Source organism: Macaca nemestrina, chromosome 7, assembly GCF_043159975.1.
Source record: "Macaca nemestrina isolate mMacNem1 chromosome 7, mMacNem.hap1, whole genome shotgun sequence".
NCBI classification, from domain to species: domain Eukaryota; kingdom Metazoa; phylum Chordata; class Mammalia; order Primates; family Cercopithecidae; genus Macaca; species Macaca nemestrina.
This window is the reverse complement of record NC_092131.1, coordinates 79,135,058-79,423,415: the sequence shown is the minus strand read 5'-3', so window position 1 is coordinate 79,423,415 and position 288,358 is coordinate 79,135,058. Positions and strand designations below refer to the sequence as shown.

General features: G+C 36.4%; 2 protein-coding genes, 1 long non-coding RNA gene and 1 pseudogene across 5 annotated transcripts; 3 read left to right on the top strand and 1 right to left on the bottom strand.

Annotated features, from left to right (window-relative positions):
• Window positions 1-11,776: 11,776 nt before the first annotated feature.
• LOC105477907 (uncharacterized) lies at window positions 11,777-41,288 on the top strand. 3 transcript variants are annotated; one of them, XM_071100378.1, is made up of 6 exons: window positions 11,777-11,964; window positions 18,042-18,103; window positions 18,616-18,690; window positions 20,761-20,870; window positions 23,186-23,321; window positions 23,598-23,901. In XM_071100378.1, exons 2-6 carry the CDS (start codon window positions 18,056-18,058, stop codon window positions 23,763-23,765), a joined length of 537 nt encoding a protein of 178 aa, XP_070956479.1. In that variant the 5' UTR covers window positions 11,777-11,964; window positions 18,042-18,055; the 3' UTR covers window positions 23,766-23,901. The 3 variants fall into 3 exon arrangements, with proteins under 3 accessions (XP_070956479.1, XP_070956478.1, XP_024647340.1); XM_071100377.1 differs by having other exon boundaries at window positions 18,574-18,690; XM_024791572.2 differs by lacking the exons at window positions 11,777-11,964; window positions 23,598-23,901 and adding an exon at window positions 36,834-41,288 and having other exon boundaries at window positions 15,050-18,103; window positions 18,574-18,690.
• On the top strand, window positions 12,459-14,918 carry LOC112422924 (forkhead box G1). The gene has a single exon (XM_024791571.2). The coding sequence runs from the start codon at window positions 12,529-12,531 to the stop codon at window positions 13,999-14,001; it is 1,473 nt and encodes a 490-aa protein (XP_024647339.1). The 5' UTR covers window positions 12,459-12,528; the 3' UTR covers window positions 14,002-14,918.
• A 33,001-nt stretch (window positions 41,289-74,289) lies between the features above and the next one.
• Window positions 74,290-216,573, top strand: LOC139364102 (uncharacterized). Its single transcript, XR_011625377.1, has 5 exons — window positions 74,290-74,615; window positions 76,112-76,166; window positions 174,899-174,953; window positions 214,318-214,561; window positions 216,490-216,573. It is a non-coding gene; the product is annotated as an uncharacterized lncRNA (long non-coding RNA).
• Window positions 216,574-231,636: 15,063 nt separating this feature from the next.
• Window positions 231,637-231,761, bottom strand: LOC112425978 (U6 spliceosomal RNA; annotated as a pseudogene).
• Between the last annotated feature and the right edge of the window lie 56,597 nt (window positions 231,762-288,358).

The following is a 288,358-nucleotide window of genomic DNA, read 5'->3' as shown; positions in this document are numbered from 1 at the left end:
AATGATGATACTCATCTTTTTAAATCAAAACCCACTGGGTAATATTACCCTTTAAGTCAGTTTCACTTTGCATTGCCCGTGATGGTCTTCTCCTTGGACACTAGGTACATATGAATCATGAGGGCAGATGACTTTCCCAGGCTAAATTTAGTTGAAAAAGTAAGAAGCCTAATAGATGATCATTATCTAAGTTAAGGTGATTCCGTGCTCCAGAGAATCTCCCCACAGGAGAAAACTGTCAACAAGCTCACGAGAGTCTCCCCCAAAAAGTTATTAAAACTAAGCAAACATACACAGCACCCACACACAATCCAATACAGAGGGGATCTCCAATCCAGCTTCCCTGTCAATACAAAAGAAAGCCAGTGGAGTTTTCTTCAGAAGCCTGGGGCCAGGAAGGGTGCAGAAGGACTGTGAGGGCAATCCCCAACTGCTTTCACCGACTAAGGTGAGGAGAAAGGAAAGTCATGACTGGGGGAAAAAAAGAAGACAAGTTAACTGAGAGAGGCAACCAGTCTACGCCGAAGCTTCCATCGTCCTGCTCTCTAGAGAAAACCAAAAATTCACCACCCTGCTTGATAGATTGGCAGGCAAGAGAAAGGAGGGAAACTTCACACACTCGCTTAGAGTTCTTGGACCCCTTTTCCAGTCCCCATCTCAAGAAAAGAAGAAGGGGGCAGGGAGGAATGGACGTGCCCTGAAAAGAAAAGGAAAAAGAGCCAACATTGCAGCTAGCCTTGGGAAAATCTCCACAGATGAGCATTTTTGTTGCGTTAAGTGACCGGCATTAGCAGCCTAAACACGTAGGGGAAGGCTAACATCGCCGTTAATATAATGCGGGAGAGGAATGATAGACCTGGGAGTCGAGAGTGGAAGCGCTAGTTTTGCATAAAACAAAACAAAACATTTCTGAGGACTTCAGCTCCTAGGGGTTGGGTGGAGTGAATTTAGGGAGCGCCTCAATCCATAGAGGAAGCATGCACCGGGGCATCAGTTTCAGAGGCTTACTTTAAAAACATATATTTCAGCTGCCTTAAAAAATAATTTCACAGTCTGAAAAACAGCTTCTTAGACCATGGTTCTGAGGTCGTCTCTGGGAGGGAGAAGAATCATCTCCGAGATGTCTTTCAAACTCCAGTATTGGGACTGAGAATTGACAATTAAGGAGGTTCTGGAAGTTAGAATGAAAACGGTCACCTCCACCACCTTCATGAGGTTTCATTTCTCTCACATATAAGGAGGTAGATGAGATACAGTTAGACGCACATAGAGATAATGAGAGAGATAGGGAAAGGGAGAAGGAGAGAGAGGAAAGAGAAAAGGGAGGAAAAAGCAGGGAAGGAGGGAAAGAAGGAAGGAAGGAAGGAAGGAAGGAAGGAAGGAAGGAAGGAAGGAAGGAAGGAAGGAAGGAAGGAGGGAGGGAGGGAGGGAGGGAGGGAGGGGACAGGAAGGAAAATTACAAGAAATGAAACCCAATTGAAGTCTTATTATTAATAACTATTTTTTTTTTCAAAACTAAATCAACTCTACCTTCCTCGCCTTTCTAGGAAATCCTCAACTTGAACAATATTCTAAGTGCCCTAAAGCAATAAAAACAAAACTTTGGACGAGTGGGGCGGGGAGACTTTCCTGGAGGGCGGGCGGCGCAGGGGATAGAAGCAGAGTCTGCAGCGCTGGTGTTAAGGAGAATTCGAGCGCTCGAATGCTGTTGTTACATTTCTTCCCAGAGCCCCATGTTCCCTCATTTAACATCTCCCTTCCCCAATAATCACTTCAGAGAATGAGCTCGAGATTGAAGAGTGAGGTTGACTTTTCTATGTGAGGAGCCGATAGGATCCACCAAGACTAAAATCCAAAAAGGCTCCTGGTGCTTCCGAGTACAACCCCAAATTCTCCCGCACACTGCCCAAGTTTCTTGAAACTCGGAGGCTCAGCTCAGTGTAAAAACATGGGGGTTCTCCTGGGTCAGTCTCCCTGACCACAGGGGGACCCCTGCAAACACGGCCTCCTCTTTAATACCTTTGTAACTCAGTTCTTCAAGCAACCCACCTACGAGAAGAAAAGGATCCACTGGGCTCAATAACTGAGTAGATGATTAAATAAAGCCAGGATCTTAGATCTTCGCATTTGGGGTGGGGAGTGGGGGCGCTGGGGAAAGGTTGGGAATAGCCCCGCGGGTACCCGGGGATCCCAGTTGTTTTTTCTAAGAAAGCCCGGGGGAGGGGGGGGAATGCATTGGAATGTGGCGATGCCTCCATCAGCCGTCACTTTATGAGCCCCCAAGTCAGGCTGCCCTAGACCATTGTGGATGAAAGTGGATTGTCTCTCCAGAACCAAATATTCCCTGACCTGCTTCCCCAACGCGCTCTCACGCTTTCCTGGGAGAGCACAGCGGTGCCGGAGACGCGGCGCTTCTGTCAATTGTGCAGAGCAATTACTAAGAAAATATTGTGACGATGTTGTGGGGCGGAAGGGGACGTGAGGAGGTAAGGGAGGGGGAGTTAGTTTGGAAAGCAATTTGCAAAGGAATATTAACTTTGATTCCCGAGGTCACCGCGGGAAAAGGGGTTCTGGGCTGCAGAGCTCTTCCTCTAGGTGGCGGACTTCGGTACCAAACAACTGCTAGATAAGCGCTGACTTCAAACACAAGATTAAGCTTCTTGCTGGTTAAAAATAATAACAGTAATAATACAGAGGTATGGGGCTGTTTTTTCCCCCTTTTGGATATTTATTTATCGCAGGGAAAAGTCATTGATTTTCCTAAGCAAACTGTGTTTCTCCTTCACTTGGTGGAAAATAAAAACTGTTTGAATAAATAAGTTATTTCTGAACATTTTGTTGTCAAAGTGTTAAATGTTCCCGTCATTTTTATTCAAACACTAACATGATTACAGCCAATTATATATTCACCAGTGTTCTTTATTTTAGAGTAATTGTACTTGTCACTAATAAAACAGAGGCATAATGGATCGCTACTGTTCTAGATTTTCAAGCAATTTTGTGTAATTTGATTGAATTATACATCTTATCTGCTACTTTTTTATTTTTATATTTGGGGATCCTATTTTCTTGAAAATTGCAGCTCTATGCTTGTTTTGTTGTTTCTCCAGTAACGTACACTTCGGTAACACTGATAAATAGAAAGAGTCCCTTTGAAATGTCAAAAATCAGCTGTTTTTTTTCCACACCTCCTCCCCGCACTTCAGCACGGGGAAGACCTGAACTCTGCGCAGCAAGGGAGTCTGAGCGAGTGGGTGCACTTCCTAGAATAGTTCAACGTCAAGATAAATTCCCCACTGGCCCCAAAGGCAGTCACCTCCCTGCCTGGAGTCTTTGGGGGCTTTGTCTCTTTCCTGTAATGATACTGTTGGGTGTCTGGGGCTTCAAACATGCTAAGACAAGTAGACCATGGGTTCAGCTCATGTGCAATATGTATCAAGGGAAAGAATATATACAGCGGAGCTAAAAGATAAACCGCATTTATTACTCCAATTACACAAAACCCAAAGGTCCTACCTACCAACCCACCCCCTACCCCGACAATTAAAACAATTATCTATTTGCCTATGCTCTTTTGGTTCCAAATATACGGAAAGGACTGGGATCAATACTTTCTCCCCTCCCCCCTTTTTAAACCATTTCAATAATTGTTTTTAAAAGATGGGGGAAAAGATGCACACATCTTCCCATTGTTCACATATCGGAATAATCAAGAAATAAATGTGACAGCAAGCAGACAGACGATATGATATGATTTAAGGGACCATCTCCAAAACTGAAGGAGCAGAGAATGTGTAATTCTTTTCCCAGTAAATCCTTCCAGTTCCTAGGACAAGACTCAGACGTCCCGCTAGGAGCTGCAGCTTCGAGATGGAGCCAAAGGCTCTGACAAGTGGCTTGTGTATGACCCAATATTTATCAATAACAACAACGAAATCAAGTGAAACCAAGGCTGGGGATTTTGAAACGCTTCTGAAGCCCTGGCGTGGATATGCACGTGAGCGAAGAAAAAGTCGCTGGAGATGAGTTGGCTCCACTTGTCCGCCCTGGGGAGCAATCCTGGGGCAAAATCCAGTGCTAATTGATTCCAACCAGCCACATTATCAGCTGTAAATGTTCAAGGGGACAAAGAATGAGCATTGTGTACTAAAGATACTCCAAGTATTTTTTTTCAGGTAAATAGGGACGTGTAATCAGTAGCGTGTGTATGCTTATAAATAGGAAAAGAGAATTATTTTTAATTAATTAGGAAAATAATCTTTCACCTGTAATTCCAGACTTCTCTAGCGTCTCCCACTCTCCGACTGTTTTGTGATTGGGACTCCCTCTAGGAAAAGCTGCGGGCCCTGTTTTGTGTTTCGAGCGGGAGAGCAGACACTCAGCTCAAATAGAGGCCGTTCTCTCGTCTTTCGGGGTGTGTATTCTATGGCCAAAAGGTAAGATGGCCAAGGCAGCGATCTGAGCGTGATGTCTGGCCTCGCGGTGGGGCCGAGGAGGCCCAAGTTGGGACCGCTCCGGAGCTGCCCCGGTGCTCCTCGGCTGGGGGAGGGCGCGCGGCAGCCGCCTGCCAGCCGCACAGTCTGCTCTCCAAAGGAGTCGGGCTTTTTCAGCGTTTCCATTTCCTTGTAGCCTCATCTCTCTTATCTAACAAGTTCACGCTCCAGGAGAAAAGAAGAGGGTGAGAAAAAAAAAAAGAAAAAGAAAAAGAAAACCTCTTCACCGCGGTGATTCATAGTTCATAGGCTCCGGAGCCAAACTTGCCGACCCAGCTTTTTTCTCGAACGTTACTTTTCTCTCCTGCATGCCTTAGAACAAACCCAGAAGGAAGATACTAAAATTGCTGAACAAGAATCTAGGACTGTTTTAAAAATAAAAATGACCCCCCACAGACACCTTTGATGTTGTTGATTCTGACACAGAGGAGTCGAGTTGTTTTGTTTACACATGATAACGGTAACTTGCTCCTGATGCCGCTCTACGCGTAGCTTAGTCTGTCCTCTCCTCTCCTCCCCGCAGGCGACTCCTTCCAAAGAGCAGGAGAGAAATATGGGTATTACTGTTCTCCCCCACTGGGTTCAATACCCCTTACATGTAACTGAATATTCGAATTAACGTCACCTGCATGCACCCCAGTCTTTTAACGCTGAGATGTGCTTTATAGCAATACAGGGTCGATACCTTTAAGTGTTTTCTGTATCCCCGCGTTTACAGTGGCAGATGACCTCTTAGCTCAAAACTGATTTGGTATATATCCGGCCTAATGTGCCAAAAAACGAGATACCTAGGTTGAAAAGGCAACTTTAAGGGGGGACATCTAGAGAGACGACGCCTAGAATCAAGGCCTCTGGCTCGATTGCGTTCGGCAAGCGTCTGCAACAAAGGAGCGCAGGGCAAGCTCGCGGGTATGCGCAGGGAGCAGCGGCGGGCAGACCTCGGAGCCCCAGCTCCGCGAAGCTCCTCCAAGGGAACCCTCGCAGTTACAGCCTCAAGAGGAAAGGCAGGGGAGGGAGAAGATCTGGACCTTTTGAGAAACGCTGCTCCAACAGATTTTCCATGGCCTGGTGTTGGAGAAAGGGCGCGGGGGAGGAGCGAGGGTTGGGGTAGGAAGACCTACTGGAACCGACACGGGAGATTGAGGGCCAGGTGGGTGTAAGATGCGCACAAAGTAAAAACTTGCCCATTGGTTTGTCCACGCAGGGTTTTTGAAAGAAAGCAGATAGATCTTTTTAGTACATATTACTTTCCCCATGCGAAGGGAGACTTTGGGGTGAAGGGTTCTCTGCGTGCTTTCTGGCTTGCTTACTCCACTCATGAAGTTTTCTCTCCTCTCATTCTTTCAGACCTTCAGTGGGTGCAAGCATTTCCTGTAAGATACTTATTAATCTCATAAACGGACCTGGCAATGTTCAGTGTTTTCAGTGTACATGTAACTATTGAGCGGTGACTAGTTCAAAGGTGATCGGCTAAAAATTGCGAGGGAGTCACACCTTTCCATCTTTTCTCACACAACTGGAATTTTGGGGGACCATTTGGAGGTGTGCTTCAAAAGAGAAGTCTTGGTTCACCACCCCACCCCACCCCCCCCACCACACACACACACACCTTCTCAAAAAGGTCCTGTAACACTTCCGGAAGAAGATTGAGGCTTCTACTAGAAATCACATTGAAGCTCCAACTAATTAACAACAGTGATGGGATAGTTAGGAGCTCCAACTCTTAGCCCAGCATTTTTAGCCCTGTAAGTTTTTCTTTCCGCTTGATATATATTTATAAAGTTATTTTCTTTTTTCCTCTTTTGGTACCCCACTGATGGAAAATCCAAGTTAGTATTGTTTTGTGGAATAGCTTTTGCCAAGTCTCACTTTCTCCCTTATGGGATAGAGCTGGGGGTTAAAACTAAGAACCTGAGCTCTAGCCTCCTTCATTCTAGTTCACCAACACCCCTTCAACTCTTTGTTTTGTTTTGTTGTGCTCTGTTGTGGTTGTTTGTGGAGCTTCCCTTATCTCCTTTGAAAGACTGACTACACCATTTCCTTGGGCAAGTAGAGGAAAAATAGGAATTGGCCTCTCAGGGGCACTTCCCCAGGCTGTGAGGGACCATTTCTCACAACTGAATCAGGTCTAAAAACAGAGCAGGTCTGCCCTCACACCATCAGGGACTCAAGTCCTTCAGCAAATCACTCACCCTCTGGAGGGCAATGGCAAATAACGCGAAACAAGTAAAAGGGTGGTGGGCATTATGTTTAAAATGTTTACAAGACATGTAGAGAGTATTCGACTGAGAAGTTTTTCCAGAGACTAAAGTCCCTTGGCTCTCTGTTGATATTTTATCATGGATCTTTCCACACTTGGCTTTCCCCCTTGGGTAATGTCGGGACAAAGCTTCTCCCATGCACATTTTGCTGAAGATCACGGGACTTTTCTTTTGGCTGCGTATGTACTTGGCTTCAGAAAGCCTGGAACACCTGGCAGCATCACAGAGACTTGCCTGGAGAGTCCCAGAGGTCTCTGTCAAGGCCTTATCCTCATCCTTGTCCTCTTCCTCTTCCTGCTCCTCTTCTTTGCCTTGGACTTTCTCGCTTTTGAAGTGGCTCCCTAGCTTATACAAGCTAAACATTTCCACTCTCATAGACGAGGCTCTCCCATAGATTTTTTTACTCGAGGTTCTCAAGCAAAATTGCCGGTGCCACAATGTTATGATGGAAGGATGCTGAAATGACAGGCCTAGTAGACGCTTGTCTTAATCATCGGCTTCTTAATTTAGTTTTAGTGGTGTGTGTGTGTGTCTGTGTGTGTGTGTGTACACACACGCACGAATGTGCGCGCCCCCGGGGACGTTGAGGGTGCGCGTGCGCGCGCTGAGAGCAGCCGCTGACAACCTGCAGCTCCCTAATGAGTGACGAGGCAGGGCTGCTGCAGAAAAGTAACACTTCCCTGGTGTGAAGACCTCTTACTGAGAAGTTTAGTTCACTACTGTTCTTGCAAACCTAATCGTATAACCTGTAACCAAAACCCACAGAACAAGGATACAACACGCTAAAGAGTAACTTCTAATCACTAAATGTTAGCACCATTACCTGCTGTTAGGAAGATATTATAGACGAGTTGGCTCCAGCCGGGGCAGACCTCACCTGCCACAGGATCTCTGGAAATACCTGGATGCCTCCATATGAGATCTCCTCACTCCCAAACGTCACAAGGTCAGAAATTCTCTGTGCATCTGCAGGAAGAGAACTTTAGCTAGAGCTTGGCGCTGGGTGCCACTCCAAGGACACCCTGTCCAGGGAATGGAGAGCAGAGTGGATTTTAGGTAAATGGGGCCCACCTTCATTTAACCAGCAGCTAGCAAGAAGAAGAGGAGAATCACTGAACAAAAATGGGAGAGAGGCCCTAAAGAAGACTTAAATAACATTGCCAAATGGAAAAATGAAATGTTCTGCTCCCTACTTAGATGAAGTATGCTGTGGAGCCTTGGTTATTAATTAAAACTCCAGAAGGAATAATCTAATTCATTTCCTAAGCAATTCTTCCATTGGAACTGCTCACTCTTTAAAGGGCCTGACCTCTTTGGGGGAGCTGGGGACTGCAGACAGAGCAAGAGAGAAGTTTACTGTGATATATACCAGAAAATTACATTTACTTTGACTTCTGCTTTTACTCATTAATAGTACACATTTGTAGATGTCTGTGTAAGAGATCAAGGTTACATCCGTCATGAGAAAAAAATTAGAATGATAGAGAATTTGTTTCAGGTCTGAGACAACTGGATTCCCTCTGTCTTCTGAAGGTAATCACGGTGACTGAGTGGGGCTGAAGACTGGGCTTCAAGTGCTTAGGGAAGAGGCCCGAGGTGGACAGAGGCAGGCCTTCAAATCCAATTTGCACCCAAATTGGCCGGTAAGATATACAAAGCCCCATCCAGAGACTTTCAACTTGCACAATACTCTGTCCAGGGCCCCCCTCCCCCTCCATTTCAGCTAGTAGCAGTTCTTTTAAAAAGCTATTGCTGAGACAAACACAGGGCGCTGAGTAAACAGTGCATGTTTTGTTGAACAAGCTATATATATATATATATATATACATATCACCGTCTCGACATAAAGTGCAATTGAAATTATTAAAAGGAATTAAAACTCACTTCTTGCCAGATTACAAATAACTTTTGTCATTAGGAAGAATAGATTTTTAAATATTACATTAAACTATATACTATTTATGTCTATAATATCCTATTTTGAGAGACTTGCATTCATGCAATCCTTAAACCATATAACATAGTCTTAATTTGAATGAAAAACATTTTCCCAGTCAATATGAGCTCCTAGCATATAAAATCAGATTATTAAAGTGCTCATTAGCGAACCCCAGTTTTTGCTATTTGAAAGTAAACAGAAGAAAAACTTATTTCCACCTGCTAAAATTTTATACAAGATTACAAAACAATGCACGCTCAGCTTTGACCTAAGAAACACCTTAAAACATTAAAAATTCATCAGTCAGAGCTGGTGTATTGAAGGAAAGCTCCTCCAGTTTGCTGCTGAGCTTGGATTTGAATAAAATGTCCAATGTTAACAAACAATACCCACGTTTGGCACTTTGTGTATTAAATTGATCAAACAGATTTTAGGAGGCACAATGCACAATTTGTACAGACCTGATTGAGTTAATATAATATCAGCAAATTTTACATCGAAATGATTCTGTTTCTTTTCTTTGTGTTTAAAACCAGCACAGATTACAAATTTTAATGATCTGAAAATGTTTGGTATACAAAATCATGCTTATTTCAGTATTAGCAAAAACACAAGAAATTTTTCAACACAAACACCCAGCTGTGTCTATTTTAAAAGCAGTTCAATGACAGCTTGCACTTATGAGCATGCAATCAGCTAATTTCGTTTTTTTTTTCTTCTGTGTTAATCAACACTTTCCTTCCTGCATATCAGAGTACAAATAGTATAGTTACTCCACATCAGTAAATGTTTACGTAACCTGTCCTTTCCCAAGAATCCGGTTACACCGAATCATTTCACGCTAGACCGACTACGAAAACGTACCGGGCCGTCCACCTCAGAGGGAGCCCTGTGTGCCATTATAAGTGGTGGTGAGAAGGGGGGCTGTAGGGGGAGAAATTGGGAGGAGTAGGTGGAGGAATGGAGAGACAGAGGAATGGAGGGTGGGGGGAAGAGGTGGGGGGAGCTAAGGGAGAAGGAGGGAGGAGGGAGGAAGGAGAGTTGAGGAAAAGTAGGAAGAACGGGCCTGAGGAGGGGAGAAGAGTGGGTGGAGGAAAAGTGAGTAGGAAGGGGAAGGCCCACAGATCTCTCCAGCCGGTAGGCAAAGCCCATTAGCTCACCCGGCCCTGCGAGAAATCCAGAGCTTGGAAATCAATGTTTGGGGCCATGTCACTATCAACACCGATTGCTGGAACCCTTGAATTTTTCCACATGTAAATAGTTTGTTTTCAAATGAGAAGATATGTAGACATAGGAAAAGATACATACATACAGTGGAAGGACATTTGAGGTTAGTCCAATATTCAAAGCTCCTTTGTGGCATTCCTGAAAGATGCATATTTAAAATTCACTAGCTATTTGTAATTATCTATTATTCTCTCTAGTTTCCTCCCCCCATCCCCCGCCCCAACCTTTTCTCTCTCTCTCTCTCTCTCTCTCTTTCTTAAGACTGGGGGTGGGGAAAATGGAATAACCCTCTATTATCCTGAGTATTCATCAGTCGCATTCTTTATGTTACAATTTAACTTTAGCATCAAGCATAAGCGCCAATTTTCCTTCCTTCGTTTTCTTAAATACAAATCTGCCAGATATCTTAATGAGAGTTTATCAAAATGAAGAAATGCTTACATTTTATAATTATTTACCTTCTAGAGGAAGGAAAAGGTGCTTTTCATTTATGCTTCTCCTCCACCTCCCTCTGGGGCTACATCCTCCGTAAAATGTGGTATGTTTCGTGCCCATGTGGGATGAAACAGCCTTTGATCAATGTGCTCCCCACTAAATTCCAATCCCTGGGAAATGCTGGGCCTTAGCCCTGCCCCTGGCCACGGGATCCTTTTAAAGCCCCCGATTCGCAATTTCCCCATTCACTTCAACGTTCAACCGAACCTTCCCAGTTCCAAAGCCCAAGAAGCTGGGACTGTGGGATCCACGTTCCCAAGGCTCCCCGGTGCTTTCCAACAGCACTCAGGGTGGGCAAGAGATGGCTTCAGTATACTGTTATTTCAGGAATGAGGCCCGCACAAAATAAAAGCATTTGAGAAACGAAAAGAAAAAAAGAGGGAGTGAAAATAGGAAGGCTTAAAAAAAAAAAAAAAAAAAAAAAAAAAAACCGGAAAGAAATAGACGCCCACCCTTATTTTCCCTCCAATGTCAACAAGCAAAACGAAAATATTTCCAGGGTGATCGCTCGCAGCTACCCGCTTCCAATTCGGATTAGAAGCTGAGGCTGGAGCGGCGAGGAGAAAACGACATCGAGTCACCCCAAGCGTGAGCGACGGTCTGGAGCAGGAGAGAAGGAAAAGGAAGAGACACACGTATATAGCATGTGTTACCTGATTTATTTCGAGATTGTTTGGTACTGTTTTCTCTCTGGGCACCTCTCATTTCGGAAGGCCATCAGAGGCGCCCACTACTGAGCGGCCCCGGCCCGCCGCAGCTGCACCCGGAGCCCCAGGCCCGGCTTCCCCGCGGCGCCGGAGCCCGGAGCTCGCCGCCGCCCAGGCCTCGGGAATCGAGTAAGTAACCCCTGTTTGGCCCCGCGCTCCTCTGCCCACTTCCTCCTCCTCATCTCATCGCTCCCAAAGCTCTCCCACACCCTTCTCCCCGAAGTAAAGGACACCCCCCGCACACACGCCAGCGGTGGGCCTTCTCTCCCCCCTTATCCAAAGCTGCGCTAGACTATTACCTACAAAGGGCACAATTTTCCTACTGGCTCAGAAATGCCAGACAGGGGCCTGCAAGGCCGACTAGGAAAAGTAGTGCCTCGCCTCTACCTCCTCCATTTCCTGCCCTCTCGCATCCGCTCCCTGCACTCCCACTCTTCCCCCTACCACCACCACCACCCCCGCTTTCAAAAATAAAATTGGATACAAACTTTAATCACTAAGGACAAATATTGACGCTCAAACGAAAATGACCCAGTACAATGAGGAGGAAGCCGGAAATGTGAGCTATTGGCCCTAGGAGAGGAATTTCGGTGGAGCGGAGCCGGCTGGGTGGAGGGGGTGGCGGGGGCGCAGGGAAGGGCTGCGGCACCGCGTGCTCCCGCCGGCGTATCCCTACGCGGCTCCGCGCGGCCGCGGGGTCCGAGGCCCGCGGAGAGGGGGAGGCGAGCGCCCGAGGGGGCGGCAGCCGGAGGGCGGGGCGGGGGTGGGTGGGCCCGGCCCCTCCGATTGGTCGACGGCGAGAGAGACGCTCCCGCACGCCGCCGGCTCTGATTGGCCCAGCGGTAGGAAAGGTTAAACCAAAAATTTTTTTACAGCCCTAGTGTGCGCCTGTAGCTCGGAAAATTAATTGTGGCTATAGCCGCCTCGATCGCTGTCTCCCCAGCCTCGCCGCGGCCGCTCCGGGACGCGCCCGCCCGCCGCCCGGCTCTCCCCCCCTTTGGGCTGCTGCTGCTGCTGCTGTGACTGCTGCTGCGAGAGGAGGAGGAGGAGGAGGAAGCAGCGGGGGGGGGAGCGGGGGGTGGGGGGGGAGACCAAGAAGTACAGTTGGGAGCGAGGGAGCTTCACCCCCGGGGCGGTGGTTGTTTCTTTTTTCTTTCTTTCTTTTTTTCTTTTCCTTTTTTTTTTTTTTTTTTTTTTCTAATTCCTGAGGGGTGGTTGCTGCTTTTGCTACATGACTTGCCAGCGCCCGAGCCTGCGGTCCAACTGCGCTGCTGCCGGAGCGCTCAGTGCCGCCGCTGCCGCCCGCGCCCCCCGCGCCCCGTTCGGCACCCACCGGTCGCCGCCGCCCGCCGCGCCGCTGTCCCGCTCCCGCGCCGCCGCCGCCGTTTCCCCCCGACGACTGGGTGATGCTGGACATGGGAGATAGGAAAGAGGTGAAAATGATCCCCAAGTCCTCGTTCAGCATCAACAGCCTGGTGCCCGAGGCGGTCCAGAACGACAACCACCACGCAAGCCACGGCCACCACAACAGCCACCACCCCCAGCACCACCACCACCACCACCACCATCACCACCACCCGCCGCCGCCCGCCCCGCAACCGCCGCCGCCGCCGCAGCAGCAGCAGCCGCCGCCGCCGCCGCCGCCCCCGGCACCGCAGCCCCCCCAGACGCGGGGCGCCCCGGCCGCCGACGACGACAAGGGCCCCCAGCAGCTGCTGCTCCCGCCGCCGCCACCGCCACCACCGGCCGCCGCCCTGGACGGGGCCAAAGCGGACGGGCTGGGCGGCAAGGGCGAGCCAGGCGGCGGGCCCGGGGAGCTGGCGCCCGTCGGGCCGGACGAGAAGGAGAAGGGCGCCGGCGCTGGGGGGGAGGAGAAGAAGGGGGCGGGCGAGGGCGGCAAGGACGGGGAGGGGGGCAAGGAGGGCGAGAAGAAGAACGGCAAGTACGAGAAGCCGCCGTTCAGCTACAACGCTCTCATCATGATGGCCATCCGGCAGAGCCCCGAGAAGCGGCTCACGCTCAATGGCATCTACGAGTTCATCATGAAGAACTTCCCCTACTACCGCGAGAACAAACAGGGCTGGCAGAACTCCATCCGCCACAATCTGTCCCTCAACAAGTGCTTCGTGAAGGTGCCGCGCCACTACGACGACCCGGGCAAGGGCAACTACTGGATGCTGGACCCGTCGAGCGACGACGTGTTCATCGGTGGCACCACGGGCAAGCTGCGGCGCCGCTCCACCACCTCGCGGGCCAAGCTGGCCTTCAAGCGCGGGGCGCGCCTCACCTCCACCGGCCTCACCTTCATGGACCGCGCCGGCTCCCTCTACTGGCCCATGTCGCCCTTCCTGTCCCTGCACCACCCCCGCGCCAGCAGCACTTTGAGTTACAACGGCACCACGTCGGCCTACCCCAGCCACCCCATGCCCTACAGCTCCGTGTTGACTCAGAACTCGCTGGGCAACAACCACTCCTTCTCCACGGCCAACGGCCTGAGCGTGGACCGGCTGGTCAACGGGGAGATCCCGTACGCCACGCACCACCTCACGGCCGCCGCACTCGCCGCCTCGGTGCCCTGCGGCCTGTCGGTGCCCTGCTCCGGGACCTACTCCCTCAACCCCTGCTCCGTCAACCTGCTCGCGGGCCAGACCAGTTACTTTTTCCCCCACGTCCCGCACCCGTCAATGACTTCGCAGAGCAGCACGTCCATGAGCGCCAGGGCCGCGTCCTCCTCCACGTCTCCGCAGGCCCCCTCGACCCTGCCCTGTGAGTCTTTAAGACCCTCTTTGCCAAGTTTTACGACGGGACTGTCCGGGGGACTGTCTGATTATTTCACACATCAAAATCAGGGGTCTTCTTCCAACCCTTTAATACATTAACATCCCTGGGACCAGACTGTAAGTGAACGTTTTACACACATTTGCATTGTAAATGATAATTAAAAAAATAAGTCCAGGTATTTTTTATTAAGCCCCCCCTCCCATTTCTGTACGTTTGTTCAGTCTCTAGGGTTGTTTATTATTCTAACAAGGTGTGGAGTGTCAGCGAGGTGCAATGTGGGGAGAATACATTGTAGAATATAAGGTTTGGAAGTCAAAATTATAGTAGAATGTGTATCTAAATAGTGACTGCTTTGCCATTTCATTCAAACCTGACAAGTCTATCTCTAAGAGCCGCCAGATTTCCATGTGTGCAGTATTATAAGTTATCATGGAACTATATGGTGGACGCAGACCTTGAGAACAACCTAAATTATGGGGAGAGTTTTAAAATGTTAAACTGTAATTTGTATTTAAAAAGCATTCGTAGTAAAGGTGCCCAAGAAATTATTTTGGCCATTTATTGTTTTGTCCTTTTCTTTAAAGAACTGTTTTTTTTTTCTTTTGTTTACTTTTAGACCAAAGATTGGGTTCTAGAAAATGCACTTGGTATACTAAGTATTAAAACAAACAAAAAAGAAAGTTGTTTCAGTTGGCAACACTGCCCATTCAATTGAATCAGAAGGGGACAAAATTAACGATTGCCTTCAGTTTGTGTTGTGTATATTTTGATGTATGTGGTCACTAACAGGTCACTTTTATTTTTTCTAAATGTAGTGAAATGTTAATACCTATTGTACTTATAGGTAAACCTTGCAAATATGTAACCTGTGTTGCGCAAATGCCGCATAAATTTGAGTGATTGTTAATGTTGTCTTAAAATTTCTTGATTGTGATACTGTGGTCATATGCCCGTGTTTGTCACTTACAAAAATGTTTACTATGAACACACAGAAATAAAAAATAGGCTAAATTCATATATATCTTGATACTTTTGTCTCTTTTATTAAGTAGAGCTAATTTTTTAAAGACCAATCAAGTCATAGGGAAGTCAAAGGCTTTTTCAGCCAAACTAAAATTTAAACTGCTCCTTTAATTTGAACTGACTCTAAAAATGAAAATAGTATTTTTCCCTTTGTGAACAAATTTTACAAGGAGCAGCCTATTTAATAAACCCTAGCTTTAAACAAAGTATAGGCTTTTCAGCTGATACCTGTAAGTTTCTGTGGATATACAACAAAAAGAGATATAATTTAATTTTCTGTGCATAGCTTTTTACCCTCTGTTTATTTCCAAATCCGTTAATAGAATGCCTTTTATATATTTTGTTTCAGGTATATTGTTAATAGAGCTTGGCAAATTATAAATAAATATATGTATATGGTTAGATAGAAGTGAATATAATGCACACATATGTAATATATATAGACACACAGAGCCCTTCAGTTCAGGTACAATTTGCGCTATGAATGCTGCAAAATTTTTGTTTAAATATTTGTATTTATACTTTCTAAGTCAGCATTTATTTTTGTGGCTGTTTACCCACAATGAAAGAGTTCTAATAAAGATGTGCTGAAGTTGCAATATAGATTTTGCTGAAGTGATCACCTGTTGTAATGATTTGCAGATCAATGTTTATATTTTATTTTAAAATTATAACAATTTAGAATTCTAGATATTCAGAAGTAAAATGCCTCTTTCCTTTTTTTAATTTTTACAGTGTAGAGGTATTTATTTGATTCCCTTTTAAATGTCTGTGTAATTCAATCTAGAGATTTGTTCCTTTTGCTTACAATCATAATTTTGTTTTAACTTTCCATATGCATATGTATGCATATACTGTATATGTGTATATATGTGAGACAAAATGAAAACATTTTTTGAGTTGTTTCAGGCAGCCCAATCGCTATAATTGCAGAATATAATTAGAAAACCCTAGTAAAAGGTTTAGTAACTAATTGGATCCTGTGGTGAATCTGTGGAAGACAAGTTGTTCATTTGTTACAATTGTATAGTCTGAAATGTGTTCTGCAGTATTGGAATAAGCTGGTTACTTCTTACAATGGGCCCAGTGAAAAATAATCTGGCCCTAAGATGTTATCAGCAAACACTTAGAGAGTTGCTCAGGGGGAGGAAAAAAATCCTAAGGGAGAAGCAAGCTTACTGGAATAGATTTGAAATTGAAATGCTGAATACTTAATATTCGAAAAATAGAAGAGGGTGGATTGTGGAGTGGAGAGAGGGAAAGAGGATCTTTATGGTAAAAAATAATTACCACCAAAAAGAATGCGTGAGAGAGAGAGAGATAAGGCGAGTGATAGAGAGAGGCCTAAGAAAGATGTATAAGGGCCAGGAAAATTAAAAGAGCTGGAACCAAATATACACAAATGGGGAATGGACAAAAATAGACCAAGACAGCTAGTTTAATTATCTCCTTTAAGCAATTAGACATGATTTTATTTTCTTAGTATAAAAACAGTTTCACCAGAGGTCCAAGTTTTCTTGAAATTTAAGTTATTCAGAATGAAGCATAAAAACATTTCACAAAAAATTATTGTGTTAAAAGCCAAATTTATGGCTGATATTAAAAATAGTAATAAAGTCCAAGTGAATGGTTTTAGGCAAAGGAAATCCCCATTACACATTTTGAATCAAAATATCTCAAAGAGAGCATGTGTCCAAGCTGAAAAAAAAGGTGATGATTTATTGTTTGCTTTTGCCATGGATTTTATTTGTGGATTAAGAATGTATTGACACAGGGGAAATATAGAATTTTGCTTACCAAACGTTAAAAAGAAATTTGAACTCTTGTGCTAAGGTAAAGGGATATAGATATAGAAGAAAGTTTTCCTGCATGAGTATTTTTTTGGCCACATTAAATAAGTATACTTATTTGTGTTTATAAGTGTTTATTTGGGTGACAGATAAATAGAATTTTAATGACGAACATCATACTTTGAAGTCAAGAGTAAAACTGATTTCTTTTAATTCATAGAAACAAAGTACTGGAGTGGAAGTTCTGCTTGGACCCATGTCCAAATTATATATAATGGATATGATTAGAAGTTTGTTAGGTATACTAGACATGAAGGTGGATATATGGAGAGAGAACTTTGTAAAGGCTTCCTGAAGCCTAGTATGAACATCTCATTTCCCTTGACCTATCCTATCATCCCTCAACTTATCTTCTCAAAAAACACATGACAGTCTGGTGTGGCATATAATACAGTTTTGCATCGAACGGGTTGTAATCTTGTGTTATTTGTTGTCTCCAACTTTGACCGTTAAAATTAGTTTATGTCAGAAATACACTTCAAAACTTTTGAGGATTATTTTCTTTCATATTTATCATTGTTTTTAATAAGACGAAGGTTGTCCTTTGTGAGATTTTGGAACTGAAACTCATCACAACTTAAAGCTTGAAATCCCAAATTAAAGTTTATTTCCAGGTTTAAAGTATTTTACTTGAATTTGTCTGTTGTAAAGTTAACAAAAAATATTAATATGTAAAACACTGAGAAAGTGATGTAATTGAACTAGAGGAGTTAAAGTATTATTTCAAGTATGTTTCTTCAGCCTGTTACAAAACTGGGAACCAAATGAACATAAAGTCTAGAACTAACAAGGTTTAATACAAATATCCTTATGGTATTTGTGGGAAGCCTTCAGGTAGTTTATGTGACTTGCATAAAATCAAAGGCAGAGAGGCAAAAATTTAGTCTCATAGTGTATTGATTTTAATATATATTTAAGTTGGTGCATATTTCACCCAAATACGTGGATAAATTCAATATATTTAGAAGTCTATAGAAGTGTGGTTTCTAAAAAAAGTGTATTTTCTACAACATTGTTGAGGAAATTGCATGCATTGGGAAAATTTTGCTTTTGAGAAATTAATTTTATGAATAGCTAAAGTGGCTGGTTGTGTTTGAGACTAAAAGCCTGTTGGAGAATTAGACTAACAAAGGGGGAAGGTGAAGATCATTAGAGGTTTTAGAACTGGCTGAGATGGGTTGCTGGGGTTGTGTAACTGTGCCTAGAGGGCGGGGTTCCTGTACATTCCTACTTCACCAGATAACCTGCCCCCAACACCACTTCAGCTTCTGCCAGACAGATGGAACTCTCCAGCATGAAAATCTGCACAGCCATTCCAACAAGCAGGGTAGGTGAAACTTGAATTAAAATTTTCCCCTCTTTATTTTTCTACTTAAGGCCAGATCCTGGAGATACGGATAGAATAGAGGTCATCTAGATTCTGTCTTTTGGGCACACACATCTGCATTCTTCCTAAGAACTACCTACCTGTAAGAGTTAAAAGGTGCTAGAGATCTTTCCCAGTTAGTACTTCATGCTAGATTTTCTTTTGTGTGCTTTTTTTTTTCTTTTCTTTTTGTAAAGGATTTCTTTTCTCTATACCATTCATTCCCCCTTTCTATCCTCCCTTCAGGGCCCTTTCCCCTCAATCACCAGCAGTTAAAATAATCAGCCTCAGATTTTGGCTCCCAAAGGCACCCATTCCCCACCCTAGCGGTCAGTTCTAGGGACCTTATCCTTAGTATGTAGGCCAAGAGGGCTCCAGGCTGGCAAATAGACGATGTATTGTTATGTTTTGTGCCTCTTGTCTCCCTCCAGATTTCTACTGTGTTTTGTTTTTGTTTTTCCCCACCACCTAAGGCTCTGCCTGAGGTTGTCCGAAGGATGCCGAGAAAAAGGATATCAGGACTGGAAGCGCTCTTACAGCAAAGATCCGTAAGTGAAAGTGCTTTTCAGAGGGGAAGGGGTGGGGTAGGGAATATGTGTAACTGACTGCTTTTGACTGAGTTTTAACGCCTGACTTTGGGGTCCTGGCCTTAAGTGTTCATCTTTTCTTAGAAAATGTTAGCAGGCTCACTACCAACAGACGTAGCTGAAAGGATGCACATTTTTTTCCACGTTGACAGAAATCACGGTGAATCCCCAGTTCAAAAGGATGTAGACACGGCAAAAGGAACACGGAGAGAAAACGAGAAAAAATTATACGGAGAAGTGGTAGTGGGAGACTGAAATAGGTCCTAAAGTGTAAATTAATTCATTTCGTGGAAATATGATTTCTGAGTCTTATGGTTGCTACAGGAACTTCCGGGACGCTCTTAACGCTCAAACACAGGGTTATTAGCTATCCCTGTTTCAGTTAAAGCTCTTTTCTCCAGAGCCAAGAACCTGCTTCTCTCTAAAGTTCTTCTTCTTCTTTGGATCGCCCTTCTCTCTCTATTTGTACACTAACATCGCCAACCTTCCCCAGAGCTGGCCCTCCGCCCCCAGCTCCTTGGCCTGGGTCACACCAGGGTCTCAGTCGGATTTAGCCCGGCTGCTCCGGGTCGGGCGAGGCACTGGGTGCGTATGGGAGTCTCCTCTTCTGTCTCTTCGAAAGACTAGGGAAATGAACACCGTTCTGGGCTTGACTTTGTCCCTGCTGGGAATATCTCAGTTCCTGGCTTTGGAAATCTCAGGCAAATAATTGATTCATAATGCACACTTAGGAGACTTCGGTAGTACGCTCGAGAGCCTCTCTGTTCCAGAGTGGCTGAGAGCACGCGCCAGACACAGGTTGGCTCGGCCCGAAGCGAATTTGGGACTCTCGTCGCGGTGCCCTATTAATTAGCCTTCCCGGCGCCTCAGGGACTCCCGGGTGAAGATGGAGAGGTGGCATAATGGCGGGACTTGAAGTCGTTGTGGCAGGGACGCGGCAGCGTTGTTTTCTTGGGTTTTGAACCGGTGTGGAGAAGTAACTTAAGCTGCTGAGTTGCGGCCGCCCTGGCTGCGCGGTGGCCGAGGAGGAGAGGAGCTCTCGGGACGTTGCGGCGGAGATCCCCGCAGAGGGTGAAGCCGGGCGCTGCGCAGGGAGCAGCAACGTGAGGGCGCTCTTGCCCAGGACAAGCAGAGCTGTACGTTTGGTAGCTCATATTGGCTGATGCCAAGAATAGTGACTTCAGAACCTTGGCTGGCGCGCTTCCCTACCTTTTCCCTTTCTTCTTAATCTTCTCTGTGCCACCACCTCTCCCCAACCTTTTTTCGCCTCCCAAAGTTGTTGCCTTTTGTTTACCCGATGCGGTTTCAGATCTCAGCACTTCTCAGCTAGTAGAAAAAATTATTTGCTCTGTAATGGACATCTCTTCTCCTCTCCACTTGTTACCCCACTCCCCCTTCGCTTTCTATCCCATTTTGCTTCCCTCTGCCCAAGCCTGTGGTCCGAGGTGGAGGGGTCTCACAGGGAAAGAGGTAGCCTAGGGGTGGGAATTCCAAGAGCACTGAAGGCGGCCAGTTGTTGGCGAAAGGGAGGCCGGGACTCCGGTGGGCAGAGTATCCCGCGAGTGCGGAGATTCTTAGGCGGTAATCTTCAGTCTGGGAAAGGCGATGGGAAGGAAGGGCTACGCAGAACAGAGGTGGTCCACTTCCGACTCCCCCCTCACCCGCCCTCCCCTGCAAGTAAGACTCAATTTCTATGATTCAACACCTTCTTCACCAGCTCCTCTATCATACCCTGAGGTAGGCAGACATTCTGAAAGTGTTGTGATCAGAAAAGGCATTTAAAATGATAACAAATAACTCACAAATTATGTTTGTGAGGGTGAGAGGGAAAATAAAATGCCACACGTTTTGTTTCGTGGTCTGTTGCTTAGCACAGGTAATCTTTTTCCGTATCTTCGGTCCTATCTTCCCTATCTTGCAGAAAAGCCGCATAGGAGGAAAGCATGTTGGACATTTACAGATTTGAGATTCGTGTTGGAATGAAAGGGAATATTTAATTAACAAACATATTTGGGTTCATTTTCGGCTTAGGTTGAATTTGCCTACTCCGCTGGCACTCTCAGAAACTGGAGTCGTCGTCTTCAACTTTATTCCTCCTCATCTCTTCCTATTGTCTCATTCTTTGAATCAATGCGTTTAAGGTGAAAACATATCTTCCTGCGTAGACGTTTTTGATTCCGTTGATTGAGCACGAAGACTAAAATCTGTAATGGGGTTATGGAGAGTTGTCTCTCAGTTCTTTCATTTTCTCATTGCTCTGAAATTTAATGACCTGATCATTGTTGTTTGAAGTTAAATTATCTGTTAAATTAGCCCTAAATAATAACTGATGATATTTTCCTTTTGGATTCGGTTGCCCTTGAATTCTTGGCCCTGGATGGGAGAGAAGTCTGAGAGAGTGTTTTGTGATACAATATTATAAAGACAATGAAAATCAATATTTGTGTGCCAGTGATATCACATAGGAAAAAAAATCCCTTTCAAAGTAGCTGAATTTCATAAAGAAGACATTCTTTTGAAGGCTTGTGCTGGAGAAGCCTGGATTCAAGAATGAATGTAAATAAGCATCTTTGTTGATGAAGAAAAAATATGAACACTGTATTTTCATTACTCTCCAGAATCTAAATATTCAAACTCATCACATACTGGTGCTTGCTAATCTAAGTCAATTCGGCCTTCCAGGGATACATATTCTCAAAAAGAAAATTTAACTTTTAGCAAAATCTAAAACATTGTTTTAGATGTGAATTTCTAGAAATCCAAATTATATTTATTTCTTTAAGTCAGATACTAGTTTGTTTTGCAATCATTATATGAAACAATATTGAAACAACGCAGTTTTTTTTTCTCCTTGCTTGTTTCATGGTGCTTCCATATGCAAGTATAGGTGTGAGAGCTTCCATAGTGTACTGAGGAAATGACATCTTATTTGTTTCAACAAAAGGCCCGAAGAATATTTAAACCAAAATGTACTACAGTAGTTGAAAAAGATCTTTAAAAATAATAAGCACTATTGTGTGTTTTTCCTATTAAAATGTGCTGAATGAATAATTAGAGGCTGGGATAAAGGTTGAAAAATTCAGAGCAAGAATTAGGTGGTAATTTTATTATTTGATACTTTTATAATTTATATAATTAATGATGTCATTTTAAAGTTTGGCAAAGCTTTTGTAGAAAAAACAGAGTACTCCTCCCATTCCATCAGAAATACACTAGAAGGAATAAAGTAGATTCAGGTAGAACTGGCAGAAAGAATTTTTTTTCCAGTAGTAGTATTAATGGAGTTGAAAAATATACTTTTAATTATACATTGCAATCTCTGCTTGCAGGTTAGAAAACTAAAATCGATCATTCCTACATCAATAGTGTTGTCTATTACTACATTGATTTGTGTTTATTTATGCAGAGACTTTCAGTTATTTACTTACATATTTCAGCATCTGCCTCTTGATTATTATCGTGGGTTGCTTTTAATGAAAGAGCTTATATAGGAAGCGAAACACACTTGACAGATCCATTTTAAGTAAACCTGATAGTGAATTATGGCAACCCAAGGAGATTATGAAATTACTTATTCATACTTGCTTTTTAGCAATTAGGAATCTGTTTCTGATTAAAACCTCATGCTGCTTGAAAACTTCCATTCTTTTCTTCATACATTGTATTGATGTGCTTCAATAAAATAGAAAAATAGATGATTTTGTGATGCCAGATATAATAGAATGAAACTGCTAAATGAGCTTTGTTGTCTTTTTCCATTGGCATGATAAAGTTACCCTCATAACAATAAGCTGGCCATTGAGTTTATTAATGCTGTTTACGAAAAATCAAGTAGCAATCATTTGAATATAGACATAATACATGTGTTTTAAAACATCTATTAACTCTGAATTATGCCAGGGGTACTTAGGCTGAATGAGACAATCTGGAGTTCTTGAGTATATAGTATATATATATATACACACACACACACATATTTTGTATTATTTAACATTATGTGTGATTATAACTTACAAAGATAGACATCTCTTGAACTAATATCTCACAGGAATGTTACATATCAGAATTCATTTGAACAAATAGGAAAACTAAAGACCCCGTAGTGTGCCTTTTATAAGCACAGAGCAACAGTGGGATATTGAGATGCGTTAATGTCTGTGCCTCTCTTATCACCATTACAAAATATTTAAAGATGACTTTAAAATTGAGAGAAAAAAAGTGACCTAATTTATTGAGGGCTATTTAATGATCATTTTGTAGGACTTTTATTGAAGTTTGGAGGATTAATTCTTCCTTGTTAACAGTTTGTAATACATTTACCAAATACTGTTAACAGCCCTATTCTTCATCTTTTGGGCCAACCAACCACCCCCAGTCTGTGCAAGGAATATAGCAATGTTTTATTTATTTATTTATTTATTTATTTATTTATTTATTTATTATTTTTTATTTTTAGAACGATAGGGCCTTGGGAGATGGAAAAGGAATTAATCTTCTCACCCTGGCGAGCTTTCCTGAAACTACTTATCCTTAGCGTCCGCGCTGTGAGAGGTGGAGCTGCTCTCAGTCCGGCGGGTGGCTGCAGACCGAAGGTGGGCGAGTCCTGGGACTTAAAAAGTTTTGCAGAAGGTTGAAAAGAGGAGCAGAGGGAGAGTTTTGAGTTTATTTATTTTATTTTCCTTTTTTTTTTTTTTTTTTTTTTCTGTCTTGTGCCAAGCCCTCGAAGTTAACGTAGCAACGACGTGGTCCTTGTAGGACCAAGCGTTCTTGGCATTCTGTCCAGACTGAGATTCCAGAGCATGGGATGAACAGGACTTATAGCTAAGGCGTACTCACCCACCCCTCCCTCCGTCTTTTTACGCACGCAGCTACTCGTCCTCACGTGCATAGGGGTAGTGGACAGTGTTGACTTGAATTGCTCTCCCTCGCTCCAAGCCTTTCCTGTGAATGAACCCGAAAACACTCGACAGGTCGTGAATAATCGTTTTAATGAGTGTGCAAAGCGTGCGACAGGGTGCACCGAGCTGTCGGGTTAAACAAACAACTTGTACCCTGACCAAATCCGATTGTTAAAGTGCAAAGTGATGTCAGTACCATTTCCATTGCCTTTCGGAAATCCACAGATCTGACACGCGGGAGTCCAATTTTCCCCATTAAAGAAAAATAACAATATTTTTCGACCGTGTATGTGATCTTCTTTAATATTAATCTGAGCCAAACAAAACCTCATTTGGAAAATCAGAGAATTAGTCGTGTCTCTCTCAAAGAACAAATTGGAAGAAAGGAATAAGGAGGAAGAATCAGAACAAATATAAAATGTCTAAGGGATAATTTCTTCTTGATAGCTCACACATCACTGCTGATCAATGCTGTAAAAATCTTCCTTTTATATATTGCTTTATAGCTCACTAAAGGATAATGTCAGGTCACTTGTATCTAAACAACTGGACTGGTAATGTAGTCTTGCACTATGACTGAATTTGTAGACCTGTAAGGGCTTTTTCTATCAAGTATTTAATGAAAATATTTGTTGTTTGTGTATTAGCCTGTGAGAGAATAAAGGTGTAAGTCGTTTACACATTTATGCTTTCAAGGAAAAGAGTTTGGAGCAAAGTAATGGAAAAGGAACCCTAGTTGGCTATTATCTAAAATCATAACAAAAAAATACAAATGAGATTTTCACTGATTATACCCTCCCTCTTTTTTTGCAAAACTGCACTGGAAAATATTTTCGTTCTCATTCAGTAAGACCTATTTGAAATCAGTCGCGTGTTCTCCCTTCCTTATTGATTCTTTTATCTTCTTTAATAATTCCAAACATTAAATATCACATGAAGATTAAGAAAAAACTTTAAAAGATTTTTATAAAATCTTTCACACATTCCCTCTAAAAAATCTGTGGAAAGAAATGTGTCACATATTTCCCCTACCAGCATTTTTTATATATTCATAATTCAAACAAAATGGCCATGATGCTTGGAAATCAGTATTCTAGTGCCACAGATCTAGCTTCTTCAACTCAGTAACAACATAGGGAGACCAAAGCTTATATTTTTATTGGATTAAGCATTACATAATACATATTTTCTATATGAAAGACAGAAAATATGTGATTCCCTGCAATCTGCAAGGTTATTTGTTCTCTTTTAATTGTAATCCATTTGAAGAAATGAAATTTTAGGGATATAGTACACTTGAATGTGGAAGCTCAGGATTTACTCACTTAACTCCTATTGGCCATAATGTGATCTACATATCTGTGTCTGTCTGTTGGGACCATCTATTTCACATACAAATATGTCTATATACAACTGATAGCAATTAAGAGAGTTAATTCAACTAAAATATACAGCTGAGGTATTTGATAGAGTAAGCAATTTTTTAATGTAAGTCATTGTAGTTATGTTATTGTGGTTGCTAGTTTTTATACATCTGTCCATTTGGAAGAGTTTGAAATTCAATTTCCATCATCAAAACTTGGAAAAGACAACCAGGGTTTTAGGACAGTGTTTTTGTTTATTTTAACTGTTCTCTAGTAAATGTCTGTATCAAATTATCAATTCAGAATATCCTTTATTTTCTAGGAAATTTAACAGAAAAATTAGTATTAAATCCTAGGAGCTTACAATTTTTAATTGTTTTACATATTTTTGGATAGGCAACAGACTGTGCAGTTTTTACCTAAACAGATTTCTTCTCTGTGGGCTGGAGTTGAGGAATTTTAGGAGTCACTCAAAGGCCTGCATCCACTTCTGCTTTAGATACACAAACAGCAAAGCTAGAGGGTATGTCTGTTTTTGTGTGTATGTATGTAGTTAAAGAACTATACTATCAAAACATTAATTATATTTGAAAGAGAACAGAGCATGTTGTGAAGAAAATTGCATTATTGAATTTGTATTCCACAGAATGTCTGAGAGGGCTGAAATTGTATACCTGTCTTATATGATGCACCCTCTTCAGAGAGGTGCCTAACAAGAGCAAAGAGATAAAAGAGTCAAACTTGGAGGGGAGTGATCTTAAATGTTTGGTTGGTCCTGAGCAGAGGGAATCCACATGAAAATGCAAATCACATGAAGAACATACATGGGATCTTTGTTCCCTGTCAACAAAAACAAATAGAATTTTTTTTCCTCTACCAAGCAAATACAGAATAATCTTAGCTGCATTTGGGGGAGGGGGAGTGATTGAATGACTAAGAAAATTTCAGTTATTTTTTTTATCCCCAAGTCCTATTTATTTCACAGCTGCCAAATTTTATGTCCAAAACTTAGGTTCTCTTCTTCCCAAATCCTACATTAGTATGAATCATCCCTGATCATTTTTAGTTTTTGGCTTAATTACTGGTTTTCAGCTTTAAATTACCAATAAACTAATTAATCTGACTAATCTTTCTAAACTTCTGTTGAATAGTATAATAGCTGCAACAACAACAAAAATAAATAACAAAAATTACAATAATGACAAAAATAAACTTAATAATAATAATGCAAATAATAGCAGAAACAATTTTAAAATAATTTATCTGGCTGACAGGATGAAGATGTAATCCATTTCTATCTGAAATTTGTGGTTCACAGCTGCAGTCAGGCATTTCTCTGATTTCTTGTTTCACTGGTTAAATGGATGATCTATTCCAACCCAAGTTTCCTAATAGAGACTCCCTTGGTCTAATATGGTAGGTCTTTTTAATGGCACTGAGAATTTTTGTATCCACTCCCCTTTATTGCTATAGACATGCTGCCCTGCAGATGACATTCCCAAATAAACCAACCTTGGCCGGCGGGTGGGGGCGGGAAACTGGGTGCGGAGGCAGACGTGTGAAGGGATTCTTGGGTAAAAGGACCAGGTGCCTTCTGGCTGGAGCCCTGCTGGTGAGTGGGCAAGCTGTCCTATTTGGGAAGCAAGTTTACAAAGCTGAGGAGTTTGAGAAGGGCTGAGTCACTGAGGTTCCTATGAGTCCAAAGGGATCACTGGCCCTAAGGAAGCCAGCCCATAGGGCAAGACATAAGAAGTAGGAATTAGACCCCCCAGGATGAACTCTTGATTCCTTTAGGGATAGAGAGACATAAAGAGGATAATGAAGTGAAGGGAGTATACCTGGAGGGAAGAGAGCAGGTTAAAGATGTTCGTAACTGGTGGTGGTCTGGCAAGTAAAGCTCAGCCCATTTCTTCAGAAGAAGGGAAAAATGCTTTTGTGAGCTGTAAACTTGCCAAGGTTTATTGCTTAGGTGAAAGCACAGCCACCAGTTCCTAGGACTAGGCTTGAAAGTGTCTGCCAGTGAGTCTGTGTCTGCAGTAATCCAACTCTCCTCTCAGCCCCATGTTCTTCCCATCTCATGAACCTCCAGGCACCATTATCCCCCCAAAAAGAAAATGAATGAAATTAAAAAACGGATTGGGAGGGAATTAGACTCAATATTTATCAGGAAGATATTGAGGTGAAAGCAGGTTGTTTTATAACTTCCTTCTTTTGTGAGGGGGGAAGGAAAGCTGGTTAGGAGAAGAAGGGTGATTATGGAAGAGAACAGAGACTGAGACAGAAATTCTTTGGCAGTCCAGCAGCTATGGCCAAATGGAGAAGGATCTTAGCTGTAGAAGGACAATTTTAGATCAAGGAAGAGTAACCGTTGAACATATTTTCTTTGTTCTGTTTTCTTGAAAAGTAATAGAGCCTAGTAATGTATGTAAAAGCAAGATCTGTACACCTTAAAAATTACAAAGAGAAAGGCATAAATATTAATAGCAAGTTTTATCCTTTAGAAAATTTTAATGAAGATATTGTCTTCAAAATCATATACACACTATCCCAAAACCAAGCAGTAGTTGAAGGAAGAAAGGGAGGGATAGAAAAAAAAAAAAGGAAAAAAAAAAGAATGCAACTTCCCTGCTGTAGTACCATGCATCTGTCCCTTCACCTTTCACGGCAGGGAGGCTGAACAATCCTAGTTCATTTCATTTCTTCCTAGTCTTTTCATTGTAAAAAGTATGAAAAAAATTCCAGTTCATGAGAATATTATTTCACTAAAGATCAGCAAAGAATGAGGAGCTTTCATTTCTGATGATAAATTCTCTGAGGTGATGTTCAGGCTTATCTCGCCTAAGCCTGCAATGGGAGAAATACAGCTCTGGCTGTAACTATATATCAATCTATTCTTCAGTGAGACCCCCAGTCTTCTCACTGCACTAATCATAACTACTAAATTCACTCCAACTCTTCTGGAAGTACAGTTCTGCAACCTGAAATCAAATAGGAGCTTTCCATATAAAATAAAATTCTAATTAAAATAATATTTTAAGAAAAATACTCTGTTATTATGATAGTTTCTTATTTGTCTGAATTGTTCCTGTGGTTAAGAAACAATCATATGTTTCAATAAGAAAATTAAAAGAAATCAGCACTGCCAGTAAATGTGGCCTTCAATCCTGTTACATGTACTCCCAACTGGCTTTTGAGAATTTATTTTCCAACATTTTGGTTTTAATGGTATATAACTGAGAACCTCCAACTCAACAGAAAAATGCACAACTAAAATAAATTGTGTAATACTTTTGTCATGACAGAAAGAAACAATAAAAGCAGTTATTTCAAAGTAGTAAGTCATGCAGACACTATTACACATGCAGTTTATGCACCCATTTAACAAAATTAATGTGCTTCTACATCCCAATATCTTAATGGCTGTTTAGGTAACCAGATACTTAAACCATATATTTAAATGCTTATGCACCTATATTACATATACCATGCTGCATATGGTTCAAATATGTATGTTTTTTACAGAAACTGAAAAGCTGGAACAAATATTAGTATTTCTAAGTTTTTGACTATCATAATTGGGGTTTATATGTGATCTACAAACACTGAAGGAAAGCCAGAACCACTACATTTTGCTTAGATTACATTACGAATCAAATAAAGGGTTCTTTCTGTCTTGGGGTGTGCAAGAGTGAGGAATGTAGGGGTTGATGGAATTAAGATATCTATTTTTTTCAGTAAGTCAATATGTAGTAATTTTATTCTTTTAACATTCTACTACTAAGTAAAATAAACATATACAGTTTCAAAAGCAGGAGCCGTAAGCCCAAGTCAAGAGATGATATTTCAGAAAAGATATTCAAATGAAGCTCAATAACATTTTTCCAACAAAGAAAATTTCAAGGCAGATACAGCCAGATCTGTTACACAAGTGGCAAAGCAAAATATTTTAGTAATGGGCTGTAGGGAGATTTAATGGACTGACACTCTGAATATTTAAGAAGAGGAATATTCCTTTGAAGAGGATTCTATGATTGTCTATCAAGCTCCTCAAAAGGAGTGAGGGAAGGAAAGGTTTGGAGGGTGGATTATTTCCAAGCATCTCAGCTATTTCTAGTGGTGAAAAGATGACCTGGGTAGAATAGGAAAGGTTTTGATGATATGAGTGGATCTGCAAGAGTCTATTGGCCCTATCATGTTTATTCTCTTTTAGGTACACATTTCAAAAACATATCCTTTCCAACAGGCTCTCGTTTGCAGTCGCGACTTCACAGACAACAACCAGCTTGCATTCAAGTGTGGTCCAATGCATCAGCCTAGTTTTAAAAGGAAAACAATGGACAGGAAAAATAAAGTTACAGTCTTATCAATGAAATTCTTATTCTCAGTCAGAGAATAGGGAAAAGGGAGGCTCCCAAACAGGGTGATGGGAAGGGAGTAATAACTCTTTAGGTGAGTTTTGGGAAAATGCTAAGTAAAATGCTGTTCAGAAATTGGGATTAATCGAGCAGTTTAAATACAAATCTGCCGGAAATTGGAAATCGTGCTCTGTGCGAATGAAAATGAAAGACTTTATGCATATTCTAATTTTCTCTCTTTGGCTGCTATTTTGGAGGAAGAGACTTCTTTTGCTGATGGTGGGACTTTTTTGTTCTGCACAGGAAATGTGTAAATGAACACAAATGTTTTTTCTTTTGCCTTTCCATTCCTCTCTTCCATTCTCCCCTCCCCCTTTCAACAATCAGAAGTTGTTAGGGTGCGCAGTTCTGCCGCCACCGATCCCAGTGTTATTTCCCATTCCCAGGATGTTAGAGGGCAGGCAGTGTAGGCAGGACAGGACAGTTAGGGCTCCTTTGGAAATCAGAACTTTGGAAATCAATGCAGAGTTTCTATTATATTTTTCGACATTCAGAGAGCTAGAGGATGAGAAAGACTCTTAGTTGAATATGATGAAAAATCATCTAGATGAAAAATCGTCTAGAAAGCCATTTCCTCTCAAACCGAATTCTCAGTGACAACTAGGTGGAAGAGAGCTTAAAAGTGATGGTATAAACCAAGCTGTGAAGACCTATTGAAGAACAGTCCCCTGTCCAAACACTTTTCCTCCTACTCCTTTGGGAACATACAGGGATGGTGCATTTTAATTACATTAAGACCTGCAAGAAACTCTAGTTTTATTCTGATGTAAATCAGTCACCTAATGCTGAGAAGGACTAAAGTGGCTCAAATGGTCGTTTTGTGTTTTGTAGAATACATAGGGGACTCTTGAAATGTGTGGGATGAAGGTAGGGGCGGGAGCGACTCTGTGGTAGAGAATGGAGAAAAAGATTGAGAGAGGTAAAGAGAAGTGCATTCGCAGGGCAAGCTGACAATTTCTCAATTAATTTGGGGCAGAGACAGAGAGACTCCGAGTTTCTAGCTTCTTTTCTATACCCCAGATAAAAAACTGAAGACAGCCTTATTCTGAACAACTCAATTTGAAAAGAGCCCCCCTGCGTACGTCCCCGCACCCCTTTCGCCCCAGCGGCCTCTCACAAAGCGCCACCCGCGCCTCGGGCGTCCGCAGAGGCCGGAGCCAGTTCTCGGCCCTGATCGCCGCCAGTCGCCCCGGCTTCGGGGAAGGAGGGAGGAGAGAATAAAGCGCCCCTCTTTCAATAAACGCCACTGCCAACCACTCCAACAGCCACATTTTCGGTGCCTCCGCCGAGCTCCGGTGCCCCCGAATGACCGCTTTCTGCGATCGCGTCCGCCCGGACCCCGTCCCTCTTTCCCCTAGTCTTCAGGGAGGGGGCGCCGCTCCGCATTTAGCCGGGCAGTTCAGCACTCCCGGCCCCACCCGCGTGGCTCCAGGCCCAGGGGTCCCTTCCCTTCCCCGTCCGGTTTGGGGGATGCCAATTCGTCTAAGAAAACCCTGCGAGAAGAGCGCGGACCCTTCACTACAAACCTCACGTCAGGGTTACAGCCACATTTAGGAACCTCTTCGGAAAAGCTGAGAAATTCCTATTTTGCAAAAAGCCTTCTGTACTGTGATGGGGCTTTGTGGTGGGAGGAATCTCTGAGAGGCCTCGTGCGACCTAGGTTTAGCGTCACGCCCTGTCCAGGGACATTCTCCCGCGCACGGGAGAACCTGCACTTCCGGTCTCCAACCCTCGCGGGCCGTGACTCTTCCCCTCCCCCGCGCCGGGCCCTGCATTTCCGGCCCCCTTGCTCTCCTGCACTTCCGCCCAGTCACATGGATGATGGATAGCGTTGGGAGCTGTTTTCACTATCTTCCGGGTGGCTGCTGGGATCCTAAACTTGTTTCTTTAATTTCTCTTTAAAATTTGAACGTCCTTTAGTTTTTTTCACTTCCATAGATTTGAGGGTCGAGAAAGCTAGAGGTGGAGAGAAAAGGCTCATTGAAGACAAATCTTTTTTGGCTTTTCAGATCACTTTCCCCTTTCTGAATTCCCTGTACAAATTCATACCAGCAGCTGAGATTTAGGCCTCCAGGTCCTAGGCCAGTGTCTGCACTTAGTAGGCACGCAATACATGTTGAAAGAATTACTGGATAAATGATATTCTGTCTTTAGGCATATTGTGCCTAGGGTTAACGAGTATCCTCAAATCAGTTGACTTCTGTGTTTGGCTGAATTCAGTTGAAAAGTTAATAAATACATGGTTTTTACAGGCACTTAAGTGTTATTTATTTAGGGACTCCCCCAAACAGGTGTGGGGCAAATCACCAAAAATTGTTGAAAAAACTATGTAGAGTTTTGTTTGCTTGTTGTTTGTTTGTTTTTTCTGAAACAGGGTCTTGCCCTGTTACCCAGACTGGAATGCAATGGCACGATCTCACTTAACTGCAACCTCTGCCTACCTAGCTCAAGCAATTCTCCTGCCTCAACCTCCCAAGTAGCTGGGATTACAGCCGCCTGCCACCACGCCCAGCTAATTATTTGTCAGAGGGGTTCTCACTATGTTGCCTAGGCTGGTTTGGAATTCCTGACCTCAGGTGATATGCCTGCCTGGACCTCCCAAAGTGTTGGGATTACGGGCCTGAGCCAACACACCTGTGCTGAAAATATTTTCTTGAACTTCTTTATACATACGAGGTAAAATGCTGTGATTCTTAGGTTTTTGGGTTTTACCAACTCTCACCCACGCTGGAGTGCAGTGGTGCCATCTTGGCGTACTGCAACCTCTGCCTCACAGGTTCAAGCCATTCTCCTGCCTCAGCCTCCTGAGTAGCTGGGCTTATATGTGTGCACCACCATGCCCAGATGATTTTTGTATTTTTAGTAAAAACTGGCTTTTGCCATTTTGGCCAGGCTGGTTTTGAACTCCTGACCTCAAGTGACTCTCCCACCTCAGCCTCCCAAAGTGCTGGGATTAAAGGCATAAGCCACTGTGCCCAGCATTTTGCTTTCTTTTAAAACAGCTTTATTTGATAAGAGGTCAAGACCTTATGAAATGAATTTAAATTCTCATAGTGAATTTGAGGCAGAAACTAAGACTCCTCTTTTGTTTTTCCTGCTGCTATATTATAGTTTAATTCATTTCCATGTTGTGTCTTCTGCCTCATTCGGCAGTTCTTGTTCTCTATAATAACTTTTGTTTTTAAATTCCAAAAGAATTTTTTGTAACCAGTTAAGAGTTGTGAAGTTGTGAGACTGAATTCAATCGCTCATCATGTATTAAATGCATATCTACTGAGCACCCGTTGTGTAATCCACAGTCTGTTCCCTAGAGCATTTAATGACCCATGTTCATTGACTGTGAAATACTGAAAATATATAACCAGTGAGCTAGTAATCGTGACAGTAATTTGAAATGTTATAGTTGCAAGTCAATATAAAGCATATTTATTAGCATCATTATTAAGAGGTGTCAGAGGGATACAAATAAGACCTGCTCCTACCCTCTGGGAACTTACAATCTGGTTGGGCAAAATAATGAAATGTAAATTGATAGAAACAGCTACTAAACCATATTCGGTGTCTGGCATATTGAAGGCATTCAGTAAATAATTACCTCACAATAATTGCAGTCCTGTCATTCTTAGAATAGAGTATGATATTGATAAGAAGTAAAGGAAGGAATAATTATTAAAACTTTAGGAAATGAATTTGTCCTGTACATGTCACACATGGAGATTGGAATATGCCGGGCATGGTGGCTTGTGTCTGTAATCCCAGTTACCCAGAAGGCTGAGGCAGGAGAATTGCTGGAACCTGGGAGGCAGAGGCTACAGCGAGCCGAGATCGCGCCACTGCCCTCTAGCCTGGGCGACAGAGCAAAACTTTGTCTCAATAACATACATACATACATACATATGTATACACATACATATTCTAGCCAGCTACTGAATATAGGGAAAACTGCAGGAGAAAAGATTTTGGTGCAGTTCTGGAATGCAGTACTGTTAGAGAATGGCTATAGTCAGAGCTATCATTACGTCCCTTCTCAATTTTTATACAATTGATTGCATTGAAATGATGAAATCAGGAATGAATCTTGCATAGAACAAAAGCCAGAGTACCACTGGAATCAGTACTACCCCTTATTTTTCATTATTGATAGTGATAGGGGATGTTAGACATTGAGAGAAGGCAACTAACCCCAAAATATCTTCATCACCAGTTAAGCTCTAGATTTTTTTTTTTTTCCATTTAGCATATCTACCCTTTATGCAATTGCAGTCGTTCTCAACTGGGGTGATTTTTGTCCCTTCCCTCCCCTGGGAGACTTTTCACAATGTCTGGAGACATTTTTTAGTTACAGCACCTCTGGGGCCACTACTGACATCTGGTAGATAGAGGACCAGTGTATTGCTGAACATGTTAAATTCACAGGATGGACCCCCACAACCACAAACTACTATGCCCAAAATGTCAGCTTTTCTGAGCTTGGAAAACCCTCAGTCATGGGAATGAAGCATGAGCTCCAACTCTGGAGAGCTGCACTGTGAGTCCCAGGTCTTAACTTCTATCATGGCAACAATTTCAATGTAAGAAATGTTTTGCTTAGTGAGACAAACATAACTCTGAATATGCCAGTAACTTTGCCTACCCCTGAGGCCTTAGAAACAAGAAAATCAGAAGGGTACCTGCTTGGATTTTCTACTTTTTACAAAATAAAGTTAGAAATCTTCTTAAGGATTTGTCTTCATCTAAATGTTATTTATTAAACTAATAAAATGTGCCTTTGGAGTTGCTTAGCAACTTATGGAAAGCTTGCTTTTTAGAAGTTCATTTGTTTGTTTAAAACCTGGATAGGTTGTATATTATTAGCTACATTACAGAAATCAACAAAGAAATGTACACTGAAAATGGAATAAGATGTTTCAACACATTTTCTTCTCTCCTGTCTGGCAATTAAAACACTCTAATTGTCTGGTAGAATTGCATCAAGTATTCGACAAACATTATTTATGTATGAAACTTCAACATAATATTGAGTATGTAAGAGAACCAAAGGGGAAAAATTAAGCAGATTTGTCATAAAGTATGTGTTTATCTTAACCTTTCTTCTTCAAAAATCTTATCTACTAAGTACTTTTATCAGACACTAATTATATGCTTTCTGAATAGAATTTCTCCAACACCCTTCAGTGCCTGCACCCTTTAATCATATCTCATTACATCTACCTAATCCATATCTTTTTCGCATTGCCAGGGCTCATTAACAGTTTTAAAAGCCAATCTTGGACATTATCACTCCTTGTAATCGAAATGAAAATAATGCCAATAATGTTGTATTTCTAAAATAAAATTGATTATTTAAATTTTGTTCGAAAGCCATTTCTTCTTTAAATATTAATGAGAAATTAGCTTTCAAACATGCATTAAGCTAGCAGGACTGGTAAGATGTATCTGAAAACCCTAAAGCACCTTTTCAAAGAAGTTATTTTTATAAGCTGTTTTAACAGTGGATCATCAGTCACTTTGAAGGGAAGTGATCCTTGATTAACAGTTGGCTGATATTGTGTTTCCACAGATGTGTGGCAGCAATACAGCTGCTATGCATGAAACAGTACAGGTAATTCACAAGATAAATGCATTTTCTTTTTCTGATTGAAAAAGATGAAATGCTTCTTCATCTTTATATATTACCCCCATTTAATAGTTATTGACAAGACAAACCAAATGTTTCACTGAAATAATGAACTATAGGCACTGTGTTTCCCATAAATTTAAAGAAATCATTGTCAATTTGGCTAGTACTTTATTCCTTTTGATTTCCTGTTTTTAGAAAATAAAACCCTTACAAATTTGCAGTTACATGACTAAAGTAGAGCATCATGGTAATGACTTTTTAGGACTTGAAAGTCAAATCTTGTCTCTCAGAATGTAATTACATAGGACTAACAAGTTATTCTCTAAAATGGAAGCTTCCTCCAACATTATAATCAAGCTTGAGATTCTTTCTTGAAAGTAATCAGGAAAAGTTTAATGGACTATTATTTATTTATTTATTTATTTATTATGCACATACTATTAAGTTACAGAGTTCAAAACAAACACTAACCAAAAGTCATTGTCCAAAAGTACAGTTTTTTGAGGTGGTGTGCACTTGCGATCCCAGCTACTCCAGAGGCTGAGGTAAGAGGATCACTTGAGCCCTGGAAGTCAAGGCTGCAATGAGCTATGATTGTGCCACTCCACTCCAGCCTAGGCAACAGAGAGAGAGATCCTGTCTCTAAAAAAAAAAAGTACAGTTTTTAGACAAGTATCCCAAGCTATTGTCCATTAGTAGTGGAGACATGATAAAGTTTTCATTCTTCTTTGAGTTATTTTCCCACTCATTAGTTTTGCCAGATAGCAATGACCTCTTGAATATTTTATCAGCTGTTTCTTCTAGTTTTTCTTTGGAGTATATATATTTTTTCTTTTAGAATTTTGTGTTTCTTCTGATTTCTCTCCATTAATATGGTTCGTCTTGTTGCTGACTACAGAAACTTTTAAAGCAGAATCAAATGAAACCATATAGTTGCTGAGTTTGGTTTGTAGTGTCATATCTTTTATAGTTGTACAGTTGCTAATAATCGAATACAGTAATACAATTAGATATGTAGGATCTGTAAGATTGTTTTTTTCCGAAAACTCACTTAGAATTTTCTCTTTTAAATTCATTTTATTTTTATTTATGTATTTATTTATTTATTTGAGATGGAATCTCGCTCTGTCACCCAGGCTGGTGTGCAGTGGCACACTCTTGACTCACTGCAACCTCCATCTCCTGGGCTCAAGCGATGCTCTTGCCTCAGCCTCCCAAGTAGCTGCGATTACAGGCACCTGCCATCAGGCCTGGTGCGTGTGTGTGTGTGTGTGTGTGTGTGTGTGTGTGTGTGTGTGTGTATTTTTGTAGAGATGGATTTTCACCATGTTGGCCAGGCTGGTCTCAAACTCCTGACCTCAGGTGATCCGCCCACCTCAGCCTCCCAAAGTACTGTGAGCCACTGCACCTGGCCCCGTTTATTTATTTAATCATTTTTTGTAGGATAACATTGCACATACTCAGTTATGCACAAGTTGTTCACCTTTCTTTGCTTTACTGAAATAGCTTGAGTATTCAAACCTTACTAAATTTTTATGGTGACATGATAGACAAGACTTATTTAAATGGAATTTTCTTCATTTTATTATCAATTAAATTAACTCCATAATAAAAAAATAAAACGGTGAACTTAACAACATAGCAAATCACCATAACAATTTTAAAATTACAAATATGGTATTAATATACTTTAAAATTGTTTTTGCTTTGGTAACCTGGTTTTTGTCTTTATTTCTCTTATTAAGAAATTTTGACTTTTCTATACTGATAATCTTTTTCCTTGTCCTTTTCATGTTGTTATTTTCAGAGGTTTTTCATTAGTCAATACAGTGAAGGCTGGCATGATCATCAGCTTCCCATCAAATAATATCTACCCATCAGTGTGCTGTTATCAATCAGAGATTTTCAAGCATGAGTTCTCCAACTGAAAGAAAAGTAGCTGGATCCAGGAAGAAAGGCATTTGGGGAGGAACAACGTTCTTTACAGTGCTCAGGATGTGTCTCCAGAGAAAGTTACTTCAGCACTAAACAAACAAACAACAATTAACAACTTTCCTCTACAGTATCTTCCAGGCTCTAAACTATTAGACAGGCTCCTAACTTTATCCAGATTTCTCCCATGTCTGAATTCTTGGTCATCTTCCTTGCCTCTGGCTCCACAGGTAAAGAAGAAATAATAATAAAGGAACACAAATCATATGTTTCTGTTGGGCTGACTTACTCCACTTTTGAAGCACCCAGTGGATTAATTAGTCTTATTATTGCATTTACTGTCATCTACACACTTGTTTGTGAGAAGGCACTTCTCTTGGCATTTGCCTAGTTGGAAAAAGGAACACTGAGACTGTAGCCACTGGATAATGCTCTTGAAGTTCATGGCACCGTGGCAGCATAAAGCTTGAAGAGACCTAGCTTTTTTATTGATGGAGTGCAACTGATATAGCATTACCTTTCTCTGACACTGTATAATAGCTTTTAGTTATTATGAACTACTTGCTTCCAGTGCAGCAGTTCTTGCCTACCATACCAGTTCGGCACCATTATAAAGACACATTGTACCTCTTATAGGAAGAATTTGGAGAGTTTTAGTATGGTAATCAAGATGTGTATTGTAATAATTAACTGAATTCTGTGAACACACTGTTTCTACCTTAAGTGAAAGAAAAAGAGAACAGCTGCAATTATTTATCTTCACTCATTTCTCATAGACAGCCAGGATCTTTCAGTTTACATTCTCTTGTCCTGAAATTATTTTCAGTTCTTGTTGGTTCTTATAGATTATAGTGAGAAAGCCACCAGCAAGAAATTTGAAATAAAGAACACAAAATGAGATTGCCCTTTGATTGTTAAAATTGCAGATTAGCACAAAATAAATTAGCAAAATATGCGCAAAGTTATCTTAACAGATTAATTCCTATCCAGCAGACTTTGACTAAAACTAATAGAAGGTATTACATATTTACAGAAAAAAATTTTAGCCATGAAAGCTATGAAGGGAAAGCCAGGAACAGCATAAGAATACCCTCTTCAAATATGGTTCAGAGACAAGGGTGGGGACTTTATTCCACTGGACTTCAGTCCCAGTGATAAGGCCACTATTATTGTGAATTAATATCAGGCTAATTAAACTTGATGTTATTAAATGTTCTGTCCATAAAAATATTTTCATTCTGAATTCACGTTTTTCAAACAACATTCTGCATTATTATTTAGCTGTCAAAGTATCTGTGTTCTTAGAAAATACATCAATCAGGGCTGGTTACAGTGGCTCATACCTGTAATCCTAGTGCTTTGGGAGACCAAGACAGGAGGATCACATGAGGCCAGGAGTTTGAGACCAACTAAGTCAATATGGCAGGACCCTGTCTCTACCCCACCCTGCCCCCCAAAATGTAGCCAGGCATGGTAACACGTGCCTGTAGTCCTAGCTACTTGGGAGGCTGAAGTGGGAGGATTGCTTGAGCCCAAGAGTTCAAGGTAGCGGTGACTGATCGCACTACTGCACTCTGGCTCATGCAAGATAGGAAGACCCTGTCTCAGAAAAGAAAAGATGAAAAGAAAATAAACTAATAACACAAATTTCAAATATACTATTTATAATGGTAGAAACATTTTAGTGAGCAATGATCCTGGCCTTTAGTGAGGTTTTTCTCATAACAGTTAATTTGTCATGAGTGAATAATTTCTGAGTAAAACATTATAATTTCATTTTTTCTTTCTTTCTTTCTTTTATTATTATTATTATTTTTTGAAACAGAATCTTGTTTTGCTGTCCAGGCTGGAGTGCAGTGGCACCATCATGGCTCACTGCAACCTCCACCTCCCGGGTTCAAGTGATCCTCCAGCCTCAGCCTCTTGAGTGGCTGGGACTACAGGCATACTCCACCACAGTTGGCTAATTTTTGTATTTTTTGTTGAGAAGGGGTTGTGCCATGTTGTCCAGGCTTGTCTTGAACTCCTGGGCTCAAACAATCAGCCTGCTTCGGCTTCCCAAAGTGCTAGAACTATAGGCATGAACCATGGAGCCCAACCTGTGATTTCTTTGCTGTGTATCCACCTTTAATACAAGGATAATTTTTTGGCATGTTGATAAAAATCAGGGTGTAAAGTATCCAGTAGGAGGGGAAAAGCCAGGATTATAATACATTTGTCAACTTCAGGTTTTCTTGTTAGCCTTCTCTGTGATATACAAAGAGCATATACAACTACATGGGCAGGAGAATCGTTGAAGTAAATTACCATTGTTCAAACAGTAATTTGTTGGAACCAAATATCACCCACAATAAAATGTGGCCATAATAAAAGAATGGCCATAGAGGCAAAAAACTTCTTTTGAATCCTGGATTCACCATTTATTTGATGTGAGATCACCTTTACTTTTATACCATCAATTTCATCAGTGTAAAGAGTATATTATTAAAATTCCCTCGTAGGGTCACTTCAAAATTAAAATAAATAATTCACATAAATGCTTAGCACTGTGCGCAGAGTATGGACATGAATGTTAAATAATGCCTTAACGTTTATCCCTAAGAGTAACCATACTATTATCATAATAAGATGATGTTGATTCAGGATATGATTTGGGAAACAAAATGTTGACAGGGACAAATTGCAGAATACTCAAGATCATATAGTTTCTAGAAATTACTTCTACTGTAATATTTAGATAAAGTATGGTCCCACCTTTGCCATCCTCTGAAGTATCTGATCTTATATTTATTCTATATAATTCTTTATCATTTATAATATTTGAGGAATAAATTAGTGAATGAATAATCTTCTAAACTCTCCCAAATCTCTCTCAATGGCTTAATACTATCAAGATTTATTACTCCCTCATGTCACATTCCAGTGCAAGCTGGGGTGAAGAGTGGGGTGAATCTGTTTCATTCAGTTCCATTTAGTCATTCAGGAACCCGGAAGTAACTCTGCCATTCTTTAGGGCTTCGGAGTCTTCCAATGGATACTCAACATTGGGTAAGGAGGGAAGAAAGTTATTGGAGAGCCAGCAGAATAATTCCTTAATCCCATTGGCTTGAAATCAACCACATGGCCCAACCTAATTGCAGGGGAGGTATGGGAATATAATTTAGCTGTGTATTTTGGAGGAAAAGAAATGGGCTGGCAAAGTAGCTCACGCCTGTAATCCCAGCACTTTGAGAGGAAAAGATGGGAGGATACCTTGCATCCAAGAGTTTGAAACCAGCCTGAGCAACATAGGGGGATCGTGTGTCTACAAAAAATAAAAATTAAAGACTAGTCAGACATGGTGGCATGCGTCTGTAGTCCCAGCTACTCAGGAGGTTGAGGCGAGAAAATTGCTTGAGCACGGAAGGTTAAGGCTGCAGTGAGCCATGATGGTGCCACTGCACTTCAGCCTGGGTGACAGAGTGAGACCCTATCTGAAGGAAAAAAAAATTGGGATTGCTGAACGCAGAGCATTACTTTTGCCCTACTGATCAACTAAACACTGCCACTAACAAAATTAATCTTACGTTTCTTCTATAAATTTTCAGTTACCTAAAGATGGTGAGGAACTCTTGCCTAGGAAATTAATTTGCACATAGTTTAATAGAACAATATATCTTAAATTAGAAAGTCTTTGTCAGCAAGGATTGGAAAGTATCACCTTTTGATAAGTCTTTGTTCTATAGGAATTCTCTGGATAACTTTTTGTAAGGCATTTATCCTACTTCATTTCTACTTAAAGCTCGTATATATGACAGAGATTATATCCTTAAATGAGCATTTCCTTGCTTGTATCATCTTGTGTCATTATCCCAACATTCTTTTATTATAGTTGTTATTGAGAACACACTTTCAGATTTAGCATGGAGATTAACTGTGAAATAGGTAAATAGTGAATTGTTTACTTGGAATGAAGTCTAAAAGTCAATGCTTTTAAGAGTTTTTTTTTTTTTTTTCAATTTTAACTGCTATTTCTAAGTGACTACAATAGTTGAAAAGAAGTGGATTGACAATCTTAGATTTAAGATTTTTTTCTAGGAAGAATTGCTGTGACGTTAAACTTTACACACAATGTAAACTTTGCTATGATACTCCAAAATATGCTTTTTCTAAAGTTCCACTTTACTGATGAGAGTTCCCTATATTAAAACCCTTTCAGCACATGAATTCTTGGGGTCTTTCCAAATGACAGACTTTTAATGTTTCCATGATGGTGTTTACTCATTATGGTTAAGGAAAGAGATTCATATTGCCTGCTTATTTGACAGTTTACCAAAGAAATTCCAAATAATAACAAATAGCACTCTAAACAATTTATTTATTATTACCAATAATCTGTTGGAGACTGGTTGTGTATAATGGTTTCCTTTCCACTGAGAGTATTTTCAACTCTATTGATACTATTTTATAAGAAATCACTATTTTAATTATTTTCTCATAATTAATATGCATATATGAAACTGGCATTATATTTTGATATTTTTATTACAGATCAAAATATCCTTTATTATCCATATTTAATAAAAAGATATGTTTATTATACATACTTTGATACAGTTTTAAATGGCCATTTTAGTTATTAAGTGAAGTTAAGACTGGCTTTTTTTTCAACTTTTATTTTCGGTACAGGGTACATGTGCAGGCTTATTACATGAGTACATTGCCTCCAGTAAGTGAGCATTGTATCCAATAGGTAGTTTTCCCATCCGCAGTCCTGTCTCGACCTCCCCACTCTAGTAGTCTGCAGTATCTATTGTTGCCATGTGTGTTCAATGTTTAGCTCCCACATAGAAGCGAGTACGTGAGGTATTTGGTTTTCTATCACTGCATTAATCTGTTTAGGATTATGGCCTCCTGAAATAAAAGAAACAAAAGACTGACATTCTTTAGATGATTATACATTCATGTACATACTTCTACTTCTAGTGGTTATAACACTAACTATTAATTCTTATATAAAATATTTGTTGTTTTCCAACTGCTTTTTAGTGCGTGCATTTTATAATTTTTCATATAATTACCTGTTTGCAAATTAAAGGAGGTTAGAGAGTTGAAAGTAACATCATAATTTTGGTTTGTATGCCTAACCAACTTTAGCCTTTATTAAATAAATAAAAGTTGAAAATTAATGTTCATAAATACATTATTTACTTAGAAATGCATATTTTTAATTGAACAATTATGTGAGAGAAAATGTTTGCAAATATACATTAAATAGTAAAAAATGGCATTTTACTATTTTGTTAAGTAGAAATATATTAAGTATGTAGCCACATAAGAACTGGGGTAAGGTTGGGTGTGGTGGCGCATGCCTGTAATCCCAGCACTTTGGGAGGCCGAAGCGGGCAGATCACACGGTCAGGAGATTGAGACCATCCTGGCTAATGTGGTGAAACCCCGTCTCTACTAAAAATAAACGCACAAAAAATTAGCCAGGCAAGGTGGCTCACAGCTGTAGTCCCAGCTACTCGGGAGGCTAAGACAGGAGAATTACTTGAACCCAGAAGGTGGAGCTTGCAGTGAGCCAAGATTGTGCCACTGCGCTCCAGCCTGGGTGACACAGTGGGACTCCATCTCAAATAAATAAATAGATAAAAAAAAATAAAATATAAAAAGAACTGGGATGAAATATTTTTGACCTTATGAATTATAAGCTCAGTGATCTTGCATTAGCTATCTTTGTATATACTTTTTGTTGACTATATTTTTTGTATTATACAAGTAATTTTTTTGATATTTAAGAATAGTAGTTGATTGATGAAGATGTGGTAGCATTTACTGAGAAAACAATTTGAGTTATTTTACCCTTTACACAACCATCCTAAAATTTTCATTTTCATCTACTCTAGTGAATGTGAGCCTGTAAAAGAATTTTAAAGTTTTCAGTCTACTTGGACATACAAGTTATTGAATATTCATATACAAAATTATTACCTTGAGTGCTGCATGTTCTGTATGAGATTTTATATCATGTGTTAAGTATTAAAAGGGTTTAAGTGCTCTAGACTTCAAACTATTTTATTCCTTTTGTTTCATATCTTAAATCGGCATTACATATTCTACATTTTTATCATTAAACTTTTATATTATAGAACATAGACATTTTAGCTTAAGGTTTTATGCATATTTGACAAAAATAATTTCAATTCTATAGTAGTTATGCAGAAATTATTTTAGCATTTGAAGTTGTGTGTAATGTAAATGTTAATTAAAATTCATTGGCACATCATTTAGGATTTTATGTAAGTTGACTTCAAGACATTTTCTTCTAAAACAGTTGTTATATTTCTCCATGTTTCCTGCATGTTGGATTTTGAATTTAGCATCTGACATGTTTTCTCAACTCTAGTTTATAATGAAAACATGTAGGTACTCAAGGCAATGTGTTAAAAGCAAAAATTCTATGATCCTTGAAAGGTAAATGACAGCACTGAGATAGTCACATCTGGATCAGAAATGTTTCATTTGTTTATCTAACTAAACAAATACAAATAGAGATAATTAGGATGCTAGCAATGCATATTTTAACAAACAACTTATGGCTTTGATTAGGTCAGAACCCAGTTTTTGGTTTTCCTTTTTTCCCACAAATTTGTAAAAATGAATTGACCTTCAGTATTAAGTAGCTTTGAGTGATTACAGTAAATCTATTATTTTCTATGTTGAAGTCTAAAGATAAAATTAATTCCTGGAATTCAAAGAATCATGTACATTATATATTTAAATATATATTTTTATGCATACACACATAAACACACACACATAATCATATACAGTATAGTATGCCTAATTATTAACTTCAATTTACCTCACCTTATTTTTATTCTTATTAGAATTGCACTAACATGCTTCAGAATTGCTAAGCTTTAGCTGTGAAAAATCAGTCACACACACAAAAGAAAAATGAATCTCTTGGTAAAATCACAATTGTTTATATTTAAAATAGGTTTTTAGCATTATAGTAAACTGTTAATTGACTTTTAAATTTAGTTTTCCATGTAGATTAGTAGGTTGAAGAAGAAATTTTAATGTAAATGAATACTTTCTAAATCATATTAGTTTTCTCTCTTAAAAGTACTTTTTATATCCTAAAGACAGGAACTTAAAATATTCTGTTTACATTCTGATCATGTGGCTCAATTTTAAAGTAGTATAATCATATTTCTTGCTGAGTTGAAATTTTTTTAAAATTCTAGTCAAAGGTTTTTTATTGAATTAATATAATCATACCCTCTTGTTCAGTTAGGGGTAAAGTAGTTGTTTAATTAAACATGATATTTGTTTATAATGTAGTGTCCCAGAAATACTAGTTCAAAAGATAGGATAAGGATTTATATCAAATGTTTCAATCTGACAAGTAAATTACATTTCTTCCACCATAAAAAGGTAAGCAGAAAACTGTAACAGAGATGAAAAGACATATTCTTACTATCCAGTGATATGATATGCACCAGTCTGCAAAACATGACCTTTTCCACTTTCAAGATTCAGCCAAAGTTTCTACAAACACTAAAATAAGGATCTTAGTTTTGGCTTTTAGTACTTTTAACATGATGTTAAAACTGCCATTCCTTTTATTAGTCAACTCTGAGGACAAAAAAAGAACAGGATGGGTTTCTACACGAAAATCTGAATATACTGAAATCTAAGTTATTACACAAATATGAAAAATTGTAAGTCTCAGTAAATTCTATGCTCAAGAATGAAACATACAAAATGCCTCCCATTTGCCAAAGCAGAATCAAGAGGATAATGTACATTTTTAATAGGTTTTATTTCAATACGTGACCTTTGTTGTGATTTCTCCTTTCCACATGCTTTTGCTTTTATACCAATTACCATTGCTGTTACATCAGTAGAAGGTATTCTCTTTAGTTAAACCTATAAAGTGAAAAGAAAACTCAATAAGAATTATACATGTAAAGTAAAATATTTATATAATGACTAATTTGCATTGAAGTCTGGATAATCTAAATTTGACGGAATTAGATAACAGATTTTATATTTTGACTATTTTTGATATAACAAAACTGTTATACATTTTTAGAGAACAATTTCCTGTATTTGGTTTTCCCATTGGAATTAGAACATTATATAGAAAAACTAAAAGGTTACAAAAAGTTGTACATAAATTTGTACTTTATCAGAACAAGACAAATTGATGTTACGTCACAAAATGTAAACAATTAGACATTCTTTCCTCCCCCGATGCCCCCACCGAGACAGAGTCTTGCTCTGTCACCCAGGCTGGAGTGCAGTGGCACGATCTCAACTAACTGCAACCTCTACCTCCCGGGTTCAAGCAATTCTTCTGCTACAACCTCCCAAGTAGCTGGGATTACAGGCGCTCCCCACCACACCTGGCTAATTTTGGTATTTTTAGTAGAGACGGGGTTTCACCACCTTGGCCAGATTGGTCTCGAACTCCTGACCCCATGATCCGCCCACCTCGGCCTCCCAAACTGCTGGGATGATTACAGGCATGAGTCACTGCACCCGGCCAACAATCTGACTTTCTCATGTTTTTTGGCTATCATGAGCTTGTTAAACATGTGTTCAAAATTGCTGAAATATTGCCTCCCTGTTCTATGAAATACAAGGTGTGTATAAACACTTATTCCCTCAGTTTCTAATTGATTGTCTGTGCATTCCTCTGTTAGGTTTTCAAAATTATTATGATAGAAATATTGATATAACTAATGTTTATTTATTTTTAAACTATTATTTATTTAGCAATTATTATGTGCCAGACACTTACATATGTTTACTATTTGGATAAATTTGGTCACTTTTCCCTTTACCCAAACACACACACACACACACACACACACACACACACACACACACACAGTTATATTCGCAATATACTTGCATTTCATTAAGTAGGTTAAAATTATATATAAAAGAGAAATTGGGGACTAATCCTTTTGAAATTAAGTTAATAAACAGGGATGTTCAAGTGTAGTAAAACCAATCTGGTATTATTTTATGTTGGCAGTTATATTTTTTCTCTCCTCAGTGAACCACAAAGAAAGAAGATGGGTATGATTTGTACAGGGGTGAAATAGGTTGTCTGTCAGTTGGGGTTAGGCGACAGTCTGTCTGCAAGCCGTAAGATGATCTGCAGAGCGCCAGAGGAAAGCAGGCAGGATTCCTGGCTTGTAAGAATAGATATTGATCTACCTTAGCCACCTAAACAATGCCTCACCTGTTTGCCTTGTCCATACCTTATTTTACGCAGTCTAATGCTTGTTTTGTTTGACTTTTCTTTTATTTCTCTGGATCTGAGCTTTGATACACTTTGGGGAGTACATAAACAGTGTTGTACTTGAACGTCACCATACTTCTGAGTTCTCTGGTAGTTTAAGACCACCCCTCCCTCTGGAATAGCTCTGTTATTGAAAATTATGAACCAGAGCTAAATTACTAGTCCGCATACAGAAGTGGCTGATCCAGCAGTCTAGTGTCCTATAACACTAAATGTGAGATGCTGCTAATTACTGCCCTATAGACCTCGTTTAAAATTTCTTAAATTTCAACTAGTAAAGGACTTATTATTATTAGTTCTTTCTTTCCCCCACTGATAGTTGAAAGATAAGTTACTACAGCATTTAGAATTCTATCCACTTATTTTGGAGCAAAAAAAATGTTACTATGTACTGCCTCAAGCACTAATGAAATACAAAACTACACTCAGCTTCCCAGTAAACTATAATATAAATATTTTACCAGCACTTATTATTAGTTTGCCATTTCCTGCTGACAGCTATTCCAACTTTGCCAGCAGGCACTGGGTCTCACAATTGTATTATGTTTTGAACAAATAGCGACAAACAAAAATTCTCACAAAATAAATGAACAAGATTTCCTGGGGAAAAAAACTATTCCAATGTTAAATGAATATTTCTTTTAAACTCTGACATGTAATATTATTTAATTTTCATATTGTGCATTTCACTTTTACTGGAAAACAATTAAGCTAATGAGGAACTAAATAATGTGCACTCAGAGCTAATTTAATATTACTGGTTGTCTGATTTTAAGTTGGTTTTTTAACTTTCTGCTATTCTACAGCAGCCCACATCGCAATACTTTTATTGATAATGGAGGACTCTGATTTTCAAATGAATCAATTTAAAGACCTGCAGAGAATAAAAGCAACTATTTTAGAACCACAAAATGAAAAGGTTCACAGAAACCTGTGTTTTTTTCCCTATGCTGTTTCCCCTGTGCTGTCAAGGAATACCATAAAATATAGCAACTGATGAAATCCAAAGATGCTTAAAATGTGTCTTGGTTTTAAACTGGTGTGACCTTCTAAAGACCTTCTGTCAATGATAATCACTTCCCTGAAAACACCACCTACCTCTTTGCTCTACTCTTGCTTCATTATAATTAATTGGATAAAATACAACTTTTGTTAAATAAAACCCTCAACCTACTCTGCATTTGCCTACTTGCAACTGAATGCAGTTGGAGAAAAAGTACAAAACAATGCTGACCTCGCCTTAAATTTAGAATCACTCATCTCAAGTGGCTCCTTTATGCTGTCTAGCAATCACACTATATTTTTCTAGCTCCTTCCTAAAACTTAGATGATTATTTTATACCTTCTGCCATCAAATATCCCACATGTCTTTCCCCATCCTTATCCTAAGTGGGTTCACCATGATTTCCACTTTACTAAGAAATTTGAAGTAAACAAAAGAGACTTCACATAAGCTTCTATATCGACATCTATTGACCCAAGTGTATTTGTGTTAATTTACTTGAACTTTTATTTCCATACTCCTAAAAAAGCATAGCCCTCAATTTTTGTGCTAGATTCAGTTCCCTTCCCACCTGCTCTAAGATGTAAATCCAGCACCTCTCTTTCTTGCACCACACATATTTTTCTTTCTCGCACTACATGTAGTGCCCTTACTACTGGATGATTCACATAGCACATAAACATGTTGCTGTCACTCCCTTTTCCAAAGGCCTCCCTTTTGATTCCACTTCCCTTTCTAGCTTATTCCCTTTACAATCTTTCCTATTCACTAACTTCTTTTACAACAAAGGTTATTGAAAAAAGATGTGTATTAGTCTGTTCTCACATTGCTAATAAAGACATATCCGAGACTGGGTAATTTAGAAAGGAAAGAGGTTTAATTGACTCAGTTCCACACAGCTGGGGTGGCCTCACAATCATGGTAGAAGGTGAATGAGGAGCAAAGTCACATGTTACATGGTGGCAGGCAAGAAGGCTTGTGGAGGGGAACTCCCCTTTATAAAACCATACAATCTCGCGATGGTATGGGTCTCACAATTGTATTATGTTTTGAACAAATAGCGACAAACAAAAATTCTCACAATAAAAATGAACAAGATTTCCTGGGGGGAAAAAAACGATTCCAATGTAAAATGAATATTTCTTTTAAACTCTGACATGTAATATTATTTAATTTTCATATTGTGCATTTCACTTTTACTGGAAAACAATTAAGCTGACGAGGAACTAAACAATGTGCACTCAGAGATAATTTAATATTATTGGCTGTCTGAATTGAAGTTTGTTTAGACATATACATTAACAAGGGTCTACTCTACTAGGCATGGCCCCAGGGATGGGACTTGAACAAGGGCTGTGTCTCTTTCTTCACTACTCTGTCTGGCCACTTTTGCCTCCTTTTCTCAAGTGTACCCAAACTGTTCACGCATCAGGAAATTTGCATTTCCTTTTCTCTCTGCTGGGAACACTTCCCCTTCTGCAGACATACTAACAATACACACACTCCTCCTTTCCTTTATGCAGAAATGCATCTTTCCTAACCACTATCAAATACTCAAGCACTCCTTCGTACTTCTTATGACCTTTCCTGTTTCATTTTTCTTCTTGCCATTTAACTAACATATATTTTATTTATTTATCTTGTTTATTTTTGTCTCTCTCACTAGAATGCATGCTCCATGATGTCAATAATTTTGTTTTTTTAATCTTATTTTGTCAGTGATAAACTTCCTTGTTTGAAGTAGTTAAAATTATAATTGGGGCCAGGCACGGTGGCTCACGCCTGTAATCCCAGCACTTTGGGAGGCTGAGGTGGACAGATCACGAGGCCAAGAGATCTATACCATCCTGGCCAACATGGTGAAACCCTGTCTCTACTAAAAGTACAAAAATTAGCCAGACATGGTGGTGCTCGCCTGTATTCCCAGCTACTCAGGAGGCTGAGGCAGGAGAATTGCTTGAATCCAGGAGGTGGAGGTTGCAGTGAGCCGAGATCGCACCAAGGTACTCCAGCCTGGTGACAGAGCGAGACTCCATCTCAGAAAAAAGAAAAGAAAAAACCATATATATATATATATAGTTGGAAGGAATGTGTGAATATTCTTTCCCCTCTAACCTTTGCACCTACTTTTCCACTGGTGCTGTGTACTTTTACTCCTTTTTCAACTTTTCAACCTGTTCTTGAAGTCTCAGCACAGATACTTTCTTAATAGTTTTCTGACCACTTCTGTCAGCTGTGGGCTTTGTTAAGTGATACACTTACCCGTACTCTGACACTTACCAGGCTTTGTAAAAGTATCTTTTTGTTTTTCAGCCTCTTATTACAAACACACTTTAAACTTATTGCAGACAGGGCGTTTGTCCTATTCTGTTTTGCATACACATCATATAATTTAGTCCCCAAGGTATGAACATTAACAAGGGTCTACTCTACTAGGCATGACCCCAGGGATGGGACTTGAACAAGGACTGTATCTACTTTGTTCATACTTAGATTTTGTGCTTGTGCATAATAAATACTTTATACATGGATGTTTAACAAATGCAATTTTACATTGTAAAATTAAAAACGAATATAGGCACATAAAAACATAACATTTCTTCCTATGATCTTTAATGGTAAGATTCAAGAGGATTTCAATAACCATCATCTGATGAACATATTCTGTTAACATAAAATAAGAATATCCTAGATTATGGATACTGTCCTAGATTACTGATATTAGACTATGGACATTGTCCTAGATTTTTGGTAGTTTCCATCATAAAAATCTTTATTTATTTATTTTTTTGGATTCTTGTTTCCTCCTAAGAGCCTGAGAATGTTTTTCATGAAAAAGTTGTATTCCTCTAGGACATTTTGAGGAAAATCCTTTTTCCAAAAGCTAATCTGAAAAAGCCTGATTTGTCAAATTTACTTGTTTAATTCTTCAGTTTTAGTAGACAATTTTTTACTTTGTCATTACTGTAGCATTTTAAGAAATATCCAACTTTTTATCTCTCTCAGCTCCCTTCTATACATCTGTAGAGTAAGGGGTAAGGAGTAGAGGAGACGGAGTAGAGAATGTGGAGACACTAAGGGGCATTGAAAATTTCTTTTCACCAACTTCCTATTATTTGTGCTATAATATGAAAACCATCATAGCACTCAATTGCAGGAATTGGATTTGGTGTTGTTCTGTTCTCAAGTGCAAGTAGTTGCTGGATGAACAAACATCCTCCCCAAATTCATACAAACATTACACACACACAAACATACAACAATCACTTCCTAGAACTCTAACCTAAAAATATAAATAAAATTAAATATAATTTAAAAATTTAAATATAAATTAAAAATTTAATATAATTGTATTTTTAGGTTAAAAATATATTCTGACTCATAGGTTAGGAGAAAATATTTATCAATTACATATATGTTAAGGAATATGCATCCATAACATGTAAAAAATTTTTACAACTCAACAATAACAAGTAAGTCAAGTTTAAAATGGGCAAAAGATTTGAACAGACCTCTTTCCAAAGAAGATATTCAAATGGCCAATAGGCATATGAAAAAATACTCAATCTTCAAAATCAATAGTCATTAGGGAAATGCAAATCAAACCATAATGAATTATCACCTCACACATACAAGGATGGCTAAAATAACACAACAATAACAACAAACAATAACAATATTGAGAAGGATGTAGAGAAACTGAAACTCACACATCAATGGTGAGATTGTAAATTCATACAACTACTTTGTAGAACAGCTTGATAATGTCTCAAAATACTAAAAATAGAATTATCATGTGACTCAGCATTTCAACTCACAGATTTTACCCAAAAGAAATAAAAATATATGCTCATGCAAAAACATTATTTGTAATAGCCAAAAGGTGGAAACAGCACAAATGTTAATTAACAGATGAACGGATAAACAAAACATGGTATAGCCACACAAAGAAACAACATTTGGCAATGAAAATAAATGAAATACTGATATATGCTATGTACCAGTGTCTCAATGTTCAACATGTATTAACATGAAGGCATTGTGCTTAAACAAGCCAGCCACAAATGACCACATACTATAAAATTCCATTCATGAGAAATGTCAAGAATAGGTAAATCTGTAGAGATACTGAATATATTATTGGCTACTAGGAGTTGGAAGAGGAGGGAGTAAGGATTGACTGCTAGTGGGTGTGGGTTTCTTTGTGGAGTGATGAAAATATTCTAAATTTAGATAGTGATGATGGTTGCACACATCTTTATTTGTATGCTAGAAACACAAAACTGTACAGTTCAAAAGGATGAATTTTATGATACATGAATTATATCTCAATAAAGCTATTAAAAAACAACATTATGTGGTTATATATTTTTGACTAGAAATACTGTGTATAGCTTTGAAGTGTATGCCCCCTTAATTGCATTTACTTTCTAATACAACTGTTTGTTTTTCCTAGAGCTTGGTTCATAATTAGATTACTTTACATTTGTTTAGGTTTTTTTTTTATGTGACCATTGTTATTTCAGAGCCAACTTTCTACCAAAATTGTATATCTTTTTATACCAAATACATATATAATATATGTATTTCCTTTTATTATTATTGTTGTCTGAATATATCTATTCTTCTGGCCCAGACTGCTCTAAGGCAGTTTTGTTTAGTTTAGTCAAGACCTACTGTGTAGCTGTTTTGCTCAAACATTTTTTCATCATCCTGGAAATTACTTTTTTCACTTTCCTACGTATGATTCCCTTTTTCCCGGATTTGATATTCGTTGACTTATTTCTTTGATTTGGTGGAGTATATCCTTTAATACCTTCCTGAGAATGAATGGCTACCTAGAAGAAAAACTATTTTAGGAATTACTTAAAAATGATTGTATTCTACTCTTACCCTTGATTGATAGTCTAGTTGGAAATAATTTTCTGACAGAATTTGAAAATTATTGTTCCATTGTTTTCCACCTTCTGTTAAGAATGATGCTACTGAGATGTTACATACTATTATCTTTCTTGATTCTTTGTATATGGTCTATTTTCTCTCTTTTTCTTTCTCAGGGTTGATTCCTTTCTTTTTTTTTTTTTAGAATATTTTTTATTCTAAAAATTTTTTATTTAAAAAAAATTTTAGCTACGACCTTGTGACACAGTTGTGGCCAAATAAATTACAGCAAAATTCACTAGGCGAGGCTTCTAGTAAAGTTTATTAAAGCAGGAGGGTTCTGCTGGCAAGTGCTTTCTTCTGTTTCCCTTCCCTTCTGCTTGACTGAAATGTTAGATTTTGTATCCAGGCTCCTTTGGATTTGAAATTTTTATATTCAGCCTTTTTTTTCTTTTTAACTTTTATTTTGGACACAGGGGGTACACGTGCACATTTGTTACATGGGAATATTGCATGATATTGAGGTCTGGAGTACCGATCCCGTCACCCAGAGAATCAGCATAGTACCCTATAGGGAGTTTTTAACACAGCTCCCCCACCCACCTTCTAGTAGTCCATAGCGTCTATTGTTCCCATTTTAAAATTCTATAATGCTATGCGTCTTTGGTGTGGGACTTTTTCATTAATTTTGCTGAATTCTTTGTTGTGGCTTTCATTCTGGAACCTCATGTGTTTCGGGTCTGGGAAATATTTTTGTATTATTGCCCTGATAGTTCCCTCTCTCATGTCTTTTTTTCCTGTTTTAGAAATCTTGTTTATTTGTTTCTTTACTTTCCTGAGCTGACTCTTTGATTTTACGATTTTTTAAAAACAATTTTCTATCTCTTTGCCTTTTTGTTATGCTTTCTGAAAGACTTTTTCTTCTTTCACATACAGCCCAACTTTAATTTATGATAGTCTATTTTGACTCTCTTACTTAATATTTCAAAGAACTCTTTCTTGGTCTCTGAATGTTTCATTTTTGGTTCATTGGTGCAAATACTCCCTCATCTTAGGATATTAATTATAGTAAAAATTTTTTCTCCTTGATTTTGTTTCCTCTCAGTAAAACTTTTTTCTTTTTGTTGCAATTGTTATATTTAATATCAGAGGCTTTTCATTAATATTTGAGAACTAAAGAGCATCGAAATGCTGTTTGCAAACTGTATGCTTGGGGAGTACTGTGTAGTGAGTTTCACATCAGTTGATAATGTAGACATTGGGCACTTCTGTGGGAGGTCCCAAATTTTAGTATTCTTTATGCAGGAAGCTTGCAGTCTCCTACAAGAGGGGGCCAACCTGGGTTGTCAGCAAGGAAGAGGAAGCAGGTATGCAAAGTTTTAATTAACCACTCTCTTTTTAGTTCAGCAACACATTTTGCCTTTGGCTCTGTTGGATGTCCTTGCATGTAGTCTACTAAGCCAGTTTCAACCATCCTATTCTATCTGCAGTTTCTGAATTTCATTGTTATGTTTTATCTTATTTCTTCTCCCATCCCATTTTTCTTGTCATTAATAAGGTTTTGGAAGGGAGCAGAAATACACACATGAATTCAATCAAAGAAACGTGCATGTGTTAACATGAAAGCTGACAGTTATTTTAAGAAATGAAACCATTTTTAAGCATCATCATCATCCAGAAATATATATTGAAAATTTTCTGTGTGTAAAATCCTATTCTGGGCAATGTAGTCATGCTAAGGAACAAACATATCCCTATTTTAAGAGTTAGGATGCCCAAAGTATTAGAACCTAAATACTTACAATAAGTAAATGTATGAGTGTTAAGAGCAATGATACTAGAGTTAGACTGTTTAGGTTTAATCTTTAATTATTAATTGTGATCTTGGACAGATTACATAAGCTCTTTACATCTTAATTTCCTCATTCATAATGAGAATGTATTAATGCCATCTATTGCTAAGGACACCAATAGTTAACAATAAAAAAATCCATTATTCTCATATTCCTTGTTAACAGAGTCCTAATTTTGTTATGGATAGGTACACAGCTAAAAAAAAATCTGTATAACCTCCTTGTCCCTTACAGCTAGCTACGACCTTATGACACAGTTGTGGCCAAATAAATTTCAGTAAAAGTCACTAGGCAAGGCTTCTAGTAAAGTTTATCAAAGCAGGAGGGTTCTGCTGGCAAGTGCTTTCTTCTGTTTCTCTTCCCTTCTGCTTGACTGAAATGTTGGATTTTGTATCCAGGCTCCTTTGGATTTGAAATTTTTCTATTCAGCCTTTCTTAACATGCCATTTTTGTTCTTGTGTTTGTCAAACTGAATTCTACTTGGTAGAACCAGAGAGTGCTTCCCAAAGAGGATGAAGTGAACTAGGTCTTAATGTCTGAGGAGACGTTAGTGAGATAGACAAGAGGAGTAAGAAAGCTCCAGATGTAGGGACTGAACATGCAAAGTGGCAGAAGTGGCAGAAGTGTAAGAGTGTTTGGCAGAAGATGAAGCTGGAGAAGTAGCCAAATGCAGTATCATGAAAACCCTCAGAGGCCATTTTAAAAGGTTTGGACTTTTCTTGGATGGGATGATGAGCCATTGAAGTATTTTCAGCCAAAGTCAGAAGATCAAATTTACATGCTTGATAGAAATAATTCTGGCAACTGTGAGAATGTTTTCTAGGAGGTGATTCAAAGCAGAAAAACATCTAGATAGCTTTTGTAGTAGGCCAGGCTAAACATTTTTGACGAGGGCCTAAAGTATGGTGCTGGCAATGGGGGTATTTAAAGTCACTTTAAAATAAATTTAGAGGTTGATTTGATAACATTTTTGACTTTTTGCGTTGTGGGTAGAGAAAGGAAGAGGTGTAGGATGACTTCTAGAGATAAGAAAAAAACTAAATAAAAGATGATGAACTTAGTTTTGTGAAGATGATTTTGAGATGCTCTTATGATATTCAGGTGTCAAAGCCCAATAAGCCTTTGAACTCAAAAGAGAGATCTAGACTGAAGATAAATTGTTTGGTAGCGATTAGTAAATAGGTAGTATATGAAGCTATGAGTACAGATAAGATGATTCAATATAGCTTTGTAACACTCAACTTCATATTCTCTGAATTCATTTGTAGTCTCAATGGATAGTTTTTATTATCACTGGCAGGTTTCTACTTCAAACTCCGTAATCTCTGCTTCTCTGACCAAGAGCTTTTTCCAGTGCCATAAGAGCTTGCTCCGATATCATACAGGGTAGCCGGAATTTAATGTCCTTAGGGGAAACCTTAGGCAAGAAGGATGTGAGGCAGGGGATAAACGCTCAGGTTCTCTCTCAGTTGAACAATTCTGAGACATACTGTACATGATACATTAAAGAGTTTTTAATGGATTCAGCTTCAGTTTCCCACAGTGGGAACCCATTCATGAACATATTCTTTTATGTTTTGCTTTATCCATTTTTTTAAATTTGTGCTTTCTGGCATTACTAACCAAACAATTTGTTTGCCTTTAAGTAGCTGACTTAGAGTCTGCAATGGTGAAAATTAAGACATAAAAGAAGAATGAATGAAGTAATAAGCAAGAAAACCTAAGATGGAACTATAGCAAGTACCAATTGCAGGATGAGCAAAGAAAGAAGGGACTATGAAGAAGGCTAGGAAAAAGCAGTTAGAGTAGTAGGAGGAAAGGCAGGAGAAACATGCAATCCAAGGCCAATGGAGAATTTCAAAAATAAGAGCTTAGTTAGCCTAACCATGATGAGATCAAGAAAAGTGAGGTCTAGAATGATTTAGCTGACCAAAATGAGAGAAATTTCATTGGAGTGGTAGTGAGAAGCGAGGGACACGTCTGGTTGTTGAAAATAAATTGAGTTGAGCAAAGTATTTTTGACTATATTAGCCCTATAAGGCACAGGTCGTAGGTCCTATAAGCTTTTTAGAAACCTTCCAAAATGTTTGAAACAGAGAATCTAGTAAAAATGTCTACCCATACTCCCCACCAAGTGACCTGTTCTCCTCCAGAGGCAATACAAGTCTCCAGCTTCATCTGTGAATTTTCACTCAAATTAAGGAATTTGTACCTAATTCATTCGGAAAATTGGGAGCCATTGAAGGTTTCTGAGAAGGGAGGCAAGATGACACAGGCTTCAGGATAAATTAGAGTGATAAAAGAACTGGAGTCAGAGATATTGGCTTTAAGGATGAAGAATGCTAGTTGACTACATGAAGGATGAAGCATGAACCCAGAGAAGCATAGAGACTTGAACAAAGCAACATGAAAAGTAAATAGCTTAATTGGCTAGAACCACTAAGGCCAAAAAATTAAAACTGGTTGGTGGTAAATTGTCATTCTGTACTATAAGGACGAATTTTCTAAAACCAAGAGATGCAGAGAAAAATGGAAAATTTACATGGTGGTAATATCTTCCCCATGATTAGAAGGAATCAGACAGACAATGGGGTACAACTTCTCAGTGATGTTAGGTACTAGGAAGTGGGACTAAATAGCTTAAATGAACTTACAATTCCCAGATTTTCTTATTTTCTTTCTTTCTTTTTTTTTGAGATGGAGTCTTGTTCTGTCACCAGGCTGGAGTGCAGTGGTGCCATCTCGGCTCACTGCAAGCTCCGCCTCCCTGGTTCACATCATTCTCCTGCCTCAGCCTCCTGAGTAGCTGAGACTACAGGTGTGTGCCACCACGCGTGGCTAATTTTTTTGTATTTTTAGTAGAGACAGGGTTTCACTGTGTTAGCCAGGATGGTCTGGATCTCTTGATCTTGTGATCTGCCCGCATCAGCCTCCCAAAGTGCTGGGATTACAGGTGTGAACCACCGCACCATGCCCATTTTTTTGTTTGTTTGTTTACTTGTTAATATTGCAAATGTAATTAATGTTCCTAATTCTTCTAGGGCAAGTCTACTCATTTAAAGTGAGATGGAGTATTTCTGAAATAATTGGGGACATAGGATGATTTAGAATCCAGTTTAATACTTGAGACAGTGTACATTTCTGAATAAATTTATCCAATAAAAATAATCTGACTTTACTAAATTTTGCTTAGTTCATTACTAATATAATTTCTTATGCTATACATTAGATACAATTCTTATTCTTAGAATTGTGGTCTTATCCTCAAACTACAAAAATCTTAGAAGAAAACCTAGGAAATAGTCTTTTTGACATCAGCCTTGGCAAAGGATTTATCGCTAAATCCTCAAAAGCAATGAAAACAAAAATTGACAAGTGGAGCCTAATTAAACTAAATAACTTCTGCACAGCCAGAGATACTTTCAGAGCAGTAAACAGACAACCTACAGAATGAGAAAAAATATTCACAAACTATCCATCTGACAAAGGCCTACTATCCAGAATCCATAAAGAACTTAAATCAACAAGCCAAAACCAAATAATCTCATTAAAAAGTGGACAAAAGACATGAACAGGCACTTTTCACAAGAAGACACACAAATGGCCAACAAACATATGAAAAAAATGCTCAACATTACTAATCCTCAGAGAAATGTAAATCAAAACCACAATAAGATACCATCTCACACTAGTCATAATGGATGCTGTTAAAAAGTTAAAAAAGTAATAAGTATTGGCAGAGCTGCAGAGGGCGCTTATACACTGTTGGTGGGAATGTAAATTAGTTCAGCCATTGTGGAGAGCAGTATGGAGTTTTTTCAAAGAACTAATAGTTGAACTACCATTCAACCCAGCAATCCTATTACTAGGTTTGTACCCAAAGGAAAATAAATTATTCTACTAAAAAGACACCTGCACCTATATGTTTATTGCAGCTCTAGTCACAATAGCAAAGACATAAAATCAATTCAAGTGCCTGTCAATGGTAGATTGGATAAAGAAAAGCAGATATACATACACCATGGAATACTACACAGTCATGAAAAGAAGAAAATCATGTCCTTTAAAAACGTGATGCAGCTTGAGACCATTACCCTAAACAAACTAACATAGAAACAGAAAACCAAATACCACATGTTCTCACTTATAAGTAGGAGCTAAATGTTGAGTACATGTGGACATAGAAATGGAAACAACAAACACTGGGGAATACTAGAAGGGAGATGGAAGGAGGGGGGCAAGGGTTGCAAAACTGCCTATTGGGTACTATACGCACTTCCTGTGTGACAGGTTCAATTGTACTCCAAACCATTATCTCATGCAATATACCTTTGGAATAAACCTGCGTATGTACCCCCAGAATCTAAAATAAAGGTTAAAAAGAGTGGGGGAAAGAATAGTCAGATGATATTTAACACATAGTGGTGGATCATCAACTAAAATGAAGTCCTCTTCTGTAAAACTATTTTCTTTGCAATTACGACAGTGTCATTCTGTGAAAAAACAAGCTTTCAATCACCAAAGTAAAATGATCATGAAACAGAAGAGTAGATCTCAGCTAACTTCAACCTCAGCCTCTTGGGTTCAAGCGATTCTCCTACCGCAGCCTCCCGGGTAGCTGGGATTACAGGCATGCACAAGGACACCTGGCTAGTTTTTGTGTTTTTAGTAGAGACAGGGTTTCACCATGTTGGCCAGGCTGGTCTCAAACTCCTGACCTCAGGTGATCTGCCGCCTCAGCCTCCCAAAGTGCTGGGATTACAGGCATGAGCCACGCGCCAGGCCAAGTAGAGCAAATATGATAAAGAGAAGATGATTTTTTAACTGACAATCCATTTGTTTATATTTATCATGTAATTACCTCACCTCCTGCAACACGTTGTGAAATAAAGGATTGAAGAAATTAATTGGATTAATTCGGTGAAGGTAGTTGCCAATTTTTATTTAAATTGTTTCCAAAGGTTTTCTACCGGGTGAAAGAGGGGGTGGGTGAAAAGACATTATTTGTCCTCCAGCCCTGGGAGTATATGAGCACCTCAGCTATAATGTTGAGACCATAGCTTTGTGTGGGTATGGGGAGATGGGGCATGCATATATTTTGTAAAAGATCCCCAGGGGATTCAGATTCTTCTGTCCTTATCATAATCCTGGTTACAGCCAATGCCAGCTTCACTTTTACTTTTACAGTAGCCGTTTTTCTCAGTTTTTCAATTGCCTTATATCAACCTAGCACTGCTACTCCCCCCACTTCTTCATTTTTGGAAGGGCAAGTGATTGTAATGAAATGAGACATTTTGTAGTAAAAAGGATACAGTTTTAAATACCTTTAAAACATTTCAAAAAGCAATACAATTAGCTAAGCACTTATGTTTTATTAGTAATAGCAAGCAAAATTAATAAGTAAATTCAACTAAAAATGATTATGTGTCAAAGTGTATAGTTTTTACATTGACATTTCACATAATCTGACTTTGCTTAGAAGAGAAATCACTCGGCTGTTAAAATTACTTTTAAAGAGCTGTCAAAATTGGAAAACCTGCTGTCAAAAATATGATGAGAAAAGTTTAAAAATGGTAAAGTATGTTGACTTAGACAAAAAACATTACCTTCATGAAGGAAAACTTGAATATTTATAATTGTCTTCAAAAGGGATGATTTATCTTCCTGAAATTGGACATCGTGGTTTAAAAATTTACAATTTGGGGCTGGGCACAGTGGCTTATGCCTGTAATCCCAGCACTTTGGGAGGCCGAGGCAGGCAGATCACCTGAGGTCAGGAGTTTGAGACCAGCCTGGCCAAAATGGTGAAACCAAATTAGGCGGGTGTCCTGGTGCATGCCTGTAACCCCAGTTACCTGGGAAGCTGAGGCAGGAGAACTCCTGGAACCCAGGAGACAGAGGGTGCTGTGAGCCAAGATCACACCATTGCACTTGCGCCTGGGCAACAGAGAAAGACTCTGTCTCAAAAAAACAAAAAACAAAAAACAAAAAATTACATTCTGACACTGTGTTTTCATTTTCACAGGAACATGAATGAAACCATTTATATTGGTACCAAATGAGAACATCTTTAAGTGCTAAAAAATATTAAAATATTAATGCCATCTATAAAATAAAACAAAATAAATATTGGTAAAAACAAATATAGATGGCATACGCTTATTTTCAGCTTCTCTTATTTCACACGTATATATTAATACTTATTAAGATATGTTAACTAATGGAATAATGTAAATCTATGTTTTCTGGAAAGTTTGCTAAGGATTTTATATTTTTATTCTGCCTATTTAAATTATAAGCCATATCAGATGCTCAACTATATGCCACTGAGAATTTGAATTCCAAAATAATTTAGTTTTGAGACTTTACCCTAAACTTCAGCTTCTGAAGTTTATTTTCAGTTTCTCATATATATATATATATATATATATATATATATATATATATATATACACACACACACACACACTTATTAAGTAAGATATTTTAACTAATAGAAGAATGTAAATCTATGTTTTCTGGAAAGTTTGCTATGAATTTTGTATTTTTATTCTGCCTATTTAAATTATAACCCATATCAGATGCTCAATTATATGCCATTGAGAATTTAAATTCCAAAATAGTTTACTTTGGAGACTTCACACTGAATTTCACTTAAAGATTGATTCTTCTGTCCCTGTCATAATATAATTCCAAAAGAGACAAATCTTAGACAGCATTGCATTTGAGGACAGACAGGTTAGTAAAAAAAAAAAAAAAGCCTCTTTTAAACTCTTTCCATTTTACGATGAGCAAAATATATCAATAATTTAAATCTCAAAAAGTTCCATTTCTCTTTGAAATAACCAATAAAATTCTTCAGCATATCCTAAGCATTCAGTTGTCAGTTCTCAATAAAAATGCATAGGTGTTTACATCTAGATGAATAAAATGTGTGAATATGAAATAAAACATAAGATTTCTCCCCTTGTCATCTTCATCTACTGCAAATAATGTAGGACTTTAATGTTAATATCCTGGGTGACTACTATATTGCCAGTTTATCATTGTTGTGTGACCTTATGTGTTTGCATCCTTTTCCATATGTAAAATACAATTGTAGTTATCACCCATCTAGCACATTCACAAAAATCTTATGAATATTAGTATACAAATGATTGTAAAATTCTTTGCAAATTTAAATGTTTAAGAAGCCCTCTTTTGCTTATAGAGAAGAGATTTAAAATAAAAATATAGATATAATGGGATTGATTATTTGAGCTAGAATTAGAGGAGAGAAAAATTTTCCTTGCAAAAAATAATTGTCCATCTTGAACAGAGAATATGATTGTGTGGCATCTATTATTTTACTGTTTATGTGAAAAAATTTGGGACTGGCTACTAAATTTCCTAATTTTCAAATAAGTTTATATTTTAACATCACCATATTTAGTCATCAAAGTTTTAAAAATTAAATTTCACATCCACATGACATGCGTATCCTAAAACATGCAAGCTAAAGAATAAAAATGCTTACAAACATTGCCACAAATAAGATCAGTGTGACTTTTAATGAAATTGATCTAAAATGCCAGCTTTTTTTTAGGGAATGTCAACTAACTAGAAAATTAAGTTTGAAGGTAGCAAATCTAAACACAGCTGCATGTGACTATATAAATCTTATTGTTCTCAGAAACATGTTAATATGCCCTTATTACACAAATGAACAAGAAACAGTAAATTAAAGCTCTAACCAGTAATCCAATGTACAGTATGTGTACGTTGGAGAAAAGTTTGTGTTGCTATGGGAACTTTGGTTTTTGTTTATATTATATGGGAAACTATATTATGTGCCTTGGTTCACCTTAATGACTACCTTCATATATTGCTAATTATACTATTTTCCCTCATTCACTCTGATGATTAACTCCTTAAGGTTAATATTGCTCATCTTTATTGAGTTAGTTCATATTTTTCTTGAATACAGAAATATGAACTCACATTTAACTTCATTTGTGAAAATTGCATTATGCATGCCACCATCACCTATTCATTACATTATGTAAAAGGAGTTTTAGTTTTTATGAGATTTGCAAAATTACACTTATGAAAATTATAAGCTTGACCTCGTTTGCCTATAGACGCATTTCCAAATTGTGGAAAATGAAATTTGTGAACGTATATTTGTTTTGGGCAAAAAATGTATAATTTTCTTTTCCTTTTTTTTTTTTTTTCTTTTTTTTTTTGAGATGAAGTTTCACTCTTGTTGCCCAGGCTGGAGTGCTATGGCGCGATCTCGGCTCACTGCAACCTCCACCTCCCAGGTTCAAGTGATTCTCTTGCCTTTACCTCCCAAGTAACTGGGATTACAGGCATGCGCCACCATGTCCAGCTAATTTTGTATTTTTAGTAGAGACAGGGTTGCTCCATGTTGGTCAGACTGGTCTCGAACTCCCAAGCTCAGGTGATCCACCCACCTTGGCCTCCCAAGGTGATAGGATTACAGGTGTAAGCCACTGAGCCTGGCAAAAAATGTATAATTTTCTTATTCAAAATCTCCTACAGCATTTTAAATAAGAAAACTAAACTATTAAGAGAAAAATTGTTCATATTTTCAATGTATAGGCAAAGACATGTTGAAATATTTGTTATATGTGTACAGAATTCCCTGAGTTAGTAGGACTCTACAGAGCCAGTTAGTTAGTGAATGCATTATACTATCAATTTTAGGAATTTTTTTCTAAAGGATGATGAAGCTATTTGTATGATACTCAAGTGATGGATACACAACAGCATGCATTTGTCAAGACCCATACAACTTCATAGCACAAAGACTGAATTTAATATATGCAAATTAAAAAAATTATTTGAAAGGTTGGGAGTTCTCAGAATGAAATGCATACTGTGACAAAAGAATCTAACTGCATAACATGTACAAAACAATCTCACTGAAAAAATAAGGAGAAAAGTTCTCGCTTAAGAAAGTTTGAAAATGAGTGGAGTCTGTAAGACTAACAGCAAAGAATCTTCACATAAGTATTGAACTTTAGTTGATATTTGTTTTCCGTGGTAGAATGGGTTAACAATTCTAAAACCACTACATGTGTATATTGGAATTGAACATTTAAGTCAATGGACGTTTGAATGATGGAAGTCATTTTCTTGTTGTTGAAGCTAGAGGATACAGACAAATGAGAGAAGGCTAAAATGATCCATTGGGTGATATAAACATCAGCATAAACTCATTTTTAGCTTAATATAGATTCATATGGATACACATATAAATATTTACAGATATATATGTATACAAATGTCAATATACTCACATATATTTCCTTAATCTGTTAGCCGAGAGGGTCTAGAAACAAGGATACTCAATAGCAACAAACATACCTCATATTCAAATACTGGTTTCTAGAATTATCCAATTAGAGGATACAGGGCTTCTTAAAGAAAGGCCTGATTCTAGGACTGAAGCAGAAAACATACAAGATGAACCGAGAGAACCTTGTAGTATCAGAAACTAAGAAAGTGCTCAAGACACACACACACAGACACACAGACACACAGACACACAGACACACACACACACACACACACGCTCACAGAGTCAGTCAGTCAATGATGGGGGTAAGTTAAAAGGAAACATAAGAGTTCCCCATGGCCAAAGCTGGAATGATTTCAGCGACAAAAACAAATAAAATAGCATTGGATTATAGCCAAAAGTATAAGATAAATATCCAGGAGTCCATATTGATATAAATAAATGAGTAAACAAACAAATGAAGAATAAACAAATCTCCTGTGCTAATAATTTATGCAGATACTCTACCTTCAAGGAGATGGAACACAACTCTTTCTCAGTCCTTAAGTGTGAACTGTGCATAGTGACTTCCTTCCAAGGGGTACAGTATGTAAACGGGAGCAAAAGAGTAACTTTATAGCCAAGAAAACTGACAAACAGCCAAGTGATCAAGATTGACAGCCACGTGATCAAGATTAACATTAACAGGGACAACTCATGTTGATAATACCTACTCTTGATATGATGTAATGAAAAAGGCAGTTCTATGCTCTTCCTCTCCAAAACACATAACTCCAGTACAACTGTAAGAAAAATATAAAGCAAATCCCCAAAGGCAGACATTGAAAAAATACCTAACCAGTACTGCTCCAAACTGTCAGGGTCATTGAAAACAAGGAGTCTGAGTAATTGCCGCAGCCAAGAGGCGCCTGAGAACATGTGACAAATTTCTTCGATGGACTCTCAGTCCCAAAAAGATCATTTGATGAAAACTAAAGAAACGTGAATAAAATATGGATTTTAGTTAATAATAATATATCACCATTTATTTATTAATTGTGATAAATGTATCCTACTAATAAGATGCTTATAGTAGGAGAAACAGTATGAAGTATATGGGGAGTCTCTGTATTACAACTCTTTAGTAAATTTTTAAACTATTCTAAAATAAATAGTTTATTTAAACAATTCCTTATTAAGCACTCTACTTGCTACAATTCCTGCATTCTACAATGCCAGACTGAGTTTTCCAATTTTTATTTTCAGCAAACCTCTATTACTACAGGTCTGGCTCAGTCAGAATCAACTCTCACTGGCTTAAGAATAATGTGAGAGCAACTTAAGCTGACAGAAGCAATTGCTTCAGGTTGTCTTTGCAAAAATCCCTGGTGTTATGTATCTGCCCTGTCTGTCCTATTTGTCTACCTCAGCTGCTATATAACTTCTTATTGCTTATTTACTTGTCATAGAATATTTGCCAAGATCTACATCTACAGCTCAAATAGTGACTATTTGCAGACTTCAAATGCATCATAAGTTTTATTTAAGTAGGAGTGTATGTGTGTGTGTTTGTGTGTGTATGCACAGATGCACACACATGAGCATTTTGCCAATACTTTATTTTAATTTTTGTTTTTATAGATTCAGGAAGTGCTTATGCAGATTTTTTATAAGGATATATTATAGAACGGTGAGGTTTGGGTTTCTGGTATACTCATCACCCAAATAGTGAATATTGTATCCAACAGTAATTTTTCAACCCTCACCTTCTTTCCGCCCTTCCTCCTTTTGGAGTCACCAGTGTCTATTATTTTCCTCTGTATGTCCATGTGTACCCTTTGTTTAGTTTCCACTTATAAGTAAGAACGTGAGGTATTTGATTATCTGGTTCCAAGATATTTCCAGTGCTTTATTTATTTAAAGTAGGTCTCTCTCCAACCTCGCTCCATGACAAACCCCCACCAACAATTTGAAATATTTTGTTCTATTTTTTATCATCTCAACTTTGCCAAATAGATTTGTATCACTCTATGTTTTCATATAAAACTTTATGCTATAGTTTATTAAATTTTTGATATGAAAGAGAAGAAATTTAATGCAAGTACTGTCTGCCCCAAATATTGTTTCACTTCACATTATATTTTTTAGTTTTATTATGTTTTTATTATTATCACAGTATTATTTACTACATTGACTGTTGCTATTTGTCACATATTTGTAAATGATACCAATATATTTTTAATTTTTTCATTTGGAAATAACTTCAAATTTACAGCAGTGTTGCAAGAATATTACAGAAAATTCCTAGATATTCTTTACCAAGCCTTACTGATTTAAGAAATTTTAATAATTGCATCAAAAAGAATACATTGGTTAGGAATTAATTTAATCAAGGAGGTGAAAGATCTGAACACTGAAAACTATAAGATATTGAAGAAGACGTAAATAAAATGGAAAGCTATCCTATGTTAATGGCGTGGAAGAACTACTATTGTTAAATGTCCTTACTACCCAAAGTGATCTACAGATTCAATGTAATCCTTATCAAAATTTCAATGCCACTTTTCATAGATATAGAGAAAACAATTCTAAAATTCTAATGAAACCACAAAAGGCCCCAAATAGCCAAAGCAATCTTGAGAAAGAATAAAAAAGCTGGAGACGTTATACTTCCTGAATTCAAACTACATTACAAAACTATACTAATCAAAACAGTATGGTACTTCCCTCAAACAGATACACAGACCAATGAAATTGAATTGACAGCTCAGAAATAAACTGACACGTATATGATCAACTAATTCTTGCCACAGTTCAAAGAATACACAATGGAGAAAGAATAGTCTCTTCAAGTAATAGTGTTGGGAAAACTGGATATCCACAAGAGTGAAACTGGACTCTCTCATCTTACACTATCCACAAAAAGGAGCTCAAAATGGATTACAGATTTGCATATAAGACCTGAAACTACAAACTTCTAGAAGAAAACATAAGGACAAAGTTTCTTGACATTGGTCTTGGTAATAATTTTTTTGGACAGGACAACAAAAGCACATGCAAGAAAGGCAAAAATAGGTGAGATTACATCAAATTAAAAAGCTTTTGCACAGCAAGTGAAACAAACAATGGGATGAAAAGGACACCTACAGAATGGAAAATAATATTTGCAAACCATGTATATAACAAAGAGTTAATATTAAAAAATACAAGGAGCTTATACAATTCAATAGCACAAAAACAACTCATTTAGAAAATGAGTGAAGAGCATGAATATACATCTTCTCAAAGAAAAAATACAAGTGACAAACAGGTATATGAAAAGGTTCTCAACATCAATGAGCATTAGGGAAATGCATATCACCTCACACTTGTTAGGATGGCTATTATAAACAAGACAAGAGATCAAAAGTGTTGGTGATGGTGTAGAGATGGTATGTTTCCCTTGTACACTTTGATGAAAACATATATTGGCATAGTCATTGTGGAAAACACTATGACAATACCTCTAAAATTTAAAATAAAACTATCATATGGTCCAGCAATTTCACTACTGAGTATATATCCAGATAAACTGAAATCAGTATCTCAAAAAGATATCTGACTCCTGTGTTCATTGCAGCAATATTTACAATTGCCAACATATGCAAGCTACCTAAATGTCTATTGATGGATAAATGGAAAAATATATTATGGTACATATTGTATATACAATTGAACATTATTGAGCCATAAAAAAGGAAATCTTGCCATTTGTGACACCATAGATGAAACTGGAGGACATTATGCTGTGTGAAATAAACCAGTCAGAGAAAGACAAATTGTATTTTCTCATTTATATATTGAATTTAAAAAACTCAAACTCACAGAAGCAGAGAATAGAATGGTGGTTGCCAGAATTTGTTTGGGTCAGAGGTGGAAAAAGTGAAGATATTGGTCCAAGTGTACAAACTTTCAGTAATAAAAGGGATCTAATGTATTGTGTGATAATTATAATTAATAATACTGTATTGTTTACATAAAATATGCTAAGACAGTATATCTTGAGTGTTCATACACAAGGTAACTGTGAGATGATGAATGTATTTATTAGTTTGACTGTGGTAATCATTTCATAATATATAGATATATCAAATTATCACATTATACATCTTAAATATATGCAGTCTTGTCAATTATACCTCAATAAAACTGGAAAAAAAAGAAAAATACATTTTAACATTTTAGTACATTTATTAAACTATTAAATATAATCTTAGAACATGTATTAGTATTTGTACAATGAGTAACACTGCTTTCTCTATCTGTAGAGATATATGTGTATGTATAATTTGTATTTATATGTGATTTAGTTTTCTTTTTTGTTTTTATAACTTTTATTTGAAACATTGTTGATCTTTACTTAAAACTTTTGTTTTCCAATTTAAGAAAATATTCTCTTTTAAGCTATGTATAGTTACAGCAATTTGGTAAAGTATAGCTTTGTGAAAAAAGGTGGAAGCGTTTTTTGTCCTGATTGCTTCAAAATTTGAAAACCATTTATGAATATTCTTGTGGCAAGATTGTTTATCTGTGTAAGTCCAACAAATAGTTGTGATTTAATTTTCTAACTAATTTGAGAGTCAGTTGCATATATTAACCCTTTTTCTCCACTTAAAACTTCAGTAGTTACAGTTGATATCCTGAGAAAAAGATATTCTCTTATGTAATCAAGGTGTAGCTATCAAATTCAGAAAATTTAACTTTGATAGAAAATTCCTATGACTTTTAACAAAATGTTCCCAATAATGTATTTTGTAGTTTTTTTTAAATACAAGTACAGTATCTAATCCAGAATTATGTATTACATTTAATTATCATTTCTTTATTTTAAGCTGGAAACTTTCTCAAACTTACACAAATCTTTCATAACATGGATTTATCTATTTATTTATTTATTTATTTATTTAGAGATGGAGTCTTACTTTGTCACCAGGCTAGAGTGCAGTGGTGCGATCTCAGCTCACTGCAACCTCCGACTCCCTGGTTCAAGCGATCCTCCTGCCACAGCCTCCTGAGTAGCTGTGAGTACAGGTACGCGCCACCACGTCCAGCTAATTTTTGTATTTTTAGTAGAGACAGGGTTTCACCATTTTGGCCAGAATGGTCTCAATCTCCTGACCTTGTGATCTGCCCTCCTTGGCCTCCCAAAGTGCTGGGATTACAGAGCCACCGCGACTGGCAACATTGACTTATTTGAAGAGTGCAGGTCAGTTATTTTATAGCGTGTTCCTCAGTTTAGATACTTTTTATGATTAGACTCAGGTTAAATACACTTGGCTTGACTAACGCAAAAGTGATATTATTTTTATGGCATCATGTCCATAAATATGTCCATCATGTCCATAAAATATTATTGATATTAATTTTGATCCCTTGGTCCAGATGTTGTCCAGTCCTCTACTTTCTGGTTACTCTTTCCCCTCATGCAGCTAATATGCATTCTGTAGAGAAACATTTAAAAACCATGTAAATAACCTGCTTTTCATTAAACTTTTACCCCTAGGTTCAGCATCCATGAAGATTCTTGTCTGACCCAATTTTAACTGTGATACTTGAAAAATAATGATTTTCTAACTCTATCAATCACTCTCTTCATATTTCTTAGTCAAAGCTTACTATAATGAAGATCCATTTCTTCCTCTTTCCTTCCTTCTATCTTTCTTCAGTATAGACTTATGGATTCCTATTTTAATCTTTGGGTTACACTCTATTACCACCTTATTTGTTTTGATGCTCAAATTTTCCTGGATTTATTCAAAGGAAAACCCTATAGGCTGGCTTCTATGGGTTGTTGACATCACTTTTTAAGCACTATCCCCCTGACACAACAAGATTATCCAGACTCATTTTGTACTTCCCCTGACCCTCCCCTGGTATCTTTAGTGGAAAATAGCATTTAGAAAACAAGATCTGGGCAGAAATCATGTTCATTATTGGTGTGTTATTACTTCTCGATCTCTCCAACAAACAGAGCTGTGATATTTATATACATGTGTGTATGTATATATCTAAGTAAAGTAAAAGTTCATACTAATGCTTTCAATTGCAAACCAAACCTACAAGATTTTTCTGTATTTCTATCTCCCTGCCTCCACAGTGGAAACCCTCACTCGCAATGACATCAACTCATTGTTCAATCATCTGTACAACATGAATAACAAACCTACTAACAAGAGTTCAAGATTTCTTAACAGTTCTTTTTTTTTTTTTTTTTAACATGGATTGAGAGTATATAATCAAAATACTTGTGATCAAAAGTTACTTGTATTAGTTCTTTTATTTTTTTTTTCAGTGTATTTAATATTTTTTATTTGGAATTACAGTTGGGTTCATTTGTTTTTGTTTGCATTAGTTTTAGATCTTTTACCCATTCTTGTTAAATATTGATTTAGTTTAAGTTTTTGAATATGAAGAATACTTCCAAAATGAAAATGATTCAAAAAGACATAGTCAGAACAGTGTTACTTCCTTTCATATCCCTTCCATCTGCTTCTTTACACAACTAAACACAACAGATTTTAATGTTTTCTTTATATTATACTTACGCTGTTCAAACTTTATCTTATACTTACTCTATATGGTTTCTTTGACATGACTGAACCCTGACTGATACGCTTTCATCGCAGAGTATCTTCAAATAATATTATACTATTTCCCACCTACCCTTTCTTGTGCCATTTTTGTCTCAGATTTTATTTCTACATAAAATTTCAATCAATTTTGTTTCAATATTTGCCTTACATACTCAAGTTTAAAGAAATTAAATAAATCTTTAAAAAGAAAAGACATTCATCAAAATATTTACCCTTTCAAGTACTCACCATTCTTTTACATAGGTACAAGTTTCCATTTGGCGTGTGTGTGTGTGTGTGTGTGTATATATAGATATGTATATATTTGCTCTCTGAAATTATTTTTTTTAATTTTTATTTTTTGATACGGAATCTCGCTGTGTCACCCAGGCTGGGGTGCAGTGGCCGGATCTCGGCTCACTGCAAGCTCCGCCTCCTGGGTTCACGCCATTCTCCTGCCTCAGCCTCCCGAGTAGCTGGGACTACAGGCGCCCGCCACCTCGCCCGACTAGTTTTTTTGTATTTTTTAGTAGAGACGGGGTTTCACCGTGTTAGCCAGGATGGTCTCGATCTTCTGACCTCGTGATGCGCCCGTCTCGGCCTCCCAAAGTGCTGGGATTACAGGCTTGAGTCACCGCGCCCGGCTGAAATCTTTTATTAACTGAAAAAAATATACATTAACTCTTTGCCTGAAGAAATATCCATTTTCCTGTTAATTTTGAAGGATTTTTTTTTTCCTAGGGATATAGAATTCTAAATTGAAATGATTGTTTTTTCTTTCAGCAATTTAAAATGTTTCACTGCCTTCTGTTTTGAATAGTTTCTGACTGGAAGTCTGCATTCGTGTTTATCTTTGTTCTTTTGTATGCAATGTGTCTATTTTCCTCTGGGTGCTTTTAAGATTTTCTTTTTATTACCGGTTTTAACAACTTCCTCCTGTTGTACTTTGTATGTTTTTCTTTGTGTTTATCCTACTGGAGTTTATTAATTTTGTTCCTGAAGATTTCCTATTTTTATTAAATTTGTAAATATTTTGGCTATTATTTCTTCCAATATGTTTTTCTGACCCTCAGTGTCTCACCTCTTCCATGAATTCCAATTATACTCATGTTACAGCAGTTAATATCATTTCCCAAGTCATTGGGACTTCAGTACCTATTCTTTTTTAGACTTTTTTCTTTCTGGTCTGTATTTAGGATAGTTTCTACCACTGTCTTCAAGTTCATTGATATTTTTCCTATCATGTCTAATCCACTGTTAATTTCATCCAGTGAATTTATTCTTTAATACATTTATTTCTCTAGAAGTTTGACACTTTTTGTCCCACATTCTATGTTTTTCTTCATTGTGTTCATGTTACTCTTTAAATGCTTGAGCGGTTTTTTGGTAGTTTTTTTTAAAAGTTGGTGTCTGCTAATTTCCTCATTTCTGTCACTTGTAATCTATTTGTAGTGACTGATTTTTCTCCTAGGTGTGGATTTAATTTTCTTGCTTTTCCACGTCTATAACAGTAGTTGATTGAATGCTGGACATTACGAATTTCATGCTGTTGAGTGTCATATTTTTTGTCTTCCTTCAAAATATGTTGCACTTTGTTCTGGCAGGCAGTTAAGTTACTTCCAGTCCAGTTTTGTCCATTCTAGCCTTTCTCTGAGGTTAAAGAACAATCTTTACCGTATGTTACTATAGTCCTCTTGGTATTTCTATAGAAAGTTCCGAGTATTCAGTGAATAATCTATACTCTGGCTTCTGGGAACTTGAACTTTTCCCAGACCTGCGTAAAGCTGAAATTTGTTGACACACAGCTTCCTTTTTGCCTTGGCCTATATATGCATGACTTAGTGTTTAACAGGTGACTCAGAGATGATTGTAAAGATTTCCTGATTTACTTATTTATGTGTTCTCTCCTTTCCTGTACTCTTCCATACAAAATCTCAGCCTCGAAAACTCTAAGCACTCTGATCTCTGTCTACACAACTCAGCGTGACCACCTAGTTCTGCTTGGAATCTACCTCCTGACAATGTGGTTCTTCTGTGGAGAAATCCAGTTTGATTATAAGACTCACGTAATTTTTTCTTCTTCTCTTACTGACTATAATCATATAGTACTTGTAGGATGTCTGCAAACCCTTTATTTGCATTTTTTTCTGGTTTTCTAGTTGGTTATAGTGCACAATTAAGTCTTGCTCCATTCACCCTATCATGACAGAAGCATAAACCCCTTGTACTGTACTGAATTCTGTCATAATCAGTGACAGCATTTTTTCTTCTAATTCCTTTCCAAATCCTGCCAGTTTGCAATTTATTTTCTTTTATTGTTTTGCTGTCTATTCTTTGAGTTCTGTCTTTCTGCTTTGTGTCTTCCTTCACAGTGGAGTTTGCTTTATAAAATATTTTAAAATGCTTGCTAAAATATTTGCTATGATTTTACTTTCTCTGTATCACTTTTTCCTGTTGAGTATTCTTCTCTTTTGTTGCCTATACTTTACTTTCTTCCTCCTTTAATGTCTTGCTATTTTTCAGTATCTATTGTTGAATGATTTTGTATTTCTTAAACTATGTGCAAGAGATTTTTGTGCTGGAGAACAGTGGGAATCGATATATAAGTTTTCTGGCTTTCACAACATAAAGTCTCCTTTCTACTCAAATACCACAGAAAAATGCCTTTAGAACATGTGCAGTGTCTGTGTCATTATTTGTATATTATTGCTTCCTCTATTCGTGGAACCATACTGGGGCCAGTAACGCTGTTGTTGCCAGCCTATCTTACCCCAATTCATGCACCTATAGCAAAATTAATATGATAGATTTTTTGCTTTTTTGCATTTCTGGGCCTATCCCTCCTCTTCAGGAAGTGTATCTTTTGCCAGAAATTTTTGAGATTTGTTATTATAAACCACCCTCTTTGCTTATATTCCTCTCTACAGTTTTTAATTTTTGCTTTATCCCATATAGCTTTTGTGATCTCTTTCATCAATTTGGAAGCTATAGATTGTAAATGTCTTCCAATTTGCCAAAAATTGGAGTTCTGCATGATTATTAAAAACTTTTTCCTATTGAGTTTCAATTATTTTTGAGAAAAGAAATGCAGAATCCTGATTTCTGCAGCTATATTATTACCAGAAGTAACATTATTTTATTGATTCTTTAATGCCTTTAGAGTGTCATGCTTTAATGCCTTTATACAGTTGCAACTTGGAGGATTTTTACCTCCGTGGAACTTATAACTTGAATATACTATAGGTACTGGATGATCAGTGCGGTGAGATTAAAACTATAGAGTCAAATATCCCAGATAGAGATTTGTAATCATTTGTATAATCAGGATGAGTACATTGTCAAAAATGAGGGAGAATGTCAAGGATACTGATTAAAGAGGAAGCAGACGTGTCAGAGTTGAGTGACTGCTTAGAGACTGAGAAACATGCAGAGAAACCAGTTATTCGGATCGAGCAATTAATCCAGGGCAGGTAAGAGACCGAGACACTATGCTAAAGACGAGAGAATCTTGGCCAGACGCGGTGGCTCACGCCTGTAATCCCAGCACTTTGGGAGGCTGAGGTGGGCGTATCATCTGAGGTCGGGAGTTGGAGACCAGACATGACCAACATGGAGAAACCCTGTCTCTACTAAAAATACAAAATTAGCCGGGCGTCGTGGTGCATGCCTGTAATCCCAGTTACTCAGGAGGCTATTGCAGGAGAATCGCTTGAACCCGGGAGGTGGAAGTTGCAGTGAGCCGAAGTCGCACCACTGCATTCCAGCCTGGGGGACAAGAGTGAAACTCGGGAAAAAAAAAAAAAAAAAAAAAAAAAGACAAGAGAATCTTAAAACCAAGAGAACGCCTGGTCTCTCTCTCTCTCTCTCCATATATATATATGTGTGTGTATACATATATGTGTGTATATATATATTCTTTTTCTTTGAACAGCTATCTCGCTCTGTCACTAGGCTAAAGTGCAGTGGCACGATCTCATCTCACTGCAACTTCCGCCTGCCCGGTTTAAGCGATTCTCCTGCCTCAGCCTCCCGAGTAGTTGGGACTATAGCCCTGGACCACCACACCCGGCTAATTTTTCTTTTTATATTTTTAGTAGAAACGGGGTTTCACCATGTTAGCCAGGATGGTCTCGATCTCCTGACCTTGTGATCCGCCCGCTTCAGCCTCCCAAAGTGCTGGGATTACAGGTGTGAGCCACCGTGCCTGGCTGAAAGCCTGATACATCTTTCTACCATGGCAAGAACTAGCAGCACTTTACCCAGTATGAGACCAACACAGGTCAGCCTTTATATATATACACACACATATGTGTATACACACACACACACACATTAATGTATATCTGACACTCCTTTTTTTTTTTTTTTTTTTTCCCAGAGGGAGTCGCTCTCTAGCCCAGGCTGGCGTGCAATATCGCGATCTCGGCTCCCTGCAAGCTCCGCCTCCCGGGTTCACGCCATTTTCCTGCCTTAGCCTCCGGAGTAACTGGGATTACAAGAGCCTGCCACCACGACTGGCTAATGTTTTTGCATTGTTAGTAGAGACAGGATTTCACCGTGTTGGCCTGGCTGTTCTCGAACTCCTGACGGCGTGATTCCCCCGCCTCGGCCTCCCAAAGTGGTGGGATTACAAGCGGGAGCCACCGCGCCCGGTCAACACTCTTGGCAACAGTCTTGTGCTAAGAACTTGGGGGACTTCAGAAAGTTCCTGTGTCCATGGTAGGAAAACATTTTTAAAAGAATCTTTTTATTTATCTTTTCATATATTTATTTCACTCTATCGTAACAATAAGCTGTATACTTAATAGGTACATGTCAGTTGCTTTTTGGTCTAATTGTCAGACTAATACAGTCATATCAGATTCTTACCTTTATGATATTGCTCAGGAAGATTAGCTGAAGTTCAAGGCAGGAACAACTTAAGTAGGACAGATCTTTGAAAGATTTTTTCAAAACCCGTAGGAACAATAACTCAAGTAAGGTAAATCTTTATAAAATTCTAGAAGATGTGTGTCCATAATTTAGGAGGCCAAAGACACTTTTAAAAGAAGGAAATGAAACTCTATAAAGTTTGGAAGCCTCAGGAAGAAAGTCTATAATTTCAATGTGATTTCTTAATAATAGTATTTTAGAGAACCAGTTTACAGCTACCTTTAGACAACACAAAAGAAGCTCACAAGTAATCTCCCAGGAGGTGACATTGAATAGATTGGGACACCAAGGAAGATACTTAACTTTAACGAGTTTAAGTATTATACATATTTACTTTCAAGGTGTTCATTTCTTTAAAACAATGTGATGAAAATGTAGCATAATAGGAATATATGCCCTATTTTAGAAGTATGGCAAAGCAGGCTGTTCAATGCAAAATTGTGAGTGAGATAATTTGAAGCTAAGAAAACATAAATACAGTATGAGCCCACATACCATGAAAAGTTAACAAATAGGGAAGGGAAACAGCGGGGAAAACCCCAGAGCATTTAATCTTATTTTATGGTGGCATTCATGTACTGAAAAGAGTGAAAGAACAGCCCCCACACTTCCAGAAATGAGTCAGTTTCATGTCTCAAGCTGATTATAAACCATTCAAGGGCGGCAGCCTCCCACAGCTGACTTTAACTGTGATTAGAATAGAGGATGGTCGTTAGTTTGGGCATGCCATATGTGCCCTGAAGTCTCAAAGCCTGATCATCAGGTAAACTTGAAGTTTCTCTAGGACCAGCTTACAAATAACTTTTCATATATGTATCCTGAAAAAGACAGCTCATCAACAGGCCGGTCACATATGCTTAAACCATACTCCAAACCATTTGGCATGCACTAGAGCAATTTTACAAGTTTAGAAACTCCATCTTAATTTTAAACCACTTCAGTTCTCCAATCCTTTTCCCATCACAAAGAAAAGTATTCCATCTGATGAACGTAGGTCATACTGTTTCGTACAAATCCCCAGACTCTTGTGAGAATCAGAATTTTTATCAAACAGTATGGATTCAGGACTACTTATGGTCTGAAAGAGGACAAAAAAAGTCCTAGTTAATGTTATTGTCTTTGATTACAAAGCCCCGAGCGGAGGTGCTTGTAAAAATGATTTTTTCTTATTTTTTTCTTCTTTAATAACACAAGGGATTTAATACTTAGAGATATCCTTTTAATTCTTCCATTTGAACAGAAGTTTATTTATAATACCTGTAATTTAAAATTTCTGTTTGCAGGGTGAAAAGATTTTCTACATCTTTCCTTGACTAGAAGCAGAAGTCCTGAAACAAGGTATTCCCAGTTATGTTGCACGTTTTCAGGTATTTAGATGCAGCTATGAAATAACTTTTTTTATTCTGTGATCAACTTTGATTAAAATAATTGTGATAGTATCAGAACCACAAGACAGTGTGTTCTCTCTCAGCTGGCAGACAATTAAAAACAATAGATATGGGATATTTTTATATTAGGTATATCCCAGTATATACAACAGTTTACTAAAATTATAAATTGTAGATTTAAAACATTGCAGGCTGTGATTAAAGAAAAAAATTTCTTCTTCACGAAGTTATCATCTTATTTAAAACAAAATGTGGAAACATTTCCCAGTATGACTTCCTATTAACAAACAAATACACTTATTTGTGGAAAATTAGTTGAAAAAATGCAATGTTGAATTTAAGATAAATAGAAGTTAATATTTTAAATAATTATCTTTTTCCTGAGCTCAATTTAACCTGTTAAACCTCATTTAAAACTGATACATTTAAAATAATTGTAATGGAGGATTTGGAAAGAAAAATCCTTTTCCTCCCACACTTACAAAGAAATGCAAACCAAATTAAAAGAGCATGTAACCCAAAGTTGCATAGTGATATATTCAAAAGGAAATTTCAAAATTTGAAGATGTGGATCATAATACCGGAGTATATGTGTTCATTTTTCACAGTATCTCCTTAGCTTTGCTCTCAGAGAGACAGATTTTAAAAGTAAGCTGAATTATTAAGGCTCCAGGATGTTTCCCACTCCTACCTCCACTATCATGACAATAATGAAATCTACTCCAATACAAATTCACATTCCGTTTTTTCCTGGAATGTTTATGACAAAATTAAATTTTAACTTATTTTTCATGTGAAGTAAAAAGTAAGAATGGTCACTATGCCACTTCCTCTTTCTTCCAAAGAAAAACAAATACAGAACATAATTAATCCAGGACAAGTAATCCAGGATTAACATAAGTGGCACTCCACATTTCTGAAATGTCCTCCAAACTAAAGGTTTATAATGAGTGAGACAAGAAATTATAATTCACTCTATCAAAAATCTGAAGAGGGAGGGAATATTTTTGCTATGCACAAGCTGAATCAAGTTAATGAGGCATCTAACATTGCAAAAAGAACGTTGTCTATAAATAAATTCAGTCTGATTGGGATGTATTAGTTGTCTGATAATATTCTGTAGCCTACAGATGCTTTGGGTGGAATGTAGATTTCTTAAAAGAGAAAGGCCAACGGAATTACTTCAGCAAAACTCCAGGTCATTTTCTTTAAATGGCATTAAAAGAACATGTCCCTTTAAAACATAACTTTGCAATCACTATAATATTTTCAAAGTAATACATTTAGCATAAAACAAAATAGGCTCATCAGCTGAAATCCACCGGCACTTTAGAATCTGGAAAACGTATCTTCTCGCTCACTCATAATTTTTTTCCACTGAACTCTCTCTCTTAAGGTACTACTCATGGGCAACATACCTAAACTCTAGAGAAGCGGAAGAACATGCACTTAAGAGTCTCTGCTGTTGCTCAGCCTAGACCTAAACCTAGTACATGTACTCACGCTTATTGTTTATGGGAGGGCTAGACTTTCATTAATGAGTACAAGTTATTTCTGACTAGTTACCAGATGTTCCTACAGAGTGGTGAGAATCTAATGATTCCTTTGAAATTTAAAGTTCAGGTTAATGGAACTTGTTTTTTTAATAGGATTGTAGAGTCTAGAAGTGGAATACATTTTATATTGTCTATTCTGTTACCTCCTCCTTAGAGAACTGTTAATTTGCTCATTTACTCAAATTTATAATAACTCTGAAGATACGTCTCCTTTAAATCCTTTTCCATATATTGAGCATAAAATTACTTTCATTTTTATCCTTCTGAAATTATTTTTAAAATGTAAACTCTATGAATCTTTACTGAAAAAAGCTCAAAGAGTAGAGAAAGGTATGAAGTGAAATTAGAAGTACTCCCTTTTCTACACACCTAACCCATCTCCTAAAATTTTCAACTATTAACACTTTCTTGTGTATTATTTCAGAAATATTTTCAGAATTCTGTGGATTGTCAAGGAGCTTATTCTCATGATCATTTCCTCACATCCTGTTTTCCCTGAATTAGTTTCCATGCCTCATTTTCCCAGGCTTCCTTGTGTTTTAGAATGAGTCCTTGTAGTAAAGGTTGGCTGGTTATCTCTCCATCTACATGGAATCAGGGGATGTATGTATCAACTCTTGAAATTCTCCCTTAATTTTACTGACAGATTTTACAGGTTTTTGACTTGCAGTTCTGGGAGTTTTATGGACTTTATGGATGGTATTGTTTTTCTATCATTTTATTATTTTTGTTTGTTTTATATTAGTGTCAGATGGGAGTAGAATAATATCTTCATACTGACATCTTACACTTAATAATTACCTTTATTTTCTTGGATAAAAGTTTGCCAAATTACACATTTTTGTTGTTCAGAAGTTCTCTCTAGCTATACTCAACTCACTTACTCTTTTCTCTCTTAAATGCTTTCCAAATGAAACCCCAGATCTTAGGGTTGAAAGACATTTTTAAAGTATACAATCTAGCTTTCAACCGATGAAGAAATCCTTCCTATGATATTCTCCATAACTGTTTTCTATTCTCTGTTGGACAACATCAAGTGATGAGAAATGCACTGCTTCATGACATGTGCATTTTATTGTCGGCTTCTCAATAACTACCTCTTAGTGCTCCTAGGACCACCTTCTTGAGGCTTACTTGGTGAGTCTAATTTGTCTTCTGGCGCCACTGTGAATTTGAAGGCTTACGTCTTCTCTGATCGTATGTTTTCTACATGTCAGGGTAAAACATTTCTATTTATTTTAAACATTTGTCAAATGTAATGGCTGTCTATCCCTTCATGATTTCAATTCATTCAACAAGTCCTTCATTGAGTAGCTACTATTTGAAGGGTCTATGCTAGGTGTTAGGTCTATAATGACCATAAAATGATTCGAACCCTGGAGAAGTCCGTCTTGGTCACTAACAGTTCCCACCTTCCGGTCTAATGCAAGGGGCTCAGTAGAGTGTAAAGCAGCATAACATGTTTATTTAAATATTATGAGAATAAATAGGATTGTGGCCAAATACATTTATTGTCAGGCCGACTATTTCAATGGCTTCTGTTTCTATTTAGAACAAAAATCCAAATTTCTTTTGGTGATCTATTAATTCCTGTTTGATAAGGCCTTTGTCACCTTCTACAACCTCATCTCTTACTGTTCTTATGCCACTACTACACTTCAGGACTATTAGCCTTTTGTAAATTCTTCTAACAAGCCAGCTTTTTCTTGACTTGAGGCTTTTGCATGTGCTTTTTCTTTGGCCTAGAAGACCCTGAATTTGCTGAGAGTTTAATGCATATTTGTTGAATGAATGAAGGAATCAATCAATTTAAACATAATTTTCTCCCTTTAAATCCAGGACTTCACAGAACTTTTAGTATGTAACGAGACAAGCTAAATTTCTAAGAGAATGATATAGTATGTAATGACTCCCAAATTTATTTGACCATAGTTTTTTTCATGCAAATCTCTAAGGGCAATTTATCATGTAGAGACTTTAGGAATTATGGCAGAGTGAAAAATCACATTTGAATCCTGGCTGCCACCAACTAATTGATGTAATCTCCGGCAAGACACTTAATCTCTCACAATCTCCTGTTTGTGCCTCTGACAGAGATCAGCAGAATCCTCTTTTATTTTTCCAGCTTTCTGGAAAAAATAATAAATAAAATAAGTGCCAGATAGAAATTAAAACATTTTATTTCTAATGAATGTCAGTGAGAGGACAGAGCTTAGCGTGAAAGATAAATGAACCTGCAAACTGGACCCCAGAGACAGGTATTGATGGACTATTTCAGGCTGTGCACAATTTTTTCATTTATGAAGTATTCTATCTGTGGCTGGAGAATATTGCCCACGGGAAACTCCAGCCCAAGTGAAACGTTTTACACCATTGCAAGGAAAGAAACTTACTAATGGGGAAGAGACATCCTATTCTGTTTTCTCATGTGTACAATGTTGAAACTACCCTATCATACCTGTTCTGAAGAGTAGGTAATTTATGTACAGGACGTGGAATACTTAACAGAGGCTACTTTGTAAGCATCAGTTCCCTTTCCTTCTGATTTTACACATTCAAATACCTCTCTAGGTACAAATTGAAGAACTTGAAGCCTTCAAACTAAGTCCCACTCATCAAATACTGAAATGTTACAGAAAGTAGGTTAGAAGCCATTAGTAAATTTAAGTGTAGTGTCCAGAATTTTGTAGTTTTCCATATATCTGGCATCTGATCTCTCTAATGTACACCCTAGGCACCAAAGTTCCAACTAATAAACAGCTTTTTCTCACCTTCCTTGGGTTTACCCAATTTAGACAATTAAGCTTCTGTTTTATATCTTGTTTAGCACATGATTTCCATTCTAAAATTATTTGTCCTGGTAGATTTGTTATTTAATGTGATCTTGATCTTCTTAATCTCCATATCTGTGGATAGTTAGAAAATAGTTTTGAGGAGGAGATGACATAATTCAACTGTGATGTTGAATTATGATGAACTGGAAAAGTGGTAGCTGGTAGATGCTGATGGTGAGTAGTAGGTCTCTATTCAGAAGTTATCTCTTCAGAAAGGCATTTATGAACATCCTATCTATAAAAGCTCTACATCTTAAATCACAGTCTACCTGCATGCTCTGTTTTCTTTTCTTTTTAAGAAGATATTCTCTGCCGGGTGTGGTGGCTCATACCTGTAATCTCAGCACTTTGGGAGGCCAAGGCGGGTGGATCACCTGAGGTCAGGAGTTCGAGACCAGCCTGGCCAACATAGTGAAACCCCATATCTACCAAAAATACAAAAATTAGCTGGGCCTGGTGGTGGGAGCCTGTAATCCCAGCTACTAGAGAAGCTGAGGCAGGAGAATCGCTTGAACTTGGGAGGCGGAGGTTGCAGTGAGCCGAGATGGCACCAATGTACTTCAGCCTGGGCGACAAGAGTGAAACTCCGTCTAAAAAAACACAAATAAAAAGAAGATAATCTCAAGAAACATATTTTATTTACTTTAATTTTTATATCATAATCTGAGAATATATTATGGATTTCTTTGCTTATTTATTATCTCCTATTATACAATATAATGTCGTGAGGCCAGAGGCTTTGTCCTGCCTAATGTGTTATTTACAGACTGAATAAAAACACCTGAGTCCTGATAAGTGCTCATACGATTGGCTCGATAAAAGAATAATAAATGAATTGGAAAGGGGAGACAGTGAAGGATATAGGAGATGTACCTGATAGCAACTTAATGCCTCTCAGCTCAAAATTCACCCTTCAATACCTTTTCTACACCAATCGATAGAATTCCTGTCAGCATTTCTCTTTTACATTCAGCACAATGTTAAGCTTCCTCAGTGGAGGACCCTAGATGGACATTGCAGGAAGAAGGGACTTCCCCTGTTGGACCGAGAGGTTGTACCATCATTTTAGGTGGGAGAACATCCAATGGCTCTTTGCAATAGCCATGTGTCTATGAAGTATAGTTCCTCAGCAATCTCATTGCCCAATCTAGGCTTGGCAATCACTCTCCTGTAGCCTTATCAACACATTGCTCCAGGCCTCACGCCCACATGGCACCCTCTCACTCTGTATGTCCTCATACCTGACTGATTCGTCTGTGCCTCATGAATGATTCCTGGTTGTCTAGTAATTATAGATCAGTTCTGTCTTTGGGAAATCAGAAAACTTCCGTGCCTTCCATTGGGATGCTTCTATGCCTTTTCCAGTAAAGTGTGAAGTGTATTTTTGTGGATAGAGCTCCTTTCCATGCTTTTCCTTATTTTGGTCCTCTCCGTCAGGCCTAGGGAGACTTACGATATTTTAAAAAATCTTATAGTTACTCGTTTGTCATACCTCAGTAATTATTTATATTAAACTTATGTTTAAATCACTGCAGGCATTTTTTTTTCCTGAGACAGGGTCTGGCTCTGTCATCCAGGCTGGTATGCAGTGGCCTCAGTCATAGCTCACTGCAGCCTCCAACTCCTAGACTCAAGGGATCCTCCTGCCTCAGTTTCCCAAGTAGCTGGGACCACAGGCATGCACCACAGCATCCAGCTAAATTATTATTATTATTATTATTTTTGTAGTAATAGAGTCGCACTATGTTGTCCAGCCTGGCTTGAATCCCTGGACTCAAGCAATCCTCCCACATTAGGCTCCCAAAGTGCTTGGATTACAGATGTGAGCCAATATGCCTGGCTGTTGTTATAATCTCCTGAATAGATCCAAACTGATTCACATTTGGTATCAGAAGTGGTTGGGTTGCAAGAGGTAGACCTTTGAGAATGGCATTTTGAGATTGTTTGGCCATGCCCTTGAGCTTTAGTATGGTGCTGAGCTTCCTTTGCCAATGGGAAGTGGGTGCAATGGCATCACAGTTACTTAAGCTACTAGCTGTGGATTGAGATAAAACACCAACTGAAGCTCATGCTTTGTGAATTCAAGTGGTTATTAAACATGACCGAATGGCAGGACTGAATCCGATAATGACAGGAATGTGGGATGAAATTTTGTTTTGTGTGCACTTGAGTGCTTATAGAGTGAAAACGCCAATCCCAAATCCATTATTTTTCAGCTTAAATCACAGCCTGAGAACTAGAATGCTTTAATGATATTTCTAAAAGCATCTTATTTCTTATAGCCACAGGACTGATATTGGTGACACCAAACACAAAATTTAATTGTGTGCAAAATTACATTGTTAAATTATAACGATAGGTAAATCTACACTACTGCTAACTTTCTCATGTAAAAGTTAGAACATCTACAGGAAAAGAATGGGATTCCAACATTTGCAATGGGGACATTTGGTTGGAACCAAATGAAACTGACAATCTTGAATCCACATACCATCCCGAGCCTCTCTTTTCAGTGAAAGTGGCTTGTCCTCCGGTGTCCAAGGAGACTAACTTTTTCCTGCTTGAAACATCATGTGATAACCACACTTAGATGCCTTGGGAGGGGATGCTTATTCTCACTCAGGCATTAACAGTAGTGAGAGGAGTACCTACAGCCTTGAAAAGCTTTGTGCTCGGTGTTGTTTTTAGACCCGATATGACTGGAAGGAATTTTAACATTGGGATGGGCTCCCTAATTTTAATGGGGATGATGTGGGCCCAGAATAGCAAAGCCTAAGGGGCCACACAATTGTCAAAGACAAGGTGTGGATGTCAACTCATAAAGGGAAGCAGAGACTTAAAAAAAAATTAAAATGTCTTTGCCCATAGAGATCTTTGGTAGTGACTAATTGATCACAGAGTTCCTAGGAAACAAATAGATAGGCATCCTATCAGACTATTTCTTGAGCTATGTAATGGGAAAGGTTCTAAGTCTGGTATCCAAACATCTGATTTGAGTCATAGTTTCTCACCCAGTTTCAAGAAAGAAGTCAGTTAACGGATTCAGAAGCCCTTAATTGAAAGATAAGCCTGCTCCCTTTGAGGAAGGACCCTGCACCACTGCTACAAGTACATACTGTAAATATCCCTCCGAGTTTTCTCCAAAGGGACCAGCAGCAAAAATCCCTTTAGAAAACTCAAAGGTTACATATTTGAAGAACCAGAGGACAGAGTTTAGGGCAACCATGGCCACTGGAAAGTAAGGAGAGAATGTACTAGAAAGAAGGCAGCTGGAGAGGGTAACCCCAAATCAAATTTTGCATAAAATTTGCATAAATCTTTGGCTGATCCAAGCACAGGGCAAATTCCAAGCAAAAGGAGACATGACTAAAGGAAGAAATAGACAATTTCATAATCATAGGTAGAGATTTTAACTCTCTCTCAGCAATTGATAAAAAGATAAAAATTAGTGAAGACCTAGAAAATTGGAACAACTCTATCAATTGCCTTTATCTAATTGCTACAAAACAGGGGTGTAATACACATTCTTACTACTGTACAGAATATGTTCACCAAGGCAGACCCAATGCTGGGATATAAAAAAAAGTGTTAATAAACTGAAAAGGATAAAAATCTTACCAAGTATGTAAATAAGGAACTATGTAAGCATAGTGCCTAGAACATTTTGGTACTTAATTTTAAAAAATCTGTTGATTGAGTGAATTTATGCATGAATAGATCAAGGATCTTGGTTATGTTAATTAACCTTTTGGCACAATATAAAGACACAATATAAACTGTGGGAGATTTGGTAATAGCAGCCATGTAGTGGATGGTATGAAGTGATGCCAAGATCCCCCTTCTGGAATGAAGGCCTTACTCCCTCTGCTGCTATAAACGCTGCCAGGAAAAAAAAAAAAAAAAAAAATCCCTCAAGAGATCACCTCCACTGTAGAGAGTAGTCTTGTTCAAATTCTGATAAACTCAATGACTATTTGAAGTGACTATTTGGGTTTAAAGATCCTAACCCTTCACCCTGTCTCAGAATAATTCAGATGGGTCATTCAGCTTCAGAACTCCCTGTAGTTTTCACTGAGGCTTCCATTTAGACTCCATTAGAGTTCAGTTTCTCCTACTGATCAATTCTACTTGCTTCAATTGCCTTCTGCAGTGTGGTTAACAAGAGTACTCCTAATAAACCTCTTGTACAATAATCTCCATCTCTTTCTTTCTTTCTTTTTTTTTTTGAGACAGAGTCTTGCTGTCACCCACACTGGAGTGCAGTGGTGCGATCTTGGCTCACTGCATGCTCTGCCTCCTGGGTTCATGCCATTCTCTTGGCTCAGCCTCCTGAGTAGCTGGGACTACAGGTGCCCGCCACCACGCCCAGTTAATTTTTTTTGTATTTTTAGTAGAGATGGGGTTTCACCGTGTTACCCAGGGTGGTCTTGATCTCCTGACCTTGTGATCCGCCTGCCTCAGCCTCCCAAAGTGCTGGGATTATAGGCGTGAGCCACTGCGCCTGGCCACTATTCTCCATCTCTTTCTAGAGACAACTTGCAACAAACCCTTACAGAGAAAACTGCTAATTGACAGAATTAGTGTATCTTCTTGTGAATTATTTTCCATTTTCCTGGCCATTGTGTTTTTGTTGTTATCATTGTAGATTCTTTGCTTCTGCTCTAGATCCTTGAAGTTTCCAAAGAATCTTCTTAACAAGCCTTGGTGTATTGGTTTTCGATCATTGCCATAACACATTACCACACATTTAATGGATTAAAACAGTATGCATTTATCACCTCACAGTTCCATAGGTCAGAGGTCTAGTGGGCTCAACCAATTTCTTGGAATTCACAAAGCTGAAATCAAGGTGGAAGTCACTCCTTAGCTGGAGACTCTTCCCACTAAGAATCCACTTCCAAGCTCATTTGGGATGTTGGCATAATTCAGTTCTTTGCGTTTCTAGTAACGAAGTCCTATTTCCTTTGTGACTATCAGCAGGAAGTCTCTTCTTAAGGCTACCAGCATTCCTTTTCATGTTGCCTTCTCCATCTTCATATTCTGATTTGTCCTGTTGCATTTCCTCTGACTTTAGCCAGAGCAAGTTCTTTACTTTTAAGGACTCATGTGATTAGATTCGACCTATTGGAGTAATTTAGGATAATCTCTCTATGTCGAAGTCTGTAACCTTAATTACATCTGAAAACAATCTCTTTTGCATGTAAATTAACATTTTCACAGGTTCTGGAGATTGGGGCATTGATATCTTCCTGGGACCGTTATTTGTCCTGCCACTTGGACTAGGTGCTTATAAGCCACCTCTAAAATAATGTATAACTTGCAATTTGATCAGTGATTTACATAATGTGTACGTTTTTTCTGTTTGCAAAGGCATATGGCAAGGGAGTAAAGCCAAACTTTTAACCACATGGCAAAAATTATTGTATTTTGCAACAGACTAAAAGCTTAATAGTATACAGACTTTGGGTTGGTGGAGTTACTTGAGGATTTACTCCAGCAAAACAACAAAAAAAGAATGAAAGAGAAACATAAAAATGTGAAAGAAACAACAGACCTATTCCAGAAATGTAATGAAGAAAAGCCACAAAGTTTGACAACTATATATTAAATTTACAATCAGTCCAAATTAGAATGGTAGTCAGATTGATATGAGAAGCACATTTTCAAAAAGATGTACTACACCAAATAATATGAGTACAAAACTCTGGATGATTTTAGTAATAATGTGAAGACACATATTTCTTTTGACAATTTCAAAAAAGAAGAAAATGAATTGGAAACTCCAGTAAACTGTAGAAAAGACAAAATGCTCTGTAAGAAGTAATTATCTAAACGAGAGGTGAAGCCAGCTGGACTTCCTGGGTTGGGTGGGGACTTGGAGAACTTTTCTGTCTAGCTAAAGGATTGTAAACACACCAATCAGCACTCTGTGTCTAGCTAAAGGATTGTAAACTCACCAATCAGCAGTCTGTAAAAACACATCCATCAGCACTCTGTAAAACTCTGTGTCTAGCTAAAGGTTTGTGAACACACCAATCAGCACTCTGTAAAAACGCACCAATCAGCGCTCTGTGTCTAGCTAAAGGTTTGTAGATGTGCCAATCAGCACTCTGTAAAAATGCACCAATCAACACTCTGTGTCTAGCTAAAGGTTTGTAGAGGCAGGAATCAGCACTCTGCAAAATGCAACAATCAGCCCTCTGTAAAATGGACCAATCAGTGCTCTGTAAAATGGACCAATCAGCAGGACGTAGGTGGGGCCAAATAAGGGAATAAAGGCTGGCCACCCGAGCCAACAGCACAACCTGCTCAGGTCCCCTTCCACGCTGTGGAAGCTTTGTTCTTTTGCTCTTCACAATAAATCTTGCCACTGCTCGCTCTTTGGGTCCGCACTGCCTTTATGAGCTGTAGCACTCCTAACACTCACAGCGAGGGTCTGCAGCTTCACTCCTGAGGTCAGTGAGACCATGAACCCACTGAGAGGAACAAACAACTCTGGACTAAGAGCCGTAACACTCACTGCAAAGGTCTGTGGCTTCACTCTGGAAGTCAGTGAGACCATGAACCCACTGGAAGGAAGAAACTCCGGACACATCTGAACGTCTGAAGGAACAAACTCCGGACACACCATCTTTAAGAACTGTAACACTCACTGCAAGGGTCCGCAGCTTCATTCTTGAAGTCAGCAAGACCAAGAACCCACCGGAAGGAACCAATTCTGGGGACATCAATATGCAGCAAAATACAATATATTATGATTTTGAGCAATTGATGAATATGTAGAAAAATTATTCAATCCTGATGTTTGAAATATGCTACTTTGAGTAGTAGCCTCTTAGTGACCTAAATGTATTTCTATAGATAAAATTGAACTATGTGGTACTATAGTGAATAATGTGTTACGATATATTAGCATGCACAATTATATATATGAAGTTTAGAACACTTCTACATTTTAATATATGTAATATGATTATACTTATATATGTGTAATCTGATTTTAAAACATAATAAATGATAAATGTTATTGTTTGTTGTCTTTCTAGGAAGATTGTGAGTTTTTTTTTTCTTTTGGAGTCCAACTCCATCACCCAGACTGGAGTGCAGTGGCATGGTCTTGGCTTAATGCAACCTCTGCCTCCTAGGTTCAAGTGAGTCTCATGACTCACCCTCCCTACTCTATTAGCTAGGATTACAGGTGTGTGCTACCACACCCATCTAATTTTTTGGTATTTTTAGTAGAGATGGGGTTTCACCATGTTGGTCAGTCTGGTCTCAAACTCCTGGCTTCATGTGATCCATCTGCCTCGGCCTACCAAAGTGCTGGGATTAGAGGCATGGGCCACCACATCTGGCCGATTGTGAGAATTTAATTAGGCCACTGATATTGATAAAATTTAATAAAATTGATAAACTAAAAGTAAATTAGAGTTTGTTCAATGTCAGAATCAATAATACAGAGGATGAAAACACATGGCGTAAGTTAAGGAATTTACTAATTCTGGTAGGGACTTTGCTTTGAAAGCTTCACATTTCTAGATTGAAACTCCAATTAGAGGAAAGAAATATTTTGGTTAGTATGAAAAAGTGTTGATAAAATTAAAATAACATTATTGTGTGATTTAAAATGCTCACAGAATTATCAGTATCTGATTTAGGAATGAAAGGAAACTGCTTGTGCATGAACTCTCCTTGAGTGATCATAAAGCCACTTGGCACGTGAGTGTATGGGATTAGGAAGGTTAAGAAAAGGGCAATCTCATTTGCTTCAGTTGAGGTTGAAGCTGGAAACTGATTATGTTGGTGAATGAGATAAACACTGGTATTTGAAAAAGAGAAAAATAAATTCATTTAAAAACTAAACCCTTGAATTATTTTTAAAGTATTCATGGCACTAACCATTTTTCCTTTTTTTTTCTTCTTTTCTTTTGGCTTATAACTTCTCTAAAATAAGAAGCAATAATTTCAAATGAAAAAGTTGCTGTTTGCAATAGAGGAAATATAGCACAGTCTGTTGGTACAATGGTATGTACTGTTGACATAAATCAGTGCAACTTCATTCTTTGAAACAAAAAGCCCTGATGGTATTTCTCAATACAGGTTAAGAATTCTTAATTTAAAATCTGAAATCTGGCCCACATAGCATATTATGGATTTACCAGCCTCCATAATAGTGTGAACCAATTCCTTATAATACTCTTACACACATACACACAAACACGCACATATACCCTGTTGTTCCTATTTCTCTGGAGAACTCTGTTTAATAAGGAAGGTCATATAGGTTCTTGACTAGAAGACAATTCAGAGCAATTTTTGCCCATTATGATCATCACCTTCTTGAGGTTGGCAATTGATGTTTTTCTTCCTCAAGTTTTCCTTTTATTATTTTTAATGCTCCAGGCATCAGCCTTCCAAAACCTCTATGATAAATACAAGAGTAATGTTCTGAGGTCAAAAAAAAAAAAAAAAAAAAAACCCTTCCTTCCCCTCCCTCCCTCCCTCCTTCCCTCCCTCCCTCCCTCCCTCCCTCCCTCCCTCCCTCCCTCCCTCCCTTCCTTCCTTCCTTCCTTCCTTCCTTCCTTCCTTCCTTCCTTCCTTCCTTCCTTCCTTCCTTCCTTCCTTCCTCCCTCCCTTCCTCCCTTCCTCCCTCCATCCCTTCTTTCCTTCTTCCCTTTCTAACTTCCTTCTGATTTAGTTGTTTTAGTTTGTTTTTATTTAGCACTCTGAGATGACAAGGTCTTATTAATTTTCTATTACCCTTTTTTTTCTACAGAAAGAAATCATTTTAGTGGGTATTGATAGCTTATATATAATAATGTATATAGACAAAATATATTCTAAGTATGTGCCTCCTTTTACTTCCTGCCTCATACATCTTTGTTTTCTTCTTCAAAACTTTAGGACAAATGCCTTGGACTCATTCATGATTTTGAATTACCTGAATTCAAAATAGACTGAAACAAATTTTTGTGTTTTTATTTGTGTGATGAGATACTGCTTTGCCTGGGGTGCATATAGACAGGAGGATGAGGGAATATGAAGAATGTGGGCAAAGAAGAAAGGAAGAGAGAAGAGTTAGGAAGAGATAGACAAGCAGGCAATTATAAACAAAAACAAGTTTGAAATCTATGAAGCAAAAAAAGGGTATGTGAGTTAGAGATGAAGAGAGACAGTTTATTTTTCTAAGAGAGGGTATCCCTTTTGTAGACATGTGCAGGCTATCCAGAATTGCCATGAGTATCCACTTGAATAAAGCCCCATCCCAGACCTCCTTCCCAATACCATAGACTTTTTCATAGATGCCTTTGAAGTTTTTTCTATACTATATAACCACCTCAAAATGACTTTATCCATTAAAGTGTTTATCCTTCAGTGTTGAAAGAAAAAATATGAATAATGATTAAAATTTTAATTTAGTCAAATTTTATGATGTGTAAATTCTTTGAGGTTTTTTGCATACCATTAGATTGCCCCCAAATAACTTGATATTTAAAGTGTATTTCGAGGTCCGTTCCAAGATGGCCAAATAGGAACAGCTCCGGTCTGCAGCTCCCAGCGTGATTGACACAGGAGACGGGTGATTTCTGCATTTCCAACTGAGCCTCTCCTGGTGATACCCATGCAAAGCGGGTCTGCAGTGGACCTCCAGCAAACTCCAACAGAACTGCAGCTGAGGGACCTGACTGTTAGAAGGAAAACTAACAAATAGAAAGGAATAGCATCAACATAACAAAAAGGACATCCACACCAAAACCCCATCTCTAGGTCACCAACATCAAAGACCAAAAGTAGATAAAACCACAAAGATGGGGAGAAACAAGAGAAGAAAAGCTGACAATTCTAAAAACCAGAGCACCTCTTCTCCAAAGGATCCCAGCTCCTCACCAGCAACAGAACAAAGCTGGATGTAGAATGACTTTGACAAGTTGACAGAAGTAGTCTTCAGAAGGTCGGTAATAACAAACTTCTCTGAGCTAAAGGAGCATGTTCTAACCCATCACAAGGAAGCTAAAAACCTTGAAAAAAGGTTAGATGAATGGCTAACTAGAATAAACAGTGTAGAGAAGACCTTAAATGACCTGATGGGGCTGAAAACTATGGCACGAGAACTTCATGACGCATACACAAGCTGATTCATATAGCTGATTCAATCAAGTGGAAGAAAGGGTATCAGTGATTGAAGATCAAATTAATGAAATAAAGCAAGAAGAGAAGTTTAGAGAAAAATGAGTAAAAAGAAACAAAGTCTCCAAGAAATATGGGACTATGTGAAAAGACCAACTCTACGTTTGATTGGTGTACCTGAAAGTGTTGGGGAGAATGGAACCAAGATGGAAAACATTCTTCAGGATATTATCCAGGAGAACTTCCCCAACCTAGCAAGGCAGGCCAACATTCAAATTCAGGAAATACAGAGAACACCACAAATATACTCAAGAAGAGCAATCCCAAGACACATAATTGTCATATTCACCAAGGTTGAAATGAAGGTGAAAATGTTAAGGGCAGCCAGAGAGAAAGGCCGGGTTACTCACAAAGGGAAGCCCATCAGACTAACAGAGGATCTCATGGCAGAAACCCTACAAGCCAGAAGAGAGTGGGGGTCAACATTCAACATTCTTAAAGAAAAGAATGTTCAAACCAGAATATCATATCCATCCAAACTAAGCTTCGTAAGTGAAGGAGAAATAAAATCCTTTACAGACAAGCAAATGCTGAGAGATTTTGTCACCACTAGACCTGCCTTACAAGAGCTCCTGAAGGCAGTGCTAAACGTGGAAAGGAACAACTGGTACCAGCCACTGCAAAAATATGCCAAATTGTAAAGACCTTTGCTGCTAGGAAGAAACTGTGTCAATTAATGGGTAAAATAACCAGCTAACATCATAATGACAGGATCAAATTCACACATAACAATATAAACTTTAAATGTAAATGGGCTAAATGCCCCAATTAAAAGGCACAGACGGGCAAATTGGATACAGTTAAGACCCATCAGTATGCTGTATTCAGGAGACCCATCTCATGTACAGAGACACACATAGTCTCAAAATAAAGGGATGGAGGAAGATCTACCAAGAAAATGGAAAGCAAAAAAAAAAAAAAAAAAAAGCAAGGGTTGCAATCCTAGTCTCTGATAAAACTGACTTTAAACCAACAAAGATCAAAAGAGACAAAGAAGGCCATTATATAATGGCAAAGGCATCAATTCAACAAAAAGAGATAACTATCCTAAATATATATGCAACCAATACAGGAGCCCCCTGATTCATAAAGCAAGTCCTTAGAGACTTACAAATAGACTTAGACTCCCACACAATAATAATGGGAGACTTTAACACCCCACTATCAATATTAGACAGATCAACAAGACAGAATGTTAACAAGGATATCCAGGACTTGAGCTCAGCGTGGCACCAAGCAGACCTAATAGACATCTACAGAACTCTCCACCCCAAACCAACAGAATATACATTCTTCTCAGCACCACATCGTGCTTATTCCAAAATTGACCATATAATTGGAAGTAAAGCACTCCTCAGCAAATGTAAAAGAACAGAAATCACAACAAACTGTTTCTCAGACCACAGTGCAATCAAATTAGAACTCAGGATTAAGAAACTCACTCAAAACCGCACAACTACATGGAAACTGAACAACCTGCTCCTGACTGACTACCGGGTACATAATGAAATGAAGGCAGAAATAAAGATGTTCTTTGAAACCAATGAGAACAAAGAAAGACACACCATGCCAGAATCTCTGGGACACATTTAAAGCAGTGTGTAGAGGGAAATTTATAGCACTAAATGCCCACAAGAGAAAGCAGGAAAGATCTAAAATTGACATCCTAACATCACAATTAAAAGAACTAAAGAAGCAAGAGCACACAAATTCAAAAGCTAGCAGAAGGCTAAAAATAACTAAGATCAGAGCAGAGCTGAAGGAGATAGAGACACAGAAATCCCTTCAAAAACTCAATGAATCCAGGAGCTGGTTTTTTGAAAAGCTTAACAAAATTGATAGACCACTAGCGAGACTAATAAAGAAGAAAAGAGAAGAGAATCAAATAGACTCAATAAAAAATGATAAAGGGGATATTACCACTGATCCCACATAAATTCAAACTACCGTCAGAGAATACTATAACCACCTCTACACAAATAAACTAGAAAATCGAGAAGAAATGGATACATTCCTGGACACATACACCCTCCCAAGCCTAAATCAGGAAGAAGTTGAATCTCTGAATACACCAATAACAGGCTCTGAAATTGAGGCAGTAATTAATAGCCTACCAATCAAAAAAAGTCCAGGACCAGACAGATTTACAGCCAAATTCTACCAGAGGTACAAAGAGGAGCTGGTACCATTCCTTCTGAAACTATTCTAATCAATAGAAAAAGAAGGAATCCTCCCTAACTCATTTTATCAGGCCAGAATCATTCTGATACCAAAGCCTGGCAGAGACACAACAAAAAAAGAATTTTAGACCAATATCCCTGAAGAATATCGATGCAAAAATCCTCAATAAAACACTAGCAAACTGTATCCAGCAGCACATCAAAAAATTTACCAACCAAGATCAAGTGGACTTCATCCCTGGGAGGGAAGGCTGGTTCAACATATGCAAATCAAAAACGTAATCCATCACATAAACAGAACCAACAACAAAAACCACATGATTATCTCAAGAGATGCAGAAAAGGCCTTCAACAAAATTCAACAGCCATTCATGCTAAAAACTCTCAATAAACTAGATACTGATGGAATATATCTCAAAAGATTAAGAGCTGTTTATGATAAACCCACACCTGATATCATACTGAATGGGCAAAACATTCCCTTTGAAACCAACACAAGACAAGGATGCCCTCTCTCACCACTCCTATTCAACTTAGTGTTGGAGGTTCTGGCCAATCCTAAGCAAAAAGAACAAAGCTGGAGGCATCACACTACCTGACTTCAAACTGTACTACAAGGCTACTGTAATCAAAACAGCATGGTGCTGGTACCGAAACAGAGATATAGACCAATGGAACAGTATTTGGGAACTGATAAATGTCCATGAAATCTTCCGTAAGTGTCAGCTGACTGAGAAATAAAGAGAGACGGTACAAAGAGAGGAATTTTACATCTGGGCTGCTGGGGGTGTCATCACATATCGGTAGTACTGTGATGCCCACCTGAGCCTCAAACCAGCAAGTTTTTATTAAGGGTTTCAAAAAGAGGAGTCGGTGTAAGAACAGGGAATAGGTACAAAGATCACATACTTCAAAGGGCAAAAAGCAGAACTACTTATAAGGGTCTAACAAAGATCACATGCTTCTGAAGGAACAGGACAAAGGGCAAAAGCAGAACTACTGATAAGGGTTTATGTTCAGTGGTGCATGTATTGTCTTGATAAACATCTTAAAAAACAGAAAACAGGGTTGGAGAGCAGAGAACTGGTCTGACCACAAGTTTACCAGGGTGGAGTTTCTCCACCCTAGTAAGCCTGAGGCTTACTGCAGGAGACCAGGGCTTATCTCAGTCGTTATCTCAACCACATAAGACAGACATTCCCAGAGCGGCCATTTATAGATGCCCCCCCCAGGAATGCATTCCTTTCCCAGGGTATTAATATTAATATTCTTTGCTAGGAAAAGAATTTAGTGATATTTCTTCCACTTACATGTTCGTTTATAGGCTCTCTACAAGAAGAAAAATATGGCTCTTTTTGCCTGAGCTCACAGGAAGTCAGACCTTATGGTTGTCTTCCCTTGCTCCCTAAAAATCATGTTATTCTGTTCTTTTTCAAGGTGCACTGATTTCATATTGTTCAAACACACATGTTTTACAATCAATTTGTACAGTTAACAAAATTACCATAATAGTCCTGAGGTGATATGCATCCTCAGCTTACAAAGATAACAGGATTCAGAGATTAAAGTAAAGACAGGCATAAGAAATTATAAAAGTATTATATGGGAACTGATAAATGTCCATGAAATCTTCACAATTTGTGTTCCTCTGCCACGGCTCCAGCTGGTCCCTCCATTTGGGGTCCCTGACTTCCCGTAACAGAATAGAACAGAGGCCTCAGAAATAACACCACACATCTACAACCATCTAATCTTTGACAAACCTGACAAAAACAAGAAATGGGGAAAGGATTCCCTATTTAATAAATGGTGCTGGGAAAACTAGCTAACCATATGTAGAAACCTGAAACTGGATCCCTTCTTTATGCCTTATACAAAAATGAATTCAAGATGGATTAAAGACTTAAATGTTAAACCTAAAATCATAAAACCCCTAGAAGAAAATCAAGGCAGTACCATTCAGGACATAGGCATGGGCAAAGACTTCATGACTAAAACACCAAAAGCAATGGCGACAAAAGCCAAAATAATCAAAAGGGATCTAATTAAACCAAAGAGCTTCTGCACAGCAAAAGAAACTACCATCAGAGTGAACAGGCAACCTACGGAATGGGAGAAATTTTTTGCAATCTACCCATCTGACAAAGCGCTAATATCCAGAATCTACAGAGAACTTAAACAAATTTGCAAGAAGAAAACAGCCCCATCAAAAAGTGAGCAAAGGATATGACAGACACTTCTCAAAAGAAGACATTTATGCAGCCAACAGACACGTGAAAAAATGCTCATCATCACTGGTCGTCAGAGAAATGCAACTCAAAACCACAATGAGATACGATCTCATGCCAGTTAGAATAGTGATCATTAAAAAGTCAGGAGACAACAGATGCTGGAGAAGATGTGTAAAAATAGGAACACTTTTACATTGTTGATGGGAGTGTAAATTAGTTCAACCATTGTGGAAGACAGTGCAGTGATTCCCCAAGGATCTAGAATCAGAAATACCATTTGATTCAGTGATTCCATTACTGGGTATATACCCAAAGGATTATAAATCATGCTACTATAAAGACACATGCACATGTATGTTTATTGCATCACTATTCATGACAGCAAAGACTTGGAACCAACCCAAATGTCCATCAATGAAAGACTGGATTAAGAAAATTAGGCACATATATACCATGAAATACTATGCAGCCATAAAAAGTTTGATTTCATGTCCTCTGCAGGGATATGGTTGAAGCCGGAAACCATCATTCTCAGCAAACTATCACAAGGACAGAAAACCACACACCACATGTTCTCACTCATAGGTGGGAATTGAACAATGAGAACACTTGGACACAGGGTGGGGAACATCACACACTGGGGCCTGTCGGGAGGTGGGGGCTGGGGGAGGGGTAGAATTAGGAGAAATACCTAATGTAAATGATGAGTTGATCGGTGTGGCCAACATAGCACATGTATACCTATGTAACAGACCTACATGTTGTGCACCTGTACCCTTGAACTTAAAGTGTAATTTAAAAAATGTTGAAAAAAAAGAATACCTGTTTTGAAAACAAACATAAAAAATGTTTATCATTTAAAATGTTAAAAGGTAAAAAAAGAGAATGATTAAAAATTGAAGTTACTCAGATTGTAGGAATTACTATTTAAAAATGTATTAGTGCTTTGGATACTTTATGTATTCTTAAGACCACACATTGAAACATATTTCTCCCTTTAATACTTACACACATGCACAGAGACTATTTTGTATAAGAACAAAAAGAGTGTAAATTTTTCTTTGCTTTGAACATGGTCATTTATATCAATCCAACTAAATACGGTGGTGTCATGAGAGTTATGTAGTATACTGCATGGGTGGAAGTGCATTCGGCTGGAAGCCTGCCGATTCTCTGGTGAGAGTCACGTGGCTGGGCAGACCTCTGCCTCATGCTTTGTTGATCTGGTGAAACTAGCTGGATTCTCTTTCCGCTCTTCTTAACTTACTGTGGTGTTCTCAGGGCTTCTTTAAAATTCCCGTATGCCCATGGTCAACTGATCATTGCTTAGGAAGGTCTTTGGTTTATTCTCTATTCTAGTACTTGATCTTATTCTGTCAGCTTAGAAAGACTACATTTCTCTTTGGTTTTGTTGGTACTTGCTGGGAATCTCAGTTGCTGTGATATGAGGAGAGTTCCTGAAAATATTTCTGCTTCAGCAGAAGTATTGGAGGGAGGGTTAAATATGTTCTGTTTTTTTAGTATTTTAAAATATGCCTCTGGCCCTCGAGCAGGTGAAACTGTGATGATGACTATTTTCTCTCTGACATCCAGAACTTCTGCTGTGACAATGTTGATAGAAGCTCAACAAATCTTTTTAAATATTTTAATGTGTTGACCCATTTTTTCCCATGATGTCTCCCACAGCCCAGATGAGATGGAGAGATTCCAATATCCCATTCTGGATAGTAGTGATGATGAGGAAATGAGGGGAAAATGGAATGTAGAAGTTTTAGCATATATATATATGTGTGTGTGTGTGTGTGTGTGTGTATATATATGTATATATACTCTCTTCCTCCTGCTCCAGGCATGTAAGATGTACCTGTATATATATACACACATACATAGTGTTGTGTATGAGGTTACTCCAGTCACAGAGTTTGAATACCAAAGGCATGAGATTCAACCCTGGGATCAGATTGACCTGTTGATAACAAGTAGCACATAGCTTACAAAGGTTTTATGCAGCTTCTTAATACTCTCTGCCTCATCATTGGTGTGGGACTCAAGGATTTTTTTCAGGGTTCAAAATGTTTGAATCCTGAAACAGTGTGGTTTTTATCTTGTCCTGGCATCATGTTCAATTTTCTTCAAGCATCTTTCTCTTTTTTTGATATATCTTTGGACAAGCATCTGTAGGATAATATTTTCAGAGGAATTTTTGCAGTTGGTTTGGTCTCATCACTTCCTTTCTGCATGATTTCAAGAATTGTAAGGCATACATCAGAGGTTCCACCTGAGGTGACAGTTTCACCATAACCATGGATACAGACAGGGTTTCCTAAATCTCAGAATTCTCATTTCTATAGATGCTAATCCAAGACAGGTTTGTTTAATACTAACCTTTTTCATCAAGTCCCGCTTTCTGATGATTGCAACAACCACTCTGTGGGGTCCATGATCTACAGAAGGGGTCTCAAACCCCTGGGCATGGACTGGTAGTGCCGGGCTATGGTCTGTTAGGAATCAGGCCACACAGCAGGAGGTGAGCGGTGGGCAAGTGAATATTACCACCTGAGCTTCACCTCCTGTCAGATCAGTGACAACATTAGATTCTCCTAGGAGTGCAAACCCTATTGTGAACGGCGCATGCGAGGGATCTAGGTTGTGTGCTCCTTATGAGAATCTAACTAATGCCTGATGATCTGAGGTGGGACGGTTTCATCCTGAAACCATCCCCTACACCCTGTGCCCAAAAGGTTGGGGACCAGTGATCTACTGGGCAAAGAAATCTGTTTGGAATAAAGTCCTCCAGGAATATGATCTTGCTTCAGGTGTGGCCTTCATACTAGAAAGGAGCGTTTTACCCAAGATGTAAGAAATCTTGACAGACTAGTTCCAAAACTGATAAAATCTTTGCTTTTCAAGGTATACTTTTTATTTTTTATCTGTTGCATATATTATAATACCAATGACAATTTCTGTATTGGTACAGATTTGATTGACATTGTTTATTGCATTGAAAGCCATTGCAAGAGTCCATGCAACATGTCCTAATTCAAGTAAAGAAAATTTGTTTGTTTGTTTCTTTTTTGTTTTGTTTTTTTGAGACGGAGTCTCACTCTGTCACCCAGGCTGGAGTGCAATGGCGTGATCTCGGGTCACTGCAACCCCCGCCTCCTGGGTTCAAGTGATTCTCCTGCCTCAGCCTCCCGAGTAGCTGGGACTACAGGCACCCGCCACCATGCCCGGCTAATTTTTTGTATTTTTAGTAGAAATGTCTTTTCACTGTGTTAACCAGGATGATCTCGATCTCCTGACCTCATGATCTGCCTGCCTCAGCCTCCCAAAGTGCTGGAACCATAAGCGTGAGCCACCCTGCCTGTCCTTGAGGATTTTAAAAACAACTTTAGTAGCCAGGCTTGCTGGTGACTGACTGTATTTCCAGCTACTCAGGAAGCGGAAGTGGAAGGATCGCTTGAACCCAGGAGTTCTGTGCTGGCCTTTATAACATTAAAAAACAAGACAAAAAACCTCCCAACATGATTGAGTTATAACTGATAAACAATTGACACATATTTACCATGGTTGATGTTGATTTAAGGTTTTTTTTTTTTTTTTAGATGGAGTCTCAGTCTCTCGCTGCCCCAGGCTGGAGTGGAGTGCAGTGGAGCGATCTCGGCTCACTGCAACCTCCGCCTCCTGGGTTCAAGCGATTCTCCTGCCTCAGCCTCCCAAGTAACTGGGACTACAGACGCCCACCACCATGCCCAGCTAATTTTTGTATTTTTAGTAGAGACGGAGTTTCACCATGTTGACCAGGATGGTCTCGATCTCTTGACCTCGGGATCTGCTGGCCTCGGCCTCCCAGAGTGCTGGGATTACAAGCGTGAGCCACCACTTCTGGCCGATTTAATAAGTTTTAACATTGGTCTGCATCCATGAAACTATCACCACAGTCAGAATAATAAACATATCCAACACCATGTGAGGGAGGAAACATCACTCTAAACATTTCCTCATGCCATTTTTGAATCTAATTGTTTGTTCTTTAACTTTTCAGAGATGGAATAATCAACCTCTATAATTTCTCATGTAAGTCTACATTATCCAAGAAAGTCTTAATAGATCAAATGGCACAATTCTGATGGAGGTAGGTAGATTTAGCAGAACTCATTCTGCCAACAGCATCTTCCTTTACTTAACTTGGACTCTTTATCTTCTCTTTTGCCCTTTCTTCTTTCTTGTTCTCATTCTTGTTCTTAATTTTGTTGTTCTTCACTTTCTCACCCTTCTCTTCCACTGTTTCTTCTTCCTCTTCTTCTCCCCTCTTCTTCTTTTTCCACTTTTTCTTTCTCTATCTTCTCTGCCCACCTCCCATCCTGGCCTTTTGCCTGTCCACCGTCCATTCACTACACCTTCAGCCTGGCTATCTCCAGAACAACAAACCAAACCTCTTTCTATATTGACATAGTTTGGATTTGTGTCCCTGCCCAATTTTCATATCAAATTTTAATCTCCAGTGTTGGAGGAGGGGCCCGGTGAGGGGTGACTGGATCATGAGGCCAGATTTCCCCCTTGCTGTTCTTGTGATAGTGAGTTCTCATGAGATCTGGTTGTTTAAAAGTGTGTAGCACCCCCGCACCCCGCCTTCATTCTCTCTTCCTCCTGCTCCAGACATGTAAGATGTACCTGTTTTCCCTTTGCCTTCTGCCATGATTGAAAGCTTCCTGAGGCCTCCCCAGCAATGCTTCCTGTATAGCCTGCAGAACAGTGAGCCAATTAAACCTCTTTGCTTTGTAAATTACCCATTCCCAGGTATTTCTTTATAGCAGTGGCAGAATTGACTAATACATATATTTTATACTGTAAGAACAGTAGGTGCTCAAATCTGTTTTCAAAAGATAAATTAAAAGTACCATGCTTCCCAGAAACAAGCACTCCTAATACTATTTTGAACAAATGGCGTCATTCTCTACACACAGTTCTGCAACAAACCTTGCTTGTTTCACAATATCTTGTACACTTATGTTTGTCACAATAAATACAGCTATGTCATTTCTAATTTTAAAATAGCTGAATAATATTAATCAATTTTGTGTCAAATAGCTTTTTGCATTAAACAAAGCTGCTACTAATATATTAAACATATATCTTTGTATGCATATATCTATTGTATCCAATTCAAACCCCACTTGAATTAAAGTTGAAATATTATATATTTCTTATCGATATGGCAGATTTTCTCTCAAAAATATTGTACAAATGTGTACTCTAACAATATTTGTAAAGAATATGCAGTATTCCCTCATTTCAAAAAATATTGAACTACATATGGTGGGTGCATCATAATAATTTCCATTAAGATAAAATATTTTGAATAGAAGAAAATGTTTCAATTATTTACAAAAGCAAGCCAGACAGCTACTTCACTTTAACAAGCATTACATTTTTGAAAAGGCAGATGAGACCTGGGCAAACATTTCTACTCGGAGGTCTTAAAACATACCTAAATGCAGCCGGACGCGGTGGCTCCCACCTGTAATCCCAGCACTTCAGGAGGCCAAGGCGGGCGGATAGTGAGGTCAGGAGATTGAGACCATCCTGGCTAACACGGTGAAACCCTGTCTCTACTAAACATACATAAAAACAAACAAACAAAAAAATTAGCCGGGCGTGGTGGGGAGGCGCTTATAGTCCCAGCTACTCAGGAGGCTGAGGCAGGAGAATGGCCTGAACCCAGGAGGCGGAGCTTGCAGTGAGCCGAGATCGCGCCACTGCACTCCAGCCTGGGCGACAGAGCGAGACTCTGTCTGAAAAATAATAATAATAACAATAATAAAATACCTAAATGCTTTGGTTTTTCATTGTTTTGGTTTGTTTCATTTTGTTTTTTGTTTAGAAAAAAAGGAAATTGTGTTGTGGGCAAGTTTTATAAATGAATTTTAGTGAACAGAAAATGTTTAGCTTATGGAAAAAAGGTTTTGGTTGGTAGCGACAGTTGAACCAAAAGTCAACAGTAGGAATTTGATTGTGAACCATCACACAAAGGAAACAATAATCTTTGCAGGTGGGTTTGAATTTTCCAAACCTTGTAGCAAATATTCAGAAGTTCGTATTAGAAAGAAAAGGAAGCTGAAAGCCACTGTAGCTTTCAGCTGTGTTTCCTTTCTTAAGTTGCATTTCCATATATTGCCTGATTACAAGCAGCATTTCAAAATATGACAGAAGAAACATTTGAAAAGTCAATCGAAAGTGTTTTATCTGTTAAAATAACATATTAATAAAGTATATTATGTATGTAAGATAAATTAATATAAACATTAGGATAATATGATTTTCCTCTATGTTCCTCAGAATACAGGTGTAAAGTAGGCAGTATTTCTGCAAGATTTCCTTCTAAATTACACATTTAATAGATAAATTTTGCCCTCAAATACACTCTATGCAAATACAGACCATAACAAGTGCCCAGTATAGACTTCATCTCCAGTTTCAAGGTAGAGAAATTTCTTGGAATTACCTTCTACACATTCCTTTAAATGAAAATACTATAGGAGTAACTTTGCTTTATTTGAGGCCTCCCCACATTTCGGAATTGTATTCCTGTCCTGAATCTAGGTAGAACTATTATTTACAATTTATAGGGGCTATTTGATTAAATGTATTCACACCTTCAAACATGTTCACAGTCATTTACTGTGGGCTGAATTGTGTACCCTCAAAAATTTCATATGTTGAAGTCCTAACCCCTACTACCTCAGAATGGGGAAGAGGCTGCTATGTACTGGAGCATCTTCCAGGAAGTCTTGCTGTGGACATGATAGAGCTAGTTCAGAATGCAATCTTGATCATTATCCCAGTGGCCATGTCACAGAGGCGATATGCAGAACTTGCCCAACCCCATGGTGGTGAAGGGATTAAACAAGTCACTGTGTCACTGGGACCCTTTCAGTGCTGGCTGGAGTGAAGACACAGATGCCTTTACTGAAACTAGGGTCATAAGAATTGTGTGGACCACCACTGTCTGTGTCTTCCTGTTTTGCTAGGGAGTTATCGGGGTTGGGTTCTGCCTGCCTCTGCAATGGCTTTGACTTGTCCAGCTCCATCCTGTTTGGCAGTGACCAGCTTCATCAAGTTCTGGCTGCACACATTAGCCACTCCTTGATGCTTTTCTTGAGCTCATCGCAGGACAAACAGGCAAGATTGCAGTCAGGATGCCAGAAGAGTGAGGCAGCATGGTACTGCCGGTGTTGAATGAACTCTCGCATTTAGCACATGGCTGTCAGCTGGATCAGATTGTCTGTGTTCTGGCAGTGCATCACCAGGATGCTGATCGTCTCATCTTAACATGAGGTTCTTTCTGATTTCTTTCAAGAATTATCCAAACACCACCTCAAACAGTTTTGGAATTTCTTTGTCTTTGTTTCCCAGAATTTGGAAGAGTTCATCTAGTATCTCTGTTAGGTAATCCAGCAGGTTGAAATCTGGCACAGGCTCCAGACCCAGGATCCAAGAGATGATGAACTGCCAGGCCTACTGGTTGTTGGACCAAATCCTCTCCGGCAACAAAAGATTGGAGCCTACTATGTCAAACTTGTTTTTCTCAATCACAATGTTCTTTTAAAAAGGAAGTGTAGGAGCTCAGATTTGCTTTTCATATTGTGTGTGATCAGCAGCCAACTTAGCCCATCAAAAAGAATGTTGAGTGTGGCTGCATGGTGCCTGGGGCGACCTTGATGAAGTTGTAGATGTACTAAGCTCCAGTTTAGTAGTGCAGTCCGCTGTCTATGTCATTGAAGCAGGTCAGCATCAGATCAATCAACTTCTTCATGTAGAACCCTGAGTTCCTATTCAGTGGCATAGAGCTGGTGATCAAAACAATGGGCCCCTTCTAGCTGTGGGGATGCTAAGACAGGGCAAACTCCTGGGGCAGAGGTGATCTGCCCTGTGTTCTGGGCCATGAACTCCTAGACGACCTTTTAGATCTCCAGTGCTGCTACCTTCTTCTTTTCGTACCGCTTGTCAATGAGGACTCACATGATGTTGGGTGTGATTGGTGTGAAGTCTTTCTCCGAGTTCATGGTGTCAGCTCACAGCACACCCGCAATCCCTCTCAGCAACAGCTTCCATCTTCCTCTGTGAGTCCCCAGTCTCTCTTCCTTTTTTTTTTTAGACGAAGTTTCACTCTGTCACCAGGCTGGAGTGCAGTGGTACGATCTTGGCTCACTGCAACCTCTGCCTCCCGAGACAAGCGATTCTTCTGCCTCAGCCTCCTGAGTAGATGGGACTACAGGTGTGCACCACCATGCCCAGCTAATTTTTGTATTTTTAGTAGAGACGGGGTTTCACCACGTTGGCCAGGATGGTATCGATCTTTTGACCTTGTGATCTGCTCGCCTCAGCCTCCTAAAGTGCTGGGATTACAGGCGTGAGCCCCCGCGCCTGGCGCCACTCTTCCTTTTTTTATAAAAGTTGTTTCATCAGAATTCATATGTCCCTATTTGGTTTCTCCTGCCTTGAGCTTTATAACAATGAAATAATTATGTATATCATCTGCTATTTGTTTTTAAAAATTCAACATTATGTTACTCCGGGTTGTTTATGTTGATTTGTGTAGTTCATTTATTTTCACTACAAATACATTGTGTGAACCTAACAAAATTTTTTTATCCGTACACCTGTTGATGAACTGGTGAATTCATATTTTTCATAAATTTTTGAGAAATCTCAGCTGTTATCTCTGCAAATTGCCTCTCATCCATTCTGTCTTTTTCTAGGATTTCAATTAGATAAGTGATGTAGTCTCATTCTATCCATATTTGAAATCTTTCATTCATATTTTTCATAGTTTTCTTTGTACTGCATTTTAGATAATTTCTTCTGATCTATCCTTGCACTCACTAATTCTCACTTTAGCTTTATCTAATGTGCTATTAAACATATTTGGGTTTTTAACTATTAAATTGTATTTTCTATTTCTAAAATTTCTATTTGCCCCCCCCTTTCAAATCTATGCTCATGTTTTTATTACTCTCCTGCAATTTTGTAATTGCGTATTCTATTTTCTTAAACATTTCATTTGTAGAAATTTCAGATTTTGATTCTCGTAATGTCAATATCTGAAATATTTTGAAATAAATCAGTTACTTGTTTTTTCTGTAGACTCACTCATGATGGCTTGTGTTTTTTTTTTTTTTTTTTTTTGCATGTCTGGGGATCTTTGATTGAGAGCTCATGTCTGTTTGATCTTAATTTGTGAGAATCTTGGATACCTCTATGCAACCATAACATGTTGTGAGTGTTCAGCTTCTCCTATTAGAGCAGATTGTATTCATGTCTCTCTGCTGTTGAAACCTAAGACTCTTCACAGTACCAACCTCTTCTTTCCTTCATTAAATAAGCATTTCATTATTTAGGAGAAGATTACTGACCTGAGACTACTCTAGGTTATTCCTAGACTTCTTTTATAATATAAGAGTCTAAGTTTCGGGTCCCCTTCCTTGAAGTTAAATCAAGATTGTTTCCTGATGCAAGGAAAAGTATCAGTCTGAAACTACTTAAACTTTTCTCTAGAGCCTCTGGCTAATACAAGAGCCCTGGGTTCAGTACTGCTTCCTTAAGACTTGCTCAAGACTTTCCTGATAAAAATGCTAATATTGGCATTTACCTTCAGAAAGCTCCTCAGTTCTCATTTGAACCCAATCCAAGTTTAGCAAACAGATTTTTTTTCCCACAGAAGAATGGCCTTGGTAATTTCCCTTACGTATACTGTGACCTTGCAATATATAGAAAACTTAAGTTTTTATGATGGATCTGGTTGCTTTGTAGAAGGAAGGTTCTTTGGGCTATTTTGGGGCCATGATACTGTACATGGACTTGGATTTTGCATTTTAAGTAAGTTCTTCTCCATATCTTACATATGCATACCAAAATATGAGAATCAGTGGTATAGACTAGGCATGAAAATGAATGGCCTCTTCCAGCAATGGTGAATGTTCCAGTCTGACAGAGCCCCAGCCTGTGTAGGAGTACATTAAATTGAAAATGTTGATTAGATTCAGAGGCTTGATGGACTTTAAATGTAATCCTAAGGAATTTGAAATTTTTCTGGCTATGGAAAGTAACTGAAGTGTTGTAAACAGAGTAATTATATTTAAAATTTGTGTTCTAGAAAGATAAGTTGGCTTAAAGAAAATAGAGACTAAAGGCATAGAAACCAGTTTGAAGTGTTTCTTAACTTTGGCTTCATGTTAAAATTACCTTGCAAACTTTAAAAAATACTGATTTCAGGGCACGGAACTAAATCAGTGATTGTATTGTGCAACAATAGTTGTGAACCACTGAGCTAAAAGTCTACATGAGATTTGATGAGGAACATGGCAGCGAGAACCGAGAAGTGAGGCACACTGAGGAAGCATGAACAGGACTTTGTGACTGATTATACATGAGAGGGCAGGATAAGTTAAAGATGGCTCCAAGCTCATACACTAAAGCTGTTATCAAGCAAGGTGTGGTGGCTCACACTTGTAATCTCAGCACTTTCGGAGGCCAAAGCAGGTGGATTACTGGATCACGAGGTCAGGAGATGGAGACCATTCTGGCTAACATGGTGAAACCTCATAACTACTAAAAATACAAAAAAATTAGCCAGGTGTGGTGGCACATGCCTGTAATCCCAGCTACTCGGGAGGCTGAGGCAGGAGAGTTGTATGAACTTGGGAGGCGGAGGTTGCAGTGAGCCAAGATCGTCCACTGCATTCCAGCCTGGGCAACAGAGCAAGATTCCATCTCAAAAAAATAAAAAAAAAATTAAGGAAAAGATAAAAAGATTTTCTTATGCCTGGACTATGTTTAACACTTCAATCATGACTTGATTATCTTGGGGAGAACTTTGTAATTCCCCTTCTCTCTCAAGAAATATAGTCCTACTCAGTTTATCTGTTTTTCATTGTGTGAGTTTAGCTAGCATTTCCAGTCTGATGTTTTAAGATTAGTGAGAGAAGACATACTTGTTTTGTTCCTATCTTTGGAAGAAAACAACTCATTTCTTACCACTGTGCTGTTAGCCATAGTTTTTTTGTGTGCATCTGTCTACGTTCCTTATAAAGTGGAGGAAGTTACCCCTCTATTTCTGTTTTGCTAAGACTTAAAAAAATCATGAATGGGTGTTGGCCTTCAAAAAATGCTTTTTCTACATGTATTTAAAATTTTTGAAATAGTGTGGGTTATAAGTGTAGTTTTTTCTAACATGAGTGTATTGTGTAGTGCTGCAGTCTAGGCTATTAGTGTAACTGTCACCTGGATAGTATACATTGTACCTATTAGGCAATTTCTCATCCTTCATCTTCCTCCCACCTTTCTGAGTCTCCAGTGCCTATAATTCCACTTTTCATGTCCGTATGTACACATTATTGAGTTCCCTTATATGTGGGAACATGTTCTGAATGTATTAATAAGATTATAATAGGCTTTTTCTTCTCTAGCTTATTAAGGTAGATTACAGTAATTGATTTTCAAATGTTGAACCAGCCTTGCATACATGAAAGAAATCCCACTTGTTTGTAGTGTATGATTCTCTTTACATATTATTGGATTTGATTTGTTAATATTTGACAATTTTTGTATTTATGTTCATGAGAGTTAATGCTCTATAGTTTTCCTTTCTTGCAATGTCTTTGTCTTGTTTTGGTGTTAGAATAATGCTGGTCTCATAGAATGAGTTAGGAAGTTTCCTCTACTTGTATTTTTTTGGGGAAGAGATTTTAGAGAACTGGCATTATTTCTTCCTTAAATGTTCGGTAGAATTCACTGATGAAACCAGCTGAACCTGATGATTTTTGTTAAGGAAGGTTACTAATTGTTGATTCAATTTCTTTAATAGATATAGAACATTCCATTTATTTATTTTTTTCCTTCTGTAAATTTTGATAGATTCTGTCTGTCCAGGAATTGGTTCATTTTATCTAAGTTATCAAATTTGTGGGCTCAGAGTTGCTCATAATATTTCTTTATATCTGTATCCATGGTATAAGTAATGATGGTCCATTCTTTTTTTCTTGCTTAGCCTGGCTAGAAATTTATCAATTTTGTTTATATTTTTCAAAGAACCAAACAAAAATTTTGTTTTGCTGATTTTCTGTATTAATTTTGTTTTTAAATTTTTGTTGATTTATGCTCTAATTTTTGTTGTTTCCTTCTACCTGCTGTGGATTTAATTTGCTCCTCTTTTTCTAGTTTTATTATGTGGAAGCTTAGGTTATTGATTTTAGATATTTCTTCTCTTCCAATGCATGCATTCAGTGCCACAAATTTCCTTCTAAGCATTGCTTTTGCTGAAATCCAAGAATTTCTGTTAGTTGTATTTTTATTTTCATATTTGATTTAATTTTACTATATTCATGTATGCTAAGAAAGTTCAGTCATTTAAAAATTGTATTTCTAGAGCTGATCTGATTTTATTATGTGGTCCTGCCTTTGCTGGGTGTTGAATTTTTAAAAAACTCCTATATTTTATTCAAATATATAAGTGTAGTCTACTCCAATAATTTAATTCCTTTTTTTAGGTATATGCTTTGTTTCTGGTTGGTGGAATCTGGTAAATACTATTTGTGTGTGTGTGTGTGTGTGTGATCTTGGAGACAAGCCTTCCTCCTTATGATGGAGTCTAGGATTATTAGTACAAGTATAGCCAGGCCTTTCTGACTTGGAATTATTTGGATCTTCATTAGATTTGGCCCGGATTCACTGGTCTAATCTTTGTGGACTAGGTCCTGCTGAGTCTCAAGCGGTGTCATTCTTGGGCATTCCTTCAGCCTATGTTATTGAATCCTGCCACTAGTATAACTTAAAATCTAGTCTCTTAGCTTGATCAGGACTTAGTGTTTCTCCTTGACTGCACCAAGTTTCATTTCAGTTTTTGCTAGTCCTGTGGACCTTTCCAATTCTGTGTCAAAGTCTCCATTCTTCTCCTGGCCTATGATAGCTGCACCATAATCTGTGTTGTGGAGTTACTTTGAGTCTCACCACATAGGCCCACTTGTAGGTGTCTAAGTATCAATTTAGCTGTTTTCTTTGTCCCTAAAGGGTTAAACGAAAGGAAAGGTTAAAGGAAACCCTGAGTACTTTCTATGTTATGCAGCAGCTCAGAACAGCTCTGAGGTATTAGCTCAGGTCTTTACTTCTATGTAATGCTAGCAAGATTTCTTTGTTGGAGCCATCTTAATACTGGCATACTTCCATTTCTTTTTAGACAAGACACTGGATAGAAACTCCAGATAGTTAAGGTGGCTAATGACATCTATATAACCTATACTTCAGTATTTTGTATAATGATGCTACAGAGTATGTAATATTTTTAAATGTCCTACTGTATGTTTCTCAGTTTATGTAGTATTTCTAATCTTGCCCAAAGAGGAAAGAAGAGGACACATGTCTGAGTACCTGCTTTCTCTTGCACTTTCTTCTTCATCTCACAATTCATTTGTGTGGGAAGAGGATGATTTATTCATAATCCTCCTATGAAGATCTCCTTATATTAACTTATATGGCCAAGTAGGCAGGCCTGTCTTTTAAAAAGCCAAGAGAGAAAATTGAAAAATTGATAAAACCTTCTCTTTCTCTTACTGTATTCATTTCAAACCTACTTTAAAACTTGAAAATAGCTTTTAAACACATTTTGAAATTAAAATTTTATTTTAGATATCATCAGCTGAAGCTCTTTCTCTATGCATTTCTGTTATTAAAGCTTTTATTTCTCATTGCTATTTTTCTGTTTATCTCTCTTTTCTCCTTCCTGCAGATGGCTGCCTTGATTCTACTGGAAAGAGATCATCTGCAGAAAAGTACAAAAGAAAAGAGCATATTAAAATATATTTTTAAAAAAACAACCCCATAGTTTAAGCAGGCAAAATACTAAAATTTATGTTCTCTGGATGTCATTGGTCCCCTAAACATTCTATAGAGAGAGTGAGAGGAAAAGAGAAGTTTTGGACATGTCATCATATATTTTTATGTGGTGAACTAATGATTTTATTCTGTAGCATAGACTTAGATTATCTCACTGTGACCCACCATGCTTTATGTTAGAAAACAAAGGAAATAATGACATAGACGAATGGGCTGCAAGATTAAGAGCAGCATTAGGTTTTTCTTTCTTTTTTTATTATATTTTAAGTTCTGGGGTACATGTGCAGAACGTGCAGTTTTGTTACATAGGTATACATGTGCCATGGTGGTTTGCTGCACCCATCAACTCATCACCTACATTAGGTATTTCTCCTAATGCTATCCCTCCCCTAGGCCCCACTCCAACCCACAACAGATCCCAGTGTGTGATGTTACCCTCCCTGTGTCCATGTGTTCTCATTGTTCAGCTCCCACTTAATGAGTGAGGACATGTGGTGTTTGGTTTTCTGTATTTGTGTTAGTTTGCTGAGAATGATGGTTTCCGGCTTCATCCATGTCCCTGCAAAGGACATGAACTCATCCTTTTTTATGGCTGCGTAGTATTCCATGTGTGTATGTGCCACATTTTCCTTATCCAGTCTATCATTGATAGGCATTTAAGTTGGTTCCAAGTCTTTGCTATTGTGAACAGTGCTTCAATAAACATATGTGTGCATGTGTCTTTATAGTAGAATAATTTATAATCCTTTGGGTATATACCCAGTGGACCCATAATGGGATTGCGGGGTCAAATGGTATTTTTAGTTCTAGATCCTTGAGAAATTGCCACACGGTCTTCCACAATGGTTGAACTAATTTACACTCCCACCAACAGTGTAACGCGTTCGTATTTCTCCACATCCTCTCCAGCATCTGTTGTTTCCTGACTTTTTAATGATCGCCATTCTAACTGGCATGAGATGGTATCTCATTGTGGTTTTGATTTGCATTTCTCTAATGACTACTGATGATGAGCTTTTTTCATGTTTGTTGGCTGCATAAATGTCTTCTTTTGAAAAGTGTCTGTTCATATCCTTTGCCTACTTTTTGATGGGGTTGTGTTTTGTTGTTGTTTTTTTTTTCTTGTAAATTTAAGTTCTTTGTGGATTCTGGAAATTAGCCTCCACTTTTTCTCCCATTCCGTAGGTTGCCTGTTCACTCTGATGGTAGTTTCTTTTGCCGTGCAGAAGCTCTTTAGTTTAATTACGTACCATTTGTCAATTTTGGCTTTTGTTGCCATTGCTTTTGGTGTTTTACACATGAAGTCTTTGCCCATGCCTGTGGTCTCAATGGTATTACCTAGGTTTTCTTCTATGACTTTTTTATGGTTTTAGGTCTTATGTTTAAGTCTTTAATCCATCTTGAGTTAATTTTTGTATAAGGGGTAAGGAAGGGGTCCAGTTTCAGTTTTCTGCATATGGCTAGTCAGTTTTGCTAACACCATTTATTAAACACCATCTCTAAACGATTTCTCTTAAAAAACAGAAACAAACAAACAAAAAAACTCAGAAAGGGAAAGAAAGCCACTTGTCAATCAATTTATATGGAACATGGGAGCAGACATAGTGGTTACAAACACATTATGGAGACAGAAGATTTGGGTTTGAATCTTAGCTTTGCCACTCACAAAATGTGTCACCTTAGACAAGTTATTTTCTCTGTTTGTACTTCAGTTTTCTCATCTGAAAAATTGAGACAAGTTGAGAAAATTAAATGAGCTTAATTTATGTGACACACTTAGAACACAGCCTGGCACATAAGTGTGTATGCACACACACAGACACACACACACTCATATACACAGACAGAGCATCTTCAACTTACAATGGTTGACTTAATTTTCCAAAGTTACGACGGTACAAAAGCAATATTCATGCAGTAGAAACTTTACTTTGAGCACCCACATAACCATTTTGTTTTTCACTTTCAGTACAGTAGTCAATAAATTACATGAAATATTCAGCATTTTACGATAAAATAAACATTTTATAATAATAAATATTTCTTATAAAATAAATTAAATGTTGAATATCTCCTGTAATATAAAAGGCTTTGTGTTAGATTATTTTGCCCGACTATTGGCTATTGTAAGTTTTCTGAGCACGTTTAAGGTAGGCTAGGCCAAGCTTTCAGGTTTTGTAGGTCAGGTGTATTAAATGTATTTTTGCCTTAAGTATTTTCAACTTACAATTGGGTTTATTGGGATATAACTCCATCGTAAGTTGAGGAACATCTCTCTCTCTCTCTCTCTCTCTCTCTCTCTCTCTCTCTGTGTGTGTGTGTGTGTGTCCATGTTTGCAATGATTATTACTATTGCTGTCATAACGTAACAAGGGATTTGAGGGATTACTAATTGTGACAGCTAAATGCTAAAACAAGCTAAAGGGATTTTTTAAAATGATGCTATTAAAAATTGTGAGACATCTCTTTAATCTTTTGTTGTATAAATTTGGTTTATTTTAACTAGTAGGAAGAATTCAGACTAAAATCCCTCTGGGTACGGCGCTCATATTTTCTTTATTTCAGTTACTTAAGGCATCCTGTTTACAGCACTGTGGATAGTATAATTTAAAGAATAGAGCACAACAACTCCGCACAGGTTTGTAGTTTGCAATCCTAGATTTTAACTCTACTATTTACCTAATCTTTGAAATCTCACTGAGGCCCACATTTCTCATCTATAAAATTGGAATAGCAAAAGACTCTACTTCCTAGAACCTTTTTAAAAATTAAGTGATTTAACATTCATAAAGCTCCAAGGAAGTACATGTTCATTTTATCTACAACACTAATTCTGCTAATAGCAGAAATTTTAATAGAGTTTATCAGAGACAACCTGTCAAATGTTAGTTTTCAAAATATTGCTCTCCAAAGTCAGAGTTTGAAGAAAGCTGCAGAAATTGAATGGAAAATTATTAGATCCATATTTACAAATTCAGTAAAACAGCTGCCATACAGTTATATAGTTTGTTTCCATAATGTAGTCTTCACATGGCCCATTTTACCTGCGTGTTAAGGAAATGCCCTTAGAGACCAGATCAACTTTTCGTATTTAGCTTCCTAAAGCAGGAGCTTAGCCCAGCTGGCATTCTGGGACTCCTTCCATCTTTGGTTTGACTTGATGATTCAGGGAAGTACATGCTGTTCTTGCATCAGAAGTAGCAGTGTTAATTTTTTTTTATGCCAGATACTTTAGCAGGAGCTCAGGCTGAGTTCCCTAGATGATAGCTTATTGCAAAGTCATCGAAGCAGCTGGTGGAAATGTCCACGCTGAGCCCTTTGAGACCTGTGCCTTTGCAAAACATTCTGAGTTTTTCTGTATTTCAGAGGAGCAAGTAACATGGTAGAAAACTACCAGCGAATCTTCTTTCGTTTTCACTGGCTTGTAGGAACTCCACGGATAGCTCTGTAGCATCCTAGATTAAAATTGACTATATAGTTTTTCATCTCAGGAGCACTGTTGAGAATGCCAGGGGCCATGGTTGATAATTAAGTTGGGACAATAGATTTAAACCGAGACTGTCTTGAGACAATCAGATTATATGGTCACTCTACTAGACTACAGTTCCTGATCTGATTATTCCTTTATATAGACCTTCTATTTCAAACTTCAGTAGCCCTGTTCCTCTACCTTCTGTTTTCTGTGCAAGAATGCATGTCCCAATAGCCTATAATTAGTTATTGCTTTCCTGCTACGGCCTTAGTTTTGCTATTGCAAAAGAGTATTAACAGTTCATGGTTCTCATCAGCTAGTCAAAAGAGTTGCCTCATTTTAAAAACAGTGCTATGAACATCTTCCAGTAGCAATCCTAAGCATTTATTTATTCCACAAGTATTTACTGAGTGCTTATTATGAGGCAAGAGCTGCTTTACGTGCAGGGAAACAATAGTGCAAATGACTGATAGTGTGCTCGCTTTATGGAGCTTACATTCTAGTGGGTAGACATAATCTACAATATAGAATAAAACACATTTTGGCTAGTGAAAATTATGATGTCGACAATAACACAGGGATGATGACTTGGGGGAAGGAAACCACTTGAGATGGGCTGGTCTCTGAAGGCCTGAGAAAGAAGGAACCAGTTATATAGGTATAATTGTCTGGGAGAAGAGTGTTGTAGGAAGGGCAAACAGTAAGTGCAAAGGTACTCGGGTAGGAGTGATCTCAATGTACTAAATAAATAGAAGAGAACGTGTGGAACAGTGCTGAGGGGTCAGATCTTGTATGACTATGTAGGCCATGATATGGAATCTGAAGGTTTTAACTCGAATTGCAGTAGAAATCTGTCTAACAGTTTTAAGCATGTGAGTATCAGAATCTGATTTACAGTCTCTAAGAAAATCACTCTAGTTGTCAGGGGGAGAATACATTGTAAGGGATAAGAGTTTAGGGTGATTAGGTGAGATACTGTTGTAGTAACCCTAGCAAAAGGCTTGAACTAGGTTGGTAGCAGTGCAGAGGATAACAAGTGGTCACATTCAAGACATATTTTGCAAATAATGCTTACAGGAACTGCTACTGATTGGATGTGAGTATTGAGGAAAGGAAGAAATGAGGACTCAAATTTTTAGTTCGAGTGACTGCAGTGGCAGCTAAGATGGGGAAGGATGTATGACTGTGCATGCGCATGCATGTCTGCCGGAGGGAAGTCCAGGCCTCTTAGAATATATTTCCACTTCTACACCCATCTTTATAGTCTCAGAGGAGATGTTTCCATCCTAGTCTCTTACAAAACTTAATATAAAAGAGGAGAATTGGCTGGCCGGGGTGGCTCACGCCTGTAATCCCAGGATTTTGGGAGGCTGAGGCGGGCGCATCATGAAGTCAGGAGTTTGAGATCAGCCTGGCCAACATAGTAAAACCCCGTCTCTACTAAAAATACAAATATTATCTGGGCATAGTGGTATGGGCCTGTAGTCCCAGCTACTTGGGAGGCGGAGGCAGGAGAATCACTTGAACTTGGGAGGTGGAGGTTGCAGTGAGCCAAGATCTCGCCACTGCACTCCAGCCTGGGCAACAGAGTGAGACTCCATCTCAAAAAAAAAAAAAAAAAGGAATCTACTACCCATGTGTTTTTTCCCATTCAAGCATTTTCATCTTTTTTCTGTTTCAAAGATGTCTGATTTCTTTATCTCTACAATTGTACTACAGTCTTTGTGATTCAAACTGGTTGATTGTTAACTAAACAAAAATTTAAGTAATCTGTCTTTGTCTCTGTTTCTTTCTCTCTCTTATAAACACACACACACACACACACACACACACGCACAGACATATCCTTTGATTCTTCCATATGTCTTCATTCACAAGTATTGAGGATTGTTTCCTCAGATCATCTCTCAGGTTTGCCGTTTTCAGAGTCAATACACAACTATTTGAATCAAAAATACCTCTGTTGTTTAATTCAATAGTCTAAAACCAATCTTGTGCCCAATCATTTTTTTTCCAAAGCTTATATACAAGTATTAACATAAACTCTGTCCATTATTCTGTTCATAATGCTTCTTTAGCACTTTCTTGCTTACTTTCAGTGCTTTCTAAATAAGAACTTCTCAACCCTACCCTGGTAAACACAATCTCATATTCATTCTCATCTTCCTTACTAGGTAAGTCTAATTTGTTAGGTGTGGCAATATGACCGTGAAAAACAACAAGGGCAGTATTTCCTGCAGTTAGGTGGCACAGTATGGTTCAAGGAGGTATAAAAGGAAGTCACAGGGTGCCTTTCATAAAAGCTCCTCAAAAGGGAATGAGAAAATAACACAGTCATATCTTGCTCTTTCCTTTTCTTTTTGCCTGGAATTCAGTCCCAGCACTGTATTTTGGGTTGAAGACATATTGTGATTATGAGTTCTAGAGCTTCACATTATGAATCATGGAGCAGAAAGAGGGAAGGAACCTGGGACATTGATGATATTTTGGAATTCTTGATTCATAGCTCTCAGGGCTGAAACTGTTTCTAGCTGATGTGTGTGCTTTAAACATCATCTGTCATCTGGTGATCCGCTCCTGCTCATTTCATAAATGGATTCTTACTCTTCTATATGGAATCATTAGAGTAGGCAAACAAGTTTTTTTCATTCTCTGAGAATACTACCTGTGTTTCTGCTTGTGAGCCTTGACATATGCCATTGTTGTTTGCCTGTACGTTTCCATCGCTAGATGGAGAAATCAGGAGGGCAGGCACAGTGTGTGTATCTTTTGTGTATCAAAGAAGCCCTGAGCCTCTGAGGATAGTGCCTTGCACATTGGAGACATTCAAAATTTGTTGAATGACGTTTAATTCCCTTCTGGTGAGCTTATTTAGTCCCTATCCTTCCCATCAAATAGTAATTACTTCAAAATCTGGCTTAAAACTTTTTTTTTTTTTTCTGGAGAGTTTTCCATGATTAATCCCACCTGATTCTAATTGTGCTTCCACTTGGCATTTTATTGGTACTCATATAACTCCGGTTAGTAAAAGTGTTCAGCTAAGTCTTGATGTATATTCTCATTCTCCAATACGTACTAAAATGCTTTGTGGGCAGGTATCTGGCACTGCACCCACCTTTTATGGACAATTTCTATATAATATCTATATAGTATCCTATTATGAAATAGGAGCATAATAAATATTGTTGATTACATAAAACTGAGAGAAAGTTGCTTGGGCAAATCTCCTACCTGATGTTATAATGTTCTCCCCAAAGGAATAGCTTCCTGTAAGAAGACTCAATTAGATAAACACATTTTTAATTTATAAACAAATAGTTCAACAAAAATAACAATCTGTGATTTGGACATAATGGGATAGTTTCATTCTAAGTAAGTACCATATCCATGGTATTATTATTTGTTATTACGAGATAAATGTATACGTAGGCTGGGTGCGGTGGCTCACACCTGTAATCCCAGCACTTTGGGAGGCCAAGGTGGGCGGATCACGAGGTCAGGAGTTTGAGACCAGCCTGGCCAACACAGTGAAAGCCTGTCTCTCCTAAAAATACAAGAAATTGGCCAGGCATGGTGGTGGGCACCTGTAATCCCAGCTAGTTGGGAGGCTGAGGCAGGAGAATCACTTGAACCCGGGAGGTGGAGGTTGCAGTAAGCTGAGATCACACCATTGCACTCCAGCCCGGGCAATGGTGCAATATTTCATTTAAAAAAAAATGTATAAGTATACCCATGTAAATATTGCCAAGGCGGGTGGATCACCTGAGGTCAGCAGTTCGAGACCAGCCTGACCAACATGGTGAAACCCTGTCTCTACTAAAAATACAAACTTAGCCAGGCATGGTGGCCGACGCCTGTAATCCCAGCTACTTGGGAAGCTGAGGCAGGAGAATCGCTTGAACCCGGGAGGCGAAGGTTGCAATAAGCTGAGATCATGCCATTGCACTCCAGCTGGATGACAAGAACTAAACTCCCGCCTCAAAAAATAAAAAATAAAAATAAATAAATAAATAAATAAATAAATAAATAAATCCCAAGGCTCATCACCTATACTGATGACATTTATATTAATTGGAATGTATATTCTTTGGATGAAGACTAAAATAACTGTATAGCATCATGTATTTGATATTGAATAAAAGAACTTTAAAAACAGTGGAAGAATGAGAACAAGCTGAAAAAGCAAAAATAGTTCATTTTGTTCAGGGTATGTGCAAAATACACTATGATCGGCAATAGTCTTTATTCACAGACAATTAATCATTAACTTATTTTAACTTTCTGAAGTTACTTGAACTAAGGGCAGCTACAGCTTTTAGTACATTACAGTACATATCCAATTCACTGGTTTGAATGTGTTTCAATGAAAAGGTGTAGTACAATGCAGAATAAAGGAAATTGAGGGAACAAAGCATCATTTCCACTTAACAAAAATCTAAAGGTTAAACAGATGAGAACTAAAGACTTGAATTCATTTCCCAGAACAGTGCTTTATTACCAAAATAAACTTGAGACCACCACTTAACTGCAAAGTGAAGTCAACAAAGATGTTTGATAGTCATTAATCATCCTAAATAAACAGTAGTTTTAAGTGTTTGATTGACACTGTTAGCATAAATTGTGTCCTTCTTTTAAAAATATGCCTCTGATTTTTATCATACACCTACATAATATAATTTAATACCTACCACTCTAGAATTTAACATCTGAGAGCAGACATTGATAGGAAACATTTTCTAGCCCTAAGAAGAGTCGAAAGTAACCATGAGGATGTTTTGTGGATGCTCTAGTTTGAATGTGAAAAAAAATGTTATTTTGTCCTTTAAGAGGCTCTTAGCAATTTGAAACATTTGGTTATTTTTAACTGACTAAAGCTACATAGAGGTAGCTTCAAAGTTTGTTTAAACAAACTGTATCTGCCTTGGTCTCTTTCTTAGTATACATTTCTGTGGTAAATATAACGCCATGCTGCATACTTACTCAAATCAAATAGTTACATGATTGAAACTTTTTATTTTCACATGCAATCTTTAAGGAATGATATGAATTGATTAATACTGTCTCATAAATCTATAGCAATCACATATTTTATAGCATTCTTTTTATATCCATATTCATGTTCACGAATGTTTCATAGGATTCTAAACTTTACATATTTACCATACAAAAGGCTTAGACTTTTATCCTTTCCCCCCTAAAATATCTAACCTTATATATATAGGAGTAATGTGACATTGCTTACTATTCTGTTTTTTATTCTTATTCATCTTATATTTCATTAAAGGCACAATATAGTATGTGCAAGAATTTGTGACTGCAATGTGATACTAATCTGAAAAGCTATCAACATCATTGCCATAAGTGCCAAGAATTAGTATAATCTGCTAAGATGCCATATATTGGCTATTTATGTCCTGAAAGTTTCAGTTAATTTATTTTAGTGCATATTTACTGAACACTCAATATGTGTTTAATGTGGGTTAAAAGTTAAACAAGACACCCTGTCCTCAGGATGCTACCATCTAGCCAGTAAAACATAAATCTCCACAAGTCTACCAGCTCTTGAAATCACAAGACTTTGGCAAGAAATATCAAGGTGTAAAGTCTAAAGAGTATCGAATTCTTATTTTGACTTAGCCATCAATTATTTGTCCATGAAGTTTTCCTCAATTTTATTCTATGTGATAAAAATAATATTTGTTCTCAAAAACCTTAAAATATTAATCAAGATGTATAAGGTTCTTGTACTTAGTACACTGAATATTTTAAGAATAGGGGTCAACATCAGGCCAGGCGCGGTTACTCACACCGTAATCCCAGCACTTTGGGAGGCCGAGGCGGGCAGATCACAAGGTCAGAATTTTGAGACCAGTCTGACCACCATGGTGACAGCCCGTCTCTACTAAAAATCCAAAAATTGGCCAGACGTGGTGGCGCGTGCCTGTAATCGCAGCTACTAAAGAGGCTGAGGCAGGACAATCTCTTGAACCCGGGAGGCGGAGGTAGCAGTGAGCCGAGATCGTGCATTTGCATTCCAGCCTGGGCACCAGAGTGACACTCCCTCTCAAAAGAAAATAAAAAAAGAATAGGGGTCAACATCAAATAACATATATTGAGCTCACTGGAAAAAAATGCTATTGATTCACAAATTATGCATATCATTATGTTTACAAGTCATTATTATATGCCTTATGTTACTATTTTAATGATGCAAGTTAACTAATATATGCAATAATAATGCAAATCACTGCTACCCACAGTAGAGGACTAGAAGACTGTCTACCATTTGGCAAAAATTATTTTTATTAAATCAAGGTAGTGGGGAAATCCTCACTAAAAAGTTAACAAAGACTTTAAGCTCTAAAAAAAAATAGAAACATAATTAGGCTGCCATTATTTATGTAAATGTGGTATGATAGGAAAGCTCAAGGAATGAAAAAACAGCAGGGAATGCAACTTAACCAACCTTAAAATATCTATGATATATTGTTTTTAATGAATAACATGGCTTTTATTGTATGATCAGAATTGAGCGCAAATGTTGTGGCTATTCAGTAAAAATAAGTGGCTGCCATTGCAACATACACATTTCATGGAGTATGTGTTACTTCATAATTAAAAGTGCCATAAAGCACTTACAGCACTAACATTATTTTAAGGGGACACATTGGAAGGAGATGGCCATATTAACAATTATTTTGTTATAGTCCTATCATGCAAATATCTTTTTCCTTAAGTTTATTTGAAATTCCATAGTTAACTTTGTTGATGGAAAACATGAGGCAAAAGGTTCTGTTTGTGGAAATAGAACGGAGTGTACATGAGGGGCAGAGTGTGTTTTGCTTGGCAGTTCTTTTGCTACCATTTTGTTTTTGTTTTTACTGCTTGAGGGCAGCAAATTGGCAGGTGCAAATAAGACTCTAGCTTGTTTCATACTGTATTTACAATCAGTTATTATGAGTTAAAATGTCTGTGGTGCATAGGGAATTAGGCACACAACTTCTGTTAAGAGTAAAGGAAGCTTAATGCCTAATTTCCAATGGGGCAAACATGTACTTCTTCAGCCTACTCCTGCAATAATTTCCAGTATTTATAAAGAATATATTATGGATTATTAGGGATTTTTCTGTTTGTGTCTTATTTTGTAATTACATAAAGTTTGAAATTTTGAATGTACACATTTATATACATATTTGTATCTAAAATTCTAATACAGCATATAATTCCCCATAATAACAAAAACTGGAAGATAATGAATAAACATTACTCCACAATTAACTTGAGAGAAGAAGGAAGAGGGAGAGGAGAAGGAAAGAGAAAGAGGTTTCTCAATGTTAAATATTATTTGTTTTATGGTATCCGGATAGCATATTGCACTTTAATTTTTGAAAATAGCAAATAGATATTTGCCTATCTAATTTGATGTGAAACAGAATTGTTTTATAATATACTTTGCACTTCACTGTGATTTACATGTAGCACATGGCAAATCATGTGTCAGACACATAGCAACCACTAGCAAATAAAGCTTAATGTCACATGATGACACAGAAAACAAAGGTTATAATATTTGTGCAAATATTGCTTTTTAGCAAGGAATTTTCATGCCAATCAAAGGAGAGTAAGAATACTTTTATAAAACATTTAGAGTGAGTATTTCCACAAAACACTAATCTGTAGCAACTTTTTTGAGAGCTCCTGGAACAGGGCTCCCCGTTTCTGTATTTTCTCTGTGCATTCAGACAAAGAACCAAGACAATCTTGACTTAGAGGAAGAAGAGTGGAAAAGAATTATAGGAGGGGAGTATGAAATAAATAATAAATAAACAAGCGACTGTTGAATAAAACAATTAGTTTTGCCGCAGGCTTCTGCAGCAGCTTATGAATTCTTACCAGCCTTAGTTTACAGCTGTAACTTTAGGATATAATAGGAGATTGAATCTTATACAGGCAATGAAACAGATGATCAAATTCACAAGGGATTGTGTCAGGCTTTTTCCAGTACTAAAGAAACATATTAATCCTTGTCACTGTTTTCAGAAACGCTGTGACAGAAATAAACCTGTACTGTAACTTGGCCCTTTTAATGAGCTTCTGGAGTGTGGGCTTTCCACTCAGCACCTGAAAAACACAACAAAACACCTTTTATATTAAAGATGTGAGGTTTGCTGCTGGCTAAATTTGTACACAGAAGTCTATAAACCAGTGCTCAGCCAGCTGGGAAGCAAGAAAGCAAATTCAGATTCTGCCATGAACTTCACAGACCAATTATCTACTTGGAATCATGGGAGTTTAACAAACAAATACCAGCCCCTGCTGAGCCTTTTCAGGCCAGCAGCTTATGGGTGATTCAGTTGCATCCGAGGCTTTTAGACTGATCAATTCTTAATCACAAAGCGCAAAAATTATTCTCAGACTCATGTCAGTTTCTTTGGACACCTTTGTTAACAATCTGCTTCAAATCATTTTTTTTAAAAGAAACTGCAGACACTGTTTTTATTGACTCCCCACTTGTAAAATGTTTATAGCTTGTTAATTTATATTTACCCCTTTACTTTTGCCTGCAAATCAACATCACTTAGCACAGTTTGGTTACACTTTGTCCAAAGGAAATTACAGAAGCCTGCTATGGGGCTAAAATGAAGGAAAGCTGCGGAAAATCAATACACTGCTGATTAAACAGATCGTAGCAAATTCACGGCTGTATGCTACAGCATGGAGACATCAGTGTGATGCCTATCTAGCAGTTAATGTGCTTTCAGTCAGGTGAAGAAAATTTCAGAATAAGGCAAGATCACCCAGAAAAACAAGAACTACCTTACACAAGAATGCATGTGTTTATATGAAACCTACATTTTGTATAAGGTAGCATTCCACATGAGGAATTAACGGGATACATTTATTTTAAGAAATAAAATGGTGTTATATCTTTATTATGTCATTTACCCTGAGTATTGTGAAAGAAAACAACATTGCAAAATCATTTCTATTTGGTACCACAAGTCAAGTTGTTTTATCTTTTTATGGAATCTTAGGTTTATCAACATTTTCTTGTATAATTTCTATTTGACAATTTGGGAATAGTCAAAATGACTGAAAGAATGTTTGTAGAGGATATCCAAAAGTAATCATGATAGCCAATGAAAATAATCTAAGAAACTCAGAAAGAATCATTTTATTTCCCATTTTAGAGTAGAAAAATGAACATGAAATAAATCAGGTATAAAAAGAAAACGTAGTTCATGCATAATTAATTTTTTTAAAAATGTGCTGGGAATGCATAATATTAACACAGCACAGTTATAAAGACAAACATTTGTTTTCTGAATCACAGACAAAGACAAGCATTTGGGTTACAAGGAAGATTTGAGATATCCTGGCTAAAGCAAAGGTACTCTGAGTTAAAGCATAAACTCTCATTTCCATGCTACCCAGTTCTTAGGTTCTTCAAACTTAATGCTTTGAGAACGGTAGGAAAATGAACATGTCCTGAAGCTGGTTAAGAGGTGGTACCTCCTTCAGTCCAACTTGAAGGACTGCATTGCATTGTACTGAGTGTGAAATAAGGAAAAACAACAAAAAAGTTTAAACACAATTTAAAAAAAAAATACAATAAGAGTAATTTTTATCTCAACATCTCATTAAGCTTTTTACTTGACAAAAATATTTATCCATTTATGTGTTATCTCTTTATCAAGAGTTTTGTGTTTTGTTTTGTTTTTTAACTTAATACACTGAAGGAAAGTTTGCAGCTATATTTATCATTGTTCATTCAAGATAACTATGACTTTGATATGTTATGGTATTCTGGCAGATAAGTTTTCGTAGTAAATTCTTCTACTAAAAAAAAATACTTGAGAAAATTATGTTCTATACACAAGAGCCAACTTAAGTCTCAATCTCTGTTGTTTTTAATTCTCTCTTTTTCCAAATATCAAAGTCTTTCAAATGGTAACATGGTTAAGTTCTTTGCCAAATTTCATGTGTTAAAACGAAGGTGTTTTTGAGTCATCAAAGCTTATAAAAAGACCTTTAACAAGTAAACAGCTTTTCTCCTTTTTTTTTTTTAAACTGGAAGATGTGGTATAAGAAAACACATTCATGGACACCATATGTGAACCAAGTTTCATACCAAGATTTTGAGATTTTTGAGAATTCCTAGAAAATGAGGGATTTAAATTTATAGTCTTAAGAGGTCCAGTCAGTAACACTATTTTCATATGTATCTATCTGTATGTGTATATATGAATATAGGTACTGTATATGTATATATAAATCTCAAGGTGTTATGCTTTGATTATTCTATATAAAATACTTGTTAATCTTGTTTAGGAAGAAAAACTGGACTAGGTCTTCAATAGTTCAGGAACCTGAAAAATAATCATTATTTCAGTATTTTAAAAATAATATCATCACTTTCTTGTATTATGATAAACTATCAAGTTTTTTCACATGTAAGATTAAAAAAAAGAGATCACTCATACTTAATAAAATAGTGTTTTGTAACACTAGAAGGGTAAAGCAATGGATATCAATGGAAATTAAAAAATGGTTTAGAAAATGTAGAAAAATATCTGTATTTTAAATTCTTATATGTTTGCTAGGTTAATTGTGTTCTTGTGGATGTACTTTCAGATTTTTTTCTTTGTGGCATCAAAGAAAACCTAAATTGAAGTGACATATTGGAATAGAAGGAGATAATGGAAGAAGGAAAGGCTGAATAATGTGAGTATAAACTTCCAAGCAAAAATTATTTTTTAAGTCTTACAATAGATGTACATATTTTTATATTTTTATAGTTTAATAACTTAACATTGGTTGTTTGTAAACATACTTTACTGAAAATCTATACACTCTATAATTCTGAGAGTTGGCAGGGGTTTGAATACTCTTTGGTAGAAACCCACTTTTTCTTATTAATACATGGTAATTTATCACCATTAAGTATATGATCCCTCTGGGAAAAAAAGCTGATGCACATTGCTCTCTAGACTATAATTTCAATGTTCATGATATTAATCTTTAATTAAATTATAGTTATTTTAGAAATGTATATCCTTAATTAAATTATACCATGCATATAAAGAAGAAATGACTATGTCACGATTAAAACATGTTTAAAAATATACTACTGAATTTTGAATGCTGTCTGTCATCTCCAAAGTATGACTAACTAGGCTTCAGAAATGACTACAAAGTCAACTGAAAAATTGCCAAGTAAGACTGGCTCTTTAAAGAACTGTGCATTAAAATTTTGGACAGTTTCTCAATTAAATCTAAATATACTTCTTATATTATATACAGTATTACATTTTTAAATTAATTGCCATACTCCCATTTGTTAAAGAATTTCACTCCATGGGAAAAGCAAAGTCTCACTAGACGTGAATTTTACACTGCGCTAGATCAATCCCAATACCAGTAAATGGATATTATTAAACAGCATGGGGTAGTGCAAACTGGGAAAGAAAACTTGTAGTGTGCTGCCTTTGAGCAGACCTGGCTTGCATGCTGTGACAGGGCAATTGTCGACATGCTTTTTCATGCCAATCTGCAGCTTTTTCAACTCTAGATGCTATGGCAACCAAGGTTTAACAGACTAAGCAGCTAACAAGCTTCCCTGATGGAATTGTCTGGTTGTGTGATTGCCTTGTCTTAGGGAAAATATAAAATAGAATGAAGACGCTTGTGGACATTTGTCAAACTGATTATAATTTGGACAGTTGAATCATAATTGTCTGTTGTGTACCGTACAGTAGTGACATGCTATTTTCCACGTTCCTTGCAGAGCACACCATTGCATTCCCGCATAGGCTATGCTTCCCTTGGGAACAATGGGTCCTGGTTGCTGTGGGTTTGGTGCAACATGGCAGTCCACATCGCACACTAGATCATCTGGGAAAGAAAAAACAAGGAATAGTTCTAGTTTTTTTCTCTTTGAAAAGTCTTGTGTTTGATTTGAGCTATATTGGTATGAAATATAATGAATACAAGTTGATGTGAAAAGATATTTCTCTTTTATAAAATGTTCATGTTCATAGGGTAAGTTGTAAATCAAAATATGCAGGTGAATTAATTTGTTATTTATGATTGGGCATAATTTTAGTTCTTTGGGAATATTGATTTTTTAAATTTGCAACCACTTAAACATGTATTTGTGTCACCAATCATATGCATAATTTAAAACACTGAGAAAATAATCAAGCTTCTCTGATGGAATGGTCTCGTTTTAATATTGCCTTGTCCTATTGAAAATGAATAGAAGATACTCTCTTTATCATTTTAAATGATTAAAAGCCTACTAATAAAATTTAGGACTCTTTAAGCAGTCAAAGGCATTGTGTTTTCAAGATCATTTTATACCAAACTTTTAGTTTTTGCTTAGAAGGGATATATCTTTTAAAAAATTAAAATAATAAAAAAAATTCCAATGAAAAGTGAATTATTATTTTTAAAAATCTGGATTCCATTTTACAGGCAGACATTTAAAAAATGAACTATTTTGCAGGACAACCTCACTAATTATAGAATATAGATTTTATAGGTTGTCATGAAACATATTATTTTGTACTTTCAAAAACATCTGTGTTATGTCTCGAAGATAAAACTTGATATTTTTAGAAGGCTCAGAACTGGTGGAAGGTTGTTAAGTTGATGGTAAGAAGATTTTAGCTAGTGCTTGGCCTCACGGAAAGGGTACACATGATTCCGTTAGCACACTCATCTGGACCACATCTCACCAACCACGGAGTTCTGCTTTTTTTTTTTTTATTTTGAAATACTTATTTCAAATACTTATTTAAATTTTGAAGCACTTCAAATTGGTGTCCTTGATTTGAGACAGTAGAATAGACCATCGTCCACAATGCCTTTTTAAAAAAAATCATCAAAATCATATACGATGATTTATGTCTAGATGGTGCGATTCCTAAAGCAGGCCCATTTCTAGTTTGAGAGATCTATTTATTTTCATAAACAGGTCTCAAAGTGAGAACAATGTCTTCTATGATGAGTGGCAAACACGGCAAGGGTAAGAAATGAATTGGGAACATTGTGCTCACTGCATAAAGAACATCTTCTAGACTAGGATGTAAAAAACCTATTGCAGAGTTATAGTGTACCAAAATTAATAACCTAGGAATCACCGCCAAGAAAACTTTATTCGATATTAACATTAATAATTTTTTCACAAAAGAGCTTTTAGTCACTGGGCTACCAGGTCTTCGCTTCTAATTCTATTTTAATTGTGAAATTAGCCTTCTTTATTAGGTACCTCTATGCCTGTCACTTTCCTGTTGTTAGCTCGTGTTACACCAGAGAAACCTTTGCTCCTTCTATTTCCTTGAAGAATATAACTTTTCCCCTACCCTTCAGGGAGCTTAACTGAGTCATATGCTATTTTAATATCATTTGAAGTTAAGGAAAAGCATATATTTTCAATGATAATGTGGAGTCTCAGTTTTCTTCTGAGTATCAAGACTACAGATTAGGAGAACAGAGATGAGGGATTCTGCCTTTGAATTCATTGAAACTCCTTTTTATTCAATGGACTCAAGCTTAGAATGTGATAAATAGTAACTACTTTGGAGTTTAAAGAGCTATACCTGAAAGCAAAGGAATACTTTAAGTCACCATAGAACAGAGGTGAAAGTCAGGGTGCTTTATATTAGTTCAATGACGATTTTCCAGAGTATAAGAAAATTATAGTTGAAGGTGCAAGTATTTTCCTTCTTGTTTAAGAACTGAAAGCAAATAAGAAAGGGTATTTATTCCATTACTAAAGAAAATTTCAGCAAAAATGGGAGGCTGCCATTCCTTTGTGAAACATTTTGCTTTACACCCATTATTTGAAGTTATTATTTATCATCTGAAATAGTCAAATACTGATAACCCCATGTTACAGCTTAGAATAAAAGAGAAACCATGAGTTTATGGGATTACTCAAGAAGTTGTCAAATTATTAAAAGAGGCAAACATGAGTCTTAACCTTTCCTTTTTAAAAAACTTCCCATATTTATAATTTTTTTATTTGTCAAGACATGTAATACTTTATTATTTCTGTCACATTAAAATCAATTCTCCATTTTGAAGGGCTCCATAAAGCTACACCATCCATAGCATCTCCTGCAGTGGCTTTTCAGTGAAAACATCTCATCATACCCTTATTGAGATGGAATTAAAGTACTACATTACTTCATTTACAATGGAACTATTATATGGAAGTCATTAACATTTTCGTACAAATTAGTTTCTAGCATTATCATCTTGATAATATTACCAAAGTTCTACTTGGAATTGGACAGAGGGCTATGTCTGAATCCCCGCTTGGCCATAGACTTCTGCACAAAATTCATATCATGAGGGTTCTGGGGGAATCTTCCTGAGAAAGAAGAGAATGGCATCCATAATGGTGGTGTGCCATCGCCCTCAAATGGCTTACGAGTCTCTGATTTCTGTGAGGTGAGCAGAGATAAAGTGAAACCCCTTCCTGGAAACAACTGAAGCTCTTCCTTGAGAACGCCAGAAGATGAACTTTGAGGAAAAGATGAAGTGTAAAATTAAATAAGCTCTTGCAACAATTTGAGTATTTGTGTACGTGTGACCATCTTATGGTCACAGGCAGGTGCAAAGGTGTTGTTTAGAGTTTGACTGATTTTTCCCTAAGCTGTAGTTGGACTGGGCTGATACTTAGATTACTGGACCTCCATCAACCAGAAGAGACTACTACTACATTGCCAAAAGTTGTGACTTTAAAAATTTCCCTGCTTAAGTTCCATATTTTCTCAGTGACAATACATATTTTAAGCTGATTTTGTTTTTGTGTAAAGTTCTCAGTTGAACCAAGCTTTCTAAAAAAAAAAAAAAAGTATGAAAAAAAAGTGTTATTTTCCCCTAGTTTAGAGTAATTGCTCCTAGGATGTCTCCAAGTTTTCATGGCTACATAGTGCTCCTCAGCCTCGTGGCAGGTTCTCTTAAGAACAGAAGCTTCAACCCCTGTGGAAGGTTGCACAGATCACTGGAACTAAGTGATGGGGCAACGAATCGAAAATCCAGGCAAGGCATAGCACATTTGGAGTGATCCTGCCAGAGATGACAGGAGGGTGGGGAACACTGAAGGGAGAAAACTAGAGACACAGGGTGTGTGATCCCTCTGGGCAAGGCCACAGTAGTTACTATAAGTCTTTCTTTTTCCCCGAAGGCTTTCTATTCTATTCAAATTGGCCACAGCATGAATAACAGAGTAACAATTACACATCCACATACAGGTTCAGAGATATTGAAGTCCGTTTTTGACATCTAGCTCTGAAATTTACCTACCCACAACATTGGGCTTCTTCCTGACATTCTTCTTCCTTTTAAGTGTCTAGGGGTTGAAAATAAAATCTTTTCTTACAGCCAGGGGTTGTGGCATGTCCCCATTGTTCTAGCTACTTGGGAGGATGAGGGGAGGATCCGCTGAGCCCAGGAGTTTGAGGCTGCACTGAGCGATGATCATGCCACTGCACTCCAGCCCGAGTGACAGGGCAAGACCTCGTGTCTAATACACTAAAATAACTCAGAAAGAATAACACATAAAAAGCACAGGAAATTACTTTAAAATATGTATAATTTTAATAATGGTATTTTCTTTTAACTTTCAGAACTCTTTTTTCTCCAAAGAACAAAAACAAAAAGAATGTAGCAATAATGGTAATAGTAATAGTAATAATCATGTTAGTGAAAAAAGCAAATGTCTGTTTAATACTATGTTCCAGGTTCGCATTTGTTTTGCTGTTTTAATTTATTTAATCTTCTCAACAACCCTGAAAGATAAGTACTATTATTTGTATTATACAGATGGTAAGACTGAGGCACAGAAAACTTACTGATTTGCTTGATTTTACACTTCTAAGAAGTTTAGAACCAGTAGTTTAACCCAGGCTATCTTACTTCCAAACAAAAACTCTTTGGCCGGGTGCGGTGGCTCACGCCTGTAATCCCAGCACTTTGGGAGACCAAGGTGGGTGGATCATCTGAGGTCAGGAGTTCAAGACCAGCCTGGGGAACATGGTGAAACCCCGTGTCTACTAAAAATACAAAAAAATTAGCTGGGTGTGGTGGCACATTCCTGTAATCCCAGCTACTGGGGAGGCTGAGGCAGGAGAATCGCATCTCTATTTGCAAATAAGGAGACTGAGGTGTAAAGAAACTTTCACAAAAAAGTAGTAAGTAACTAGAAATGAGATTCTAACCAAGGTGTACCTAAATCCGTATCTTTCTCTGAAGGTTTATTTCAAAACCTAACTTATTTTCTACTGTAGAAATCAAAAATTGTGAAAATAAAAATTTAAATCTTTCTACAATATTATTTGTGGGAAAAAATGGAATAAGTTATGCTATTCGTGGTCTTATGGAGGTTGCATAAATTCAGTCTTTGAAGAAGTTATTTGAGAATGTGTGTGGTCTTTTTCAGCACTTCAACTCATAGTGCTCCATATCTACCTCGTATTAAGGGTGACAATGTATACATAACACATTTTTTAAAAAGTAATTTCTTTCACTATGGACTGATTTTGCTTTGGAGTCCAAGTACTGTTAATAAATAAAAGAAGTTTTAGTTTTTCAGCTATAGATAGTTCATCTCTTCCAGTGTAAAACAGTTGTGGAGAGTGTAAAGTATTTACTATATTCTTTGATACTTATTTCTTCAGAAGATGGAGCCTGATTCTCTTCCCTTGAGGTAGGCTTAGTGACTTGCTTCGAACAAAAGGAATGTGGTGAAATTGACAATGTGTATCTTCTGAAATTAAAACAGAAAAGCACTGTAGTTTCCTCTTTGCGCTTTCTCTGTATCATTCACTTTGAAGAAAGCCAAGTGCCATGTCATGAGCATACTCAAAAAGCCCTATAGAGAGGCCCATGTGGCAAGGAACTGAGGCCTCTACCCAATAACTAGTGAGGAAGTGAGGCCTCCTGCCAACAGCCATGTGAATGAGTTTTAAAGCAGATGTTGAAGCCTCAATTAAGCCTTCAGATGATAGAAGCCCTGGCTAAAATCTTACCTGCCATTCCATGTAAAACCCAGAGCCAGAACCACTAAGCTAAGCCGTTCCTGAATTCCTGACCTATAGATATTTGAGAAAATAAATGTTGTTGTTATAAGTCACTGAGTTTGGAAGTAATTTGTTGCACAGGAACACGTAATTAATACAGTAGTCTTTGTCAGCTAATATCCAGTCAATTCCAAAATCGAAATCCCTAACAGGGTTAGTTCTTCCAATATTCCTCAGAGGGCCTTTCTTTTCTCACCTCCTTTTCAAGTTGGTATATGACTACAGAGGAAAGCTTATGATGGAGGTGTTTTGAACTGTCTTCTGGTTATTCTTCATGGAATGAGAGGACCCGCATTCCACTTGGACTCTTTTCTTTTTTCACTGAAGTCCACTGAAGGATTGCTCTCATTTGAACATCATCCTGGAATCTGCACCTGTTGATTATTAACGTGGCCATTGCTTCCGGTCATAAAATACTTGCAACCTATAGTCTTTGCTGTGGCCCCACTTCTCCTTTTATCGACTTGTGTTTCCAGCAGTTGTGCATGTGGAACTTTGGATGTCATTCATAACAGGTATGGGCCCCAAGGAATCCGATGCTCCACCACCACCACAGATTATTATTAATTTATGGCTCTTGAGGCACCATACTCTTCGGTGCTGTGTTTTATGTGGAGTTTCTCTAAGGTCTTTATAGTTTTCCTTGGCTACCTGAGGACCAAGGAACAAATTCGTTCACTGGGAATCTCTCAAAATTTTCTTTATTATAATTACAAAATATTGGAAGCAGCCTAAATATCCATATATAGAAAAGTCATTAAATAAGCTATGGCACACAATTGAGTGCTATGTATATTTTCAGAATATATTGTTATATGAAAAAAGCAAAATCCAAAACCATCTATACTATGTGAGTGTTCATCTAAGAAAGAAGGAGGTAGAACATAATATGTATTGCTCATTTGTGGAAAAGAACTATAAGAAGGATAAAAGAGAAACCAATGAAGTTAGTCACATATCAGGGGCGGATGGGAAAGAGGTGAACGTAAGGGGAAATGGAAACACGGTACAGGGTTGGAGGAGAAACAACATTTTGTGAATGTATGTCTGTATACCTCTTATTTTAAAACCATGGTATTACCTCACATACTACTCCCCCTTGTACTCTCCCCCAGTTTAACATTACAGGGTTCATTTTAGTCTCTTCCCATTCTCATTTGTAACCTCATTCTCTGACAGTCAGAAACAGGGCTCTTGTTATTTACATTATATTTACTTACTTGTTTGAGTGATAGAGGAATCTCAAAAGCCCACAAGAACAAAATTTAAAGAGCTCCCAATGGTAATACCTGGACCAATTTGGAACAACTTAAATAATGCTAGATTTGGATTATGACTCATAGAATAAAATAAAGATCATTACTTCATATAGATATAAATATATAAATGAAAAAGTAAATTAGTGGGAGAGAAGGCACAGGCCCCTTTTGTAGTAGAATATAAATTAATAATGTGGAAGGAATACCGAAAATAAAATCACTACTGAGCAAATACCACAGAAATACATATCATATCTATCTGTCTGTATATATATTGTTCAAACCATCAGCAGATGGTAAAATTTATGAGTGACGAGAAACAGGATATTTACACAGTTTCAAAGTATTTTCTCACAAGATATTTATTAATTGTGAAGGGAAAATATTAGCATTACAATAGAGAAACCTGGTAGACAATATTTAGTCAAGTGATTAGCATTAACATTACTAGCAATGAGATATTATGACATCATATGTCTCATGATATGATGTACTGAGAATGGCATTACATCACTTCAGTTTTATTTTTGCCAAAAAAGAATAACCACAATCTAATTATGAGAAAACATCAGATTGACACAAATCGAGGGATATTCTAAAAAATATCTGGTATGAACTCTTCAAAAGTGTCAGAAGCATGAAAGACAAAACAACACTAAGGAACTGACACAGATCAAGGGGCCTAAAGGGACATGATAACTAAATGCAATATGAAATCTTGGATCAGATCTTAGATCATAAGAAAGGATATGAGTGGAAAACTGGCACAATTCTAATATGGTCTATATATTAGTTGATGATATGGTATCATTGTTAATCTCCTAGTTTTATTTATTCAATTTTCAGAGAGGGTCTCACTCTATATCCCAGGCTAGACTGCAGTGACACAGTCATGGCTCACTGCAGCCTTGACCTCCCAGGTTTGAGTGATCCTCCCATCTTAGTCTCCTAAGTAACTGGGACCACAGGCACATGCCCCCATGCCTGGCTAATTTTTGTATTTTTAGTAGAGACGGGTATCGCCATGTTGCCCAGGCTGGTCTCAAACTCCTGGACTTAAGTGATCTGCCCGCCTTAGCCTCTCAAAGTGCTAGGAGTACAGGTGTGAGCCACCACACCTAGCTTAATCCCCTGGTTTTAATAATTGCACTACAGTTACAAAAGATGTGAGCATTATGGGAAGCAGGTGAAGGAGGTACAAGAATTATCTGTAGTGTTTTGCAACTCTTCTGTAAGTCCAAAATTGTTCTTAGAAAATTGAAACACATGCACACATGTTTATTGCAGCGCTATTCACAATAGCAAAGACTTGGAACCAACCCAAATGTCCATCAGTGATAGACTGGATTAAGAAAATGTGGCATGTATACACCATGGAATACTAGGCAGCCACAAAAAAGGATGAGTTCATGTCCTTTGCAGGGGCATGGATGAAGCTGAAAACCATCATTCCCAGCAAACTATCGCAAGGTCAAAAAACCAAACACCGCATGTTCTCACCCATAGATGGGAATTGAACAATGAGAACACTTGGACACAGAGTAGGGAACATCACACACTGGGGCCTGTTGTGGGGGAGGGAAAGAGGGGAGGGATAGCATTAGGGGATATACATAATGTAAATGATAAGTTAATGGGTGCAGCACACCAACATGGCACATGTATACATATGTAACAAACCTGCACGTTGTGCACATGTACCCTAGAACTTAAAGTATAATTTTAAAAAATTGAAAAAAAAAAACTTGGCAAAAGTGGAACTCGAATGAATTTGCCTGTCTAAAATAACTCAAATGTTTTAAGAATACAATTCAATTTGTATCAAGGTTAGTTAGTTCCAATGAAAAAATATATTGTATCAATTGAAGTCATTAATAATTTCAAACTAGTGTTCTGAATATAATCAAATAAATACTCTATGCACCCCTCACCCCGCCACACACACACACACACACACACACACACACACACACACACTGCATAATGTATCATTCTCAGCTTTCCATTCTTTGGAGAAGGGAGAATGTTAAGAAAGGACACTGATGATTGACCTCATGCCATTCCGTTAATTCTGTCTGTCCTTTGTAGTTTCTTCCCCTATGGGTGAAAGAGATTTCTATTTCCCCATCTGGAAGGAACTGATACTGTTTGTACCCTTCTCCCTCCTCAAGCAGCATAACTTTAACCTTTACTGGGAATAAAATACCAGAAGTGGGGAAGGGCAAAACATTCAGATGATTACTAACTCGAGATGCACAGGCACTTAAAAATATTATTCCTGGAACACTTACAGACAGCTGAAGATATTTTAATACCTGACTATCCTCTCAACTTTGTTCCCAGAAGTTTAACTTTTTTTTTTCCTGCTTACATTGGAGGCAAGTTTGATATGTTATACATCATTTGTATCCCCATAACATAGTAACAAACACCAACTAGTCAATGCATATTATGGTGATGATTTGAAGTACATTCACCACAAATCATTGAGTATAGTATTAAAGAAATGTGGGGCAATAGCAGAGACATGGAATCAATCCAGGTGCCCATCAGTGGTGGAGTGAATTAAGGAATTGTGGTACATAGACTGGGTGCTGTGGCTCACGCCTGTAATCCCAGCACTTTGGGAGGCTGAGATGGGTGGATCACTTCAGGTCAGGAGTTCAAGACTAACCTGGCTAACATGGTGAAACTCCATGTCTACTAAAAATACAAACAAAAAAAAAACCCAAAAAAACAAAATTAGCTGGGCGTGGGGCACGTGCTTGTAATGCCAGCTTCTCCAGAGACTGAGGCGGGAGAATCGCTGGAACCCAGGAGGCGGAGGTTGCAGTGAGCCGAGATCATGCCACTGCACTCCAGCCTGGGTGACTGAGTGAGACGCCATCTAAACAAACAAACAAACAAACAAACAACAAAACCCCAAGAAATTGTGGTACATATACACCCTGGAATACTATGCAGCCATAAAAAAAGAATAAAATCATGTCTTTTGCAGCAACATGGATGCAGCTAGAGACCATTATCCTAAGCAAACTAATGGAAAAACAGAAAATCAAATATCATCTCTTCTCACTTATAAGTGGGAGCTTAACATTGGGTACCCATAGACGTAAAGATGGAAACAATAGAAACTGGGGAATACAAGACAGGGGAGGGAAGGATGTGGGGCAAGGCTTGAAAAACCACATATTGAGTATTATGCCCCTACCTGGGTGATGGGTTCAATTGTACTCCAAACTTCAGCATCACGCAATATATCTTTGAAACAAATCTGCACATGTACCCTCTCAATCTAAAATAAAAGTTGGAAAAAAATGTGGAGGAGTGATCTATGAATAGCAAAGTCTATGATTCTCCTTCCTGCCAAAAAGGTTTGTCAATCGTATGAAAAAGTTTGTCTATAGGTAACTTTAAGTTTGCCACTTTTCCTTTCAGTACCAAAAATGTTTTCAGCTATAGAAAATCCTCGCAAACAACATCTACTTGAAGCTTATACATATTATAAATAACTATAGGATCTATGGAAAATGAAAACCTGTGTTGGAATTTGAGAGCATCTGATTGAAAATGCTATTCATGACCTAAACCTTCATGCTTCAAAAAATTCTTGAAGAAAACCCAATTTCCAGTGGTGCATGGTGGCTCACACCTGTAATCCCAGCACTTTGGGAGACCGAAGTGGGCAGATGACTTGAGACCAGAAATTTGCAAACAGCCTGGCCAACATGGTGAAACCCTGTCTCTACTAAAAATACAAAAATTATCTAGGCATGGTGGCGCACACCTGTAATCCCCGCTACTTGGGAGGCTGAGGCAGGAGAATTGCTTGAACCCCAGAGGCGGAGGTTGCAGTGAGCTGAGATTGTGCCACTGCACTCCAGCCCGGGTGACAGAGTGAGACTCTGTCAAAAACAAAAACAAACAGACAAACAAAAAATTCACTATTTCTATCATGAGAATCCTATCTCCCGCATAGGAAATGTGAACAATTTAAAGACATTAAAAAAAACTGATATGGGATCCAAAGATGAGTAACAAATGGTGTAATATATATGAAGATTTAATAATAGAATATAGCTCATACAATGTTAGAGCTAGTTGAAAAATCAAAGCCTCAGAGTCAAAGGTATTTTGGCTGGTATAGGAAAGTAAATTCTGAAAATGTTTACCTAGAAAATATAAGGATATAATTTTCTAATTTTTATGTGCACTTAATTATATTTTTAAAACTATTATTTCTGTTTATGTGCTGACATGCTAAGAATGAACTTGTATTTTTTTTACAGGATTATGTTTCAATCTTATTGAAAATTCTATATTCGTACTGAACAAAAATGGTAAACTGATTCAATTCAGTAGAAAAAGGAGAATACTTCATCTTGAAGGTGTCAGCTGCTTTTACAAACAGCCTTGAGTAGATTGCTATTTTTAAATTTTCTTGTATTCACTGTTTATCTGTGGATGAGCAATTGCATTTTTTTTTCAATTTTCATTATTTTAGAGTTGCAGATTACGGTCAAAATACCACTTTGGGCCCATTTAATTGAGGATAAATAGTTACAATTGGGATAGTTATTCTATTTCAAAAGACAAAACAATTAACTTGTTAATTTCTTGTGAAATTCTTTTGCCAAATTATGTTTGGTCATTCTAGAGAAAAGAAAAAACAAAAGGCATTACTGGGTATTCGCCACGTACAATAATAACAATGCCAAACCCAGAACCATTATTATCTGCTCTGTTAACTAAAAGACACAATCCCTGTATCTTTTATCTGGTAGCCAACTGAATGCTCATTGAATAGTATCTTCTTATTAAGTATTGAAATATAAATTTTCTATTACTATGTTTATAAACTCCAACTTAGGAAAAGATGTGTTGTCACAGTTTTGAAGTAACAATCTAAAGTGGAGTTATGATTAAATTAAAAGGGGACACGTTTGGGTGAAAGCAGAGTTGGAAAAAACGACGATTCGGCATATCGCTAGCATACACAACAAGTGTGTCTCTTGATCAAAGAACTTATATTAAAAATGGAAACAAATATTAAAAATATGGCTTATATAACATAATGTTAATAGCTAATATGTACTAAGAGCTTACTCTGTGACAGCCTCTTAAGCCCTTTTCATACATTATCTTACTTTTTTTTCCATTTAGGACTAATATAACATGAAGCTGCTTTCAAAGAGTTCTCTGAAACAAACCCATTCGTTTCATATTTTTTTCTTACTGTTAATATAAGTAGTCATATATTTATCTTTTCAATGTAATTCTTTTATATGATGGATGTTTTTAAAGTTATACACTCTATTGGGAATCAGATTCTGATATTCCGTGAATCTGCTTAAGACTGAATTCATCCTTATATTCCTAAAATTTTTGTTTGAAAAGTACATGTATTTGCATGTTCAAGGTAAATAAGTTTCCAAAATAAACTTTACCTAGCATATTAAAAAAACAAATGAAAGCTTAATGGATAAACCAAAATAAAACAACATCGATATCTTCATTTGCAATAATAGCAAGAACAGTGGAAATGTGCTTTATATTCCTGAAACTCCTTTAACTTTTACAAGGTTTAGTCATCCTGCTTCAAACTTTAAGAGTTTATGTTTTTTCTTCCGTTAAAGTATGCCCCTGATTCACAGACGAAATAAACTCCCTGTGGCTGAGGTGCTCAAAGCTAAAACAGAACCATATGGCTATGGCCGGGTGAGCCAGCAATCACATAATCTATGTGCTCAGGAAGATGTAAAAGTATCACAGAATCTCCCTTCTACAGTCAATCCAAACTAGTTTCTGTTGGTGCTGCTAGAAACTCCTTCCCCTCATTTGAAACATGTATAGGACGGAGACTTCTGGTTTTGGGTCTGGAAACCAACCAATCAAGGTTCACCTGCTCCAGCTATTCCGGGGCTCAGTTTTATCAACTAATCAGCGCTCAGCTGTGCTGCCTAATCAGAAGTCAGTTGTGCCAACCAATCAGAACTAAGCAAGCTTCAACCCTTCATTTGCATAAAGGGACCTGATTAGGAATCTGGGTGGGAGCTTTTGCTCTAACATCCCATGGCTCTCTTAATTCTCTAAAATGCATTTTTGTTTTCCCTAGAAAGCTGCGTCTCCTGGTTTGCAAATTGTTCACTGGAAAAACTCTTTCCTACAAATTCCTGTTGAGAGAACTTTTGGTCACACTTTGCTTATGATGTTTATGTAAGCTTCTGTTTCATTGTTATTATATATCTTATATACTTTATAAATGCATATGCAACTGTAAGCAACAATGATTGGTTTTAACTTTAAAGCTTTCTTCTGTCGTAAGATACACAATTGTACAATTTATAATTTGAAAATAGTTTTGTGATATTATAAATATCAAAACTTGTCTTTCAAATAAGATTATTTCCCTGTACTATCTCCTTAACTCAGTAAATTATTTCCTAGTTTGTAGATACCCCAAAGTGTACCGAGTTAAGTAGATTTCTGAGTTACTCTGATAAAGAATAGACTTAATAGGAGATAAAGCAAATTATGGTAAAAATTATAACCAGCTTGTGTGGAGTACTTAATATGTACCAGGCACTGGTCAAAGCACTTAAGATTAAACCTAATCTTCTGTGGTAGTTAATATCATCGTCATCCCCATCTTGTAAATAAGGAAAAGAATTTAGAAAGGTCAAGTTATTTCCCAAGGCCAGAAACAGCGAAAACATTAAAGCAGCCTTCAAAACTAGGTATTCTGGCTTTAGAGTACACGTTGAAATATTAACATGTGCTGAATATAGTCAAGATAAAAGTCATCCTAGGGCTCAGATAAGATATGCTAGTCAAGTTACTACCTATAGAAAGTCTTAGCTTGTGTTAACTGTGATGTGAGGGGCAACTTAAAACTGTGGGTAGATTCTAACAGGGTTGAATATTTATTTCTAAGGAGGTGTCATCATCCCAAATAGAGATACTTTTCCTTTCAGTAGACAAAAGCATTGAAGCAGCTATTCAAAATGACAGTTTCAGTGAAATGGAACTTGGATAGGCTGGGAGGAGTGACTTAGCAAACTCCAGAGATGCAGGATCATGTTTATTTAGTGCATAGGATATTTCAGAAATCAAAATCTGCATTATTCTTCAGATTTGGGTCAGCCTGCTTTTAGACCAGACCAGTCAAACCAATGGGGAATCTTTGGAGGACATTTTCAATAAATTAATTTTGGACAAATTTCTTGAAAATAGTATAGTGTCTAGAGTTGTATTTTAAAAAATATAACACTATGATAGTACTTGCCTCATGTAATTTTCCTGCTCAAATTGGCATATTTCGCTCTTTAAGGTTTCTTGCCTAAAACCAGTTGATGTGCATCTGAATAATACAAACACTTCAAAATGTAATTTGTTTACATTAATATTTCATGCAATGCAGGTGTGTATAAAAAGTTACCAAAGAAAACTAAGTTAGCAATGTGTTTTTAAGGATTAGGGATTGAAGAACATGGTAAATATCCATGGAAAGTTCCTAGTTATATGCACTTAAAAATTACTGTAGAGGCCAGGCTCGGTGGCTCACGCCTGTAATCCCAGCACTTTGGGAGGCGGAGACGGGTGGATCACGAGGTCAGGAGATCGAGACCATCCTGGCTAACACGGTGAAACCCCGTCTCTATTAAAAATACAAAAAATTAGCTGGGCGTGGTGGCAGGCGCCTGTAGTCCCCGCTACTCGGGAGGCTGTGGCAGGAGAATGGCGGGAACCCGGGAGGCAGAGCTTGCAGTGAGCTGAGATTGCGCCACTGCACTCCAGCCTGGCCGACAGAGCGAGACTCCGTCTCAAAAAAAAGAAAAAGAAAAAAAAATATTACAGTAGAATCCCCCAGTAGGGTAGTCTAAACTCCAGGTATTGGCTTTGGGCTTAATTAGGATATAAATTCAAGTTTATTGCCCTGCAGCCCAAATGTCTGATCTACTTTCCTTTTGAGAGCAGGACTAGAAAGAAACTTCTCATTTGGTTAAATTTAGAAGGTAGCAAATTTATTAGTAATGAAGCATGCACATATTAATAGTGAGAGGAGGGAAGTGGCAACCTACCTAAGGCCTATCTGAGAAAGAGATAATACAAACACGCTTCAAGGACTAAACGCTGAAGGGTCTGAAATACCTTAAAGCCCAACGATAAAGGTAATATTACATCTGGCTACTTCTTTGTGAAAATTGGGGCTTACCAATATCCACACTGTCCCCCAGTAAGTCAGTTTTTCTTTGTTTCTTTTAGTAGGAATTCATTACCACTGCCATTAAATACATTCCTACTAAAAATTAGAGAGACAGACACATATTTTGAGATTGAGATTTTAAAGTGTTTGCATTTAATGACATTTTAAAATTATAGTTTTATTTACATTTTAAACCTGTCAGTGTTGATTTATTTCTTTGTGTTTTAAAAATTCAGTTATGTTTTCCAAACCTGCAATATTTTATACCAGTTACTAATAAACATGTTAGAAAAGGCAACAGTAAATCAATATTTAATTATTTAAATAGGACTGTTATTAATTTGATACTATATAAAGGCAGAAAGAAATAAATACCTAATATTACCTTCATTTTCTATATTTTCATTACAGATGTGAGTCAATTTTATATTTTAATAAGGATATCTTGAAGTTTGTGACATGTAAGTTTATGATACAATAGTTTTTTTTTCTTTTTAATAGAAAATGTGTTTCTTAGTTAATTTTTGTCAAGAAGTAGCTGTTTGATTTTCTAAATCAGAAGCTGGTGGGTTCTTCTGGAGTATTCTCTGTGCAAACACTGATTAAAAAAAAGTTTGAAATCTAAAATCTAAATTAAAAATAGTTAACGCAGGATTGAAAATAGTTAATATTAATCAATTCAGAGAAACTCAATTAGTCAACAAATGTCTGTGGTGCACACACTATGTTTCAGAAATGAAGCAATGTGTTAGAGACGTGTCCCTGCCTTCATGGAGCTGGCCTTGTAGAATGTCTGTCTATTTGACTTATTTTATCACAGGCATTTCTTCCAGTAGTGGTAAAACAAGGAATTTTATGTCTTCTAATATACAGCTATTCAATAAATGTCCTGCATTGCATAATGTAAAAGTAGTTGAGACTTTTCAAATTACACTTTTCTCAAGGCATATTGGTGCCATGGAAGATTGAAATTACCTAAGCCTATTACAGAACATTTTACAATATTGAGACAATGGCAGTATTAAAATATACAAATAACATTCTATAAGGATTAAATGTGTGAACTTAATTTACAGCCTTTGAAAATTCAACTTGTTCTTGATTTTCTGAAGTAGCATGGTGTACAATGGTCCCATGTGACATTAATGTGCTCAGTGATAGAGAAGAAGATGATAAATGTGTACTAAGAGAATTTGAGGTGTATTTTGATGATGTGGTCAATTACTTGACCTTTATGAACATTCATGGAATAATTGGTTTTATTTAATAAGTCCATTTATGAAAATTGCCACTGCTGCACATTGGTTCTTATCAGAAGAATTTTTTCTTTGAGAGATGACACATGTTATGTATCAAACTACCAATTAATGTAATTTGTTTAGAGCTGTTTTTATATGTGTACCATCAAGGCATTCGCTATCAAAGGTGAATGGTAAAGTATTAAGCCAAAAATGTGTTGTGTGGCTATCTCAACAACTTAGACAAAAGGAGTAAGAGAGAACATATGTGTTACATTTACCCAGATATTTCCTTTAACTGAAGCTTTTAAACTAAGATTGATAGAAAACAGTGTTTAGGAAGAAATAATGCATACTGATTTATATAAAATGCTATTCACTGTATTTTTCTTTTTGTATTAGCTTTAATGAATAGATATGCCTTTTTATTTTGTGGTACCCCACCATTAAATGATACCATCATTTTTTTTTTTTTTCTGCCTAAATAAATTCAAATTCTTGTCACCTACTAGCTGTACAGGAAGATTTGAAACATTATTCCTAATTGAGATTTTTACTGAATATCTTTTAAAGATAAATTTGTTTTATTCTTTTACCCACTATTTAAAAGGATTTTCACATTTTTATCTTCTAAAGGAATTGTCAATGAGAAACTAAAACTGCATAGACTATACATTAAAATCACTTTAGTTTTTAAGCTGTCATGAACTGTTTCAAAAAATGCTAAGTTGCTATTGTTTAATGTCTGTCATTTTATAATGCTTTAGAAGTTATCTATCCTGTAAAATTATTAACTGATGCTAAAATTGCCTTGTAAGTATTAGGACAATAGCAATTTTGTAACAGCTGGGACACTGCCAATGTAAGATAAGTACATTTTGCTCTGTAGATTCATAAAGTGCTTTGAAATGGCTTGTAACTGATGGATGGATGCATTTTCTAAGTGTAGAAAGCAATATTTTGTAGAAGGAAATGGCTTGAAAGCTGACACACATGCATGCAAATGCCATTCTCTTCAGTAAGTAATTTGCTTTTTCTTTCAAAAGCATAAATGGCATAGTTAGACACATTATTTTGTATATTGCACATAACAATACAAGATGCACAAAAACAGCAAGTACAAAACATTTCATATTGATAGAAGAACCCATGGCTGTGGTATATGATTAGCATAAATGTATACACACTGAAGTAATGCCTTCAGGATTAAAAAGTGAAACTGAAAAAAAATGGGAAAGTTCTACTAAACTTCAAGAAATGACAACATATATTATGTTTCCCCTCTTTTAATTTAATTTTACTTCTTGATTGGAATACTGTGAATCTCATTTTAACTGGATATATTTTCCTTAAAGCACTATATATTAATTATGTTGCCAGTGTAAGCTTACAAAGCAATCACGTTGTTGTGCATACCTGCTTAGTATGGCTAACAGTTTTCTTTCTTCTTTTTTTTTTTTTTTTTTTAATAAAAGTCAACAGCATCTTTCCTACATAAAAAGTGTTTGTATAGGACCGGCTTTTATCCAGTCAAAATTGTTCTGTAACCTAAATTGGATGTTTCAAATCTTTTAAAACATATAGTTGCCAATGTATTTTCAGTATCTAGGAAAAACTGGCTGAGGGTGTGACCAATAAATATTTGTATTAGAAATTTCTCAAAGCATTTGCAAGAAAGACCAAGTTTGAATTGAATGTTTTTCAGAGACACTTGATTTAAAACCATTCTTGGGCCAGGCGTGGTAGGTCACGCCTGTAATCCCAGCACTTTGGGAGGCTGAGGCGGGCAGATCACGAGGTCAGGAGGTTGAGACCAGCCTGGCCAATATGGTGAAACCCCATCTCCACTAAAAATACAAAATTAGCTGGGCTTGGTGGCGAATGCCTGTAATCTCAGCTACTCGGGAGGCTGAGGCAGGAGAGTTACTTCTGAGGCAGGAGAGTTACTCCTGAGGCAGGAGAGGAGGAGGTGGCAGCGAGCCAAGTTGCGCCACTGCACTCCAGCCTGGGCGACAGAGCGAGACTCTGACTCAAAAACAAACAAACAAACAAACAAAAAACACTCTTAGCACCTCTGTACTTGTTGAAGAACACAGACTTTACACCCAGGTTGGTGAGGTTTGAATCCTGATATAAACATGTCTTAGCTGTGTGAACTTAGGCCAGTCTTCTGTTCCCGTTTCCTGTATCAATATAGAGTTGTCTCTATTATTGAATCCTCAGATTCTTCTTGATTTTGACACCTTCTGTGTGAAGCACTTAGACAAACTTCACTCATTAATGGGAATTGAGTAGAAAGAGAAAATCATACCTTCAAACGTAAGTAAAGCATATTAGGAGTAAAGTAAGTATACTTGTATGATTATGAAATAACTACATTATTTAATGCTTAAAAACTTTATGTTTTATTTTATTTATACAATTTCTTATTTTACTTGGCTATACTTTTCACTTGTGGTGGAAGAGTCTGAGATTATACATATAGTTTTAGTTAAAGCTGTTCTACTTGGTGTTTATGATATCACTAGTGCTAATTAGAATAGTTTTCTTTCAAATCCCCTGTGAGAAATCCTCTGTGACAAAGGCATTCTTCTGACTAACTTCATAGCAAATGGGGATCATATAAATTTCATTACTGTAAACCCAAAGCTCCTCATAAAGTATCAAAGGCATTAGTGACGTATCTGATTACAGTCTTGGAGATGGGGTCGCATCCTATTTTTTCTGTCATCGGTATGGATTTACTCAGGAATATGTGCTTTTCTGCTGGTCATCTTTTTTCTCTTGAGGAAATTTCCCCAATAGTGAAAGATGACATTTTTCTCACAGTAGCTTTTTAGACTTTTCATCTCTAAAGCCTGCTACTTACAGGCCAAACTTCTCGGGTATTTATATACCGTAACCAACCATAGGCAGGCTTTTGGCACACTTATCCTATTATTGATACTTTTTATCCTCTATCATTTTCTGAACAAATCTACTAGAACAAGATAAATTTGTTCACACCTTTCTTTTTTTTTTCTTTTGACTTTGAGTCCATGGACTGGAAGTGCCTTTGGAATAAACTGCAAGAACACAATATAAACCTTAAGTCCATGCTTATATACAACCTTTTACCGTAGTGTAAGCAGGCTTTGGTAAGAAGCTTAATGGCAGATGTCCCAGTGGGATAAACTAATTTCACATTCTTCCATCCCTTCTCTTTAAGTCATGTCATACAAATTAATGTTTCTTTTGTATCAGTTGGATAAATAACTCTCTTCTATGGACAACAGGAAGATAAACATTTTTCTATATGCTGTGCATAAGATCTTAATTATAACATATTTGTAGAACTCATAACTTGCAAACTGCTCTGTATTTACTTCCAACAATTAAAAAAAAAAATTTTAGGAAATACAGTGCCACAAACAAGAATGGTAAATGACCTCCAACATTAAATAATTTGTTACCAACCTGGTAATTTTACTCAAAAATATATCTTGAAAATGTTTCTTATTAATGCACATAACATGGTTCTACTTCATTCTTTTGGATTGGTGCACGGTGTTTCATAATATGGAGAGGTGATCATTTATTTGCCATACCCATGTTGATGAACAGTTAGTGCAGTTTTGTGCTACAATGCTTGTTAAATTAGTTCATTCTCATCCTGCTATGAAGAAATACCTGAGACAGAGTAATTTATTTAAAAAAGAGGTTTAATTGACTCACTGCTCCACATGGCTGGGGAGGCCTCAGGAAACTTACAATCATGGTGGAAAGCGAAGCAAATATGTCCTACTTATGGTGGCAGGAGAGAGAAGTGACAAGTAAAACGGGGAAAAAAACCTTTAACCCATCAGATCTTATGAGAACTCACTCACTATTACAGGAACAGCATGGAAGTAACCACCCCCATGATTCAATTACCTCTCACCAGTTCCTTCCCGTGACATGTGGGGATTATGGGAACTGCAATTCAAGAATAGATTTGGGTGGGGACACAGCTGAACCATTTCAATGCTACAATGAACATCCTCATATACATCCTCTTGTATATAAGTATGGTCTTTTCTTTAGGGAGAATAAAAAAGTTTGCTGAGTCATATAGAGTCTCCCAAATGGAACTTTCAATTTATGCTCTCACACTTAGTGTAATACTGTACTCATTTCCCCATCTTTTAGCCGAACTGAACAAAATCAATGTTTTAATTCCTGCCAACCTGATTTTAGGTTAAGAGAGGTCCTCTTTATGGTTTTATTTCATATTTTCCTGTTTACTATGGGTCTGATCATCTTTCATATATTTATTTGTCATTTATGTTGACTTTTTTGCTAATTTCCTGTTCACAAAAATTTGCATAAGTTCTGTATTGATTATCTTTTTCCTTACTATTTATAGGGTGGCCTATTAAAAATTTTTGAGTGCTGGCATGATGCTGCAAGTGAAAGATTCCACACCTGACTTTATGTGACAGGTCATACTGAAAACTCAGTCAACACATTTTTCATACACAAAATTATTAGGAAGAAGAATATTGTATACATTTACCTTCATGCTAAGACTATGTGGTGTATATTAAACATAGATGGATTTTGTGTTTACCTTGAATTCCATTCCTAAAATATCTCATTATGCATATGCAAATATTCCAAAATCTGAAACAAATAAAAATCTGAACCACTTCTGGGCCCAAACATTTCAGATAAAGGATATTCAACCTGTATTCCATTGTAGATCTTTATTATTTGATTAAATGTCCTTTCAACTTTGGTAAAAATAGGTCCTGTTAAATCATATAGACAGACTTTAATTCACAAGATAGAATTGAATTCTGTGCCTTTTGAAACTTATCTAAAACATATTTCCATGAAAAATATGTTTGAACATTTAAATGTTTAATATTTACACCCTCCAACCATTTACAAACACTTTAAATTTTGTCTTTTAATTATGCCAGTCTTTTAGAGAGATTTCTGTGTGGATTGAAATCTTTTGGCCACAGTCATCTGAATTGAGCTCAATGATTTTTTTAAAAGTCCCGCAAAAGGTCTTACTTTGATATTATAATTGTAACACCTGTAGAAAGATTATAGTTTGGTTTATTCTATCACAATTTTAAAGTTTATGATCACCAACATGGGAACTGGTTCCCAAATCTTTCTACCAGAAATAAATATACATTTTCTAAATAATTTCTTGTTAAAAAGTATCCACTGTATAGTTTCTTTCTTTGCATTGGCTGTCACAAAGCTCAGACCAAAATTAATAGCACATCAGAAAATAGGTTCAAAGAAATGATTAACATCCCAAATATATTTCAAGTTTCATAAACTTTATATTTTGTACGTTTATTTCCCCTATGATCTAATCTCCTTCCTTGCTTTTAAAATTATGTATATATACAATGATATATAATTATAGTTATATGTAATTATAAATTATGTAAGTTTTTACTAATTAATTTTACATATACGTAGACAATCTGCTTTTAAACAGATGTTATGCTGAAATTTTCTATTGTGCTAAAGATTTAAAGCTTTGAGCTCATATCTAAATTTTATCTGAGATAAAGCATATAAAAATAGAAAATACCTTCAACTGCCAAATATAAAACATATAAAACAAATGGTAGTTTTCTTGTTCATTTCCCTAGTATACTTATTTATAAAACATTAAGACTATTCAAGTGTAGTAGTGAGAAGGAGGAAAGAGTAGAGCAAAGAATTTAATCTGTAACTAACTGTGAACAATCAACTGAGATAAATCACTACCTCTGGACCAGCCTGTAGTTACTCTTCAATGCCATATTAATAAGAGATTATAAAATGTTCAAGGTTTGTGTTCATCAAAGCTATAAAACTGACTAAAAATTTTATTATGGAGCTTTCTTCCACAAAATACACTGGACCAGTTACCATTTTTTAAATTAATAGTTTTGTAAAAGTATAAAAATCAACATATTCATAAATAATGTTTAAGGTAATGATTTACAGTGATGAGAAATAATTAGATTTTAAAACTGGTTACTGTAGGTAGTTGTGCATTGAATTGTTTCCCACAAAATGATATGTTCATGTCCTGAACCCCAGCACTTATAAATGTGACCTTAAATGGGCATAAGGTCTTTGCAGATGTAATCAAAATGAAGTCATACTGGATTGGAATGAGCCCTAATACAATGACTGGTCTCCTTATAAGAAGAGGAAATTTGTCATAGACACAAGGAGAACACCACGTGACTACAGAGGCAAAGACAGGAGTGATGCTTCTGTAATCTAAGGAATGCTAAGAGTTGCACCAGAAGCTAGAAAGAGGCAAGGCAGGATTGTTCCCTAACGTCTTTGAAGAGGGCATGCGTCAACATCTTGATTTTGGACTTTTAGCCTCCAGAATTGGTAGACAATACATTTCTGTTGCTATGAGTGATCCAGGTTTGTAGTAATTTGCTGTGGCAGTACTAGAAAACTAATATAGTGGTCATTATATCTGGACAGAATTATATTAGACTCTAATTAAGAGACACTGTATCAGGGACCAGTAATATCTTGTCTTCCCCATGTTGTTCCTATGTAAGTTAGATCAGAAAAGATGCATATTTGTGAACGATGAGAGTAAAATGTTGAATTTTGAAATCCATAAATGTCAATTAAAAATTTAAAAATAAAGAAGCTTGAGGAAGAATACTTACAGCAGAATTAAATGTCAAAAGAGCTTCAATAAACAATAGATTAAAAGAAATATGAAAACGTTAGGTCAGAAACATATCTGATCGCTAAAAATCAGGGCTAATTGTTGTATTTTAAACAGTGACTAAGTCCTAGTGCTAATAAGGATTTTGTCCATAACATAACAAAAATAATTTACCTTATTTGTAGCTCTGCATTGATATTTTAAAATTGACAAAGCTGCTCTTTACTTTCAATTGACTTGTTAAGAGATTATTACATTTTTCACTGAATCATTAAGGCCCAAAAAGCTGTCATGGGCCATTCTCTAATTAAGTGTTATAAATGCAATTCTGTTACTTAAGTAAGGAACTGCATTGCTTTATGACTGACAACGTCAATATTCAAACAACCTTAATTACTTCTGAAAGATTGATGCTATTGGGCTTTTAAAGAAATTAATTTAAGGAAGCATGAGTCTCTCACTGGCTACTAGAGTTGTTTGTAGCTATCAATGAGATAATACATAGTAGAGGATTAATTAGTTTCTATTTTCCAGGTATAGAGGTTACTGCAATCTTTTGTAATAGTGTACAACTACTTTGGATAGGTGATTTTGTCACTTTCTAACCATAGAATTTTTATGTTCAAGATGGCTTTTATTTCCCTAACAATTTATGTGAGATGTGCCACAATTGTACTTTGCCTCGAGAACTTTTAACTTTTTCTTCACAATGCATCTCAGCCATAAAACTCATTAATCAAATTAGATGGAAGAAGACAAGTTTCCCATGGCTTGATCTTAACTTGTATTCATGATGATTAATCATTGCACAACAGGGGTGAAGTCATTGGAAACATGTCATTCTCATAGTCCACCATCTAAGTTCAAAGAGAGGAGAAATAGCAAAGTAATGGTCAGGCAAGAAGACCTTTAAAAATGGTTCAATAGTAAGAAGATATTAAATTTTTATTAGAATGCATCAATAAATACTGTAAATTTTTCTTTCTTTCTTGGGATTTTTAACTATTTTATTTCCTGCTGAGATATTTATCATTTTTAGATGCTTTCAGAAAAGTTTTACATACATACATCCAGTTTATTCATGTGGTTTTTGCATAATTTCCCTGGAAAGAATTTTACTATAAAACTGGTTAAGATCTATTTTATCTTAGTACCTTACATTTGTGTATCACTTGCAAATTTCAAAAGCTAATCATTCTATTCCCAAATTTGATAACTTTTTTTCTTTTTCATTTTGTGAGGAGGTCTGAGAGGAAGATCTGTAGTTGAGAAATAATTTTGAATAGATATTAGATTGATCCCAGTTTGAATTACTTAATATCTCTGACACAATAATGTATCAAATCAAAAGCTACAGAAGATATATTTAGTATCTGTGCATTTTACTATATGTAAATTTAATTTTAAAAAATCTACACATGAAGATATGCTAATTCTCTGTTCTTACTAAACTTCTGATTTGCAAGGATGAGAGACTAAAATTTATAAATATTATCAATTACATATTCCCATCAAATACTTTAGAAATGAAGATTTGATTTCCTTGCAGGGATGGTATGTCATTCTGAAATAATAAATTGAGACATTTGCTCACAAAATAGAAATTACTGCAATTATTTTCATGAAGAGATCATGAAAGAGAATCACAAAGAGACCTTTGTGATATGGTACCTCGTATCTCCCTAATTTCATTTTTAAATGTTCTCTCTTTCTGTGCTTCCATATTATCAAACTACATTCTTACATTTATTTATTGTTTTATTTCTTCTACATGTGTCACATGCATTAACATCACAAAGTAACTGTCTATGCAATAGCCTTGTCTTCAAATACGCAACTTTTAGGAACTCTCTGTTCTCACTTCTCCACTGAAATTGCAGCCCAATGTTCTCCATGTTGTTAGATTCAGGGGTCACTTCCCAGTCTGTACTTTCTCTCTCAGCAGAATTTAATGTGGATAATCTACACTTTGAAACAAAAAAAGTCATCCCTCTGTGATACTACTTTGTTCTGATTTTTCTTTTGTCCACTCTTTATCATTATTTTTTGCTAGCTCCTCCACCACTTTTTAAGTGTTTGGTGACTTTGATTTCTCAACTGTTTGATAGTTTCATCCTGGGATTTCTCTTCTCTATCCTTGCACTTTGGAGAAGATATCCGGCATTCGGATTCCAGTCTTACCACTTACTAGCTGTGTAACTGTGGGCAAGTTTCTTAACACTTTTGTGTTTCAGTTTTATCATCTGTAAAATAAGGGTAATAATAGCACATACTTTATAGAGTTACTGTATTAAATATGAACAAAATGCCGGGAAGAATGCCTGTGACTTAACTGTGGTTTATAAGTGTTAACTATGCTTATTATAAAAATCTCCCCCTGAGTATTTTCTCTACTGTAATGGCTTTAATCCTATATCTCTATGCTGATAAAAATCAAATTTATATTTATTTCAATATCACACATAGATTTCAAACAAATATTTTAATCACAAATTTGATATATCCATATGCATAGGTAAATGCATATCAAACTTTATATGTACAAAATGAAAATCTTCATATCTTCCCTTCAAATTAATGTCACTCCCTGTTTTGACTCTACCATCAATTTGGTAGCTCCAGTAAAAAATCTTTGGAGCAATCCTTCATTCTTTATTTTCTCTTAATTTCACTTTCTGTCCATCAGTGATTCCTGTTTCTTCTATTCCCCAGAAAATAGCTCAAACCCATTCGTTTCTCTGAATACACATTGCTATCAGCCTAGTGAAAGTGACTATTCCTTCTTTTTTAAAAAATTTACCAACAATTAAAAACTTTTTTTTTTTAACCAACTATTGTCATACATATAACACATACAGACATATGGACACACAGAAGATACTTCTTACCTGGAGTTATATACTAGCAATATTTTCTGCTTTCACTCTTGACCTTCTGCAGTGTATCTCTATAAATCAGCTGAAATATGATAAATAAATTGGAAGTGGTAGATACTTAAAGTGGCTGAATAAGTCTGCTCTGAATAGGTATATTTTCTTTTATTTTAAATTGACAGATAAAATTATATGTATTTATTATGTACAACATGATTGTTTTGAAGTAAATATACATTGTAGAATGACTGAATATAGCAAATTTAACATATGAATTACTTCACATAGATACTATTTCTTTGTGGTGAGATCACTTAATACCCACTGTCAGCATTTTTCAATAATACAATATATCATTATTAATTATAGTCACCATGTTGTACAACAGATTTCTTGGACTTATTTCTCTTGTCTAACTGAAATTTTGTATCCTCTGACAAACATCTTCTCAGCTCTCTCCTCTGCCACGGCCCTAGCTTCTGATAGCCACTATTCCACTCTCTACTTCTATGAGGTCAACTTTTTTAGATTCCACATATGAGTGAAGTCGTGTGGTATTTGTCTTTCTGTGCCTGTCTATTTTGCTTAACACAATGTCCTCTAGACTCATCCAGGTGTTCACAAATGACAACATTTCCTTTTCCTTTATGGCTGAATAGTATTCCATTGTGTACATATGTATACACCACTTTTCTGTATCCATTGGCTGATGGGGACAAGCTGATTCCATATTTTGGCTACTGTAAATAACTCTATAATAAACATGGAAATGCAGATATCTCTGACAAGAATTCATTTTCTTTGGCTATATACACAGTAGTGGGATACTTATGTCATATTGTAGTCATATTTTTAATTTTTTGAGGAACCTCCATACTGTTTTCCATAATGGCTGCTCTAATTTACATTTCCATCCAATGGGAATGTCCTTTTCTCTACCTTTTCACCAACACTTGTTATATTTTGTATTTTATATGATAGTCATTCTAGCAGGTATTAAGTAATATCTCATTGTGGTTTAAGTTTTTATTTCTCTGATTAGTGATGTGGACCATTTTTTCATATAATTTTTGGCCATTTATATGTCTTCTGTTGAGAAATGTCTATTCAGGTCATTTGCCCATTTTGAAAATAAGCTTATGTCTTTTCTTGCTATTGAGTAGAGTTCCTTATATGTTTTGGATATTAACTCCTTTTAAGATGTATAGTTTGAAAATATTTTGTTATATTGTATAAGTTGTCTCTTCATTCTGTTGATCATTTCCTTTGTTGTGCAGGTTTTTAATTGGATGTAATTCCATTTGTCTATTTTTTCTTTTGTTGTCTGTGCTTTTGGGGTCATATTCAAAAACCGCCCAGACCAATGTCATTGACGTTTTCCCCTAAGTTTTCTTCTAGAAGTTTAATAGTTTTGTGTCTTAAATGTCAGCCTTTATTCTATTTTGAGTTGATTTTTCTAGAGATAAGGTTATAATTTCATTTTTCTGCATGTGGATATCCAGTTTCTCCAACACTATTGAAGAGATTCTCCTTTCCTCGTTGTGTGTTTTTGAAACATTTGTTGAAAATCAGTTGAGTCTAAATGCATGGATTCATTTCTGGTCTCCTTTGAATTCGTATATTTTAAATAGAACCTTGTAGACTGAGAAGGTCCTACTCTGGTGAAGACTGTGTACAAAGAATTCCAGGAGAACATCAGTGGGATGGGAAAGCTCTTGCCTGTTTCACAAAACTGAAAGACAGCCAATATGCATTGAGTTTTTGTGAGAAATAACTATGTTTGGAAAATTAGGCAGGAAATAGATCTTTCTGGATCTTAGTCCGGTAAGTAGTACTGATTTTTTTTTTACTAGCTACAATTTTTAAGAAGAGATATGACACAAAACAATTTGTGTTTATAAAACATAACTGCTTCTTTAGTTTAATTAGATCCCGTTTGTCTATTTTGGCTTTTATTGCCATTGCTTTTGGTGTTTTAGTCATGAAGTCTTTGCCCATGCCTGTGTCCTGAATGGTATTGCCTAGGTTTTCTTCTAGCGTTTTTATGGTTTTAGGTCTTACATTTAAGTCTTTAATCCATCTTGCATTAATTTTTGTATAAGGTACAATGAAAGGATGCAGTTTCAGCTTTCTACATATGGCTACCCAGTTGTCCCAACATCATTTATTAAATAGGGAATACTTTCCCCATTGCTTGCTTTTGTCAGATTTGTCCAAGATCAGATCATTGTAGATGTGTGGTGTTATTTCTAAGGCCTCTGTTCTGTTACATTTGTCTATCTTTCTGTTGTAGTACCAGTACCATTGCTGTTTTGATTACTGCAGCCTTGTAGTATAGTTTGAAGTCACATAGAGTGATGTCTCCAGCTTTGTTCTTTTTGCTTAGGATTGTCTTGGCTATATGGGCTTTTACTTGGTTCCATATAAAATTTAAAATAGTTTTCTCTAATTCTGTCAAGGAAGTCAATAGTAGCTTGATGGGGATAGCATTGAATCTGTAAATTACTTTGGACAGATTGGCCATTTTCACGATATTGATTCTTCCTATCCATGAGCATCAAATGTTTTCCATTTGTTTGTGTCCTCTTTTATTTCGCTGAGCAGTGGTTCGTAGTTCTCCTTGAAGAGGTCCTTCACATCCCTTGTAAGTTGTATTCCTAGGTATTTTATTCTCTTTGTAGCAATTGTGAATGGGAGTTCACTCATGATTTGGTTCTCTGATTGTCTATTATTGGTGTAGAGGAGTGCTTGTGATTTTTGCACATTGATTTTGTATCCTGAGACTTTGCTGAAGTTACTTATCAGCTTAAGGAGATTTGGCGCTGAGACAACAAGGTTTTATAAATATACAATAATGTCATCTGTGAACAGAGACAATTTGATTTCTTCTTTTCCTATTTGAATACCCTTTATTTCTTTCTCTTTCCTGATTGCCCTGGCCAGAATTTCCAATACTATGTTGAATACGAGTGGTGAGAGAGAGCTTCTGCACAGCAAAAGAAACTATCATCAGAGTGAACAGCAACTTACAGAATGGGAGAAAATTTTTGCAATCTATCCATCTGACAAAGGGCTAATATCCAGAATCTACAAGGAACTTAAACAAATTAACAAGAAAAAAACAACCCCATAATAAAGTAGCTATGAACAGACATTTCTCAAAAGAAGATATTTATGTGGCCAACAAACATATGAAAAAAAGCTCATCATCACTGGTCGTTAGAGAAATGCAAATCAAAACCACAATGAGATACCATCTCATGCCAGTTCGAATGGCGATCATTAAAAAGTCAGGAAACAGGCCAGGCGTGGTGGCTCATGCCTATAATCCCAGCACTTTGGGAGGCTGAGGTCAGCAGATCACGAGGTCATGAAATTGAGAACATCCTACCTAACACGGTGAAACTCCATCTCTACTAAAAATGCAAAAAATTAGCCGGGCGTGGTGATGGGTGCCTGTAGTCCTAGCTACTTGGGAGGCTGAGGCAGGAGAATGGTGTGAACCCGGAAGGAACTTGCAGTGAGCTGAGATCACGTCACTGCACTCCAGCCTGGGCGACAGAGTGAGACTCTGTCCCCTGTCCCCCCTCCCCCACCAAAAGAAAAAGAAAAAGAAAAAAAAGTTGGGAAACAACAGATGCTGGAGAGGATGTAGAGAAATACGAATGCTTTTACACAGTTGGTGGGAGTGTAAATTAGCTCAACCATTGTGGAAGACAGCGTGGCAATTCCTCAAGGATCTAGAACTAGAAATGCCATTTGACCCAGCAGTCTCATTACCAGGTATATACCCAAAGGATTATAAATCATTCTACTATAAAGACACATGCACACATATGTTTATTGCAGCACCATTCACAATAGCAAAGACTTGGAACCAACCCAAATGCCCGTCAATGATAGACTGGATAAAGAAAATGTGGCACATATACACCATGGAGTACTATGCAGCCATAAAAAAAGGATGAGTTCATGTCCTTTGCAGGGACATTGATGAAGCTGGGAACCATCATTTTCAGCAAACCAACACAGGAAGAGAAAACCAAACACCACATGTTCTCAATCATAAGTGGGAGTTGAACAATGAGAACACATGGACACAGGGAGGGGAACATCAAGCTCCAGGGCCTATAGAAGGGTGGGGTACTAGGGGAGGAATAGCATCAGTAAAAATACCTAATGTACATGACGGGTGGATGGGTGCAGCAATCCACCACGGCACATTTATACCTATGTAACAAACCTGCACGTTCTGCACATGTATCCCAGAACTTAAAGTATTTAAAAAGAAAAAAAAAAAAAAAAAAAAAAAAAAAACCGCTTCTTTGTGGAAGGACTGGAAGAAAACAAGAGTGCAAACAAGAAAACTTTTTTTTTTTCATAGTTTTTTTTTTTAATTATTATTATACTTTAAGTTCTAGGGTACATGCGCATAACGTGCAGGTTTGTTACATATGTATACTTGTGCCATGTTGGTGTGCTGTTGAAGTAGATTGGAAAAGGTAGTAGCAGTAGAGACATATTTTGGAGATAAAATGAGTTATCAAAATGATTTGCTGATATGTGGCCTCAAAGAATGGGTAAATGATGATTGCCAAGTCCCTGATTTGAGCCACTGTGTGGACATTGATGCCAGTTAATGAAATGATGGTTGGAAGTTATATATTTCTTGATACTAGAATACAAAAAAGACATTTGAATTAGAAATAGCAATTTGAGGCCAGGCGTGGTGGCTTATGCCTGTAATCCCAGCACTTTGGGACACGGTGAAACCCATGTCTACTAAAAATACAAAAAAAAAAAAAAAAAAAAGTCCGGGCGCGGTGGCTCACGCCTGTAATCCCAGCACTTTGGGAGGCCGAGGTGGGCGGATCACAAGGTCAGAAGATCGAGACCATGGTGAAACCCCGTCTCTACTGAAAATAGAAAAAATTAGCCGGGCGCAGTGGCGGGCGCCTGTAGTCCCAGCTACTCGGGAGGCTGAGGCAGGAGAATGGCGTGAACCCGGGAGGCGGAGCTTGCAGTGAGCTGAGATCCGGCCACTGCACTCCAGCCTGGGCGACAGAGCGAGACTCCGTCTCAAAAAAAAAAAAAAAAAAAAAATTGCCGGGTATGATGGCATGTGCCTGTAATCCCAGCCACTCAGGGAATCCGGGAGGTGGAGGTTGCAGTGAGCCGAGATCGCGCCACTGCACTCCAGTCTGGCGACAGAGCGAGACTCTGTCTAAAAACAAACAAACAAACAAGCACAATTTGGCAATAATCGACATTTAGATGGCATTTATGACTAAGGGAATAATTGATGTGTCCTAGAAAGAATATAGAAAAATAAGAGAGGAGGACCCAGGATTTGATATTGAAGAACTCCAGTTTTTAAAAGTAGATAGGAAGAAAGAGGCTAAGAAAAATGTCACCACACTTGACGTCTTATTTTTCTACATCTACATTTTGTACAGTAACACCTCCATAATTTTTTTGGCAAACTCTTATTCCTCCTTTGTAGCATAATTCAAATATTATCTCCACTGTCATGCTTTCTCTGCCTCTATGAGAGAATTAATGGTTTTCTTGTATGTAAACCTGTTACCTATACTATAAATAATGATAATTATTTAAGCAACAATTATCATATGATTATTAAATAACAAATTCACTTTAATAGGTGGTTGATGCATTATCTCATCCTTCATTACAACTACTCTGTGAGGGAAAAATTATACTATTTACAGATGAGAATCCTAAAGTAACTTAACAACTAGTTACTGATGGAGCTGGGAGTTGAGTTCAGATTGTTAGCAGTGGAAGTCTATTTATGTAATAACTACATTGTTTTATACAAACCTAGTATTTTACTTTCACACTGTACCATATTTCCTTACATAAGTAAGTATAAACATAACAAAAAACAGGAATCCAAACAGAAATTTAAATTATACTTAGTTGTTTTTTTCTTTGTCTTTTTCCTTTACTAAGCTGTGAGCAATTCATGGCTTATTGAGTTTTGTCGGTTCCATACCAGCATGATGACACTAGATTAATATTTGCTGTATGATTAAATAAATATAGATTCTCAATTTTAAGAGTGAATTCTTATAAAATTTTAAGTTCTTCTGCTTAATCTCTTATTTGCATATCTATATACTTGCTTGCTCAATGTTAGACGTGGAATCCAAATTTGGTAAAAGGAATTTGGGATATAAGCTTTCAGTAAGTTTATTAGATCTGAGCTATCTTCTGTGCATCTTCTCTATACCGAAATTACTTTTTCCAAGATACAGTACTAAAATATCATGCTGGTTGTTTATTAAATTATTTTATGTAATTTATTCTCAGTTGTTGTTTCATGCAATTTGTTCAAGCCTATCTTTTTTTTTTTTTTTCTGGATTCCCCACCATTTTGAAGTAGTCTTCTGTTACTAAGAATTTAATTTCATGCTGCTCTCAAGTATCTTGAATGGAGACCAAAATGTGTGTGAATTCTGGAATGGTAAAATACTAATTTTGTGTAATTTATGAAAGATAACTGTGTTAAATATTCTTTGCTGTAAAAATTCAATAAAAAAGGATAAATAAATATTCTTTTAAAATAACATTAATTCAGCAAACTACCTTTTATTGTTAAAATTATGAAAGACTATAGTTTAAAATGGACTAGAATTGTTACTGAATTAAAAGACAAATTGTATCTGTTTTAACAATGACTGGGTTCAGCTTCAGAAAGGTTGACATCATTAAATGTTTTACTTTGTCAGGCAATTTCCAATGATAGTGTTTCTGTTATTAAGAAGCTTTCATTGCCTTGACACACTTTCCAAAATGCATGCTAAGTGTTTTCCTCTATAAATTAAGTCAAAACACTTCAAAACCAAATGTTTCCATGTAATGTAATATTACACAATCACAAGGAATTAATCAATTATTGCAAACTTACAAAGTAGCAGCTTTTTCTACGTTATTTGAAGGAGAGTTTTGCACCCCAGGGATACTAAGATCTAAGCTGGGATTCCCACTTAGCAGAAGATTTTGGTGTACAGGGATAAGTCATTGAAGGCAATTTTGTATTATTTCAAGTGGGCTTTGATGTGGAAATAAATTTTAAATTGAGCAATCTCATTTTACCACGTATGTCATTTGATACCAGTCCAATTTCCACATAATTTTTTACCCAAAGAAATGAATGGATACCTTCATCATAACAACCATTTTCTAAGGATACTTTGTATCTGGCAAGAAGGGAGTTGCTCTTAATTTTATGTATTCTCTAAATATCTATACCCCAGATAGTTCTATCATCTGGAATACAGCAAGTCATTTATTTATTTTATATTTTGTGTTTTAACATGATTAATTTTTTTTTTATTTCACGCTTTTGACCCTTTGCTTACCTTTAAACTAGCTCTCCTACCGGGCACACAAAAGAACAAATGTATTTACATTATCTAATTATTACTTGTAATCCTCTTCCTTCATTTTGTTTGTTTGTTTGTTTGTTTGTTTGTTTTTGAGACAGAGTCTCGCTCTGTCGCCCACGCTGGAGTGCAGTGGCGCAATCTTGGCTCACTGCAACCTCCGCCTCCCAGATTCAAACGATTCTGCGACCTCAGCCTCCCTCCTGAGAAGCTGGGATTACAGGCGCTTGCTACCATGCCCAGCTAATTTTTGTATTTTTGTAGTAGAGACGAGGTTTTACCATGTTGGCCAGGCTGATCTCCAACTCCTGACCTCAAATGATCCACCCACCTCGGCCTCCCAAAGTGCTGGGATTACAGGCATGAGCCACTGTACCCAACCTTCCTTCATTTCTTTTCACTTTTCTGAAATCTGCCTCACATCCTCACAATGTACTTCAGTCTTCCCATTCGTTGAGTACACTGGTCTATGTTTGCATACCTGGAATCTTTATTATAGTCAACCATGTAATGAAACCTTAACATTATACAATCTATGATCTCTTTAAAGAACATCTCCAGACCTATTATTATTATCATTACTGACCTGGAAAATTATCCACTTTTTTATGTCATATACTTTGTGCCCAAGCTGGATAACTGTGTGTATAAATATTGTTAACTATGCACATAAAGCCCACTATAAATGTATGTCACTAATTTTGATTAGATCCACATCGGAACAATTATTTGTATTTCTCAGAAAATGTTCTACTTCCCATTAAATTTTCCATCACAATGACTTCAAAAATTTTTACAGCCTGAAAAAACCCAAACTTATGTTTGTTCTCATCATACATAGATAACGAAGTATCCATTTCCTATGTGTAAAATCAAAAGCATTTAAATTATATTCTTCCATGTGCTATTCTCTGTTTGTTAAAATATGTCTGTGTATTTCACTATTATTTCACACTTAGATTCTTTCTCAGAGGAAGGGGTCTTCCTCCTACCCTGTGAGCTAGATCATATCCCCATGCTCCTGTTATGTTCCCTCTTCTTTTCCTTGTGAATTATTACCTTTCCTTGCATCATCAATCTCACTCCGTTAGATTATCTTCACTTGTCTGCAAAGAGACTTATAGCATAAAAATACTTCTATTTCTTCAATTTCCCTCTCTTTTTACTTACTACACAAATATCAAGGAGACAACTTTCCATTTGTAGATTTCTCTTTTCCACACACAATTGCCTTTCTTTTCCCATCACTCTTCAGATGCTGCTTTCTTGAAAATGACTAATGACTCTCTGCAGTGTTTGACCCTTTTCCAGCTGAGTCTTCTCCATGCCATGCCTTTCCTTGGCTTTCTAATATCACCTTCTTTGACCTCTCTGATAATTATTTTTCCATCTTCTCTTTTAATCTTCCCTTAATTGTCCTTTAAAAGAGGCAAACCATGTAAACATAGATAAACTAAATAAAACAGGCAAACTTTAACAGAGAAAAACCATGAATCTGTTCTCAACCTATCTCTACTTTTTTCATCGTTTTTGTCTTTCTTGATACATGACCTTTATGTATATGTGTCAATCATTTCTTCATAAGTAATGTCCAAATCACTAGGTCCAGGTCTAAATGCCAGGCATGACTCTTCAACTACTTGCTGAATGCATTACATATAGGTTTCAAAACTTCTAACCTATTAAAACATTTAAGGTTTTCTATTATCTGCCTGTAATGTGAATGCTATCTCCATTTTATAGTAAGTAACCCCTTTATGCAGTTGACACTCTTAAATTTAACAATTTTTGCCTCTAAGTATGTCTTGTCTTTACTTTCTATTTGCTCCTGTATTTACTTCCCTCTGCGATACACTTTAGTATTCCTAGCTTTTCATAGGTGAGTGCACATCATATGTTTCTTACCTTGAATTCTTCCTTAACAGGATGGGATATTCCTTTCCTCTAAACTCTCAAATGTTTTCTTAGCCTTTTCATGCTTCTTATCTGTGAAGAGTGGTCAGATCTCAAGGTTTAAGTGAAGAGTATCAGTTTCACCTCTGAATTCTACTGCTATTGCGTTGTTTGTGTTTGGAACTCAGCCTCTGGAACAATGATTCCTAAAGTTTAGAAAAAGAGTTTTCTTACCCAAGTTTATATGCTTCCAAAGCATCCAACATAGTGCCTTTTTCTTTCCCACAGAGACATTTAATATAAATATTCAGAAAACATAAATATTCAGTTTGCTACACATGAAATGCTTAGCCTTTAGTTTAGAAAAACTACAATTGTTTTTTCTCTCCTCATTCCTACTTGATGCTCATTTTGTATGTATCTCTCCAAATTTGATGTTGTGACTATTCTTTTCCCTCCTACTAATGGAAATGCTATTAAAAATACATCAACACCTATCACCCTTTCCCATAAAACATCCTGAATGTGAGTATGTAGTTAATTGTGTTATCCAGTTTTTCAAATGGAAAATAATCCAAACAGAATGTTAACTAGTTGATTATCAATGGCTGAGTCCTGGAAAGGTATGGGCCTCATCCACACGATGTGTAATAGAACACCATATTGATGGAGACATGTTATTTTTAGGTGAGTACAGTTTCACAAGTTTTAATTTAAAGAGTTTTGGTGCAGGATGTCTTAAAATCAATAAATGCTTGTAAATTGTGGAGCTGCTAGTTTGGCTACAGAATCAAAAAGGTAATGGGAAAATGACTATAAGAGAGCAAGAATCATAAAGTTTATTATAAACCCAAAACAAAGTGATGAAATAAGAAAAGACTCTCCAAAATGAAAATATATTAAAATTTTCATTGACACAGACCTAGTAATAAAGCTTAGAGCATGACTATTTAGGTCTTATACTGACAGGAACATACATCTTCAAAGAAATTGTGTAGAGGATGCTTTAAAAATTGTAACTTATTCTGTAGATGATACCTGTATTAGGGTTTTCTAAAAGGACAGAGCTAATAGGATAGATAATAGGGAGTTTATTAGGGTGAATTGACTCACATGATCACAAGGCGAAGTTGCACAAGGCTGTCTGCAAACCGAGGAGACGGGAATCCAGCCTGAGTCCCAAAACCTGAAAGGTAGAGAGGCCAACAATGCAGCCTTTAGTCTGTGGCCAAAGGCTCGAAAGGCCCTGGTAAACCACTGGTGTAAATCCAAAAGTCCAAAAAGCTGAAGAACTTGGAGTCTGATGTTTGAGGGCAGGAAGCATCCAGCACAAGGGAAATATGAAGGCCAGAAGACTCAGCAAGTGAAGTCCTTCCACACTCTTCTTTCTGGTTTATTCTAGCCCTGCTGGCAACTGATTAGATGGTGCCCACCGAGACTGAGGGTGGGTCTGCCTTTCCACTGACTCAAGTGTTAATCTCCTTTGGCAACACCCTGGCAGACACACCCATGAACAATACTTTGCATCCTTCAATCCAACCAAGTTGACACTCAATATTAACCATCGCAATACCTTATAAGTTGCTGTGGGTTGCATGAGAGAAAATGCCAAGTGGTGTACATTAAGAATGAAAAATAAAACCATTTTAATCTTAAAACCGGAAGTCATAAAGAAGAACTGATTTCTATGAACTTACTGGTGTACTTGCCAGTGAGTAGGAGCATTGCAATTATTCCAGACTTTGTTTGCTATAATCGCTGAAATTACTTATGCATCGATTGAGAAGCTTTTCAAAAAGTCGGTGTACCCTTGCTGCGACCAAACTAAACTATGTCTTACTTTTGTAATTCAGTTGTTTCTGAGGTTAGGATGATTTTTACAATAATAACAAAAATATTTTTTCTGATTATCTTTAAAAGTGAGGTACATGTACATTATAAAACATAGTTTTCTTTGGGCTCTTATGTTAAATAACGATGAATTCATTGCAGTGGTGTTATTTTTAGGAACTTTATTTCAGGAGTTATATTTCTTAACTAAAATATATTTGTAGGGCCAATTTCTTTCACTAACCATTCCTTTTTAACATTTAAGGACACTCTACCTATTGCTATTTTGTAGACATTAACATGGATCCCATAGAGTCATTTAAGCAGGAATGTGTCAAGTGGCTTTAAAAGTCCTTTTTCCCATGGATAAGAGGTTTTTCTTTAAAAATGCAGTGATTCAGAAGGCTATCTCCACTCACCATCTCACCCTATGTGTGTCATAAGACTTATGTGAGATAGGTATCCTAATATGTTAGCCCAGGGCAGTAATTAAATGATGTTCTCTGGGGTAAGGCTGTGTGACTTCAATTCGCAGCTCTGCCATGTACTAGTTGTTTGGTTTTGAGAACACTTTTTAGCTTCTTTACGTTTCACTTTTTAAATCTGTATATTTGTGGTAATGGTACCTTTCTCACAGTGTTGTCGTGAGGACTGAGTGAGTTATTGAATGTGTCTGGCCCAGTCTAGCCACTTAATATGTATTAACTGTGTTTACCGTTATGAAGTGAGAAATGTATAAAATATTTTATTAATTCACTAATTCAAGATATATTTGTATTCTTGTTAACATAGTTACTGTTCTAGACACTGTCACTGCCCGTAAGATGCCAAGAGTTCACAAAAAATGGTCAAGACAAACAATTATAAAAAAGACTAATAAAGTGCTAAATAAAAGTTGCACTCAGGGTAGTATAGCAGAACAAAGGAATTTTGACTACAAAAGCATATACATTACTAGTAACAAGAATTGGACTGCAAGATCAGAATTTGACACCACTGACATCAATAAATTTTAACAAAAAGAACCAAACATTTTAAAGAAGAGTGTATCTGACAGTTTATGCATTTTTTTTTGTTCTCAGAAAATAGAATAAAAGGCTAAAAATTTCTACTACTTAAGTAATAATGGCCCTCATTATTGATTTATGTAATCCTTACATTAAAGGAAAAAGGCTTTAAAATTTTTAGAAATAGTAAGCATGCATTTTGGATTCAAATCATACACTAATTTCATCTCCTATACATGTAGTATTCCACACTATGGCAGGTGGATAACAATTATTCTGCCAAGTTCCTACCGACGGATACCTGGCATTATGATGCAGATTTGCTTTCACTTCTTACAAACACTCTCAAATCCCACAGGACAGAAATAAATTTTCGGCGGTCATTATTGTACTCTCACATTCCTTATTTAAAGAAGTGGCAACAAAAGACATAAATATCAGAGTGATTAAGTGTTTTATGTTTTTAATAATTCTTATTTGTTTCTCCTTTCTTGGGAAAATAATGTGCCTGTTGTTTCTTTTCTTTTCTCTCTTTTTTTTTTTTTTTTTTTGAGACCGAGTTTACTCTGTTGCCCAGGCTGGAGTGCAGTGGTGTGATCTTGGTTCACTGCAACCTCCGCCTCCCAGGTTCAAGCGATTCTTCTAACTCCTGAGTAGCTAGGATTACAGCCGCACACCACTAGCTTGGCTAATTTTTGTATTTTTAGTAGAGACAGGGTTTCAATATATTGGTCAGCCTGGTCTCAAACTCCTGACCTCGAGATCCACCCGCCTAGGACTCCCAAAGTGTTGGCATTACAGGTGTGAGCCACCATGCCCGGCCTCCTGTTGTTTCTTAAAAACCAAGATGGCACATGTATACCATGGAATACTATGCAGCCATAAGAAAGGATGAGTTCATGTCCTTTGCAGGGTCATGGATGAAGCTGGAAACCATCCTTCCCAGCAAACTATCACAAGGACAGAAAACCAAACACTGCGTGTTCTCACTCATAAATGGGTATTGAACAATGAGATCACCTGGACACAGGGCGGGGAACATCACACAACAGGGCCTGTCGGCGGTGGGGGTGGGGGCCTGGGGGAGGGATAGCATTAGGAGAATACCTAATGTAAATGATGAGTTGATGGGTGAAGCAAACCAACATGGCACATGTATACCTACGTATCAAACCTGCACATTGTGCACATGTACCCTAGAACTTAAAGTATAATAAAAAAATTTTTTTAGAAACCACAATTTCAGTAGCCTCCCCCTAAATAAAAGCCAAGATGACTACTGTTCCATGGATGGTACATACACATGCTAAATGGTCCAAAAGTTCGAATGGTGTGCATGGATATTTGCAATGTTTTTATTAAATCTATGTTAGGAGTTTATCTAGTTGAAAGTTTTGTTTCCTTCAAACACTACATTTGATTAGGAATGCAACCTAATAACATCTCAGTCCAAAATGGGATACATAATTTTTATTTTCGGGTTTATTGTGAGAAATGATTCCAAACTTTGCCCTAGAAAACAAGCTTTCCCTTAAGATCTCACTGGTTATTGGCTATATGATTTAATTTTTTAAATGTAGGTTTGACTTCAAATTTATTTCAACACACACAAAATTTTTTAAATAGAATTAATTTTTTGAGAAGAATCCTCTCAAAAGGCTCAGGAGATAGATGCCATGACATTTTACAAACATTAAACCTCTGACTACTTAAGAAACTTAATCTAAGATATGTATAAGTTGAACTTTTAAGAAGAAAACTCACTGTCTAACATGTTCTAGAATTCCATCCATGATATACTTGATTTTTTGGATTTTTGTTTGTTTAATTTTGTTTTGTAAACATTGCATTTTTGGCACTTACAATGAGAACATAAAACCAATTGACGTGGTTTATATATAACTATGAATATATAGTTGATCTTGCATAGGAAAATCTTTTAGGAATGAGGGCAGTTATTATACTTTCCTAAGATGGGAGACAGATTTCTTCAATAAAAAACAAAATCAACATTGCATTGGAAGTTGAGATCCCTGGACTGTAGTTACAATTTTACTACAGTATTACTAGGTTCTACTAGCTGAAGAAACTTGCTCTAACTGTGTTAGTTTCCTTATTTGTACACATAATTAACTTACCTATTCTGTTATCTTTGGAGATGGGTTTAGAAGAAAAGGCACATGCTGTATGTTTCATGGGATAATAATGTAAAAATAACAACATATTTTTATGGTATCTGGAAAAAAATTTTAAAAAGGTAGCAAGATGATTATCTAGCCAACAGTTAATAATGTGATATTTGTAAGAAAAAGTCTCAGTGGTGAGCACTTACTTCCTCAATCATATCTTGAAGATAGAGGTGGTAAAAATTATAGCAGGGTTTAAAAATTAGCTATTAACAATGAGAAACTGAGACAGCCAATCAAATCTAAAAAGAAAACTTCTCGTTAATTTTAAATGAGAAGAAAGATGTTTGATTTAGTTCCTGTATTTAGTTTACAGAAGTTTTTGTGGGTTGATGAAATGGGTCTTTCAGTTATAATGGTTGTGGATTTTTGTTGTTGTTGTTGTTTCATTTTATTTTGTTTTACCAAGAGCTAAGTAAATGGAATTCATTTTGCTTACTTTTTAAGTTGGGGTGAAATCCAATTAAAAATTACACTTTAAAGCTTTAAATGAATAATGTCAGTCTTTTCCAGCTTTGTCTAGATCATTAAATTAAATATGTAAGGGGATTTAGGAATAAAATATCAAAATCAGCCATTTGCCTACTATAAATCATGTGAAAATAAGTTATTACTTTACATTATCTAAGAGCAAGAAGCAAGAAATGAATTTCAGAAAGATGCAGCTTTCTGCCTCTTGACTAATCTTATCTCCCAAATACAACAAACACTTAAAATGACTAAAACAAAACAAAACAAAAAAACAAACCTATAACCCAGCCCCAGAAAATTAACCTTAATAATTGAAAAGCCTGACAAACAATCTCAAGTCCAGCTACAATATTATTTAATAATAAGGGGAAGATTCTGGTACCCTGTAGAAGTTCCTTCCAAAGGTGGTGTCTATGATATTACCTGAAGACGGGGAAAAAAAAATTACTGCCCTTAAATAAAAGTGGCATTTAAGGCCAGGCGCGGTGCCTCACGCCTGTAATCCCAGCACTTTGGAAGGCCAAGGCGGGCAGATTGCCTAAGGTCGGGAGTTCGAGACCAGCCTGACCAACACAGAGAAACCCCGTCTCTACTAAAAATACAAAAGTTAGCCAGGCATGGTGGTGGGTGCCTATAACCCCAGCTACTTGGGAGGCTGAGGCAGGAGAATCACCTGAACCCAGGAGGCGGAGCTTGCGGTGAGCAGAGAGATCCTGTCATTGCACTCCAGCCTGGACAACAAGAATAGAACTCCGTCTCAAAAAACAAAACAAAACAAAAAAAACAAACAAAAAAATCCATTTGGAAGACGTGTGTTACACTTGCATACTCTATAAGTGGCTTAAAGAAATGTTAAAGAACAAAACTAATTCTGTAGAGTAAAAAATTAGTGGTGCTATAATCTTAGTACCAAGAAGATCTTGAATTATAGTAAAATAAGAGATGATTGCAATATTAGAAAAAATGATGAAGTAGAAAAACAACGAGAAATTTCTTAGAAAATGTAACAGTTAGTAATTTGAAAATAGTAATATGAAGAAAAATGAAAATTTTCTTGAAATGAAAGACCCTCTAGACCAAAGGACAGCAAACTTTTTCTTTAAAGAGCCAGATAGTAAATATGTTAGGACTTGTCAGGTAGTCTCTGTCATGACTTCTAACTTCTTAACTCTGCCAATATAATATGAAACCAGCCATAGACAACATGTTAAAAAATGATCAGCCATAGCTCTGTTCCAATAAAACTTTATTATAAAAAGAGGCACACGCTAGATTTGGGCTCAGTCTATATTTTGTGGACTTGCTTTACACAACTATTTCTCAAGTATTATAGGTTTGAAAACAGTAGTGATAATCCTTACAAATTCCAAAAAAATAAAACTTGTTATTTTACAGATGTAAGAGATAAATTGCGTCTTTAAACCTTACTTGACAATTTTGGAAAAAAAGAATGTTGTGAGAGAAAATCTTAAAGTTAAGAAAACTGGAACTATTCAGCAAAATGTATTTAGAAATACTACTGGTATTTCTAAATACTAAATTTAGAATAAAAATTAACTTGACAATTTGACATTAAAGTTTCACAGCTTAAAGATCACTAGAAGAGACAGTGAAAACCTAGAAATAAATGAAAAAATATCTATAAGAGATAAGGAAATGATAACATTAATAAAAAGTATGATTAATATAATAAAATAAAATTAATTTTAACTTAAGCTAAAGATTAGGTACTTACATGAATACAAAAACCTCAAAAAGAGATTTTCAGGTGAATATGACACACTCAAGTATCTAGATTTCTTATCTCTCTGGGGACAGAATTTAATGTTTTTTAAGATAATGGAAATGAATGTAAACTATTTGGAACTGATGTAAAGTATATTAATGGTAGAAGTATTTGAAAAATACTAGATTATTTTAAAATGAACTTTTGCACCACAGAAACCACAGAAATTGTATAAGCAAAAAGCAAAGCAAAAACAGTAACAACACAAAACAATAACTATGAGAGAAGAGTAACATAAATGTATCCATTATCCCACTAAATATAAATAGTTCTCTTGGAGGAGAAAAATGATTGATTGAATGGCAAACAAGCTCTAGCAATCTTTTGCCTTTAAGTGATACTATTAAAACCTAATGGACAAATATTTTTGAATCATCTAAGGTACTTTAGCCTATGGAAATACAAAGAGGTTACTATAATCCTTTTTGGTACAGTACCTTTCATTGTTTTGAATATTAAAATAGATATTAAAAGATATAAATAATTTGACAATATATTAACAGATCATCAAATAATAAAAGCCTAGTAATATTGAACTATATATTCCAGATAGTAGCAACATAAGACATAAAAGTAAAAAAAAACAACTAGAAAGGACAGAAGTGTAATGTTGATATATTTAATCCAAAATCACAATGGTAGTTTGTGCAGATGTAAGCATTAGTAAAGTATTACAGAAGGCAGCAAACAGACCCCCAAAAAAACACACACACAAAAGTAAATAATGGAATATGGCAATAAAAATACTAATTTTTATATCTAAAGACTTTAGACTTGAACGCTAAAGAGAAAATGGAAATAGAAATAATCAAATGAGACAAAATACTAGAAGATAAGAAAAGGAGAAGGAGGAAGAAGGAGAGAAAGGGGAGACGGGAAAAGTTGGAAGAAATACAAACTTTTTAACACCAAGAAGTAGGTTGTGGATGACAAAATTGATGAACTGACTTGTTTAGTGAAAATAAAAATGAAATAAAGTGTAATGATTAAGAGTTGATTCTCTCCCTCTCTTTTTATTTTGTTGTTGTTGTTGTTTTGTTTTTTGAGTTGGAGTTTCGCTCTTATCTCCCATATTAAAGTACAATGGCATGATCTCAGCTCACTGCAACCTCTGCCTCCCGGGTTCAAATGATTCTCCTGCCTCAGTCTCCCGAGTAACTGGGATTACAGGTGCCGGCCACCATGCCTGGCTAATTTTTTTATTTTTAGTAGAGGCGGTGTTTCACCATGTTGGCCGGGCTGGTCTCAAACTTCTGATCTCAGGTGATCCACCCGCCTCAGCCTCCCAAAGTGCTGGGATTACAGGCTAGAGCCACGGGGCCCGGCCCAAGAGTTGATTCTTATTAGGCAACTTATCTTCTCCAAGCTTAAGTTTTATGAATCTTGAAACAAATATGATAATAATAATGTGATCACTATCAAAATTCCAACATGTTATTGCATAAGTTAAAAAAAAAAACAAATCCTAAAATTCATGTGAAATCTCAGGGTACTCTGAGCAGCCAAAACAATCTTGAAAAAGAAATCAGAGTGGTCTCAAACCTCCTGATCTCAAAACTTATACAAAGATACAGTAATCAAACCAGTGAGGCACTTGAAAGAGACAGACACACAGACCAGTAAAACAGATCAGAGAGTCCAGAGATAAACCCTCACATGTATGAACAAATGGTTTTTGACAAGGATGTCGAGATCATTCACTGGGAAAAGGACAGGCAAAAGAATGAAATTTGGCCCTTACTTTGTACCACATACAAAAATTACTTAAAATGGATAAAAGCTCTACATATAAAAGCTAAAACTTAAAACTGTTAGGAGAAAACATAAAGAAAAAGCTTCATGATGCTGAATTTAGCAATCCTTTATTAGATATTACACCAAACTCACAGGCAACAAAACAATTAGCAGATAAATTGATCTACACCAAAATTAGAAGCTTGTGTACCGAAGGATACAGTCAACAGAGTGAACAGGCAACCCACAGAATCAGAGCAAATATTTGAAAATTATATGACTAAAAAGGAGTTAATATTCAGAATATATCAAGAACTCCAGAAGTGCCTATGGCTCACAAAAATCATAAAGTATCCCTGTTAGTAAGTCTAAATTGGGTATTCTTAAGAATCTTCACAAATGATTTTTGAAGAAGGTGGACCCCAGGACACATTTGAGAAATTGCACTCATTTTTTTTGTTTGTTTTACTTTTGACTCAAATAGATTTATTTTAAAATTGTTACTTAATTTTCTAAAGAAAAAATTATTAAGAACATTATTTCTTTATATAGAAAATGATCCTAATTCAGAGAAAGAATGTATAACTTATCTTTGTTACAGTTAGGAATAAGATGAGTAAAACACATTAGAAGATCAAGCCAAAGAAAGTGATAAGTAACTTTATTTGTAAATTGAGATATTAAAACTTTAAGTAACATTTTAGCTCATATCACAGAGCCAAAAAAATTAAATTATGTATATTTCCATTATGACTGAATAGAATTTAGCATAGCCAAGAAATGCTGGTATTAGATAGGAGAATTATTAATATAGTTCACATTAGTAGGAAAGATAATTCAAATATATATAATTATTTCAATAAATGATGAGAAGATGATTTTTACCTGTTCTTAATTAAAACACTAAACATTGTGTTTGGCATATTTCATTCTTAGCATGACAGAGTGTATGTTTAAAACCTTTAGATAACATTATACTTAATTGAGAAACACGATGGTTATTCTCTTTAAAAACAAGAATAAGTTAAGAATGTATTTTCTACTCAGTCTTATTTTATAATATATCAGAGCATACTGGGATGTAAGCTATTCATAAAGGAAAATAATTAAGATACAAATATAGGGAAGTAAAAAATATAGAAAAGCTTTCTACAGATAAAATTATTACATACTTAAACATGGAAAAAATCATTTCAAAAATTTCCAAGGCAATACAATGATAATTAAAACCTCTATAAACACCTCAGTATTATGGTTTGTATGGAAGTGAACAGTGCCTGGAAATAGAACTACTAGAAGTTAGTAGTTCCACTTTTTTCTGCCCACCCATTTCCAATTTATGGTGTGTTTGTATGATGTACTTTGAACCAGATCATGAAGCAAAGATGTAGCTAATGCATAGGCATCTCCAGATTATCAACACAAAATTAATCATCTGTTCGTATGCCTTGTGGAAGAAAGGCAAGATTTGTCCCTGAGTGTTTACTCAATTACATACAACTATGGTTGGAATGTTTCCCCTCTAAAACTCATGTTAAAATTTAATTGCCCTTGTAACAGTATTAAGAGGTGAGAACTTTGAGAGGTGACTAAGCAATGAGAGCTCCATCCTCATGGGTAAGGATAAGTTTGGATAAGTTTGGACTCCTCTTGCCCTCTCTTGCCCTTCTGCCTTCTGCTATCGGGTGGTGCAGCAAGAATGTGCTCACCAGATGCTGGCTCCTCAATCTTTGACTTCCCAGCCTCTGGAACTATAAGCCAACAAGTTTCTTTTCATTATAAATTACCCAGTCTCAGTTGCTCTGTTATAGCAGCAAAATGGACTAAGACACACATACTCATAAAAGATACATGTGCATACACTCACAAGTACATACATACACTAATTCGGAAGGCACTGATGTTAAATAGTCTATGGCAGAATTTTGGCAAACTTATGCAAAAGGGCAGATAGTAAATATCTTGCTTTGTGGTTCAACAGGCCAAAATGAAGATATGTAGGTACTTATAAACAAAAGAGAAAAAAAAATTCCACAATTTTTACTGATAATTTCAAAATATAATAATAACTATGTACTTTTTAATAAATTGGATCTATGGATAGTATTTTGCTGAATTTTGGTTCAAAATAAGTATTCCTCATCAAAATCAATTTCATATATTTGACTGTCAAAGTTGATCTGTAAGAAAACGTTACATATTTTATCTTTTAAAATATCTTTTTGCACAGATAAGTATTGCCAAATACTGATAGCAGTCCATGAGTTATGGCCCAAATTAAACATTTTTCATTTATAAGGCTTTTGCAGAATTGTTAGATTATTCTCTTGATATTTGCCCTTCAGCATTTCATTACATTGCAGATTAGTCTCTTCCAGTTAGAAGTTAGGTGGATACTCTTTAGTTGCACAGGTAAACGGAATTTAAAATATAGAAATTTCCTTTGCACTTGCATGGAAGCCTGAAAAACACTGCTGGAAATATTGTCTGAGTTCATAAAATACAACCACTAATTTGTTTTTTTTTTTCTGAGAATGGATATCTTAATCTTGTTTTAATGTGTGATATTGTGGGAAATGTATAAAGCAGCTTCATTTACTTGTTGTCCAAACAGTTGTCTTAAAATTAACTTTACTATAGTGTATTTCTCATATACTAACCACTGTTTTCCTTGTAATTTTAGCTTGAATTTATTGATAAGCACTACCAATTCTGCAGCAAAAGCTTATTTCCAAAGTCATTCCATATTTAATAATATTGGTTGAGTATGCTTCTTGTTAAAAAAAATTCAATCTTGACCCTGAGGTTAACAAAATCACAATAAAACTTTACCACTACTAAGCCATGGAATTGTTGTAAACATTGACATACAAGTATTTGTGTGGACACAGGTTTTTAAAAACATTTGGGTGAATACTTAGGAGTGCAATTGCTGGATTAAATGGGAGGTCTATGTTTAATTTAAAAGAAACTGCCAAACTGCCTTGTAAAGTGGCTGTATTATTTTGCATTCTCCCAGTAGTGAATGAAAGTTACGATTGCTCCACATCCTAGTCAGCATTTCTTACTGTTCACTTTTGGAATTTTAGGCATTCTAATAGGTGTATAGTGGTATTTCATTGCGGTTTTGATTTGCATTTCTTTAATGAAATTATGTTGATCCCTTTTTCATGTGTTTATTTGCCATCCATATATTATTTTTGAGTAAAGTGTCCGCTCAGTTGTTTTGCTATTTTAACTTGACTTTTATTGTTGAGTTTTAAATCATACCTACATATGCTGAGTGCAAGTCATTTATCAGGTATGTCATTTGCAAATATTTTATCCTGGCCCATGATTTGTGTTTTTATTCTCTTCTCAGTCTTTTACAGAGCAAAACTATTTAAGTTTGCAAAGTACTGCTTCCTTTTTTAAATTCAATCACATCTTTTTCTTTTATGAATTGTGCTTTGGGTATTTTATCTAAAATATCATCACCAAACCCAAGGTCATGCAGATTATTTTTCTAGAAATTTTAGTTTTACATTTTAAGTTAGGTCTATGATCCATTTTTAGTTAACTTTTGTTTAAGATATTAAGTATGTGTCTATAGTATTCTTTTTTGCTTATTCACATTCCATTTTTCTAGTAACATTTTTTGAAAAACTGTTCTTTCTCCCCTGAGTTACCTCCCCACTTTTGCCAGCAATCAGTTGACTAAATTTGTGTGGACTCTTTTTACTGTTTTATTGTTAACATACATCTATACTTTTTTAATAACACACTGTTTTCATTACTGTAGCTTTATAATAAGTCTGGAAATCTGGTAATGTGAGTATTCCAACTTTCTTCCTTTTCAGAATCGTCTTGGCTATTTTAGATCTTTGCCTTTCCATATGGAGTTTAGAATGAGCTTGCTTACACCAACAAAAAAGCTTGTTTAGATTTTGATTCAGATTGCATTGAATCTATAGACCAAATTGGAGAGAATTGACATCTTAACGATATAAAGCCTTCCAATTTATGAACATTGTATGTATCTCCACTTATTTAGATATTGTGTGTTTCTTTCATCAGTGTCCTGTAGTTTTCTGTAGAGTAGATTTATAACTTAAGTACTTCCTTTTTTATTTGTGCTATTGTAGATGGTTGATGACTTTGAATTTCATATTCTAATTGTTCATTGCCAGAATATAAGAATAAAATTGATCTTTTATGTTAATCTCTATCCTGTGACCTTGAAATTTTCACTTATTCGTTCCAGGAGATTTTTGTAGTATCTATGAGATTTTATACATATCTAATTATATCATTTGCAAATAAAGGCTGATTCACTTCTTTTCCTCCGATTTGTATGCCTGTTACTTCTTTATCTTGCATCTTGTTCTTGCTAGGAATTTCAGTACAATATTCATACCCTGTTTTTTAACTTACTATTTTTTTCTCCTCATGTCCTTAGTTTGTTGAACAATTGTTCTTGCCAAAAGGCTAATAGTCTTAAACAAATTTATCTTCTCTAGACATTTTTATTTGTCTGCTGCAATCAAATATGATTTAATTAACTCACCATTGGTGAATGATGTTCCTTGCTTGGCTAACAAATGAACCTCTCAGAAACTGTAGTTTTATGCTCATTTCAATGTGAGTGAGTGTGTGTGTGTGTGCAGAAATGCTGCTGTGATAATGAATTCCATTTTGCATTTACTAATTTTTCTACCCATCATGGTGAATTGGGGCTACTACAATGAATACTTGCTTTGGCAATGTCAACTTATATTTTGTACTTTTAGCATAGTTATAGTGTAAATAAATTTTATTTTACCAAATTCAATAACAAATCCACACTCCACTATATCTTAAAAGCTTTTCTTTTTTTGTTCTGACATAATGGATATGCAAGGATAATAAGAATAATAGTAAAATATCACAGTATGCTGATACATGTGATACCTGAAATGCTGTCGATTGCTAACTGTAACACTGGGATTTGTAGTGTCCTGGACATCACTGTGAAACACTGAGAGAGTCACGGGCAGCCTCTGGAGCAATAACCCTACTTTTGTAGCTCAAAACAGCCTTAGATAAATATATACGTGAATGACCATTGCTATGTTTCAAGAAAACTTTATTTGTGGACACTGAAATATGAATTTCATATAATTTTCATATGTCATGAAGTATTAGGCCTCTTATTTTTTTCAAAACATTTAACAATGTAAACACTGTTCTTAGCTTGCAGACCCTGGAAAAACAAGTAGTAGAGAGGATTTGGCTCATGGACTCTAGTTTGCTGACCCCTGCTTTAGCGCTGTAAAAAATCTAGAGAACGTGGAGAGGGGGCATAGATCTTTTATAAAGAGACATCAACCAAGGGCTAGGCCAGTGTTCTGCCATATGTTCTGAGAAAGGGCAAGTCTCTGTATATATGTGTATATGTACACATATATAGAGATGACTATGTGTATACATATTTAAGTGAAGGAAATTGTATGTATTTGTGCCTATGTGTGTGTATTAATATGTGCATATATATGAGTGTATACATGTTTTTGTGCATATTTCTGTGTTTATGTGTGATTAAAGACTCAAAACTAAACAATGTATTTTTTCTCATAAGATGTATATGTAGATATTTGACTGTTGATAATGTAGAGATGCCAATTTTAGCTGTATCTTGGCTTCAAGAACTAGTTCAAAATTATACTTTGTTACCCAATTACAAAAGAGTCCAGATATGTCTCTTTCAGTAACACTGTTCCTTTTACCAGCTAACCAGAAACTGAATTGCCACATAACTACTCAGGTAATTACACTGCATTTAGTGCCAAAATTTAAACATCCATGCCACCAAGACATTTTTCCACTTTTTGCTTTTAATTTCATTTAAAATCTTGTATTAAAAGATACTGCTCTTCTTGGGAGTTATGCAACTTAATTTCTTATCCAGTCCAAATTTTATTTTTCGTTTCTAAGATGCTATTCAACATTTGAAGTGTTGGATACATTATGGATAAAGGTGGAAATATCAACTATAACTTTTTTTTTTTTTTTTTTTTTTTGCAGTCTGTTATGACTGTTACACGGGGGTGGGGGTAGGGTGGACAGGTCAGCACATATTTTCTTGCCCATTCCATATGTGAAATTCATGGGATACTCAGAAAATACTGTGTGCCTCAATCTACTCAGCTGGAAAGTTGGATTTTAAAAAATGGCTTGCAGAGAGAATATGGAAGGTATGGTGTGTGGCAATTGAAGAGGACGGTAGGAGATTCCCAACACATTACATGTCTCAAATGATGAGCACTTCAAGTAATATAACAAGGAGCAAAAGGTTATTATCAACCACTGTCTTATACAACAAGAGGGTTTCCTACTGTCTGTAGGGATGAGACAACATAAAGTACTGTTGGCTCCAAGATATTCAGAAGTAATTTTATCATAAAATTTACTTCTATCCTCTAAGCTTCCAGAAATACTTTAAAGGAAAGAAAGCCTTGGGCAAAGGAACAGTCACTGGATCTATCACGTATAAATTATTTTCCTAATTATACAATTTTTATTTTTTCAACGTCGAATTATTCCATATATGTGGGCTGGTATTTTGCAAAAAAACTGACTTTCATTTGATATTTTATTATATTATTTCCAAGAAGTATTCTAAGGATTGCTTTTCACTTTTTTGAAGTTATAGCATTTTAAAAAGGTTGTACATCTAGCAATACCTAACAAAATAGAAAATCAACTTGGTAAGTAATGTATTACAACTTTCATTTTAAATACACATTTTGTCTAGTTCAAATAGGACATTTTTACCTATAATTAAATCTTAAAGAAACTCCTGCCTTCCAAACATATGTATATGTCTATTACCTCCAATGATAGGAAAACAAAATCAGCCTCATACAAATTAAAACTAGAGTGAACATATCTATCATTATTTCTAAATCCAGAGAAGTGGAACACAGGATGTAGAAACAGTATATTAGGTATTACATGGGAATTTTTTTTTAATCCTGTAGTTATGACATTGGTGAACTGTCTTTGAATGTACAATTTATGACTACTAGAATTGTTTTCATGCTAAAATTACTAATAATGTGAGTCCTTAATCTCCGTGGAAAATAGATTTTGAATTGCAACTTAAGGTAGATGTTTGCTTCTTTTCCTATTTAGACCTGAAAGTCCTTTCTGCTTTAGTTCAGGTGAGCAAAACTAAATAAAGTTAATAAAATTTTCCCTGCCCACCTATATTTCTTAATTACCTATGATTCTATGCACCTTGGTAGTATAAGAAGGTTGCACAACTCCACATTTTTGACATCTTGAGAAGAAAAGAAGTGGAAGCAAGAGATCTAGACAAAATCCATGCTAGATAACTCCTAAATTGGTCAGACATTTGGTGTTTTGAGTAAACTGTGGGTAAATTGCCCTCTTTAACCCCAGACTGGACCTTTGTAATCAGCCACTATTTCAGAAACTTACATGACCCAATTATTGTGTCTCTGAGTCTCTTTCTTTAAATACCTCAGTCCGACTTGAAAAAGTATTGGAGATTATAACAAAAATTAAATCAATATGTAAGTATTTAATTTATATTTGAGTACTTGATCTTAACTGAACCTAATTATGAGTTTTCTTTCTGTTTACAGATAAGGACATTTTCTCCTAAAACTGTTAGATTTTATCATCTGTATAACATATATCTTTTCATCTCTATACTATGAAAACATCCATATGGATATGCATCATTGCTTTTCAGGTGTCAAAATTTGTTGATAAATATATAGTTTATAAGAAGCAAATAAGTGGCAAATAACAAACTGTGATTATTAAAGTAATATGAAATTCAAATTCAAATAAAAATGCATGTGTGACTAATAAATAAAGCTGATAACTCAGGGTTCAAAGTAAGAATGAACTAGTCCTATTAATGAAGTCATTTAACTTAGCTATAAGACAATAAAAAGCAGGAACTTATTGAAAATTATAACTATATTTAATTTCTTGATAAATCAATCAACATCCTTTCTACTGAAATTATCTCTATTCCCAACACATTATTGTTTCCAGTTCACATTATGCTCAGGAAGGATGGATTTTCATCACATAGAATGGTTTAATTTGGTTAATTGTGTTTCTTTCTCAGTATACCATCTGTTTGAATCAGGCTTAAGTTGAAGATATCTGAAACTACTCTGGCTATTTAAAGCAGAAAAGGATTTAATACAGGAATTAAGTTCATACAAATTTATTGGAAGGCTGGGATAACAGGATCAAGTACCTCAGAAGTAACCCACCAGGAGAATTTATACCTGTTGTAATTAAGAATCTGTGGTACGGGCGCGGTGGCTCAAGCCTGTAATCCCAGCACTTTGGGAGGCCGAGACGGGCGGATCACGAGGTCAGGAGATCGAGACCATCCTGGCTAACTCGGTGAAATCCCGTCTCTACTAAAAAAATACAAAAAACTAGCCGGGCGAGATGGCGGGCGCCTGTAGTCCCAGCTACTTGGGGGGCTGAGGCAGGAGAATGGCGTGAACCCAGGAGGCGGAGCTTGCAGTGAGCTGAGATCCGGCCACTGCACTCCAGCCTGGGCCACAGAGCCAGACTCCGTCTCAAAAAAAAAAAAAAAAAAAAAAAAGAATCTGTGGTACTGTCACTGCAACTATAGGCTCTAGAAATATATTGTTTAGGTATGCAACCCATAGATTAGAAAACTATGCACTGTTGACTCCGGAGCCACATTACATCTGTTATATTGGCACAGGAAAAAATGGATGCCTGGAGGCCTTTCAATATTCAGAAATTAATTATTGGGCACTGAGATCTGTGAAAATGCAGTTGTAGAAAAATCCAGGGTCTCTGTGATTATTCAGACCAAAAAAAATGGTAGACCTGTGGCTTTCAAATTACTCTCCTTTCAAATATCACATTACTATATTTTATTGTCCAAACCTAAACCACATGCTGTGTTCCATCTGCAAAGGAGACTTAGAAATGTAGATTTTAGCTTATCAGCCTCAAAAGTGTTGGAAAGCTTAGTAGATGGATGGTGGTGTGGACAGTGAGCACAAATGCACCAGAACTCCCACTATTCTGTTCGTCCATTTCCTGACCATTCATGCTTCTCTTCCTGTACGTACATTTCCAAACAATATTAGCTACAACAATCAATTTTCACCCAATCCAATGCAATGATTCTCTCATACAAATAAAAACTACTTATACTGTTCCCAAGACAAAAGAAGCCAAGCTTCTATCAGTCATAGACTCCTCTGGATGATGTCACTTCCTCTTCCAGTGCACTGATCTTCCCATCTGCATACTTAATAAAGTTATCAAAAAACAATACATACTATGAAATGGGAGAATAGAATGTAAAAAAGGAAATATGCCTACATAGAATAAAATACATAAAGAACAAGGAAGTAAATATGGCATTTGTTTATCCAAATGGTCATAAGATGATAACTGGTATTCAGAGCATCCTTCTTCAACTCTGAATTTCATGCTCCTGTTATCCTTAGCTGTATGACATTTGATGGTGGGTGGGTTAAAACCAATATTCATTCTTCTTTTTTTTTTTTTTTTTTTTTCTTGAGACGGAGTCTCGCTCTCTCTCCCAGGCAGGAGTGCGGTGGCGCGATCTCGGCTCACTGCAAGCTCCGCCTCCCGGGTTCACGCCATTCTCCTGCCTCAGCCTCCCGAGTAGCTGGGACTACAGGCGTCCGCCACCTCGCCCGGCTAGTTTTTTGTATTTTTAGTACAGACGGCGTTTCACCGTGTTAGCCAGGATGGTCCCGATCTCCTGACCTCGTGATCCACCCACCTGGGCCTCCCAAAGTGCCGAGATTACAGGCGTGAGCCACCGCGCCCGGCCGCCAGTCTTCATTCTTGATGTGTCTGAGCCACTCGTGGCCTTGGCTATCTTGAACTGCTGAAATTGTATAGGAATTTTTAACTCTGGACTTCGTAATTTGATGACACATCCCAACAAGTCCTGTAAAACTCAGATTCTTACACATTGCCTGACACACACTTTAATACTAATCCTGAATCCCCTTAAAACCAAGATCAATCTTCCTATCTAACAGAGTAACCTCTTTTTTTCTCCTCTTTTTTAAAAAAACTTTATGACTATAAGGACACCCAAATAGCCTGTTAGTAGTTTTAACTTCCAGTTGTAGGAACCATTGTGTTATCTTGTGGAAATATTACTTCCTTGGAAATTACAGCCTCTAAATAAAAAGAGGTCAGTGTTATGGGAAGAAGAAGGAAATTTTTGCAAAAGAACACACCCTCAATTTCTCACACCCTCATATTCTCATTACGGGAGAAAATGTACTAAAATGAATGCCCTCCATTTTGGCTTTCAATAGCTATTAAGTTGGTCAGTCATCACTGGGACCTCTGCTGATGCTGCCACAGAAAAGTCCACTGTTACCATGAACATGCCAATAAGCAGAAACAGCAGAATCAGTGGGAGGACACACCTACCATGCTCCCGTTTCCAAATCTTATGTTAGTTTCTCTTACTGCTTGAGCATGGATAACATCTCAACCCATCTGCAAAGGAATCTTGGAAATATAACATGTTGAAAGGAAGATGGAATGGATATTGTGTGCCACTTTCTCCAATCCCATATGCCATCTAACTTTACTGATGCAGCATTCATTTTTAACTCAGTTCATGGGTCATCCACTTGCCTTATTTATTTATTAATTTGTTATTGTTGTTATTTGTGATAATAACACTTAAGATCTACTCTCTCGGTAAATATTTAAGTAGGTAATACAATATTATTAACTATAGGCACTACATTGTACAGTACATCTGCAGAACTTATTTATCTTGTGCAACTGAAACTTTGTACCCTTTTCCTAATAGCGCTCTATTTCCCCGTTCCCTAATCCCTGGTAGTCACCTTTCTACTGTTTCTGTGAGTTTCACTATTTTAGACACCTCATATAAGTGGGATCATGCAGTATTTGTCCCTCTGTGTCTGACTTATTTCACTTACCATAATGTCCTTCAGGTTCATTCATGTTGTTGCAAATGTCAGAATTGCCTTTCTTTTTAAGACTTAGTCATATTTCTTGAATTTATATAGCACATTTTTGTTATCATTTTATCCATTTATGAACTTTTATGTTGCTTTCATATCTTGACTATGGTGAGTATGCTGAAATGAACATGGGAGTGCAGATATGTCTTTGAAATCCTGATTTCCATTCCTTTGGATATATAAACAGACATCAAATTGCTGGATTGTATGGAAGTTTTATTTTTGTTCTTTTGAGGAACCTCTACACCCTTTTCCATAGTGGCTATAGCAATTAACAGTCCACCATTAGTACAACAGTTTCTTTCTCTTCACATCCTCACTACCACTTGTTATTTTTTAAATCTTAGTCATTATAACAGGCATGAGGTTTTAATTTGATTTCACTGTGATATTAATTTGCGTTTCCCTGATGACTAATGATATTGAGCATTTTTTTTCATATACCTGTTGGCCATTTGTACATCTTCCTTGAGAAAATATATATTCAGTTCCTTTGCCCATTTTTTCCATGATTAAAAGTGGGATATGAAGTCTTCAACTATTATGGTATTGCTGTCTATTTCTCCTTCAGAGTTGTCAGTGTTTATTTTATATAGTTAGATGCTCCGATTTGGGTGCATATATACTTATAATTTTCATAAGTTCCTGTCAAATTGAGTATTTTATTACATAACGACCTTCTTTGTCTTTTGTGACAGTTTTGGACTAATATCTCTATTTTGTCTTATATAAAAAGAGCCACTCCTGATCTCCTTTGGTTACTATTTGCATGGAGTATCTTTTTCCAGTGAAATTCCTTCACTCTCAGCCTATTTGTCTACCTAAATGAAAAGTGCATCTCTTGTATGGACTATACAGTTGGATCTAATTCTTTAATCCATTTATATATTCTATTTTTAATTGGTGAGTTTAATTCATTAACGTTTAAAGTAATTATTGATAGCTAAGGAATTATTATTGCCATGTTGTTGTTTTATGTCTATTTTGTAGTTCTCTTATTCCTCTTATCCTCTCTTGTTGTCTTTGTTATTTGATAATTTTTTAAATTTACATACTTTCATTGTTTTCTATTTATTATTATTACTCTTTGGGATATGCTTTAAGTTTTTATTTGCAGTTACCATGAAGCTTGCATGAAACTTCTTATAATTACAATTGTATATTTTAAGCTGAAAACAACTTAACTTCAGTTACACAAAAAACTCTATACTTTCACATCCCTCACATACAATTCATGTTATTGATGGCAGAATTTCTTTGTTTTTATATTATTATTCATTAAAAGTTTTTGTGGTTATAGTCATGCTTAATACTTTTGTCTTTTATTTTTTATGCTAGGGTAAAGTGGTTGCATTATTCTGTATTCGTCTATATATTTACCATTACCATTGAGATTTATACTCTCATGGGTTTTCATGTTGCTGTTTAGTGTTCTTTCATTTCAACTGGAAAAACTCTCTTTAACACTTCTCTAAGTCATCTAGTGGTGATGAACTCTCTCAATTTTTGTTTGCCTGGAAAGTCTTTATTGCTTCTTCATTTTCAAAGGACAGTTTTGCCAGGTATAGTATTCTTAGTTGTTAGTGTTTTGCTTTCTTTCACTGAATGTATCACTCTACTATCTTCAGGCCTGTGTGTCTCTATTGAAGAATCACTGATAGTCTTATGTAAGTTTTTTTGAATGTGGTGAGATGCTTTCTCTTGCTGCTTTCAAAATTGTCTCTTCATCTTTGGTAATTTCATTAATGTGTCTCAGTGTCGACATTTTTAAGTTTAACCTATTTGAGGACTTTGGGATTTCATTGTCTGAATGTCCATTTCCCTTCCTACTTTTAGCAGGTTTTCAGTCATTAATTCTCTAAATAAGCTTTCTATTCCTTTCTCTGTCTCTTCTCCTTTTGAAATTCTCATAATGTGTGTTTTGGTTCAACTGACAGTGCCCAGTAAGTTCTATAGAGTTTATTTCTTCTTTATTCTCTTTGCTCCTGTGACTGGATAATTTCAGGTGACCTGTCTTGGAGTTTATTGCCTATTCTGCTTGATTGAGTCTACTCTTGAAGTTCTTTATTGAATTATTCAGTTCAGTCTTTGTATTTTTTAGGTTCCGAATTTCTGTTTGGTTCTTTTGCACACTTTCTATATCTTTGCCAAACTTCATGTATTGTTTTCCTGATTTTTATTGTTGTCTACCTGTATTTGTTGTAGCTCACGGAGCTTCTTTAATATTATTACTTTGAATTCTTTGTCAGGTAGTTTATAGATCTCTAATGTTTAGGATTTGTTACTGGGGCTTTATTTTGTCCCTTTGGTGATGTTTTGTTTCCCTGATTCTTTATTATCCTTGTAGTATTGCCTTCGTGTCTGTGCACTTGAAGAAGTAGTCACTTCTACCAGTCATTGTAGACCAGCCTTGGAAGGGAAAGCCCTTCACCAGTCAGTCTGGCCATAGATTCTGGATGGGCAGGTTGGTGGGATCGACAGGAAGAGGGAATTGGAGTTGGAGTCCATGAGCAGGAATGTCTATTGTTAGGGTTCATAGGTGGTCCACTTTTGAATGCCAAAAATTATAAACTGCATTCCTGCTTAACATTAAAAATGGCATAAAATCCATTTTTTCCCCCAATGGTTCCCCAATTATTACACGGTTTTTTTCCTGATGTACTTTAGATCTTAATTTTGTACCTTCCAGACAAACAAGTTTTTTCTTAGATTTAATTTCTGGATTTGATACCCAAGGTTTCAATATCATCTTTATGTCAGGAATGAGTGATCTCAATTTATCTTGCTTTCATGGTCCTTACTTGCATCTCTTCACTGTTCTATACCAAAAACCATTTATCTCTATTTTAATAGGTTTTCAAATGAAGTTTTTCTATGCTCACTCTCTGAGAGTCTGGCTACTAATTCAAGGGATTTATATTGCTAAATATTGTTGGCCAAACTTTATTTAGATAGATTTTGTTCTAACTAATACATATTATTAAATATTTCTAAAATTTTTACTCTTCGATATTTTTATTTGTATTAACTTAGTCTCCTTTTTATAAGTATAATTACTGTTTTAAAAAATTCAACAAATGTTTACTCAGTGCTATCTTGTGCCCAGTAAATTACTTGGATCCACAGGGTTAGAAAACATAAGGCCTGATAAATGTAAAACAGCACTTTCCACATGAAAGTTCACAGGCTGATTATGATTTATTGTATTACAGGAAAGAAACTGAAGGTTCATCACAGATACACTAATCATATAAATGTAACTCATACATTTACAAGGTTATACATCACACTGCAGACTGAAATCTAAATTTAAAGAAATAAACTGGAGCTTGGTGAGTTCAATATTTTCTTTTACTTTCCATAAAACATTGAACCTTTTAAATGAAAGTAAATATTAAATAGGTAGGTATTTTAAAAAACATTTCAGCTGCTAACAAAATTTTTGTATTTTATGGTGCCAGTTTCATTGTTTAATTCATTTGAATTGAATGATTATTCCACAAAAGAAAAAATAGTTTTTAAAAGATTGTTTAAAAAGACATTTTGGGCAGTAATTTATCTTTTGTTTTTTCTTCCTGCTTAGTGGGCTTCAGGAAGTCAAATTCCTTCAAAAATGGGAGAAAATAACATAATATATCATAATATTACCATTTTCTTAATACTGCTTCTAAAATATTTAGTAATATTTACTCCAAAATAATTTGAGTGAAAGTTATTTTAACAAATACTACTTTATTTATATCGTGGTTGGTGTTTGTGGCTAATTTGGTACAAGACTTTAAGAAAGAAACTGTTGGTGGTTCATATAATCTAAAAAAAATAGTATGTCTCTATATATGTGTGTTGTAGATGTGTGTATGTATATATGTATGTGCCTGTGTGTGGGGTGTATAACCACTCACACATATGCAGATATAATCAGTAAAAATGTGTAGTTTATTTGGAGACAATGCTTTAGGAGGTACTAGTGGATTCATCTGTTGCTGCCTGCATCTATCTAGTCCTTCATGGAAGCAATATTTAGTAGCTTCCCTTCTTCCCCAAATTAAGTGAATAATTGTATGTCTGTTGAACTGATTTTTCTGATCTATCAGTCATATTTATTATTGATGTAATTTATCTAGATTGTAAAAACATTTAACTTTTGCAAGTAGACACACTTGGCATATAGCTAAATACTATGTATGTTTCAGACAAAGTAAAATCAGACATATGATAACATAGGAGCTCTAGATTTTCTTTTTTTGTTATTATACTTTAAGCTCTAGGGTACATGTGCACAACGTGCAGGTTTGTTACATAAGTATACATGTGCCATGTTGGTTTGCTGCACCCATTATCTCGTCATTTACATTAGATATATCTCCTAATGCTATCCCTCCCCCTGCCTCCCACCCCACTACAGACCCCTGTGTGTGATGTTCCCCACCCTGTGTCCAAGTGTTCTCATTGTTCAATTCCCACCTATGAGTGAGAACATATGGTGTTTGGTTTTCTGTCCTTGTGGTAGTTTGCTCAGAATGATGGTTTCCAACTTCATCCATGTCCCTGCAAAGGATATGAACTCATCCTTTTTAATGGCTGCATAGTATTCCATGCTATATATGTGCCACACTTTCTTAATTCAGTCTTTCATTGATGGACATTTGGGTTGGTTCCAAGTTTTTGCTATTGTGAATAGTGCTGCAATAAACATACGTGTGCATGTGTCTCTATAATCCTTTGGGTATTATTTATAATCCTTTGGGCATACACCCAGTAATGGGATGGCTGGGTCAAATGGTATTTCTAGTTCTAGATCCTTGAGGAATCGCCACACTGTCTTCTGCAATGGTTGAACTAGTTTACAGTCCCACCAACAGTGTAAAAGTCTTCCTATTTCTCCACATACTCTCTAGCATTTGTTGTTTCCTGACTTTTTAATGATCGCCATTCTAACTGGTGTGAGATGGTATCTCATTGTGGTTTTGATTTGCATTTCTCTGAAAACCAGTGATGATGAGCATTTTTTCACGTGTCTGTTGGCTGCATAAATGTCTTCTTTTGAGAAGTGTGTGTTCATATCCTTTGTCCATTTTTTGATGGGGTTGTTTTTTTCTTGTAAATTTGTTTAAGTTATTTGTAGATTCTGGATATTAGTCCTTTGTTATATGGGTAGATTGCAAAAACTTTCTCCCATTTTGTAGGTTGCCTGTTTACTCTGATGGTAGTTTCTTTTGCTGTGCAGAAGCTCTTTGGTTTAATTAGATCCCATTTGTCTATTTTGGCTTTTGTTGCCATTGCTTTTGGTGTTTTAGTCATGAAGTCCTTGCTCATGCCTATGTCCTGAATGGTATTGCCTAGGTTTTCTTCTAGGGTTTTTATAGTTAAGTCTAACATTTAAGTCTTTAATCCATCTTGAATTAATTGTTGTATAATGTGTAAGGAAGGGATCCAGTTTCAACTTTCTATATATGGCTAGACAGTTTTCCCAGCACCATTTATTAAATGGAATCCTTTCCCCATTTCCTGTTTTTGTCAGGTTTGCCAAAGATCAGATGGTTGTAGATGTGTGGCGTTATTTCTGAGACCTCTGTTCTGTTCCATTGGTTTACCTCTCTGTTTTGGTACCAATACCATGCTGTCTTGGTTACAGTAGCCTTGTAGTATGGTTTGAAGTCAGGCACCGTTATGCCTCCAGCTTTGTTCTTTTGGCTTAGGATTGTCTTGGCAATGGGGGCTCTTTTTTGGTTACGTATGAACTTTAAAGTAGTTTTTTCCAGTTCTGTGAAGAAAGTCATTGGTAGCTTGATGGGAATGGCATTGCATCTATAAATTACCTTGGGCACTATGGCCATTTTCATGATATTGATTCTTCCTGTCCATGAGCATGGAATGTTCTTCCATTTGTTTGTGTCCTCTTTTATTTCATTGAGCAGTGGTTTGTAGTTCTTCTTGAAGATGTCCTTCCCATCCCTTGTAAGTTGGATTCCTAGGAATTTTATTCTCTTTGTAGCAATTGTGAATGGGAGTTCACTCATGATTTGGCTCTCTGTTTGTCTGTTATTGATGTACAGGAATGCTTGTGATTTTTGCACATTGATTTTGTATCTTGAGACTCTGCTGAAGTTGTTTATCAGCTTAAGGAGCTTTTGGGCTGAGATGATGGGGTTTTCTAAATATACAATCAGGTCATCTGCAAACAAGGACAATTTGATTTCCTCTTTTCCTAATTGAATACCCTTTATTTCTTTCTCTTGCCTGATTTCCCTGGCCAGAACTTCTAATACTATGTTGAATAGGAGTGGCAAGAGAGGGCATCCCTGCCTTGTGCCAGTTTTCAAAGGGAATGCTTCCAGTTTTTGCCCATTCAGTATGATATTGGCTGTGGGTTTGTCATAAATAGAGGAACTCTAGATTTTCAGACTTACTTTAAAATATTTTCAGTTATAAATAATAAGTATTTGAGTTCAATTTCATTAGGAGTCTTAAAACAAAATCAGGGTTGTATTAGCATATTCACACATAATTAACAACATAGAATTATAGACTTATATCTCTATATGTCTGCAATTGTCAATTATTGACAAAGGTAACAGGGTATGATTGGACCACTTCATGGTGTGAAGTGGTGATGTCTTTTTTTTAGGTCCTTGTACCTGTAAATCATAGCAGGCAATACATCTTTAAATTGAGGTAATGGGACTAACACACATTCACGCACACTTGGTTTAAGTATTCACACTATGTTCTATAGAGTGCTATAATATTCATCAATTAATATTACTTGGACTGAAAAGCTTTAAACATACTTTGTTTCCTTAAAGCTTCTTGGAAATGTTTAGAGTCACAGGCAAGAGTTAAGTTTTTAGAGATTTTATCTATCCGTGGATTTTTAAAACTCCTTTCAGATAGGCTCGAGTAACCTAGTAGATGGAGAGAGACAGCTCTTTTTGGAACCCTTTTGACCTCTACACTTTTGCTGAAGTTCAGAGAGTCCGGTCTCACCTTGGGACCACGTGTCTTTCTGTAACCCTTTCTTTTCTTTTTCTTTTCTTTCTTCCCTCCCTTCCTTCCTTCCTTCCTTCCTTCCTTCCTTCCTTCCTTCCTTCCTTCCTTCCTTCCTTCCTTCCTTCTCTCTCTCTTTCTTTCTCTCTCTTTCTTTCTTTCTTTCTTTCTTCTCTCTCTCTCTCTCTCTCTCTCTCTCTCTCTCTCTTTCTTTCTTTCTTTCTTTCTTTCTTTCTTTCTTTCTTTCTTTCTTTCTTTCTTTCTTTCTTTCTTTCTTTCTTTCTTTCTTTCTGTATCTTGATATGGAGTCTTGTTCCAGGCTTGAGTGCAGTGACATAATCTCTGCTCACTGCAACCTTCACCTCCTGGGTTCAAGCAATTCTCCTGCCTCAGCCTCCCAAGTAGCTGGGATTACAGGCGTGTGCCACCACACCTGGCTAATTTTTGTATTTTTATCGGAGACGGGGCTTCACCGTGTTAGCCAGGATGTTCTCAATCTCCCAACCTTACTATCCGCCCGCCTCGACCTCCAAAGTGCTGGGATTACAGGCATGAGTCACTGTGCTCTTTCTATTAGTCTGTTCTGATTCTTGAGCAATGTGATCAAACTGTAGCTTAAACTCAGAAAGAGATGAAAAAATTATGATTAATTTACATATACTCATAAGATGTATTTATTCTATTAAAATATTTTATCTTGTAGAGTTTCAGGATATTTTTCTATGTGTTGAACATTATTCATTTGCACTGGCATTCCATGACCTATTGGTAAAAATGCAGTGACTGGGCTGTACTCGCAGATCCATGAGTATCAGAATTTCTGGGAGTGGAACTTAGTGATTCTTTCATACTCCAAAGTTTGATAATTGCTAACAGAAAAATAAGAGGTGTTTAATTTTTACACAATGGGGTTCTTTCAATAGTAAGTGTAGCTATAGTTTGAAGCTGCACAGTTTGTTAGTCAAATTTTCTTGGAGGATCTAGTCTCCTGGCCCAACTGATATTTTTCAGTCATAGTAGTGCTCTTTGGTTTCCCTAGTCCAGGGATTATCCTAGTCCAGCAGTCCAAGGGTCACTCACAAAACGAGTCCTTCAATAAGTGAATCTTATGGTATGATACAGATCTGATATCTGATTGTTGGGCTATCTTATTTAATTAAGATTATAGTCAGGTTTGTCTTTTCCTGACAAAAGAGATACAATATGCTGACTAATTATGTTTGCAAAGAAAATAGAGACCAAAATATACAACGAATTAAGGAGAATATTGAATATTCTTAATGTCAGAGTTAGAAACTAAAACCCCTTTTGACAGATGACTGACATGGAGATGCGTTATAATTAGGACTTCATTTTAAGAACATATCGAACCATACTAAAAATTATTGGGAAGATAATTTATACTTGGTTAGATAGTGAATAGAATTAACTAACTGTATTATAATGAGAAAAAAAGTCCCTTTCTAATAGGAAATTATTATTTTTTTCTTCTTTATAAGATCAAGATTCAATTAATGATGAAATTCTGGTTCTCAAATAATAGAATGGCAAATCTCCATTAAATAACCCTAATGAAAAATAATCAATATATTGACTTGATAATTAGATATTATCTATAATTATACAGAAAAGGTCTTTAAAAATAAATGGACATCTGTTTGATAGATAAAATAAATTGCTAAGCATAGGTGTCACTTCAAGACATTTATGCCATCAATATAGAATTACAACGGCATTTTATTTTAATGCTGTGGTAATTAATGCTAAGTTATGATGATAAAAGTACAAATGGCAATGAATAGCGAATGAGGTAATACAACAAATAGCAAATGAATCGGTCCTGACAGAGAACTTATCAGATTGATAAAATTAAAATATTTTTGGTTACTTTGAAGTATTCCTCAAATTTGAAAATTTTATAGTAGTCTACAGAGTTTGAGGTAGATGTGCCATACAATTCTTGTTTCTTTTGAAGTGACTGTGTTTTGTAGTGTATCTCTAAAACACATTCTAAGTCCAACCAAAATCCATGAGAATCAGACTATTTTATTTATTTATTTATTTATTTATTTTGGTGACTCACAGCTTCTTTGCCTTTACTGAATTTACCTCCTCAATTATCAGTCTTCCAGAATATACAGAATAAGTAGAAGTTATTGTTGATCTGATTACAGGTACAAAAATAACATTATGCCATATCCATTTTCCTAGTCAGTTCTATATTTTGCCTCTTTGATTTTAAAACTATTCTAGTCTTTATATCTCTACTCATATACAGATTATATTATTTTCTTCTTGCTGTATTTATCTATCTAAATTCACATTGTTTATTTCTTCATTTTTTATTTAAAAAACATTTTCTTCAAAGGTCCTATTTGTTGAAATTGTATTTTTCTTTTTAGAATGCCAGCTTATTTTATTAATTTATTTTTCCATGCAGCATTCATTAATTTAGCAGGTACCCTACACGTACCAGGTCTAAGAACTAGAGATTCCAAGTTTTCTACACTCATAGTTCCTCAAACAATGTTTGTTGGATTCTTCTCTCCACTCAGATACAACCTAAGATAGATATAAATCTTTTGCCTTGAACTCAAAAATATAGCATTTAATCTAACACATAAGTAACATTTTTATGAGAATTGAAGTCCTGTTGGTTTTTTTCCTGTACAACATGTGCACATTTGCCTCATATGACATTTGCAGATAGCTGTGACACATTCCGTCTCTATTAGCAATGTATGTGATTGAATCACTGAAAATTCCTCAGGCTCCAATCAAACATCTACTGCATACTCTGATGATGCCCCTGAGATAGTCCTCTGTTTTAGATGCCATCCCCCCACCCTTTTCCAGAGGCTCAACCACCCTGAGAGGTACTGTCACCTGCTCGTTCCTCTATCATACAAGGAAGCACCTAGCCAGTACCAGGTTGAGGTATAACTGACTGGTTTGAAGTGGGAAGGTTCAATGAGGAGCAGGTGAAAGGATAAGGAAGAATATTACCTCTTCTCTTATGATCAAAGTTCATAAAGTCACCAGGTAGACAATAGAAATAACATCTTGAGTACTGACATATGTTAGTACAATTAACTGAAACCAACTGACAAACCAAGGAGGTGGGCGGGGACTGAGATCTAACATGTAACTTTAAAAGAACTGGGGAGTGGAAAAAACAGGAAAGCCAAATGTGAGAATGACAGGACAGAGAAATGAAAAACACAATTGTAAATCTGATGCCAACATCTAGAGTTTCTTCACATATATACATTTCTGGGACACTGCTAGAGTGAGCCAGGCTTATTGAAAGACTAATATCCTAAGGACCATGACCATTTGACACGTTTTATTGTGATCACAGACACAATTTTAAGCATTTCATGTTCTACTATTAGTTATTGATTAATAAAATTTGGTTACACTCTCTCCTTTTCCAATCTATCTCTTGACTGCAAGGTATTTAGGTGTGCAATTAGCAAGAAAAGTTCTAGCCAATAAAGGCATACATTGATTCAGTACATTTCAAAATGGTGATTTCCATGCTCTTTCCATATTGCAAAGCATTTTTTATAGTTACATGAGTGGGAAGTACAAAATTGCAAAAAAGCCCCAAATTGTTAAGACATTTCCTCTTTTATTATCTGCATTTTCATTAAAAAAACATTAAATGCTTGCTCCTTTTTGAATAATTCATATTCATTTTGTATTATTAAACTTTTGCTACTCAGATTGATCATCATTCACAAAAGCAAATTTATATAATGGCTTGGTTGGTGATATAGCATAATTTCAAAGCCACTTTTCATAAGACTTTAAAAAGAGTTAGCCAAGTTCCCTTTCAAAATATAGTTCTCCATGTATAGACTATGTTGATGTTAAATGAAGATGATAGGGCAGTTTTTAATGCAATATCTTAGTGTTAGACAAAACAATGTTTTATGTAATTAGTGTTATATATTAATAACTGCTGCTCATGATGTATCTTTTTATTATTAGTGTCATTGCAAGAGCAGTTTAGACAAGGCTACAAATCTACAAGATGACATCAGTTAATACAGTGAAGACAGCTGGAAATGCAGAGCATTCATACAGGAGACAATGTATTGTAATGGAGATTTCCATTTCATTTCTCAGCAGAGAGCAGCCACTGTCTTTTGTGTTTGGATAGACATATGGATATATGAAAAATTATAGAATAGGATAGAAGACATAGTAATCTAATGAGTGTTCTGAGTGAATGTTCTAACCTATGAAATTATCAGTCCAAAAGTACATGTTCAGAACTTATGTGCAACATTATCTTGCATTATATTAGTGAGTACATTAAAGGAAATAGTAGGAAGAATAAAATTAAGAGAAGAAAAAAGTTTTTTTTTTTTCTTTTTACTTAAAGAGCTTCTTTTCAGGAATGGTATGAGTTTTCCCCCAAGCCACCTTAATTTTAAAGTGGCTATAAGAACCCAGAGAGTGGTACTAAAAGTAACTAAAAGTCTCTTAAGAGGTACTTGCTTTTCAAAGCTATTGCTGAGATTCATGTAAATTAAATGCGTGCAAAGAAAAATGTGTAGAGAATTATTTTAACGCTCTTGACTGTTTCCTCCAATTTGAATCCGTTGGATTTCTTTTTTCTCTCCCAAAGTCCACTTAAAGAAAGAAATGTTCAATATTAAATTAAGAAACATTAAAGAAATACATATTTCACTGAATGTATTCTTCACTTCATTAATAAAGCATAAAGTCCTATTCTATATTGCAACAGTAAATATTCTTTCAACTTTTTGATAGTATAGCTCATGTAAACAATCTTCTTATTCTTTAGGGGTTTAGAGGAGGGCATCATACTGTAGGTTTCTGCGTAATATAATTAGAGAACGTTAATTACTCAAGGGTATTTGCAGTCTTTGGCATACTTGTGAATATGTAATTGTGTTGTATTGCACTAACAAATTTGTTATTGATAGAAGAACTGTCCAACTAGCTGGACAACAGGAAATGTTATAAAAAAAATGTAAGTGCAAAATTAGTGGGTGAAAATAATATAAAGTCAATATCATTTAATAAATATTTGTTACCCCTTTGACTATCAGCTCAAATCACAGATAAATTGGATTTTTCTGATGCTATGGGGTAACCATACACTTCCTGACAACAAAGGGGGAAAGAGTTTCTCTATACTTGAATATCAGGTTTGGAAGCCAATACTGCCCCATCATGTCTAAGGATTAACCTACAAATATCACATATTGTATACCTCTCCTTTGCACATTTACTTTCAGGCTTAGCCATTCTTTTAGTTATGCATTCACTAATTCAATCAGCAGATATATTTTGAGTTTTATAAACCAGGCCTAGGGTAAGTCACTGGAGATGTCAGACAGGTTCCTTTCCCAATAGAACTTCCATTCCAGTGGTACAAGACAGTCAAAACCAAAGTAAATAAATAAACAAGATAATTTTAGAAAGCCACAGTCCAAAAGTAAAAAAAAGATTAGCTATACAAAAGAAAATGCTCAATTTAGGGGAAGGGATGCAGTAGAGCTTCTTTAGATAAGATAGTAAGGAAAGGCACTTAAAAATTTATGGGTACATAGTAGTTGTCTATATTTATGGGATACATAAGATATTTTGATACAGGCAAACAATGCATAATAATCATATCAGGGTAAATGGAGTATCCATCGCCTCAAACATTTATAATTTGTGTTACAAACATTCAAATTATACTTCTCTAGTTATTATAAAATATACAATAAATTATTGTTGACTGTAATCACCCTGTTGTGCTATCAAATACTAGATCTCATTCATTCCATCTAACTATATTTTTGTACCCATTAACCATCCCTACTTCCTTCCCACTCCCCAATACCCTTCCCAGCCTCTAGTAACCATCGTTCTACTCTCTATGTCCATGAGTTCAATTGTTTTAAATTTCAGCTACCACGAATTAGTGAGCACACGCTAAGTTTTTCTTTCTGTGCCTGGCTTATTTCACTTAATTTAATGTCCTCCAGTTCCGTCTATGTTGTTGCAAATGAGAGAATCCCATTCTTTTTTGTGGCTGAATAGTAATCCATTGTTTGTATGTTCCCCATTTTCTTTATTTGTCTGTTGATGGACACCCAGGTTTAGGAAAGCATTTCTTAAGAGGTGGCATTTGAGGTGTTAAAGTCTCCCATTATTATTGTGTGGGAGTCTAAGTCTCTTTGTAAGTCTCTAAGAACTTGCTTAAAAAAAAAAAAGAGAGAGGTGGTATTTAAGCTGAGAACTGAATGATAACTAAAAGCTGACCATGAGAAAGCCAAAGGAAAGGATATTTGTGGCAGAGGTAACTGTGGGTGCAAAGTCACTAGACAGCAATACGTTGGGTCTATTCAAGGAAGTGAAAGGTCAATGAGAGTGGAACCAAGACTACAGAGTGGAGAGAAGTATGAAAACGGGAGGGAGAGGCAAGCAGGGAAGACATCATCTGCAGCCTTGCAGACTTGTAGGTAAAAGTTTGGATTCTATTTTAAGGCAGTGGGAAGCTTTTATATAGCTGTTAGCTGGGGAGTGAGGTAATCTGAATTATGACTGTTTTTATTTCGTTAATGAATTATGGAGCTGGGTCATGAACCTAGAGTTGGGGAAGAATGTTAATGGTTTGAGAAGAGAGAAAAGGATACCAAACGGCTGTTTTGATCTGTGGAGAATGAACATACTCAGGCAATACTGACGTCTAGTTGAGATTTCTAGTTAAGGATCGAGTTACTGTCATTTCATGTCATATGATTCAGATTGTAAAAATAATGTTCTCTATCCCTCTGCTGACTCTTATATTCTGTATCAATCACTTGTACTACTTTACATTTAAATCTTTTAGTGTAGTCATCTATTTTCTCAAAATTTTACAAGTTCCTTGAAGACCCATATATGATGTACTTCATCATATGTCTTGCTGTCCCTTAAATTCCCTTAAAACAGCAGGTACTCAGTAATTCCTTTAAAGAATGACTTATTGTCCATCTGACCTAGGCTGTATGTAACACATTCCAGGTACAAAATAAACAAGATCAGGGCCAAAATCTAAATTTGGAGTCACCTGGATTTTTCTCCCAAAAGACATTGATAAATATGTATGCACAGATTGGTATCCTGGTCTTCGACTGAATACTTGTCATTACATTTTCAAATGAAACCCTAGCAAATCAATTTCATGAGATGTTCCTGCTTTGAAAAACCTCAGCTTAATAACATGCTTTGTGTTCAAACCAGAAGTTTTAAAACCCCAGCTGTATTGTAAAAATAGACACTTACCTTACCCCTTTCTGATGTTTAACCTGAACAAATTGCTGGACAGAAGATATGTTAATAACATTAGCTCAAAGAGCATGCTTGGCAGTGCCAATTCTTTAATTCTTATGTTAACTTCAACACCTTCCCCTGCCTCCAGCATTTCACTCAGAGATGAAGAAAATGAGAGGGTCAGGTTGTCATTGTGTTTGAGAGTATTCATGGTTTCCTTCCATTGTCAGCCTTTATTAACACAGTATTGTTCTTTCAAAGAGTACAAAAAACCATTTTCCTGGACAGTATTTTCTTGAAACTTTTCAAAAAATTTAATTTAATTTTTAAGTTTCAGAATACATGTACAAAAGGTGCATATTTGTTACACAGGTAAATGTGTGCCATGGTGGTTTGCTGCACCTGTCAACTCATCACCTAGGTATTAAGCCTCGCATGCATTAGCTATTTATACCGATGCTCTCCCTTCCCCCTTCCACACAACAACAGGCACCAGTGTGTGTTGTTCCCCTCCCTGTGTCCACGTGTTCTCATTGTTCAGCTCCTACTTATAAGCGAGAATATGTGGTGTTTGGTTTTCTGTTCCTGCGTTAATTTGCTGAGGATAATGGCTTCCAGTTCTATCCATGTCCCTGCAAAGGACATGATCTCATTCCACTTTATGGTTGCAGAGTATTCCATGGTGTATATATACCACCCTTCCTTCTTTCTTTCCTTCCTTTCTTCTTTCTTTCCTCCCTTCCTTCCTTCCTTCCTTTCCTCCCTTCCTTCCTTCCTTCCTTCCTTCCTTCCTTCCTTCCTTCCTTCCTTCCTTCCTTCCTTCCTTCCTTCCTTCCTTTATTAATGTTTTATTCGAGACAAAGTCTTGCTCTGTAACCGAGGTTCAACTGCAGTGGCGTGATCTCAGCTCACTGCCACCTCCGCCTCCCAGGTTCAAGCGATTCTCCTGCCTCAGCCTCCTGAGTAGCTTGGATTACTAATGGGCATGCGCCACCACGCCCAGCTAATTTTTGTGTTTTCAGTAGAGACAGGGTTTCACCATGTTGGCCAGGCTGGTCTCAAACTCCTGACCTCAGGTGATCCACCCACCTTGGCCTCCCGAAGTGCTGGGATTACAGGCATAAGCCACCACCCGCAGCCCCATATATTCTTTATCCAGCCTATCACTGATGGGCATTTAGGTTGGTTCCATGGTTTGCTACTGTGAATAGCACTGCAATGAACAATTGCATGCATGTTTGTTTATAATAAAATGATTTATATTTCTTTGGTTATGTACCAGTAATGGGACTGCTGGGTCAAATGGTATTTCTGCCTCTATGTTTTGAGGAATTGCCACACAGTCTTCCACAATGGTAGAACTAATTTACACTCCCACCAACTGTGTAAAAGCATTTCGGGGCCGGGTGTGGTGGCTCATGCCTGTAATCCCAGCACTTTGGGAGGCTGAGGTGGGCAGATCACGAGGTCAGGAGATCGAGACCATCCTGGCTAACATGATGAGACCCTGGTCTCTACTAAAAACACACAAAATTAGCCGGGCATGGTGGCGGGCACCTGTAGTCCCAGCTACTCAGGAGGCTGAGGCAGGAGAATCGCTTGAACCCGGGAGGCAGAGGCTGCAGTGAGCCGAGATGGTGCCACTGCACTACAGCCTGGGTGACAGAGCAAGACTCTGCCTCAAAAAAAAAAAAAAAAAAAAAAAAATTTCTACTTTTCCACAGCCTCACCAGCATCTTTTGTTTCTTGACTTTTTAATAATTGCCATTTTCACTGGCATGAGATGGTATCTCGTTGTGGTTTTGTATTGCATTTCTCTAATGATCAGTGATGATGAGCTTTTTTTTCATGTTTGTTGGCTGCACAACTGTCTTCTTTTGAGAAGTGTCTGTTCATGTCCTCTGCCTGCCTTTTAATGGGGTTGTTTGTTTTTTTCTTGTAAGTTTGTTTAAGTTGCGTGTAGATTCTGGATATTAGACCTTTGTCAGATGGATAGATTGCAAAACTTTCCTTCCATTCTGTAGGATGTCTGTTCACTTTGATGAGCATGTCTTTTGCTACTCAGAAGCTCTTTAGTTTAATTAGATCCCATTTGTCAATTTTTGCTTTTGATGTTTTCATCATGAAATTTTTCCCTGTGCCTATGCCCTGAATGGTATTACCTTGATTTTCTTCTAGGGGTTTTATAGTTTTGGATTTTACATTTAAGTATTTAATTCATCTCAAGTTAATTTTTGAATAAGGTGTAAATTAGGAGTTCAGTTTCAATTTTCTGCATATGGCTAGCCAGGTTTCCCAGCACCATTTATTAAATAGGGAATCCTTTCTCCGTTGCTTGTTTTCATCATGTTTGTCAAAGATCAGATGGCTGTAGATATGTGGTCTTATTTCTGAGATCTCTATTCTGTTCCATTTGTTTAGATGTCTGTTTTTGTACCAGTACCATACTGTTTTGGTTATAGTAGACTTGCAATATAGTTTGAAGTCGGGTAGTGTGATGCCTCCAGCTTTGTTCTTATTGCTTAGGTTTGTCTTAGCTGTACAGACCCTTTTTTTGGTTCCATGTGAATTTTAAAGTAGTTTTCTTTTTTCTAATTGTGTGATGTCAATGGTAGTTTAATGGAAATAGCATTGAATCTATGAATTACTTCGAGCAGTATGGCCATTTTTACAATATTGATTCTTCCTGTCCATGAGCATGGAATGTTTTACCATTTATTTGTGTCCTCTCTGATCTCCTTGAACAGTGGTTTGTAGTTCTGCTTGAAGAGATCCTTCACTTCCCTTGTTAACGGTCTTCCTCTTTGCAAATGAAATGATCCTATATCGAGAAAACCCCATTGTCTCAGCCCAAAACCTTCTTAAACTGATAAGCAACTTCAGCAAAGTCTTGGGATACAAAATCAATGTGCAAAAATCATAAGCATTGCTATATATCAATAGACAAGCAGAGAGCCAAATCATGAGTGAACTCCCATTTACAATTGCTACAAAGAGAGGGTTTTCTTGAAACTTGATATGATGTCAGAGCATCATTGAAAACTTATGGCAGAAAGGAAAGGACCCCTGTTAAGTCACCTATGTTCATCAGCCCCTGTCCAATGTTGAAGGATTCTGGTATAAAGAAAATAGGCTCAATTACTCTGGAAAACTGCAAATGGAAAATTATAAGTAATTTTTTCTTCCACATATCAAAAATCTTGCTACTCTGCAGTTAATTTTTCTTCTAAAATATTTTCTACTATATAGGCTACTATTCTCTCATCAATTTAGTCCAATATTTCTGATAATATCATTGCCAGAGAATACAATTAATTTCCCTTTACATAAGAATCATTATTTTATATATTTTTTGCTAATATTACACGCATGCCTCTTCTTCTTCAAATTATTTAGGCTACATGTTCAGTTGCCCTGCTTTCTTACATTCTATTTCCTTTCTCTCTGTCATCTTCTTTGTTTACTGATTAGGTTACACAGCTGCACCTATTAGCATTCTAGGTACAATTATGACTTCAATTTGAAAACACTCTGTTGCTTTAGTGAGAAAAAAATCACACATTAGTATTTGTGTGGTATTCTTCTTCCAAACAATCTCATGTTTTCCATTTTTGTGAATCCCAAACACATTCTTGCTATAGCTCCTCCCACTATATCATCGATCGATAATGAGAGAAACAAAAAGGCAAGGTAACTTAATGGAAGACCTGAAAATGGCCCCACAACTCACTTATGGAGTCATAGTAGTCAAGGGTGGGCTCTGGAAGAGGACAGAGATGACTCTGACCTCTGGCTCTGCTACTTACATTTCTTGCAAACTTGGCCAGTGACTACATTTTTAGCATCTTTGTTTTCTCTTTTGTAGATTGTCTGCCCACATTATGGTCTAGTCAGACCATAATAATACAGAGCTTCTTCCAAAAACCCAATGTGTAATATGCCCAAGTATCTGGTAACTGTTTACGTCCTAGGTTCATATTTCTCCTTTGCCTTCTTCCTTATGCTCCATGACACATAAGATTTTTAAGATGCTGGTATAGTGCTGTTTGGTGCTTCCATGGGTTAGTTCATCCAGTTCTTTTGTCTGGTTTCTGTTTCTAATTTTCTTTGTCTATCTCTTATTTCTTCTTTAATACTCAATGATTTAAAAAAATCCTTCCTTCTCTAATGCCTTCCTATATGGGCTAATTGTCCATTCTTTCATGTTCTTATTTCGTGGAAGGCATCAATTCCTAATTGCACTTAGCAGATTGTGTTAGTATGCCATCAGTATATAGCTGTCTCTCTCCTTGGAATGCAAACACCTGATGATTATGCAGCAAATTATATTCATCTTTATATATCTAGTGCCAAGCTTAGAGTGATCACTATGACTTTTGCTGACATTAGGGAAATTAGTAGAAATCCACCTCCTATTAATTGACAATTAATATTAAGATTAATATTAAGTTATTCAGAGATATCCTAAGTGTTTTTACCTTTTAGAGTGAAGAATAAGTCTGCATCACCATCTTCTTGAATGGGAAATCTCTGTGTCCCTAGAATTGGATATTCTGGAGGAGCTAGTGGAAAAAGTATTAGAGGATATGGGCAACTGCTCTTTTTTCCTGGAATGTACAGTCTACTTTGATCACGCTTTTAGCTGTACTTAAAACCTACATATTCTGTCTTATTATTTTCCAGCTCTGATTAGCTTCTCCCTGCCCTTTGCTCTCCAAGTATCTATTTTGTTCATGCTTCTCCTTTAGCCTTTACCACACTGCATTGTAATGATCTGTGTGTATCTATCTTCTCTTCTGGAGTGTGTGTTTCCTAAGAGCAGGAGGGGGCATGTCTTACTGATTTACAGTTTGCAGCTGTTACTATGCCTGGCACATCATAAGCACTCAGTAAATATTGAATAAATGATTCAAATCAGCCAAGTGCTGTGTTTGGATGAGGTAACTCAATATTACCTGCTGGTCAGGAGGAATAAGAGTGTATCAAGATGCATTTTAAAGAGCAAGTAAACACAAGGTCTTCACTGTGCTGAGCATGTTTTCAGTGCCTTCTTAAATGTCAAAGTGTGCGTCGAGTTCACAATGTTCTTGAGATTTAAAGGAATAAAAATGTTCTGTGCATGTCTTACATATCCCAAGACTCTTATTTTTCCTAATTTGGATGTATTTTTTTTTTGTACAGTAAATAGACTCCATTGATCTGTGTATAAGACAATCTTCTGTATATACTGGACCCTCCAGCTGCTAGTGGTGCATGCTTGGAGGTTCTTCCTGTTCTCACTTGCAATTTTTTTTTTTAAAGTAGAATTCACCTGAAGCCAGTTTTCACACTACGGAGTTAATTTCCATGCAAAAGTGAATGATGTCTCACATTAAATATTCCTTAGAGCATAAAGCTGACATTGAATATATAATTTTAAGCAGCTCAAGCAATATTCACTTAAAGGGTTGACACAAGAGCAAGTATCACAGGAAAATGTAGGTGAGAAGGGAAATGATAAGCACGTTAAGGCTTTTCCCATCACCTCAGTACAGTCATACCTTCATTTATCTTGCTTTTTATATGAGGTTTAAGTTTTATTTTTAAGAACTGGGTCAGATCCCTTAGGAAAAGCTAAATTTTTGCACAGAGATTAGGGATATTTGGAGATTCATTAACTCTTCAAGGCTCCCAGGAGAACAGTGTTGTAAAAAGGGCAACAATGCAGTTTACTAAATGGCATCTTTATTGTCTGAAAGCTAAATGATAGTTCTTAATTATAAAGGTTTAAAATTCAAAGTACTACATTTTGCGAAAGGCAAAGTTTACATTAATCATTAATTGGACATATTAATGAGGGGACGTATTTCTCAGTGGACTCTCAGACTTGTGGAATTCATGAGTGAGCAATTTTTAGCTTGTAGGACCAAGGAAATTCCATATTTGATAGCATAAAAGTGTTAGATATCCCACACCTAGCACAACTTTGGACTTAGTTCAGGCAAATGCATCATTTATTTAAAAAAAAAATAATTTGAGATTATTGACCTTTTGTTAAGCATATTCATTGAAGAATTTTTAGCATTTGGCTAATTTCACATGCAGTGAGTTATGTAAATGCAGAGTAGAATGCAAAGGAAACCATGAATACTATTAAATTCATACATAGCACGATATATACATATAGATTGTCCTTTGTATTTGAAGGTGATGCTGCTGTTGTTGTCTCTGCTATTTTCTGTGTGTTCAGATCTGGCTGTTTGATTGGCAATTCCTACTGTGTACAGTCTGCATATGTGTCGAATAACAACTGCAGCCATTGCCTGGAGGGCTTGATTGCTAGATTGTTCAATATTTATTAAGCACCCAAGAAGGCTAGGTGCTGCACTGAACAGTATAAGTGAAAGACTGCTGCTGCTGCTGTCCTCTAAAATTTCTATTCCAAGGTGACTAGTGGAAAGCATATGCTTTTCATCTTTTATGTAAGTTGACTTAAACTATGGAATTAGAAAACAGAACACCAGTTACCAGATGTTGTTCTTCAGTAATATGTAAGGTAGGTGGCTACTGTCTTTCCCATTCACCTAAGTAGGATACACTTTCTGAAAGTGTTCACATTACAAGGCCATGTTTAAATAACACCACTACAATGGTCTAATAGATGTGAAGGTCAGAAAAGGATGATGTGAAAATGTGATATTATTAAGGGAGAATGAAATGAGAAAACAACTCAGGGTTAGGAGAACTTTGGTTTTTTCCTAAGGATAGAGAAAAGAATCTAGTAATCATCTCAAGGTTTCAGCATAGTAAGATTTTTAGGTCAAATTGAGCAACTCCATCTTTGGCCATTATTCAAATTGAAATCGGATACAGTTTTTTTGTACTTTAATAATAATATTTATATTGACAATGGCATTGTAAAACAATGAAAATCCGTAAACTCATATGAAAATATCTGTTTTTAAGGTTTGGCTGTATCCTGTTGTATTTTTAATGTCTTTGACACCAAGCATAGAGTTTCCTCTTAGTGACAATAGTTTTTAAAAATAATTGGAGTGATATACAGATGTGGACCAATATGGCTAAATAGGAACAGCTCCAGTCTGCAGGTCCCAGCAAGATCAACGCAGAAGGCAGGTGGTTTCTGCATTTCCAACTGAGGTATCCAGTTCATCTCATTGGGACTGGTTAGACAGTGGGTGCAGCCCATGGAGGGTGAGCCAAAGCAGGGTAGGGCATGCCTCCCCCAGGAAGTGAAAGGGGCTGAGGAACTCCCTCCCCCAGCCAAGGGAAGCTGTGAGTGACTGTGCCGTGAGGAATGGTGCATTCCAGCCCAGATACTATGCTTTTCTCATGGTCTTCATAATCCACAGACTAGGATATTCCTTCAGGTGCCTATACCACCAGGGCCCTGGATTTCAAGCACAAAACTAGATGGCCATTTGGGCAGACACTGAGCTAGCTGCAGGAGTTTTTTTTTTTTTTTTTTTTTTCATACCCCCGTGGACCTGGAACGCCAGCAAGACAGAATCATTCACTGCCCTGGAAAGGGGTTTGTAGCCAGGGAGCCAAGTGGTCTAGCTCAGCAGATCCTACCCCCATGGATCCCAGAAAACAAACACCCATTGGCTTGAAATTCTTGCTGCCAGTACATCAGTCTGGAGGCAACCTAGAAATCTTGAGCTTGGTGGGGGGAAGGGTATCCACCATTACTGAGGCTTGACTAGGCAGTTTCCTCCTCACAGTATATAAAGAAAGCCACAGGGAAGTTCGAACTGGGTGGAGCCCACCACAGCTCTGCAAAGTCACTATAGGCAGACTGACTCTCTAGATTCCCCCTCTCTGGGCAGCCATGTCTGAAAGAAAGGGAGCAGCCCCAGTCAGGTGTCTCCCTGGGACAGAGCAGCTGGGTGAAGTGGTGGCTGTGGGAGCAGCTTCAGGAGACGTAAACATTTCTGCCTGCCAGCTCCGAAGACAGCAGCAGATCTCCTAGCACAGCTCTCAAGCTCTGCTAAGAGACAGACTGCCTCCTCAAGGTCCCTGGCCCCCATACCTCCTGACTGGGAGACACCTCCAGCAGAGGTTGACAGACACCTCATACAGGAGAGCTCCAGTTGGCATCTGGCAGGTGCCCCTCTGGCACAAAGTTTCCAGAGGTAGGAACAGGCAGCAATCTTTGCTGTTCTGCAGCCTCTGCTGATGACATCCAGGCAAACAGGGTCTGGAGTGGACCTCCAGCAAACTCCAGCAGACCTGCAGCAGAGGGGCCTATTATAAGGAAAACTAACAAACAGAAAGGAATAGCATCAACGTCAACAAAAAGGACCTCCACACAAAAAACCCCATCTGAAGGTCACCAGCATCAAAAACTAAAGATAGATAAATCCACGAAGATGAGAAAAAGCCAGTGCAAAAAGACTGAAAATTCCAAAATCCAGAATCCCTCTTCTCCTCCAAAGGATCATAACTCCTCACCAGCAAGGAAAGAAAATTGGATGGAGAATGAGTTTGACGAAATGACAGAAGTAGGCTTCAGAATGTGAGTAATAACAAACTCCTCTGAGCCAAAGTAGCATATTCTAACCCAATCCAAGCAGGCTAAGAACCTTGAAAAAAAAGTTAGAGGAATTGCTAACTAGAATAGCCAGTTTAGAAGAAGAACATAGATGACCTGATGGAGATGAAAAACACAGCATGAGAGCTTTGTGAAGCATACACAAATATCAACAGCTGAATCAACCAAGTGATAAAAGGGCATCAGAAATTGAAGATCAACTTAACGAAATCAAGCATGAAGACAAGATTAGAGAAAAAAGATTGAAAAGGAACGAACAAAGCCTCCAAGAAATATGGGACGACGTGAAAAGACCAAACCTATGTTTGACTGGTGTACCTGAAAGTAATGGGGAGAATGGAACCAAGTTGGAAAAAACACTCTTCAGGTTATTATCCAGGATAACTTCCCCAACCTAGCAAGATAGGCCAACATTAAAATTCAGGAAATTCAGAGAACACCACAAAGATACTCCTGGAGAAGAGCAACCCCAAGACACATAATTGTCATATTCACCAAGGTTGAAATGAAGGAGAAAATGTTAAGGGCAACCAGAGAGAAAGGCCGCATTACCCAGAAAGGGAAGCCCATCAGACTAACAGTGGATCTCTGCAGAAACTCTATGAGCCATAAGAGAGTAAGGGCCAATATTCAACATTCTTAAAGAAAAGAATTTTCAACCCAGAATTTCATATGCAGCCAAACTAAGCTTCATAAGCAAAGGAGAAATAAAATCCTTTACAGACAAGCAATTGCTGAGAGATTTTTGTCACCACCGGGCCTGCCCTACAAGAGCTCCCGAAGGAAGCATTAAATATGGAAAGGAAAAATCAGTACCTGCCACTGCAAAAACATACCAAATTGTAAAGACCATAGACACTATGAAGAAACCGCATCATCTAACAGGCAAAATAACCAGCTAGCACCATAATGACGGGATCAAATTCACACATAACAATATTAACCTTAAATGTAAATGGGCTACATGCCCCAATTAAAAGACACAGACTGGCAAATTGGATAAAGAATCAAGACCCATTGGTGTTCTGTATTTAGGAGACCCATCTTATGAGCAGACAGACATAGGCTCAAAACAAAGGGTTGGAGGGATATTTACCAAGAAATGGGAAGAAAAAAAAAGCAGGGGTTGCAATCCAAGTTTCTGATAAAATAGTTTCAACCAACAAAGGTCAAAAAAGACAAGGATATAGCATAGTGGTAAAAAGCACTTAGAGAAATACAAAGAGACTTAGACTCCCACACAATAATAGTGGGAGACTTTAACATCCACTGTCAATATTAGACAGGAATTTAACAAGGACAGAAATTAACAAGGATATTTAGGACTTGAACTCAGCTCAGGACCAAGCAGATGTAATAGACATTTACAGAACTCTCCACCACAAATCAACAGAAAATACATTCTTCTCAGCATCACATCACACTTATTATAAAATTGACCATATAATTGGAAGCAAAAGACTCCTCAGCAAATGCAAAAGAACAGAAATCATAACAAACAGTCTCTCAGACCACAGTGCAATCAAATTAGAACTCAGGATTAAGAAACTCACTAAAAATCACACAACTATATGGAAACTGAAAAACGTGCTCCTGAATGACTACTGGATAAATAACGAAATTAAGGCAGAAATAACTAAGTTCTTTGAAACCCATGAGAACAAAAACACAACGTACCAGAATCTCTGGGACACAGCTAAAGCAGTGTTTAGAGGGAAATTTATAGCACTAACTTCCCACAGGAGAGTGCAGGAAAGATCTAAAATCAACACCCTAACATCACTTAAAATAACCAGAGAAACAAGAGCAAACAAATTCAAAAGCTAGCAGAAGACAAGAAACAACTAAGATCAGAGTAGAACTGAAGGAGATAGAGACATGAAAACCCCTTCAAAAAATCAATGAATTCAGGAGCTTATTTTTTGAAAAGATTAACAAAATAGACAGCTAGCCAGACTAATGAACAAGAAAGGAGAGAAAAATCAAATAAACACAATAAAAAATGATAAAGGAGAAAACACCGCTAATCTCACAGAAGTACAAACTAACATCGGAAAATACTATAAACACCTCTGTACAAATAAACTAGCAAATCTTGAAGTAGTGAATAAATTCCTAGAAACATACACCCTCCCAAGATTAACCAGGAAGAAGTCAAATCCCTGAATAGGCCAAAAACAAGTTCTGAAATTGAGGCAGTAATTAAGAGCCCACCAACCAAAAAAAGCCCAGGACCAGATGGATTCACAGCCAAATTCTACCAGAGGTACAAAGAGGAGCTGGTACCATTCCTTCTGAAACTATTCCAAACAATGGGAAAAGAGGGAATCCTCCCTAACTCGTTTTATGAGGCCAGCATCATCCGGATACAAAAACTGGCAGAGACACAATGAAAAAAGAAAATTTTAGACCAACATCCCAGGGGAACATACATCGATGTGATCATCCTCAATAAAATAATGGAAAACCAAATCTAGCAGCACATCAAAAAGCTTATCCAACACAATCAAGTTGGCTTCATCCCTGGGATGCAAGGCTGGTTCAACATATGCAAATCAGTAAACATAATCCATCACATAAAGAGAACCAGTGGCAAAAACCACATGATTATCTCAATAGATGCATAAAAGGCCTTCAATAAAATTCAACACCCCTTCATGATAAAAACTCTCAATAAACTAGGTATTGATGGAACATATCTTAAAATAATAAGAGCTATTTATGACAAACCCACAGCCAATATCATACCAAATGGGCAAAAGCTGGACACTTTTTCTTTGAAAACCAACACAAGACAAGAATGCACTCTCTCACCACTCCTATTCAACATAGTATTGGAAGATCTGGTCAGGCAATCAGGCAAGAGAAAGAAATAAAGTGTTTTCAAATAGGAAGAGAGGAAGTCAAATTGTCCCTGTTTGCAGATGACATGATTGTATACTTAGAAAACCTTGTTGTCTCAGCGCAAAATCTCCTTAAGCTGATAAGCAACTTCAGCAAAGTCTCAGGATATAAAATCAATCTGCAAAAATCACAAGCATTCCTATACACCAATAATAGACACACAGAAAGCCATATCATGAGTGAACTCCTATTCACAATTGCTACAAAGATTATAAAATACCTAGGAATACAACTTACAAGGGATGTGAAAGACCACTTCAAGGACCACTACAAACCACTGCTCAATGAAGTAAAAGATGACACAAACAAATGGAAAAACATTCCATGCTCATGGAGAGGAGGAATCAATATCATAAAAATGGGCATACTGCCCAAAGTTATTTAAAGATTCAATGCTATCCCCATCAAGCTACCACTGACTTTCTTCACAGAATTAGTAAAAAACTACTTTAAATTTCATATGGAGCCAAAAAAGAGTTTGTATAGCCAAGACAATCCTAAGCAAAAAGAACAAAGCTGGAGGCATCATGCTACCTGACTTCAAACTATACTACAAGGATATAGTAACCAAAACAGCATGGTACTGGTACCAAAACAGATACATAGACCAATGGAAGAGAACAGAGGCCTCGGAAATAATGCCACATATCTACAACTATCTGATCTTTGACAAACCTGAGAAAAACAAGCAATGGGGAAAGGATTCCCTACTTAATAAATGTTGTTGGGAAAACTGGCTAGCCATATGCAGAAAACTGAAACTGGATCCCTTCCTTACGACTTATATAAAAATTAAGTCAAGATGGATTAAAGACTTAAATGTAAGACCTGAAACCATAAAAACCCTAGAAGAAAACCTAGGTAATACAATTCAGGGCATAGGCATGGGCAAATACTTCACAAATGAAACATCAAAAGCAATGGCAACAAAAGCCAAAATTGACACATGTGATCTAATTAAATTAATAGCTCCTGCATAACAAAAGAAACTATCATCAGAGTGAACAGGAAACCTACAGAATGGGAGAAAATTTTTGTAATCTATTCATGTGACAAAGGGCTAATATCCAGAATCTACAAGGAACACAAACAAATTTACAAGAAAAAAACAACTCCATCAAAAAGTGGACAAAGGATATGAACAGACACTTCTCAAAAGAAGACATTTATGCAGCCAACAAACATACGACAAAAATGCTCATCACTGGTCATTAGAAAAATGCAAATCAAAACCACAATGAGATACCACCTCATGCCATTTAGAATGGTGAACACAACAGATGCTGGAGAGGATGCAGAGATAATAGGAACGCTTTTACACTGTTGGTGGTAGTGTAAATTAGTTCAACCATCGTGGAAGACAGTGTGGCGGTTCCTCAAGGATCTAAAACCAGAAATGCCATTTGACACAGCAATCCCATTACGGGGTATATATCCAAAGGATTAAAAATCATTCTACTATAAGATCCATGCACATGTATGTTTATTGCAGCACTATTCACAATAGCAAAGACTTGGAACCAACGGAAATGCCCATCAATGATAGACTGGATAAAGAAAATGGGACACATATACACCATGGAATACTATGCAGCCATCAAAAAGGATGAGTTCATGTGCTTTATAGGGACATGGATGAAACAGGAAACCATCATTCTCAGCAATCTAACACAGGAACAGAAAACCAAACACTGCGTGTTCTCACTCATAGTGGGAGATGAACAATGAGACCATATGGACACAGGGGGGGAACATCACACACCGGGCCCTGTCTGGGGGTGGGGTGCTGGGGGAGGGATTACATTAGGAGAAGTACTTAATGTAGATGATGGGTTGATGGATGAGCAAACCACCATGGCACGTGTATTCCCGTGTAGCAAATCTGCGGGTTCTGCACATGTATTCCAGAACTTAAGGTATAATTTAAAAAATGAAAATAAAAAATTGAAATTAAGAAACTAATGGAAAGACTCGAGATTTGAAAAAAATTGGTTAAAGTCTAATACAGTGCAAATTATAGTCATTGTTAACCCAAGCATGTTATTCATTGTTGAAAACAATAAGCTCTATAATTTGTCCTTTAAAATTTCATATATAGAGACGTACAATGGAGGTTTTATGTGTTTGTTTCCAGATCTTTGCAATATAGCAAATATTACAGTAAAGTGAATCACACAAATTTTTTGGTCTCCCAGTGCATATAGAAGTTGTATTTATGTTATATTTTAGTATAAGTGAGGAATAGAATTTTGTCTAAAAAAAGTATATACCTTCATTTAAAAATACTTTCTTGATAAATAAAAAATGGCAATGATCATCTGAGCCTTTAACTAGTCATAAACTTTTTTTTCTAGTAGAGGGATTTGCTTTTCTGTTGATGACTGCTGAATTGCCAGAATGATGGTTACTGAAGGTTGACAATTTCTTGAAACAAGAAACAATGAAGTTGGCCACATTGATTGACTCTTCCTTTCACAAAAGACTTCTCTGTAGCATGCAATGCTGTTTGATAGCATTTTACCTACAGTAGAACTTCTTTTAATATTGAAGTCAATCCTCTTAAGGTCTGAGTCTGCACCAACTCAGTTTATATAAAATTCAAAATACTTTGTAGTTACTTCAATAGTGTTCACAGCATCTTCACTAGTACAGTCCATCTTAATGAACCATTTTCCTCATCTATAAGCAACTCCTCATCTCTACAAGTTTGATCATGAGGTTGCAACAATTCAATCACATCTTTAGGCTCCACTTCTAATTCTAGTTCTCTTGTATTTCTGCCATATCTGCAGTTACTTCCTCCACAGAAGTGTTGAATACCTCCAAGTCATCTGTGAAAGTTGGAATCAACTTCTTCCAAATTCCTATTAATGTTGATATTTTGACCTCCTCCCATGAGTCACAGATGTTCTGATTGTCATCTAAAATAGCAAATCCTTTCCAGAAGATTTCCAGTTTACTTCTTTTGACCTCTCCTCCCATGAGTCATGAATGTTCTGATTGGCATCTAGAATAGTGAGTCCTTTTCAGAAGGTTTTCAATTAACTTTGTCCAGATCCATCAGAGGTAACACCATGTGTGGCAGCTATAACCTTGTCTTTCTTAAATAATCAGACATGGAAGTCAAAATTACTCTTTAATCCATGGACTGCATAATTATTGTTGTGTTAACAGGTACTAAAACAATATTAATCTCTTTGTACATTTCAGTCATGGTTCTTAGGTAACTAGGTTCATTGTCAATTAGCAGTAATATTTTAAAAGGAATTTTTTTTTCCTGAGCAGTAGTTCTCAGCAGGGTTAAGGTATTCAGTAAACCCTGCTGTAAACACATGTACTGTCAACAAGGCCTTGTTGGTCCATTTATAAAGCACAAGCAGAGTAGATTTAGCATAATTCCTAATGGTTCTAGAATTTTTGAAATGATAAATAAACATTGGCTTCAACTTAAAGTCACCAGCTGTATTAGCCTTTAAAAAGAGGGTCAACCTATCCTTTGAAGTTTTGGAGCCAGGCATTGGCTTCTCTAGCTAAGAACATCCCAGATGACATTTTCTTCCAATATAGGACTGTTTCATCTGCATTGAAAATCCGTTGTTTGTGTAGCCATCTCCATCAGCGATCTTACTTAGATATTCTGAGGAACTTGCAGCAACTTCCACATCAGCACTTGCTGCTTCACCTTGCACTTTTACGTTATGGAGACAGTTTCTTTCCTTAACCTAGTGAACCAACCTCTGCTAGTTTCCAACTTTTCTTCTGCAGATTTCCCACCTCCCTTAGCCTTCATAGAATTGAAGAAAGGTAGGGCCTTGGTCTGGAGTAGGCTTTGGATTAAGGAATGTTGTGACTTGTCTGATTTTCTATACAGAGCACTACAACTTTCTCCATATCAGCAATAAGGCTGTTTCGCTTTCTTATCATTGGTGTGTTCACTGCACTAGTGCTTTTTATTTCCTTCAAGAACTTTTCCTTTGCATTCACTGCTTGGCTAACTGTTTGGCACAAGAAGTCTAGCTTTTGGCCTATTTTGGATTTTCATATTCCTGCCTCTGTAAGCTTAATAGTTTCTAGTTTTTTATTTAAAGTGAAAGATGTGAGATTCTTCCTTTCACTTGAACACTTAGAGGCCGTTGTAGGGTTACTAACTGCCCTAATTTCAACATTGTTGTTTTTCAGGGAGTAGATAGGTCTGAGCAGAGGAAGAGAGATTGGGGAATGGGCGGTGAGTGGAACAGTCAGACATGCAATATTTATTAATTAAGTTTGTCAACTTACATGAGTATGGCTGGGGGTAAATTATGATAGGAACATTAAAGATCATTGAGTACAGACCTTTATAACAGATGTAATAATAACGAAACATTTGAAAAATTTCTAGACCTACCAAAATGTGACATAGAGACATGAAGTGAGTACATGACGTTTGAAAAATAGTCCCAATAGACTTGTCCACGCAAGGTTACCACAAACCTTCATTTTTAAAAAGTGTGATATCTGTGAAGTACAGTAAAGTGAAGCACAATAAAACTAGGTGTGACTGTATACATACAATCACTCTACTGTTAAAGTACTTTAAAATTCGAACCTAAGAGCTTTTATCCATAAATGAATTATTTACAAGTAAAATAGCCAATATATCAGCCTGTGATGTGTTTTTATATAAAACATGGTGAAAATTTTGTGTACATCAAAAATTAATGTCATATTGTGTTGCATCTTTATTGGAACTGAAGAAAAGGGTGTATTTTAGTTTAAAGTCTAGAAATTTTTGTTTTGATACTTTTCAAATGACGAAGATGTAATCTACATAATCAAAATGACTCCTTTTTACATTCAAACAATTTGAAGGGATTTACTTCAAAGTACCCTTAATAGGATCTGATCAAGAAAGTGCTAATGCAATACCTTTCTTTAGTTGTCATTATAATAAAATGAACATTGCACAAAGAAGAGTTGGTCAGGACATGAGTAATAACGTAGTATTGACAGCCAAACTGCTCTATCTTTTGATGATTTCAATTTTCTGAGATTTAAGTAGAGAAGTTTAAGAATGCCAACACCCACTTTGCTGCTATTCATCTAATAGCTTCTTATCTAATGGAATATGCATTAATTCTTTTAACTGACTTAAACATTATCCACATTTTAGTATAATTATATGTCCGTAACTTATCCTGCAACTATGTGGGCAAAGTTAAGAAAAAGTCACTGTAGGCTTCTAGAAAATCCAGAAACCAATTAGAAGTTTGATACATGAGCTGGAAAGTTCAGTGGTAGAACTGAAGAAAATGAGGAGGAGGGAGGAACAGAGAGCAGGAGGAGTGACGTTGAGCAGGTGTGAGTGAGTGGAGGGGTAGTAGAAGGTATAAAGGAGCCATTAAAGAATAACATTAAAATTTTGAAAACAGAGTAAAATCTTATAATTGAATATGTCTTTCCTTCCAGTGTATATGGATTCTGGGTCTATATTCATAGTATATCAATGTCCTAAGGTATAACTATTTTTGTTTTCTGACTCATTTGATAGTCAATGGTCATGTTTCTTCTCAGATACTGTGATTTGAAATTACAAACGCAAGAATCAGTATTAGTTCAGAGAGACGCAGGAAGCCTTCATATTAGAAATCTATTGGCAGACAATTTTATACATATATATGTGTGTATATGTGTGTGTGTGTGTATATATATATATATTCTCTTATTTCTCTCATACATAAAATATGTAGCCAAAAAAAGCTATGCCTTTACTAAAATAACCAGAGGCTATGAGCCCTGACCCCACTGTTCACTATAAACATTAACTCTATAAAGCTTATCTCTTATGTGTGATTCCCGTTTTACATATTATGTAAATATGGAATGTGGAGGAAATGTATTTTGGGATGTTTTCAAAACCATGTGGTCAATTAAAGAAGAAACCAGGGCTAGAACGCCGGATATCAAATCTTTTAATTATTAGTGTGGAGAGTTTTTTACTGACACTTGGAATTCCTTTGAATTGAGTTCTTTAAAAGTAGGAATTCTTGCAGGAGATGTTTATTTTTGGTCTTATCCAACAAATCAAAACATAACTTCAGGATTCAGTAATTTTGTTTTTTACTGACTTTTTGATTGAGAAGAAAAAATGATTTCTAAAGCTTGGATCTTAATAATACCTTTTATGGTTTAATGTGGTTTAAAATTATCATTCTATTAAAACTCTATACATGAAAAAAGCTGAATGAAAAGTGGAGAAAAATATTTATTTGAATCATCCAAAATATTCAGCTGCGAGCATCATGAAGATGAGAATTTTAGAACTGTAATCAACAGAGTTGTGGGATTTTTTGAAGCCCCTTTTAGAAGCAGCCAGAGGGGAGCAAATGAGGGTAGCTGAGTAGGTGGGAGGGTGGTGTTCCGTGCATTCCTCAGTTCCAAAAGAGTAACTTTACTTTGATTTGCTTAATATGCTGAAGCTTCCTTGGTCTTATAGAGAAAAAGGAGCAAGGCCAAATAAATTTATAAAGAAGAAATGTTAGATATGTTTTTGCAAGTTTCTGCATATCTGAAATCGAACCAATACATCACATGGTATGTCCAGGAGTTATATAGGGTTGAGATTTTTCATGGGTTCTGATTTGCAGATGAGAAAGCAGTGGCGTTGAGGAATAAAGTGCCTTTCCCTATGCCTCATGAGGAGTCAGAGGCCCAGCTGCAAAGAATTTTCAAGGAAAGATATTTCTAGTTCAATGCTCTATCCACAAGACACTACATCTTTTCTTTCACAGTTGTTTATATTTGGTTTAACAGTGGTTTTTATTAATGCCTTCCAAATGATTGAAATACAGTTTTTAAAACCTGAATTGTTACAACTGCATTGTTACCTTTGTCTTTATTAGTACAACAATCTTTTTTCTTGTTTACTCTGTTAAGTGCTAATGTAAATAACAGCTTTTATTTAGCATATTTTTGCTGACTGTTTTTACACTTTTTTGCTACCTCTCGCCTAACCATATTTGTCCCATTCTTTTGCAAATCTTCGAATTCTAAATTAAATGAAGCTAGATCTATTCTAAAAGGAATAGTACATCAGTGTTCTTGTTTTTCAATTCTAATTAAAGCCTTCAACTCCCCTGCACTTACACTTTCTCATATTCCATTGCTGCTGCACAAATGCGATTGCAGCTTACACAGGAGTAATTTTAATATAATTAAAATGATCTAATATTTCAATTGTTTGCTGAGAAACTAAGTGTATTCTCTCAGACACTCATCAGTTTAACTTCCAGATAATATCAAAGAAAAAATGTCATCTTTCTAATCTCATGGCTGATAAAGAGTAGTTTATTTTTATTCTTGATGTAATCATTTAAACATTTTTTTTCTCCAGCACTTCCTGATTGCTTGTTTAAAATTACAATTCTGGTGTTAATAAGCTGTATAGTTCTAAGAAAAGTCACTTAATACCCTCAAGGCTTTTGTTTTCTCAAAGGAAGGCTATTAGACAACCACTCCTTTCCTCCCTTGTGGTATAAGGTTCATGGAGGAAGGAAGGGGGCTTCAGCCTCACCAACTCCCTCCACCTCCAATATACAGAGTGTGAGTCTCCATCCTTCTTCAAATTAGCATCGGCGTGTAGGTGTTTGTGTAGCTGATTTCCCTTACTCGGTGGTCCCAAAGAAGGAAATGTACAACTGAGACACGCAATTATTGCACCCTTCTGTTTTGGGCACAAACTTTAATGTCCATTTCTTGGGGTCAATGGCCACAAGAGGTGAAAAAGATCTTCATCTCCTCAATTTGATAACAAGGTCTTTAAGCAGCCTCAGTTCCAGTATAATTCAAAGGTAGATGTGTCAGCTCCTGAACATACAACTATCTCATTTTCAGGAATAACATAAGTAAAAAATTACCGATTATTAACTGACATTTTCAGGAATAACATAAGTAAGAAGTTACCGATTATTTTCAGGAATAACTTAAGAAGTTACTGATTATTAACCAAAGTAACAGCATAAAGAGCAAAGATGAATCAAAGTGAAAATGCAAAGAGTGATTGTTTTCCTGTTTCATCAGAGACACATCACACAAGTACCACATTAGATGTGATTCTCAGCTCCTCTTCAGGGGCTGCTGTCCTGGATCACACACAGGATAGACACCTAGTATCTTCCACCAGCTTGATGAACACCTAGGTCTTCTGGCATTGCACGGTTACCATTAAGGACAGCAGCCCATTCCTGGTCAACTTTTATTGGTGTTCCTCTCCTTCAGCACTTGTCATTTATTCATTAACTCACGAGAACAGTTAAAAACAAGACAAACAGATGTTGTTGAGCTCATCAAACTCTATACTTTTTTTTCAGTCTAATCTCACCTAGCTTCAAATGGGAACAAGATGTTCTTTATGCTTTGGATGTTCTTGTACTGCTGATTTCTAATTCTTGGACTTCCCTAATTCAATGACATTGAAAATTATAAAATCCCTGATAAACTATGTCTAAGTGAGGGTAAGATCTTTATTTAATGAAGAAGAAGGGCTTTTAGAAATGAATACTGATTCTTTAACAGCAATCCAGACTTCTTCAGAAAAGAAAATAAAAATAGAAACATAAAATTATACAGCTGTTATGAATCAGAAATCTTCAGATTTCCCCCCATAAACCTCATTTTTCCATCAAAGCCTTAAGTGACACAGTCTAATCCTATGAGTATTATCAACCTTTAATTTTCTTTGCTACTAGTTTCTTATAGTCTTTGATGTAGCCATCCTGATCTTCCTATAATTTGTAGGTTTGACAGCCAAAGGAAATATATTTACTCTAAAGCATTAAAATTTTATAGGAAGCACCCTATGGTGCTCTTTCTTATTATTTAATTTAGTAGCATCATAGAAAATCAAATCCAATATAAATAATTTAAGGAATAATAGGAATGATTAGGAAAATTCTTAAGAATGTATAATATAACAATCATTTATTATATACCAAATATGTGCAGATTCTGTAGTAGATTCATACATTCAACAAATATGTATAGAAAATACACTATGTGTCAGGCATTGTTCTAAACTCTTGGGATGTAACAATGAACAAAACAGGCAAAATTCTGTACAAGCACAGTGTTGTAGTTAGCTTCTAAAATGGCCCATAATGATCTTCACTCCCTAGTATTCACCCCCTTGTATAACGTCTTTCCCTTGTGTGTAGGCTAAACCTAGTGACTTATTTCTAATAAACAGAATATAGTATAAGTGTCAGTTCAGAGAATAGGTTACAAACATAATGCAACTTTCTGTTTTGGAAATTCTCACTTTGTCTCACTTTCTCTAAGGAAAGCCAACAGCTGTGTTTTGAGTTTATGGAGAGCCATATGTGGCAAGGAACTGAGGGTGGCCTCCAGGCAACAGACTTCAAGTAACTGAGGCTGTCAGTCCAACAACCCACAATAACTGAATCCTGCCAACAATCACAGGAACAAACTTAGAAGTATACTCTTTCCCAGACAAACCTTCAGATGAGACAACAGTCCCAGCCATGAACTTGAAAACAATCTCATGAGGGACTTTGAGTCATAGGTATGTAGCAAAGCTATGCCAGGAATCCTGCCTGCCCCACAGAAAATGTAAAAAAATAATTTTTTGAAGTTTGGAGATAATTTGATATAATATAAAACAATAGATAATTAATACACATAGAGAAAACTTAAGCAGGGAAAGCAGCTAGCTAGTGAGGGAAGAATGAAGTGAGAAACAGATGGTAATTTATGCAGCATCATCAGAGAAGGTCTCAATCAGATTTTAACATTTAAGCAAAACTTCGGAGGCACTGACAGAGTAAGCTATCCATGGGAGGAAGTTTCCAGAGAAAGGAAGAATAGGTGCAAAGGCACTGAGGTAGGAGTAATTCTACATATTTAGAGAAGGCAAGATGGTAGCATGACTAAAAAGGAATTAGTAAGAAAGAGAACTAGCAGGAAATGAGATAATAGACATAATAAGCCGTGTGTGTGTGTGTGTGTGTGTGTGTGTGTGCATGTGTCCTGGGGAAAGCAGAAAAAGTAGGTAGAAATTTCAGTGACAGTGGTTCACTGTAAATATTTTGTATTTTTTTTTATAAAACAAGATGAGAAACCTTTTTATGATTTCAAGTACCACACCATATGAGGAAGCCAATCAGAGGCCTAGTTAGGTGATAATAATACATATCAAATATATTTAATTTACTCCTTAGAGCAGCTGTAAGAAACAATTATCACTAACTCTATGTGTAAGAAAACAATTCAGAATAGTAAAGTTACTTGCCCAAGGCCATGCAACTAATTTAAGAGATAATCAAAATTTAAATTGATCGTCTTCTGTCTCCAAATTGAAGCCTTTATTTTAGATTAATATTGATCATTATCTCCCAATATATAAAATACTAAAAGATATACAAGCTAGGAAATAAAGCCAGAAAAGTCAAGTAAGAAATAGGGTGACATAGATGGTGGGGGGAATTATCTAATTATCCCATACAAGAGAAGTAGCCAGAGAATACTTCTATGACCTATTTTAAAGCAAGAAATATTACATATGAAGAGCACCACCTATGAGGTAACTTATCTAAAAATCATTGAAGTCAATAGAGGAGACAGAAACACCCTCGATTTTCTGAACTCTCAATGTCTTATTAAACCACCAGAGAACACTTTTTCATGTTCACCTTTATAAAGTACTTTGCTGATGAAAAGTGCTATTATTACCTTAGAGCTTTTAAAAAAATTAAGACAAAAACATTTCTAAAACAATTATAATTGATTATGTCATCCTTTTACTTTAAGCTGCTGAAGTTCACCGAATTATAGTACAACTAATAAATGAAGATAGCACTTCATTAAAGACTTTAGACATTTTCTGAAATGAATTAAAATTAACAAAGCATCTAAGGATGAAGTGCAAATCTTCTGTAAGTCTTTTCTACAAAAGTGTTCAAAAGCCCAAGTGATTAATATAGCAGATTAGTATGAATTTAAAACAATAGAGGAGTAAGATTTGAAATCAAGTAAATGGAGTTTTCACTTTTTAAATTTCTAGACACTCTTGACTGACTCTGAAAAAAATATTGTTATTAGCTGGATGGATATCTTTATTTTAAGATAAAACCTCTGGTCAAGTAACACTTGAATTGTGTATAGCTCTTGACATACTTTGCTCCTAATTCTTGCAAACAATGCCAAAAATATCATTAGCCCCATTTTGACAAACAAGGAAACTGAGGATCAGAAAAATTATCACACAATAATAAATGGGAAGGTCAGGATTTCTATCCTGATTACTTAACCTCCAAAGTCTATACATTTCAATTAGAGAGCAAGAATTCTGGGTCACTTTCTATTTATTTTTCTGTTTTTTGTTTGTTTCGTGTGTGTGTGTGTGTGTGTGTGTATGTATATATGACAGAGAGAGAGAGATTTCAAAATATTTGAATCTTACATAATTCATTGTTTACACCTCCTTTTTCTCAGGTATAACACACAAAAGGGTAATCAAAAGATGCTGCCTGAAGCTATAAATCTGGATCATTCATTTTAACCTGTCATGAAGTTTTGTTGCTTGAAAAAAACCTGTTCGAAGAATTCTTCCAGAAAGTCACCATCCTGTGAGCAAATAGCTTCAAGGCACCAGCAAATTTCATAACTTCAAATTTTAGCCTGAATCTTAATTGACAGTGATTTCCTAGTCTTTTCTGAAAATGTTTATCATTTATGAATATTCTGTATTATCACTGCAAGGATTCAACTGACTGTGGTGTTATTATTATTATTATTATTATTATTATTGAATCAACACAAGGCTGATCAACCAAGAAATAGTGACCCAGTGCTTAGCCATGATCCTTTCCATATGCTACTTTCTCTTCAGAGACCTCTTTGCATCTCCAAAATGACACTCACTCTAGTCGTAGGCAGTCTTCGTAGCTACATGGCTGTCCTCTGAGATGGGTTGACTGAATAAACAGTAAACTCCCTGAGTTTTCTTAATTTCAAATGTTTAAGTACTTTATTTTATTAGTTTACTTTTTAACTTTTACGGTCAGGGGTGCATGCGCAGGTTTGTAATATAGGCAAACTTGTATCATGGGGATTTGTTTTACAGATTATTTAATCACCGAGGTATTATTCCTAGCACCCACCAGTTATTTTGCCTGATCCTCTCCCTCCTCTTACCCTCCAATCTCCAATAGGCCCCAGTGTGTGTGATTCCCCATTATGTGTTCACGTGTTCTCAACATTTGGCTCCCACTTATAAATGAGAACATGCAGTATTTGGTTTTCTGTTCTTGCATTAATTTGCTAAAGATAATGGCCTCCAGCTCCATTCACGTCCCTGAATTTTCATTTTCATTTTATTTATAGGTCTTAGGGGTGGTGACCAGCATATTGTAGAGGCTCAAAAACTGTTTGCTGAATGACTACATGGAATAATAATTTAATGTAAATAAAATATATATTTGCTAGGAATCAAGGCTCTGTTTTCTTTATAAAATTTGCTCCAAAGTCATTCATCTCAATCTGCCACCATGAGGAAAAATACTAGAACAAAGGCACCTTCTCCTATCCCAAGACATCAGTTCTCTACATGAAGGTATTTAATAAATTTAAGAAGACTTTTATGTGTCTGATGTTATAATATCAACTTGTATCAATGCTAAAATCCCTTTTACAATGCCTTGTATCAGTATGTCTGAAAACAATGTATCTATATGTATATTTAATTTTTGTTCATGAAGGCAATTTGTTAAAATAATTCCTAAAATTATTAAAGTTTAAGAAGTTAAATAGTTTGAGATTATTCTGACAACTAGTGTAAGATTACCAAAATTCCCTTGAATATATAATAAAATAAAAAGCATACTAACTTTTGTAGATTTGATATACTTTAAAATATATCTTTCAGAGTCTCTCTTTTTTCTCTCACTCTCTCCATATATGCATATATTTTCTCCCAAAGTTTCTCACTACCCACCCTTTATAATTTAATTATCCTGAGTGTCTCCTGGTTGAGAATAATGTCCCAACAAAGAATATAAGAACCTTTGTTATTCAGTCAGAAGGTTTGCTAGCTTACTCCCTACTCCATTTAATGCCACAGAGCTGACCTAAAATTAATGTCAAAAGAGACAAGACAGCACAAGAGACTTCCATTCTCTGGGGAGAAAAGCACTCATTTACTTATTGATAAATATTTGCTTAAAACCTACTGTGTGCCAGGCCGTTCTAGGTACTAGTTGTAAGTTGTCTTGTTATGTAATTACTTATAAAGTTATCTAAAATCTCCTTACCACTTTCCCTATCCTTGACATTTATCGAGAGCAGGGTGAAATTAGGAGATTAGGCAATTTTGGCTCATCAAATCTTTAAAATCTGTATGAGTTAGGTACGAACTGGATCTCTCTCTCTCTCTCTCTCTTTTTTTTTTTTTGGTGAGACGAAGTCTTGCTCTGTCTCCCAGGCTTGAGTGCAGTGGTGCAATCTCGGCTCACTGCAACCTCCGCCTCCCGGGTTCAAGCGATTCTTCTGCCTCAGCCTCCAGAGTAGCTGGGACTACAGGCGCCCGCCACCACACCCAACTAATTTTTGTATTATTTTGGTAGAGACGGGGTTTCACCATGTTAGCCAGGATAATCTCGATTTCCTGACCTCGTGATCCGCCCGCCTCAGCCTCCCAGAGTGCTGAGATTACAGCCCTGAGCCACCACGAGCATATTATAAACAATATCCAAAAATATCTCCCCAATTCTGACAATTAATAGTGTCTTCCTTCTTTTATATTTTCTCAGAAGCTAAGGAGCAATGACTACTGAGCTGTTAAGTTTCAGAAAATTAACTCTCCCGGAATTTCAGGTACTGTTCTCCTAAGTTTCTTCTTAATCTATGACCTTGGTCCTTAGATTGATTCTCATTTAGCCACACACAATAATCGATCTCATTTTTTAAAAAGGCTGCTTCTTCTCAAGCCTTATTTCCTCAGAAGAGCAATCTTGAAAGCCAATAAGTCCTATTACCAGGAGAAAAGGTGTATTATATCTTGAATGAGAAAGGCCAATCCAATGGCTACCACCTTGTTTACATGGCAGCTGTGGGAGGACAGCATACAAATCCCCAAAGGTACATATAAACTGATGTTATACAAGGAGAGACTTAACCAATTCTGTCCTTTGAGAGGAATTTGTAAGATTTTTTTTTCTTTCTAAAATCTCCAATTCTCCATCCTCACCCACCTGGTGATGTCCTGCTACCCTTCAACGTCCAACTCATTTTGGTTGCTTTTAAAGCTTCTTTGACTCTCCTTCAGACTTGGGTAATAACCATTTGTCTCCTCTGTGCTATTATTTTTCTTTGTTCACATATTATTTATATGCTTGTTATTCCCAATTGACTGTGAACATTCACAAGTCAATGAAAGGAAAGAAAAATGAATGAGAAATAGAAGGAAGGAAGAGATGAAGGAAAATATATTAGGACTTGGGTTTGAATACTGAATTCTTTGCTTGCAGCACTTTGGCACATATTTTTTTGTGGTTTGTCTCTATAGGCATAATAGCTCATTAATCTTTGAAGAATAGATATTTGAAAGGTCCATGTATTCCTACTTAAAATTCTTTCTATTCTTACTGATTCTAATTCAATAATTAAGACTTATCATTAAATCTAAAACAAAAAATTAAAAAACAAGTTTTGTTCTCTGATAGTCCTTATATTATGACGAGTAATGCCAGCACTGAAAAATGTTAGGTAAATTTAAACAAAATCTGTTTTATTAAAAATCCACAACAATAAATTTGAAAAGTAAAAAATGGCTTAACACTTTTTTGTTGAAATGAAAATGATGCCTTATGTATCTATCCTGGAAATTTATATAATAAAATTTATTTTCCCTATTTATATAGGAATAAAACATTTTGACCTGCAAGAAATAATTTGTCAAATGCTGCCTATAATGACTGAAGCATTAATTCTTGGTACAGTCACAGGAGACATAAATCCTTATTCTTACATCCATCTGCACATCCACCTATCTGTAGTAAATTGAATGGGCACTAATGGCCACCTTTCTGTTCCGAAGCCCTCATTCTGTTCCAATCTCTAAGTCTGCTTGAGCGTTGAAGTCAGATTTTTTTCATCCAGCTCATTAGATTGCTTCTCCAACTCAGTTACAGCTCAGTTTATAATCCAATGAGAATGACATTCATCTTAAGGCTGAACATTTATTGTAAGGTATATTCTGAAGTGTCCCATGTTTCAGAGATTCACAATCCTTTTAATGACTATGAAAACTTTTCTATTATTAATTTACTATTAATTATCAGATTATTGTCAAAACAAATTTATATTCTATTTTTATTTATTAAGTACCTTATTAATATATTTACTTCCTTTCAGACTGAACTAGGTCATAATCTGTTTCTCCTTAACATGTGACAATAATACAGAATGCAGCACCTGATCAATAAAGGAACAAGAAGGAGGAACTTGTCAGTTATCCAGCTCATTTTATTACTGTGGGATGTTGGTCTCTAAAATCCATCTTTACAGTTTTATTATTTTGTACTGATGTTGTATGGTAAAATCATCTATTAATTTTTTGTTGTTGTTTGTTTGTTTGAGACAGAGTCTCATTCTGGAGTGCAGTGGCCTGATCTCAGCTCACTGCAACCTCTGCCTTCCAGGTTTAAACGATTCTCCTACCTCAGCCTCCCGAGTAGCTGGGATTATAGATGCCCGCCACCTCGCCCAGCTAATTATTGTATTTTTAGTAGGGAGGGAGTTTCATCATGTTGCCCACGCTGGTTTGGAACTCCTGATCTCAAATGATCCACCCGCCTCGGCCTCCCAAAGTGCTGGGATTACAGGTGTGAGCCACCGCGCCTGGCCTCATCTATTATTATTATTATTAGTAGTAGTAGTAGTAGTATTTTTGAGACTGAGTCTCGTTTTGTCGCCCAGGCGGGAGTTCAGTGGCGCGATCTCGGGTCACTGCAACCTCCGCCTCCTGAGCTCACACCATTCTCCTGCCTCAGCCCCCTGAGTAGCTGGGACTACAGGCGCCCGCCACCACGCCCGGCTAATTTTTTTTTTTGTATTTTTTTAGTAGAGATGGGGTTTCACCTTGTTAGCCAGGATGGTCTGGATCTCCTGACCTCGTGATCCACCCGCCTCGGCCTCCCAAAGTGCTGGGATTACAGGCGTGAGCCACCGCGCCCGGCCTCATCTATTAATTTTTAAGCAGAAGAACATCCTTTATTTTAAAGAAAGCAAGGCCTCCAAAGCACTGGACTTCATTTTAAAAATGAATATATAATATTATTCATTTTCGTGAATATTAAATATTATATAAAATAGATAATATTTTATAATGAATAAATAATATTCATTATAAAAAGTGTTATAGTTTATAATGTTTAAACATTGGCAAAGTCATTGAAGATGCCGCAGAAAGAATCAAAGCCTTAGGGAGGCTATTAACAATTTTGCTTTTGCATGACATGTGGGAATATCAATTCTACTTTCCTAAGATAATTTTTGGATGTGATTAATAATATAAAAATATCTCTGCTGCCAGTAGGCATCTCTGCTGTGTGTTCCTGACCCTGTCATCTGACATCATTAACACAAGTACAAATCTTTCACAAGGGCCTTCTGTTATTCTTAAATGGTTTGGTAGACCAGCCAATTTATACAGAGGTTGATTACTTCAACTAATAAAAATAGAATGAGTAGAAAGAGTTAATAGAAAGTCCAATGGAACAGCACACTTTCCAATCTCTTAATGGTTTTGAGAGGAAAAAAATGTTTTCTAAGTTTCAGTTTTGGAAGCTATATTTTACACTTAAAAAAAACCCCAACATTGATTTTGGGAAGACACTTCACATTTCTAAGCTAAGCCATGATTGATTATGCAGTAAAATCTCTAAGGTTCCTTTTGAATCTAAAAGCATTTGTTATATTGTATTGTATTTGTATATTATATTTGTTATTTTTACATATTATATAATGTCATACCATATAATACCATCTTGATAATCTACTAATTCAGGAAATAATGGGGTTTTCCTGAATTGTGAAGTTTGATTATACTTAAGCAAATCTTAAAATTTCATGTAAAAGAATCAATAGCAAACATGAATTTAATAATATTTAAATAATCTACATTGCCAAGATCTTTCCATATCCATCTGATATGAACTCCTCAAAAACACTAATGAAATACATCCTGCTATTATCCAAATGTTTATAGATAAGGGGACTGAAGCATTGAGAGGTTAGGTAATTCTCCCAATACTGATTCTCAAAGCCATTATTTGAATTCTAGTCTCAGACTTCAAGTCTGCACCACCTATTTCTTGGACCACAAAATATTGTTCAAGATAGTTTGTTTCTGGAGCCCATTGTTACTAGGTCCACGAACCAGGCTATCATCATTATGAAGGTTGGTGGAACCATTTTTTTCCGTAGAAATGGACTACTCTAGCAACCCTTGTTTGGCTTCATGGCATTTAAATACTCTTTATACTTATAAATCCAGGGCCCAAGTCTTAAAGAAGCAACTCCTTCTCAGATATCAAAAGTAGAAGACCTTCAAATTTCTAGATGCATAATCTGACTTTGTGCTCTATCATACAGAAAAGGTTAAAATAAAGAAAAGACATTTCAGTTTTTGTGGATAGTTTTCCAAGTTTGCACTCTCTGTTTTAGAGTTCTTCATTTAAAATCCTAAAATTATAGGTAATTTCCACTTTCAAATACCAGTGCCTTCATTCTCTGATTGCCTTGGTAATATGACATGGTTAATATTTTTACCTTCTTTGAATTAATTATCTCCCTCCTAAATATTTTCTTTCCTGGATTTTAGATTGGGGCTAAATTATAGAATGTATACATTACAATTTGGGAGGAGGGACTAAAGCTCAGAATTAAATGAAGAAAAACATCACAAAGCTTCTCATTTTGTAATGTTTTCTACCTTCTGTTAAATAAATTGAAGACTGCATATTGATGATCTAAATATACATATAATGACTGCTTTAATTACACATGTTTGCTACTTATAATGCATTGTTACCATGGAATTGAGAAATTTCAATTTTAAAATAATTTTTGATATTAATTTCCCTTCATTTTACAGATTTTTTAAGTAACATATTTAAGGGAAAAAGAATGCTACCTTTATTGTGCCATTCATATATTTGTAAACATAATGATGATTTCAATCCTGTTTAATGTTTTTATGATCATAAAGAGTTTTCAACTGTTTAAAGAATTGTAATTTTAAACTAGACTTACTATTCACCTTTCCTTTCTAATTGTAAACTTTGAGAAAAAGGCTCTACAAAATCATATTTTTCCTTTCTATACTGTAATAAAAAGGTCTAGTGTTCAGAAATGTGCTCCTGCTCAAATTTATATATAACATAATTAGTAGTATTTTTCAACATGATATTATTTATGAAGGATGATTTGCCAACAGACGTGTTTCTTACTCTCTCATTTCTAAAAAGCTCATTTGAATGTATCTTCCCCATTCACCCTCTGCTTTTCCCACTTCATAGAAACAAAGTATCTTGAACTTGTTCATTAGTAGACCTATGTATATAAAAAATTCTTTGTAATAACTCCTATTACTTTATTTTTCAAAGAGCTAAGTGTTTTTCCTATAAATAATTGAAACTAAATTATTGGTCAAATTTCCAAGGTCAAAAGCAAGCAGGGAGCCAAGTTAGCTGGTAAGGGCTTGTTGAAGTGTGACACAGAATCTACTATGCAACAATACCATCACAGTCTGCATTTGACCACTCCACAGCTTACATCCTTAAAGTAGTTTCCTTTCTTGAATCTACTCAATGCATGTGGTGCAAACATAAGACCGCGATTGGATGCTGTTACTCCATCTGCCAGTCATGGAACTTTCCTCTTTGGCTATAATGGAAAGATTGAGGTGCTAATCGTTGTTTCTGTTATCTCTATTTTATAAAACTTACATTTTTCTTCTCCATTCCTGATTATTGGCACCTTCCTCTCTCTAGGAACTACAGTGCTGTCCTTCTTGCTTCTGCCTTTGGCTGCCTTCCCAATAGGAGAAGATAGAATTAGTGCATACTCCCTTAGGAGGACGAGGACGGGAGGGGACTCAGCAGGGATGCTTCCATAGTCTCTTCCACCACAGGCAGGGAGTATTCACAAAAGCAGCCCTGGAACCAGCTACCACTGTATTTTGTGATGAGTTGTACCAGTGCCTCTGTATTCATATATAGCCAGATCAAGGGAAATAATACACAAATATTAATTATTTGGAGATAATAATATGTGTACAGCTCTTGATCTGTGTGTACAACTCCCATTGATATTCTATTAGGAAAACGAAAACACATTCACAGTCGATGTTTGCCCAACTTATTTCTAAAGAAGTGTGGGTGTCCTCTAAGGGGAAAGGTATAACGAATCATTGCTTAATAAAGGAGAAACACATGCTGATGTATAATTTTAGTAACTGAAGCTAGACTCTAGGCCTTAAGTCTTTTGAACTCTATTAATAAGAAAGAATGTGAAACTACTCTTTCTACACAATTAAAATCTTCAAATTAAATGAGTGAATTTTGTCAGATTTTGCTCATATGTGCTGGATCTGTAGAATAATCAAGGGGTAAGAAAGTGAGTTATAAGACAATTATTCATGTTATTGAGGTCAAATCAAATGAAGATGTTTTAGTGTACTTTTTTCAAGGGTATGAGGTGACTGTGTTTTCTAAATGGTGTAGATTGTTTTTTATTTCCCTTAACTTCACTTTCTGGGGATGAGTGATGTCACGTGGTTTGCTTCTCTGCCAGGAGTGATAGATTCTTCCCCAGACCTTCCCACTAGGTAGATATGTAATCATTCTATTTCACATCTTTGCTTCAGTACAATTCCATGCTGACACACCTTCTCTCTGGTGGGAAGAGTGTGGCCTGGTGGTAGCAGCACACATTCTGAGAGCCAGGAATCATTGAGTACTAATCTCAATATCATATTCCTCTGTGACTTAGGCAAGTCACTTCCTTATCCCTTTGTTCCAAATCTGTAAAAGAGAGATGACAATTCAGTGGTAATTTGGGTAGTAATTAGTGTTGGTACAGTGCTACAGTAGCTCTAAATATTATTGTCATTACTTCAACACAGTCAGTTAATTGGAGCAACCTCTCATGAATTCAAACCTGCTAGTTAATTAAATTATAAATACACATGGTATGTATTTTCTGCAATCAAGTATGTGCCAATAGTCTTACAAACTTATAAAGAGACCATATTTCAAAAAAATAATGGGTATTTACTTATTTTTAATTTGGAACATATTTCCATGTATAAACAGTATCAATAATCATCTAGGCAAGCCTATGATGTTATGTTCATCTTGTGATAAACACTTGCCATAAAAGTATTGGAAAACTACATTGGTTTTATTATGAAGAGAAGATAATAAATTATCTTGGCGTTCATGTTTAAGAAAAGAAGAATGAGAAAATAGCAAAAGAACCAGGACTATTTCAAGAGGGTATCTAATGAAATTGGTTTAGCAATAATTAATTCAACATGCATTCTTTCATTTATTATTTAAGAATTAATACTTGAGTTTACCTCTGTGTCAGACACTATTCTAGTGCTGGAGACATAGTAATGAACAAAACACTGTTCTCAAAGTGGGGAAAAGACGGCAAGCAAACAAATACATACTATTTCAGATGGACATAATGTGCTGTGAAAAACAGCTAAGCAAGGTAAGGGGTGGGTGATTGAGAGGAAAGGTTGCTGTATCTCATGGGGTGCTCAGAGAAGACCTGCAGTCAGATAATATATAATCATAAACTGGAATGCAGTTGGAAAGCCAAGGACGTGAATATCTGGAGGTAGAATATTCCAGGCAGAGGTGAAAGCAAGTGCAAAAGCGCTGGGGTAAAAGCGTGTTTGGTATATTTGAGGAACAGAAAAGAAGCCAGTGTGTCTGGAACACAGTGAGTGAAGGGTGTGTGGTGGTAGATATGTTGGAGAAGCTGTGGAGGATCTGACCATACACAGCTGTTAGACTATGGTTAATGCTTCCTGTTTCATGCTGAGTAAAATGGGAATCACATGGAAGATACAGAGCCCAGAACTGATGTGGTCAATTTTTCAATTGATGTGGTCAGGCTCTAAGGAGATTTGACTGTAAGGGAGTGTGGTAGGCCAGATAATGGTGCCTCCAAAAGATGTCTGTGCCCTAATCTCCAGAACTTGTGAATGTTACCTTATCTGGCAAAAGGCATTTTGCAGATGTAATTAAACTAAGAATTTTGAAGTGGGGAGATTGTCTTTAATTATCAGGTTGGGTCTGATGTAATCACACCAATCCTTATGACAAGGGAGCAAGACGTCAGAGTGATGCAAAGAAGAGATCATGAGCCAAGGAAGGCAGGCAGCCTCTAGAAACTGTAAAAAGAAAAGAAATTGATTCTCTTCTGTGCTTACTGAAGGAACCAGCCCAGCCAGTACCTAACTTTAGCTCAGGAGAATAAGTTTGGATTTCTGATTTTCAGAATTATAAAGGAATACATTTATGTTGCATTAAGCCACCAATTTTATGGTCACTTACTACAGCAACAATAGGAAGCTAATACAGGGAACAAGGGTATAAACTGGAAGTCTAGCTAAGAGGCTGGAGTCTGGAAGTGGTGATAGTTTGCACTAGAGTGATAATGGTGGGGCTGCTTAGGATCATAATATTCAGAAATTATTATGACAGGTAAGCTAATAGGATTTGTTGATAGCCTGGATACAGAGTGTAAAGAAAGATAGGAATCAGGGATGACTTTAAAGATTTGGACCTGAACAACTGGTAAATTGAAATTTCCTTTTGCTGAAATGGCAATGAATGGGGATGTCAAAAACAAATATTTTTGATTACCTACTAAGTTCTAGGCATTGTTATAAGGATGTAAAAGTAAAGATATTCATGCCTTTGCAAAATTTATAATCCAGCATAGTGTTTCTTAAGTGTATCCTTGGGTTCCTTGAACTTTCTACACTTCCTGCTCTGCTCTTCCCATATCTGGGGCACAGTAGATTTTCTCCATCCCTGCCATGTAGATACCTACTCTAAAATCTGTGAGTCATATATTGCAGAATTCTCTACAAGTTTACTGGGAAGAGGTTCCTTATCTCTTTATCATTTTCTTCAGTTATCAGCCACCCTTCCCCTCTTGTCACCACCAATGTCATTTTCTATCATACAGTGTCATCATCTTCCAGTGATATGCAGACATATTTTCAAATATATCGCACAGTGCCACTGAAACATGATGGTTATTCTGTTTAACCTATAGCATTGTACTGTATGCACACTAGTCCTACAGCAAAGGAATGTAAAAGCCTCTGAAGTATCTCTGAAATCAAATGTATTGCTTAACCTATGTATACACAACCTGGGTACTAGAAAATAATCAACCTCAAAGCAGATTTATTTTTTCAATTATAGCTTCAAATTTATAATTGTATGTTAATTGCAAAAACCTTTACAGGTAAAAGAGATAACACAAAGAGAGAAAGAAAACTAATATTACCTAGTAGAGGCCATATTAGGTTACAGATTTGCCTGCTGTAAAAAGTGATTCCTAAAATAGTATGATTTAATCACAATAGAAATCAACTTATCCCTCTTGGTCACCACTCAGGAACCATACCACACTTGCATAGTATCAAGTAGTATCTTTCCATCAAGTAGTATCTTTCCATCTTGTTGCTCTGCCATTGCTACAGTTTGTTATCATACATGTTACAGAAATGCCTTCCCAAAGTGTCTGTAAGACAGTGTGATGGAAAGAAAAGAGAAGAGGAAGGCATATTTATTCTTTTAGAAGTGTATGCTACAAGTTGTACATATCTTTCCTCTCACATTTTATAGATAAGAATTTACTCCTATTGTGACACCTAAATACAAAAGAAGTAACCCAATGAAGTTTGCGGATATGTTAATCTATGCCCAGTTACAGCTTCTATTACTACAGGAAAAGAAGAGAACAGATGTATGACTAATAACTATTAGTCTCAGCCACAGAACAAATAATGGACATTTCTTCATTACATATCACAAGGTTCTCTTGCCTTTGTGTGTTCACTCTTTCCTTTACCTCTAATGTGCTTTCCTTACACTTCCATTTGTCAAATTTGACGTAGCCTTTAAAGCCCAGTTTAAATTTCATCTCCTTTCTGAAACCTTCTGTGGTAGAGATAATAAAATTGATCAGACATTATACCTATTTGTCCATATTTGTCAACCATCTTGCAGTGGGTGGTAGGAGCTTGAGGAGGGTGACAGCTACAGTTCTGGCCAGTGGCCTCTGAGATGAAGTGATGTAGACTCTTCTACAGTCATGGTGAATATGGAGTCTTCTGTTCTAGATGAGGAAACTACGAAAGGTTGAAGCCTTTTTTTTTTCTGGATTCCTGAGTGACGACCCAAATTGAGCTGAATATATATTGTGTGTGAGAGAAACCTTATTTGTGGAATATGGGATTAAGGTTTTGAGGTTGTTATCACAGTAGGATGAAGTCACTTTCTTTGACTCTTCCAGGCAGATTTGATTGCTCCTTCCTATTTGTTCTTTGTATATGTATAGAGTTTTGCAAGTCACAGTATCCTTTTTGATCTGTGTACTTCTGATTTCCTGGGAAAGTCAATAACTTTCTCAATGGTTTCCAGTGTACAGTAGAGCTTAATAAGAGGGTAATTGTTTAAATTATATCTAGAGCTAAAATAAGTAGCAAGAAGCAGGAAGGTATCAGAAAAAATGGGGCAGACTGAAAACAGAAGAGTTTTCTGCAATAAGGGTATGGCTGGGTATAACACATTAGATGCTGATATTTGGATAGAAAAGAACAGTGTCATTTTATGACTTCTGCATGTATTTTTGAAAACTTTCAGACAATTTTATGTTCTCTACCATTTCTTATTGGATAAAATAAGAACAGAGTGGCAATCTGTATAAGGAAACAAAACACAATGGTATGTGTCTTCAAGATACACATGGAATGGCACCGTTTCACATTCAATGACATCTGTAGACTCAAAGGAGTGGAGGAAAATCTACCAATGAAATGGAAAACAGAAAAAAGTAGAAGTTGCAATCCAAATTAATGACAAAACAAACTTTAAACCAACAAAGATCAAAAAAGACAAGGAAGGGCATTACATAATGATTAAGGGTTCAATTCAACAAGAAGAATTAACTATCATATATATGGTATATATATGATATATATGTGACACATATATGATATATATGATAGATATGATATATATGATATATATGATACACACACACACGTGCACACCCACCCAACACAGGAGTATCTAGATTCATAAAGCAAGTTCTTAGAGACCTTCAAAGAGACTTAAACTCCCACATAATAATAGTGGGAGACTTCAGCATCCCACTGACAGTATTAGACAGATCATCAAGGCAGAAAATTAACAAGGATATTGGGACCTGAACTTAACACTGGAACAGATGGACCTGATAGGTTTCTATAGCACTCTCCACCTAAAAATAATGGAATATATATTTTTCTCATTGCCACATGGCACAGACTCTAAAACATCCACATATTTGGACATAAAACAATCCTCAGCAAATGCAGAAAGCTGAAATCATACCAACCACTCTCTCAGATCACAGTGCAATAAAACTAGAATTCAAGAATCAGAAAATTGCTCAAAACCATATAATTACATGGAAATTAATCAACCTGACCCTGAATGACTTATGGGTAAATAATGAAATTAAGGTAGGAATCAAGAAGTTCTTTGAAACTAATGAGAACAAAGATACAATATACCAGAATCTCTGAGGCATAGCAAAGACAGTATTAAGCAGAAAATTTATAGCATTAAATGTCCACATCAAAAAGTTAGAAAGATCTCAAGCTAACAATGTAACATCATAATTAAAAGAACTAGGGAAGCAAGAGCAAATGAATTCTAAAGCTAGCAGAGACAAGAAATAACCAAAATCAGAGCTAAACCAAAGAGATTGAGATGTGAAAAATAATTCAAAAGATAAAAGAATCCAAGACCTGTTTTTTGAAAAAAGTAATAAGATAATAGACCACTAGCTAGACTAATAAAGAAGAGAGAAGCTCCAAATAAATACAGTTGGAAAAGACAAATAGGATATTGCCCCTTATTCCACAGAAATACAAATAACCCTAGAAGACTATTATGAACACCTATAAGCCCACAAAATAGGAAACTTAGAATAAATGGATAAATTCCTGGACACACACACCCTCCCAGGATTGGACCAGGAAGAAACACTATCACTGCGTCCCTGAACAGACCAATAATGAGCTCTGAAATTGAATCAGTAATAAATAGCCTATCAACCAAACAAAAAAGCCCAGGACCAGACAGATTCATAGCCAAATTCTACCAGATGTGCAAAGAAGAGCTGGTGTCATTCCTATTGAAACTATTCCAAAAAATTGAGTAGGTGAGACTCCTCAACTCATTCTATGAAAATGGCACTCTGATATCAAAACCTGGCAGAGACACAACAAAAAAAGAAAACTTCAGGCCAATATCTTTGATAAACATTCATGCAAAAATCTTCAACAAAACACTAGCAAACCACAGGCCAAGGTGTGGTGGCTCATGCCTGTAATCCCAGCACTTTGGGAGGCCTAGGCAGGTGGATCACCTGAGATCATGAGTTTGAGTCCAGGCTGGCCAACACGGTGAAACCCCATCCTTACTAAAAACATAAAAATCAGCTGGCTGTGGTGGCACGCGCCTGTAATCCCAGCTACTCAGGAGGCTGAGGCAGGAGAATTACTTGAACCTGGGAGGTGGAGGTTGCAGTGAGCCAAAATCACACCACTGCACTCCAATCTGGGTGACAGAACTCCATATCAAAAAACAAACAAACAAACAAAACAAAACACTATCAAAACAAATCCAGCAGCACATCTAAAAGCTAATCCACCATGATCAAGTAAGCTTTATCTCTGGGATGCAAGGTTGGTTCAACATATGCAAATCAGTAAACATGATTCATCACATAAACAGAACTAAAGAAAAAAAAAAAAACATGTGATCATCTCAATAGATGCAGAAAAGGCTTTCAATACAATTCAACATCCCTTCATGTTAAAAACTCTCAACAAACTAAGTATTGAAGGAACATACCTCAAAATAGTAAGAACTGTCTATGACAAACCCATAGCCAACATTATACTGAATGGGCAAAAGCTGGGAGCATCCCCCTTGAAAACTGGCACAAGACAAGGATGTCTTCTCTCGCCACTCCTATTCAATGTAGTATTGGAAGTCCTGGCCAGGGCAACCAGGCAAGAGCAAGCAACAAAGGGCATCCAAATAGAAAGAGAAGAAGTCAAATGATCCCTGTTTTCAGGTGACATCATTCTATATCTAGAAAGCCCCATATTCTTGGCCCAAAAGCCCCTCCAGCTGATAAACAACTTCAGCAATATCTCAGGATACAAAATCAACATACAAAAATCACTAGCATTTCTATACACCATCATCACCCAAGCCAAGAGCCAAATCAGGGATGCAATCCCATTTACAATTACCACACACACACAAAAAAATGAAATACCTGGGAATACAGCTAACTAGAGAAGAGAAAGATCTCATCCTTGTGCAGGAGTCATGCTAATCTTCTCCACACAGTTCCCATTTTTGTATATGTGCTACTGAAGCGAGCACAGAAAGATCTCTACAATGAGAATTGTAAAGCATTCCTCAAACAAATCACAGATAACATCAACAAATGAAAAAATATTCCATGATCATGGATAAGAAGAATCAATATCATTAAAATGGTGACACTGCCCAAAGCAATTTACAGATTCAATGCTATTCCTACCAAATTACTAAAGACATTCATTACAGAAATAGAAAATGCTGCTTTAAAATTCATATGAAACCAAAAGAGCCCAAATATCTAAGGCAATCCTAAGCATAAAGAACAAAGCAGGAGGCATCACACTACCTAACTCAAACTATACTATAGGGCTATAATAACCAAAACAGCATGGTACTGGATGATACTGGTACAAATACAGACACACAGACCAATGGACCAGACTAGAGAGCCCAGAAATAAGGTCACACATCTATAACAATTTGATCTTCAACGTAGCTGACAAAAACAAGCAACGGACGATAAATGGTACTGGGATAACAGGCTAGCCACATGCAGAAGATGGAAACGAGACCCCTTCCTTACACCATACACAAAAGTCAACTCAAGGTGGATTAAAGATTTAAATTACAACCAAAAACTATAAAAACCCCAGAAGACAACCTAGGCAATACCATTCAGGACATAGGAATGGACAAAGATTTCATGATGAAGATGCCAAAAGCAATGACAGCAAAAGCAAAAATTGACAAATGGGATCTAATTAAACAAAAGAGCTTCTGCACAGCAAAATAAACTATCATCAGAGTAAATAGTAAACCTACAGAATGGGAGAAAGTATTTGCAAACTATGGATCTGACAAAGGTCTACTATCCAGCATCTATAAGGAACTTAAACAAATTTACCTAAAATATACAAACAATCCCATTAAGACATTTTTTAAGACAAGACATACATACGGGTGGCCAAAAAGCATGTGAAAAAAAGCTCAACATCACTGACCATTACAGAAATGCAAATCAAAACCACAATGAGGTACCATCTCACACCAGTCAGAATGGCTATTATTACAAAGTCAAAAAATAGCAGATAATGAGGCTGACAAGGTTGCACAGAAAAGAGAATGCTTATACACTGTTGGTGGGAGTGTAAAGTAGTTCAACCACTGTGGAAGTCTGTGTGGTAATTCTTCAAGGCGCTAAAAACCAAACTACCATTCAACCCAGCTATCTCACTACTGGATACACAGCCAGAGGAATACAAATGATTCTGTCAAAAAGACACATACATATGTATGTTCATTGTAGCACTGTTCACAATAGCAAAGACGTGGAGTCAACCTAAATACCCATTAGTGGTAGACTGGGTAAAGGAAATGTACTATGTATACACCATGAAATACTATGCAGCCATAAAAAGAATGAGATCATGTCCTTTGCAGGGACATGGATGGAGCTGCAGACCATTATTCTTAGCAAACTCACACAGGAATAGGAAACCAAACACCACATTTTCTCACTTATAAATGGGAGCTAAATGATGAGAATACACAGGCACAAAGAGGGGAACAACAGACACTGGGGCCTGCTGTAGGGTGGACGATGAGAGAAGGGAGAGGAGCAGAAAAGATAACTATTGTGTACTAGGCTTAGTCCCTGGGTGATAAAATAATCTGTATACACACCCCCATGACATGAGTTTACCTATATAGCAAACCTTCACATGTATCCCTGAAGGTAAAATAAAAATTTAAAAATTACTTTTTAATGCAATATTTACTTTTTTAAAGAAATTTTCATGTTGCTCTTGTTTTGTAAGTATGTAACAAACCTTCTCAGCTTGTTTAGCATGATAAGGATTTATTAACAATCATATTTTTAAATTATAGATTTTTTCTAATAAGAAGATGAGAACACATGATATAATATTCCAAATAAATATAGTATACTTTTTGTATAATATTTTTATCTATTACTCACTAAGATCCAATGATTTAGAGGTTATCATTATCCTATTCCACAAATCAGGGAAGTGGGTGGATTTTAATGCTATGGATTAAGTATCCATATTATAATAAAACCGTTCAATATTTTGTGCAATTACTTATTTCATGCAATAATACATAAATTTACTAAAATATGCATTCCAACTTTTGAGGTGGGATTTTGTTTTCATTCAGTGCTGAATATTTCAATCATTCAGTTACATTTTTCTTTGTCAATAATAACATTAAATTTCTGTACTTTGATTCACCATTTAGAATTGAAATCTGAACTACTCTCTATAGGAAGACCCACACATATAATGAAAAGTACAGGACCACTGTTTGAAAGAGTTGTGTTTAAATTGCTTATCACATTGAAGTAGTAGCCAGAAGAGTCAACAAAAGTAATCTAAGAAGTTCAAATAATCTTTGTCACAGACATTTAAAAAGAGCAAAGAACTGTAGATTAGATCAAAATTTGCCTGGGTTTATCCACTCTCTGTACATAAGTGGATTTTGTAACTTGTATTTACTTAGATAATGTAGTTTACGTTGATGTTTTATCAGCAACAACACAGTTGTTTAATGCTAAAAGTAAATAGAATTTGGAACTGCTTTTTAAGTCAGAGTAGAAGAAAACATTTGAGGCAATTGAGATGTAATAATTGAAACATAAGCTTGCAAAAACAGAAAGATAAATCAGTGATTTCACCTGGTTTCTTTTACACATTCATTTTATATGACATGAGAATTGGCCTTCAACATTATTTACATCTATCCTTTCTATTCTATAAATGTATTATAGGGTGCTGAAAAATTACTGTTTGTAGCATTTCCACAGAGAGGAAGAGAGAATATTTCACTCAGCTTAAGATTTATGCTTGCTGAAGGCAGCGAGAATTGCTTGTGCACATTTTACAGAAGAATTTGACTCCTTGCCATAAAAGTTCAAGTGACCACTTAGGATTTCTCATTGAGAACTGTATGCAAACACATGAGCTGTGGATTGATTCTTACTTAATTACCAGACCACCAACTTTGCAAGTGCCATTAACTGCAATACAATCTTGGACACTGTGCAAAACCATCATGATTTTCCTTCTGATCTCTCCAGTGTGTTTCAGAGCATCTAGGAAGGCTCAAAAGTAGTACATGAAATTTCACTCTTATGTGTCAAGTTGATGAATAAAGTGGGCATGCTACAATCCTTTCAGAGTTACAATTCAAGTGAGAAACCCAACTATATACTAAATTCATGGATAAACAAAGGGAACTTGAAAACCATAATTTCAAGTTTTATTTCTGCAGGCATTGGCATATGACACCAAATTATTAAATTTTGCATAATACAAAATTGAACACATGAGAGATTTACATAGGGATAAGAGAGCTTCATGGAGTTTGGGAAAATGCAAAAGCTATAGAATATTTTCATAATAGTCTTACGAAGCACAAACTGAACAATAGTTGTCAAATATAACCCTCTCCTAATTTGTATGGTAACTTTAGTATGTGTAACCATCACATAAGTGGGCAGGAAAGTACTGAAATGCAGAAACCATGTGAGGTAGCAGGTAGATGCTTGTTAGCGTTGGTTGCTGATGCATATGGATAACTAATAATCCAATACTAAAAGCATCTTCAACATATAGAATGTTCTGGATAAGGTTTGGGGAGGGGGATATAGTGCATTTTTGTAAATAGCTCCTGTGCAGAAGTTGTTTTCTTCACAACATGAACTAGGGAAGTTTGTAAATCAATCCTCTTATTCGTCAACAATGAAGAGAAAAAGCATGTCATTGGAAGGAAATACTCTCTACTTTTACAAGATGGTGATACGGTTTGGCTCTGTGTTCCCATCCAAATCTCATCTTAAATTGTGCTCCCGTAATTCCCACCTGTTGTGGGAGGGACCTGGTGGGAGATGATTGAATCATGGGGCGGTTTCCCCCATACTGTTCTTATGGCAATGAATAAGTCTTATGAGGTCTGATGGTTTTATTAGGGAATTCCGCTTTTGCATCTTCCTCATTTTCTCTTGCCACTGCCAAGTAAGAAGTGCCTTTCGCCTCCCGCCATGATTCTGAGGCCTCCCCAGGCACGTGCAACTGTAAGTCGAATTAAACCTCTTTTTCTTCTCAGGTATGTCTTTATCAGCAGCTTGAAAACAAACTAATACAGGTGGTCTGGCAGGTATATTTGCACTACAAATAAAAAATAATCTCCTAAGGAATTATAGTTGACAAAGACATTAAGGCACAGATCATAGATCAGAAGACTTAATCTTTTAGGAAGGCAGTAGTCCCCAAAGTGATCTACAGATTCAATGCAATCTCTGTCAGAATCCTAGCTGACTTCTTTGTAGAAATTGATAAGCTTATTGTAAAATTCAGGCAAAATTGCAAGAGATGTAGGATAGCCAAACAGTCCAAGAAAAGAAGAAAAACGTATGGGGACTCACACTTCCTGACTTTAAAACTTACTACAAATAACAGTAATCAAGAAAATAAAGTACTGGTACAAAGATAGGCACAGAAATCAATGCAATAGAATTGAGCATCCAGAAATAAATGCACATAATTATGGTCAACTGATTTTTGATATAACTGTTAAACCATTCATTGGGGAAAGAATAGTTTTTCCAACAAATGATGTAGGAATAAGTGGGTATCCACATACAAAAGAATGAAATTAGACTCTTAAGATCAGAAGCAAAAATGAAATAAAAATGGATCAAAACTTGAATGTAAGAGTTAAAACTATTAAATTTTTAGGAGCAAACACAAGAGTAAATCTTCCATACTTTGGATTTGGCCAAGGGTCCTTACGTATAACACCAAAAAGCATGAGCAAACAAACAAACAAACAAAAGATAAATTAAACTTCATCAAAATTAAATATTTCTGTGTTTCAAAGGACATCAAGAAAATGAAAGAAAACCCCCACAGAATGGGAAAAATATTTGTAAAACAGATCTTTGCTAAATTACTTACATTTGGAATATATAAAAACTTATAGCTCAATAATAAAAGATAAAATCCCAAACAAAAAATAGGTAAAAGATCTCAATAGACAGTTTTCCAAGGAAGATATGCAAATTACCAAGAAGAATATGAGGAATGCTCCACATCATTAGTTAGCAAAGGAAAGCAAATCAAAACCACAGTGAGATGCCACTTCAGATACACCAGGATGCCTAGAATAAAAAAGTAGGATAATAACCAGTGTCAGTGAGTTAGAAACCTTATATGACGCTGGTAAGAATGTTAAATTGTGCAATCTCTTTGGAAAACAGTTTGGCAATCCTTCAAACAAACATAGAGTTATCACACGACTCAACAATTCCACTCCTAGGTGTATATGCAAGAGAAATGGAAACATATGTCCATACTAAAACGTATACATGAATATTTATAGTAAGCACTGAATAATGATTCATAATAGCCAAAAGGTGAAAACAATCTAAATATTCATCAAAGACAGATGGATAAACAAAATGGCATGTCAATACATTGCATTTTTGGAAGGGAGCATAGAAAGGAATGAAGTACTGATATATCTGCCAGTTTGGATGAACATTAAAGATATTACCTTAAGTGAAAGATGCCTGTCACTGAAGTCCCCATAGTACATTATTCCATTCATATGAAAGTCTAGAAAGGAAGTCTATAGAGACAGAGTGTAGATTAATAGTTGTTTAGGGATGAGAATGGGGGTTGAATGATGCGGGGATGAGGATATAATAGCTAAAGGGTATAGAATTTCTTTTTGAGGTGATACAATGCTCTAAAATTGATTGTGGTAATGGTTACAACATCTGTGAATATATTAATACTTTAAAAAATTGATGCATAAAATTATATATATATATTTTTCATGTACATGATGTTTTGAAATATGTATACATTGTGGAATGGCTACATTGAGTAAGTTAACATATGCATTACTTCAAATGGGTGAATTTTAGCCAGTGATTTTTATCTTAATAAAGCTATTTTTTGAAAAAAAGGAATCTTTGGTGAGTTTATTAACTTATGCTGTACCTTTAACTCTAAGGCTAGATAGCAGCTACACAGCAGACAAATAATATGACTTCTGGAAAAAAAGGCATATTGCAATGTGTCAAATCCTTCGGAGCTGAATATTCAGTTCTTATAGATGAAGAAAAATACAAAATATTTGGCTTTTTTATACTGAAGCAAATTATTTGCCAATGCTAGCTAAATGAGGTAGGAAAACTAACAAGCCAAGGATTCGATTTCTATTGAGAAAAGTAGTCTTAAGCTGGAGGTTATCGTAAATCCTTATTGACTTACAATGAAATTCAAGAGAGCAATCAGAGGTAGTCTTTGAAACATATCGTTCCAAAAAACCATCTCTAGAGGAGGGAACTAAAGAGAAAAAAGAGATCAGAGAGTAGACTCAAGATAGAAATGATACAAAACATGGTTGAGATTTATACACTATGTAACCACTGAGATAGTTACATTCAAGTGTTTTAAGTGTGTATAACTGATTGTTCTAGACAAAGTAGACCAGAAGATCAAGCACATATACTGTAACTGAGAAAAAGAAATGGAAAGTTAAAGGTTTCCAAGTCAACATATAAGCCTGAAAAGAAAGAGATACATTTAACATTATCAGATTGCAAAGCAGTAAAAGTTATTTGTTGCCTAAAACTTTGAATTAGGATGTTGGGGTTTTTCTGTTTATCTGTTTGATTTTTTAAATTTTTATTTATTTATTTATTTATTTTTGAGATGGAGTTTCACTGTGTCGCCCAGGCACAGAGATCATGCAGTGGCACGATCTCCGCTCACTGCAATCTTCGCCTCTCAGGTTTAAGCGATTCTCCTGGATCAGCCTCCCAAATAGCTGGGACTACAGGTGCCTACCACCATGCCCGGCTAATTTTTTGTATTTTTGGTAGAGACGGGGTTTCACCGTGTTGGCCAGGATGGTCTCGATCTCTTGACCTCATGATTCACCAACCTCAGCCTCACAAAGTGCTGGGATTACAGGCGTGAGCCACCGCGCCTGTCCTGGATGTTGGTATTTTTGGTGAGAGAGTCTAGTTCTGTTCACAGGCTAGGGTAGACCTATATTTAAGACTGTTATTTATTTATTTATTTAGAGATGGAGTTTCGCTCTTGTTGCCCAGGCTGGAGTTCAATGGCTCAGTCTCGGCTCATTGCAACCTCCACCTTCCAGGTTCAAGTGGTTCTCCTGCCTCAGCTTCCCAAGTAGCTGGGATTACGGGCATGTGCCACCATGCCAGGCTAATTTTGTATTTTTAGTAGAGATGGGGTTTCTCCATGTTGGTCAGACTGGTCTCGAACTCCCAACCTCAGGTGATCCACCCACTTCGGCCACCCAAAGCGCTGGGATTACAGGCGTGAGCCACCATGCCCGGCAAGAGTGTGATTCTTAGAAGCAGAATTTAAAGCTCTTTATGGATAAAACAGAGGACATTGAAATATTATTATATTTTTGGTAATAACTCAAATGCATGTTGAAAATAGTTTTATCTAGAATGAGTCTAAGAAAGATGAAAACAGAAGAACAGCATATAGCTTTCATTATAGAACTAGTGCATATGTATATGTGTACATGTATGTGTGTATATATACATACATGTGTGTATATACATACATATATACACACATACATTATATATTATTTTATATATACACATATGTAGTGTCTGTGTATAGATACATATGTGTATATATACATACATATACGTATATATACACATATGCGTATATGTGTATATATATACACAGAATTGGTGAAGGTTATATTGAGGAAAGCAAATAGAGGTAAAAAGACCGTGAAATGTAGTATAAAGTGGTATAAACAGAAGGACCCGTGTAGAAAAGAACAGCAATATGCAACTTTAGAAGTATTGCCCCACTATAATTAATATGCATAGATCTTCTCAAGATTGTAGGCTAACACCAGTTTAATTCAAGGGCAGCTAAGAGCTTCATGTAAGTGGAATGAATGCATTTCAATTAATATACTAGAGACATCCTATGTATCAGAATTCATTCTTTCCACGCTGTTTCGCATTCTTTGTCTTGCCTCTCAGCAGTGGGGTGTAATAGAAAGCGTACTTGCTTTGTATCAGACAGACTAAATTTAAATTTCAACACTGACTTATTATCTCTGCGATCTTAGTGATCTCAATAAGGAATTATTTTAGCATGGTTCTGTTCTCACTTTCTCTTTATATAGCAAATATAGTCGAGGTACTGGTAAGGTGAGGATCAAGGTCAAAAGGGCCCGGAAAAATGACAGGATGGAGTTGAAAACGGTAAGACAGGCCCTTAGATTAACTCAGAGTTCTGATGTGTGAGGGTCCAGCTAATTCCAGTCTTCTGCACTGGTTTCTGCTGACCCCAGAAGATCATGACACCATGCTTCAGTGATCTGTTGAGGCCTTTCTTTTCCTCTCCTGTTCCTCACAAGAGCTCCAAACTCTTTTTTGGAATGCTTTTTCTTTCTTTCATCCATAAACATTTTTGGCTCACCCTTATAAATAGTATAATAGTATAATATACTAGGTTACTTTGTGAATTGATAAGAAAGCTAAAGGCTCTATCTCCCCACTACTGTTATGTGGGTATGCCTTAACAGTGAAATTTAGAGACAATACAGATGCCTTTGCTGTCTGTCTTCAGGAGTGACGCCACAATTTGAGGTTAGGGTGGAAAGGTATTAACACGGAGGTGGAGATGCAACAACTCTATCAGAGCTGGTGGGGACTTGCTGGTGTCCCATAATCATTTATAGGGCTATTGCTGCTCTGATTCTCTCTAGGAGAATATGACATAGATGATCTTTCTACTATTCGGTAACCAGAGACATGCAAATATCAAACTTTTTGCTCAGATTTAGAAAAAATTTCTATTAAATTTTCTCCAAGTCAGAGATTAGATGAAAATAGGAAGCACCGATACACACTTAGAACGTGAATAGCCATCTGTGAAAGTCCTGTGAATTATTCTCCAATTTTGCTAATCAAAATAATATTTGGTAAGAGCTAGTTGATAGTCAAGTAGCCTTTTAAATGATATTACTTAAATCAAGGAAGTTGACTTGGAAAACCTGTGTTATAACACCATTGAGGTGATTAATGGTATTATATACCTGCTCTAGCAAAATTCACCTCTGAGACAAAGTGCTATTTATTTAATATCTCTTTTCATTTTCACCAAAGTCTTTTAACACAGTAAAAGTAGAATTCTAGCCTCAAGACTCATTTTTGCAAGGTGTGATTTTTTTTTCTGTCGGGTTTTAAGTTTCCATTACTTAAAAAAGACAGCAGAAGGTATAATTTCAAGCTACTACATACATAATATAGAAATATTTTTTGAAATTATGAACTTTTATAAATAAATAAAAGGTGAAACTAATTACTCTTGCATCAATGATAAAGCAAAATTCAGATGCTATTCATGCAAGAATTGAAATTAGACAAAAATTATATCTGCTTAGTGTAATTCTATTAGAAATGTATATGCTTATACAATATAATTAATTTTAAAAGTTTTTAACAGATTTTTTCCAGCTCTATTTAAGTTTGTGAGATTGAAGACATATGTACAGTTAAATTAGAATCTCAGATAAATAACAGCTATTTTTTCAGCCAAAGTATATTGCCTGGGTTATACATATATGAAAAAAATATTGTTTATCTCATATTGGAAATTAATAGAGTGTCTTATAGTTTTATTTGCTAAACCTTTGTCTCTTTAATGGATAATTCCTTTATTTAGAGAATTTTTTACAAGTTCAGGGAATAAAGATGTTTTATAATCATTCTAAATAGGATATTTGTACAATGACTAAAGTGATACTTTTTATTTTGTGTCATTTAAAAAATTGAGGTATGAAGATTTCCAAAAATCTGATCTTAGACTAGAATTCCAACAGTTAGGGCAAATTAACAAAATTATTTTGGGATTTAGTTCACTAAAGTAGTAAAGTAGTGGTAGAAGATATTCAGAAATAGGAGAGAGGGAAGAATAAATAAAATAGGGAAGGCAGTGATCTAAGAGAGGAATAGGAATCATCAATTTAAGGAATAGTAGATGTGCTAATACATATGATTTAAAGCTCATTTTCAGCTTTACTCATATAACACTTACTATAGTTCAGACACAGTTATAAATACATTTACTGGATAGTGACTCTTTAATCTTTAAAACAAGCCTTTGAGTAGTTACTAATATTAGCCCCATCTTACAGATGAGAAAACTGAGGCAAGAAGAAATTACTTGCTTAATGTTGGACTGCAAGTAATGGTGGATATGGGGTTTGAAACCCACCAGGCTGGTTCTGCTGTCTATACCAAGTCACTATTCAGTACTACTTTTACAGCTAATTCTATTTTATGAACAAGATATTGTAACAGAAATTAGAAACTATTATGTATATTGATGTGCAACACATCTTTATAAACTGAAATAATTAGTAACAGAAAAAAGAACAAAAATAAATCTGCTTTAATTGAGTAATTATGTTTTTATGCTACCAAATGAAAAAATGGTTGGTGTCTGTCTTGAGAAATTAAATCAAAATTTATGAAAATAAGTATATTTGCCACAAAACAATAAAACTATTGCCACTGCATCTAATTTTTAGGCCTAAAAATGAATTTGTGAATTTTGGGGGATGAGTCAGCACATAAATTTTCAACCATTCTGTAAAATCACATGTGGTAACCTTTACTTATCTTTAAACTTTTCCAGCATGATCTTAATGAACTTGAGTTTTACACACATATGTATTAATTCATTGACTTTTCCAAGAGTTAGTTTTTTGGTTCTTGAGTAATTCTATTATGAAGCAACAACTGAATCATCACCCTTGCTATTTGCTTTTCTTCAAGTTCTAACTTATCTAACTCTGAAATTCTCTCCCTTGTCAAAGGCTTTGGGATATTATTTCTCAAGCAATTACCTAAACTCAGTTTATCGACACTATATAATCCCATATCTATTGCAAGATTTATACTTTTACTTTTTAATCAGTTTTTGGCTATTTTAAAATTACTTCATAATTTTTTTTTTTTTTTTGCAAGATCGGACAACCATGTAAAGATTGATCAAAGCCTTATGTAATGGGCAGATAAAGATTTAAATGGGGAGAGATGCTTGAATGGGTATTAATTTTAGAAGTGGTGAGTTTATCAGATAATGTTGTCTGATATGGGAAGTTTTACTTCCCAATGTGAGCAACAGAGCTGTAAGGAAAGAATAATAGATACTAAGATAAATCCCTTTTAATTACTCCTATTAGTATATTTGGAATATTTTTCAGATGTTATTATTATCCACCACATTCTCCCACGTGGGTAGTAGCTGCTGTCATTAAAAATTTTTGCACAAGTGCAAAAAGTCGAAAGTACCTGTATTATTTTGGCAATGCAAAATAATTTAAGAAGTCATAGCTTTTGAGTTTGAAACTTAGTTTATTGATTTGTATCAGCTACTTTAAAGCTCAATTAGTGACATACCAAATCAAAAGAAATCTTATTAAAAATACCACTGAATATGATCTATTTAAACTATAAAATCTTATTGATAGCTAGTACATACCTTAATGGGAAACTTATTTTTACCTTGCAAATTTTTAATGTCCGTCTTAAAACTGTAACCCAGATGCCAGAGTTACTTCTGAAAGATAGAGTCTGCCTCTTTTGGAAGTGGCTGAAACTAGAAACCTCTTCTCTCCTTCTCCAGTTCACTCCATGAATAAAAAGTAAATAAAAAACAAATTCTAAAACACAATGTCTGCTCTAAATAGGTGCTTCTCTATGTACTAAATGCCTGCATTATATACATATTTCTGCCTTTACGTCTACGTAAATTTTCTTCTTTTATTTCTGCTTTCTGCTTGCTTCCCTATTTCCCTCCCTCTCTCCTCATCTTTCCTATCTCTCTTTATCTACTGATAATAATTTTCATTCTCTTATCCACTCATTAAGAATCTACCCATTTTTCACATGTAATTAGTTCCAGACACAACTCCTCTACAGTTTTTCCCTGTCTTTCTTATGAATTCATTAATTGCTGAGAAATATTAGCTTTACTAAACTTTATCATATATTAATTTTTCATTATAAAAGGGCCTCACTATAAGATGTTAAAAAATAAGAAATTTTACCTAGGCATATAGCTAACCAGGGAGGTAAAAGATCTCTACAAAGAGAATTACAAAACACTGCTCAAATAAACCAGAGATGACACAAATGGAAAAATATTCTAAGTTCATGGATAAGAGGAATCAGTATCACTAAAATGGTGATACAGCCCAAAGCAATTTACAGATTCAATGTTGTTCTCATCAAATTACTAAAGATGTTCATTACAGAAATAGAAAATAATGTTTCAAAAATCGTATAGAACCAAAAAAAAGAGCTCAAATAGCGAAGGCAGTCCTAAGCAAAAAGAGCAAAGCAGGACGCATCATGCTATCTGACTTCAAACTATACTGTAGGGCTACAATAACAAAAACAGCATGATACTGGTACAAAACCAGACACATAGACCAATGGAACAGAACAGAGAGCCCAGAAATGAGGTCACATATCTACAACAATTTGATCTTCAACATAGCTGACAAAAACAAGCAATGGAGAAAGGACTTTCTATTCAATAAATGCTGCTGGGATAACGGGCTAACCATATGCAGAAGATTGAAACTTCCTTACATCACATACAAAAATAAACTCAAGATGGATTAAAAATTTAAAACACAACCAATATCTATAAAAATCCTAGAAGACAACCTAGGCGATACCATTCTGTATATAAGTATGGGCAAATATTTCATGATAAGGATGCCAAAAGCAATCGCAACAAAAACAAAAATTGACAAATGAGATCTAATTGATCTAAAGAGCTATGCACAGCAAAAGAAACTATTAACAGAGTAAACAGACAACCTACAGAATGGGAGAAAATATTATATTTGCAAACTATGCAACTGACAAAGTTCTACTATCCATCATCTGTAAGGAACTTAAAAATTTTACAAGAATAAAAGCAAACAACCCCATTTAAAAGTAGGCAAAGAACATGAACAGATACTTTTCAAAAGAAGACATACATGCAGTCAACAATCATATTAAAAAGAGCTGAACATCATTGATCATTACAGAAATGCAAATCAAAACCACAATGAGATACCATCTCATACCAGTCAGAATGGCTATTACAAAGTCAAACCATAACATGCTGGCAAAGTTGCAGAGAAAAGGGAATGTGTATTCACTATTGTTGGCTCATTTCAACCATTTTTGGTTAGTTCAAACATTGTGGAAAAGAGTGTGGTGATTCTTCAAAGAGCTAAAAACAGAACTGCCATTCGATCCACCAATCTCATTACTGGGTATATATCAAAAGCAATGTAAATCATTCTACCATAAAGACACATGTACATGTATGTTCATTGTAGCACTGTTCGCAGTAACAAAGACATGGATGGAATCTACTTAAATGCGCATCTATGAGAGACTGGACTAAAATAATGTAGCGTAAATACACTGTGGAATACCATTCAGCCATAAAAAAGAATGAGATTATGTCTTTTGTGGGAACATGGATGGAGTTGGAGGTCGTTATCTTTAGCAAACTAATTCGAAAACAAAAAAAGAAATACCGTATGTTCTCACTTATAAGTGGGAGCTAAATGATGAGAATTCATGGACAGAAAGAAGGGAACAGCAGACACTGGGTCCTACCAGAGGGTGGAGAGTGGGAGGATGAAGGGAGCAGAAATAACTGTTGGGTACTAGATCTTAGTACCTGGGTGATGAAATAATCTATTCATCAAACCTCTGTTACATGAGTTCACCTATATAATAAACCTGCACGTGTACCCCTGAACCTAAAATAGAAGTTAAAATAAAAATAAAAAAAAGAGTAGAAAAAATGTTACTTTAGTGAATGAAAAGTAATGGAAGACCCTACCTCAAAGATGATCAAAGTTAAAACAAAATAAACCTAGCTTTTGTCACTTTATACAATGTTAATAAAATATACCAAAAAGATATATTCAGTTTTCCTTTTATAAAATAACATGTATTCATGAGGAGGAGATAGATGATTGCGAACTATGAACTTATATTCAGCCCTGCCCTTAAGCTGATTTCACACAGCATAAAACAAAGTCTCTTGATATGCTCGCAAAGATCAGAAAAATGCAGTTTGCAGTTTTGAGACTTATTATTATTATGCCTCCTTTGTTACTTTTGCTTGGATAAGACTCTAATCCATCTTAAGTGTATAAGGAGTCTCTCTTCCAGGTGGTTCTTTCTGAACACAACATCAGGGTTACCTTGGACTTCTAACTCTCTGCCTTACTTTCAAACTTAAGGTGACAGTATGTTTTGAAGAACAAATTTGAATTCAATCTTACCATGTAGTCGAGCCCCCACCATCCCTTCTCACCCTAATCTTTCTATCTGCCTTATAAAAGGTGATCTTAGAAAGGAGCAAAATAAGCCCAGAGAACAGACTCTATATCTCTGTACAATGAACCAATATTGCTTCTGTTTAGCTTCATGCTCTTAGGACAGCACACAGATTTGAACTGTGAGATTACTCTGTAGACCACCCACATGACTTGGTTTCATGATCAATTTACCTGTAGTTATCTATAATCTGTAATTAGTTTTATGACCTAAGTAAATTATGAGTGAATTAACTTATCCATATTCATCATCAATATATTTTTAATTGACATAGTACTGTAGTTTGAAAGACTAAAGCTTCTTTTTCATGGCATGGGAGTATTGCATAAGTAGATATAAATCTTGCTACTGTGCCTAACAGCATAGTTGACAGATTTTACTAACTTTTTCAAGCTCAAATATCAGAGATTTCTGCTTGAAGAGCAAAATACTCTTCAAAAACTTCATATACATAAGTATTATAGAGTATGACAATAAGGGACATTTGAAAATTATTTTAAAACTATTAAGAGGCCAGGCTTGGTGCCTCACACCTGCAATCTCAACACTTTGGGAAGCTGAGGTCAGAAGATCACTTGAGGCCAAGCATTCAAGAGCAGCCTAGGCAACATAGTGGGACTCCATCTCTAGAAAAATTTTTTAAAAAATTAGCCAGGCATGGTGGGATGTACCTGTAGTCCCAGCTATTCAGGAGGCTGAGGTGGGAGGATCTCTTGAACCCAAGCGGTCAAGGCTGGAGTGAGCCATGATCACGCCACTGCACTCCAGCCTGAGTGAGAGTGAGACCCTGTAATTTAAACAATAAAAATAAAACCATTAAGAATTGAAGAGGAATGTACATTACAAATTAAAATATGGAAGGAATATATCACAATCCTAAGAAATTAGACTGATTCAAAATTATCTTTGCATTATGATACAATTTGGTATACTGCCATATTTAGGCTCATGCTATTTGAATTTTCAGCTATAATAGATAATTCCTAGATTTGTAGGCGGTAGGGAGCTGATGGTTGTTAAGCAATTCATGTTTCCTCCAAATGAACTGTAAAGTAGCTTTTTAAAAAATCCACTTTATAGCTAAAGAAATTGAGGCCAAGAGAGTTTAGTTAACTTCTCCAGGGTCACAGAACTATTAAGCAGCAAAACTGGATTTGGATGGAGCTTGGGCACATACTTTCTCTTCTGTATAATGCCAATTCTCTGTTTCAGAAATGGAGTGGAATGAGGAAATAGGGAATAAGAAAATATTCAAGTGGTGAGAAGAACAGCATGTTTGCCATTTGAGATATGAATATTTCTGACATATGTGACCAAGAAGGGAATACATGAATGAGAGAATCCTTTCTCTTGCATTCTGTCTTCTAAGGATCAGTGGACCTGCAGGATGGGAGCTATAGCTAGAAAAAGTCCACAGTTTTATTGTCACAAACAATTACCACTGACAGATTTAAAACCTTTTAAAGCTGTTTTTGTATATTGTGAAAAGCATGGCTTTTTTGTGTGTGCTTGTGTGTACATGAGATACCTAGTAACTCTTTTAGTATGGGCATTAAAAAACATGTGAGATTTATAAGTGGAAGCTAAACTTTGAGTACACATGGACATAAAAAACAACAGGCACTGGGGACTAGTGGGGCATGGAGGGAGGTGGCAAGGGTTGAAAAGCTACCTATTGGGCACTATGCTGACTACCTGGGTGACAGGATCAATGGTACCCCAAACCTCAGCATCATGCAATATATCCATGTAACAAACCCGCACATGTACCTCCTGAATCTAAAATGAAAGTTGGAATTTTTAAAAAAGTGAAACAAAGATGTGAGAAAAAGATAAAGGGAGAAGAAAAGAGAGAGAAGACAAGAAAATACATAAATAAAGAAATGAGCATAGGGCCGGGCACGGTGGCTCACGCCTGCAATCCCAGCCTCCCGAGTAGCTGGGACTACAGGCGCCTGCCACCACGCCCTACTAATTTTTTTGTATTTTCAGTAGAGACGGGGTTTCACCATGTTAGCCAGGATGGTCTCGATCTCCTGACCTCGTGATTCGCCCACCTTGGCCTCCCAAAGTGCTGAGATTACAGGCGTGAGCCCCCGCGCCCAACCATATTATTATTTTTTAAATGGTTCAGTAAATGTCATAAATTATGGTGAAATAAAATTTAAAGAAAGTCTGAGAAGATGTAGGTTCTGGGCCTACTGCTGTGAATTAAAAAATGAGTTTTCCTAGTGTTACAGGAATAATTAAGGAAAAGCAGTAATTGCTACTAGTTTCTTCCACCTGATGTATAGGCAGAGGCTACAGCCAGCCACCTGGGAAAGTCAGGAGGGTAACAAAGTCCCATGAGGAAGGTAAAGGGGACAACTTGAAGGCCTCATGAAACTCATGCTGAGGGTCTCTGAATGCCAGGAAATCTTTTTCCTGGCTGGGTGCAAGACTGCATCTCTTACTCTGCAGACATTTGCTGGCATCTTTCTGTCAAGTTCATAATTTCCTAGTAGTGCCAGCTGCACAGGGCTGCAGAGGACAATGCCAAACTCAGTGGAGCCAAAAGTAAACTCAGAACATAAGAAAACATCAACAGTAGGCTTTACTCATGCTCAGGGATCATTTATGATCATTATGATCATAAATCAACAGACTTCCTCCCTGTTATTCCTGTCCATAACCTTGGATACTCTCCGCTGGGAAACATTTCCAGTTGTTTCCGTATGCAATGCTGTCCTCATTCCTCATTTACCTCTTTCAGTCCTGATTTGTTGTGTACTCAGGACTGTGGATGTTTTCTAAAAATAGGTCTTTCACCCTTTGATCTTTTCCCTTTATATACTTAATAAAATATTAATAAAATTAACATATTCTCCAATGTCAGGAGACATTGGAGAATAAAAATGTCAGGAGGCACACAGGACATGCACAAAATAGAAAGGATAAATGACTAATAAGCATAAAATAGTCAAATCACTCATTATCCAAAAAATGTAAATCAAAAAAGAAAAGCCATACCATGTACACCTATCAAGTTGTCAAAGACAATATGTGAAAGAAAATTATAATGCAGAGTATTGTGAAGAGTGTAAGAAATTGGTCACTCATATATTGCTGATGGAAGAGTAACTTGACAACAATTTTCTGAAATTTAAATTTGGTAATGTATATCAAACGTTTTAAATGGTACAGTATTTATAATGTAGTAATTCCATATTTATTATGTATTTTAGGGTAAAATGTGTGATATATAGAGGTAATTTTATATACAGTCACAGAAATGAAAGTTAGAAATAATATCATTGTAGAACAGAAGGCAATTGGTTAAAACTAATGGCATATTATTTTTACTACAAATCCATGAGAGTTGCCAGCTTCCTGCCCATTGCTGCAAGACGTACCATTTGAGTCCTTCAGTTACCCCACATCGATAAGTTTCTCCCTTTGCCTCCCCTCCCCTCTCCTTCCTTTCCTACCCTTCCTTTCTTTTCTGCTCTTTTCTTGCCCTTTTCCTCATTGTCTCTTTCTTTATTTTTCATTTACATAAAGCAGCCAAAGTAATTGTGACACTTTGCTCAAGTTTATTCAACTAGAGCATGTGTTGGGACTGAAATCTGAACTCAAGTAGATGACTCTAAGGCTTGTGCTCTTAAACACTGTTTTAGAGTACCACTGAGTGCTCAAGCCCACCTCTGATTCTTACTGCTGAAATGCATATGTGTCTACTTCTATCAGATTTTGCACAAGTCACTTTTCCTACTAAGATATCTTTCCTTTGCTTTCCTTGATTACTTCCAGTTCTACTTAAATCCTTCCAACAACTATTAGAATACTCACTTCTAAAATATTCATTAAAACCTGTGAATTTTAGAGACATTCTCTTCATGACACTTACTATTTACTGGTGGAATATGAGACACTGAAGAATCAAAGCCAAGAATTACTCTCCAGCTTGAAAAACCAACACTGGCTCCCTGTGACTTACAAGATAAGATCTAAGCCTCAGAAACTTCACGTGCAAGGCAGTTTTTTTTTTAGTCTGGTCCGAACCTACTTCCCTAGTGACATCCTATGCCAAATGCTACTTTTTTTTCCTTCTCCCCAGCGTGTCCTCCCTACCCAATCCTTCATCCTCCCTCTCCAGCAACACAGATCAGCTTGCTCTCACCTCATCAGGTAAAAATTTGGCAACTGTTTGACATGATGCCTTGAAAAACTTTATTTTGTTCATACGGCTAGAGTTAATTTGTGTAAAGCTTTCTTGTGACAATGTTTTCTATTGTCTACCATTTTTTAAAATGTACTTTTATTTGTAGTGTAGAGGAAAACACACAATGCAGGCAGTGAAAAGACCTGTCTGACTTAATCTCTTCTGATGTGAAAGGATTCCTAAAGGAATCCTTGTATTTTTGCAATTCAGTTTATTTATTTATTTATTTTAAAATACAGGGAGAATGGCTGCTATCACAATAAATCTGAGTTCTGCTCAAAGGAATATTTATTGATACTATAACAAAATTGTATTATGTCGGTTTAAGTCCACGGAAAATACTGTAACTGAAATAATACATAGTTTTATATATTTTCTTTGATTTTTAAAAAAATAGTTCAAGACATTAATGTCATTATTCTGATATTTCACTTCAATATTTTTATATTCTGAATATAAAAATTACATTGTACACAATAAGATGGAGTACTCTTTCTGTAGGTTAGAAGGATCATATTGCACACTGCTGGAAACAAAAAATTACCTGAGAATAAATATATTAGGAGATACAAAATGCCATTTTTTTCTTTTTCTTGTTTTTTTTTGAGATAGAGTTTTGCTCCTCTCACCCAGGCTGGAGTGCAATGGAGAGATCTCAGCTCACTGAAACCTCCGCCTCCCCTGTTCAAGCGATTCTCCTGTCTCAACCTCCCAAGTAGCTGGGATTACAAGTCCCCACCACCACACCCTGCAAATCTTGGTATTTTTAGTAGAGATGGGGTTTCGTCATGTTGGCCAGGCTGGTCTCAATCTCCTGACATGATTCACCCACCTCGGCCTCCCAAAGTGCTGGGATTACAGGCGTGAGCCACCATGCCTGCCCACAAAATGCCTTTTTTATGCTTACAAAGAAAGATGATATCAGGTGCCTTGTGTTTGTTGTTAATAGTTTATATATTAAATTCAACATCGCAAGACACAGTGGCCTTTTACATTAAATTTTAATGGTTAGCTGCTGCCTCTTTAAGATAAAATAAAACATGTTTTTCTGTTTTCTTAATTTGGTACCAATTCATCTAGATATTGGTGTATTTTGGGTTCCAATATTATTTTAGGCATGGGATTGAACAAGAAACTTCTTTGTAGCAGCATCCCCAGTACTAGGACTGTTTGTCTCTGCATGGAAATCTGAAAATATTTATATTTTGGAGTGACGTTTCTACTGGAAGCCTAGAGACCTATCTGTTTGCTATATGTCACCAAAGTTAAAGTGTAAGTGTGGGTAAATTTCATTGCTTGTTTAGACTTTACAAATATAATTACTCACTGTTAGACAATAAGAAATAGAAAACACTCAAGTGGCTTCCTTATACCTGGACGTGTTGATTTTGTTTTGTCAATGAGGGCTTTCATTAAGAGCCACTAAAGGTAAGCTTCTCTCAATTGATGTAGTGGTAACAATTTACTCTCTCCTGTCATAGTGAAGATAGAATGAAAAGAACCTGTCCTTCAATCTGTTTGTGGTAGAGATTTTTTTTTTTTTTTTTAAAGTATAAACATTGAATTCCTCTGCTTACTTGGAGATGGAAGGTCATTAACAGGGCACTTGAGCAGATTGGAATTACAGTCAATTGAGACGTTGAAACATCCTAAATGGCCTAATGCACCAACTAAGTGCTTCTTAAATTCCAAAACTTTTACTTGAGCACAGCAATCATGATTTTCCATTGCCTTTAGTAAGTGTTGTTTTATATCATTTTATACGAGGCAGTAACACAAATTTAAAGCAGTGTGTTTATGTTTTCTGCCTAGCAACATTACTTTGTCAAGATGTCAATGTAAAATTTGATTATCAGTTAATTACGTGTGGTTACCTATTAAAATTAACAGAAAAATTAATGGAAGGTAAGTCAGATGGCACTACTAATGCCAATGCAATTTATTTCAAGATTCTATACTAATTTGTACTATTACAGCTATATATGGGTAAGTTTTGCACACTCTCTTTCTCCCTATTTTTATATATATATATAAGCACACACATATAGGGTATTTAGCAATCAAATGTATCTTAGGCCACATAAAATGTAGTATATGAAAATAATGCATATGCAAGACACATTTTTGGTCTGGTCAGAATCTCCTTCTCTAGTGACATCCTATGCCACTTGCACATATTTATTATGTGATAATAAATAACTGTAGCAGACACAATGAATTACGAAGAAGACATAGATTTTAGTCCTAGTGTTGTCATTCATCATCAGTAGGATCAAGGTCACTTGAGTTTTCTTGCCTTAGCATTCCACATATACTAAATGAGAGTCTCAATAGACGACCTGCAAGGTTATATACACCTCTAAACTTCTGTAGTGTTATGTGTACTTATAAATTGCTAAAGCCATTTTTTTTCCATTTATGAACAAATCTCGTTACTAAGGTAAATGAGTTAGCAGTAAGTTGGGACAGTTTTTACAATATGAATTAGAGAATGCAAGCTCTGTTAAACAATAAAAGAGTGAGACAGGAAGAATGGCAAATTGTGAGAAAAGAATATTTAGTCTTATAAAACAAAGTCAGAAATGGAGGAGATATATGGTGATAGACAGTATAGTGGTAATTAGTTCAGCGCTATGAGGTACGTGAAAGTCTAGACTTTAGGAGGTGGAAGCTAACTGTGAACTAAGAAATAGGATGCCAGTAGTACAGGTGGAGACATCTTTTAGAGATCAGAGTTACAGGAAAAACAGGAAATGAGGTGGCAATTAAGTAATTGCTGCTGTCAAGACTATATTTTTTTTTCAAGAAGACAGTCTAGGGCAAGGTCAAAGGTAAAGGTAAGGTTGAAAACTATAGGAATAAGATTTTTTTTCCCTAGAAAAACATATCTGAAAAAACCTCCATAGAGTTTATAGTGGGGGAGCAATGCATACTTTGGAAACATACAAATTCTCAAACCTCACACTTGTAAATAATATGTTTCAGAATCACTTGTGAATACCTGCAATGGCCCTAGAAATGCACTAAGAAAACACCTTTTTCATCATGCTTTGGTACAAAGTCTACCAAATAATAAAATACAGTACTTGAAATTATCAAATATATGCTTACACAGTGGACTATTCAAAGCCATTACAGATTGGTAAGTAAGTAATAAATGATAAAAATTCCATAACTACACATTTATGTAATTCACAGCTGTCACCTTCAATGGATTAAATAATGTGACTTCTCAACCATGGTCTTTTAACCAATATTTATAACAGCTTAAATAGATTTTTGAAAACCTAATTTTGAATAAGTATTAATCTTTTGCAAAAGTTGTTAAAATTAATATTTAGCCACTGTTTGTAAAAACATTTTGGTATTGAATACTATTGTTACAAAATATTCTTTTATTGCATATAAAATATTCTATTTAATGATAAAATTAATCCTAAAATAAAATTTTAAAAACACAGGAAGATCACACTTTTAATATGTTCGTTAATATTCAGTTGGGATTTATTTAAAACAAAATTTTTCTTCAGACATTATAAACTTTATTCACTACCTGGCAGTAGGTATAAAATAAGAATTTACTTTTCAAAAGGGCAAAGAGCATTAGAATGGGTATCTACCTTTAAGAATTTAAGAAGATGCATTTCTAGTAAAATTTTCAAGGGTGATTAAGGCATTTAAGTCTTAGAGTATTTTTAACTATATTTAAGAAGTTTATTTTATCATTTCATTCTTAGAATTTCTGAATAAGTCTCATTACTCACATTTCATGACAGAGAGTCAAAAGATCAAGCTGCCTTCTTATAGTTTAAAAAGTCTCCATTATTACTCCAGTAGACAGTTGAACATTTTTTAGCTCTCTCTCTGGGGGTAAAACAATTTTATTCATTGCATTATCTCATTTGAAACTCTGTGTAGTAAAATGTGGTACGAAAAGGATAAAATGTTGTGAGTCATTTTTAATGACCTCTTAACCATACTGCCATTTTGCTTTGCTACCATTTCAGTTGCAAAACTTGGTTATTGTTCTAGGTTTTGGTTTTGCAGTACATAGCTCATGCCTTGAATAAACATAATAAAATGTAGAAAGCAATAAAGCATATCTGCCTGAAGTACCTTTATCAGAGTAGTCCCTCTCTTTTTACTATAACTTTGCTATTTTGACTTTGCTATTTTAATCCTATATATGAAAGCATAAGAAAGATTGTTTATTAAGTTAGAAAATGTTTTTAACTTGTAATAATTAGAACCCTTCCCAATGGCAATATCATACAGCAAAAAAAAAAAACTTTGTTTCTATTTTAGGGAGGAAGTTAAGGCTATTCAGAATTATGTCAAGCACACATCCATTCTTTGAACAACTCCTTCCTTTCTCCTACTCTCTCAGATTCTTTCTCTAGTGGTTCTTTCCCCTCAGTTTAAAAATATTTTTCTTGCACTAAACTTTTCTCTTGCACTAAAACTATTTCCTTTCATCAACTTCTTCTGACAAATTTTGTCTACTTTCTCTCTTCCTCTCAAAGACACTTACTGAACAATTGGTTTCATACCACTGTCTATTGCCTAATCCCACATTCTTTCTTCCATCCACTGCAACCTAACTTCTGCTCCCTTTGCTCTACAGAGACTATTCTTGCTGAGGTCACTAATGATGCAACCCAATGAACAGTCTAGCCCTTATCTTACCAGTCAGTCCTGCAGTGAATATTAACGACCATGTTCTGTCTTACAGATTTTCTGTTCTTTTATCTTTCATGGCATGATACTCACTTCTTCTTGTCCCCATTTATCTTTCTTCTTCTGTCTCTCACACATTTTGAGCCTTATGTAACTGCTATTTATCATTATATTGCTTCCTGTGAGATTTCATCCATTGTCATGATTTCAAGCATATCTAACCTATGCGTACCTGATTCCCAAGTCTCTACTTCAAGCTCAGACTTTCTTCCACAATTAGACTATATATTACCTTGGACAAATGTTCCACAAGAGCCTGAAACTCAACAAGTCCAAAATAAACTACCATCTTTACCCTAAACGAGTTCATGTCTTATATTCTCTGTCAGATTTGGCAATATCAATTTCTATTTCATCATTATCACTAAAAGACTAATTCTTAACCTCTTTCAGTCTCTTTTTCTCTCTACACTCAAAATCTCTAAGCACTCTATTTCATCAGTTGTAGATGCGTATTTCTGCACGTTTTAAATGCTCTGAAATCAGGATGTATCATAACAAGCTACAATCAATGTATTGTTCCAATTTGATTAGCAGATATTTTATTACCTATTTTAACACAAAAAGACATATTGTGTCCTATGGTCCACTCCATGTGCCTTACATTAGGTGAAATCTAGTACTTCACACATCTCTCTTGATATCTCCAACTTCACTTCTGCTCCTCTAATTCAACAGTCCTTACACTGAAAATTACAGAACACTGATGAAATAAATTAAAACAGACACAAATAAATAGAAAGATATACCATGTTCAGGAATCGCAAGAATTGATACTGTAAAAATATCTATACCACCCAAAGCGATCTACAGATTAAATGCAATTCCTACCAAAATTCTCATGGCATTTTTCACAAAAGTAGAAAAATAATCCTAAAATTTTTATGGAAGCACAAAACAACCTTAGATAGCGAAACCAATTTTAAGTAAGAATCACAAAGCAGGAGCTATCACACTTCCTGATTTCAAAATATATTACAGAGCTAAATAACCAAACCAGCGTGGTACTGGCATTAAAACAGACATCTGAAACAATGGAACAGAACATAGAGCCCAGAAATAAACCCACGCATATAGGGTCAACTGATTATTGACAGGGGTGCTAAGAATACACAATGAGGATAGAATAGTCCTCAATAAAAAGTATTGGGAAAACTGGAAATCCATATGCAAAAGAATGAAATTGGACTCTTACCTTACACCATACAAAAAGTCAACTAAACATGGAGTGGCACACACTTAAAATGTAAGAGCTGAAACTGTAGAACTCCTAAAAGAAAACACAGGGGGAAAACACCTAGATTTCAAGTTTAGTAGATTACATCAAACTCAAAAGTTTCTCTACAGTAAAGAAAATAATCAATGAAATGAAAAGGCAACCTTGGAATGAGAGAAAATGTTTGCAATCTGAATATCGGATAAAGGGCTAATATTCAAAATATTTAAGGAGCTCCAACAATGCAATAGTGAAAAAAAAAAGAAAGAAAGAAAAGAAAAGAAAAATAAGCAAACACACAAGAACCAAATAACCAGATTAGAAAATGGTAAAAGGACATGAATAGATATGCAAAGGACCGACACATATATGGTAAGGTGCTCAGTGTCACTAATCATCAGGGAAATGCAAATAAAAACTACAATGAGATATCACCTCACACCTGTTAGGATGGTTTTAATTAAAAAAAGAAAATAGATGCTGGTGAGGATGTGGAAAAAAGGGAACCCTTGAAAACTGTTGGTGGGAATGTAAATTGGCATAGCCTCTATGGAAAACAGTGAGACTCATACAGTTTCCTTGCATGTGGTTGGCCTTCTCCTATAAACTTCTATAATCACTCATTCCCCACTTCTTACCTACCTGACTTGATGAGGTGACCCCTAAACTAGGGCCTGAAGGATGTTAATTAAGTTAAGAGAACAGCAAATAATACTTTATAAAATCTGACATGTGCAAACATCCTGTGGCAGGAAGGATTGTAAAAAATGACCAGTGTAAGGTTGAAGTAGAAAGACAGTGGGTGGGTATAAGAAGAGACTGGAAACTAATTTTGGGACCATAGAATGCAAAGCTTCATGGGTCATGTTATGGAGTTTTCCCCTTAGGGCAACAGAAAACCACAGGAAAGTTTTAAGTGCTGGACACAGGTCATATGGTGAGACAGGCATTTTTTAAAAGTCCTTATGTCTCAATTGGAGGGAAACTAGACTGAACACAGAAGATCAATTATGTTTATTGCACAAATTAGGGGAAACAACATGGTATATAGGAAGAGCACAGAACCTAGAGTTGAGCAGGCTTGAGATCAGTCCAGATCCCAGCATTTCTATAACATTGTGAGGATATATAAGAACGTATAAAAAGCCTGATAAACATTAGTTCTCTTTCACCTCTCCCAAATTGGATTCTCCCCAACAAGGTGAGCAAAGAACTATATGTTATGCAGAAAGCACATTCACTTTCAAATTCAAAACTTCACCCCAAGTCTTATATTTTTATATCTCAACATATTGTTTTTAATAGCTCTAGTATTTCCTATCTTTATACTTTTTGCTTAACATAAAAAGTAAATTCCAGGCCTAAAACTTAATAAGTAGGTAGAGGTAAGCAGAGAAGATTACAATTTGGGCCAACCAGCATAAACTCTAACCCCTTAAACAATGCCTCCTTTTATGTACTGCACTTCATATGGGTATCAGAGTAGAACTGTGTAATGACAGCCCTAATAGCTACCAGTCGTAAAGAAACAACAGAAGAACAAATGTTGAGACTTGAAAGTTGGAAGGATCAATAGCTAGATAGCATTTGTTATATGAGAGCTGAAATTAGATCTTCAAAGAAATACTGCCGAAAGCAAAATTAATTATGTAATTTAGTATACTCAAAAAATAACTTACTTGAAGATTTGAGTCCCAACGTACACTATATATTTCTGTCACTACTCATTTGGTTTAAAGGATTTACCCAATCCAAACTTTGTTTATCTTCTGGCCATTTTATAGTTTAGGATACCCTCTCTAGTATAACTTTTCTTAAATATCCTCTTTTCTAAAGATGTGTGTGTTTCAACTTCTCTGTGTAGGTTTCTTAAAGTCAGATATTATTTATCTTTTTATCCCCAGCCTCTAGAAAATCATGTTGAACATGGTGAATACTTACAGATATCAGTTGGCCAGGTAAACATGTCGATTAATTTGGAGAGTCTCTATTTAAATACCTTTCAAGTATTACCTCTTCTGAGAGTCCTTTACTATCTACTTTTATCTCTCTCTTTTTTCTCCATGGTGTGTGCTGTTTTCTGCCTTTCTATTCATTGTGCACTTATTTGTTGCCTGTCTCCCTGACCAGAACACGTACTGCATAGGGCAGGGACTTCGTATTCCTCTCGTCTATAACCCCAGGGACTAGCACAGACTAGATGCTCAAATATATTTTGTAAATGAATGAAATACAGATTTAATGTTTTCTCAGTGTTAACTTTTCATATTTGTCAGTACTTGAAAATATAACAGCATTATTCTAGGAAATTGATATTATCTCATTGTGATGTATTAGTCAGGCTCTCTAGAGAAAAAGAATATACATATATATATAGTTTTTGTTGTTTTTTCTTCAACTTTTATTTTAAGTTCAGGGTACATGTACGGGACATGCAGGTTTGTTACATACGTAAACAAGTGCCATGGTGGTTTGCTGCACAGACCAACCCATCACCTAGGTATTAAGCCCAGCAACCATTAGCTATTCTTCTTTCTTGATGTTCTCCCTCCCTCCACCCAACTCCCTCCTATAGGGTCCAGTGTGTGTTATTCCCTGCCATGTGCCCATGTGGTCTCCCACTTGTAAGTGAGTACATGCTGTGTTTGGTTTTCTGTTCCTGTATTAGTTTGCTGACCATAATGGCTTCTAGCTCCATCCATGTCCCTGCAAAGGACATAATAATACATGGTGTATATGTGCTACCTTTTCTTTATCGAGTGTATCATTGATGGATATTTAAGTTGATTTCATGTCCTTGCTATTGTGAATTGTGCTACAATGAAAATACATGTGGATGTACCTTTATACCAGAATGATTCCTTTGGGTGTGTACCCAGTAATGAATGGGATTTCTGAGTCAAGTTTTTCTGCCTCTAGGTCTTGGAGGAATCACCACACTGTCTTCCACAATGGTTGGACTAATTTACACTCCCACCAATGACGTAAAAGTGTTCTTTTTTTCCTCAGCAACTTCACCAGCATCTATAGTGTTTTGAATTTTTAATAATAGCTATTGTGACTGACAAGAGATAGTATCTCATTGTGGTTTTGATTTTCATTTCTCTAGTGATCAGTGATATTAAGCTTTTTTTCATATGTTTATTGGCTGCATGTATGTCCTCGTTTAAGAAGTGTCTGTTCATGTCCTCTGCTTGCTTTTTAACGGGGTTGTTTGATTTTTTTTTCTTGTAAATTTGTTTAAGTTCCTTGTAGACTCTGGATATTAGACCTTTGTCAGATGGACAGATTGCAAACATTTTCTTCCATTCTGTAGGTTGTCTGTTCACTCTGATGATAGTTTCCTTTACTGTGGAAACAGTGTGTGTGTATATATATACACACACATATATATGTGTATATATATCTCTGTGTATATATATGTATGCATGTATATATATCACACATATACACACATATTCTGTTGGTTCCCCCTTTCTCTCTCTCGAGGTAGATATAGGGAAAGATTTAGATATTTATCTCTATCTGTCTATCTAGAGACATTTATTTTAAGGAAATTATTTACACATTTGTGAGGTCTGGAAAGTCTGAAATGTTTTGGACAGGCTCACAGGTTGCTATTCTTGCAATTCCTTCTTCTTCCAAGGATCTCAGTCTTTTGTCTTAAAGCCTTCAACTGATTGGATGAGGCTCACCCACATTATGGGAGGTAATCTGCTTTACTCAAAATCAGCTAGTTTAAATATTAATCACATCTCATACCTTCAAAGAAACATCTAGCCTGGCGTTTGACAAAACAACTGACCACTATAGCCTACCTAAGTTGACACATAAAATCAACCGTCACATTGGAGAAGAAACCTAGTATCTGTCTTGTTTCTATCCCCTGGATTGCCAACAGGGAGCCTAAAAACTGCTTGCACAGCTGCCGCCAGCAGAGGGCACCCCAAGGCACAGGTTTTGAGGGTCTCAAGTGTGTGCTCTACCTGCTCTGCGTGGTCTGCAGTCCCATAGCATCTACAACACCTGGGACCTTGTTAGCGGTGCAGAATCTCAGGCCCCATCCCAGATCTAGTGAATTAGAAACCGCATGTTAACAAAGTCGCCACGGCATTACTATGCACATTAAGCAACTGCAATGTTCTTCCCAGAAAATTCCAGACAAAGAAATCTATCTTAATATTCTACACCCTCCATTTTGCATTATGGGCCACTACATAGGGTAGAAAAGATATCTGTGCTGGTTGGCCTTTCTGTCTTTCTTTCTTCAGAGAGAACACTCGGGCTCAATGAAGATCAGCACCATGTCAGAGGCATGAGAAGTAGGCATAGCCTTCACTTCAAGATAAGCCTTCAACGAAGAAGCAGCGGGTAGAAGGCACACTGTGTTGCCTGTTGAAAGACAGATTCTTGATGTAAGTGCAACAGTTTCTAGCCACTGTGACCTTGAAAAGTGTTTTTCCTTTGGATGTAGCTTCCTTATCTATATATTGGGACATTTGGATTAGCTCATAATCTTTAAACTGACTTCAAGCCCCAATATTCTGCTATTAGATGAAATGATATGCAGCCAAAAAACAAACAAACAAACAAACAAACAAACTGTGAAAATGTATGGTAAGAGGTAAGGTAATGATGAAGAGGACAACTGAATTTAGCTTCTGGGTGTTCTCATGGAAGAGGTAGCTTTTACCATATGGTATTATAGAATCACCGATGTGCTTTATTGCACAAGAACAATTTCAAAGTCCCACAAAATGTCTACTCGTAAGATTTAACAAATTCTGAAATTTTATCTTTGAATTAAGAAATAGTCAGTTTTTTTTAAACATAGGCATACATTGATGAAGAGGTTTTTTTGAGAGACAGTTTTTTCTTGGGTACAGATGGAGAGAGTATGCACACACTTTGAGTGAGATGGAAGAAGAATGAGAGTTTTTGGAGGAAACAAAATGGCTGAAAAATTAGATTTATGGGGCCCCTAAACCATAATTTGCCTACTGCAATCCATGCACATAGTTTATATATAATAAAACATAGTTTTATTATATAAAACTATGTGCCAATCCAGGGTTTTGAGTTGAGTGGTTGGAGATATGCCACAATATATGATTATGACATATGATGAACAAGTGCCGGTCTCCGGAGTCTCAGAATTAACTAAAACCTAATTATTATATAACCTTAGGCCTGACTGTGATTGGAAACACTAGGATCTTAGATCGAGTTATTCTATGTAAATTTAACAAAATAAAACTTCTAAGAAGGAACTGCACTAAAGATTTGATGGGTCATGAGATGGGGCTGTATAATTCATACATTCACCTAGGTGCATTGACTCCAGTGTGGGATTTCTTTCCTTCACCAACCACATTTATTCAATTAGCAAATCCCTCTTCTTCAAAATTGACCTTAGTTCTCTCCTTAATTCTTTCTCTCTCCATGTTCCTCTATGTACAGGGCTACCTTAATGAGTAGCCAGGATGCCATCATCTCTTATCTGAATGACAATAACCTCCAAACCAGCCTTTGTACACTCCTTCCTGCTGCTCTGCAGTCCACTTCCATAGACCAGCCAACTGAATCTCCTTATAGGTAAAACCTTGTCACATGTCTCCATTTTTAAATTTCCTATGAGACTTAGAATTATAACTAAATTTGCTTCTGTGGCCAATCCTGTCTAACATCACATTTCAATTTCCTGGTCATTCAACATTTTTTCAGACACATAGAGCTCTGCCATTTGCCACATACCAGATTTATCTCTGCCCAAGAGTGTCCCCTTATGTAGGTATCTGCCCAAAACATCCTTTGCTGTTCTCCATATGGTAGGCTACATCTCACCCTTCAGGAAATATTGTGCTTTAAGCCATCAAAGAACCTATTATTAGAAAGGATTTCAACTCACCATCCAACATGTCTTGAATAAAAGGTTAGACAACTCTTTAATTCCAAATTTCCTTTGGCATATTCCCTTATTTATTTGGTTATCTTTGAAGTATAATTCCAATATTTTCCTTTCAATGCATTCATTTCACTCATGAAAACTATAAATCAGCAATGTTTTTGTGTTGTATTCATATGTACTGAGACTACCATTTTCTCAAAGTACGCAGTTTATAAAAGCCAGGAATGCATACAAACTATTTAACAAGGAAAGAGACTATTATGATTTTCAACCAACTGGCTGGATTCTTTGTTCTCTAAACACCTTCAGTGACTTTTCTCAAGAAAAATTTCCCACCCAAATTAGGGTAAGAGCTATGAATGTATAAAACAGGGAATGAGCATGGCAGAAGGAACCAGATTTATGTTGGTTTCAGGGAAAGCCTTTCTGAGTGACATTTAAGCTTAGACCTAAAGTTTGAGAAGGAGTCAGTCAAGAAATAAGAAAACGAAAGAGTGTTTCAGACAGAGAAGAGCATGCTTAGAGATACTGAGGGAAGGAGTCTGGCATTTCCCAAGAGCTGAAAGGAGGAGGGGTGGGTGAAAAACAGCAAACACAAAGGGTGGAGGAGACAGGGTTAATAGATGAGACTAGGCAGGAGACAGATCCTTCAGTACTCAAGAGGCCATGTTAGGAGGCTTGGAGTTTATTTTAGCTATCCTGATTAGTCCCTGGAAGTGTTAGGCAGGGAGTGACACGATCCTATTTGCTTTGTAAGAATCTCGCTGTATTTACTCATATTCTACACAGATAAAAATATGTAAATTGATTTGCTCTGATCTTTCATCATGATTTACATGTTAATGATTTCTGTGTTAGATATCAATTACTTCTGATAACTAAAGTTTCTTCTTTAATTTTTAGTGAAGATCTTTGAGTGAAAGCAATACATGTAAACAGCTAGGGAAAATAAGGAAGAAAGTTATATTGCCATACTCAACATTTTAGACAAAACCATCTATGCTATCATTGTAGCACCTAAAGAAGTCTAGCCAGTTTCTACTTACTTCTGGATTTCTGTATTTTTTTAAATGTTTTAATATAGTCATTTTCCTGTATTTAAATAACTCTTCTTTTAACTAACACACTGCACAGCAATATATTATATGGTTAGGTTATACATTACTGGACTTTTAGATTGTTTCTTCTTAAATTATTTTGATTAAAAACATTTAGTGAGTAGTTTACTTATATATAGATATTTGACTATATTTCTAATTATTTTATTGGCTTAGATTCTTAGAAGTGGAATTATTGGTCAAATACTGCAGATGCTTTTAAAGACTTTGTTAAGCTTGTGTTTGGGCACGCTTGTCATACTATCCAATGCATGCATTGAACATTACACCTATTTCAAACTTTTAAAATTAGAAAGGTTGCTTTTAGCGTCTTCTAGAGTTTTTTAATTGTTGTTTTAATTTTTATTTCTTCATTACTTTTGATTTAAACATTTTGTTTGTTAGTGATTTATACTACCTGTTTTCTAAATTATTCATGCTCTTTGACCATTCCTGTAAGGGGACTTAACATTTTATTTGTTGATTTGCAAGTTTGTTATAAATATTTTCAGGTTATTCTTTGGCTTGTTAATTTTGCTTGTAGGTTTTTGTGATTTGCAGATATGTATCTATATTTGAATGGAATCAGATCTAGAATTCTCCTTTATGAACATTGCTTTAAAGTCTAGAAAGTTTTTCTCCATCAAAATATTCAATGAGTTTTCATATCTATTTTCTTAACTTTTTGAACTATATTTAGACATAATCTTCAAATAATGTGTGATGTGATTATCGAAAATCAACATTTCAAGCAATGTTTTATTCAACAGATTCATAATGGCCATCAGCACAAAGATGTTTTATCTGCACTCAACCAGCCATGTTTCACGATGGCACCAAAATGGCTGTGGGTCCCTGTGACCCCATAAAGAGCCAGTGTTTTTCTATAGGTTAGCACATATTCCCTTGGCAAACACATCCACACAGAAGTGAGGAAGCAAGATCTCAAAGTGCAAAAGGAAAATGAAAGAACGAGACCTGTAGAACAGAGCCTTGGATAATACTTAACAGGAGTGGATCAAGATATGAGGTCAATAAAAGATATTAAAAAATGATTAGCAAGGAGAATGAAAATAAAGAGAATGTGTTGTCATTATACAAAAGGAGAGACAAGAGCATGTAATCAACAGAGTCAAGTTGATGGTCATGGATGGTGCGCTTATCATATAATTAAAGAAGACAGCATCCACCTTCATGGTGAAAGATGCTTAAAAAGTGATTATATTTTTATTTTAAAAGGTTATATTTCATGTCTTCCTAAATAAAATATTTAACCTGACTTTCAATATTGGAAAGAGCTAGTGTGGGAGGAAGGAAGTTAGGTAGTGTTTCAAGGGAAAGATAGTGTATCCAAATGTGTATGTATACCCAAAATAGAGAATAGAATGAACACAGAACTAAACATGTTCTGTCAGTGGACTGTAATTTTAATTTCAAACCCCCTTTAAAAGGTCCGTGAAAGCAGGACGTGCAGTGCAGACTTCAAATATATGACATGTGAACATTTATACATAAATATATGTGAACATTTATACATAAATTCTTTATTGAGAATTTTTTTTTCTTTTTTTTCTTTTCTTTTTTTTCTTTTTTTCATAAATTATACTTTAAGTTGTGGGATACATGTGCAAAATGTGCAGGTTTGTTACGTAGGTACACATGTGCCATAGTGGTTTGCTGCACCATATTAGGCATTTCTCCTAATGCTATCCCTCCCCTTGCCCTTGATGCCCCCCGACAGGCCTCAGTATGTGATGATCCTCTCCCTGTGCCCATATATTCTCATTGTGCAACTCCCACTTATGAGTGAGAACGTGCGCTGTCCAGTTTTCTGTTCCTGTATTAGTTTGCTGAGAATGATGGTTTCCAGTTTCATCCATATCTCTGCAAAGGACATGAACTCATTCTTTTATTTTATGGCTGCATAGTATTCCATGGTATATAGGTGGCACATTTGCTTTATCCAGTCTATCATTCATGGACATTTGGGTTGGTTCCAAGTCTTTGCTATTTTAAATAGTGCTGCAATAAACATACATGTGCATGTGTCTTTATAAAAGAATAAGTTATAATCCTTTGGGTAAATACCCAGTAATGGGATTGCTGGGTCAAATGGTATTTCTGGTTCTAGATCCTTGAGGAATCGCCACACTGTCTTCCACAATGGTTGAACTAGTTTCCACTCCCACCGACAGTGTAAAAGCGTTCCTATTTCTCCATATCCTCTCCAGCATCTGTTGTTTCCTGACTTTTTAATGGTTGCCATTCTAAATGGCATGAGATGGTATCTCATTGTGGTTTTGATTTGCATTTCTCTAATGACTAGTGATGATGAGCTTTTTTTCATGTTTGTTGGATGCATAAATGTCTTCTTTTGAAAAGTATCTGTTCATATATTTTGGGCATTTTTTGATGGAGTTTTTTTTTTTTTTTCCTTGTAAATTTGTTTAAGTTCCTTGTAGATTCTTGATATTAGCCCTTTGTCAGATGTATAGATTGCAAAAGTTTTTTCCCCATTCTGTAGGTTGCCTGTTCACTCTTTTGCTGTGCAGAAGCTCTTTAGTTGAATTACATCCCATTTGTCAATTTTGGCTCTGCTGCAGTTGCTATTGGTGTTTAGGTCATGAAGTCTTTGGCCATGCCTATGTCCTGAATGGCATTGCCTATGTTTTCATCTAGGGTTTTTATGGTTTTAGGTCTTACATTTAAATCTTTAATCCATCTTGAGTTAATTTTTGTGTAAGGTGTAAGGAAGGGGTCCAGTTTCAGTTCTCTGCATATGGCTAGACGATTTTCCCAACATAATTTATTAAATAGGGAATCCTTTCCCCATTGCTTGTTTTTGTCAGGTTTGTCAAAGATCAGATGGTTGTAGATGTGTGGTGTTATTTCTGAGGCCTCTTTTCTGTTCCATTGGTGTATACATTTGTTTTGGTACCAGTACCACGCTGTTTTGGTTATTGTAGCTTTGCAGTATAGTTTGAAGTCAGGTAGCGGGATGCCTCCAGGTTTGTTCTTTTTGCTTAGGATTGTCTTGGCAATATGGGCTCTGTTTTGCTTCCATATGAAATTTAAAGTAGTTTTTTATAATTCTGTGAAGAAAGTCAATGGTAGCTTGATGTTAATAGCATTGAATCTATAAATTACTTTGGGCATGATGGCCATTTTCACAATATTGATTCTTCCTATCCATGAGCATTTTTCATTTGTTTGTGTCTTCTCTTATTTACTTGAGCAGTGGTTTGTATTTCTCCTTCAAGAGGTCCTTCACATCCCTTGTAAGTTGTATTCCTAGGTATTTTATTCTGTTTGTAGCAATTGTGAATGGGTGTTTGCTCATAAGTTGGTTCTTTGTTTGTCTATTATTGGTGTATAAGAATGCTTGTGATTTTTACACATTGATTTTGTACCCTGAGACTGCTGAAGTTGCTTATCAGCTTAAGGAGTTTTTGAGCTGAGACGATGGTGTTTTCTAAATATACAATCATGTCATCTGCAAACAGAAACAATTTGACTTCCTCTCTTCCTATTTGAATACGCTTTATTTCTTCCTCTTGCCTGATTGCCCTGGCCAGGAATTCCAATACTATGTTTAATAGGAGTGGTGAGAGATGGCATTCTTATCTTGTGCTGGTTTTCAAAGGGATTGCTTCCAGCTTTTGCCTATTGATATTCCATCAATAACTAGCTTATTGGAGTTTTTAGCATGAAGGGTGTTCAATTTTATTGAAGGTCTTTTCTGCATCTATTGAGATAATCAAGTGGTTTTTGTCCTAGGTTCTGTTTATGTGATGGATTACATTCATTGATTTGCATATATTGAACCAGCCTTGCATCCCAGGGATGAAGCTGACTTGATCGTTGTGGATAAGCTTTTTGTTATGTTGCTGGATTTGGTTTTCCAATATTTTATTGAAGATTTTTGCATGGATGTTCATCAGGGATATTTTCTTTTTGTTGTGTCTTTGCCAGGTTTTGGTATCAGGATGATGCAGGCCTCATAAAATGAGTTAGGGAGGAGTCCTTCTTTTTATATTTTTTGGAATAGTTTCAGAAGGAATGGCACCAGGACCTCTTTGCACCTCGGGTAGAATTTGGCTGTGAATCTGTCTCGTCCTGGGTATTTTTTTATTGGTAGGCTATCAATGGCTTTCTCAATTTCAGAACCCATTATTGGTCTATTCAGGTATTCAACCTCTTCCTGGTTTATTCTTGGGAGGTTGTATGTGTCCAGAAATTTATCAATTTCTTCTAGGTTTTCTAGTTTATTTGCATAAACGTGTTTAGAGTATTCTTTGCTGGTAGATTGTATTTCTGTGGGATCAGTGGTGATCTCTCCTTTATCATTTTTTACTGTGTCTATTTGATTCTTCTCTCTTTTCTTCCTTACTAATCTGGCTAGCGATCTATATGTTTTGTTAATCTTTTCAAAAAAACAGCTCCTGGATTCAATGATTTTTTTAAGGGTTTTTGTGTCTCTATCTCATTCCATTCTGCTCTGATCTCAGTTATTTCTTGTCTTCTGCTAACTTTTGAATTTGTGCGCTCTTGCTTCTTTAGTTATTTTAATTGTGATGCTAGGGTGTCATTTTTAGATATTTCCCACTTTCTCTTGTGGGCAGTTAGTGCTATAAATTTCCCTGTGAAAACTGCTTTAGCTGTGTCCCAGAGATTCTGGTATGTTGTGTCTTTGTTTTCATTGGTTGCGAAGAACTTACTTTTTTACTGCCTTAATTTCATTATTTACCCAGTAGTCATTCAGGAGTAGGTTGTTCAGTTTCCATGTAGTTATGGGGTTTTGAGTGAGTTTCTCAATCCTAAATTCTAATTTGATTGCACTGTGGTCTGAGAGATTATTCGTTATGATTTCTGTTCTTTTACATTTGCTGAGGAGTGTTTACTTCCAATTATGTGGTCAATTTTAGAATAAGTGCTATGTGGTACTGAGAAGAATACATTTTCTGTTGATTTGGAGTGGAGAGTTCTGTAGGTGTCTATTAGTTCTGCTTAGTTGAGCTGAGTTCAAGTCCTGAATATCCTTGTTAATTTTCTGTCTCATTGATCTGTCTAATATTGACAGTGGGGTGTTAAAGTCTCTCACTATTATTGTGTTGAAGGCTAAGTCTATTTGTAGGTCTCTAAGAACTTGCTTTATGAATCTGGGTGCTCCTGTATTGGGTGCATATATATTTAGAATAGTCAGCACTTCTTGTTGCATTGATCTCTTTACCATTGTGTAATGCCTTTCTTCGTCTTTTGTGATCTTTGTTGGTTTAAAGTCTGTTTTATCAGAGAGTAGGATTGCAACCCCTGCTTTTTTTTTTGGCTTTCCATTTGCTTTGTAACTATTCCTGCATCCCTTTATTTTTAGCCTATGTATGTCTTTACACATGAGACAGGTCTCCTGAATGCAGCACACTGATGGGTCTTGACTGTTTAATCCAATTTGCCAGTCTGTGCCTTTTAATTGAGGCATTTAGCCCATTCATATTTAAGTTTATTATTGTTATGTGTGAATTAGATCCTGTCATTATGATGTTCACTGATTATTTTGCCCATTAGTTGATGCAGTTTCTTCATAATGTCAATGGTCTTTACAATTTGGCATGTTTTTGCAGTGGCTGGTACTGGTTTTTCCTTTCCATATTTAGGGCTTCCTTCAGGATCTCTTATAAGGCAGGCTTCATGATGACAAAATCCCTCAGCATTTGCCTCTCTGTAAAGGATTTTATTTCTCCTCCACTTATAAAGCTTAGTTTAGCTGGATATAAAATTCTGGGTTGAAAATTCTTTTAAGAATGTTGAATATTGGCCCCCACTTCTTCTGGCTAGTAAGGTTTCTTCAGAGAGATTGCTGCTAACGTCTGATTAACTTCCCTTTGTTGGCAACCTGACCTTTCTTACTGGCTCCCCTTAACATTTTTTCCTTCATTTCAACCTCGGTGAATCTGATGATTATGTGTCTTGGGGCTGTTCTTCTCAAGAAGTATCTTTTGGTGTTCTCTTTATTTCCTGAATTTGAATGTTGACCTGTATTGCTAGGTTGGGGAAGTTCTCCCGTGTAATTTCCTGAAGAGTGGTTTCCAACTTAGTTCCATTCTCCCCATCACTTTCAGGTACACAGTCAAACGTAGGTTTGGTCTTTTCACATAGTCCCATATTTCTTGGAGGCTTTGTTCATTCCTTTTCATTCTTTTTTCTCTAATCTTGTCTTCATGCTTGATTTCGTTAAGTTGATCTTCAATTTCTGATGTTCTTTTTCCACTTGATTGATTTGGCTATTGATACTTCTGCATGCTGCACAAAGTTCTCCTGCTGGGTTTTTCAGCTCCATCGGGTCATTTATGTTCTTCTGTAAACTGTTATTCCAGTTAGCAATTCCTCTAACCTTTTATCAAGGTTCTTAGCTACATTGCATTTGGTTAGAACATACTACTTTAGCTCAGAGGAGTTTATTACCCACCTTCTAAAGCCTGCTTCTGTCAATTTGTCAAGCTTATTCTCCATCCAGTTTTGTCCCTTGCTGGTGAGGAGTTGCGATCCTTTGCAGGAGAAGAGGCATTCTGGGTTTTGGCATTTTCAGCCTTTTTGCACTGGTTTTTCCTCATCTTCCTTGGATTTATCTACCTTTGGTCTTTGCTGTTGGTGACCTTCAGATGGAGTTTTTGCTTGGTCATTTTTTTTAAGTTGATTCTATTGCTTTTTGTTTGTTAGTTTCCCTTCTAACATTCAGGCCCCTCTTCTGCAGGTCTGCTCGAGTTTGCTGGGGATCCACTCTAGATCCTGTTTGCCTGAGTATCACCAGCAGACACTGCAGAACAGCAAAGATTGCTGCCTGCTCTTTCCTCTGGAAGCTTCATCCCAGAGGGGCACCTGCCAGATGCCAGCCAGAGCTCTCCTGTATGAGGTGTCTGTTGACCCCTGCTGGGAGGTATCTCCCTCTCAGGAGACTTGGGGGTCAGGGACCCACTTGAGGAGGCAGTCTGTCCCTTAGCAGAGCTCAAGCGCTGTGCTGGAAGATCTGCTTCTGTCTTCATAGCCGGCAGGTAGGAACATTTAAGTCCACTGAAGCTGTGCCCACAGCAGCCTTTCCCCCAGGTCCAAGGGAAATGATGGGAGTTTTATCTATAACCCCCTAACTGGGACTGCTGCCTTTCTTTCAGAGATGCCCTGCCCAGAGAGGAGGAATCTAGAGAGACAGCCTGCCTAATGTGGTTTTGCTGGGCTGCAATGGGCTCTGCCCAGTCCAAAGTTCCTGGGGGTGCGCCTACTCAAGCCTCAGTCATGGCAGATGCCCCTCCCCCCACCAAGCTCCAGTGTCCCAGGTCGACTTCAGACTGTTGTGCTGGCAGCGAGAATTTCAAGTCAGTGGATCTTAGCTTGCTTGGCTCTGTGGGGTTGGGATCCTCTTAACAAGACTACTTGGCTCCCTGGCTTCAGCCCCCTTTCCAGGGGAGTGAGTGGTTCTCTCTCACTTGCGTTCCAGGCACTGCACAATTGGAAATGCAGAAATTACCTGCCTTCTGCGTTGGTCTCCCTGGGAGCTGCAGACTGGGGCTGTTCCTATTCAGTCATCTTGCAGGGAATCACAATAAGTAATTTTTAAAAGGAAGAGAAAAGCAATCATCACTATTTTCATTTTGTTTTGTTTTAGGAGTAACTGACTACTGAACAGTACTGCATGTTTCTGAGGTTCCTCTGTTATTCTTGGAGTTCACTATCCCTGCATCCTCCCCAGGACAAGAAGTTCATTTTCCTCATTGTATTGTGTTATGCCAAGAATATTACTATTGTTCAGTGAATATAAAATAATTATTATAGCAACAATTATTTTGGCATCCTAAATAAGGCTGATCCATGGCAATGGTACTGTGCAAAGAAAAGAATAAAGTCAAAACACTTGTAAAACCTTTTACTTATTGATATCAGGCATCCGTTATTTTTTAATCCTCACAATGTCTTTTAAAGGTTTTGTTATTTTTATCTACAATCCAGGGAGAAGAAACTGAAGTACAGAGGGGCAAAACAATTGTTTCCTAGTTGAATGACAAATTAGATGAGTATCCAATATCCACAAGTTGTTAGGCCCTGGAAACATATTAATCTCATGTTTTATTAGCTAATCCCACATACATATAAGCGATCTTTCAAATGAAGAGGAAATATAACCAAGAAAAAAATACATATTTTTTTTTTTGTTTTCAAAGAGCTATCAATTTCAATTAAAAATCCTTACATGAAATGTCTTAATGTACCTGTTACTCAGTACCAAAAAAAAGTAAAGAAAAATTTAGTAGCCTAAGAATTAGAACAAGAGATAAGATAGTCCTGGGATGGTTCCAGTACCTTTTGTTTATCTACAGGAGATTATCTGCTTTGTGAATATTCATGACTAATTTTGAATCTTAGAGCTGTATTGCCCCACTGCCTGGTTAGCTTTGAGGCCCTTTCCTCCCACTACCCAGCTGGTGTGTGCTCAAGGAAGACAAACTTTTAATACTAATCCAAGCAAAACACAATTAGGAAAGCAAATGTGTTGGGAAAATAACAATATCATGGATTACAAAGCCAAATAAGAAAGATTTGAATGTCACCTACCCTTTGAAGTATCGAACTATTGTTTCTACGTGATGCTCAGGCAATTGAATTGGGCCAGTCATATCACAAAGAGATCTTTAATCTGTAGGAGTGTCCCCTTCCTTGTTTGTTTTGCTCAGAATAATTGAATTGGAGAGTTTGACTCTGTCAGAGAAGTAGCTACAAGCCTGATTCTTTTGCAATGACCTGCAGATAATTCCAGAAAAAAATGGAACCATCTACCAGGAAAAGCTATGCCCATAACTTAAAAATCACATTTCTCTTCCTTGTTAAAATACCCAGACCTAAAGATAATCTTATAACTACATCTGAAAGGCTGTTGAGCCCCCATCCTCATTAGAGTTCATATGTTCCAATGCCTGCACATGTGCAGTCCATCCATCAGGCATGAAGTAAATATAAAATTGACATTCTTCAGAAAAGAAGGAAGACCCAGGTTTGAATTATTTTCTCCATGTTTACATAAACTTTTGAAAGGCAAGATGATTAAATAGCACTTCCCGGATAGGGGCCGGGTGCGGTGGCTCAAGCCTGTAATTCCAGCACTTTGGGAGGCCGAGACAGGCAGATCACGAGGTCAGGAGATCGAGACCATCCTGGCTAACACAGTGAAACCCCGTCTCTACTAAAAAAATACAAAAAACTAGCCAGGCGAGGTGGCGGGTGCCTGTAGCCCCAGCTACTTGGGAGGCTGGGGCAGGAGAATGGTGTAAACCCGGGAGGCAGAGCTTGCAGTGAGCTGAGATCTGGCCACTGCACTCCAGCCTGGGCGACAGAGCGAGACTCCGTCTCAACAACAACAAAAAATAAAATAAATAAATAAATAAATAGCACTTCCCGGATAGGATAGAGATATATGTTTCTAGCTTCCATAGGTTAGCTAGTATACATAAATATCATTCTTGAAAAGAAATCAAATTCTAACTCATTCATGAATATCATGCCCATTTCCACATTACAGAAAGCTTTCAGCAGAGTTGCATCATCCAAGTGATTCAGCTCCTTACAAATTAATGATTTGCACATACAGGTGTTTGGATAAAATACAAATTTCCATAAGGTTTCCATTATGCAAGAGTACCAATATTAAAAATGCTTTTTAGAAATTAGGAAAACAAACACGTTCATTGCTAAAAATTAAACTCTGAACCCTATTGTAATTGTATTAATCATGAAATTTACCACATTATTTTTGTAAATAAATTGATTCAGATGAATACTTAAAATTTCATCAATAATTTCAGAATATATTTAAATAAGTAATCACTCTTTATATTACAGCTTTTCTTTTGCAAACAAAATATGCACTATCACTTAGTGTTCATATTTAAGTTAATGTTTATTTACAAATTACTAGTGACTGTCACAAGTAGAGTTTTATTAAATGACTCTCGTAATGGAAAGGATTTGAATTAGAGCATGTACTGTACTTCTTTATATAGTTTTTTTCATTTGCAACAACATACCTAGATATTAGCATAATTTATTTTTAAGAAATTGATGTTCTTCTGCAGAATAATAACCATTCTCATTTTGATCTATTGAACTAGATTTATATTTACAAAAATAATTAAATGTTGATCAGAATGTGGCATCTTCTGAGGTTTTCTAATCTCCAGCTTTACCAGTCCAGGCCATTTCTTTGCCAACCTTACATAAATATACTTAGCTAATGAGTTATGAACCTTTAAGAGCCTTCTCCTTCTGCAGTAAACTCTGGTAAGAATTACTCCAAATGCTTTCTCATCTTTTCATAGGTGTACCTTTTTCTTGTTCTATCTCAATTTTTTGTTATTTATTTATTTATTTATTTTATTTTATTTTTTTTTGGTTGCTCAAGGAAACTAGCTGGTATTTTTAAAAATTCAAATTAATGATAAAAATTATATCAATATCCCACCAAGTTTATGGAGGTATGGCCACTTTACATTAATTAGAAATCTGCCATTTTAATTGTAATTTTTAACAGGAAAATTTTCTTTCCTGCTAAATGCTCTGCGAAGTTTCGTGTCATCTTTAACAGCATTGAAACACAGAATGTAAAAATGGGAAGAGCAGAAGATATCAAATTTAACCCTGCTTATTTATGTATGTGTCAACTGAGGCCCAGAGAAGTGAAGAACTACGCATAAAGTCAAACAGCTAATTAGTATTAGACTGGTATGCTATACATATGTAGATTAAAAAATATTTCTAATATTGTTAGCCATTAATGTCATTTGTATATATATAGGCATATGTGCATATAAGAGTTTCATTAACTTTGCCAATCAAAAATGACTATTGTCTCTATGTGATATTGTATCCTGGATGTATCCTGGAACAGAAAGAGCCAGTTAATGGAAAAAGTGGTGAAATTTGAATGCTGTCTGGAGGTTAGTTAATAGTTAAGCATCAAGGTTCATTTCTTAGTTTTGGCAACTATACTATGGTAATGTAAGGTGTTAACATTCGGGAAAACTGGGTTAAAATATACAAGAAGTCTTTGTAATATTTTGCAATTTTTCTGGAAAGCTAAAATTATTTCAAAATAAAAATTATGTTAAAATAGTCACTTCTAATTCTATTTATAGATTATAAATAAGGCCATTTACTTTAGATATCTTAAAAAAGAAAAAGATTCAGATTTTCTTTATGCACAAACTACCCTTTCATTGTAAGCTGCAATTCTGTTATGTGCCTTATAGATAGCATAAGTTGAGTTCCTCAGGCAAAAGACTCAGAACAGAGATCTACCTGCAGGAGGATTACTGGGGAGAGCTCTTGGGAATAACATACACTAGGTAGAAAGGGAAATAGAATTTGCCAAGGGAAGAGCTAAAATGTAGTAAAGGTGTAACAGAGGCCCCAACACATTTGATGGGGATAGCAGTTCAAAAATGTTCCAAACAGAGGCAAAAAGAGGCAAGGCCTTTGTACCCACCATGCCCACAGGTCTTTGGAAGTAGGTTATCCCAGGGAAGGGACAGACTTTGAGCAGGCAGCTCTCTTCAGTCGAGGGCAAATCCTGGGGAGAGACTCATCTGTGAGCTCTCAGCAGCAACTCTCCTGCAGCTGGAGGAGTGAGCACCTTGGTTTTAAAGACGGGATTTATGTATTGTTTCACAGCATCCACTAAAGTGAAGCTAACTCTTGAGCACAATGATTGGTCATAGGATGAATTTAAAATTAGACAAGTGTGGCAATTTCACTAGGTACAGGCAGTCAAAGTTACGTGAGTTTTACTGAAATTTTTCTTATTCCAAGAAGTTTTTCTCTTAAATTTTTCTTCATGCTTGTACCTGTAATTATCTATATATTTCATAACATCTATTCCAAAATGTTAATTATTTGGGTTGAAAAGGAAACAGAAAAGGATTTTTTTTAAGTGTACTCTTTTGGTTATTTAAAGGATGTGGTTTTAGATGTGGGAAATATACACAGGAAGTCCACTGAGTTTGCTTATCCGAATGTATAATAAATTCTTACACCACCCCTACCTTCTACATTTGTCTAAGTGAAATTCATATTCATTTTCAATAAGCATGGCTAAATTATGTTGTAACAAATCAACCCCAAAATCTCAGTACCTTACCACATCCAACCTTACATGTCTAATAAGGGCTAGCAAGGGTACACAGAGGGCTCTGTTATCTTGCAGTCCTGGTCTGGAAGAGAGAGACTGTAAAACGACTGGAGGAGAGGCAGAGAGAAATGGAGGCAGCACATCTCTGAAACCGGAAGTGACTCTTCTGCTCATAGTCTAGTGCCTAAAACATGTCACATAGTTTCAACCTAACTGAAGCGGAAGCTAGGAAATGTAAAGGAATACATGGAAAACCAACAGCCTCTGCCGAAACGGGCTAGTGAACCTTCTGGAATATTCTCATACATAGCTCCAACCCAGCAAAGACAAGACACAATTTATATTTCAATTTTCTTTATTTCCATACTGGCTAGAGTCTTAGCCATCATAGAAGCTTCTCTGAGCAGAAGAATAAGGTCAATCTTTGTGCCATATATATTTTTATATTAGCTATATTGGTTAGTGAAGCAACAACTTGAACATTCAGACTGTTAACATTTTTAAGGACGCACATAAAAATGCTTTGGTGAGTTACATAATTATGGGAAGACAGAAATTTCATTTTAAAAATCTTTTGAATCTATTATGGAAATTAGCTTTACAATTATAAAATCCTAGACTTAAAATATCTATGCAAGGATATTTTATGTGCTGATTACTTTATAAAGATCCACAATGCATTAGGGCAAATAGGACATACAAAAATCATCAGCAAATATCCAAACAGAACATCAGTAAACAGCATTAGAGGGTGAGGTTTTTATACAGAGGCATGTATTTCCTTGCCATATGGTACTGGTTTTTCAGTTAAAATACTTTCCTTTCTGAGAAAAAAATGTCTCTCTTCTCTGTTAATGGTAGAGTAAACCGTTTTTTTAATTTTTTAATTTAGAATTACAATTTTTCATGAATACTGGTCACAGAAACACGAGTCTTGTTATTAAAGATGTGTAATGTTATAGTTAAAATTCCGGGCCCTAAAAATCACACTACCTGCATGAAGTTACTGGCTTTATCAATTCCTGTTTTGGGGTAATCAATTAACCTCTCTGTGGCTGAGTTACAGAACAGATACAGTAGTTTTATCTACCTAACAGAGTTGCTGCAAGAACAAAACAGTATTTGTAGAATGTTTATTTCAATGCCTGGCACATAGTAAACTCTGGATTTGCTGTTGTTATTGCTACTGTTCAATGACTTCTAAAAAACAACAAATTAGTTTTATAACAGAGGAAGCCCTTATAATGAATAATTTTAGTCCAATAGAATATTTATTTTAAAAATGGCACCAATATACATTTTTGAATGCTAAAATAAGTTTTATGAACATTACTCTTTTTTTTTCTTTTCTTGTACTTTAACTTTTCCAACCAGAAAATCATTTCAATGGGAAAATATGTCAGCATGTTTGTTTTATTAGCTAATACATTTTCTCATGTGATATCAGCTCACGGCAAAAGTTAAGGAATAAAAAAAGAAAAGATCTTTCTTCTTTCCACCTACTGAATTCTGCATGAACCTCTCCCACTCCCGTACACACACCAACACACCCACTGTTCCACAGCAATACTGCTTGGCATTCTGGCAGGGAACAGAAAGACAAAGCATGATGGGAAGAATGGGTTAGAAAAAATAACTGAAAGATGTGGAAATTTTTATGCTCAGAGGCTCTTGGCAGTCAATGAGAAATAGGAGATTGGAATGGAAACTATACAGGGGTAACTCTAATTTCTTTCCATTCCTCTTTGTGTTCTGCAGTATTCTCTTCTAGCAGTGGAAGGAGGAGATATGATCAAATCATTTATAACTTTAGGGTCTTCCAGATGTGCTTCCCTTTACCTGATATCCATAGATAGGTTTTCCTGATTCTAAAAATGTATAAGCAAGAAGAACCCCACTTCTCATTGCTACTGGGCATTGCCCAGATCTTAGCACCTAAAGTTATAAGCACTCCAGAACACATATGTTATTGGGTGAATTGTGTCCCCCCAAATTTCATATGTGGAAGCCCTAAACCCCAGTACCTCAGAATGTGACTGTATTTGGAGACAAAGGTCTTAAAGGAAGTGATGAAGTTAAAATGAGGCCGTTAGGGTGAAACTCAATATAATCTGACTGTTGTCCTTGTAAGAAGAGGAAATTTGGACAGAGAGAGAGGGATATAGGAATGCAGGTGCACAAGAGAAGGACCACGTGAGGAGACAGAAAGGAGGCAGCCATCTGTAGATGGCTTGTAAGCCAAGGAGAGAGCCCTCAGAGGAAACCAAACCTTGATCTTGAACTTCTACTTCCAGAGCTGTGGAAAAAATAAATTTTTGTTGTTTAAGCCACCCAGTCTGTGGTATTTTATTATGGGGGTTCTAGCAAACTAATATAACATATTTATTTTGATTCAGTAAAATCAAATTATTGGCTCTTCCTTGCACACGATTGGCTCAGTCTTGCCAATGTGTGTACATATTAGTCCTTATTATGTCCACCAATCTCCCCTTCAAAATGTAGCTTAACACCTACTTTTTCCAGGGACTGTCTCCTACTTATTTCTTTCCAATTGATTACTCTTGTAACATCTGAGTCTTAAGAAAGTCGTGTGTTTGTATATCTGTGTTACTTTAGAAATGCTAGCATTTGTTGGGGTTGTTGCAGTGCTGTGTATTACTAGCTATTGATCAGGCTTCCTAAAGTCAGGAAATATTCTTATCCTTTATGGTATGATCCTCCTCTTTCTGTTTCAATGGTTATGAAAAAAGGCAAAATTCACTCTCTGCCAGACACTCTTATAATACATTATATGCCTTGTCTCATTTAACATTAGTCTTTGTGTTAAAGAAAATAAACTACATAAAATGTATATACTTTATTGGTCTACTTCAGAGAAAACGTTCTTACTCTGAAACTTTGGGGTGGTGATAAACAGTTACAGTTATGTTACTTAAACTCTATCACACATTAATCCATACTGATTTTTAGTTTTGGAAGAAGTGATGTGGAAATGGTATTCAAATTAACATTCTTTGCTCCCTCTCTTGTACTCCCTGGAGCTAAGTTTATTAATATCAAAGATTTCTATTCATTCTATGTAAATTTACTAAAGTCTGTTAAATCTCCTGATTGCTGACATTTTAGAGTTTTATACACTTTTTGTCTCTCTTTTGACAAATCACACACATATCTTCAGGGACTCTTATTACAGAGCTAAGTACATTGTCTGACAAAAGCTGAAGAATTTTAATAGATAAATGACAAATTTTAACAAAGAGTTCTAGTGAGTTAATTTCTGAAATCGTTTACTGTATGTATAGAAAACTGGCAGAAGTAATTTGATGAAGTGCAGGTTTTCTATACATAATAAAAGAGAAAAGTATTAGTAGATATATTTGATAAGATCCATCTATTTGATGGATAATAATAAAAATAATCTACCAATACAAATATGGCTTCTTGTTTTTTTTAATTAGTTTCCTTTTCTCTGGAATAGAAAAAAAAAGTCACCACTTATCAGTATCTATAATCTCCAGCATTTAGATTGCTGCCTAAGTAGCATTTAGAATGAACCCAGGAGGTCAAGTTCAGATGAGAAACAGAAGCACTTCTACTACTGAAAAATCAAGGGCACCTTGGACTCCAAAAATAAAAAGGCTTTATAATTTAAATATATACCTATGAGTAGTTGCATTTTTCTTTCAATACTTAGTTTACATTGTGGTACTTGTGTGGGGGTGCATGTGAAGGAGTGCATTTGATCAGATTACTGCATGATCTGTTCTCTGCAGGTGCTGGAAAAGGTCAAACAGAGAAAATCATCATCATAAAGTGAAGTGATTTTCTTCTTTATGAGCTCCTGATGTAAACAGACTGATGAGCACAACACAATCCTTACTCACCCACATGACATCATACACAATCACAGCTAAATGTTTCTATCTGTCAAAGCCTGAAGAGTGACTACCAGATTGTTGCCTGATTGGTATGTAACCCCAAATGGTATTTCCTTGGTATCTAGTTGGTAGGGTGTATTTTGTAAGATTTCTGGGCCCTGTGGGGGCAGGTCAAAGATAGTGAGCACTGAGCCAAGGTTAGAGTTTGCCAGCTCAGAAAATGAGCAGGCTGTGTTGGTAATGGATCAGCAACATTTTTTTTTTTTATTGAACATTTATTGACTGAAGAACAAGGAAATTAAAAAATGTATTTGAAACAGACATTTCTTATTTTAAAATCAGGAAATACATATCACATTCTTTGGAAAGCAAAGGTTTGTAAGCATGTGGCACTTAATCTTTGTTCATAATTTATGCCCATGTTCAAGACATTTTTAAAATCCATTTTTTTACAGACACTAATTTTGCTGCCAGGCTCCATTTACTGCCAGTTAAGCAGCAGCTTTTAGTATATGGAGGCCTCACTGAAGATTCACCTTCTGAGTTTTCCTACCCAAGACATTTAAGTCAGAATCTGGACCCAATCTGCCACATCGGAGCTAGCAGCAAGTGAAGAAGACTCGAAGATCCTGCTGGTATAAACATACTCTTTGAGGGAGCAGCCAAATAGTTTGGAAGTTTAGATTTCTTTCTTTTTGCAGAAAAGAAACAACCATGATTAAATCACGTTCCAGATTATCTTGAAGAAGAGCTTTATATACAATCCAGGACAGATATATAATTACTTTTAATCAAAAATGAAATTATAAAATTTATTAAAAAGTCTGAATGGAATGGGATATAAAGTTCCTAATAGTTTAGGAAAATACTGTGTTCTACTTAGACCTTAATTTCATGTAATTACTTACTACATACAAGAGCTATGAGCAGTAGAACACACTCCTGTTTTTAAGACATTATGGAAAAATAAGATACAAAACGTCAGCAATTGAGTTACATAGTCCACTTCAAGCATGTGCCAAATTTTTGTTTTGCTGTCAAATATCACTATTTAACTAAACACTAAAATATAGCCAAGCAAACAAAAAGTGCAACGGCACACATCATACATGAATATTATTGGATTAAAGCACTATGCATATTATTTGCTTTCAAAAACAAAGCGAACAAGTGTACATTTTTCTAGTGTATTTGTTGCCAAAGAAGAGCTTATCCAACATATGTGAAGGTACTTTGCATTATCATATCATAATCTGTGGTTATATCAATTTGTTGGGTATCTTTCTTAAAATTCTTAATGGTAGCTTTCTCCATTCATAGATTTTTTTTTTCACCTTTTGTAAGCTGCACCAATTTATGAGAGTCAAAGAGTGGTTTTCAGTGGTCTGAACTTTTGATTGATCTGAGCTGTGTTTAGCTTTAATCTATCTCTGCACATGACTAGCGAAAGAGATGTTCTATCAGATTCAGTCCTTGTAGCTTCAAGTCTTTCTCTATATGCATCTAGAGTGAGAAAAGTTTTCAAATGCAAGTGGGGTCAGGATTTAACCCTTATTTGGATTTTATTGTGACTGTAGAGGGAGGACTGACAATTTCCACAAAGGAAGGGGTCAAGACCAGAGGAAAACACAGAGAATTTAGGTGAGGTTGTGACTCTTGACTTGAGCAAATACAGATTTAATGGGTTGGAAATGGATTTCAGCTTACTCTGGTATGAAATTCAGTGCTGAGTCACAGAGAGCCAGAGCTGACAGCTCCAAAGAAGAATGGGTTAGGATCAGGGCAGAAAGGAAGTTGATGCTAAATGGAGAACAGCAGGAGTTTGATGCAAGGCTGGAAGAGATAGACAGAGTGTGTTATGAGTTGGGGGAAGAGCAGATGGGGTGTGACTGCCAGCCTACCAGCTAATTAGAAAATACTGATTTATCAAACCTGAACTCTAAGAGAAAAGCCCTTAATATGTACAGCTCTGACAGAAAGGACAATTGCTGAATGTTTTTCATATGACCACATTCTGAATTATTTCACAATATTACTTTTATTTATGAACTATATGTCATTATCACTTGAAATGACAAGAAAGGTCATTTCTTCTTAGCAAGGAAAATCCTTTCAGAAAATTTTCAAAATCAATTACCAACTAGAATTTGTAATGAGGCATGATATCCCAAAATATTAGACAAAGAGTAAAACAAATACAATTCAGAATCATATTCTGCTTGTTGTTGGCCTGATAATAAGCCTTGATTCATTTGGAAATAATAGTTTATAGTCAGAGATAAACCACTATTTTTGGAAAAATGGGTCCATCACATCGCTTTTATGTATTATCTTTGAAACAAATCAGAGCATAATCCATCGTACAATAAAACACAACTTGATTTTCAACCAGGCTGTCTCCCAGCAGCATAATTCTATCTGCTTTATAAGAACAATGGTTTAATGTTGACAGATCTGGGGCCACATGAACTGTGGGCGAATAGTTGAGTAAAGCATTGCTTGGGCATTCTGTTTTCACTCTGTGAAAGGTAGACCTTATCCAACAGATCACTCTAGGCTGACCTACTCTTCATTATTATTAGTTACATTAGTAGTAGTTCCAGTACTATTGGCTTGGGTGGCCAGAGTTGTTAGTTGTTTGATACTCAGTTTATGGAAGAAATAATCTAAACAGGAGGCTTTCATTCTGTTATTTCCATGATAAGTAATTCACTGACTTGGATGTTTATGGCACCAAGATAGAAATATCTTCTAGATAGCTATGTTTGAAATGTTTAACTGTTGAAGACCATTGTCCATTTTGGATCAGAAATGAGAGGCCTCTTATCAACTCCCCTTAGGCTATGTTAGATATGTTTTAAAGTTTCTTTGCAATGCTACTAATTATTACACTTTTTCACAGATGTAGCTCAAGGCACTAGTTTTCTGAGAATAATTTATTAATAAAATATTGAGCATTAGGAAAAAAGATATTTTCCCTTAATGGCAGAAAAAATCTAAACAGCCTAAAATAATCTAGCAGGTAATAACGTTACCTGAGTGGTGAAATTGAAAAGATTACTCCTGGGGAGAAATCACAAAGGTTCAATAACTTTTTCTCTCTCGTTTACAATTGCAATGGAAGAGAATGAAATGAACTAGAAATTTAGAGTTTGACAAAATGACATAAGAAGAGTTCAAACTCTCAATAAAAATATGAAAATTGTTTAGATAGAAGAAATCTCAAACAATTAGGATCATTATGCATTTTTATTAATAAGGAAACAGGCTTCAATTAAATGTCTTGCTTTTATCATCTCTTCACTTATTTTCCCCTCAACCTCTCCAGTCAGCCTTTGTCCCTATTATTCCATCGATACCTTCTCAAGGACATTATTGAACTACCATTTGCCAAATCCAATAGTCCTCTCCATACTTGATCTCTCCACAGAACGTGGTGGAGTACTACCTCATTGTGGACATACTCTTTTTACTTAGCGTATGACCACTACGCTGCTTGTTTTCCTATTTCTCCTCTGATTGTTCTTCATTTCCTGTGTGGGTTCCTCTTCTTTATGCTAGTCTTAGCTCAGTTCTATTTTCCGTTACAGCCAGTCCCTATGTAATATCTTCTAATCCCATAACCTTAAATACATCATCTAAATTCTGATGACCTCTCAATCTTTTCCACCAGTACAGACTTCTCCCCCGAGCTCTACATTTTTATTTTCAACTACCTACTCAATATTCCTTTTCTGTTGTTTATTGCACATCAAAAACTCAACATGTTTAAATTGGAATTATTTTTTTCTCACCTTCTTTCTCCTTTCTACCTGTTCCTTTCTGGTTTTCCTCACCTCAGCAAATGATGTCACTATTCAGCCTTCTATTTGGTCAGATCAGAATCCTTGGTTTAAAATTTTAAACCAGTTCATATCTTTCCTCTACAGAGAAATCTCAAATGGTTTTCCATCACATTCAGTACAAAAGTCAAAGTCATTACCACAGCTTGTGAAACCCAGTATGTTCCAGCACTTGCTTAATTTCTACCCTGTCTTCCTTTCATCCTCTGACTAATAACAGTGGCCTTTTTTGCATTAATGCCAGAAAATAAGCTTATTTCTACTTCAAGTCCTTTGTATTTGCCATTCTCTTTCTGGAAAATTCTTTCTAATATCTTCACAAAGTTCACCATCTAACTTCCTTTATGTTTCTCTTCAGATTTCACTTCCTCAGGTTGGCCTTTACTTATCACTCAATAGGAAAGAGTGCCCACCTCCCCCAACACATGTTATCAATATCTGCCCCCTTTCCTCATTTATATTTCTTTCTAATCTTATCACTTCTTGAAATATATTGTGTATTTATTTGTTTACTTATTTATTGTATATCACCTGAGTGTCAGCTTCATGAAGGCAAGGTCCTCATCTCATTCAAGATTACATCTGCAGTGTTACGAGTATATCTTGAACAACCATTGTTCTCAATAAACATTTGTAGGATGAATACATGAATGGATAAATAGATGAGTAAAGGTATATTACTTGAATGTTCTACTTGAGTCAGTTTTGTAATTAGGTACAAAAATGGAGGTACAGATGTTTTTCAGAGAGGATGAGAATTTTGTTGACATTGCAACCATCTTTAGGAGATAGCCAATCCCTTTTGTCACCATTTTCTCATCACTTCTCCTTATTCACCCTCTCACACACATAACTAGTATAATCGCTGGCTTTCGGCACCAACCCACTGATAATATTTCTTTGACTATTAAATGTATGGGAGAGTAGAATAAACTGCCCTGTTTAGCTGTGAGTGGTAGTGGCATTTTAGGCAGGACAGAAAGACTTTAGCTCTGAACTCTCTAGTCCTAGTCATAGATTATAGATTTTTTTGGCCCACCTACAAAGTTTTTCTCAACTTCTCTGTGCCTGCCCAAAACAAGTAGTGCATTTCAGTTTCTGTGAGTTAACCCTCCCTCTTTCCTTTCCAAAGTTGCTGTGTGTGTTTTCCCCACTGCCGTTGCTGCACATTTCTTAAAAAATCCATAACAGAAAAATTGAATTCCCAAACAAAATCCCATACCATATGTAAAAGAGCATGTCCCTCTCTCAACCGGAGGTGTATTTTGAAATAAGAAAGTAACAGCTCAGCAGTCATTTGCCATAGCTTGCTGAGTAAGCTGGGCTCAGGTTAAAAGGGGGTTATAGGCTGCCAGCCAAAACACTGACGGCATTGCTGAATTCAGAGATTCAGAAACCCTATATGTCCCAAAGATTCTGTGTGGCTGCCATTAATTACACTCTCTTATGCTCTATCACTGAAAGTATCTCAGTCCAGTTCCCTCAAGTGGATCAGAACAGATAGGAATTTTCATATAGAACTTGTTAACTTACATTTTAAAAATATATGCAATATTAACATTAAGAACATTGAAGAGTATTGCCATCACAGTGAAACTGAATCAATCAGAAATAGACATAATCACACTTGTTTCCCACAACATCTATCATCAGATTGGATGGAAGATGATTTATATAGCTCATGCAGGTTGTTTCAAAACTGACCCAATAGTAACTCTTGAAGATGTTAAAGATGTTGTTACTTGGAGAAATCATAGAAAATAAATCAAAGGGAAATAACTGTAAAAGTACATATTGTATATGCAAAAAAGTTACTAAATATAATCAAAAGTAGGGGCTTAAATTGCTATTATTTTTTACTTCATTAAATTTTATGTAAGCTATTGCCACAGGTTTGGAGGTATCCATGATTCCAGAGGTACATCTGCATGAGTCTGTATTACCAATCAGTGATGCCATTCATTGTTATGTGTGATTCTGTGCATAGTAAAGATCTTTGCTTTTGAAAGCATACTACTTATTTCTTATAAAACTTTTGATGACAAGAATTCTTCAGGGTTTCTTTTTTGTGCCAAAAATATACTAATGTGGTAAACTTTGAAAGATTTGAAAGTGAAATTACATTTTTTAGAAACTTTTAAGCTGTTTCCAATCTGTAACATGGAGACATTTCAATCAGTGTTCACATTTTAAAAAACTGATACATTAAAAAAATATTTTGCCTTCCTATATACCCAGATACTGTGGTATTTTCTATTTGAAATAATATTTAAAGGATAATTGAGAGGAAAATTATTCTTGTGAATCAACACTTACTTTTGTGATCTCTACCTAAGATTTTTAAAAAGATTCAATTTTTTATCATTATAATCAAGTAGAATTTTTTTCTCCATAAGGTTACATCTGTTTATGCTATTTTATTATCTGTTGAATGGTATGATATGAAGTCTCTTTATTGCAGCTTAGCTAAAGAAGCACCAAGCCTGTGATGGAGCTGTCAATCAGCATTTAGTCATACAGTATCTATTTCTATCCCTGTTCTTCTTAGCACAGAAGGGCTATTATAGTCTACATTACGGCATAGTATCTTTGGATATAGATATCCTTGAGGGGCAGGATTTATTTTGAAAGAAGATACTCAACATAACATGACACATCATTTAGACATTTTTTTAAAGTACACATGCAGGTATTTCAAAGCAAAATATAGCAAAAGTTAATTTTAAACATTCAATTTAACATTTTGTGAATTAATTTCCTTTTTTTCTTACCTTAATGGTACTGAAAAAGACCACATGGGGTCATGTGACTCTTTAGTAATTGAAAATGTCTATTTAAAGGCATCTCTGTGCAAACCTTCTTGCATTATCACCTATGGAAGGCTAACTGTTGTAAAATAGTATGCATATCGAAATTAGCAAGAGAAAAACCATTCAAGGACAAAAAGAAAGGAAAATTGTGCTGACATGCATTTATAAACACCTGAAAATTGAAACTTTTCCAGATGTCAATAATATATATTTCCAAGTACACCAGTATATATGGAATATGACTAAAAATTAACGAGACTGATTACAAACCACAAACATGAAAATCAGTCATGCAGCTGTATATCACACTGGATGTGCTTCCAGATGTGATGATAAAAATGGATACAACCTTTTAAAGCATGAGTTTTGGATATGCTATGCATGTGACACTCATTAGCTAAGCAAATGGATGTTAATCTTTATGACAGTCAATTGCTGTGCTGCATTTCTACTGAGTGCTTATCAGCTGGTCTGACCTGATCATCAAGAGCATCATGACTTAATTTACAGGAGGATTATTCTTCCTTCCCCTGCAATTCCGTGGGTTTAAAATACACAAAGAAGTTTTTAAAAAGAAATGGCTGAAGCATTTAAACTTCCTTGTTCCCCATAGCTTTGCAATATGTAGGTAATGGCGTACAAAGATTTAGATTCACAGATCTGGAATTCAGCATCATTGAGTATCTAATTTCCCATGTTCAGGGCTGAGAAATTAACCTCATTTCTCCAACTGATTTGTTTTCCTTTGAATAGTTAAAGATGTTCATATAAGAAAAGATTTAGTCTTTTAAAAGAACAGGCCTTTTCCACCCATAGTATGTAAATGGTATCTTTAGTAAATAGAACAGAAATGTCATATTATACATCGGATGAATCAGAAGAATTTCTAGTGCTCTAACAATCATTGCCTTTCTTAGAAAAGTTATCATGTTACTATATTTGCCTACATACTCCTGGTGTTACCATCAGTAAACTTGTTGCTTTGGACTACCTTGAGTTAATTATGAAAGACATGGGAGAATACCAGATCTACCCCCATGAAATGGAGAGCTAGACATCATGTAGGAAGAAGCAATTCTAGCTTCTCACATAACTCTGCCAGCATACATCAACCTATTAGACAGCAACTTCTGTTTCTTGGGCAATTTTAGCTGGAGACAACCATTGTGCCAGTATTTGCTCTTTGCTATATGCTTCATTGTCCCCTGGGGGTGGCAGAAACCAATAAACCACATTCGTATTCTAATAATAACTATGAGACAGAAACTGAAGTTTGTCTCTTCAGAAAGAGGCTGAACCATCTCTGTATTTGATAAAAGCCTAGAGTATTATGATCACTTAATTGACTCATAAAAGTAAATGTATCTATCACTTCATCCAGAGTTTTAGGGGATTGGGGAATGGGTTTGACTCATTCAGTTCACTATGGAACTATTTATCTCCTAAAATGTTTACTATGATTTCTTAATAACTTGATTAAGATGTTCTTCAAAATGTCTGCCACGTTCATGGACATGAAAGATATCAATAACATCTAGATCATTACATGTTAATTTTACAATCCACATTTCAAAAGTAGCAAGGTATTACTTTTTAATTAGTCCATGAAGAACAATCAATTTGAAATTGTTAAGCATTTATCAAATATTTAAGGATTCAATGGATCGTGATTGTCACCATGGAAAAATAACAGATGAATGAGGCAGGTCGTTCTCTTCTAAACAACTATTAAATATTGAATGGACTTTAATGCATGGTATAGTGAGGACTTTCAAGGGTAAAGGCAGGAGGATTAGTCCTGTGGACAGTGAGGAGATGGGAGGAACAATTTTGGCAACTCCAGCACGCCTTTCACAGAGGTGTATTCCAGAGAATATATAATTGAATAATACATTCTTACACACGTTACTTCTTAGAGCCTTTTATTTGCTAATATTTGTTATGCTTCTTCCCAAATAGGCTGTAATATATAGCAGTACTCAAAGCTTTTTTGACCCTTGAATGGCTTTATGTAAGGAATGTAGATCTCCTGGTATTAGTCTTCTATTAAGATCTCAAGGAAGATACTACAAATTTCCATCCATTTAGTCAATCAGCCATATTTTTGAGCATTTATCAACTATAAGTACTTTGCCACATGACATGAAAAATAAAACCAGTTGGAAAATAGGGTCTATACCCAATGATACTATGCTTAATCTGATGAGATGAATCAAAATATGTATATTTTGATTCATAATATATGTATTCAAAATATATGTATACACAAAATATGTGTGTATACACACACACACACACACACATATATAAAATACAAAACTATCAGAATGCATCT

Coding starts and splice junctions, on each gene's coding strand:
- LOC112422924 (XM_024791571.2), top strand. CDS start 12,529: ATGCTGGACATGGGAGATAGGAAAGAGGTGAAAATGATCCCCAAGTCC.
- LOC105477907 (XM_071100377.1), top strand. CDS start 18,056: ATGGAACTCTCCAGCATGAAAATCTGCACAGCCATTCCAACAAGCAGG. Junction 18,104..18,573: donor CAGCCATTCCAACAAGCAGG/GTAGGTGAAACT, acceptor GTCTCCCTCCAG/ATTTCTACTGTGTTTTGTTT. Junction 18,691..20,760: donor CGCTCTTACAGCAAAGATCC/GTAAGTGAAAGT, acceptor TTTTCGGCTTAG/GTTGAATTTGCCTACTCCGC.